The following is a 288,358-nucleotide window of genomic DNA, read 5'->3' as shown; positions in this document are numbered from 1 at the left end:
ATACACGGTGCGGCAACCGTGTATACAAATAATAATATATTATATAATAATTCAATTTGTATTGTAGATTATCGAGATCACATTCCATCACAAAAATAATAAATACAAATAGACACGAGGTATCGATACGACATCCGAAACGAGATTAAAATGTGTCTTCACACGTTCACTCAAATTGTACAAGGAAATTTGAGTATTGCATAGATAAACTGCATTATTTAAAATTGACATTAACGGACAAAGTTGTCAATAAGTTAAAAATTTTAACAGATGTCGTAAGCTATGCGTAGGTATTGGAATTACTCGAGCGATCGTTCGAAGTAACCCCGATACAAAATGATCCGTAAGGACAGACAAGTCAAGATTTGAAAAAAAAATACTTCAGTTTTATTCAAGTCCGTCGACGACGAGAGATAAAATTGAGTCGAGACGTCTAACAGGAATTATCAAAACTATAAATTAAAATTTATGGACCTGGCTTTGTCTGCCTGAATGACGTCTCGAATGACGAACCGGAAAAGTGACTAACGTTAATAAATATAGAAAGTGAATCCTAAGCAAACGAAAGATATAAGAAATCAGAATTGTAAATCTCCTTAAAATGAGAATTGATAGATCCCTAAAGTGATTGGGCGACAATTCGTCCCTCTTAGAATTAAGTAAATACATATGATTGAGGTTTTGAAAGAAGACACACATGAGTGCTACAAACATTTTGTCTCTAGGTCTTTAGCTAAGATCTTTGCGGCAAGAAGTCTAGAATCTGACTGTCGAGAAGTTAAAGGCACCTAAAAAAGATAATAAATTCTTGAAGAAAAATATTGAAAATTGAAAAAAGTAAAGTTTTACGATGCTCCTTCTTGCAACTTAGTATCTGTTGTGTCGTAATAAAGTTATACTCCAATTTTCCAAGCAATTCTAATTGTACATAAATCGACTCCTTAACAAATTTAATCGCTTTAGATATATTCATAATACATGTAAATTATAATTATTAAATTTATCGTTTTAATGGTTAAATTTACCGGATTTAATTTGATAAATTTAATAATTGACGTGTCAGCATAAGAGTTAATATAACTTTATCCACCCATTTAGCCCTGCCGCCAAGTGTCGTTAATATATTTTTTCAGTATTCAAAGAACTACTCCTACTGCATCATCATCGTCCAGAGAAATACAATCATTGTTGTCGATATCATCAACAATCTTCGATCAAACTACATTATTTGTCATGTATCGTAAAGACTTGATTCAAAAATTAATAAATTGCAATCTTGTTTACTCGCCATTGCCATCTTTTTGATAACATTTCCATCATTGCATTCATTCCATTATGTGATTCAATTTCCATATTGCCATTCCATTGCCATCATTAACATCGAGAACATTGTCATAATTGCCATCATTTCCACCATTGCCATCATTGCCGTCAGGCTATATATATATTGTCATTGTCATCATTTCCATTATTGCCATTCCATTAACATCATTGCATTCATTCCAATATTTCCATCCCATTGCCATCCCATTTCCATCATTTCCACAATTGCCATCGATTAATATCGAGAAGAATTTGTTTAAAATCCGTTACTTTACTGATTAACACTTTAATACTTTATATCGTATATTATTATATAATTCTTTATTAATTTTTTTTGTAAAGTTTTGATTAATCTGTACGTGATATTTCGTAAAAAACTGTTGAAAGGTTGTATTAAAATCAGATCAATAATCTTCACGTTTGTAAATTAGAGAATAAAAATAATACTCAAATATCCATATATTTCATTGATTTTTATTACATTATTATTATTATTATTATTATTATTTATTGTGCCATATTAATCGCGCGTATTGTCATTTGTAAATCATGCGTATACATGTATATACCATTGTAACATAATAAAAAAAGAGTGGGCGCTTTCTAGTCTCTCTACGTCCCTGCGCAGAAATCGTCCGAAATCCTCTTTCTGAATTTTACGGCCTAAACGTAGCACGGAAAATGTGATGGGTCGAGAGGGGAGTGAAGAGGAGGGTATCCATAGAGATAACATCGCCGCTTGCTCCATGTCTATCACCGCGATGCTTTCTCTCTCTAACTGAAGGCCTAAACAATTAAAGGACAATCACGTTAAAAGAGAAAGAGAGAAAGAGAGAAAGAGAGAAAGAGAGAAAGAGAGAAAGAGTGAGAGAGAGAGAGAGAGAGAGTTGCGTCAAGATTTAAAAAAGTTAAAAAAGCTAATTTTTTCAAAAGCATAATTTGAAGACATTTAAATAATAAAGAATTATGTAAAAATAAAAAGATGGTATATTTATTCGTGGAAAGACATTTATTTCTTCTTCATCATATGATGCGATGTTAATTACAATTATTTTTTAAGTACTGCGTAAAATAAATGTTTCTTTATTAAAGAACCAAATTCTCTCTGTTACTATTAAACATTTTTTTTAAGTAAAAATATGATTGTGCAAAATATGGGCATAAACGTATTGATATGTATTAATATCAATGTTAATGTAAATAATTCAGACTATAATAAATAAAAAATTACGCGAAAGTAGACGTAATTAATCATTTGTGCACATTCTCGACCCCTGTTCTGGATGCAACATACGCGATACGCGTCAGATTTTATTTGCAGCAAAATGGATGTTAGCACGGACAACAACCTACATCCATTTCTCGAGAGATGGATGTGGGTTGTTGTCCGTGCTAACATCCACACTGTTTTTAACGACGGTTTGCAAAATGGATATGACACGTAGTTCCCATTCTGACCAGAATAAATGTGCGTCACTAGTGTACGGGAGTTTCGAAGCGTTATAGGAAAAAGGCCGCCGTGGCCGCTCTCAAGGTCCGTGGATTGGCGTTGGAGGGGAAGGAAGGTCGTTGCATCCACTTCAACGATGTGGAACGAAAATGGCGGCGGCCATACTTTTACTGCACACTCGCTCACTCACACAACTAATAGCTGTAGTACCTTACTATCTACGTACATACACTAACACTGACTCGCTGTCTCGAAAATGGCGGCTATGCAACGACCTTCCTTCCCCTCCAACGCCAATCCACGGACCTTGGCCGCTCTCAGGTTCCTTTCTGACGCAAGAAAAAATTCAATAGTTTATATCATTTACATGAAGAGTAGGCCTTATCAAGGTCCGTGGATTGGCGTTGGAGGGGAAGGAAGGGCGTTGCATCCACTTCAACGATGTGGAACGAAAATGGCGGCGGCCATACTTTTACTGCACACTCGCTCACTCACACAACTAATAGCTGTAGTACCTTACTATCTACGTACATACACTAACACTGACTCGCTGTCTCGAAAATGGCGGCTATGCAACGACCTTCCTTCCCCTCCAACGCCAATCCACGGACCTTGGGCCTTATGATCCACGACGGCTGACAGCCCTAAGATGGCAGGTCGAATTGGAGGAAGAAGGGCTCACTAAGAAACGGCTCGCGAGCTAGTTTACCAGGCCAGAGAGAAACCTGAGAGGTGTCACGCCGGCCTTTTTTTCTAGGGCACTTCGAAACTCGTCCCTGGTGATGCACATCCATTCTGACTGGAATGGGAACTAATTGTCACATCCATTCTGCAACCCCTCATTAAGGCGATGCTGGACCAGTCTTTCTCTTTATACGTGCTTATTTTCAGACACTCATATCTCTTAATTTGTCTTTGTTAGTACAATTGTACCAAAGAAAGTTTGGTTCTTTAATAAAGTAACCGTTATTTAAAGAAACATTTTAGTTGACGCAGTATTTTAAAAATAATTGTAACCTTTATATGATGAAAAAGAAATAAATGTCTTTCTATCAATAAATATACCATCTTTTTATTTTTACAAAATTCCTTATTATTGAAACATCTCCAAATTATGCTTTTGAGAAAATTAGCTTTTTTAATTTTTTTGAATCTTAACGCAAATTCTCTCTCTCTCTCTCTCCCTCTCTCCTCCTCTTTCCCTCTCTCTCTCTGTCTCTCTCTTAACGTGATTGATTTAGTTCTTAAACCTCCGATTTCATCGGAATGTTCAATAGAAATGAGAACGGGTCTCGCGGATTTTCTATAATTTCTAAATTACTCCTCAGTTTTCATCACATAATAAAATTTTTCGGCATCGCTTTTTTTTAAATTATATACTTTATAACAACAAAATTGATCAAGCATTAATCTGTAATACCGTATATAACGTTTAATTCCGTAGAACTCCGTAACATTTCGCGAAAAATATAACTTTTACAAAAAAATGTTTCGGATAAAAGTTACAGCATGAAATGGTCTATCTAGTGATGATACCAATTTAACCTAGAGGGATGTTGCCAAGACTGGGTGGAGGGCAAATAAATTTTTTAATAGAAATGCCTTATTTTTGATTACAGAATCTAATAGCTGATGTCAAAAGCTGTTCAAATATAATAAAGTTATATTTTTATAATAAAAAGGTATATTTCCTTAATTACTTTCCGAGTTATAGCCGTAGCACTCCGTAGCACTCATAATCCACTTCTAATCACTTAGAAAACTACTATACAGAAAACTATACTTTAATCATTTCTTTTAGACTGTAAACATATCCTAAAAAAATCATTTTATGTAAGTATGTACCACAAAATATGTAGAAAAAAATTTGCTTATATTAAAAGGTCATACGAGGAAATAGTAAATAGAGGAAATATCTAAGGAAAAAATAATGTAGCAATTTATTTTGTAACAAATTGTATTTTTTCTTCAAATATACCTATATGAGTGTCATTGGCTTTCGTGTAAGAATTGAATGTTTTAGATTCAATTTCTCTAGAGACAAGAGAGTTTTACTCTTCTTTTTTCCAATTTATTTTGCAGTTCAACAAAAGTTTAAAGTATAATTAGTTGATATATACTTAGCAAAAATTTTTATGCAAGATGATGTTAGTTAAAGAAATAATTTATAGCTCTCTTATAAGTCAAGACAACTAAAAAAAGCTATAGAAGACAACAAAAGAATTTTTCACTGTTTAGTGTGATTAGCATTTTGTGATATTTTTTTCAAATACACTGTTGCATTTGTATGTCACAATAATATAATATTAAATTTGAATATTTAATTATTAAACTAATTTTGAAACAAAAAAGGTAACATTCGACACATTTGTTGACTTTTCAATTACTGCAATGCTTTTATATACAGAACAAAAAAAATCAATTGATTTGCATTCTCATTAATCTAATTTAGTTACTAGAATCAGTCTGTATGCACGGAAGTGTTTATAAAATATTTAAGACTTACATAATATCAATAAGCATTAGCTTTGTCTTCCAAAAATTTTAATCGCAATTCAATAAGCAATGAACAGAATTTTTTATCATTAAGTAATTTTCAGAAATTCAATCTTTTGATCAAATTCAATTAATGTTTTCATTCTAATTAATTTTGTTGTACAAATAAATGCAAAAAATAAAAACTCTTTATAAATTTAAGAGTTATTTAAGATTTTAATTTAAATATAAAAATACAGAGAAAACTGCATCACAACATAATTATTTACAAGTTATATACAAGAAGGAAATTCTGTCTACCTTCGGTAATATTAGATATTCGTACTGTTGCAACAAATATACTAAAAGTTTGTATTTTATTTCCTAGCAGTATTTAAAAAAAAATTTGTGTGCATAATATATTTCCACACAAAATTAATGATGAGTCTTATCAATTCGCTTTCTGCGTTTCTTCTGACTTCGTTGTTTCTTCTTGAGTAGATATTTCGGATTTTTTGTTTACATCTTGTTCGTTAACATTATTTGCGGAAGCAGTTCTCGACCAAGAGCAACTTCTACGATCAGGCGATTTTGGTAGAGACCAAGAACTGCTGCGTGATTTTCGTTTGGGTGATGTGGGTCGTGATTTAGCCCGTGTGACTCTGACAATGGAAGATGATCTCTGACCGCGCCTACTTCTATAACGATTTCTGTTGCGGGACTTGGAACGACTCCTAGATCGTGATTTTCGTCTAGATCTAGAGCGATGCGTTCTGGAGCATGATTTTGATCTGCTACGTGATTTGTTCTTGTGTTTCGTCTTAGAATTCGATCTTGTCCTTGTTTTCGTGCTTGAAATGGATCTACTTGCTGATTTGCGGCGATTGCGTGATCTAGAGCGTTTTCTAGACCGTGACCTCGTACGATGAGATCGCGATCTCGATTTTGAACCATGAGATCGCGATTTCGATTTCGAACGGTGAGATCGCGATCGCGATCTTGACCTGCGTGATCGTGATCTTGATCTACGCGAGCACGATCTAGATCTTGACTTCGATCTTCTATCACGACTCTTAGAGCGTGAACCGCTTCGTCTCCTGCTACGCGATCTGGAGATGCTTCTAGATTTCGTTTTGGATCTCGACTTGATCTTCGTTCTTGAGTTAGATCTATTTGATCTTTGATGGTTACGTATCCTTTGCCGTTTTGAATCCCGTTCGACCAAATGTGTGAAATACTCGTAGTATTGTCCATTATACAAATAAGGATTTGTCAGTGCATAGTTCATATCATAACGCGAGACAAATCCCCGACCCCTGCCAATAGATAACATTGGATGATGAATTGACATCGCAGAATATTCCGACATTGGTGACCGCATCATTCGCGCTCTCGAATATCTTGGCATCCTCACCCCATGGAATGGCATCACTGGTATCCTCGACATCGAATCAGAATAGTCATAAGTAAGATTTGTGGCTGTAATTAATGTTATGATGTCATTTTATTATATTACAGTACAGTATTATAGTACAGTTTTATTCTATACCTATATGTAAATAAAATATTATACGAAATTTACCTGTGGATGAAGTCGCACCGTCGTTCTTTATTAAGACACTTTTAAGCTTTTTTTTATTTGTATCTTTATCCGATTCTTCCTCTGACGTGCTACCTGAACTGGAATCATCACCTCTTTTTCGTTTTTTCTGTGTCTTATTTTTCTTTTTCTGTAAACAATAACGATATTATAATGCTAATTCTTAAACTCATGACGATATTATAATGCTAATTATAATAAATTTCATACATAATATAAATAATAAAATAGTCAAATACCTTTTTCTTTTTTTCTTTTTTCGTCTTCTTCTGTTTCTCTTTATTTTTTTTGTCATTTTCCAAATCTACTTTCTTAGCATTTTCACTTTTTTGATCGCTTTTCTTTTCATCCTTTTTCACATTCTGATCTAGCTTAATTTCTTTTTTCTCCACTTTCGTCTGTAATTATAAAGTATGTGTTTATTAGTGATTGCAAATTAATTTTAGGGTAACTCCGGTATATATACTGGTTAACACTTAATTTATCAAGTATTTTTTACCATTAAATTATAATAAGTTACTGTAATTTCTAACAAATTTATCAAATATAATTATTAGAATAAAGGAGTTAATAGTGCAGGGGACGCAAATGATGTATCAGTAAAGAGAATATATATGTGAGCAGATTATACAGAGATAATATGCACGCGACTAACAATGACAATCCTCGCATAAATATCGGAATTATCCCAATGATGTCATTCAACCTTAAAAAGATTTTATATCGCTTATTTTTCACTTACCTTTATCCTATCAAACAGCTCATCTAGTAATCGTATACTTTCTAACTGCCGTTGAGCTTTTATCAATTTTTGTTCTTCCCTGGCAATCTTCATTGAGACTTTGTCTTCTTCTTGCTTACGAAACTTTGTGAGGGCTTTTCGTTTCCGTTTTTCTTCCCGCTTTTGTTGTCGAACTATTTTTGCTATCGAATTTTCCTCCTCCTTTTTTCTGAGATCAAAGCAAAAATAATTTTATATATCGCAAAAAATATAATGTGTTTACAGAATGTTTCTTAAAGTGTTTTTCTCATTAGAATACTTACTTTAGTTCTTCTTGTCGTTTTTTTTCAGCTTCCTCTCTCTTCCGAAGTTTTTCTGTTGCTAAATTGTCTTGCGTTATTAGACGTTTTCTCTCGAATTCTCGGTGAGATACTGAACTGTCGCTCATGTGTTTGGTTTTGTCAAAATCAACCTGTACGGAATTATTTTATTCATTAACAGACATTCGATTTAATAATTACCTTTATTTATTCTGTTTATTTTTGATAATTGCTATCGCATATTATCGCATTTAAAATAAATGTTATCTATACTACAAATTAAGTTTACCACCTCTCAAAATACTGAAATCTTTCCTCCTAAGACATAAACATATTTTTTATTAAAAATTACCTTTATTGTCGCGGTCAATGAGTTCTGACCATCCTTTTTCAACAGCTTCATACCGCGCAGAGCGTCCATCGCCCTGACAAAATCCATATATTCGACATATTGCACGTATACGTCGAAAAAGATGCCATCCTCGAAGCTGAACTTATGAATGTTGTTACCGAGCCGCATTCTAGATCTATAGGAATCCGCAACGGGCACGTCGATTCTCCTCAATGTGCCCCATTTCTTAAAAATTTTTGTGATAAGCGATTCGCTCGGTACATTTGCATTATCCTCGATAAACCATTTGACCGGCAAACCGCTAATATGGATAGTGTCCGGTCTCTCACCGGCCTTTAACTCGTTCATGTGTTTTGCATCCCTGAAATAGGAGTCCCAGCTGTGCCTGGTTGGAAAGTCATCCTTCGCCTCGGCCGCGCGGACCTTGATGTTAAAGTAAAACATTAATTAACTGTTCCAATGAAACTATCACAAATCTCTTACTTAAATGAGTTATCTATGTCGTCGAGCTGATTTTTTAGGTTTATAAGGATAATTTTTATCCAGCTTACCTTGAGGACACTGGGGAAGCCGGCCAGATTCAACTGCTGCGAATCCAGTCTGGCTAGCACCCTCGGCAACCTGCATCGGTCCCGCAGGTCGCCCTCGAGCCGAATGAATTCCAAGGTGCTCTTGGCCACTTTCAGAGATGCAAACTCGTCCGGCAGTATAAGCGCGCGTATCTTCTCCATTACCTCCCATGTTGATATTGTTTTGCCTGTTCATAGCGCAGTTAAGAGTCTGTAAGAAGCTATCTTTACTAGAGCTGTTAGAAATGCTCGTGGCATCGCACGGATCATGGTTTTCTCTTCCAACGGTTGAATGTTATGTTATTCTCCTGTCATTCTCCACTAGAGACCATCGATGATGTAAACGCAAGATGTACGATTATGATAAACTTGTTGCAACAACTTTATTTCTCCAAAAAAATTTATTATAAATTAGTTAATGACATAAAGTAAAAGATACAAATAAACAATAAATATTGTTCCATTCGAATGATTAGCATTGCTTAAAAAAACGCTGACAAATATAACTAACAATAAGCGTTAAAGAATAAGATGCAAAAAAGATTAAAAAAATTAACTTTAAATGAATTGATAAACCTACCTAATAAGTTAATTACATTTAAATATAAAATAATTAAAAATTTGAAACTTGAATTAAAGCTATCATACATATTGTATATTATTCTTGTAATAAAAATATATTAAATTTAAATATTTAATAAATTAAATAATAGCTCTAATTTTTTATAATCTCAATTTTAAGAGAAAAAAGAAATCATCGTTTCCTCTTCTTCCTCTTATTAAAAATTTATTATCACAGAAAAACTCTTATTTGATTAATATATTAAATTTTGAAATTATAAAAAACATTTCTTTAACAGTCCTAACTTTATTAACACGAATGTATTCTGAAGAATATAACACAAAAAGAAATTTGTGCATGAAATAGCTGTATAAGAAACAGAAGAACTTTTCCCAACTTTAATTCTCTTTAAAAAAATATCTTAAATCTTATGTTATTAATAAAAGGGAACTATATAAATTCAATTGATAAAAATATAATTATAGTAAAATAAAGAAATATTCTGTCCCACCTTTGAAATATATGTTATACTATCGATAGAAAAATATCACTACATGTCTTGGCAGTTGAATTAATAAGATACCACACGAAATGTAGGAAGGTTTAAATCCTGGCTGAGGTGTTACTTTTCACAATAAATTCTTTGTAGTGTCTTAAGATCCTTATGAGCATCAGTATTATTTAGGGTTGGGTAGCAATTAGTTAAAAAATTAAATAATAAAGTTAAAATGTCAATAATTTTAATTAATTTTAAATTATTTATTAATTATATAATTTTTAATTATTTTTTCCAAGTTAAAAATTTGTTCGTGCAAAAGAAAAAAATTATAAAAGGTGAAATACATAAAACACAATATTTCTTATTGTTAGTTATAAATTTTATTATATTAAAATTTATTATATTAAGAATTTGATCAACATTATAATTCTTTTGAGTAATCTAACTTTAAAAAATTGCAAATTTTTAATTTAACTTAAATAACATTTTTCAAAATTAACTTCTAATTTAACTTAATTTAATCAAAATTTTCAATTGAGTTAGTTTTTTCTTTATGTAATTTTTAACGTGAATAAATCAATTTTACAAACCATTTATTTAATCTTAATTTAGTTAAAAAGATGTATTAATTTATCCAACCCTGATATTAAATGTCAATTTAATTTGTGATATTATATATTCTGGCTTCAGCCAAGGACTATGTTTCAAAATCGACGAATATGCAGCACGTAATGCATGAGCCGGAGATTATAAAAATTAACATAAAAATTATTAAGCATCAAAATTTGCTGCAGATCATTGCAAATATTGGTTTTCTCATCTTTATGTGTGAAAAATATTACTACTCATAATCGTCAAAGTTGTTATCTCAAAATTAGTTATAATATGAATTTAAAATATACAATCAGAAAAGAAAAATTAAATAACATTCAATATCTACAATAAATGTAATAGTAAATCTTAAGGTAATCAGTCGTAAAAAAATTTACGTTCTAGAGCTGTAAGCAAATCAACAATAATTAAAATTAAATCATAATTAAAAGTGCGGTCTTAGAATCGATCATGACTGGATGCTTATGGTCTTACAATTACGATTAAAATTTCTGATCAATCACAATCAAATGTGAGAATAATCGATTATAATTAGTTAATTTCTGGCTAAGGTTTACTACATCTATTGTAGATTGACTCAATAAGAACTAAAGCATAATTAATAAAAAATAAATATTAATTGATTTAAAAAACCCTGCACTAATTGTATAGGAAATTGGATCCCAATAAAATAAACTAATTTTCATACATGAGCTCACAATCTAGTGTGACTACCAAATATAAATGCTTACAATTATAATTATACGTAGTCTGAAAAGTCTAAAAGTCTGAAATTTTATAAAAAGGAATAAACTTCATAGGCACAAGTTTTTTTTGTGTTATTAACATGTTCTGTGTCATGTGAAGTCATGCTAATCTAGTAATCTTTCAGGTCATTTGATACTTTAATTATAAAAAGAAACGTAAACTGACAAAATAATTTTTAATATCACTACACATTCGTTACAGAATGCTTATTCAAATTTTATAAAAGAATTTCTTGAAAATTTTCGATTTTTTCAGGAATTTTAATTCATTCAAAATTTCAGGTTTCATTCATAAATACAATATTAGAGAATTTTTAAATGCATCTTTAAAAAACTTTGAAAAACTTTATTTTATTATCTCTTTAAATTTATCTTTTAATGTTCCTTTACAAAGAAAAACTATTTGAATTTTGAATATTAAATTTGAGAAAGTACTAATTGTAAAAAGAGAAATAATATAAATTAAATTACATATAACAATTACAAAATTATTACATGCAATTGAATTGTCATGTGCAATTAGTATTTTCTCAATTTTAATATATGCAATGATCTAACTCACTAAAATACAGAAGTATAAAACGTGATTAAGGGGATACTAGAGTCATGCCTCTTACCAACTGAACAATTACTTATTCGATTTGCAATACACGCATACAATTTATAAAACATCAATACGTCGCTACATACTATTGCATCAATATTGCACACATGTCATGCACAAATTTTCAAGCACACTAATCTTTCATGTTAGATATTCAAACATAATTTTAAAAACTCAACATGTATTTTCATATAATCTGCATTCCAAACCATTTTTATTTTATACAATACACTGCAAAGTTTTTGTATGAAGCAAATATTGGCAGCTGTAGACATATTAGGTTAAGAATAGGTAAACAGATCTTAATTTTTTAATTTTTTCTCATTTTTTACATAAAATCAATTATTTTGAACTACATTAGTGCTTATACATTAATTGTAGTGAGACTTTAAATTTGTAGACAATTAGAAAAATAGTGTGCTAGAAAAAATCATGTCAGTAAAATAGGATGACTTTAGGATCCCCTTAAACATACAATTTAGAATTTAGACTGATGTACTGTCTCTTATAGTTACTATTTTTTTAATGAAAACTTGCGAGTTACATAATACTCGCATGTACATGACATGTACATAGACATGTATGCTACTTATTGCTAATTAATTGTCGATTTTGTATTAACAAAAATTAGAAAAATGATAAAAAAAATTTGTCAGAGAAAAAAACTTAAAATTTAATTAAAATTTAATTGGAATTTAAATAAAATTTCAAAAATAATAAAATTCCCTAAAAATATATAATATTTAAGGATAAAAAGAATATTCCTTGAAAATTTTTAAATTTTTCTGGGTAGTAAACACCCAGATAAAATTAATTGAGTACAGAATGTGTTAATTATAGTTTTGGCTACTAATGGCTAAATTATTAGGAATGAATTATCAAACGACAATCAAATGATAATAGTAACTTCTTTATAATAATAAAAACCAATTCAATTTTCCATACAATATGGAATTCTTTAAGAAAAAATAATTGACACATATCTCATCAAACAAGTGATTTATATTATTGAGAACATAATAGCTGAAATTTTAATATATATTTGGATTCCATCAGATAATTTTTACTGTGTAAAATTAAATTAATAATTTTTTTTTACAATTGTCAATAAGATTTTACATACTGTTTATTCTTAATTTTGCCAATAAAAATATCAGAGGTAACCATATAATTAGACCGCTAACATGCGGCGTGCAATGCTTACTGTATATCATTGCATATTTCAATGCTTATCTGGAACTTTAAAACAGCTTATTTTTATTTAATATCTTTATAACAATTTTTTATATTACATTTCTCAATAATGTTGCTAAATTTTTAGATTATATTTCTTTAGTTCATCAAAAAGTCTTTAGTTCATAAGTTTCAACTTTTTACTTAAATATGAAAAATATACATGGTGAATGAAGTCAAATTTTTCCAAGAACGTACAAAAAGACTTATTCTAACTATTGATATAATTTTTATGTATATTGAAGTATTTTTAAAAATAACACAAACCACAATCAGATTTGCACAGCGCTATATGTATTTTATCTTCGTTTTTAATAATGAAAGCCAATTCAATTTTCCATACAATATGCCTAATAAATGATAAAAATAAAATAAATCAATAGTACTTTGAGCATGAATCGAATCGCAACTAGTTTAATGTCAGTTTTGCTTTACATATTCTAAATCATTTTTAAACAAAGTGAAGCATTTTGATTTTTCAATCATATCTCTTTAATCATTTGACACTTAGCTCCTGTCAGCTGTAACTTGGTTCTTATTAATAAATTTTTCTTCTGATTGTTATTTCAAGTTCAAATCACACAAAGAATATCGTACAATTTTGATGCTGTCATATACAATACTATTGCTGCATAATATTTCAATTAAAAAAGAAAAAAAAGGAGGAAAAAGAAGACAAAAAAGTCGAGATCCATCCTCCAGAGAGGAGGCGACTGATGACGATGATGATGTTTTTACCTGGAGTCTTCAGTTGGGGCAGAGTGACCGACACGTTAACTTTGGCAAGCGGTTTCAGATAAAGCGCGTGCGACGGATACAGCGGTACAATGTCGCTCAGATCCCTACAGCTTCGAAATCGGTTAGCAACCTCGCTACTGGGAGTTTCACCTACCTGCTTGTTGTCGCTCATTGCCGACCAAGAAAGCTACCGTAATGAGATTTGTGATTTAAATTTCGGCCAAAATTTGATTCTCACTATTTTCTCACGTTTAGCCGTCTCTTACGACCAAACTCTTACGACCAACTAAGCTGGCGGGATGAAAGCGCCTCAGTAGGGAGGTTAGAAGGATCTTCGCGGGATGATGTCGGCTGCTGTTGTTGCTATTATCGCGGCACTACGTCTACGCGGACTCGGTGAAAAATCGCGGACGCGCGAACGGCGAAGCGATGAAACAGCAATCTTCGTGGACGATCTTCGTGAATGGTGCGAATGCATTCCTCGCGATATTTATCCTATTTTTCATGTATCGAAGCTGACGAAAAAGAAGCTCCGGAGAAGAAAAAAAGACGTAACCACGTCGTGCAACTGAAACGAAACGACTCGCGAAGCGACTTCTCGAATTACAGTGTTGCCAGTCGAGGCGCCTTTCTCCTAAAATCCCTAGTGCATAGCCTGTGCGAGGAGCAGAAGAGGGCAGCACTTGCTGGGCTGCGTTCGAAAATTCTACTCGTCGGGTACAATAACTTTAAGGAGGTTCATCTGGTTAGTAATTAACAGATGAATTTTGAAAAAAAATTAAATACAACTTAAGATGTGTATAAAAATATATCTCGCAAATTTTTAAGTCCTTTGGATACCTCAGTGTTGAGATATTAATAAAAATATTTAGTGCAACTTTACATTGTGTCTTATGGAAAATGACATTTTTCGAGCCTTCTTCCACAAAATTTGTAAAGAATTAACAGACAGTTTTTGTACAAATTAATGATAATAACAAAAAAATATGTAAGAAAAATTTGTGCAAAGAGTGTAGATCGATTGGATATCTGAGAAATAAGAAATGAGTAGATATTTTTTGCAAAAATCTCGTTTACGCGTAGGTTATCTTCCATTACTCGATGAGCGGCAACATCGGAACTTCTTACCAAAGTACGCGCTATTTAAAATGTAAAAGTTTGAGAAAAAATATTAGAAAAAACCCATAACGTAGAAATTTGACGTTGCCAAATCTAGTCAGCGTACTGCGCTAGTCAAGTCAAAGTTGAACGTGTTTCTCGCTTGACGTACTATGTACCAGATAAACCTCCTTAAGTGACCAATCAGAATAAAGAAATTAAAAAAAATTCTAGATTTCTTCATCTTGATTGGTCACTCAAAGATACTCTACCGGACAAGTAGAATTTTCGAACGCAACCCTGGCATTCGCTTTCCACTCATGCGCCCGTGTCGAGTAATCGAATCGAGACAATAGGCTTGTTTTCTATTCCTGCACCAGACTGCACTGGAACTTTCCTTCTTGCTTTCACTAACTTTCAAATATATATCAAATATATATATATATATATATATATATATATATATATAGAGAGAGAGAGAGAGAGAGAGAGAGAATATACTCAAAATTCATTTGATATTACAAATAATACATTTCTAAAATTGTATAAGTGAAGTACATAAATAAATTATTATATAAGTATATAAATAAGCATATAAATAAGTATATATAACTAATAAATAATAATAAATAAATAATAAGATATAAATAAGTATAATATATAAGTAAATTTTGCAATATTTATGCACCGTTCTTTTTTTTAATTTGTATCTTACTTGGGACACGCGTCGTCAACGTGAGGGACTTTAAGATTATTGGAGATTATTTAATTCCGAGGCGACGCACTGTTCTTTGAAGATTATGTGATGTATTCTACCATTGTTCGCACTCGCATTTAGGCTTGTTTTCTATTCCTGCACTAGACTGCACTGGAACATTCCTTCTTGCTTTCGCTAACTTTGAAACATCTATCTATTTCATTTTAAGTGTACACTTATTTAGAGAGTTCAGGAACAGAAAACAAACGGTTTGTGATTTTCACTCACGTAAGTATAGGGATATTACATTTTCACTATGCTTATAGCCAATCACGCGTATTTTTTCATTTGAGATAAAAATACGAAGAGTGAGAAAAGTCGACAAAGATACACAATCGACCCCCAGGTGACAGCGTTTTGGACACAGCACGATTAAATACTAACCATTTTAACTTATCTAACGAAATCAACGGAAAAACTCTAGGCATCGGCCATTGTGAGTGGTGGTGTCCAATCGTGCGCACCCCAGAGAAAACACACAATCACGAAACTAAAGCCTAGTGCAAACTGCACGCAGCAAGGTCAAGCAACAGCCAATCAACGAAGTCTGCTGTTTGACACTTGCTGCGCGCAATCTGCACTAGGCTTAAAGTTATGTCCCTATAAGCGCGTAATATTATTTGATATTAAATAATATTCTTGGTATATCCTTAGAATATTAAATGAATAATATAAGAATATACCAATAATATTAAATAATATTAAATAATCTTCCTGGAATATGATTAGATTGTTATATGAATATTATATGTCCACTCCATATAATATTAAATAAATAACATTATTTAATGTTATTAAAATATTATTTGAGAAAAAAAATATTTTATAATGATATTCTGAATATTTAAAAGGTAATATTATTTAATATTATTAATAATATTTAAATATTATCTAACATTATAATGATATTCTCAATATTATAAAGTATCATTATTTAATATTATTTAATATTATAATGATATTCTGAAAATTAAAGAGTAATATTATTTAACATTATTTAATATTATAACAATTAAGTTATGTGATAGGTAATCGCTACTATGTATGAAGGATATATGGACAAATGGAAAAAATTATAAATTTCATTACTTTCATCAAATAAAATCTTTATTCATAATTTCGTATACTTTTAATTCGTTGAATAACAATTCTAATCTTTTTATAAAAAAAAACAATTTTTTGAGAAACGGTATTTATAATTTAGATTATACAACTAAAGTATATCTCAATAAACAAAAATTAAAAAAAAATTATTAGACAACAAAGATATATATTAATAAACAAAAATTATAAACAAAAAAGGAAACGTATATGCATGACTTCTTTTTTTTCATAAAATTTTAAATTAAATGCTATAGAAAAATAATCATTCTTGTCTCTTGTTTTTTAGTCGATCCGTTGCGTGAGCTAACCAAATTTTAATAGGTGCGCTTACATCCCCCTCAGTGACATCCTTGAACTTGCTTCTTACAACACCTAAAATTATCATAGAACGTAACTATAGAACGAAAAAATAAATTAAAACTTTGATAATGTAAATACATTTTGTTGTTAAAATGTAATGAAATTCAAAGAAAAAATTAAGTATATAAAATTTTGTGTCATGCAAAAAATAAAGTTTGAACGTGTCATTATTAACAATTTTATAATATATTTCAAGAAATGTTTACTCCTTTAAATCTCGAAAAGCAGTATTAACATTTACATAAAAAATAGAATTTTTATTTTACTCATATGGAAAATAATTATAAAAATTAAAAAATGGCATTATCAAATATTTTGTAATATGTTAACAACTCTACTTTTACATAAATAAACGATGTTAAAATTTCAAATTTAAGTAAATTATAAGTCTATTCTTACCATATATTATTTTCCATAAAATCAATGTTTCAAATCTCTGTTTGTTTTCTTTTTGTCCAGTCCAACTGAATTTTGTAGCTACTTCATTTGTAAACAATGTTGTCATAATTCTCGTAACGGTTTTTTTCATAGTACTTTGTGAGTTGAAATAAAGTGCCGATTTCTGTAAAAAAAATAAATTTTGATAACGGATATTTACAATGATATACCAATTACATTTCCAAAAAAAGTGGAAATACTGTAAAACTTAAAAAAATGTCCAAATTTTTCTAGATAAGTAAAAAATATACAAGTATTATTGGATAATACGTTTATCTATACTTACAACTTGGTTTTTAAATGTCTCATCATGTTTTAATTGCTGTTCAATATCTCTTACGTCATCGAGACTTTTCATGGGGAATTTTTCATCCAAGATTTTGTTGTCAGTATCATAAATCTGATTTTCCAATTGTTGAGAAGAATTGTGCAGTTTCTTTAACAAACACTCGCAACTCTTTAAGCGATTAGTAATATCTATCAAACTACTAATCATGAATTTTTTGAATTTTTTTTTCTGTTTCTGGAAAAAAGTTAATATTTGAAAAAATTTTTAATTACTTATGAAAACAAAATTTTAAGTTATATAATAAGATTTGTTATACAATAATATTCTAAACATGAAATTTTTACCCGTAGCTTTTTTATTTCTGTTATATGCCAAACTTTTACCCGTAGCTTCTTGACTTTTGTTACATGCCAAATTTTTTACAACAGAGTTATTACTTGTATTTTTCCGAGGATTTGAATTGTTTGATTTGTGATACTCATCAATGTCTTCTTCAATCTCACTATTGGAATCTAATTTATTTGTGTCAATGTAATCCATATTTAAACTGGACACAGATATAATTTTTGAAGTTGGTGGTTCTGGATACGTCAATTGTGAAGGTTTATTTTTTTTTGGCAATTTTGCAGCAACAGAAGCATCTTCATTATCAGAAGCATTATCTTCAGATTCAGAAGTTAAAGTTTTCTTACAGCGTAATTTTCTTTTACGTTTATTTTCTTCTTCATCTGAAGCAGTATTAATGTCGGATATTTTCTCTGCTAATTTTTCCTTTTCTCGAGCCCTTGTATAAGTTTCTTTTTACCAAAAAAAATTATTTATTGTTATAATTATTTACAAATAAATAAAGTAGCGTCAAGTAATTATATATAATCATATATGAAATATAATCACTTACGAAAAGCATTTTATGTAAGTTACGTATTATAATTTTATATACAGGGTGTCCCAGACCAATGTATAAAGATTATCACGATGAGGAGGTATAATGCTTCTGATAAGTAATATAATTATAATAATTATATACAATTATGTACCGTAATTATGTATGGTCGTATATCATCTATAATTCTTATATAATGGTATATAAATGATCCTATATGATTATATATAAATTTGTTTTCCCGGGATTTTATTTAATTGTAAAATTAAAAATTAATATATTCTAATGATGTTCTGCAAAATTAGATTTCTTTACTCAAATAATAAATATTAATTGTTCAATATTAAAGCTCTATTATTTTAATATTACTGCTTAAGTACAAAATTAAATATAACTACAAGAGTTTACTAGATTATTTTTTGACAATTATAAAGAGTGATATTTCAGAAATAATATTTATATAAATCAATGATTCAGCATAGAATATGCATGATTAAAATTAAGAATTAAACCAATAATTAAATTCACGTTAAATTAAATTAATTTTACGGCCGAAATTATTGCAAGTCTAAATAAAGGTATACATAATTTAAGAATAGATAATGGGTAAATACAAACCTGCTGTTCCATATCTACATTCTATCTCGTATTTTTCCCATTCTAAGTTTACTTCGGCACAAGATTTAATTAAATTCATACGTTGTGCTATATTTATATCAGATGGCCAATATGTATATTTCTTGTCATTTGTTAACCATTGTTTCGGTACTGTAACTAAGCCATCCTTCAGTAAAACTATGTAAAATTTGTCATTTTTCTGTACTTTTTCTGGAAACAAATGGTAAAAATGTACGCACATGCTAACATTTTGCTTCTTAGGTTATTTTATGCAATGTGGTACTTACCTATGACACTCATAATGCTAATTAATTATAAATACGTGGAAAAGTATTTCTAGACTTTTCCTTTGTCGAACGGAATTTCACTGTGTACTACTAATGGCTCTGGCAGATCAGCGCGATTTGCGACACGCGACGTGCGATTATCCAATAGGCGTACGTCTTTTCAAAAAATTGTAAACGCCTATTGGATAATCGCGCGTCGCGTGTCGCAAATCGCGCTGGTCTGCCAGAGCCATAAGTAGCCTATGCTGAACAACGTGTGTGCTGAGCAGCCAATGTAGTGTTGCCTTTACCAGCCATGCGCCGGCCGCGCTGTCCATGGAGGGGAGCTAGCAGTAATGCCGTTGAGGCGCCAATTTGCAGCCATCGAGTGCAGAAGGAACAGCACCCGCGGCATTCTCTCTCCACCAGCGGGTGCAGTTTCTTCTGCACTCGGTGGTTCAAATTGGCGCCTCAACGATATCACTGGGAGCTAGTCCCCTCCATGGACAGCGCGGCCAGCGCATGGCTGGTAAAGGCAACACTACACTTGGCTGCTCAGCACACACGTGACACACGTTGTTCAGCACAGTTCAGCATAAGCTAGTTAGTAGTATGTACACAGTGAAATTCCGTTCGACAAAGGAAAAATCTAGAAATACGGTGCCACGTATTTATAATATCTAATGCCACGTGGTCACATGTTCTGCAGCGTAGGCTAATTATAATAGTAGTACATTAATAGTAATTAAGTACTGTAATGTAATCAATTAGCATTATGAATGTCGTATTGCTAAGTACTACATTGTATGAAATAGTCCAATAAGCAAAATGTTAGCAGCATGCGCACATATTTTTATCATCTTTTTTAGAAAAAGAAAAAAGCGACATATTTTACATAATTTTATTGAACAATGGCTTGATTATAGTACCGAAACAATGATTAACTGATGACAAGGAGTATACATTTTGGCCATCCGTTGTAAATACAGTACAAAGTATCAATTTAATTAAAAGATTTTGAAAGCAAAATTAATTCAAATCAATTTGCATTATAAGTGTCGTAAGTATATAAGTACTACTATAGTACATATAGGTATAATTGTAATATAATAATTATAATATAATAATTATTTATGACATGTAAAATGGATAATCGCACTAGCGTTTATCCATTATTCTCGTTTTCATAACAAGATCATAACATAATCTCAAAAATGTAGATTTTAGTTGAAATAAATAAAATAGTATATTAAAATAATGAAAACTTCGTAGTTTCAAATTTAAATAATTATAATGCCAAGCAAAAATTTATCCCTTTGAGAGTATATTTCTTTCTTTCTAATAATAAGACAAATATGTTGTTGATATTTTGTTTATCACATTGTTTTTAAAACATATAAATGTAAATGATGAATTTTTTATCCGATTATTTAAATTTGCGGACAGCGCGGCGTAAGTATTTAAATTTGCAACCACAAAGTTTCAATTTTTTTGATATTAAATTTGCTATTTTATTTATTTTAAGTAAAACTTACATTTTGGAAATTACATTATGATTTTGTTTTTACAATGAAATCTCACTCTCTTAACATTTTAATTTAATATTAGATAAAAATGTAACAGGATAACGTTTTGTCAATTGAGTATATATTGCCGGATAACTTGTATGATGTCGAAACGTTTTAAAAAACACATTTCGGAATTGAGTAATCGTCAGTTCCGCCGTCGCATAACAAGTGAAACGGAAAAAGTGATGAGATGTATTTTCGAGAACATAAAAGATAATGATGATTATGATGATAGAGATGAAGAAACAAGAAAAGGTATAATTTTTGCAATATTATTTTATTGTAAAATTATTTGTATTATGTATGAAACAATTTATTTCATCCTATGGAAGTGTTATTTTAAAAAGAAAATTATATTAAAATTATTTGTATTAACAAGCAATTAAAACATTTTTATTTTGTAATAAAAGTAACACAATTATTAATAACGTTTTTCTGCAATTATTTAACACAGAATAAAAATTTATACAATTTAATGGTATTTTTATACATTTATAATTATTGTATCAGAAAATACTGATTTTAAATGTTATAAATATGCAGATAATATATAAAATATTTTAATTTCTTATTACATAAATATTATAGGCATCTTAAATATTCCGGAAAGTTCATGAAGTTTACTTCAATATTAAAAATATTTTAGTGAAAATATTTATATATCATGTAACATGTATTATTTTAGCACAATATATTTCAAATAAGAAGTATAATGTAGAAAAGCAATATTAATTTAAGTGTTTTATTTTAAAATATTTATAAAAAATATTTTTATGATATTAAATATGTTTTGAAATATTCTCACAATATCTTGTATAATATTATATTTTTGTAATATTGCTTAAATGTTGTATTACATTTTGCAATATTATGCGCTATTATGGATGCTAAAGAATTTATTAATTGTAATCCATTATTATATTTTTTTCAGAATTGCTCGATTTGTACGAAGAACAATGTACTGTTACGACTGAATCATTACATAGACCAGGCTCTTCTAAACAAGATCCATTTGATAGATTTTTACAGCATCAGAATCAATGTGAAAATAAATTCGAAGAAATAGTAGATATATTTGATGAAGAAAATTGTCATATTGATATAAATTGTCTAGATTCGGATGATAATCCAATTGATTCAGATATTGAATGCTTTAATAATACAGATGATACAACAGTAGTGACACCATATCTTCCTGAATACGAAAATGTGATGAGTGAAACGGAGTGTTCTACAAAAGAGCATAAAAATAAAGAGATCGAGAATACAAAAGAATTTTTAAGAAATTGGAAACTGAGGAATAATATTTGTCATACAGCTGTGACTGAGTTGTTACATCATTTCAAATTGCACTCTTGTTTTCAAACTTTACCAATACAATCAAAGACATTGATGAATACTCCTCGCAATAAAGTAAATATCATATCCATGGTACCAGGTAGATATATACACATAGGTTTACAAAAAGGAATTACAGAAACAATTTTAAATACAAACAAAGAATTATTTCTCAGTGGAATAGAAATATCAATTTTCATAGATGGTATTCCGTTATTCAAATCAAGTGCATCATTGTGGCCTATTGTAGGTTCTGTAAAAAATACTAGTGATATTTTTCTTATTGGAGCTTATTACGGTCCTGAAAAGCCATATGATAGTAATCTTTATTTAAGTGCTACTGTAAATGATATTAAAGATGTATGTCAAAATGGTATAACAATTGAAGGATTACATTATAACTGTCGAATTGTTTCTGTTATAGCTGATGCACCAGCAAAATCATATATTTTAAATGTCAAAGGTCACTGCGGATATTATAGTTGTACTAAATGCCATGTAAAAGGCAAATATGCTCATAGGCGCGTTTATATGTTAAATAATCATGAACAATTGCGAAATGATTTTGAATTTAAAAATAAAACTGATCCTAATTATCATTTAGGGCATAGTATTTTGACAGACATTCCGGATTTTGATATTGTTAATCAAATTCCTTTGGAATACATGCACTTAATATGCCTCGGTGTTATGCGTAAACTCTTATATTTATGGTTAAGTAAATCAAAACAACCATATTCTTTAAATGCTCAAAGTATACAACGTTTATCCGTTTTGTTTGAAAACATTGCATCGTTTGTTCCTAACGAATTTTCACGTAAACCTCGATCGTTACAATTAGTTAAATATTTTAAAGCAACCGAATACAGATTATTGCTTTTATATACCGGTCCTGTTGTTTTAAAAAACATTTTAGATAAAAATTTGTTTAACCATTTCTTGGTTTTACACGTATCTGTACGAATTCTGTGTAGTGATGATTATAGTCAGTACATCGAATATGCAGGTCAACTGTTAGAAAAATTTGTGGATGCAATGCCACATTTGTATCATGAATCTTTTGTATCGCATAATGTACATGGATTGATACACGTTATACAAGATGTAAAAACATTTGGACCATTAGACAATTACAGTGCATTTAAATATGAAAATTTTTTACAGCATCTAAAACGAGTAGTCAAAAAGTATGCGCAACCTTTAGAACAATTGTATAATCGGTATCATGAAATTAAATCTAACGTGAAAAGGACTGATTATCGTACAACTAAACTTGTAGTCAGCGAATCGCAAAATACTTATTGTATTTTGCCCAATGGAAAAAGAGCACCTTTGTATACAGAAGCTATTTCAATTAATTATCGTTTTCGAGTAAATACTATTAATGATAATTGTTGTATATTGACAAATGGAGACATTGTACAAATAACAAAATTTTCTTACGACTTTGAGAAGGAAGAATTAATCATTTGTGGGAAAAGATACGAGCGAAAAGATAATTTATTTACAATCCCATGTGAATCTTCTTTACTCCAAATTTATGTGGTTTCTCAGCTTTCGCAAGAAAAAATGTGGCCATTGAACAAAATTAAAAATAAAATGTTCGTATTACCGTATAAAAACAAATTCGTTGTATTACCATTGCTGCATAACGAACATAATACAGAGAAATTTATTTTGTAATATGTATGTTGTAATAGGTATATAATATGTATAAAATTTGTACATTTGTATTAAAATAAAAATATTGGAATATATATTTTATGGCATATTATTATTTATTGTAATAAAAAATTTTGATTAAACAATTTATTAAATAAAAATATTTTAAATATAGATTAATTTTCATTAAAAAAATAAAATCTGATATCCCAGGAATGTTATATGAACGTCAATTTTGGACCAGAATAATATTCTAAGAACATTTTTTTAATATTTCGCGGATATTAAAATAATATTCCACGGATATTAAAATAATATTTCACAGATGTTAAAGTAATATTCTACGGATATTAAAATAATATTTCGCGGATATTAAAATAATATTCCATGGACATTAAAATAATATTTGTAAAATATTATATGAAGTGGACATATAACATCCACAGAATAGTCCCAAGATATTAAAAAATATTATATCATATTCTCGGAATATTACAATAATATTATTTTAATTTTTAATAATATTCATATAATATTCCAGGAATATTATGCGCTTATAGGGGTATTAAAGAAATAGTGCAATCCATTTTAAATAATATTCCTAAAATATTATATAATATTAATACTAAGTGGTTATAAATCTACTCCAAGGGGACTATTACGGTTCTTAAAACAAAATAAACATTATTAAAATGAGTAAATTTACTAGAATATTTATAACTTCATTAGTCAACTAGTGAAGTTGCTCACTTTTGTAAGAACCGTAATAGCTCCCCAGAGAGTCGATTGTGTCCCTATAAGCGCATAATATTCCTGGAATATTATATGAATATTATTAAAAATTAAAATAATATTATTGTAATATTCCGAGAATATGATATAATATTTTTTAATATCTTGGGACTATTCTGTGGATGTTATATGTCCACTTCATATAATATTTTACAAATATTATTTTAATGTCCATGGAATATTATTTTAATATCCGCGAAATATTATTTTAATATCCGTAGAATATTACTTTAACATCTGTGAAATATTATTTTAATATCCGTGGAATATTATTTTAATATCCGCGAAATATTAAAAAAATGTTCTTAGAATATTATTCTGGTCCAAAATTGACGTTCATATAACATTCCTGGGATATCAGATTTTATTTTTTTAATGAAAATTAATCTATATTTAAAATATTTTTATTTAATAAATTGTTTAATCAAAATTTTTTATTACAATAAATAATAATATGCCATAAAATATATATTCCAATATTTTTATTTTAATACAAATGTACAAATTTTATACATATTATATACCTATTACAACATACATATTACAAAATAAATTTTTCTGTATTATGTTCGTTATGCAGCAATGGTAATACAACGAATTTGTTTTTATACGGTAATACGAACATTTTATTTTTAATTTTGTTCAATGGCCACATTTTTTCTTGCGAAAGCTGAGAAACCACATAAATTTGGAGTAAAGAAGATTCACATGGGATTGTAAATAAATTATCTTTTCGCTCGTATCTTTTCCCACAAATGATTAATTCTTCCTTCTCAAAGTCGTAAGAAAATTTTGTTATTTGTACAATGTCTCCATTTGTCAATATACAACAATTATCATTGATAGTATTTACTCGAAAACGATAATTAATTGAAATAGCTTCTGTATACAAAGGTGCTCTTTTTCCATTGGGCAAAATACAATAAGTATTTTGCGATTCGCTGACTACAAGTTTAGTTGTACGATAATCAGTCCTTTTCACGTTAGATTTAATTTCATGATACCGATTATACAATTGTTCTAAAGGTTGCGCATACTTTTTGACTACTCGTTTTAGATGCTGTAAAAAATTTTCATATTTAAATGCACTGTAATTGTCTAATGGTCCAAATGTTTTTACATCTTGTATAACGTGTATCAATCCATGTACATTATGCGATACAAAAGATTCATGATACAAATGTGGCATTGCATCCACAAATTTTTCTAACAGTTGACCTGCATATTCGATGTACTGACTATAATCATCACTACACAGAATTCGTACAGATACGTGTAAAACCAAGAAATGGTTAAACAAATTTTTATCTAAAATGTTTTTTAAAACAACAGGACCGGTATATAAAAGCAATAATCTGTATTCGGTTGCTTTAAAATATTTAACTAATTGTAACGATCGAGGTTTACGTGAAAATTCGTTAGGAACAAACGATGCAATGTTTTCAAACAAAACGGATAAACGTTGTATACTTTGAGCATTTAAAGAATATGGTTGTTTTGATTTACTTAACCATAAATATAAGAGTTTACGCATAACACCGAGGCATATTAAGTGCATGTATTCCAAAGGAATTTGATTAACAATATCAAAATCCGGAATGTCTGTCAAAATACTATGCCCTAAATGATAATTAGGATCAGTTTTATTTTTAAATTCAAAATCATTTCGCAATTGTTCATGATTATTTAACATATAAACGCGCCTATGAGCATATTTGCCTTTTACATGGCATTTAGTACAACTATAATATCCGCAGTGACCTTTGACATTTAAAATATATGATTTTGCTGGTGCATCAGCTATAACAGAAACAATTCGACAGTTATAATGTAATCCTTCAATTGTTATACCATTTTGACATACATCTTTAATATCATTTACAGTAGCACTTAAATAAAGATTACTATCATATGGCTTTTCAGGACCGTAATAAGCTCCAATAAGAAAAATATCACTAGTATTTTTTACAGAACCTACAATAGGCCACAATGATGCACTTGATTTGAATAACGGAATACCATCTATGAAAATTGATATTTCTATTCCACTGAGAAATAATTCTTTGTTTGTATTTAAAATTGTTTCTGTAATTCCTTTTTGTAAACCTATGTGTATATATCTACCTGGTACCATGGATATGATATTTACTTTATTGCGAGGAGTATTCATCAATGTCTTTGATTGTATTGGTAAAGTTTGAAAACAAGAGTGCAATTTGAAATGATGTAACAACTCAGTCACAGCTGTATGACAAATATTATTCCTCAGTTTCCAATTTCTTAAAAATTCTTTTGTATTCTCGATCTCTTTATTTTTATGCTCTTTTGTAGAACACTCCGTTTCACTCATCACATTTTCGTATTCAGGAAGATATGGTGTCACTACTGTTGTATCATCTGTATTATTAAAGCATTCAATATCTGAATCAATTGGATTATCATCCGAATCTAGACAATTTATATCAATATGACAATTTTCTTCATCAAATATATCTACTATTTCTTCGAATTTATTTTCACATTGATTCTGATGCTGTAAAAATCTATCAAATGGATCTTGTTTAGAAGAGCCTGGTCTATGTAATGATTCAGTCGTAACAGTACATTGTTCTTCGTACAAATCGAGCAATTCTGAAAAAAATATAATAATGGATTACAATTAATAAATTCTTTAGCATCCATAATAGCGCATAATATTGCAAAATGTATATACAACATTTAAGCAATATTACAAAAATATAATATTATACAAGATATTGTGAGAATATTTCAAAACATATTTAATATCATAAAAATATTTTTTATAAATATTTTAAAATAAAACACTTAAATTAATATTGCTTTTCTACATTATACTTCTTATTTGAAATATATTGTGCTAAAATAATACATGTTACATGATATATAAATATTTTCACTAAAATATTTTTAATATTGAAGTAAACTTCATGAACTTCCCGGAATATTTAAGATGCCTATAATATTTATGTAATAAGAAATTAAAATATTTTATATATTATCTGCATATTTATAACATTTAAAATCAGTATTTTCTGATACAATAATTATAAATGTATAAAAATACCATTAAATTGTATAAATTTTTATTCTGTGTTAAATAATTGCAGAAAAACGTTATTAATAATTGTGTTACTTTTATTACAAAATAAAAATGTTTTAATTGCTTGTTAATACAAATAATTTTAATATAATTTTCTTTTTAAAATAACACTTCCATAGGATGAAATAAATTGTTTCATACATAATACAAATAATTTTACAATAAAATAATATTGCAAAAATTATACCTTTTCTTGTTTCTTCATCTCTCATCATAATCATCATTATCTTTTATGTTCTCGAAAATACATCTCATCACTTTTTCCGTTTCACTTGTTATGCGACGGCGGAACTGACGATTACTCAATTCCGAAATGTGTTTTTTAAAACGTTTCGACATCATACAAGTTATCCGGCAATATATACTCAATTGACAAAGCGTTATCCTGTTACATTTTTATCTAATATTAAATTAAAATGTTAAGAGAGTGAGATTTCATTGTAAAAACAAAATCATAATGTAATTTCCAAAATGTAAGTTTTACTTAAAATAAATAAAATAGCAAATTTAATATCAAAAAAATTGAAACTTTGTGGTTGCAAATTTAAATACTTACGCCGCGCTGTCCGCAAATTTAAATAATCGGATAAAAAATTCATCATTTACATTTATATGTTTTAAAAACAATGTGATAAACAAAATATCAACAACATATTTGTCTTATTATTAGAAAGAAAGAAATATACTCTCAAAGGGATAAATTTTTGCTTGGCATTATAATTATTTAAATTTGAAACTACGAAGTTTTCATTATTTTAATATACTATTTTATTTATTTCAACTAAAATCTACATTTTTGAGATTATGTTATGATCTTGTTATGAAAACGAGAATAATGGATAAACGCTAGTGCGATTATCCATTTTACATGTCATAAATAATTATTATATTATAATTATTATATTACAATTATACCTATATGTACTATAGTAGTACTTATATACTTACGACACTTATAATGCAAATTGATTTGAATTAATTTTGCTTTCAAAATCTTTTAATTAAATTGATACTTTGTACTGTATTTACAACGGATGGCCAAAATGTATACTCCTTGTCATCAGTTAATCATTGTTTCGGTACTATAATCAAGCCATTGTTCAATAAAATTATGTAAAATATGTCGCTTTTTTCTTTTTCTAAAAAAGATGATAAAAATATGTGCGCATGCTGCTAACATTTTGCTTATTGGACTATTTCATACAATGTAGTACTTAGCAATACGACATTCATAATGCTAATTGATTACATTACAGTACTTAATTACTATTAATGTACTACTATTATAATTAGCCTACGCTGCAGAACATGTGACCACGTGGCATTAGATATTATAAATACGTGGCACCGTATTTCTAGATTTTTCCTTTGTCGAACGGAATTTCACTGTGTACATACTACTAACTAGCTTATGCTGAACTGTGCTGAACAACGTGTGTCACGTGTGTGCTGAGCAGCCAAGTGTAGTGTTGCCTTTACCAGCCATGCGCTGGCCGCGCTGTCCATGGAGGGGACTAGCTCCCAGTGATATCGTTGAGGCGCCAATTTGAACCACCGAGTGCAGAAGAAACTGCACCCGCTGGTGGAGAGAGAATGCCGCGGGTGCTGTTCCTTCTGCACTCGATGGCTGCAAATTGGCGCCTCAACGGCATTACTGCTAGCTCCCCTCCATGGACAGCGCGGCCGGCGCATGGCTGGTAAAGGCAACACTACATTGGCTGCTCAGCACACACGTTGTTCAGCATAGGCTACTTATGGCTCTGGCAGACCAGCGCGATTTGCGACACGCGACGCGCGATTATCCAATAGGCGTTTACAATTTTTTGAAAAGACGTACGCCTATTGGATAATCGCACGTCGCGTGTCGCAAATCGCGCTGATCTGCCAGAGCCATTAGTAGTACACAGTGAAATTCCGTTCGACAAAGGAAAAGTCTAGAAATACTTTTCCACGTATTTATAATTAATTAGCATTATGAGTGTCATAGGTAAGTACCACATTGCATAAAATAACCTAAGAAGCAAAATGTTAGCATGTGCGTACATTTTTACCATTTGTTTCCAGAAAAAGTACAGAAAAATGACAAATTTTACATAGTTTTACTGAAGGATGGCTTAGTTACAGTACCGAAACAATGGTTAACAAATGACAAGAAATATACATATTGGCCATCTGATATAAATATAGCACAACGTATGAATTTAATTAAATCTTGTGCCGAAGTAAACTTAGAATGGGAAAAATACGAGATAGAATGTAGATATGGAACAGCAGGTTTGTATTTACCCATTATCTATTCTTAAATTATGTATACCTTTATTTAGACTTGCAATAATTTCGGCCGTAAAATTAATTTAATTTAACGTGAATTTAATTATTGGTTTAATTCTTAATTTTAATCATGCATATTCTATGCTGAATCATTGATTTATATAAATATTATTTCTGAAATATCACTCTTTATAATTGTCAAAAAATAATCTAGTAAACTCTTGTAGTTATATTTAATTTTGTACTTAAGCAGTAATATTAAAATAATAGAGCTTTAATATTGAACAATTAATATTTATTATTTGAGTAAAGAAATCTAATTTTGCAGAACATCATTAGAATATATTAATTTTTAATTTTACAATTAAATAAAATCCCGGGAAAACAAATTTATATATAATCATATAGGATCATTTATATACCATTATATAAGAATTATAGATGATATACGACCATACATAATTACGGTACATAATTGTATATAATTATTATAATTATATTACTTATCAGAAGCATTATACCTCCTCATCGTGATAATCTTTATACATTGGTCTGGGACACCCTGTATATAAAATTATAATACGTAACTTACATAAAATGCTTTTCGTAAGTGATTATATTTCATATATGATTATATATAATTACTTGACGCTACTTTATTTATTTGTAAATAATTATAACAATAAATAATTTTTTTTGGTAAAAAGAAACTTATACAAGGGCTCGAGAAAAGGAAAAATTAGCAGAGAAAATATCCGACATTAATACTGCTTCAGATGAAGAAGAAAATAAACGTAAAAGAAAATTACGCTGTAAGAAAACTTTAACTTCTGAATCTGAAGATAATGCTTCTGATAATGAAGATGCTTCTGTTGCTGCAAAATTGCCAAAAAAATAAACCTTCACAAAACCTTCACAATTGACGTATCCAGAACCACCAACTTCAAAAATTATATCTGTGTCCAGTTTAAATATGGATTACATTGACACAAATAAATTAGATTCCAATAGTGAGATTGAAGAAGACATTGATGAGTATCACAAATCAAACAATTCAAATCCTCGGAAAAATACAAGTAATAACTCTGTTGTAAAAAATTTGGCATGTAACAAAAGTCAAGAAGCTACGGGTAAAAGTTTGGCATATAACAGAAATAAAAAAGCTACGGGTAAAAATTTCATGTTTAGAATATTATTGTATAACAAATCTTATTATATAACTTAAAATTTTGTTTTCATAAGTAATTAAAAATTTTTTCAAATATTAACTTTTTTCCAGAAACAGAAAAAAAAATTCAAAAAATTCATGATTAGTAGTTTGATAGATATTACTAATCGCTTAAAGAGTTGCGAGTGTTTGTTAAAGAAACTGCACAATTCTTCTCAACAATTGGAAAATCAGATTTATGATACTGACAACAAAATCTTGGATGAAAAATTCCCCATGAAAAGTCTCGATGACGTAAGAGATATTGAACAGCAATTAAAACATGATGAGACATTTAAAAACCAAGTTGTAAGTATAGATAAACGTATTATCCAATAATACTTGTATATTTTTTACTTATCTAGAAAAATTTGGACATTTTTTTAAGTTTTACAGTATTTCCACTTTTTTTGGAAATGTAATTGGTATATCATTGTAAATATCCGTTATCAAAATTTATTTTTTTTACAGAAATCGGCACTTTATTTCAACTCACAAAGTACTATGAAAAAAACCGTTACGAGAATTATGACAACATTGTTTACAAATGAAGTAGCTACAAAATTCAGTTGGACTGGACAAAAAGAAAACAAACAGAGATTTGAAACATTGATTTTATGGAAAATAATATATGGTAAGAATAGACTTATAATTTACTTAAATTTGAAATTTTAACATCGTTTATTTATGTAAAAGTAGAGTTGTTAACATATTACAAAATATTTGATAATGCCATTTTTTAATTTTTATAATTATTTTCCATATGAGTAAAATAAAAATTCTATTTTTTATGTAAATGTTAATACTGCTTTTCGAGATTTAAAGGAGTAAACATTTCTTGAAATATATTATAAAATTGTTAATAATGACACGTTCAAACTTTATTTTTTGCATGACACAAAATTTTATATACTTAATTTTTTCTTTGAATTTCATTACATTTTAACAACAAAATGTATTTACATTATCAAAGTTTTAATTTATTTTTTCGTTCTATAGTTACGTTCTATGATAATTTTAGGTGTTGTAAGAAGCAAGTTCAAGGATGTCACTGAGGGGGATGTAAGCGCACCTATTAAAATTTGGTTAGCTCACGCAACGGATCGACTAAAAAACAAGAGACAAGAATGATTATTTTTCTATAGCATTTAATTTAAAATTTTATGAAAAAAAAGAAGTCATGCATATACGTTTCCTTTTTTGTTTATAATTTTTGTTTATTAATATATATCTTTGTTGTCTAATAATTTTTTTTTAATTTTTGTTTATTGAGATATACTTTAGTTGTATAATCTAAATTATAAATACCGTTTCTCAAAAAATTGTTTTTTTTTATAAAAAGATTAGAATTGTTATTCAACGAATTAAAAGTATACGAAATTATGAATAAAGATTTTATTTGATGAAAGTAATGAAATTTATAATTTTTTCCATTTGTCCATATATCCTTCATACATAGTAGCGATTACCTATCACATAACTTAATTGTTATAATATTAAATAATGTTAAATAATATTACTCTTTAATTTTCAGAATATCATTATAATATTAAATAATATTAAATAATGATACTTTATAATATTGAGAATATCATTATAATGTTAGATAATATTTAAATATTATTAATAATATTAAATAATATTACCTTTTAAATATTCAGAATATCATTATAAAATATTTTTTTTCTCAAATAATATTTTAATAACATTAAATAATGTTATTTATTTAATATTATATGGAGTGGACATATAATATTCATATAACAATCTAATCATATTCCAGGAAGATTATTTAATATTATTTAATATTATTGGTATATTCTTATATTATTCATTTAATATTCTAAGGATATACCAAGAATATTATTTAATATCAAATAATATTACGCGCTTATAGGGATATTTCTACACAAAACAGCCGTGCACATTCAAAGTAACAGCACACACAGTTTTTTATAGTACTGGTATTGTGATACAATTTGAAGCAATTAATATAATTTGATAACATTGATATGTACGTTACCAGTACGATATCGAAACTATTAAGAATCACAGCGTGCTTCAGTCCTGCCTTTGCACGTTTAATTGTCTGGGCAAGTACTGCACTGTTATTACTATATCAGTAACTGAAGATATTTTATCAATTTTTGATATAGTAATCAGTTTATGAAAGCACTTTATCAGTTCTTTTTTTCAAGGATGTCGCTCATAGGGTAATCTCATTATGCTTGGCTCGTACCAAGGCCATGGTTCTCATTTTCAAGCGTTCTCATAAAGAGTGACTGTCAGTCAGAATGCATTGTCGTTGCTCGATTTCCTCGCACCTGTATACCTCGAATTATTAGGGCTTATTCAATTTTGATGGTAAACATCCATTCGACGGCCACTAAGAGAAGTCTTTACTGTCAGGAGTGGTTAATTCGATATTAACCATGCAAACATTCAGACAGAGTGTCTTTTTGGGCAACGATCTTTTCGGGCTTCTGATTGCGATCTTTTTTTGTTTTTCTTTTTTTTTCAATTCGTGATACTACTTTTCGGAACCATTTCCTCTGGGTCGATCGAACTCACAGAATGATTTGTTTGTTTTTTTTGTTTCTTATTTTATTACTTATTCATTTGTTTTTTACAGTTTTTCTGGGAAAGGGGGATCTTTATATAATATGCCTCTAAACTCTAAATCAATATTACATATTCCGGCTTCATGACTGTGTTTCAAGTCCAACGAATATGTGAAGTGCAGTTTGAATAGATTGAAGATTGTAGAATTAAAAAATTATTATTGCGTACTAAGAACCGCTGTGACTGACATAAGCTTATTAATCTTATGTTTTATTTGTTTTATCGATAGACAAGTATGTCTTCTAAAACCCGGCAACTTAATGCTAAGCACGAATTTTTGATTAGTCGCTATGTCTTTGCGGAAAACATAATAGGTAGTTATACATTCAATAATATAAGAAATAGAAAATAAAATATGTAGTCAGTATTTAACAACACGAGAGCAGATTTGAGACATTTTATGTCAGCAGATTCAAAGCAGACGGAGAGGAACTGTTGCTCATTTTGTTACCAACAAAATGATTTCCATTCATGGAAAATATTTTGCTTAATTATTTATTTTTGACAACATAGGAGCAACATGACGATAGTAGTAAAAGTTAATGATGTCTGTGCTTTTATCATGCATTTGTTCAAAATATTAAATATATTAATTATTCTATATGTGAAAAACTTGTTATAATTGTTTTAATGATAAACGTTTATATTTGCTGATGGGATTATGTTTTTGATATTTCCAATAACTAATTAAATTGAGATTATATTTAAATTTCGGGATAGCCTTTAGCAACATTTAACGGCGTGTGACATCTGAATCAGTACACAACACTATTTAAATTATTTTTTTATTATTTAGTTAATATTATTATAATTGTTTATTGTACAATTCATTATCAAAATAATAATTATTAAATACTTATTTTACATTAATTATTTATTTTTAATAGTGATTCAGAAAAAATATTAATGTAATATTTATTTAACGTTTATTTAATATTTATGTTCTATTAATTATTTATTTAAAATAATGAATTTATTTAAAATAATGATTTGAAAATTATTTACAAAACGTTTAATCGACATTAATTTATTTTACATTAATTATTTGAACAAGATTCATTTAAATTCAATCACAATATTAAAAATATTTATTGAACATTAATTGTATATTTATCTTATATTTTTTTCATTGAATATTCATTTAAAGTAATAATTTCTTACAAACGTTATTTAAACGTTTATTTAATATTGTTTAGGTATTTATTTATCATGAATTATTTAATTAAAAAAATAATTTTAGCATTTAAATGTTTATTTAATATTAATTTTTTTACTTATTTTTCATCCGTAAAATTATATTTATTTATTATTTATATAACATTTAAACTATTCATTTTTTAATTATTGTTGATTTTAAAATTGATTTAAAAAACGTTTTAATAATATTTATGAAAATTAGCAAAAAATTATAACTTATACATACGTTTATATAAATGATACGCTTTTTATTTATCAATAATATGCACTCTTGAAGTATTTATAGATCATTACAAGGAATCAGTTCGCAGCAGTCGCAGAGGTCAAGCATCATTCACCGCGAATGTACGATTTGGAAAGGTGACTGGAAATTTCCGAAAGAAAGTTCCTGAAAAAAAACATCCATATTAAAACTAAAACTTTTTTAATGTAATAAGAGGCATGATTCCATTAATTTTAATATTTTCGAAAAACTTTTCTATTGCATAAAATATTTTAAAAATTTTTTTAAAATATATTGTTTTGCTCATTGGGTTAAAAAAAACGTTTTTTTAATAAACATTTTCTTTAAATGTTTAAAAAATATTTTTTTAACGTCAAAATAAACATTTTTTAACTAAAAAAAAAATATTTGACATTTTTAATGTTTTTATAAATGTTGTTAAATATGTTCCATAATTTTTTAAAAACACCTTTTTCTAAAGTTTACTAGAACGTCTCTAGATTTACTCATCGGATCCTCCAAATAATCTGGTTGTTTACTTTTTTGAAAACTTTTTCTTTTTTTGTTTTAACATTTTTTTTATTTATTAATTTACTGTAATAGTTGTATTATAGTAACTTGCGGTGCAATAATTCAAAGAGCTTAGTAGATGGCTGACTTACCAACGCCACATATTGTATAAATGTTAGACTATGGCGTCGATAAGTCAGTCATTTACTAGGCTCTTCGAATCATTGCACCGCACTCTACTTTACTACAAATACTATTTTATCACACGCCGGTTCTGGTAGAACATTCCATTCAAGTTCTAATAAAGTGCCTTTAGCTTTTGTTGCGAAAGCAACATGTAACTGACGATGAACGTTATTGTGAAGAAAGATGATTTTTCGATTACCTTTTTTTCCGTGGGTCTTGTTTTTAAATTTCTTTGCTCAGTCGGTACAGAAAGCGATTGTAGCGATCTACAGTAATCATTTATTAGGTTTGACTAATTCGTAATAGAACACGAGGTGAATAAAGATTATTCTTGGAGCAATATTATAACGTATAGAAATGATTCACAAGAGGAATTCCAATAAACATATAACTTATATTTTAAATGTTATTGTTGCTTCCAAAATATCTTTACCGACACTTAATAATAAAAAGATAATAAAATTACAATACAATTTTTGATAAAAAAGTATGTAGTTGTAATATACATTATTATTATACTAAAGCATAATGAATAGTATTAATAAGAAAACTAAAAACATTAAAAAAGTTGACAAGAACAAATACACATTAATGAACAAATTTATCTTTTTATACGATTTTTACTTTGACATCTTGTATTTTTGGAATAAATTAAGAGAAATGTTTTTAGTAAGAAGATAATTTTATCGTGGCTCGATAATAAGGTGTACATCATTTTTTGCTACGAGAATCGCTGATTTTTCATTGAAAGTAAGCGGAACCGGGTCCTGAAGTTAATCCTAAAGTTTTCTAATTTTGTCTGCGAAGAATATTATTGGTTGCTCTTGGAGCGGTATTCATTGCTTTATTCATTTCAACTGGCGCATTATCACATCTTTTCTTTATGCCGTGTTTTTTGATTCACGATTCCAGAAAATAAAAGTATCTGGATTTGATTATCACCACTTAAATTAAATTGCATTTTTATCGTCAATTATACCTTCGATATTGAATGACGATTATCACTCATTGGACATTGTTTTCCCATCCGGTATCTTCGATTATAGTCTTTGACATAGTATCGCAAGTTCTCATTTTCTTTTTGCTCATATTATCTACGTGAAAACTCACGTTCTACTCCATAACATTCAGACTTCCGTTCGAAAAGGCATTGTAATTGTCATTATGTCAAGCCGATCCGATCAATACATTGATTGTCGTATTTTCTTAACGTTTTTATCAATCTTTTTTGTGAAAGAAAAGAATCTTCTGAACGTTTAACGTTTAACTAGACTATTTTCTAATGCTGTTAATTTAACATTCTTTTTTATGGCTGCACATACATGATTATAAAAATAGCTTCTCAATGTATTAATAGATACCCAGGGAGAAACGATAAACGGATCGACGTCAAATCGACATCATTTTGACGAAATGAATTGAAATGAGATCAAATTTGATGTTTAGATTGATGTTAAAATGTTAAAATTTTGACGCTATTTGAAAGTCAATATCAACGTCTATACAACATTTAATAAATGATATTAACATCTTTTCGGTACTATATAATTCAAGGAGAAATAATCTATCAAATTAATATCGAAATGATTTTGACGTCAAATTGATGTCAATTTGACATCAATTCCGTTATCATTTCCCAGGAATCGTTTAATGGAGGGATGGAAAAAAAATCATGCCAGAAGTTAAAACATTTTATTAAAAATACATTTTATTAAAAAATATAATATAAAAAAAATTATAAATGAAATACCCTATTAATGAAATGCAATCGTATTGTATCCCTATGAAAAATGTGTGATAAAAATCGATTTAAAAAAAGTAATCCGAACTGATCGGGATTCCTGCATTGAAAATATTCGGCATTAAGAGCGATTTAAAATAAAATTAGAACCCAGATAGATTTATTAAAACAGAATACATTAATGTAAACGCAATAAATGTTTAGTTTACAAAAAAATATTCCTTGTATCTTCTTTGTAAAAAAAAGGATTTAAAAAAGATTAAATTTGAATTAAACATTTAATTTATGTACAAGATTAAATAATAATACAAATTGTTATTTACATGTAAAAATAATAAAATTTTATGTGAAACAGAGTTCCACACACACATCACGTTTGAAAAGAACAAGAACGAGTATTCGTCTCGAGGTTACAATAAGCAGCTCCTAAAAGTCTCACTGAATTATAAGCTGGGGAGTCGGCCGCAGTGGCATCTAGATATAACACCTGTGGCCGCATTCGATTCACGAGAAGATCCCCTGCTTTTTTGGCAGTTAATCAACAACTGTCAATAAAAAAAAATAGTTTTCGAACAATTTTACAAATTAATTAAAACGATTTACAATGTTATTTTATCAAAATAGCTTTTTATTTAAAAATAGCATGCAAGAATTGTCAGCGTTTTAGCGCATCATTTCTTGCTACTAATGTCAGGATTCCTAAACGTGGTCGCTGAGAATATTTAAGAGTCTTGTTGCGTTGATATTTATTGCTCACAAAATTCGCTCGTACAAACACGGAGAGAACTCGGTCCTTATGCCAACGTATTATAAATGAAGACTCGGCTTCTATTATTGCTAACGGTTATCGCTCGTGGATCGGCATACTGGAGACTTGGCTCCCTTATCAGTACTGATTCGAACGCAATAAAACTTGTGAAAATAAGAAAACTCGTGAACGCAAGAACGATTTGAGCTTTACGGCGTTTCTCGGCCTATATATATATGGATCCGTGACCCTTGCGTGGGCCAATCTTACCCTTTCGAGGGTCATGTCTTGTCGACCGATGGCAGCCAATCAAGACTTGATCTGTCGCGCTCGTTCGGCGAGAGAATCGTGATTCTAATTTTGACAAAACAAGTCTTAATAAAACTAAATTAAGATTTTAAAAAGTTTTTATATTATGCATTACACTTAAATAATTTATAAAATTAGAAAAATAAAATCTTTCGAATTTTCTTGAATGTTTGGAAATTAACAGCATAGAGGTATATTAAATTAAAAAAAATATATATATAGAAATAATATTCATATATATATATATATATATATATATGTGTGTGTAAATACATATAATTACATACAATTATGTATAAATAGATATATAATTATATATTTAAATATGTACGGTCACATTTGATATATAATTGTACATAAAAATTTTTTTTTCGTGTAATGAAGTCAAGGAAAATATTGTTAGTTCATTCGTAAGAAGATGATAATTTTATCGTAGTTCAATAGTAAGGTAAACACCACTCTTCGGTGCAAGAATCGCAGATCTTTCACTGAAAGCAAGCGGCACCGGAGTTCGGGAATGAAGTTTGAATTTATATTTTGACAAAAGATATATGAGTCCAACTTTCGTTTGTAAATATCCAAATCGTGAACCTAAAAATTTAATTATATTTTATTATTAATATTGATGATACCAATGCAGGATATTTGAGAAATTTTTATATAAATTGATTAACAAGGACTTTTCAATTACAATCTTAATATTATTTATTAATTTTTATTAATATATGAAAGTAATATCAAAATTATACAAAATCATTTAAATATCTTTATAAATATTTTTGCAAATAAAAGAAAATGTGAGAGAAAAAGGTAGCAAAAAGCATTAAGTAGAATATCACTTTTAAACTAAATTTATAATTGATGTGACTTTAAAATACATAAATAAATTAAAAATATAAATATAAATATTGCTTGCAATCATATGATATTATCAGAATTGCAACAATTAAGCCTTCATTGTTTTAGCAGTTTGCTAGCAATATTTTACCAATTTTTAAATCATCAAAATTTATGTTGTTATTGTTTATATCATCCTAATAATTTATAAGATCATACAATTGTGCAAACGCTTTATTGCCGGAAACACAAGATAATTTTAATAACCTTGTTGTTAAACTGCATACGTGTATATTGTTGCCTGTGTTGCTCTAATGTGGATATACTTGAAATCATTGACGACAAATATAAAGCAAATATTATAGGTGTGGCGAACCAAAATCCGCCACCAACATACGCGCGCGCGCGAGCGCGCAGGCAAGCCTCTCTACTCTAATAAAATAAAATAATATTTTTCAAAATAATATATGTAATTTTATGATGGTAAAGTTATTAATTTAAAAATATAAGTATTATGTATATTAACATTATACGGTGGTTTTTTGTCACCTTTAGGATCAAAATCCTTCTCCACGTGTTCTATGAGCAAGCTCATCAAGTCAGGTCTGACGATACCATTAGCTTTTCTATATTCCACGGTGTCTCGAAATAAATTCATATAAAAATTGGTGACAGCTTGTACGCTGAACGGAAGAGAAAAGAAGTCCGTAACTTGCGGTGCAAACCTAATCAAGATGCGCTTAAAAAAATTTGAATCAAAAGTTGTCTTTTCCTGTGATGTACTTTGATATTCATTTGGTTTCTGAATACAGTTAGTGTTGACACCGAAAGCTGCTGACATGATAGAGTCTGATGCATATCTATTGAAAAAGTTAAAAATAATTATTAATAAATTTGATGCAAATTGCATTACATTTGGAAATATTAATATTAAACTAAATTGAAAATACATAGGAACAAATTCTTAGGTTTAACAAAAATATTGGCAAAGCAACAACAAGTGCGTTCGAAAGTTTAGAAATAAAAGTAGTGAGAGACTAAAAATATTCGCATAAAAGTGAGAGTATTTAAAAACATTATTATTTTTATACTTGTTATTTAATATTAAACAGGTATAAATAATATTTCTAATAATAGTTTAAAATCTATAAAATTTTTGAACCCAGGATAATTATATAAATACAATAAAAAATTAGAGTACAAATATAACACTTAATAACACAGTAAGACCAGTATTGTTCTTTGTTATAGTTTCCAAGGTGCCGCATGCATATTTTATACGTACAAAGTTTCAAATTTCTATGCATAGCAAATGGTAACTAACAAAACTATATTTTCATAATTTTCTTTTGTTTTTTACGTATACCAAATCGTGTTCATTACTCTTTATTTTGTCTGTATTTTCATTCTGTAAGAGAATTTTTTTATCCGTGTTTTCAATAAAAAGATTTATCAATCGGCGTATACAGATGACTCTAGTATCACCTTAAAGTGATACAGATGACTCTAGTATCACCTTTCATGCAACTTTTGTATAAAATATTTTTTTAGAAGTGCTTATTATTCGAGATACTTAAGGAGTCCGGGACTTTTGGACATCGCGTACAGTAATTAAAATATATTTTTGTATAAATATGTACATGTAAAATAATACGTTTTACTCATTTTTACATATGTGGAATAGTATCTACTAGAATAACTATTTCCACTTCCCATTTTTAAAACATTTATTTTAGCTTTTTAATTAACTTCTAAAAGATTGGGACCCGATATATCAACTTTTGAAGATTTAAGTGACTTTCAAAATGCTTTATAACTGTTATTTATAAAATTTTTGATTGCAAATGTTGTTTAATAGTTATTTTAGAAATATTAAACGCAACGGAACGATACAGAAAAAAATGTTATATCCTTCTCAAATAGAAACCGATACATATATCGATCATCGAGTGACATTGTGTACGTAGATCGATAGTTAATAAAGTTCTAAGTCTAAATCTATAAAAATTGTTCAAAAACGTGTTGGTCCTTAGAAGGTAAAGAAAGTTTCTAATTTTTGTATAAAAAAAAACTACGATTAAATAATGATTTCTTGAAAAATTATTTACCTTGTTAATATATCTCTCATTTCGACGGTATCTCTCATTTGAGCATTCTTCTCCAGATGCTTTGCGAGTTCTTCGCCACATTGCTTAACTATGACAAACATCTGCTTCATTTTTCCTGCAGTAAATGTTGGTGTCATCTTGGCGCGATAACGTAGCCAATTTTGCCCATTAAGAAACAAACGGTTGATCGCTGGATCAATAGTTTCGTTAGAATACAGTCCACGATCATGAAAAGACTTGAATTCCTTTGTCAATACCGTTCGCATAAGGTCGAGATCGGTGATTACCAAATTCGGTTTAAAAAATGCATACATTCCGAAACAGCGATGTTCCTTATATTTTTGGTAGGCATCTTGGAAGAATACGCCTGTTAAGAAAACATTTTTTTTAATTGAAGTTTGTAACTTTTGTTTTATGTAAAAATACTGTAAATATTAAATCAAGTACATAAAAATAAAAATAAATTTGTAACAAATATAAAAATAAATGATAAGTTATTATAAATTACATCCTAAATTAGCAATTACAATTTAATTAAATATAAAATCTAGTCAATACACTTGGGAATTAAGTGCATATAAAAGCTTAATTTACTTACTGCTAAATTTTGAGTTTGTTAGATATATATTTTTATTTGTTATTAGCATCAGATATCAATTTTCTAATTTCAATTCCAATTAATTACATAAATTAAATGTTTGGAAAATTGTACTTGCCTACTTGCGTTTTTTCAGTTACAAGAGGTAATATATTTCCAATTGGTACAATGGGTTTGATATAAAAAACCCCTTTCTTGTGCCAAAAATTATATATCACATATTTATAATAAATGTAAACAATACTCAGGATAATGATGAATGCTCCGATTAATTCTGCCAGTACCATCTTAAATCTATAATGTCACAATAAAAAATTTTGTTTTAAAGTGTTAATATTAAACAAGAGTTGATAGCAATATTAACTTCTATAGTTAACAACAATATAGAAAATTCATGTATAAATTGTAACTTATGATTCGCAATTCACTCTTGGTATGAGAATTTCGAAAATTTACCGTTCACGAGAAGACTGACAGATTAGAAGATGTTTTATATCTTATTAAATCACGTCAAACTGAAAAATTGACTGCGCATGCAGTTGCAAATTTGTTACAAAATTCTGGAAAAATTTGTGATTTATGTTTTTATGATGGATGCTGCTGTTAATTAAGTTAGTTTGATCACGTAAGTCCCAGCCAAAAGTTAATCACTCTTGTTATTTCGATAATTGAATTGATAAATACATACACGTAACGTCGCGTCAATGGAATTACGACTGCTCGCGAGTCGAAAAAACGTAGACGGAAGTGTGTTGCGTCTCAGCTTTACGGCTCTTGTGACGAATGACGACCACGAGTTGTCAGCTTATATTATAAAAGCATATTTTGATGCTAATTGAATGCAAAGCGTAATGAATACGGCAAGTCATTTTTGCAGAGCCAATGCGTTATTGAAACAAAACAAATTTGTAATCTACTTATACAGTACGCAGCAGCTCTCTGATGTGCTGTATGGGTATTGAGGTTTGATATTGCTACGTAAGGTTTGCGGTAAAAATTGCAAAACTTAATAAATCTAAAGGTTTGTGTTGAAACCGATAAAATTCAACATAAACGTTCATAGGAACTTGCTGAACAAAAATCCTGAAATCCTAGTTCTAAATTTAAAAAATTTTAAATGTTGTGTAAAAACCAGTTTTGACATAAGTTAACGATCACGTTCTTCATAATTTAGACTTAAGCCTCAAAAATTTTGCCACAGAAAGTCTCAATAGTCAATAGTGTCTCATGCCGTACGTTTCGGAAGCAGAACTAGGGCAAGGTCGCCTATTATGATATAAGTTCTTAATATGAGGTACAGAGGTTTCTACTACATTAATAAACGCGTGTAGTTAGTACTATCATAAGCTTATTACTCTTGGGATGAAATCCATTTGGTAGAAAATTTATTATTAAACCATGCGTGCAGTCGTTAAAAAAAAATTTTTTTTTAAGTCGGATGTTGGCAAGATTTATTGAAATAAGTCTTTAAATTTCGTTTATTATAAAATAAACAAATATTTAGTAATAAATTCTGCATGCGGTGATAGAATAAAGTCATGTTAATAGAAAAATCTGGGATGATTTGCTTAATTATAATCTATTATTATATATGTAAATCCGACACAATGCTAATGCCGGCGGTACTATAACTTTTAAGTTTTATAACTCTTGAGATTTACATAACGAAAAAATACGTTATTATGAGGAAAACAAGCTGTAAAAATATGCAATAAAATATCAAGGACATTTATTTTAAGAAATTTTACTGACGTTTGGATTGTTTTGCAGACTCCATTCAAAGTCAAATCATTATCACAGTTAGGATTTTTTCTTAAATCTTATAACTTTGATTCTGACACATTTTTTGCTAGAGGGTATCATTTTCGAAATATTTTATCATTTCTGGACTTTTTGAGTATTATGGATATTGAATCAGTGGAAAGATTTTGACCATCTTTGGGATTGTACTTCTTACGGTTAGAGAATCTAAAATTAGAGTCTGAACATAATATACAAGTTTCGGAAAGTAACAAAACTAGTAACGGTGAAAAATTATTTGTGATAGAATTGTTTGGAAAATTCCCAACTTTACTTTTGCAACCATCTATCGTTTTTATTTTTTTTTTTTGACCTTCTTATTTCTGAAAGAACCAAGTCTTTTGTAATCATTTAATATTAATTTTTGTAAAAATTTATAATAAATGTATGTTTTATATGCTTATAATATTTTACGCGCTTTGATAGTCGCAAAATCGTTATTTTTAATAAATCATTATTTTATCAAAACTCAAATAACACAATCTCATTACATGAACATTTTATAAATTGAACCTCATGGTGCAACAAAAAAAAAAAAATTGTTTGGATTTGGTCCGCTCGAAGGGTTGGAAGATGAGCAGATCGCTGATAGGAGAAGATAGAAAAATCGAAGAATATTTATTATAATTTTTTAATTATTTAACTTTATTTTTTCCCGTTCCTATAATTTATTTCTTTAGTTACGATTACAACTATGTCGGGAGAGCACATGAATGCATGCTTCTGCCGATCCCAAGCCCGAAAAAAGCAAAAGAGTTTGACAGAGTTCAACTTCGACTTTGTAGAGCTACAATCCAACGAGTTTCATCCGAACATCACAGATACTATCGTGAAGCTCACTTATTTGTCGGGACGCTCATTTTTGCTTATCTTACGAAAAGCTTGATTGTTGCAAAATTCCAAATAATATTAAAAACTGATATGGTAAAAAAATTTTCTAATTTATATTTATATTTATGTAGAAACGTATTTTATTATTCATATTTTATTCAATATATGTATATTAATTATTTACAGTTGAATAAACAATCTGTCGCTTATGTGTTTATACGTTAATGCACTTGGATTATATATTACGTATGAAGAATGTTTCTAGAAACGCTGTATACACAATAAGATTAACTTATTAAGAGATTCTAAATTATTGAGATAAGATTATATAGGTAATGCTTAATATTGATAAATTTATTAAAATATATTTTTTATAAAACATTTTCTTTACAATATTTTAATATTATATTTACACTTTATATATTATACATAAGCAATTTATTTAACGTTTACATTAGCATTAATATTATATATATATATATATGTATATATATATATATATATATATGTGTGTGTGTGTGTGTGTATGTGTGTGTGTATTTTTTTTTTATACACACACAAATATTTACAAAATTTTTTTTTAAACTTAAAGACTTTTATATAAAAACTTTCTTTACATCTCTCATATTTAGATACAGAATGTTCCAAAAGAATGATTATTTTATCCCTGTTTAACATTAAACAACAAGCATAAAATAATGTTTTTAATGTTTCTAAACACCGCTCTCTAGAATAACGATCAATTTATCAAAGAAATATTTCAATATAAAAATTTTGCTTAAAAGGCCATATTAATGAAATTCCATGTTATTGTTATAACTTTGTATAACTCAAAATGTGTATAGCTAAATAAAAACGTAAATAATAAAAAAAACATTTAAGTGTATGTACATTCGTGTGATAATACACTCAAGTTTAAGAATAATGAGAAAGTATGAGTATTTAAAAGTTAAAGGAACCTTGAAAAAGTTTAGAAGTGCTCAAAAGTAAAAATGCCTTATAACAATTGTCACTTATTATGTATTGTCATATTAACATCACTAAAAAACGGCGGGCTACTAAATGAATAACTCTATAAGCAATTGTTAGAATACGTCATCTAATAACGGAGATAATAGGGGTAACCATATTGTCGACAGTAGCCATAATACTCTCTTCTCCTCTACGATCTCGAATCTGAAATGTAACAATATAAATTTTTGTTTGAAACGTTAATATTATATTAAGCAAGATATAGTAAAAACATTATTTTTGAATTTTTTTTGTAATTTATAACATCACAGACAATTTGTACACTTGAGTCGTAACTTATGGTTTACAATTCACTATTTGTATAAGATTTTTTTAAATTCGTTATAGACGATCGAATATTTGACTCTCGTCATAAACAGACGCACCGATACCGTACAAAGAGAGCGAGATGCTTACTACTGTTGACCCTTCAGCTGATTATTAATCGATTATTGACTGTGGTTGAAGATTAATCTTGCGAACAAAGTACGAGATTCAGTATTGTTTTGACGACGCAGCACATGCGTGACTCGACATGAATTGAAGAATTAATTTCTCATTGATGAGTTGGCGCTATAAACCGCACTTGCTGGCGTTAACGTTTAATCAATTGATATTTAAATCAATCTCTTTAATTAACACTCATCGCCTCATTGCATTATCGTCTTTGCACTTTCAATATTACTTTTTTGCGCATGTTGTATACGTTTTGTGTCTCAATCTATGATTTTCAGAAAGGTCTTTCGACGAGATTGAAAGATCATTATTCGATGAATGAAGTCAACCAAATTGAGAGGAAAGAGTGGGGATAATTTGTTTGTCTCTGAATGTAGAGGATATCTCTTAACGCTCAGCTAAACAGAGTGTAAACAAAATATATGCCTCTGAGATAAAACCCAATAATCTCGACGAAATCACATGATGAATTCAATATAAAAATTGATTAAATGATACTTTCTAATTACAATGGTTCTTAACACCAGTTTCCGAGCAAAAATATTGTTCACATAAACAATGATAAATTATTTAACTTTTAACTTTTCTTAACAAGTTACCACATAATCTTGATGTGTACGTATAAATATCTGATTAATAATTTAATTCTGTAAGTAATTTATAAATAAATATTCATTATATCATAATGAGCAGCTACTCTAAAAATTCTTGGGATATAATAAAAAGTATACTTTAATGTTTCTGGAATATTTAAAAACCGATTTTATTTTTATATTTCATTTATATTCACAAATTATTCTTAAATATGTTTTTAAAAATTTTAATTTTTGACAAGTGTTTATAGAATGTTAATCAAATAAGTTTGTGCATTATCTGAGTGATGATTAATACCATTATTATTTCTCGAATCACTGCATTGAGCTTTATATAACCTTCAAACAATTTTATCTTAAAAATAAAACATTACAGCGATTTATCAAACTGCTGTTTACCAACTGTCTTTTCAAACGTTGCAATTTAAAGATTAATAATAGAAACGTAAAAGAATAATAAAAAACATACACTTTGATAAAAGAATACATTCTTTAATGGAAGAAGAATACATATTTTGTTTAATATATATATAATTATTAATAATTTTAGTTATAATACATTATGCAGTACTAACAAGAACTGAACCGTATTAGTAAAAAATAGTAATAAGAAAGGTTAGTAACGCAAAATAGTAGAATATATTAAATAGATTCAATTTATTGTCCGATCTTGACTTTTGACATGTCCATGTTTACATTCTTCGTATTATATAAATTAAAAGAGGTAATTTTTTATCAAGAAGAAAATAATTTTATCGTTTCTCGATAATAAGATGCACACCACTTTTTGGTGTGAGAGTCGGAGACCTTTCACTGTAAGTAAGCGGGACTGGAGTCCGAGAATGAAGTTTAAATTTATATTTTGACAGAAGACTCACAAGCCCAATTTTTATTTGTAAATAGCCAAATCGCATACCTAAAAATTGAAGATATTAATAGTATTAATGTATAATATTTGGGAAACATTTACGTAAATGTTTTTATAAAGAATTTTCAATCACAATCCAAAGAATATTTATTTATTTATTATGATTAATTATATATACAAATCATAATACAAATAATAATACAAAAATTACACAAAATATAAACAATAAATAAATATTCTTAAAATAGTTTTGTAAAAAAGTAAAAACGATAAAAGGCAAAGAACAATAATTGCGTAAAGATTTTTTTAATTAAAATAATTTAAAATTAAATACGGGAAAGACAAGACGGGATGACAGGATAAGGAAAGATATCCTATATATCGCGTAATTTAAATGTAGGAATCCCAATCGAACATTACATTAGATGTGGCTCTTTTGTCACTGAAAGTCACTTACAAGCCAGCGAACCCAATATAATTTATAAGGTTATATAATTTTGGCGTGCAAGTTATATTGCAGACAATATGAGACAACTTTAATACTCCTCCTTGTATACCAAATTGGTATATTTATATTGCTGTTTATTTTATTGTTGGCAAACTTAAAATTATTGATAACAAATATAAGTTGCTAGTGTTATAAATAATTATTTATTTACGTCAATTTGCTGTGTTACCTAAATATTAACAAATTAATTCAAATTCTCACCAATACAATTTCGTGGACCTTCTCCAAATGGTATAAAAGCGTAAGGATGCCTTTCTTTCACTTTGTCTGCGTTGAAGCGCTCAGGATCAAATTTATTCGGGTCCGGATATATTGACGGATCTCGATGCAGCCCAAGCATCGGTATTGTTATTAACGTTCCTTTTGGCACCCGAATGTTTACAGTCGGCAAGTCTATTTCCTCAGTGCAGATTCGATTTAAAATAGGGAGAGGTCGATGTAATCTTAAAGCTTCTGAAATATGTAAAAAGAAGAAAGGTGAAGATACATCTATTCTATAATAAAAGTAAATTATTTATACGTGGAAATAGGAAGTTTATTAATTTTTTATTGCTTTGTTGTAAACTGAGTCGTACCATTTATTACTTTGTGAAGATATGTCATGTCGTTTATAGCATCGTAAGTCAGATCACCATGCTTACTCAATATTTCATCAATTTCGTTTTGAATTTTGTCTTGTATATCTTGATGTTGAGCTAATTCGTATAAAACGAATGTTGCCGCGGATGAGGAAGTTTCGAAACCAGCTGCGAAGAAGACAAAACCTTGCGCAGTAGCTTCTATCATGGTAAGTTTATTTACGGATGCTGCGGATAAATAAAATAACTGTTTTGTTAACGTTTTTATGTAAAAAGAAGTTTAAAAAAAATAGTTGTTATTATTTAATTTAACTCTGCTATATAATATTAAGTACGTATTCTTTTACAATGAGAAAAATGTTTGATGAACTCAATCAAAGTTTAGATACATATATAGTGATCAAATCAATTTTACAGTTATAACTACTAAATATGTAGTTGTTTCAACCCAAACATTATTTTTGTACAACTAATTATAAAAAGTTTTGTTAAATGTATGCAATGTTTTTGGAATTTAGTAACAACAAAATTTATTTGGTTGATCTCACTAAACAATTTCTGTCAGTGTAACATGATATATTATAAATATAATAATAAACGTTATCTGTGTATATTAACATGAAACGTTGGACGTATTTTTGTCATCTTCAGGATCAACGTAGCCCCTCTCCATGAGTTGTATGAGCAAGTTCATAAAGTCAGGTCTGACGATATGATTAGTTTGCCTGTATTCCACAGTCTCTCGAAACATTTTCATATAAAAGTCGGTGACAGATTGTGGAAAGAAAGGAATAGAAAAGAAGTCCATGATTTGTGGCGCAAAGATTGCCATGGCAAGCTTTATAGAGTTTATATCAATAATTTTGTTTCCCTGAGTTCGATACTCATTATTTGGATCCTTAATGCAGTTTGATTTGATACCAAAAGCCGTTGACATTATTACGTCTGTTGAATAGCTGTTGGTAACGTTGACATATAATTATTAATAAATTTTTTTAAATATCAAATTTGCAAAAAACTAATATTAAACCAAGTTGAAAATATCTACATTTGAATAAATTTTTAGGTTTAAAAAAATTTTGACATATTAGAGATAAATATTCAGATATAAATATAAGTAGTAAATAAAAATAATACATAGAGTAATAGGTAGAACAGATTCAATAACGACAGCAAAGAAAGATTACAAATATCAAGTAAGTGTTATTGAAAAACACATTATAATTTCTGTCGCATACTCTTCACAATCAGAAATTGAGAAATTATGTATTGAGAAATAGAAATTAATTTTTTATTAATTGATTGTTAATTAAATATTATATATTTACAAATTTTTAAAATAAAATAATTAAAAATTAAAAATTTTGATAATATAACTTAGAATGTGTGCGATTCAGTAAAGTGAAAAAAATTTATAAAAAATTGCATTATGGATTTTATAATATCGAATTTAAATATTTGTAGCTGCTATACAGAATAATTTATTTCTAATGAAAGATATAACGGATAAATATAACGAAAAGTATATGTTGTACAAAAAAATATTGTATATAGAAAATAGTATTTTTGAAAGATATCATATTACTGCGCTATTGGTTTATATTGTAAATGAGACTTCTATCAGTAAAACCGATAGATAGTAACTTCACTCTTTTAATTAAAAACTCCTCATCTTTATTACAGAAGCAAGTTCTACATAAAAAAACATGAAATTTTTATTTGCAACATTTTATCTTATAAATGCAATTATCAAAAGTTATAAGCAATTAAAGGTATCTGTACTACTGTCTTGTGACAGTAATATTATGTATCAATAATATTATTGGGAATCTTTAAATGTGATAAGAGGCTCCTGATAGCACTACGTTAAACTACGATAAGATTGTAAGCTTCGAAATAAGATAAATAGCACCCAAGAAGTGAGTATTTCGTATATATAAAACTCTAGTACGGATAGAAATTTTATATTTATTTATTTTTTTGGAATGAGAGTCGATATATCAGTTTCGAGTGACGCTATCTTTTACATAGATCGGTAGATAATAAAATTCTAAGTTTAAATCTGCAAAATTCTTTTCTTTGTTAAAAGAACTTTGATTAAATAACGGTTTCGTCAAAAATAATTTAACTTGCTAATATATCTTTAATTTCGATGGTATCTCTCATTTGAGCATTATGCTCGAGGTGCTTTGCGAGTTCATCGCCACACTCCTTCACTATAACAAACATCTGCTTAATTTTTCCTGAAGTAAATGTAGGTGTCAACTTGACACGCATATTTCGCCACCTTTTTCCAGGCATAAGAAACAAATGGCCGGTCAATGGATCAATTTTTTCGTTACAATATATTCCACGATCATGAAAAGACTGGAATTCCTTTATCATCACCGTTCGTATAAGATCGAGATCGGCGATTACTAAATTCGGTTTAAAAAATGTATACATTCCAAAAGCGCGATGTTCCTTATATTTCAAATAGGCATCATGGAAGAATACTCCTGTTGGCAAAACTTCCTTTTTACTTAATTGTGTGATTTTTGGCGTTATGTAAAAATACTGTCAGTAATATCATCAAATAAATAAAAATAAAATTATGTCACAGATGCAAAATTAAATAATAAATAAAGTATATTCCAAAACATAATTATCAATTATAATTTAGTAAAACATAAATTATAGATAATAGAAATTACACGCATATATGTGAGATTTAGAAAAGTAACAATTGTGTCTATTTGAATTCGGATGTCGGACCGACTTGCTACGGACCTGAATTTAGGTATGTAAAGAGCGATCATAATAGCAAATAGGTAGGACACAAAGTTGTTAATTGAACATCGAACAAACGAGTCGACCGAGCAAGTAATAAGCAAAATAGAAATAAAATCTTGCTCGCAAACGATGTGACGAATGAGCGAATGTCGAATTACCCGACGCTTTGTAAATATGAAAGCTTAAATACATTCGAATTGAGATTATAAAGAGTGTTTATGTTAAAAATCCTACATATATAAATTTAATTTATTTATTATTAAAATATGGGTTTGTTAAATATTTATTTTTGTCCTTTTATTTTCAAATGTAATTTTTGTAGCAGAAAGATTTTCGACCGTTTAATGTAACATACAAATCTAAACAAGTAGGCCTTCCATCGTCGTAGATAGTTCTTGGTGCTCTATATTTACTCGTGTGATTTTATATATTTTTTTCAGATTTAACACAGACTGTGCGTCGTTACGTTCAGTCGTAACACAGTTATAATCGAATAAGATTCAGTAATATCACATTTATTAAATTAAAATTAATTTAATAATACACGATGCTACTAGTATCTAAATATTTAACTCCGTCCCCCTGAAAAAACTGTAAAGAATTTATTGCAAAATATATCACCTCAGCCAATGTTGGAACCTGGGACCTCTCGAATCTCCGGTACGGGTGTCTTAGCGACTAGCTTGATCACTGAAGCTGCGATGATATTTCTTGCAATAATCGACTATAAGATAGAACGCGAAAAACATCATCACAGCCTCAGTGGTCGAGTTGGCTAAAAGACCCGTACCGGAAATTCGGGAGGTCCCAGGTTCCATGGCTGAGGTGATATTTTTGCAATAAATTCTTTACACTTTTGTCAGGGAGAAAGGGGTTAATATTTAAATGCTAGTAGCATCGTGTATTATTAAATTAATTTTAATTTATTAAAAGTGATTTACTGACTGTTATTCAATTATAACTGTGTTATGACCAAAAGTAACTGCGCGCTGTCTGTGTAGAATCTGAGAAGGTATACAAAATCACACGAGTAAATATAAAGCACCAAGATCCAGCTATGATGGTGGAAGGTCTTCTTGTCTAAATTATTTTTGTAATTTTAATTTTAATTAAATAAAATAACAAAAAATATGGAAAATTGTGTACGGGGAAGTAAATATTTAATCACATGTCACATATTAGTATTAGATAAAAGTACTTGCCTACTTGGGCTTTTCCAGTTACAAGAGGTGTTACATTTCCAACTGGTACTGCAGGCTCGATATAAAAGACACCTCTCTTACGCCAGAAATTAAATATTACATATTTATAATAAATGTACACACTACTCAAGATAACAATAAAACCCGCAATTAATTCCGCAAGCACCATCTCGAATCTGAAATGTAGCGACACAAATTTTTGTTTCAAACGTTAATATTATATTAAGCAAGATAAAGTAAGAATATTATTTTTTAAATTTTTGTAGTTTATAACATCACAGACAATTTGTACACTTGAGTCGTAACTTATGGTTCACAATTCACTATTTGTATAAGATTGTTTTAAATTCGTTATAGACGATCAAATATTTGACTTTCGTCATAAACAAATGCACCGATACCGTACAAAGAGAGCGAGATGCTTACTACTGTTAAGCCTTCAGCCGATTATTAATCGATTATTGACTGTGGTTGATCTTGCGAACAAAGCACAAGGTTCGGTATTGTTGTGACGACGCAACACACGTGTAACTTGTCGTGAATTGAAGAGTTTAACGGTTAATTTTCTGTTGATGGGTTAGTGCTATAAACCGCACTTGCTTGGCGTTAACGTCTGATCGATTGATATTTAAATCAGTTTATTTAATTAACACTCATCGCCTTATTGCATTATCGTACTTGCACTTTCAATATTACTTTACCTCCTGCGTTATATACGTTTTGTGTCTCAATCTGTGATTTTCAGAAAAGTCTCTCGATAAGATTGAAAAATCGATAATCAGTCGATCGAAAAATCGATTGATCGATAAATGAAGACAACAAAATGGGTGGGTAGAGTAGGGATAACTTGTTTGTCTCTGAATGTCGAGTATATCTCTTAACGCTCAGCTAAACAGAGTGTAAACGAAATGTATGCATCTGAGATAAAACCCAATAATCTCGACGAAATCACATGATGAATTCAATATAAAAATTGATTAAATGATACTTTTTAATTGCAATTGTTCTTAACACCAGTTTCCAAACAAAACTATTGTTCACATAAACAATGATAAATTATTTAACTTTTAACTTCTCTTAACGAGTTATTACTCAATCCTGATGTGTATGTATAAATATCTGATTAATAATTTAATTCTATAACTATTCTATACATATATGTGTGTGTGTGTGTGTGTATGTATGTATCACAGCAGAGATAAGGACCCCGCAGTTCGTCACTTCTGCAGTATTTAATGACTCCAAACCCTCTCTGCTGTGTGTGTATGCGCTCGCGCGCATGAGAGTTCAATAGTGTGTATTTCCTCCTCTCTGATCAATTACTGCTTGCAAGCGTTCTCGCATATTTATACATCTTGCAATACGATCTTGCGGAATGTTGTGCCAAATTTCCGTTAAAATTTCTCCCAATTCTTCTAAATTTCGCGGCTGTTCCTCGCGACGCCTTAATCGTCGTTCCATTTCATCCCAAATGTGCTCGATTGGATTTAAGTCCGGGCTATTGGCGGGATGATTTAACAGTCTAATTGCGTGTCGTTGAAAAAAACGTCGCGTTATATTCGCCGTATGAGGTCGAGCGTTGTCCTGCATAAAAATAAAGTTCCGACAGGTTCGATTTAATAGCAAAACGTGTGGTCGTAGAATATCGTTGATATAACGAACACCCGTCATTGCCGGAGGTGGCAGGATCACTAGATCACTTCGTCTTGTAAGTGATATACACCCCCACACCATCACGGAACCGCCGTTGTAGGATCGTATTGGCATAACGCAACGTCGATCATAGCGTTCATTTCGTCGACGCCAAGTACGTATACGAGCATCATTGCCATAAAGGCAAAAACGTGATTCGTCGGAGAAATATACATTTCTCCAATCCCTAGCGGTCCAATTTATGTGATCGCGCGCAAATTGATAACGTACTTGGCGATGTACGAGTGTGAGTCTTGGTACTTGTGCACGAACACGAGAACGAAGACCGGCTTCTCTCAAACGGTTGCGAATTGTTTGTTCGCACACATGGCGCAAATGAATGTCATTACGAATGTTTCTTGCGGTAATTATTCGTCTTTCTAATGCATAACGAACAATGGCTCGATCTTGTCTATTTGTCGTTAATCGAGAACGACCACTACCTTCACGTCTCGTGTATTACACATCTCGTGTAATTTCCCGTGTCTTGATATCGTAACCAAGCTCTACTCACTACGGACACAGATGCACCAATATCTTGCGCCACATAACGCATACTAAAACCTTGTTGCAAAAGCGCAATTATGCGTGCAACTTCTACGTCCGATAAATGTCTACGCGGCATTTTGAAAATTCCGTGTCGCTTATCACACTGCGAGAATCGCCGGCGTACTAAACAAAATTTTATTGTATTGAGCATGCAATGTTTACATATGGTCATCTTTGTCTAAAAAGAGATTTTTTTTAGACTAAGACGACTATATGTTTACAGTTCACAGGATTGGAGAAATGTATATTTCTCCGACGAATCACGTTTTTGCCTTTATGGCAATGATGCTCGTATACGTACTTGGCGTCGACGAAATGAACGCTATGATCGACGTTGCGTTATGCCAATACGATCCTACAACGGCGGTTCCGTGATGGTGTGGGGGTGTATATCACTTACAAGACGAAGTGATCTAGTGATCCTGCCACCTCCGGCAATGACGGGTGTTCGTTATATCAACGATATTCTACGACCACACGTTTTGCTATTAAATCGAACCTGTCGGAACTTTATTTTTATGCAGGACAACGCTCGACCTCATACGGCGAATATAACGCGACGTTTTTTTCAACGACACGCAATTAGACTGTTAAATCATCCCGCCAATAGCCCGGACTTAAATCCAATCGAGCACATTTGGGATGAAATGGAACGACGATTAAGGCGTCGCGAGGAACAGCCGCGAAATTTAGAAGAATTGGGAGAAATTTTAACGGAAATTTGGCACAACATTCCGCAAGATCGTATTGCAAGATGTATAAATATGCGAGAACGCTTGCAAGCAGTAATTGATCAGAGAGGAGGAAATACACACTATTGAACTCTCATGCGCGCGAGCGCATACACACACAGCAGAGAGGGTTTGGAGTCATTAAATACTGCAGAAGTGACGAACTGCGGGGTCCTTATCTCTGCTGTGATACATACACACACACACACACACACACACACGCACGCACGCACACACACACACACACACACACACACTCACACACACACACACACACAAACGATGTGCAAAAATCCGACCGACAACCTCCACGTGCACATTGGGTAATGCTAATGTCGGCGGTAGACGTCATTTTTCGGAAAAATGTACTGTAAAAAATGTATATCTTCAAAGTCTTGTAAATTGGTCAAAAAAAATCGTAGAGAAATTTTAAAAAAAGCATTTTGTAGGCAAAATGTTGTAGTTTATGAAGCTTTACTTGAATTGTTCGAAAAAAATTTGTTGGTCGAGCTGCAAAGTGTCAAAAATACGAAATTTTAAGGAACAAAACAGGGTGTGCTTTTTTACTGCATAAGACAAGGAAGTTAAAAGAATTTTGAAAATCTGCTGATAGAGCGTTAAAGTTGGATCTTCAAGCTTCAAAATGCTTTTTTTATTTTTTATCTACGATGATTTTTCACCGAGTTACAGTCATTTGAAAATAGCCTAATTTTTGGTGTCTGGAAAGTGTTCCCTATTTTCTTTTGAGTAGTGTATATATAAACTCATGTTTCTTACTCGCAGCGAACCATCTGTTTTTAAATTGTAATTCGATGTACGATATTTTATGCTTCGAGTCTAGATATTTTTCTCGAGACAATTGTGTATTATTCAATAAATAATTTTCCATAAATTGAAATCTTTTATCGAAATTGTCTACAGTACTCTTCATCGTAACATTATACATTTCTCTTTGAGTCATAATCTCAATACGCGAAGATCCCACGAAGAAGATTCGAAATGACGTTTGAACGAAATCTTTATACGTTTAAAAAAATAATTAAAGAAGCAAGTGATATTACGATCCCTACATCAATCGCCGTACTGCAGTGATCTAATGCATTGAGTACTTGAAATATTTTCATAACTATATGTCTTTTCTTATAAATTCTATGATATAATGGCTACATTCCACTTGACGCTACAAATGCTTCTAAGTATTTTTCGATTGGTCAATTTGTAAAATTCATTGCTCCGATTGGTTAATCAAACGCTTCGAAGCATTTATAGCGTCAAGTGGACCGCAGCCAATATCATAAAACCTTAAGCTTCCTAGTGCCAGCTAGCATCTCATGATGTGACTAATTAAGACTACCATTTCATTTTATTCAATAACTTGAAAAATGCCATTAAAAGTAATATTTTTTCTTCACTATTTATCTTACACAACACACATAATATATGTTCGCATACTAATTATAAAATCAGATTAAGTTTGGAAAAATAAACAATGCAAATCTTTACAGTTAAATTCAAAAACTTTATCATATGGAACTACGTTTACAGTGAATCGTTGATTAAAAGATTTTCAGCTTCCTCTTGATGTTTTAATTTACACTTACAGAGCGGAGCGAAAAATTTCTTGATATAACAAATGCGTGAGATTTCCTTTTTAGCTAATACCCGACATTGCTGATGTGATACTATACTATAAAGTAGTGAACTACGAAAATATGTTATTTTATTTTTCTAATTTTCTAAATTATTCGATAATATTCTGTTTCTTAATAGAGACGTAGCAATAGATTAAAAATTTTTCTAGTAATCTAGATAAACAAAGAGAATTCTATATGTCAATTCTCTTTGTTTCGATAAAATAATTGTTGTTCAACGTTCAAAACGAGAAATAGAAATTGCAAAAAAAAAGAATAAAGACTTACTATGTAAGAAGAATGAAATATAATTATTAAATATTCTTAAAAATAATGTTTTCTCTTGTTTTGACCATTGAAACTAGTCTCCATCGTTAATGGAAACGCGAGACAAACTTCCGCGCTTAAACAATAGGTGCGCTATTGTGATAGTAAATTAAATAAAAGATATTACGCACGTTTTTTTTCTGTATATAACAATGTACCCTAGCCATTAATGTAAGTGAACGTGTAAAGTAAATATAAAACTAAACGAAGTGAAATAATGAGTAAAATAGTGTTTTTTTACATTGATCGCAAACTTCTGTATATTCGCAGAGCAGCGATAATTTTAGTCGCTGTTAAATTCGGAACCTTTCTTCACTTCGATCTTTTCTTCAATAATTACATATTTGGTCGTTGTCTGCGGAGTGCATTGTTCATTTAATCGACGACTTGGACAAGTGATTACTTTATCGGAAGAGTAACGTTGTTCAAGAATAGGTATAAGTTGTCAGTAGAACAAACTGTTAACTGGTCTTCTTTCTTGTGTCTCGTGATGGAAGTCTAAAAGTACTCTCCTAGCCGGTCGGTGTTAAAAATGTATGCGTAATAAATTCCAGTAATCATAATGGTTTTCTTTCATTAATGATGACTGATGTATGACACTGAGTTTAATATTGATTCAAAATGTCATGGCGTCAGAGCTATCTGGTCATTTGGATGATCAATTTGAAAAGGAATGCAATATTCTTAAAATCGAGGTGCGTCTCCATTTGTCTCAAAAAGTCGCTTCTTCCTATGTAAGTGTAATCTTCTTAATCATTCGCGGCAAATGGTGCTCGAATGATTTCACCCTCATGAGTTTCTTCAATGCAGCCGGAAGTTTAAAACATTATTGTATTCGATTGTTAACTAAATGACAGATACGACCTTTTCTACTGTGGAATTTGGAAATATTTCACAGAACTGAGTATCTGTTCTTAAAAAATTAGTATCATAATTGTTATATAGGTCTTGGCCCAAACTGTACGCAACATAGAGCAGCGCAATATTGCTAAAAATTTTTTTTATTCTATAATTCGATGCGTCTTTCAAAGTAGATAGCACTGGTATTCGGAAATATAAAAACGATGATAAGCCTTCATTTTCCTGAGATGTATAAAGATAAATGCACTAGGCAAATTCGTTTATAGTCTATATGCAGGAATCCCATATTCGTATGAAAGAAAGGCCAAAAGTATTAAATCTTAATCCAAAAAGATCATCTATGTTCGGCAAAAAGGAAGTCATCATCGCAAATGAGTAATGCACCGATTACCTACAACTTGATTGTTGATCTTCAGCACGATTCAATATTTCTGATTTATTTTAAGAAATATAAGTTGTATTTCTTAAATAATATTCTTCTGTGTCAGGAGTTAATCACAAATCTATAATGTGTGATGAAGATATCGAGAAGATTGGATACATTTTGTTGAAACTAAAAAGCAAATAATGGTCTAGCAAATTTTGTGCAGCCACGAAAAGCCTCGATTCAATTAGCGTATTTCGTCCAAGTACCATTTAATGCCTCCAAATTCTGCCTCATAGAAGATGATAACAAATGTAATGGATGTACAGGTGGCTTCATTCTTCTGTCTTGCGTGTTCAACTAGATGCAATGCCGGTAATGCGACCGTGCATGCTCTAAATATAACGTCTCAGCTAACAAGTTGTAACAGCTTTAACAATTAACGTAGAATTGCAAAGAATTTGTAATTCTTCTGGATAACTACAATCTTCCTTCCATTACTCTGGTCCTTTATTAAGTAATGGATGTCCCGACAGCCAGAATTTTAGAGATAACTAAGATACTAAAAATGGTAATGTGCAACCGTAGAAGTAATCTCTTATTCTCATAATGTTCGCAGAGAATAATACCATCAGGTTAAAATTATGATCCGTTATAGTTAGATTACGTATAAAGTGATCCAATTTTTCTTGCAGAATCATTTTCAAATGAAGCTTCTTGATGTTGAAGGTCGCCTTTCGATAGTAAAATCAAAAAGATCGTGAGATAAAAATCAATGATTTTCTAGAGCCATAATTATACGTCGTAAAGTCGTCTGAGAAACACGTAACCATCTTGATTAGTGTAGCAGATTTTCAGCTCTTCATAGACTACTAGCGATGTTGAAGTAACTGCTGTTCTGAAGAAAGGAAGTTTTTTTCCATCAGACTCGCATAATTGAGATAATCGTGATCAATAAGATATCCCAATTTATTAACCAGTAAATCTTGGTTTCTCTCAAATTTTGAACAATTTTCTTTAAGAACTTGTATGCTGGATTCCATTATGTGCCCAGTATTATATTTGACACACTCAGCTTTTTCACATTTTCGTAAACGTACGAAATATTAGGTTGTCACAAAAGTTTTTTTATAATTTGTGCGTTGCTCAACACTGATAAGCAACAAAAAACTAAATACAAAATTTTTTTTCATTAATGTTTAATGTTTGCTCATTTTTTAATTTTTCAATGTTTAATTCAATAAATTGAGTTATAAAGTTTTGTATAATTAATTTTTATTAAAAAATCGAAAAAAAACTTGAAACAACCTATTACAATTTAGAAGATTGCATTAAAATAAAATAATTCCTACTATGTTTATTATTTCGTAAATCATTGACTCCTGACAAGCGCAAAAGAGTTGATAATGTCATTTATTCATTGCACAAATGTTAAGAAGAAAAATCCAAAGGTCCATAAACTTGTTGACTATAAAGTCGGAATAAACCTCGATGGCCAATATAATTCTTTCTTGAATATAATTTAAATCATAACGTTACATTTAAATTCGGAATTTCTTTTTAACAAATGTATTGTATATGTATATACAACGAACCGTAGATTAAACGCATTTTGAAGTTCTTTTCGAACATTTAATTGTTACATAGCGTGCAGAACAAAACATAATTATTCAATCAACATAAAGTCGACTATTGGTTGATTATCAGACAAAAGAAATCTAAAGTTAAAATCAATTTCAAAATCAAACTAAACATCGCTTTATAGTTGACTAACAAATGTCTTGATCATAGACGGTTATCAGCCGGCCAATTCAGTAATTTCTAAGCAGCCTTTATATGCACGACTTTTAATTGATTTACATAATCAACTTACTGTTTAAATGACTATAAGATGACTTTTAGTCAATTTAACGTCATCTATATTTATTGCTGAATTTTCATTCTGAGTAACATTTTCTACGGAAGGAAGAGAGGTACTCTGAGATTCGTGGATTCTCGAGCAATCGGTTGAAGGTAGGGACCAGTATACGATCCCGTGAACATATATATGGCAAAGTATAAAAATTCTGAAGCCAGATTCAAAATCCGTTGACTCCGGATTTAACTGCAGAGGTTCTGAGTTCTCTCTAGGAAAAATACAAAGATCCTAAGAGAGCTCGCTTTGATGGTTACGTCATTGCCCTTGTTCACTTGTATAGAAGCTTTTTTGAGAGAAAGCTCCTGCTCACTCTAATACAAAAGAGTGTCAACCTTCATACGAGTACATTAAACACGATGCACCGCCTGGCATTCTTTTTATGGAAGAACGCCTAGTCACGTAACTTTCTGTCTCTGACAGTGATCCTTAGTGACTGTTTAGTGATTGTGCGCTTCGACGGAGCATATTGTAATAATGCAAAAAGTTAAAAATATAAGTCAACTAATAGTTGAATATAAAAAGGCGACTTTTAATTTCCCGAAAATAATTGATCCTAAGTCAACTTACACACATAGTTAACAGTCAACAACTCAGCCTAAAAATAATCGATTAACAGCCGACTTTAAGTAGATTAGGAGAAATTGAGTTTAAAAATAATCACAGTGTAGATATGATTTTTCAACAACTAATACAAATCATCTCGCTTTTAAAGAAAAATATGCGATGTTACTGAAACGCTAGTTAACAGTGTAAAATCAAGCGACGCGTGGATTTTTAAAATTCCACTTATTTATATTTTTGATTTTTTAAATTCAATGATGTTCAATGATATTCTAATTCCAAACAAAGATGTTTTCTTTACTTTCAAGTCACAGACCAAAGGAGTAACAATAAATTTTTCAATTTCGAGCAATGTAAATAAAAAAAGTGAAATCTTTCTTTATATGATAGTACTCTTCAGTTATAATTTTAAGGAGTTCACGGATATTTTCTTCAAAAATGCTAAGAAATTCTCGAGTCGCCCTTGAGAGTAGTGAACTAAAATGTTCATTATTCCCGAAATATTGCCATTAACGACCTATCAAAATACAGAGACCACTTGTAAATCTGTTAGCATTTTTGAAATTCCTTTTTGTTTCGAAAAGAAAATAATTGTTCAAAACAAGAGAAGACAGGGGTTCTAAAAGTAACCACAATAACTCCTTTGTGTCTAAGTACAAAGAAATAAAATTTTCGAAAATTTTTAAAAATAATTGCAGTTACCTCTCGTTTTGAACAATACAAACATACAAAAGCTAAATAGAAGGTATAATAATAAAATATTTCGCCAGTTATGAAAACGTAAATTAACTTTGTGTAGTTCTATACTAAGCTGGATATGACATAATATTATATAGTAATTTTTGTTGCGTAGTTTTTCAAACATTTAAATCGGTACACAAATATAAGTAGTAAACTGTATTTATGTAACTTCTAAATTTCTCCAAATAATTAAAAAAGTTCGTTGATTTATGTCATATCCATCTTTTTGATAAACTCGAGGATAAAGTATTTAAATTTATATACGAGAAATCATTTCAATTGTAAAGATTTGAAAAAAAAAACTTTCCTGAGTTGTGCGTTACGTATATAACTCTCTGATGGAATTGTTGCTTGCAATACACAGCAAGTCAGCTGGTGTTCAGGAAGCTTAAAGTTAAGACTAGGAATCAATCCACAGCCTAAGCCTCACCTACATTCAATTAAAAGATTGATATCAGCAAGTAATAAATGACTTATTCACATCCGTATTTTTTGTTCTTTTTCCTTCCATTTGAAGAACTGTTCCTCTCTACGTTTTTTAGTAAACTTATATAATTATTATAATCACTACGTTCACTGTGCTCCTCTAATCCTCGCACAAGTTTCGCATTTCATTCGCATTCGTGTGTGATATATTATTCGCGCAATGTTGGCGAAAGTACCGAATAAAGTATCGGACGGTCGTTATTCATCTGCGATCAAGAGAATCAACAAAACAAAACGTTAGAATTTCAGTAAGAAGACTGAATCTAGAACAACACAGTAATTATTTTGATAATTATAACCCAATCAGTGCACTATCAGCAACTAAATTAAAGGAATCAATTCGCAACCTAAGCTTCACTTGCATTCAACCGAAAAATCTATATCAGCAAGTAGTAAATTACTTAATCGCATCCTTGTTTTTTGTTCTTTCCTCTTCCTTTTTAAAGGAAAAAGGAAGAACACCCTCTCTCTTCACACCCCTTTCAGAAAAATTAATTATTATAATCACTACGTCCATTAAATTTCTACATTTCTTCTCACACCCGTTTCGCATTTTATTTGCATTCGTGTGTGATATATTATTCGCGCAATGTTGGCGAGAATGTCGTACAAAATATCGCGCGATCGTCATTCATGTACGGTTGAGAGAATCAGCAAAACAAAATGTTAGAATTTCAGCAAGAAGACGGCATCCATGGAGAGCAACTCGATAATTATTTTGGTAATTATCTAGAACCCAGACCAACTAGTCTATCTCATTCATTTACCCTCGAGAATCAGCAGAACAAAATGTTAGAATTTCAGCAAAAAGACGGCATCCGTGGAGAGCAACTCGGTAATTATTTTGATAATTATGCAGAACCCAGACCAACTAATCCACCACCAGTAACTACTGTTAAGACCGGCAATCAACTCGCAACTTAATCCACACCTGCATTCAACCGAAAGGTCTATAATACGCAATGGTAACTAATAAATAGTCTCTTCGACCTATTGGAGTGCGGAGAGAAAAGATACGCGCGGGAGGTACCGCCGTGGCGATTGACGTAAGTTTGAGGATGTGCGATCGAGGGGGCAAAGGGAACACTTTCTAAACTACCGCCGGTATCCCGAAGTAGAGAGCGGGAGATATTGCCCGGTATTCATAGGCCATTGAGAGTGTAGAGCAGACATAATAGCGAGAATTTGGTGGGAACTTCTTCTATGTCAAATTCTCACAGGGGACCGGTGGCTACGAGCGGAAGCAGGAGAAAATAAATAGCTTGTTGACCGCGCGTGAAGGACGAAATCTGCGTTTTCTCCCGCGCATAACACCCCCCTCAATACTCAATCCTCTTACTCTAATTGTTTCCCCCCCACTCAATTGAATTTTTTTCAACAAACAGATACCTATAAAAGATACCAAACGTCAAAGGAGAGGTCAGAAATCTCTTCGTCTCTTTGGAGATAAGTTCTTCTTTTTGGCAGCGATTCACAGCAACGTGCAACAGTGAGTTTAATTTAAAAAAAATTTTTTTAAATATTGCATAATAAAAGCATCACAAATTGAAGAAAATTTTAAATAATTGCTAAGTTTTAAAATTGCTAAGCTTTAAATTGCTAAGCTTTAAAACAGTGCTTCGGAATTAGTGGCACATTTCGAGCCGATTTCCGAGGCGACGCCTACTGTCTCCCCTCGAGCCCCTCACTCCGCTCGCGGGCCTACAGCCGAGCTGCCGGCCGCGCGTCAAATGTTGTGGCTCAGGAGCGTAGAGCGTCCCTTGTAAAAGAAATAGCCTAGGGCCTAGAACCTAGAAATAATTATTATTTTTATAAATAATTATATAAAAATTTAATATTAATGTATGTAATATATACATACAATATAAATAATTATATAAAAATTTAATATTATTGTATGTAATATATACATACAATATAATATAGTATATAGTATACTATATAATATAGTATATTATATTGTATATATTACATACAATAATATTAAATTTTTATATAATTATTTATATTGTATGTATATATTACATACATTAATATTAAATTTTTATATAATTATTTATAAAAATAATAATTATTTCTAGGTTCTAGGCCCTAGGCTATTTCTTTTACAAGGGACGCTCTACGCTCCTGAGCCACAACATTTGACGCGCGGCCGGCAGCTCGGCTGTAGGCCCGCGAGCGGAGTGAGGGGCTCGAGGGGAGACAGTAGGCGTCGCCTCGGAAATCGGCTCGAAATGTGCCACTAATTCCGAGCACTGGTCTATATCAACAAGTAGTATGATTTATTCATATCCCTGTTTTGTGTTTTTTTTCCTTCCTTTTGAAAGGTTGTCTCTTTCCATGCCTTTTTCAGAAAACTTATTTAATTATTATGATCACTACGTCTACTGTAATGCTTATCGTACATTCCCCTTCGTATAACCCGTTGTCGGCAGGACCAAAGCTCTTCGGACATATTAGAGACATATCAAAGAAACATATTAGAAATATCAAAAGAATATTAGAGGGTGTTGGGCACCCTCTGACACCTCCGTGGCTACGGCTCTGCCTTTATCGTTAGAACAGGCTTTGTTCACTTCGTTGCCTTCGTTCGAACTGCGATGCTCAATTGTGTTTTACATGTTCTAACGAAAGATTATTGTGTCAATGTGTAAAAGTGTGATTCATCATGTGATTTCTCAAAATACGTAAAGAATGCGTTTCACGTTTTACTCGCATTCGTGTGTGATATATTATTCGCGCAATGCTGACAAGAGTGCCGAACAAAATATCGCGCGATCGTCATTCATGTACCGTCGAGAGAATCAACAGAACGAAAGGTTAAAATTTCAGCAAAAAGATGGCATCCGTGGAGAGCAACTCGATAATTATTTTGGTAATTATCCAGAACCCAGACCAACTGATCCACCATTCATTTACTCTCGAGAGAAACAGCAAATCAAAATATTAGAATTTCAGTAAAAAGATGGCATCCGTGGAGAGCAACTCGGTAATTATTTTTGTAATTATTTAAAACCAAGATTAACTAGTCCACCGTTCATGTACCCTCGAGAGAATCAGCAGAACGCAATGTTAGAATTTCAGCAAAAAGACGGCATCCGTGGAAAACAACTCGGTAATTATTTGGATAATTACCGCGTTCGTACTTAGCTAAATCGCGGTGTGTAGAACCGTTAATGCAAATTGCGGCGTGAAAGTGATGAGTGTGACAAATAAAGGCAAACCACCACACTCGTTCCAAACTGACATCACAATTCACGTTAGTGGCGATTGTACTAATTGCTAATTTACTAATAATTAATTAAACTACTAATAATTAATTAATATTATATATATCGAGCTTTCCTTTCCTATCGTCGTCCATGCAAAAATTCGTTTTGCATCCTAACAAAAGATCATTGTGCCAATGTGTAAAAGTGTGATTCATCATGTGATTTCTCAAAATATGTAAAGAATGCGTTTCACGTTTTACTCGCATTCGTGTGTGATATATTATTCGCGCAATGCTGACAAGAGTGCCGAACAAAATATCGCGCGATCGTCATTCATGTACCCTCAAGAAAATTAGCAGAACGAAATGTTAGAATTTCAGCAAAAAGATGGCATCCGTGGAGAGCAACTCGGTAAGTATTTTGGTAATTATCTAGAACCCAGACTAACTAGTCCACCACCAATAACTATATTAAGACCGAGAATCAATCCGCAATCTAAACCTTGCAACTGCCGACATCCCCAATAATTAATAAAATTAATCATTTACAAGATGATATAATTGCGATAAATCAGGGACAGCAACCAGTAGTACTGGCAGAAAGAGTGAACACCAACCGTCAGGGAATCGATGTGACAGCAAGTGGTACGCAATAACAGCGGCACAAATACCGGCACAAAAGGATTAAGTTAAAAACATTAGGAAAAAAAAAATATATATATAGCATATAAGTAACTCTATGCTCGCAGATACCCAGAGCGACAATAGCCATATTACAATCTTTTTGCAAGGCTGAAATTGAGCCTGCAAAGACAAGATCAATTTAGACATATTAAGCCTGCAGGTATATATTTATAAAAGTTTTTAATAATTTTAAATATTATATTTTTTTTAAATTGAAGAAATGATGATTGATGAGCCAACCATATATTTATAAAATTTATTAGTAATATAATTTTAAGTATTATATTCTTGTATCATTATTTCTATACTTCGAACAGGGCGACCACAATGTATAGAAACCGCAGAAATACAGCAAATGGTCACTGATGATCCGACCATCAGTCAACGAACCGTGGCGCGAAATCTAGGAATCTGCCTGGCTTCGGTACATAAAGCTTTAAAAGCCACTCGCTTCCATTCTTATAAAGCAATCCTGACTCAAGAGCTGCATATTAATAATGAAGCTATACCTGAAAAAGATGTCTTTTATTCTTCCCGTTTTCAGATAAAAACAAGTGGCGACCGATTTACAGACAAATTACCAAGCTTTACGCTTAGATTCCGAGGAATACGGGATTAGCGTAGGCTGACACACTTTGTCCGCAACCTCACCTACATTCAATCAAAAGATCTATAACAGTAAGTAGTAAATGACTTATTCACATACCCGTTTTATGTTATTTCTCCTTCCTTTTGAAAGGTTCTCTTTCTAAATCCATTTAAAACACTTTATTTAATTATTATAACCACTACGTTCACTGTACTCCTTCATTCTTTCTTCACGCGTTTCACATTTTACTGGAGCTCGTGTGTGATATATTATTCGCGCAATGTCAACGGAAGTGTCAAATAAAATTTCGAGCGGTTGTCATTCATGTGCGGTCGAGAGAAGCAACAGAACGAAATAATAAACATTAGCCATGACAAAAATATTCATATGCAACATTATCGTCAATCTATCCCACAAATTAAAGTAATTAAAATGTCTCGATTACTTAACATAGCGCAAGGTAATGTTGAACAAAATATCGAACCTAGTTGTTTTAATAGCACTTACAGCAAGTCTAGATAACATTTTGCACCAAATGAATACCAAGACTCTACTGCAGCAGATTTCTAGACTACAAGTTAGTCTACTGCAAGAAATGGAATATTTTGGTTCCAGGAGCCATAAATGGACAGCTAGATTTTTCAAAGGCGTTAACTGATGCTAAAACAAGAGCAAAATCAGTCATTTTAAGACCACATGACATCTATTTGAAGACTATATTAAAGTAGATTTAATTTCTGACATCTCTTAAAAAGAAAGTTGGTAATTTTCTTTCATACTATTAAAAAAAAAGAGATTGAATATAGACTGGAGAAAGTGTCCAATATTCAATCATATTAATGTAAAAAGATGGTTCAAATGCTAGAGATATTATCATATTGCAAAGAACTGTACACGAGAAGAAACGTGCCACAAATGTGCAGAAAACCATAGAGCGATTAAATGTACAGCAATTGAGAGGAAATTGTAAACTGTATGGTTAAAAATTCGAATATACGACTTAAAAAAAAATGAACATGACGCCCTTAGTACAGAATGTTCGACATTTAAAAAGGCAATAAATTGCAATCTTGCTTATCAATGGCTTACGCCATTGATAATTATAAACGTACAAATAAATGCATAAAAAGAAACATATCTTTACGAATTTTACCATTTTATCGGTTTCTCATTTTAATTATTAAATTTATCAAAAATAGCAAATATGGTAGCAAATGGTCGTCATAATACGCAAGCAACAGTATCGTACGTAGAAATAATCGTGTTTGTAAGATGTTTCTCCTTTCAGTACTCATGGTTAGACAATTAATGCGTCATTATCATCATCCAAAGAGCTACATCTACCATTGTTGTATAATCAATGCTAAGATCTGAAATCTAAGATCAACTTCAAAAACCTCTCGACTATTGAGAGATGCTGGCCATAGCCGAACAAAAGGAATACGCCATTCCTGAACCATTTCTCTTGCAACTGAGAATGTTAGAATCCGTTCAGACAGCAACCAAATAGCGGTTGTATCCGACATTTCCCGATTTACCGACAAAGGTAGTGAACGGACATAGTGGATTCTACGGACCACTAGACCCAAACACACACAACCTGTATGAAGACATTCCCTGTCTTGGGGTGCTGAGCCAGACTGTGAAGGCCACCATTAGCAACGACTAACCCGGACTTTACCAGTTCGACCTCGAATAAGACGACCTTATCCCAAACAAAAACCAATGTTGGAACAAGCGTTAAAGATGCGAGAGATTCTATAGACTCGCACGATCCACGATTACCGATAACGCTACCGGTAATTAGCGTGCAAGCGCCTTCCTGGACCTTACTTACGTTAATAGTAGTGTATGAATTGCGGTATATGCGATGAGTCGTACGATTCTTTTACGAAATATATTACGTTAAAATCAATTTTGGAACGATTCCATTTCAAGCCACACAACCAACAACCGATCCAGAAAAGCAAACGTTTTCGCAGACGACACCGCGCGCGCGCAAATTACAAAATAAATCCATGTCTAACGCACTATTGTAAGAAAACATTTTACCTACGCACATAAGTAAACTATCCGACTTGAATGTAAAAAAAATTATAAATTGCAAGCTGGCTTATACATCGTTGACAATAAGAGATGTGTAAGTAATTGCGTAAAAAGAAACACACAAAGTAGCAATTATCTTACTGTGAGTTGTAACACGCAAGTTACAGTGTGATGCGTAGAAATAATCGTGTTCGTAAGATGCTCTTTCATGCAACATTAGTACCTGTTGTGTCGTAATAAGTTACACTACAATTTTCCAAGCCTTTCTAATTGTGTATGAATCGACTCCATAACGAATTTTATCACTTTATCCACATCCATAACACTTAAATTATAATTATTAAATTTATCATTTTAATTATTCACTAGATTTAATTTGATAAATTTAATAATTAAACATGTCAGAATAACAGTTAAAAAATACTTCTCCCACCCTTTCTGCACTGCCACAAATTGTCGTTAATACATCATTAGCTTTTCAGTATTTAAACACCCAGTGCATCATCACCCAGAAAGATATATTTACAATTGTCGATATCTCCTAACATCCTTCGAACAAAATAAATTCATTAAAATGTATCCTACAGATTTGATAAAAAAAAAAAGTATAAATTGCAATCTTGCTTACACGTCATTGACAATTACAGACGTGTAAGTAATCGCATAAAAAGAGATGATTGTCATGAGAACAAAAGTCACATGGTCACACAAAGAAATAATTGCATTCATAAGATGCTCCTTCATGCAATGTTAGTACCTGTTGTGTCGTAATAAGATACACTATAATTTTTCGAAACATTCTAAAAGCATGTGAATCGATTCATTAACGAATTGTATCGCTTTATCCATAATACACTTAATTATAATTATTAAATTTATCGTCTTAATTATTAAATTTACAAAATATAATTTGATGAAATTAATAATTCAACGTGTCAATCATTCATGTCTTCACCCATCCATTCATTCTTGCCACAAAATGTCGTTAGCACATCATTATTTTCTGTATTCAAACATTTAATGAATTATCATTGCCCAGAGAGATATATTTACCAATGTTCATAATCAGTATCACCATCCTTCAATCAAGATTCGTTAAAATGTACCGAAGATTTAATAAGAAAAATTATTAAATTGCAATTATGTTTACACGCCACTAACAATTATAAATGTGCAAGTAAATGCATAAACAGAATCACACAATGGACGTCACTACAACTTTGACCATTTCACTAATTTGTTATTTTAATTATTAAATTTATCAAAAGTGGCAATATGGTAACAAACAATCGTTATAACACGCAAGTCACAGTATGATGCGTAGAAATAATCGCAATTGTAAGATGCTCCTTCCCTAATGTAATATCTTTTGTGTCGTAATAAGTTACATTGCATTTTAAATATTAAAATTGCAAAATGTACAAAAAAAAATTTGTGATTAAAAAGATTTTTCAAATCTTGAAAAACTAAAATTAATAGAACCAAAAGAAGGAGAAAGAGATTATAGAAAATAAAAAAATGGACAATATCAGTTTAAGACAAAAAAAAATTGTTGGAATATCACAATTAAATTTAATAGCAGCTGCATCTCAAGACATCAGGATATGAATTGTTTTAAGAATTGTTCAGACAACTTGAAAAAAAAACTCGTAAACATTATGCTGAAATTCATAGTGAACTTTTTAAAACAAGTATGTTATAATTTTTTATTAAATATTTTATTAATTTGTAATAAACCTCAAGATCACCCCCTGGACCATCCATCGTTCTACGTTGTCCGACCAACCATTCCAATTTTCCGAGCCGTTTTAATTGAACATGAATCAACTACTTAATAAATTTTATTGGTTTATTCATATCCATAATATACTTAAATCATAATTATTAAATTTATCGTTTTAATTATTAAATTTACCAACATAATTTGATTAATTTAATAATTAAATGTAATAGCATAAGAATTAATAAAATTGCCCCCACCCATTCAGTCATGTCGCAAATTGTCAATACATCATTATATGTTCAGTATTAAAACAACTAGTGCATCATCATCAGAGAGATATATCTATCATTATTGTCGATATCACCAACATCTTTCGAACAAGATACAGTCGTTGAAATGTATCAAAAGAATTTGATAAAAAAATCTATAAATTGCAATCTTGCTTACACGCCATTACAGACGTATAAGCTATTGCCCTAATAATAATAATAATAAAAAAAAGGGGGGGGGGAAACAACTAAGACTTTGAATATTCCACCGATTTATTTTAATTAATTCATCAAAAATGATGAATATGATAGCGAACAACTGTCTTAACACGCGAGTCATAGCGTGATGCGTAGAAACAATCGTGTTCGTAAGATGCTCCTACGTGCAACGTTAGCACCTGTTGTGCCGTAATAAGTTACACTACAATTTCCCGAACCGTTCTAATTGTGTATGAATCGACTCCTTAACAAATTTTATCGCTTTATCCATATCCATAATACACTTAATTATAATTATTAAATTTACCAAACATAAATTTAATAAATTTACCAAACATAATTTAATAAATTTAATAATTAAATATAATAGTATAAGGATTAATAAAATCTCCCCCATTCAGTCCTACCACAAATTATCATTAATACATCATTATATTTTCAGTATTAAAATACCCAGTACATCATCACCCAGAGAGATATATCTACATTGTGCTCAATACCATCATCTTTCGATAAAGATACATTCGATGACATGTATCACAAAGATTTAATGAAAAAAATAAAAAAGTACAAGTGTGATTACACAGTGACAAATATAAACGTATAAATTATTGCATTTTTCAGGAACATGTCAGTATTAATGAAGAAGATCAAACAAATCAGAGAAATATAAAAAATTACATCAAGAATATTTACTATATATATATATTCTCGCAGAATAAGGAGTCCCCCTTTACAACTGCTGTCACAGTTCATCTATAATATAGAGATTATTTTGCAGAAATTAGAAATTTTACGAATTCAATATTGATGAATTCAAAAAGGTAAATGCACATGTATGCGCGAATAAAATTATCCAAACAATATGCTCGGATGTGATGTTTCTGATAGGTGGATACGATCCTGAGCAACTTTACTCGGCTTTGTTACCGGTAATCTTCGCACATTTTCCTGCTAGAGCATCCATAAAACAAATTTTACATTATGGACAACTCATCAAGTCTGGACATATGATTTCATCCAGGAACTTTCAAAAATATGATTATGGAATAATTGGCAAACAATCGCTTGATTTCGATCAGTGGGAAAGTTCCTCTATCTATCGCATCTCATTAGGATTTTGTACAAGCGCAAACGTATTTAATAAATACAGTGCTTTTGTTCTCTCTCGCAATTCTGTGTTTTCTTTTGCTTATCTCTAATTTGCTAAAACTATCTCAAAATTCTCTTAACAGTAATGTACATCAAAAAACAAATTAATCAATAGTATATCAAGATCAAGGTATTATCAAATTATTGGGAATGTATTATTATTAAGGTCAGCAGATAAGTTACAATTTTTAATACATTTCTACAAAATTTTTTAAATATAATGTTACAAACAACGGGGTCACAGTGTGATGCGTAGAAATTATTCGTGTTCAGATAATCGGTCACGCAATGCTAATACCTTTTTCGTCGTGAGCTAACTCTCGCATGCGTTTTGCATTTTATTCGCGTTCGTGTGTTATATATTATTCGCGCAATATTGGCGAATAAAATATCGGGCGATCGTCATTCATGTGCTATCGAGAGAATCAGCAAAACAAAATGTTAGAATTTCAACAAAAAGTCTTCAACCATGAAGAGCAACTCGGTAATTATTTTGGTAATTATCCAGAACTCAGACTAACTAGTCCATTACCAGCAACTACATTAAGACCGGGAATCAATCCGCAACCTAAATCAAAACAGCGATGAGCAAGCCTCAGCATCCAACCAAAAGATATACACGAGCAAATAGTAAATGACTTATTCACCTCTTGTTTGTTTTTCTCTCTTTCTTTAAAAAGGATTGTTTCTCTCTCCACACTTTTTTCATTAAACTTATTTAATTGTTATAATCACTACGTTCATTGTACTTCTCTATTACATCCGAGGGACGATCAGGGAGTCCACAATTTCTCTTTTCGCAAATAACGAATATTCCTCATTTTATTATGAGAAGAAATGCAACAAAACGTAGAAATTGTTTCCAAGAAATATAACTCGAATGTTACAACCGAAGCAATAAGATTATTAAGGTAGAAACAAAAAGGAGAAATCGTGCATTGACAAAATCAAGAGCAATATTTGCTCAAATTACCCAAAGCATCGCTTCCGATATTCGACGGCAAATGCAAGAACTGGCTATCGTTCAAGAACATTTAGTAATATAATCGGATCGCAGGCAGAATTGTCGGACATAGATAAACTGCATTATTTAAAATCGGCATTAACGGACGAAGTTGTCAATAAGATAAAGATTTTAACGGATGACGTAAACTGTGCAAAAGTGTTGGAATTACTCGAGCGATCGTTCGAAGTAACCCCGTCAAAATACAAAATGATCCGTAAAGGCAGACCAAAGGCAGGATTTGAAGAAAAATACTTGACTTTGATTTAAGTCCTTCGATGACAAAAGATAAAATTGAATCGAGACGTCTAACAGAAATTATCAAAACTAAAAATTAAAATTTATAGACCTAGCATTGTCTGCCTAAATGACATCTCGTCACGAAAAGGAAGAATGACTAACATTAACGAATATAAGAAGCGAGTCTTAAGCAAACGAACGATAAAAACGAAGAAATCAGGATTGTAAATTTCTCTAAAAGGGGAATTGATAGATCTCTAAAGCGATTGGACGATGCGACAATTCGCCCCTCTTAGAATTAAGTAAATACATATAATTGAGGTTTTGAAAGAAAACACACATGAGTGCTACAAACATTTTGTCTCTCGGTCTCTAGCCAAAATCTCTGCGGCAAGAAGGCCAAAATCTGACTGTCGAGAAGCTAGAGGCATCTAAAAGAGATAATAAATTCTTGAAAAAAAGTGTTGGAAATTGAAAAAAGTAAGGTTTCAAGATGCTCCTCTTTGCAATTTAGTACCTGTTGTGTCGTAATAAAGTTACACTTCAATTTTCCGAGCAATTCTAATTGTACATAAATCGAGTCCTTAACGAATTTAATCGCTTTAGATATATCCATAATACAAATAAATTTAAATTATTAAATTATAATTTATCGTTTTAATTATTAAATTTATCGGATTTAATTTAATAAATTTAATAATTGATATATCAGCATAGGGGGTTAACTTCACCCACCCATTTAGCCCTGTCGTCAAGTGTCGTTAACATATCAATATCTTTTCAGTATTCAAAGACCTACTTCTACTACATCATCATCGTCCAGAAAAATATAATCTATCATTGTTGTCAATATCACCAACAATCTTCAATCAAGATACATTAGTTGTCATGTATCGTAAAGATTTGATTTAAAAAATTAATAAATTGCAATCTTGTTTACTCGCCATTTACAATTATAAACATACAAGTGAATGAAAAAGAATCACACAATGGACGTCATTACGACTTTGACCATTTCACCAATTTGATATTTGAATTATTAAATTTATCAAGTGGCGAATGTCGTCGTGAAGGATTGTCATAACACGCAAGTCACAGTGTGTAAGTTTCAAGATGCTCCTTCTCGCAATTTAGTACCTGTTGTGTCGTAATCAAGTTACACTCCAATTCTTCGAGCAATTCTAATTGTACATGAATCGACTCCTTAACGAATTTAATTGCTTTATACATATCCATAATACACATATAAATTATAATTATTAAATTTATTGTTTTAATTATTAAATTTACCGGATTTAATTTCATAAATTTAATAATTGAAAGTGTCAATATAAGAGTTAATATAACTTTTACCCACTCATTTAGCCCTACCGCCAAGTCTCGTTAATATATCAATATCTTTTCAGTATTCAAAGATCTACTAAATCATCCAAAGAAACATATCTATCATTGTTGTCGATATCATTAACAACATTCAAGATACATTAGTTGTCATAAAAAATTAATAAATTGCAATCTTGTTTACACGCCATTGCCAATTATAAACATGCAAGTTAATCCATAAAAATAATCACAGAATGGACGTCATTATGATGGAATCTACGTTAGAAGCTTTAAATGTCTACTTCAAAGCTTTCCACGTATTAAATATAAACTTTCATTTCAGCAAGACCCGACAAACTATTCTGAAAATTTTCTTACGTCGCAATCAAAAAAGAAACAGCGCTATGGAAACGATGGGTAGAGGAACTAACAATCTACGTAGATAGAGCAATACTCTGCTACAGATGCATAGATAGGTGCCTGTTGTGTCGCAATAAAGTTACGCTCCAATTTTCCGAGCAATTCATGGTCATGCAGGTGCAGGTCATGGTATCGAAAAAGAATTAGCGATTGGTTATGCTTTGCTAGAAGCAACAGTGGTATATTGGGATATCAATAAAGAAACCAAGAATGAGACGATAGTACTAACCATATTTTATTAACTCCGCTTTCCAACCAAAAAAAATAGATAAAGATAAACAGACAATGACAAACCCCAAAAATTATTGTTCTTGTAACTGCTCAACTAGGCATATTAAGAGACTAAGATTTTACACAGAGAATTATACCGTTAAAACCTTTAATCTTGGTAAGTTTGATTTAAATCTGACACATTTTTCAAAATGGGTGGCTCACTCACTCATGGAATGCCCCATATGTATATGTATATTAAAAAAAAAAAAATATATATATATATATTTTTATTTTTCAATTTTTTCATTTTGCAGATGAATTACCTAAACAGTACACTCACGACATCTAGCAATCACACTATCGTAGTGTGGCGCCCGAAACAATGTTCAACAAAATTAACAGAAAATTAGTGTATACGTGTTTAATTTAGCTCTTCTACAACTATATTACTTTGATATATATTATATATATGTAATGTATTTTTAGTTTTTACTAACAAAGAAACACGTGGAAGTGTCCGCCTCAGATTATTGAAGAGCGTAATGATAAGCGTCTTGAATCGTTCCGGAATAAGAAAAGCACATAACACACACAAAATGAACATCGTAAAATCTTTAAAAACACACATCTTAACACGCGAGTCATAGCATGATGCGTAGAAATAATCGCGTTCGTAAGATGCTCCTTTTCGCAATATTAGTACCTGTTGTGTCGTAATAAATTACATTACAATTTTCCAAGCCATTCTAATGTTATATGAGTCGACTCCATAATCAAATTTTATCGCTTTATCCGTATCCATAACACTTAAATTATAATTATGAAATTTATTGTTTTAATTATGAAATTTAACAAATTTAATTTAATAAATTTAATAATTAAACGTGTCAGTATTAGGATTGATAAAACATCCCCCATTCAATTTTGCAATTTCCTAAAATAAAGTCCTGCCCGATTTTTCTTTTGACTTTTGTTACAGATAACTTGTAATTTTTCTAAGCTTATTAAAGACTTAGGAAAATTCACGAAAGCCCTTCCTAACAAAACCCTGGTAAAATTTATTTTTTTATTTTTATCCTTAGATAACTTATAATTTTTCTCTCGGTTATTAAACTGTTAGAAAAATTCACGATAGCCCTTCCCTTAAAATGTCCTCCTAACCAAATTTTTCTTTTGCTCAGATAACTTAGTAATTTTTCAAGCATTTACTAAAGTGTTTGAAAAATTCTTGAATTTTACTAAAAGGAACCTCTGCCCAATTTCATTTTCGATATATAACTTGAGCTAATTGCGTACACTCGACTCACTCCTAGGGAGAATAAAAGCAATAAAATTAACCTACTCGTGACCTATCTGGTCGCCACCTGCGATTAAAACCAAACCACCCTACAATGAGGAAACAGATACTGCAACCGCGGAGAGCAACTCCTTAAACGACGCATACAGTACTGCAACCGACGACGACTGCAACAAAATCGCTCGTCACAGCAGATTAAAGAAGAACATGAAAATATACAACCTATAAAACAAGAATTACTCCCATGGCCTCTCCTAATAAAGAAAAAAAGAACAAATATACCCCCATCGACTTCCCCCGGTAAAGAATACGACGTTTATCCCATAGAAGACTTTGAATCCAAAGGTTTCTATAGAGAGACCATCGACCAGTGTTTTCTCGATCTTGCCGAATTAGAGGAATCATCAAAAATAAATAACAAAACCCCTGCGGTGCAACCCTTAATTACATTCCCTGAAATAAAATCTTGTACTCCAGTAGACTTCTCAGAAGTAGATCCTGCATTACTTTACCACCCCATAGTTTCAACCTCTTTCTACTGTTGCATCCCCACCCTAACAAGCACCCTTAGAGAGAGACGCTCTTACTTTGGCACACCATGTCTACTCCCACCACGGTGTGGCTGCAAATCAGCGCCTCAATGGCAACTCTGTCAGCGAGGTATAAAAGGCGGATACTAGCGTTTAATGCTAGATATAAAGTAAATTTTTCGGAATTCGGAGCATACGAGTTCCGCGGCCAATTTCTTATTGAACAGTTTTGTTGCTCAACGAGCAATTTTGCGACCATTCAACGTGCCCTAGGATCAAGTACTGACAAACAAATTTTGTGAGTTTCTAAAGGTATTGTATTTTATCTTTTCATTAATTTTACACTTTATAATTATTACTTTATAATTATTACATTTATAATTATTACATTCAAATATTTTGAGATTGTTTCAAGGTTCATTAGTTATAATTTGAACCTTGTAAATAATTTATATATTTTGAACATAAAAGATTTTGTTAATAATTATCTTGTTATAGTTACCCAAATAGCACACAGAATTTTTAAAAAATTCAGGTTTATGTTATTAATTCTGAGTTCTCTTTTATTTTGAAATGCAGAATTTTCTTTTTGTCTTAAATTGAACCTAGAATTCATGACATAAATTTGAATTTTTTTATTCTTTTGAATTTTCTGTGCTGCGCGACAACACGTAACGATATTTCTAGCTGTCGTTAAGAGTTACCGAATCCCGCTACAGATATTTTGAGTTATTGCATTCTTTATTATATACTATTCGTATGTATGCATCAATGTACGCGCAACAAACTATAGAGGGTGTTCATTAAGCGCTCCATAGATGTCAGACGCTCGGTTACAGAACCAAGTTAAACGTACAGACCTCTGGTAAAAATTATTCTCAGATTTTTTTGTATCATTTTTCGGAACATCTATATAATTTTTTATAAAACGTTATAAACTCTAAAAAGTAAAGTATTTTTTAAAAATTGTGAAATGAGAAATCAGAATATTTCAGAATTCAAATGCATAAAAAGTTCTAAGAAAAGATATAAACTTTTTAGGTATTTTTAATTGTATGTATTTCCGAAAAATGTTCCAATTCGTATAAAAATTTTATGAGAAAAACTTTAGCCAAGGAGATTTTGAGAAAAATATGATAAAATATGAAAAATTTCTCATAATTATGAAATCGTTCTGAGAAGTTATAAATTTTTTATTTCTCCCCTTAAAAAAAAAACTACAAGAATGCGAAAAAATTATTGATATACTATATAAAAACTGCAGTTTTTCAACAGTATTCTAGTAATTTTTTCGTATTCTTGTAGTTTTTTTCCATAAGGGTCGTTGGAAAAAATGTAAGAAAACATTAGACAATCTGAAGAATTTTATATAATTTCACATGCGAGCATTCTGAGAAATTATGAAATTTCTTATTTCATATTTCTTTGGAAAGTTGAGAAAAAATATTAGATAAATTGAAAAATTTTTCATAATTTCTAATAGGATCGTTCTGATCGAGACATTATATTTTATGTTTTGGTGAAAAAATTTGAAAACAATTTCTCATAAGTTTACATAATTACTTATGAATTTGTGACAAGAGAAATTATGAAAAATTTTATAAAAAATTATGAAAAAAGTTTTTATCAGGGAAAACTGCATACTTCGTTATATTACAAAAAATCTGAGAAAAATTTTTACCAAGTGTTTGTACATTTAACTCGGTCCTGTAACCGAGCATCTAACATCTATGGAGTGTTTAGTGAACTACAAATGCAAGTCGGTAGGTCAACTCCTACGGTAAAACGTGAGGACAACCATTAATGGACATCCTGTGTGTGTGTGTGTGTGTGTGTGTGTGTGTGTGTGTGTGTGTGTGTGTGTGTGTGTGCGTGTGTGTGTGTGCATAGTCATTAATAATGACTGTTTCTACTTTAACCAAACTTAAACCAAACCACCCTACAATGAGGAAACAGATACTGCAACCGCGGAGAGCAACTCCTTAAACGACGCATACAGTACTGCAACCGACGACGACTGCAACAAAATCGCTCGTCACAGCAGATTAAAGAAGAACATGAAAATATACAACCTATAAAACAAGAATTACTCCCATGGCCTCTCCTAATAAAGAAAAAAAGAACAAATATACCCCCATCGACTTCCCCCGGTAAAGAATACGACGTTTATCCCATAGAAGACTTTGAATCCAAAGGTTTCTATAGAGAGACCATCGACCAGTGTCTTCTCGATCTTGCCGAATTAGAAGAATCATCAAAAATAAATAACAAAACCCCTGCGGTGCAACCCTTAATTACATTCCCTGAAATAAAATCTTGTACTCCAGTAGACTTCTCAGAAGTAGATCCTGCATTACTTTACCACCCCATAGTTTCAACCTCTTTCTACTGTTGCATCCCCACTAACACTCGAGCTCCCCAAACTAGATTTAGAGATAGAGAATATATTAAAGAACGCCCCACTCCCAGGTCAGTACGTCAAGTAGTGGCATCGTCATTAATGTGCGATTCGAGAGCGACAAAGAGACATCATCAACGAAGAACGGCCTCCGTGGAGCAATTCGGTAAGTACGTGCATTATTTTATTAATTGATATTGATGTTTTTATTTTATCACCAGTTAACAGTTCCAGATTGATATACTGACAGAAAATATGTAATATTAAAGGTAAAGCCCAGAATTGAATTATTTCAGGTCAGCTGTGCAAAAGCGAACATCGTTCTCAGTATTAAAAGATATATTGAACGACGAGGCCAGGAAAGTGAAGGCACAAATCAGAAACTGTTAACTAGTGATGGAACTTGTTGCAATTGTAATGTCTGTAGCTTGTTCAATTCGTAATCGTAGTGGCATTAACCAATGTTTTATGCACATTAAATCTTCTATTATCCCCGATCATGCTTACGTGTATAATAATGAGAATTAATATTGTGTGAACTATTTTTAACCAACGATTATTGATGTCAATTTCTTTTACTTCCGTGCTCACTCCTTATCAGCTAGATTAAATGCGTTACATTTACATGACCCATCCAAGTTCATGTAAATCCACCGCCTCGTTAGATCCAAAACTATCACTTCTTTAAAACGCAAAAGAATTTTGTTAACAAAATCAGAGACGTAGACGAGAAAATTCCTAGTATATTACGTAATCACATCCTTGAAACAAATAACGAATGCTTACGAATAATCATAACTGCACTTGCCACAGGCTCATTTAATTTTGAAAATACGATATTTAAATTTTATCATCCCACCGAACCTCAATTAATAATTGCGCGAAAAGATAAAGTTTGTATAAAGTCGCCAGAGTCTCTTCAGACTACGAGGATAATTCCCGTAGCTCCTCCTACTGCTTCACCTCTTTTGGTTTCTATAAGGAAACAGTCAGTTCAAATAGTACCAACTACCGAATCAGCAAGGTCCTCAGTAACCCCAGTAAACTTAGAAAATTCAGAATCATGCCCAAAATCTCCCACAAGTAATATAATAAATTTTGGAGAATTAGCCCCACCAGGAAGCTTTTTGGAAACTTACCTAACTCTCAATAAATATTAGACGACCAATTGTCCCCTTAGTGTCCGTGTCTAAACACTTTTCTCACATCAAGCCTAGCTTTCGACATTCCGAGTTATTGCCAGCCCAGCAAGTAAACTCAAAAAGAGAGCACCCCTTTTCTTCGTGACCGAGGTACGCGCGGAATCGGAAGATTCGACCTCCGGAACGTGACATTTTTATGCACTACTGTAATTTGTCGTTAACACATTATTTTTTCAGTATTCAAACACCTAATGCATTATCATCATTCAAAGAGATATATTTACAATATTCTTGGCATCACCAACTCTCGGTAAAGATACATTTGATGACATGAATAGAAAAGAATTAAAAATTAAAAGTGTCTTTACACACCATTAACAAATATAAACGTGTAAATAATTGCATTAAAAAAACACATAATTAACATATACTACAACTTTAAACTTTTCACAGATTTGTCATTTAAAATATTAAATTTAACAAAAGTGATGAATGCAGTAGTAAACAGTTGTTACAACACGCATAGCATGATGCATAGAAATAATCACATTTATAAGATGTGTCTGTGTCTCCCTTCAATATTCAAACACCTAGGGCTGTATTCAGAATCATAAATTGATCCGTAATTGAGCCTTATTTCAAGTGAGCTAGATTAAAGATAATTTTGTAACTGTTATATGTCTGTGCAATACAGATTGTTACGGCAGCTTTAAAAAAATGATAATTAATTACACCATTTTTAATTCCATTCGCAGCTGTTAATCGCACGGTGCCCTTCATACCATCTACGAGAACGTTTGCTAATTTTGACTGAATGTTGGTGATACCGACAACATTGTTAGATAAATCTTTCTAGGCAGTGATGATGCACTAAACGGTATAATCTGCAAATAAAACCAGCTAATTACTTTGAGGATTAGACAAGTAAGTTTTAACTAATCTATATGACTATGTAGATTTGAACAAAAATCAGATCATGGTTTATTATTATCACGCAATAAAATATCGGAATTTTTGGAAATAAACAGACTATTCGTTCAAACAGTGATGGACAAATATCTTTTCCATTTTTGGAGATTGCGATGGTTGTACTCCCAATAAATCAATTGAATTTATTGTTAACTAATACTAATGTTGAGACATGAAAGTGTTTAATAGATGAAAATCATTTCGATATTTTTAATTTTGATATTTTTAATTTTTATCAAATTTGACATTTATCACATTTGTAATCGTGATACAAATGAAGTTTATTTTGAAATATTAAACTTGTTTATGCAATAAAATATACGTATGTGTCTTGATAAAAAAATCATGTACATTAAAAAGAGATTTTATGTTCGCTGAGTCTTAAGACAAACAATTGCATAATATCTGGTGATATATTAAGATTACAATATTATGTTTGATATTCTTATAAAATATCTAACATTATACAAAGTGTCCCGTAATTGTTATTCTTGTTAATTTATTCCACAAACTAACAGAGATATTTTTAACAAAATTGCCAATTAAATAATTAGAACTGAACTCTGTAAGTACAGTGATTACTCAGAAAAGTTATCTATATATTAGAGAATGAAGAGGCACTCTCAATTTTTTCGTATTAACATAAATATTTCGATATAATAAAAGTTGGACCATTCTTTTTAAGGTACAATTCTAACAATGATGTGAGACGTGAACTTTTGTTTCAATCTAAATTTATACTTGTCCACGTATTTGTAATAAAACATACCTTTGTGAGAGGCTGAGTGAATAGGTTCGAATTTAGCATTCGAAGAGGGATAAAGAACTCTGTCGAAGCGTCCCGTGTCAGAAATTAAGCGAGCAGACGTTGAGAAGAATGGGAAGCATCACAAAGAATCTCAAATAACGAGATATGCGTTCATTTTGACTAACACGACGTTTATCACTCAATTACATGGCTGTAACGCAGTATAAAATCCAGTCGGGCGGACGAACGAAAAAACCTGTGCACGCGATCGGCACATGTATACGATTCGAACGAATATCCAACGGCTGGTTTTAGTAACTAAAGTAGCCCGTATGGGTGCGCTAGTGTAGCATGCCACAGCCAGTAACAGACTTCGGCTAACATCCAGCCAATAAGAGTATCATGTGGGACTTCAGCCTACCGCACATGAAATGCATAATGACAACGACATACAGAATGGACTGCTGATAACCCATGGTGGGGATATATGATTTTTTTCTTCTTTGATTTGTCCGTCGCAGAGTCGTAACATCTTAACGACTGCATTGTAGACCGCGCATAATAGCTTATTGTAGAATGGGCTTAACGGAACATAATGATGAGCTTTATATTAAGAACTTTTTTAAAGTATTATTTTTTTAAAGTATTAAAAAACATTGTTTTGCTCATTGAAATGTATCGATGATACATAATGTGATACATCATGTTTTGGCATTACAGAATATTTTATTAAAATACTATTATTTAATTGGGAAAATATCAAGCATTTATAATTACGACATTTGTAATTAATATCTGTTTTTATCTGAAATGTTTATGTATAGACTTCAAGTATTTATATATAAATATAATCGTTTGCTAAAAAAAAAAAATTACTACACGATCAACTGTGTATGTATACATACATAAATTAATAAAATAATTAACATAATAAAAGTGGTAAATACAGATAGAATTTTCTTAAACATGATGGAATTAATTCTTAATAATTTAAATGGAATGGTTAAAGATTTATTAAAAAATGATTTTGTAAATTTCCATTTGCGAAAGGGTTTAAAAAACCTATATATTTTAATAACATTAATTATTTGCAAGAAAGAATAAAAGAACACATAAATTATATGTACGCGTTAAAAATTCATAAACCTGATATTCCATTGTTCATATGAAGAAGAAAAACTTTTATTATAGGTTTTGCAACTGCTATAAAATCCATTATGCAAATTGCTAAAAATATTTTACTTGAATCATTGTTGAAATACTTAATGACTTATAAGTTTAGCCAAGACCATGATTGTTTTGTGTTCAAGACAAAGAAATTCATGGAATAATAATCCAAATGTCATGCAGTTTATTACATCTGTGATGAAAAGTTTACTAGTAAAGAATTGTATTTCAGCATCACCGAATTCTAATTGTATTACTTTTGAACCAAAAATAAAATTGGATTTCAATTAAGATAGTCGAAAAAATATTTAAATGTAGTGTTTGTATAAAACATTATTCAAAAACCTGATGAAAAAAATAAATTAGCAACATATACAATACTAGTCAATTTAAAAAATAATGGAGAATTAGTATATGCGTCGCAGAGTGTTTATAAGATTGTTTAAAAAGAAATTTTTTTTTAATAAAAAACGACGGTACGCAAATTCTAAAAAAGGGTATACACAATGAAATTGTTACTCGAGTGATAAGAAAATTTGTATTAAATATAGATGTATTTCTATTAGACAATAAATGCTTCGATGAATTAGAAGTTGGAGTAGCAACTACACATCGTGTTGAACTAACAACTAATAATGAATATGTAAACAATATTTAACATTAAAAATGTTTTCACACTCAAATAAATTGAATAAAGAACTTATTCTAATTAGTCAACATCATCAATTAACCAAACTTATTTTATTTCGTAACACTTAATTCTTTAATTCTGTAATCTTGTAATAATTTTTATCTGTTTTTTAAATATTTTCCTTTCTTTTTTATTTTCATTTTTATAGTAGATATTTCTTTATGTACTGCAAACACTTTTAAATTGTTCATAACTTTTGTTAATGTTTTTTTATTACATAAATAAATATATATATATATTTTTTTAATTAATATTGTTTATCATAGATCATGAATTTTTTAACAAATAAAATAAACATTTTTGTAATTCACATAATTACGAAATTTGTTGTATTGGAAAAATAATTATGTCAAAACTTTATTGAATATCATACGTAAACTATGGCCGGTATTCATAATCGATTCTTATATTTAAGATCGTCTTAAGTATCACCTTAAGATCAACCAATCAGAGAAACGTATTAGCATCTTAAGACGTTACTTAAAACGATCTTGAAATAAGAATCGACTATGAATACCAGCCTATAATACTTTAAATATATGGCGGCATCGACCATTTTCTTGGGTACTCCGAAAACCTTATTGTATTCAAGCTATACCTATCCCAATAACGGCATGTTAGCAATCTAATTTAGTACTGAAATCTGTGGCTACACCTGACTACACCATACATCATTGAACTATAGTGGAGCTACACCCTATACCGGCTACACGTTTCCCAAATGCTTCCTCTCCTCCTCTTGCCACTTAGCAACGAGTCTATATGTTCTGTGAATGAGTTGCCGGATGCTTACACAAGCAAAGCATGTGATGCTTCATCTCAGGAGCGTTCCTACTGTATGATGAAACTGTACTTCTATATACAATCTATTTTCTTTTTATACATACATAAATAAATTATTTTGATAAATTGTTATTGTTATGAATATGGCGCATAAGTCAAGAATTAAATAACATATTATAAAATAAATTTAAAATTGCTAAGTAAGGATTACAATTTCATACAATAAGGACGCTCCTGAAATGAGGCGTCCGTATCCGGCAACTGCTAATAATACGACCGGCGAAAGGAGGACAATAGGCATCGACAACGAAATCGGCTCGAAACTAACCCACCAAACACAATGTTACATGTAACGTAAATGTTAGTTGTAATTTCCCACTCAACAATGTAACTGTTATATAACGAGTGTGTTATATGTATAACAGTTACATTGTTGAGTGGGAAATTACAACATTTGTTACATGTAACGTAGTGTTTGCTGGGAAGCCGGTATTTATAATCGATTCTAATTTCAAGATCATTTTAAGTAACGTCTTAAGATGCTGATACGACTATCAGATTGGTTGATAGCATCTTAAGATGATACTTAAGACGATTTTATTAGAAATATAGGAAAGGACTGTGAATACTGACCAAAGTATTTTATTCTGTAACTGTTATGATGTCATATCATAGTATTGTTGCGTATGTTTTTTGTATCATGTAAGAGTTGCGCAACAATACCACAATATCGTTAAGATTATAAAATAGGGCCTAAATCGCAATCGTAGTAAACAGAACTTTTTTTCGATAGTTTCGAACGAATATAACCTATTCACCAAGTGCTTCAATAATTGGTTCTTACCTGCTCAACGATGTAACGATAACGAAATTGTCATTATAGATGCAAAATAGATCTGTAGCAACTTCTGCCCAGAAAAAAAAACAACTTTTTCTTTGTTTGATACAGGAACTCGGGACGATACGATACGACCATGCTGTCAACGAGAGAAAACTGATATTGAGAACAAAGAAAGGCCATCCCGGCAACCCGGCTTCCACCGCCCCTTCTTCTTGTGGGGCCTGGATATCAGACTACAAGGGAGTCTTAGTACCAATGATTTACTGCTTCCTTTGTTGGATCCTGGCCAGCCACCGCCCCTGAGTGCGGTGTTGGATGGTCTAGGACAATTGCCTTTGTCCCTCCGATCGTTTGTGCGCTCTGTCGAAATCATCCACAGCCTACGATTGGCTAATATGTGATTACGCACAAGCGACCGGAGGGGTAAAATCGTGGTGGGAATAAACATGGGGTGTTCAGTTTACGAGCGTCTTTTTCTAAATTCTTTGCCCTCTCGCCGCGTCACAGGCTTTTGCATAGCTGCATAACCGTATGCATAAGGAAATTGATTGGTCTATTTCCTTATGCATGTGCTAACGGACCAATCAACTTCTTTATGCATACGGTTATGCAGCTATGCAAAAGCCTGTGCTGCGGCCTTTAGCCGAGTATTATTCTACAAATCGATTATGATTGGCCAACTTCTTACGGTTACGACCTGCATAAACCAGGCTTAATCAATCCCTAGAGAACTCAGGAGGATCAAGAAGAAAAAGGACAAAAGAGTACACAAGTTTCGCTTCTAACGGCACTGACATACGCATACAACTTATATCAACACTTACATCTTTATGTAAATTTTTTATTTTAGGAAATATGATTGAGTTTATTTTAAAATGTCACAAAATAAAACTTTCCTCTATAGATACGTTAAGAAATTAATAGAAGATTAAAATATACATGCATAGAAGATTGCTTTCCGATAACAATAATTATCAAAAAGCTTTCTTCTAATAATAAGTCAATTTATCTTATATACCCATATATATGTATTAAGTGTTATGGATACTACTGTATATGATGCATTACATACTGAATAAAATGACTGCAACGCTAATTGAGTGTTTATTGGGGTGTGCACTTTTTGAATACAATTTTTTTTTCATTTTTTTTGTAGATTATTATATATGTATTAAGTATATTTTTTTCTTTTTCAGACTATGTATTTCTACATACAAAACATAATTGCACTGAGAACAAAAAGTTGTTGAAAAACTAAAATATTAGTCCGATACGTGCAACTAAATATTAGGTTGTTTAAAGAATTTTGATTAAAGAATTTGAATAATTGACATGAATAAACTATATTCTTTTTATACAACTAAATAACTGTTGAATCAATCCAATATTTAGTTAACCGTATCAGACTAAATATTTTAGTTTTTTTATTAACGAATTTTTTTCTCAATGTAGAAAATATCAAGATATACCTACAAAGCACGACAAAGAAATACAAAAGGTATTGAATGGTCATTGCTTGTAAAAAGGCATCCCTAGAAATGTATTCAGACTCCCTCCCCCCTTCACGGGTGTATCTTTGGTGTCTTTTATCTTTATTGATCACTAAATGTTAAATAAGGATAAAATAAACCTAACTCAGGTAGGAAATCTAAATGTCCTTCATGGATCAGGTAAACAAAAAGAAAAGGGACAAAAGAATAGAAATCTCGACACATGTATGAACATACCAAAAATAAAAGATTAGAAAAACAAAACCAAGGAAGAAATTTTAGAGATTGCCTTTTTCTTTTCTTCTTCCAAAAGAATGATGAATGTCTAAGCAAAATTTAAGTAAATATGTTAATATCTAGAAACGCCAAATAAGCTAATAATTGGCAAAAGAAAGAAATCACTTCTCAATTCATACGTTCCTACAAAAATTATATTAAAGGATGTATATTGCATATACAATATTTTAAAGTGTATAAACACAATATTTGCAAGAACAAATAAATTGATAAACCATTTTTAATGCAAGAGATGTTAGGGAGAACTTTACAATTTCCATATTTCACAAACGTTTGATAAAATAATATTTATAAGAAGTGAAATCATTAATAATCACTGAAAATATATTAATTTACCCCAGACATCAAGACATTCAACAGCAGCAAGCAACAAGCAAATGTGCCACCTTAAACGATCAATTAGAAAAATTCTGGAATATCGAAGAATCACCGTTAAGAAAACAAGAGTTATCTTATACACCGCAGGAGCTACAAACTGAAGATTTCTTTTTACAAACTGTAAAGAGATTGAGATGCCAGCAGAAGATACATTGTACGTCTGCTAAAAGACGAATCAGTTAATCTTGGAGAATTAAAAAACGTAGCAGTTCGATGATTCTTAGCCAACAAAAAGAAGCTAATAAGTCAGCTTTCACAATTAAAAGAAGATTATCACAAGTTTATTCGAGACTACGACAAACTCGAGCATTTGTCCTTGGCAAAACAACAAAGCTGCTCAACAGACGAGAAATATTTCTATTTACCACATCAACCAGTAATCAAGACATCGAGTCTTTCAACAAAATTAAAAGTTGTTTATTTGACAAAAACATAATTTTTTTCTTAATAAATTCTATCATTTCATAAAATTTTGAGCTTCTTAAACGAAAATTAGCATCATAATATGATTGATGACAATCAAATCGTTCATCACTTCATTTTATTCACCGATTATAAAAATGATATAAAGAATAATAACTCTTTTCACTATTTATCTCACACAACAATACACACAACTCAACAAATGTTTTTGCGAGCATGTTAATTATGAAACCGAATCAAACATGAAAAAATGGATAAAGCAACTCTTTACACTTAAACTCGAAAAATGAGAAAAGAAAAAAAAGAAACTTCTTAAAAACTCAGTGCGAAATTATTCAACAATTTTCAACAAGATTCAACATTTTTTACTTTTTCCTTTAGATTTAAATAAACTTTAGATTTAACTTTTTTAATCGCGTCTTTTTGTTACTTCTTATTTAAAATTAAACGGGGAAATTTACACTTATATTTTATAATCGATTCCACGATTTGTACTGTTCGTATCGTACTGACAATTATTCAGTTTTTTTCGAATCTTGTTCTCTGAAAACCCGTTATTACATTATATCAAGTTAATCGTTATACTCATTGATTCCGACTCTGTCAGTCGCGACTTTTAAATTATATATTTGTCCATTTCTCTTTCAATTTTCTCTGCGTGCGTTATTAAGACGCGTTACTATTTGCGTTAATCATAATCTGCGTTAATTAATAAACTGCGTTACTATTGCATTAGTTAAAGAACAAAGGAAGACTTCCCAAGTATCAGACTGCGATAAGCTGTACGCACGGCCGAACCGCGGCACGTCTTCACGTTTCGCGCGTGGCGGAGGAATACAACGCCCTTACGCCAAGAGCGCGCGTACTTTTTCTTTATTCATTTATTCATTGTCCATAGTTCATTGAGTCCGGTTGTCAAAAACGTCTTAATCACGCTCATTCATTTCTTTAATTCGAATTCATTCGTTATTCATAATTTGTACAGTGCAGCCGCCCGTAACATCTTAAGCTCATTTTCTTAATTTCGAGATCACTATCTAATAAGTTTCAACTTTGTTATACATTTTCTTTTTTTTTTCACTTCGACATAAACTGTCCGTGACATTTGCTTGCGCCGCGTATTACTTTCACTGTTAATTCTAATATCAGAATAAATAATAAAGTCAGTGAACTACGAGGAAAAACCTGGCCCAATTATTCTGACGACCACGACCAGCGGAGACCGTTCTATCTTTCATGTAGGGCAGTGCTCGAAATTAGTGGCACATTTCGAGCCGATTTCCGAGGCGACGCCTACTGTCTCCCCTCGAGCCCCTCACTCCGCTCGCGGGCCTACAGCCGAGCTGCCGGCCGCGCGTCAAATGTTGTGGCTCAGGAGCGTAGAGCGTCCCTTGTAAAAGAAATAGCCTAGGGCCCCACTAATTCCGAGCACTGTTCTAGAGTAACTGCGAATAGTTCACAGGTGTATATTATACGTAAGTATGCGTAGTTTGAAACGACCTACAAACGATCGTATATAGCGTCGTAGGGTGCTTCCCTCCTTAGCTTAGTCGCGGCAACGCGAAACGACGACGTGCCGCGCCGAATCTCATTGTACTTACAATTAGCGTCGGCCGTTTCGGCGCCAACGTTGTGTCCTTTGCGTTCGACCGTCTCGTCCAGATCTGATGCTTCATCGCAATTTTTCGTAATTTTTATGTATAATATATTTCTCGCAGTTGTCTCTCGTTATTCTTTAATCAATCTTTAATTGGTACCGTCCGACTTATCAGTCATACTCTTTTTCCATTTTGATTGAGCTTTTTTATTTGTGAAAATTTTGTTGTTTGAATATTCTATTGAAACCGCACACATTTCTCTGTTGATTTAATTGATACAGAAGGTGTTAGCTGTTACAAAATTAACTTTTCTTGTGTGTCTACTAGAAAAATGTTTCAAATCAACAAATAAATGTGTGTATACATCTCAGCGTCATTGAGGGTGGCGTCTCATGGCATAGATATTTCACGTATCGCGTAACCAATCAACTTTATAAAAAGACTCAACAAAAGACGCAGAACGCTTCTGATTGGTTACGCATTACGCGTTACGCGGAAAATATCAGTCCATGAGACTTTAGCCTGATTCTGTCATTCAGAAAATTTTCCAAACTAAAAAGTCACCATTTTTCTACATACTTGCAGTTCATGATTAATGAAACGACTAGAGCTTATTAGTAGAAAAATAACGACTTTTCAGTTTGGAAAATTTTCCGAGGCACAAAATCGATAACACTGGGTGCAAATTAAATGGTACAACGAACTGCACAAAATTTCTAAAATAGCATCTAGCAAAAATAATTTTTATTTCTGTTATATATAGTAATAATACCAATAAAAAGTTTTTTTTTTATTTTTTGAAATTAATGAGAAATTTTTATAGTTAGAGATTAATGTGAGTAATGCGGGGCGAAAGACCTGTGATATTTGCTATTAATTTATACCTGTAGTTAAATAATATATGTATTAACAATATTTCAACAATATATGTAATAGATACGTAATATATTAATAAATATATATTAACAACAATATATGTAACATAAATGTAATATATTAATAAATATATATTAATAATATACGTAACATATTAATAAATATATATTAAATTATTATATTTATATTTCAGGGTGTATTTATATGTAAAATAATATAATTTTGATTTCGATCATCATTACAAATACCATTGAAAATGCTACTCATTTAAAACAATGCGTCCATGGACCGAAAGGAGTTTACGAACAGATGGCAAAAAATACTTTGCGAATCCAAACTTATAAAACTATTGTAGAAGAAGTTTCAAAAACGTATATTTGTTCGTCATATTGCAATTCGTTATTTCAGCCAGATGAGGGCCATTGAGGCGCCGATTTGCAGCACACGGACAGCACCGGCTCTCCCCACTTCTCGGCATTCGGCTGATTCGGCGTGCGTCGTCGAGACTCGACATTCGAGCAGCCAAGGCTTCGAGTGGGGACTGGGGAGGTCTTCCTGTCTCTTTCTTTCTCGGTTCCTCTCCTTCTCGCTGTATCCTCTTCTGTCGAGCGTTCTTTTCTTTCTTGTTACAGGCATAGCTTTGCTTTCAGCTACGAATTCCGATTTTTGGGCACAGAGCCGAGCGCGCGAGCGCGCGCGCAACATATATACATATATATATATATATATACAATTATTTATACATATAAGTTAGTAGGAAAATCTTAATTTTCCTACAACATTTATTAAATTATATGACGATAAAATCTTGCATAAAAATTTTAATCGGCAATTATGTAGGTGTATATAAAAAAATAGATGTGGAATTGACCTGTTGTAAGACATTGATAACTGCCGATGTAATTTCAAAATATTTCAAAGTATTCTACAAAACTATGACGATATATATCTATATTTTTATCTTAATAGTATATTTACAAAATTAGAAAAAAATTGAAAAAAATATTGCTCTACTATGCATGGAACATTTATAAATATAATTAATCCATGTACATGTTTACGAAAATCTTAATTATTTCTAAATTACAATGTAGAACTATTGCAATATGAAATATATTACACATATTCAGCATGGTGACATGTTAAATAAAGAACCAAACGGTATCGAAATCATTATAAAATTACGAATAATTGCACTGAAAGCAAAGTTATGCCTGTAATAAGAAAGAAAGAGAACGCTCGAGACAGAAGAGGATACAGCGAGAAGAAGAGGAACCGAGAAAGAAACAGACAGGAAGACCTCCTCAGTCCCCACTCGTCGCCTTAGCTGCTCGAACGTCGAGTCTCCACGACGCACGCCGAATCAGCCGAATGCCGAGGAGTGGGGAGAGTGGATCTGTTCCTTCTGGCAACCGTGTGCTGCAAATCGGCGCTTCAACGGCATCACCGCCGTTGTAAGGGTGACCCACCCTTAGAGAGAGACGCTCTTACTTTGGCACACCATGTCTACTCTCACCACGGTGTGGCTGCAAATCAGCGCCTCAATGGCAACTCTGTCAGCGAGGTATAAAAGGCGGATACTAGCGTTTAATGCTAGATATAAAGTAAATTTTTCGGAATTCGGAGCATACGAGTTCCGCGGCCAATTTCTTATTGAACAGTTTTGTTGCTCAACGAGCAATTTTGCGACCATTCAACGTGCCCTAGGATCAAGTACTGACAAACAAATTTTGTGAGTTTCTAAAGGTATTGTATTTTATCTTTTCATTAATTTTACACTTTATAATTATTACTTTATAATTATTACATTTATAATTATTACATTCAAATATTTTGAGATTGTTTCAAGGTTCATTAGTTATAATTTGAACCTTGTAAATAATTTATATATTTTGAACATAAAAGATTTTGTTAATAATTATCTTGTTATAGTTACCCAAATAGCACACAGAATTTTTAAAAAATTCAGGTTTATGTTATTAATTCTGAGTTCTCTTTTATTTTGAAATGCAGAATTTTCTTTTCGTCTTAAATTGAACCTAGAATTCATGACATAATTTTGAATTTTTTTATTCTTTTTGAATTTTCTGTGCTGCGCGACAACACGTAACGATATTTCTAGCTGTCGTTAAGAGTTACCGAATCCCGCTACAGATATTTTGAGTTATTGCATTCTTTATTATATACTATTCGTATGTATGCATCAATGTACGCGCAACAAACTATAGAGGGTGTTCATTAAGCGCTCCATAGATGTCAGACGCTCGGTTACAGAACCAAGTTAAACGTACAGACCTCTGGTAAAAATTATTCTCAGATTTTTTTGTATCATTTTTCGGAACATCTATATAATTTTTTATAAAACGTTATAAACTCTAAAAAGTAAAGAAGTATTTTTTAAAAATTGTGAAATGAGAAATCAGAATATTTCAGAATTCAAATGCATAAAAAGTTCTAAGAAAAGATATAAACTTTTTAGGTATTTTTAATTGTATGTATTTCCGAAAAATGTTCCAATTCGTATAAAAATTTTATGAGAAAAACTTTAGCCAAGGAGATTTTGAGAAAAATATGATAAAATATGAAAAATTTCTCATAATTATGAAATCGTTCTGAGAAGTTATAAATTTTTTATTTCTCCCCTTAAAAAAAAAACTACAAGAATGCGAAAAAATTATTGATATACTATATAAAAACTGCAGTTTTTCAACAATATTCTAGTAATTTTTTCGTATTCTTGTAGTTTTTTTCCATAAGGGTCGTTGGAAAAAATGTAAGAAAACATTAGACAATCTGAAGAATTTTATATAATTTCACATTCGAGCATTCTGAGAAATTATGAAATTTCTTATTTCATATTTCTTTGGAAAGTTGAGAAAAAATATTAGATAAATTGAAAAATTTTTCATAATTTCTAATAGGATCGTTCTGATCGAGACATTATATTTTATGTTTTGGTGAAAAAATTTGAAAACAATTTCTCATAAGTTTACATAATTACTTATGAATTTGTGACAAGAGAAATTATGAAAAATTTTATAAAAAATTATGAAAAAAGTTTTTATCAGGGAAAACTGCATACTTCGTTATATTACAAAAAATCTGAGAAAAATTTTTACCAAGTGTTTGTACATTTAACTCGGTCCTGTAACCGAGCATCTAACATCTATGGAGTGTTTAGTGAACTACAAATGCAAGTCGGTAAGTCAACTCCTACGGTAAAACGTGAGGACAACCATTAATGGACATCCTGTGTGTGTGTGTGTGTGTGTGTGTGTGTGTGTGTGTGTGTGTGTGTGTGTGTGTGTGTGTGTGTGTGCGTGTGTGTGTGTGTGTATAGAGTCATTATTAATGACTGTTTCTACTTTTTACCATAGAAGCGCGCATTTGTAATTTCTAATATAATAATAGGGGAAAGTAGGTAAATTGCACGCACCTAAGGGAAATTTATCGCAGTGAAGTGATTTTTAAAGTTGAAATCGATACGAGTACAGAAATAGAAACTTTAAACATTTTTTTATCATTATGTATTGTCATATTGAACAATTTTTTATTTGGTAATGCTATATTCAGCAAAAAGAAGCAAGTGGTTAAACGAAAAAATTTCTCGGGCCTTGGGTAATTATACGTGCGGTTGGATAAATGGACGCGGAGGAAAAATGAGGTTATAGCCTATTCTTTTAACTACACGACACTGCACTACACTGTACTAGTGGCACTATAGTTGATCTCACGTGGTCTCACGCCTTTCAAGATGGATGCGTAAAATTGTCGACGGCGGACTTGATTTGATAAAAAAACAATTACTTGATGACTATTTAATTAAATTTAATAAACAATAGCTCAAAGAACGCAGGAAAAAAACGTACTTTTGTTAGGTATAACAAAATTAAACGAATAAAGTAAAAATACAGACTTATTGCCTTATTTTCTGAACGCCAAAATCGCAAGAAAAATCATGATTTTACTTTTTCTTATTTTTTCAATTAACTACGTTTTTAAATGATATAACGTATGGTTATATATTTAAAAAATGCCTTCAGCCTACAAATATCGTCGTGATATAATTTCTATTCATCGGGAAGGTGCCAAACCACGAAGCGTACAATTACCCAGTGCGTACAATAACCCTACTTTCCCCTATATTAGAAACACGTATCCGTCGGTAAGTCAAACTCCTATGATAAAACATAGAAACAGTCATTAATAATCACCCTGTATACAGGGTGTATGATAACGGTTGTCCCCACGTTTTACCATAGGAGTTGACTTACCGACTTGCACTTGTAGTTCACTAAACGCGCCTTAGATGGCAGATGCTTTGACACAGGACCGAGTTACACGTACATACAGGCCCCTGGGTGAAACTTTATCTCAGATTTTTTTTTGTATCATTTTTCAGAACATGTGTATAAGTTTTTATAAAACGTTATAAAATCTAAAAAATAAAAAAGTATCTTTTTAAAATTGTAAAATGAGAAATTAGAATATTTCAGAATTCTGATTTTATTAATCTGATTAATAAATAGAAGTAGTAATCTTAGTAATAAATGTAATATAACTAACCATGCACAGCTTTCCCTAGTAAAAACTTTTTTCATAATTTTTATAAAATTCTCATAATTTTTTATGTTAACAAGAAATTATGTGAACTTATGAAAAATTTTTTTCAAATTTTTTCACATTTTTTTTACCGAAACGTAAAATATAATATTTTGATCCAAACGATCCTATTATAAATTCTGAAAAATTGTTCAGATTATCTAATATTTCTTAACACTTTCCCCAAATAATATAAAATAATAAATTTCATAGTTTCTCAGAATGATCGCATGTGAAATTATGTAAAATTCTTTAGATTGTCTAATATTTTCTTACATTTTTTTTCAACGAAAAATAAAAAATTTATAACTTCTTAAAACAATTCCATAATTATAAAAAATTTTTTATATTTTATCATATTTTTCCCAAAAACATCCCTGGTTAAAGTTTTTCTCATAATTTTTATACGAATTAGAATATTTTTTAAAAATACTTACAATTAGAAATACTTAAAAAGTCTACATCTTTTCTTAGAACTTTTTATACATGTGAATTCTGAAATATTCTGAGATTTCTCATTTCACAATTAAAAAAAAATACTTTTTTAACTTTCTAGATTTTATAACGTTTTATAAAAAATTATACACATATTCTGAAAAATGATACAAAAAAAATCTGAGAAAAAGTTTCACTGGGGGCCTGTATGTACGTGTAACTCGGTCCTGTGCCAAAACATCTGCCATCTAAGGAGCGTTTAGTGAACTACAAGTGCAAGTCGGTAAGTCAACTCCTACGGTAAAACGTGGGGACAACCATTATCATACACCCTATATATATATATACTAAGAACCAAACCAAAACACCATTTAAAAAAAAATGTCTTCAATAATTTCATTTATTTTTAATGACAAATAAAATATTACATTAGTAACTTTTCTTTTCATCTCATAATAGACATGATTTATATTGTTAAGGAACATACAATAAGCAGTATAATCTTTAACGTTTCACAAAAATTAAGTTGTAAACAATAAATGATTTCTATTTTATAATTAGACGTTACAAGAATAAAATATTAAGCTATCAGTAAAAGAAGTTCAAGAAAAAATTTTGCAATATATCAAATTGATCAACATTATTCTTCCTGTTTTTCAATTTTTTCGTATTTTAAGCATAACAAATTTATTGCATATTATGGGATTTCAGAGAAATACTGCGGAGGGGATATATTAGCTTATAAAAATAGGAGGAAGGAAATTTAAACTCTTCAGATAAATTTTATCAAACTTCTTCAATAGTCGCGCGTGTCCTGATTGCTATATAAGGTAAAGTTTAAAAATATTCATATACAGTGTAGCTCAAATAAAGTGTTACAGATTAATATTGTCTTCTTATGCCTTTCAAAAAAAAAGTTTTAGACAAAAGGCGCAGGAAAAAAGATATTAAACTTTATTTGAGCTATCCGGTATGTTAAACATCAACACATGTCCTACTATTATATTTTATTCTATCGTAGATATTCAAGAACTAATTACTCAAACATGCAGACCAAGATCCTAAGTCTCCTTCACGTTCTCAGTATCGGTGCCATTATCAATCCGTTACATGGGTATCAGAATCAAAGCAGGCATTATAGCAACAGTAATACGGAATGGACGTTAACAAACTTACTAGAATTAGGTGTTGGAGCAGTGAACTTTCTCAAACAGAATCAACATTATATTGAACAGGAAGTACCGAACACGACACCACAATCCGGAAATACATATGACTTTATAATAATCGGTGCTGGTACTGCCGGCGCAATCTTAGCCGCAAGATTGAGCGAGAGTTCCCAATTCAAGGTACTACTGATCGAAGCTAGTATCGACGAGAACTTTTTATGGATATTCCAGTACTCGCTGCTGTCCTACAGGCGATTAATACCATTAATTGGAATTACCAAACCAAACCGTCCAACAAGTATTGTCGCGGCATGAAATATAATAGTTGCCCTTATCCGAGAGGAAAAGTAGTTGGTGGCAGTAGTGTGTTAAACTTCATGATAGCTAGTAGAGGTAGTGCCAAAGATTACGATCGATGGGCCGAGTTGGGCAATGAAGGTTGGGCATACAAGGACGTTCTTAAATATTTTAAAAAACTGGAAACATTTGATATTCAAGAGCTGGAGGCAAATAATACCTATCATGGTACCGAAGGACCAGTACATATCACTTCCCCGAGATTTCGTACACCATTGGCAGAAGCTTTTCTAAAAGCAAGCACGGAGATGGGATATCCGCTAACAGATTACAACGGGAAAAACGAAACAGGTTTCTCATATTTACAGACAACGATTATGAACGGCATCCGCATGAGTAGCAATACGGCATACTTGCATCCAGTACACGATCGCAATAATCTTTATATGACTCTTCAGAGCACGGTGACAAAAATACTGATTGACCGTATCACAAATCGAGCAAAAGGCGCACAGTTCATCAAGCATGGTAAAACTATAAGTGTGTTTGCGAAAAAAGAAGTGATTCTATGCGCAGGTGCTATCGAATCACCGCAATTGTTGATGCTGTCAGGTATTGGACCAGCGAAACATCTTACTAAACTGGGCATAGACGTAGTAAAAGACGCGCCAGTCGGCGAGAATCTTATGGATCATGCTGCCTTTTTTGGATTAACGTGGACAATAAACGCACCGTTAAATTTAATCCTATACGATGCTTTCAATCCCTTTAAAAATCCATTTGTTTCGGAATATTTAAACAAACAAACGGGACCATTAACGATGTCAGGCGGATGCGAGGCCCTTGGTTTCATTAATACAAAACAATCAGAAAGAGATAAAGGTTTACCGGATATCGAACTATTGTTTAACGCCGTTACAATAAAAGATTTTTTTCTTCCAAAAATTTTACTTAATCTTAAAGACTCAATATTTCAACAATGGTCCAAGTACCAAAACAGTTACGGTTGGAACGTTCTAGTAATATTGTTAAAACCAAAAAGCCGTGGAAGAATAACATTATTAGCTAATGTTAATGTTAAACCAGAAATTGTGCCAAATCTTTTTGACGACCCAGACGACGTAAAAACCATGATCGCGGGTATTAGAACTGCGATACGCCTTGGTCAAACAAAAGCAATGCAGACGTTTGACTCTCAATTGATAAATATTACGTATACAGAATGTAATAAGTACAAATATGATTCTGATATTTATTGGGAATGTGTAATAAGGATAATAACTGCCACGCTTTATCATCCTTGCGGCACTTGTAAAATGGGACCTATTGGAGACCCAACTGCTGTCGTCGACCCCAGATTAAAGGTATTTACTTAAAAAAAAAGAATGAATTAAAGTAAAAATATTTACGAAATATATCGTGAGTAGCGCAACGTGTTTTTATAAATTTATATGCAATGTTTTGCAGGTAATCGGTGTTCAAAGTTTACGAGTGGTAGATGCCTCTATTATGCCCGAAATTATATCGGGCCACACAAATATTCCTGTATATATGATTGCCGAAAAAGCAGCAGATATGATTAAAGAAAAATGGAATCTCTTGGTGAAATCACGAACATAATATACTTTCATGAAATAACTATGCGCATATGTGTGTATGAAAGATAAATATTCAAACAAAAAAATATTCATTCTGCTGTTATTGATTCAAATTAAAAAATTTAAAGATTAATAAAATCTTAAAATACATGTAATATAATAATACAAATACATGTTTATTGTCTTAAATAGCTTTCGGAATAAATGATAAAGGATGTTAAAGAAAAACCACATACAGTCACATGAAAACAACTTAAATGATAATACGTAAGAAAGGAAATTTTAAAATCTAATTAAACTTTCAATTGAATTGATTCTTTTGCTGTCTTATTATATTTACTTCATAATTTCATAATTATCTCGAGCACTATAATAAAAAAATTTAGCGGCGGTCTCCCAGTTCTCAATGTGGTAACAATGTATATAAATGGTAATAATGTATATAAAAAATAAATATATCTAAAAATTAATTATGAACTTTTAACACTTCTAACTTTTATAAAATAAATGACTTTTATACATGTAAAGTAATAGCCTTCTTTGAAATTTTATTAATCATTTCATTAAGAATAAATAATTTTTATAAATAATTCACGTTTATTGATCAAAATAGAGGATGCTAATTTAAAATAATATAGTATACTAATTAATATTGCAATATAAGAACTGTATATTAATCAAAGAAGATTAAAAATATAATAATTATGTATTTATATGTGTGAATGTAACATGTATTAATTTTGTATTATACATTGTTGTATCTGTTTTGTTAGCTATCAAAACATATTTTTAGAAAATATACTATTAAAAAAATTTACTATAAATGTTAATAAAAAAAATTTTTCAGTAATTAATTATTTTTAATAGTTTTAGCAAAAAATATTAAGTATCGACGTGGACTTTTCATCCCGTCACAATAGATACATGTTTTATCATGCCATAACATTTTAGATCTGCCAAAAATACAATGTCGTTGCATGAATTTCGATATTATGGTCCACTAACGGCACAATTCCGTTGCGGAATAAAAATATTAATTTTATCTAAAAACGAAACAAAATATTTTGATTTCAATAGACAGAAAAATATCTTTAGTAAGACATGTATCAAAAATCCGTCAAAGTCTTATCAGAAAGTTTCATAGAGCGCTGTTGTAAGCTTCGCACGTTGAAATTGTTACAAATTTTTTTAGAAAGTGACAAATGTATGTTTAAACATGTATTAGAAAAAAACATAAAAGTAACGGCGATGATGGTGTTTCCTAACAAAAAATTTATCAAATTAAATTTTGCATTATGACCTTTTTTATCTTTATTTAAAAAACATAATTATCTTTATCATAATTTGTACAGAAAAAATCAATGAGACTTTTGTCATATAAAACTAACGATTAAACCTAATAAGAACTCGTTTGGTCCAGCCGTTTTCGATCTGAAATCTGATAATGTTGGATACTCGCAACTAACTGGCTTGCATATATTATATTATATTATAGATACACGTGAAAGTCTTGCATAACATGTTATATTTAGCGCGAAACGTTATGATACATAATTCATAATTTGGAAAATTAGATGATGCAAGAGTAAAAGATATTAAGCTGTTACTTAAAGAATTTAAAAAAAGCGCTATTAAACAGGAAATTGCAGAATAACTGTAGCAATATTTCGATGTATTGCGCATGCGATACTGAAACAAGCTATCGACTACGACATGGAAAAGACATTAACTTATAAAAATGCGATGTAAGAAAAATATAAAAATATCGTTAAATTTTTTAAGCCTCTACTATACAATTGCACATAGACCACTATATATACTTAAAACTATAAGTCAGATATGTACTCGTATGTTAAACATCTAGGCACATTTTCCTATCATTGCATTTTACTTCAGATGTTCAAAAGCTAATTATTATTCGAATATAATGCACAAATGTTCAAATTTTTCATGTTTTCAATTGATATTATTGTCAATTCGCTACATAGGCACTCTAGCTGCATTCCGATATATACTGTCAATACATGTAAAAATCTGTAATATACGTAACGTAAGCTATAGACTTTTTGTACTAGTAGTGAATTTCAGAACGCAGCCTCTATAGTAGTTTTCTTAACAATCTATGAATGGTTATTACATCATAATTAACTAGTTTATTAGTAATGAGTTATATATGAACAAAAAAGAGTATCACAACTGGTAATGACTCATATGAATTAATAACTTTTTAATAAACAATGAGTGAAAAGGTCAACGATCTTGACCTTATGAAGAATCAAGGTCAATATCAAGATGTGTAAAGTAAATATTTATTTTGAATCACATTTTATTAAGTATATTTTCATGCCTTTATGACGTAAGCATGCGATCCTCGGGTGGGATGACTAATCGTGATTAATCAATGTCCAATTACGATTTCGAATAAATTGATCATTTTATTCTTGAATTAAGAAGACACATTAATCACAAACTATAGTCATCTTATTTAAGAACAGTCTTCATGGATTTTTGGACAATATAATCATTGCTGGATTGCTACAATAATTGTTATTCTTAATGTTACTGAAGATACCCAAAACATTTAAATACTTTTACTCAACGTAATTGCATTATAGTTTATTCAATAATTATTGCGCTGACTTCTATATACATATTAACCAGTTCACATCTCATGCAATTGAAATGTTTGGGGAGCCTATTTACCGTTTATAATATTGAATTAAATCTTATACGATAGTCACATCGGCAATATAGATCAAATAAATTATAGGTATACAACTCATAACAATATACTTTATCCGAAGGACGCTACGACACTCATTTGAGATCATAATAAATATTCCATCAGCATCCATACAGCGTTTCTCGGATGAGATGTGTGAGCTTGAACGAGTCATATTTCAAAAGATCATATGTTGTGAAAGAAATATTAAAAATATTTAACAAATTTAAAAATTTTCTTATTAAACATAAGATTGCCAAATAACCACATATTTTGCCATTTATATATCGTACATGTGATGCAATGATTTATATTTATGGTATGGAGGGGATACTAGCTTATAAACACGTAAAGAAAATCTAAAATTCTCCAGTTAAATTTTATCAAGCATCTTCTGTAGTCGCGCACATATCAGCTGCTATATAAGGTAAGGATTTAAAAATATAAGTTTGATATATAGAGGACGGCTCGAATAAAATAGACCAATATTTCTTTTTCTACACTTTTCGCCAAAAATACGTTTCAAACAAAAGATAAACATATATAGTCAGACTATACAGGTATAGTTTGAAGAAAAACAAATAAAATAAAATCAATTTTCAGAAAACTATTTTTTCAAGATTATTGTCAGGCATTGTTAAGCAAAATTATAAAATAACTCCAGTATTTACGAGCGAGAATTTACATTGCAAAAATCAGAAAAAGAAGTAAGACTAATTTACACAATTACTCTTATTTGTCTTTATGTCACATTTGTATCATGTTATATAACAATTTCAGTATTAACTGTTAATATTCGATAACGTTAACATTCGAATAACGAAATCATATTAAGTTGAATTGATTTGTTAACATAATAAATAACACAATTATGTATATTATAATCTACTTAAAATTATTATAGAAAATGTAAAAGGCTCAGAAGTTATATCGTGATATTCTTATAGACACATAATTATTTCTAGAATATTATACAAAATGATTAAAAAATAAAATATTATTAAAATAATACTCAGAGAATATTCAATACTTTTAATATTATTTTTATATTATGGGAATATTATGTTAATGTCATATGCCCATTTTTACATAATGTTCATAGTATTATTATTTTAATATGTGTGGAATATTGTAGAAATATTTTAAAAATATTGGAATCAAAAAACAATGTCAATTATTATGCATAACATACTTATAAAATTTAGAATTATTACATTTAAAAATTAAAATGTTCCCGACAAGTTAAATTATTAAAAAACTGAAACATTGAATAATATTTACTTCTTCAAATAATATTATCAAGAATGAATCATTTTTTATTAATACTTATTTCAAGAGTTTTATTTAATATAAGAATAATAAGCGCTTATTGAAATATAACACGTAAGTGTAAAGAGTAATAAAGTTTAGAGTTCAGAAGAACAGAAAAGCTTAAATCTTGTATTCTTTGTTCAGTTTATTGTCTTGTACGTTTCATTGGTTTCGGATATGCCTTTAGACCTTGCATATCGTTAAGACATAACCAAATCATTTGAATGTGTTAATTAGTCATGTTTTAATCAAATAAAACTATACATTTTGTCTAGCAAGTATTTTATGTACATAATACAGGAAAAACCAATCTTAATTTCTCAAAATTAGTCGATTATTTCTGTCGTCGGAAATTTGGTTGTTAGATACAAATTAATTTTTAAACTAATTGAGACGTCATTGAGACGACATAACGTAAGGTGAATCTATACGTCACATTTCGTTTGGAGCGGACAGGGAACTGATTTATGTAATTATTCTGATCATAAAAGAAAAACTATATACGTTAAAATACAATTACAATAAAATAAATAATTTATAAGATGTTTCATATTTTATATTGAAGTATGTCAGAATAAATTTGCTTACACGAAAAAAAGAATTTTCTTTATGTAAGCAAAATTATGTCTGTTTAAAATTATAAATTCTTCCAAGAAGATTTTATATTCTTGCTTATATATGAAACAATGAATTGGTGATTTAATAATAATTTTTTTCTATGTACTAATTTTTGTAAAATAATTCTATTTTAATATCTTTGTATTCAGACTAATTGAGTCACACTATGTAAAACAAATCATAGAATTTTGTTTTAAAAAAATGTGACTTTTATAATTTGAACAATCAACTTTTTCGAAAAATAATTTAGTCCATAAGGTGGATGATTTACATTTGAAGTGGTGAATCAAGAAGCGCGGTCGCGCCTATTACGTTAAGTCGCGGTTCGATTTAGTCTAATTTTTTATTTATTTCTCTCTATAGCAAGGTCACATGCGTTTGCACGTCGTCACTACTTTCAGTCAAATCGCTCCTAAAAGAAATTAACTTCGTTTCCTTGGTTCAAGTGTCCTTTCAGAATTTTTGTTCCTTCCCCTTCTAAATGTTCAACATTAAGAGGCGCGGTCGCGTCTCGCGGTATTTTTTTCTTATCTTATCTTTTTTTATTTTTCATTATCATCATCATCATATTCTTCATCATATCAGCGAGAGAGACCAGCCTCTTTTACACGAGTCAGCGAGTTCAACCTAACGAGATTATTCAGATCTCAGTAACGGCTGAACCGATCAAGTTCTGAGTAGTCTCAATCGATAGCTTGGGGAAAATTGCATAACAAAAGTGTTTTTATTTTTTCTCTCCGTGCCGTACGTGCGGATATATTGCGACGCAAAGTCCAAATCTTGACGTTTTAGATGTAAGAAACGTCGTCGTCGTCAACGACCATCAAATCTTGTCCAGTACATCTTTTCGACACGAGTACCGAGTGGCGCTCGTTATTAGCCGTTCTATCATCACGTGGGGCAACATGTGACCGTTCCCATGAGCATCATGGCCGTATACAGTGTTGCCATCTTAGTTATTTTATAACCAAATCGGGTCTTTTTTAAGGTTTGTTTGGTTGGAAAAATTTCACGTGGTTATTTAGTTATAAAATCTGGTTATATCCTCCGTTAGTGATTTTTTTAGTTTTTTTTTCTTATAGGACGGCCATATTAACAAATGCTCATAGCAGTGCTGTAACGTGAAATCTGAAACCCCCTACTCTGTAACATCTCACTACCACATAATGTAGCTTATGCAGAGGCGCTCAATGCCAAGCCGCCGATGCACTAATTTCGTATTCGATCAGAGTTCTTCTTTGACTCGGTATTTAATGTGGCAGTGAGATCCTTTCGTCACAGAGTAGGGGGTTCAGATCGTTTTAACGGCACTAGCTATCGATAAGAATTTGGTATCATTAAATGTGTTTGATTCTTGTTTGAAAATGCCAAAGGTTCCATATACACAGAAATTTCGAGCCGAGTGGCTTACGAATGAAGTATGCTGTGACTGGATTTCTTCCGAAAGTGACACTACAAAAGCCTACTGCAAATTTTGCAGATGTTCAATACGTGCACGTTTTGCAGATATCAAAAGCCATAGTGAAACAAAAAAACATATAATGAATTCCGATTCTTTCAGTAGTTCTAGACAACGCAAAGTTTCTTTTCCAGTTTTGAATAGAAATGGCTTGGAAGTAAACAAAGCTGAAGGAGGACAAGCCTTGTTTATAACGGAACATTGTGCAATTTTAACCAGTGATCATCTCACTGAATTGTGTAAACGTTCGTTCTCTGACAGTGAAATTGCAAAAAAAATGACTTTGAAACGAACAAAATGTTGTGCAATTATTAAAAATGTTCTTGGGCCTCACTTTCAATTAATATTAAGAGAAGACATCGCAGATCAAAAATTTAGTCTTCTCCTCGATGAATCAACTGATATTAGTGTAAAAAAATATCTCGGAATGGCTGTGAAATATTATAGCAAAACCACAGGAAGATTCGTATCTACTTTTTTAAAATTAGTGCCACTAGTTGAATGTAATGCCGATGGATTGGTTGAAGCCGTAAAAAATACATTGAAGGAATTTCAATTACAACTTGCAAATTTGATCGGAATCGGCACCGACAATGCCAACGTGATGGTTGGAATCAACAATGGGGTATACCAAAAACTCAAGCAAGAAGTACCATCATTGATATTAATTAGGTTAGTAGTGGTTTCAATATTTCTATTTCTATTCAATTTTCCTTTTTTTTCTTTAATACCCATAGGGCTGCATTCGAAAATTCTACTCGTCGGGTAGAGTAACTTTGAGTGATCAATCAGGATGAAGAAATCTTGAGATTTCTTATGATTTCTTCAACCTGATTGGTCACTCAAAGTTACTCTACCTGACGAGTAAAATTTTCGAAAGCAATCTAAGTAATATCTATGTTCTATATTATAAATAATATTTCTTTTATTTTTTAAATAATTTTTTTTTAATCAATTTTCTGCTTTTTTCAGATGTGTTTGCCATTCTTTACAACTGGCTACTAGTCAAGCTACAGAAGATGCGTTACCAAGAAATGTTGACTTCCTAGTATCTGAAACTTATAATTGGTTCAGCCATTCAGGTAGCAGGCAAAGTACCTATTCTCAACTCTATGGCTTGATGAATGATGGACATGAACCATTGAAGATTGTTCGAGCGTGCAATACAAGATGGCTTTCTATTTACACAGCCGTAGAAAGAATACATGGTCAGTGGTTAGAGCTGAAAACTCATTTTGAAATAGCAAGATTGAAAGAAAAATGCTACAGTGCAGAAATTTTATATCAAATGTATTGCGATGATGCAAATCAAATTTATTTGTTATTTCTAAAAAGTATTTTAAAGGATGTACATAGAGTCAACAAAAGCTTTGAATCAAATGATGCAGATATTACTAAACTGTTGGAAGATCTGAATCAGTTACTTCAATCCATTTTTCAAATGCTGGTTTTGCCATCATATTATGGTAAACTTGACCCTATGACGTGCAAAATTGAAGATTATTTGTCTCCTAAAATTTATCTTGGGCATGAAATTGAAATTAAATTAAGTGGTATAAACAATAAAGGGCAGGAGATCATAAGAGAGAGGTGCTTAAAATTTTTAATAGCCTTATTTGAACAGATTCGTCAGAGACTGCCAGATAATATTAATCACTTGCGGCATGCTTCTTTATTTGCAATAGAAAATGCATTAAAACTTGTCAACAAAGAATCAATTTTACCTTTTCTTCAAAGTCTCCAAATAAAAGAAGATCGTATCACAGAAATAGAAAGGCAATGGAAAAATTTGACTCTTGTGAAATGGAATGCTCGTACCACTTTTGAACTATGGACTGAAGTAAACTCATATAAAGATTCAAGTGATTCTTGTCCATTCAAAGAATTAGCAGAGGTAGCCATAAGCATATTATCTCTTCCGTATTCAAATGCCGAAATTGAGCGAGTTTTCAGCCAGTTAAATATAATTAAGAACAAACAAAGAAATCGCATGAAAGTAAATTTGATTAATAGCATATTAGCGATAAGAGCAGGCCTACGTAGGTTAAAAACTGATTGCTATACTTACGAATTGCCAAATGATGTGCTCAATTTAATAGGAACAAAAGCGTCATATAATGAAACACTCACTGATGAGGAGTTTGATGAAATAGATTTCAATTTGTAGGTTAAGAAAACGTTCCATTTAATTGTTTTGTTTTTTGTTTTCTATTAATTTCAATTGTAGGTTAAGAAAGCGTTCCATTTGTTTGTTCTGTTTTTTGTCTACTATTAATTTTAATTGTAGGTTAAGAAAGCGTTCCATTTATTCTGTTTTTGTTTTCTATTAATTTTGTAAAGCTGTAATCAGACTACAGATTATGATTGGGATTGGAATTTAACCAATCCGAAGAAAGAAAACCAACTTTAAGTTTAGTTAATTTTGCTTCGCTTAAACTCCTTTCCAATCTCAATCGCTAGTCTAATTAGTTCAATTTCAACTTTTTTTTAAATTATTTTTTGGGGAAGGAATATGGAACGTTTGAGGGCCTCTTATTATTTAATAATTTGCATATATATATATATATACATATATATACATATACATATATATGTAAATTATTATATATTAATTTCTTTTCCTTTATTAGTATATATTATAAAAATTTATGTGCATTGATTAACTTTAAAATTTAGATTATTAGAAATAATTATATTAGTTAAAGGTTAGGGGGACTTTTAATAATTTATGTCTTTTTTCATTAAAAATTACGGCTTAATAATCGGTAGTTTATATACTTGTGATATTGTAAACCATTTGTGATACCATGCAATCTTATGATATCTTGTGCGTACTTTGGTAACATATATCTCAGAAATTATTTTATATATAATAAAAATATATATTATATATAATAATTATATAATGATTACATAATAAAAATTTATAATACAAATTCTTTTATAAAAATTATTTTTTATGTATTTACTAATAAGTGAAATATGTTAGTTATTTTTGGTTAGTTGTTTTCAATTTGGCGGTTATTTCTGGTTTTTTTCAATACTGAATATGGTTGGTTTTCATTAACGAATGATGGCAACACTGGCCGTATACAATGTGTATACATGTAGTTGATAGCTTAAGGTGACAGGTTTCCTAACCTATCGCGTGGACAACCGTGCACGCTCGTGTCTCTCTCTCGTTTCGTTTCGCTACTTTCGCGAAAAGCGCGGTGCGTGAGCTACAGTCGTTAGTGCCGGTTGATGGTACGTCCTCGTGATCTCTCGACGAGGACAGCACACTTCGAGGACGCTTTCGAGAACAGCACGTGGTGTGTTAGTGGTGGATGGAAGTGGTGGTCGACGACGGCGGCGGCGATTCAAATGTTGACGACGAGGTGATACCCGAGATCTCGTGAAGGGGTCTTCGTCATTGTCCTGCGTCCTCGAAGAGGACGTTCATCAATATCGAAGATGAGTTACACATCAACAATTGATTATTATTAACATTGTTGCTTGCTTTAGTTCTCGTATATGTTGTAAAAAATTTTGTAAGAGAGAGAGAGAGAGAGAAAGAGAGTTTTATTATTTATTATTTTATTACCTCTCAAAGGATTACGCTAAAATTGCCTCGATTCATTAAACATTACATTTTATAAAGTTTGCAATCTGATATTTAAATATTATTATTTATTACACACTTCAATGCGCTTTGATCACTTATGACATGTAAGTAAAATCTTTAATTAAGAGATTTAGCAATAAAAGGAAGGTAGTCGACTCAGCATTTCATGATTAAAAACATAATAATCGACTACCTTCCTTTTATTGCTAATGCTGTTAATTGAAATTTTAACCTATATGTGCTAAAAGTGAAATCACTGAGATGAGATTGAAAACTCAGTGAAATGTAATGTTTAATGAAAAATCATTGCTTCAACGATGAGTATCTGTTCTTTTCTGTTTTTGCAGTGATGTTGCGTTTAATGTTTATATCTATTGCACCGCCATTCAGTCCCAACACCCCAGCAGTATTCTTCACGCAGAGTTTATTGATTATTGCTGAAAATCATTTTGGATTGATTTATGATGAGCATTCATTGAATATTACAACTCAACGGGCCAAAAGTGTGATTCACGATTTCAATATTGGGATTAGGAATTGCAACGACACTGGAACTTGAAGCCCACACTACCTTCTCATTCCCATGAGATATAGAGTATCTTTTCGTAATAACTAGCGAGCCAACAATTTACAGCTTTATTTAGAAAACTTTTATTTTGTGAGTATTTGTAAAGCTTTTGTAATCACTAAATCTAAAGAAATATAATATTAATTAAATTTATACGTGAATAAGAACTTTTAAAAAATAATACTACATTTAAATTAGTATTATAAACAACTTCTCAATTTTTTAAATTCAATATTTATCAATATTATAAAGATACTTTTATATAACAATTAATTTTTTATGGTAAATTTTTTCATTAATAAAAGAAATATATATAATATATAAAGTTATATACAGAGGTAAAGGAAAAAAGTTACATATTTATACTTTAAATAAAATTAAGCGACTTAGAGCTAATTGAAAACTGTTCGTTCAAATTCTCGAAAAGTAAAAGTAGACCTAAAAACACAAGTGGTACTATTTCTGTATTTTAACAGAGAAATTTTTCTATGCTAACCCATGTGGTACTCTCTTTAATTCTATACAAAACCTAAGTGATTCTATTTCTGCATTTTCATTGAAAAATCTTCCTATTCCTAACTCAAGTAGTATTTACCCAAGTGGTACTATTTTTGTATTTTAACAGAAAAATTTTTCTATGCTAACCTATGTGGTAATTACGTTTAACTTTAAGTCTACAAAAAGTATATTATTGCTTAACACTACAAAACGCGTGATATCAGTACAAAATTACCTTTTCAAAAAAAGGTAAAAAAAAAGGCGGTATTTTTGTGTGTGCGCGCACCTTATCTCTAATTTTCCCTAAAAACACAAGTGGTACTATTTCTGTATTTTAACAGAGAAATTTTTATATGCTAACCCATGTGGTACTCTCTTTAATTACTATACAAAACCTAAGTGATTCTATTTCTGCATTTTCATTGAAAAATCTTCCTATTTCTAACCCAAGTAGTATTTACTTAAAAATAAATATTTTAAATTTAATCCAACCTAAATGTATTCTTTCCAAAAAATGTATGAAATCTTTAAATTGCGCTATTTATAAAGAGAATATGTTGCTCTTTGAAATAACTGCTGTATTTACTGAAAAATAAATATCTTACATTTAATCGAACCTAAATGTATTCTTTCCAAAAAATGTATGAAATCTTTAAATTGCGCCATTTATAAAGAGATTATGTTGCTCTTTGAAATAACTGCTGTATTTACTTAAAAATAAAAATCTTCAATTTAATCCAACCTAAATGTATTCTTTCCAAAAAATGTATGAAATCTTTAAATTGCGCCATTTATAAAGAGAATATGTTGCTCTTTGAAATAATTGCTGTACTACTTTTGACAAATAAAATGCAAGTGATAGTATCTTTATTTTTTAAATAAAATCCAAGTGGTATCTTTAATTCCTTTCTAAATAAAATTCAAGTGATACTATCTGTGTATTTCTATTAAAAAATTTTTCTGTTTTAACCTAAGTAGATGTACTTAATTTTAAAAAGTTTTAAAGAAATATATAACATTTAATCTTAAAGAATTAAGGAAAAAACAGAAATGAGAAAGTTTTATTAAAATATAAAATTTTTAAACTACAAAAAATTGCCGCTGCTAGATAAGAAAAGCAATAAAAAGAATTGACATAAGAAAGAATGCGATAAATGTAACACTTGTAAGATATGCGTTACAAAATAAAGTAATTACGCGAAGTTAAAGATTAAATTTCTTTAACACTTGTTTCTTTTACAAGTAACATTGTAAATCATTATAATTTTTACAAGTAACATTGTAAATCATTATAATTATCTAAGTTATCAAGTAACTATTTTAATAAATATTTTACAACATTTTATTTAGATATTTAGACATCTAGCAGCGGCAATTTTTTGTAGTTTAAAAATTTTATATTTTAATAAAACTTTCTCATTTCTGTTTTTTCCTTAATTCTTTAAGATTAAATGTTATATATTTCTTTAAAACTTTTTAAAATTAAGTACATCTACTTAGGTTAAAACAGAAAAATTTTTTAATAGAAATACACAGATAGTATCACTTGAATTTTATTTAGAAAGGAATTAAAGATACCACTTGGATTTTATTTAAAAAATAAAGATACTATCACTTGCATTTTATTTGTTAAAAGTAGTACAGCAATTATTTCAAAGAGCAACATATTCTCTTTATAAATGGCGCAATTTAAAGATTTCATACATTTTTTGGAAAGAATACATTTAGGTTGGATTAAATTGAAGATTTTTATTTTTAAGTAAATACAGCAGTTATTTCAAAGAGCAACATAATCTCTTTATAAATGGCGCAATTTAAAGATTTCATACATTTTTTGGAAAGAATACATTTAGGTTCGATTAAATGTAAGATATTTATTTTTAAGTAAATACAGCAGTTATTTCAAAGAGCAACATATTCTCTTTATAAATAGCGCAATTTAAAGATTTCATACATTTTTTGGGAAGAATACATTTAGGTTGGATTAAATTTAAAATATTTATTTTTAAGTAAATACTACTTGGGTTAGAAATAGGAAGATTTTTCAATGAAAATGCAGAAATAGAATCACTTAGGTTTTGTATAGTAATTAAAGAGAGTACCACATGGGTTAGCATATAAAAATTTCTCTGTTAAAATACAGAAATAGTACCACTTGTGTTTTTAGGGAAAATTAGAGATAAGGTGCGCGCACACACAAAAATACCGCCTTTTTTTTACCTTTTTTTGAAAAGGTAATTTTGTACTGATATCACGCGTTTTGTAGTGTTAAGCAATAATATACTTTTGTAGGCTTAAAGTTAAACGTAATTACCACATAGGTTAGCATAGAAAAATTTTTCTGTTAAAATACAAAAATAGTACCACTTGGGTAAATACTACTTGAGTTAGGAATAGGAAGATTTTTCAATGAAAATGCAGAAATAGAATCACTTAGGTTTTGTATAGAATTAAAGAGAGTACCACATGGGTTAGCATAGAAAAATTTCTCTGTTAAAATACAGAAATAGTACCACTTGTGTTTTTAGGTCTACTTTTACTTTTCGAGAATTTGAACGAACAGTTTTCAATTAGCTCTAAGTCGCTTAATTTTATTTAAAGTATAAATATGTAACTTTTTTCCTTTACCTCTGTATATAACTTTATATATTATATATATTTCTTTTATTAATGAAAAAATTTACCATAAAAAATTAATTGTTATATAAAAGTATCTTTATAATATTGATAAATATTGAATTTAAAAAATTGAGAAGTTGTTTATAATACTAATTTAAATGTAGTATTATTTTTTAAAAGTTCTTATTCACGTATAAATTTAATTAATATTATATTTCTTTAGATTTAGTGATTACAAAAGCTTTACAAATACTCACAAAATAAAAGTTTTCTAAATAAAGCTGTAAATTGTTGGCTCGCTAGTTATTACGAAAAGATACTCTATATCTCATGGGAATGAGAAGGTAGTGTGGGCTTCAAGTTCCAGTGTCGTTGCAATTCCTAATCCCAATATTGAAATCGTGAATCACACTTTTGGCCCGTTGAGTTGTAATATTCAATGAATGCTCATCATAAATCAATCCAAAATGATTTTCAGCAATAATCAATAAACTCTGCGTGAAGAATACTGCTGGGGTGTTGGGACTGAATGGCGGTGCAATAGATATAAACATTAAACGCAACATCACTGCAAAAACAGAAAAGAACAGATACTCATCGTTGAAGCAATGATTTTTCATTAAACATTACATTTCACTGAGTTTTCAATCTCATTTCAGTGATTTCACTTTTAGCACATATAGGTTAAAATTTCAATTAACAGCATTAGCAATAAAAGGAAGGTAGTCGATTATTATGTTTTTAATCATGAAATGCTGAGTCGACTACCTTCCTTTTATTGCTAAATCTCTTAATTAAAGATTTTACTTACATGTCATAAGTGATCAAAGCGCATTGAAGTGTGTAATAAATAATAATATTTAAATATCAGATTGCAAACTTTATAAAATGTAATGTTTAATGAATCGAGGCAATTTTAGCGTAATCCTTTGAGAGGTAATAAAATAATAAATAATAAAACTCTCTTTCTCTCTCTCTCTCTCTCTCTCTTACAAAATTTTTTACAACATATACGAGAACTAAAGCAAGCAACAATGTTAATAATAATCAATTGTTGATGTGTAACTCATCTTCGATATTGATGAACGTCCTCTTCGAGGACGCAGGACAATGACGAAGACCCCTTCACGAGATCTCGGGTATCACCTCGTCGTCAACATTTGAATCGCCGCCGCCGTCGTCGACCACCACTTCCATCCACCACTAACACACCACGTGCTGTTCTCGAAAGCGTCCTCGAAGTGTGCTGTCCTCGTCGAGAGATCACGAGGACGTACCATCAACCGGCACTAACGACTGTAGCTCACGCACCGCGCTTTTCGCGAAAGTAGCGAAACGAAACGAGAGAGAGACACGAGCGTGCACGGTTGTCCACGCGATAGGTTAGGAAACCTGTCACCTTAAGCTATCAACTACATGTATACACATTGTATACGGCCATGATGCTCATGGGAACGGTCACATGTTGCCCCACGTGATGATAGAACGGCTAATAACGAGCGCCACTCGGTACTCGTGTCGAAAAGATGTACTGGACAAGATTTGATGGTCGTTGACGACGACGACGTTTCTTACATCTAAAACGTCAAGATTTGGACTTTGCGTCGCAATATATCCGCACGTACGGCACGGAGAGAAAAAATAAAAACACTTTTGTTATGCAATTTTCCCCAAGCTATCGATTGAGACTACTCAGAACTTGATCGGTTCAGCCGTTACTGAGATCTGAATAATCTCGTTAGGTTGAACTCGCTGACTCGTGTAAAAGAGGCTGGTCTCTCTCGCTGATATGATGAAGAATATGATGATGATGATAATGAAAAATAAAAAAAGATAAGATAAGAAAAAAATACCGCGAGACGCGACCGCGCCTCTTAATGTTGAACATTTAGAAGGGGAAGGAACAAAAATTCTGAAAGGACACTTGAACCAAGGAAACGAAGTTAATTTCTTTTAGGAGCGATTTGACTGAAAGTAGTGACGACGTGCAAACGCATGTGACCTTGCTATAGAGAGAAATAAATAAAAAATTAGACTAAATCGAACCGCGACTTAACGTAATAGGCGCGACCGCGCTTCTTGATTCACCACTTCAAATGTAAATCATCCACCTTATGGACTAAATTATTTTTCGAAAAAGTTGATTGTTCAAATTATAAAAGTCACATTTTTTTAAAACAAAATTCTATGATTTGTTTTACATAGTGTGACTCAATTAGTCTGAATACAAAGATATTAAAATAGAATTATTTTACAAAAATTAGTACATAGAAAAAAATTATTATTAAATCACCAATTCATTGTTTCATATATAAGCAAGAATATAAAATCTTCTTGGAAGAATTTATAATTTTAAACAGACATAATTTTGCTTACATAAAGAAAATTCTTTTTTTCGTGTAAGCAAATTTATTCTGACATACTTCAATATAAAATATGAAACATCTTATAAATTATTTATTTTATTGTAATTGTATTTTAACGTATATAGTTTTTCTTTTATGATCAGAATAATTACATAAATCAGTTCCCTGTCCGCTCCAAACGAAATGTGACGTATAGATTCACCTTACGTTATGTCGTCTCAATGACGTCTCAATTAGTTTAAAAATTAATTTGTATCTAACAACCAAATTTCCGACGACAGAAATAATCGACTAATTTTGAGAAATTAAGATTGGTTTTTCCTGTATTATGTACATAAAATACTTGCTAGACAAAATGTATAGTTTTATTTGATTAAAACATGACTAATTAACACATTCAAATGATTTGGTTATGTCTTAACGATATGCAAGGTCTAAAGGCATATCCGAAACCAATGAAACGTACAAGACAATAAACTGAACAAAGAATACAAGATTTAAGCTTTTCTGTTCTTCTGAACTCTAAACTTTATTACTCTTTACACTTACGTGTTATATTTCAATAAGCGCTTATTATTCTTATATTAAATAAAACTCTTGAAATAAGTATTAATAAAAAATGATTCATTCTTGATAATATTATTTGAAGAAGTAAATATTATTCAATGTTTCAGTTTTTTAATAATTTAACTTGTCGGGAACATTTTAATTTTTAAATGTAATAATTCTAAATTTTATAAGTATGTTATGCATAATAATTGACATTGTTTTTTGATTCCAATATTTTTAAAATATTTCTACAATATTCCACACATATTAAAATAATAATACTATGAACATTATGTAAAAATGGGCATATGACATTAACATAATATTCCCATAATATAAAAATAATATTAAAAGTATTGAATATTCTCTGAGTATTATTTTAATAATATTTTATTTTTTAATCATTTTGTATAATATTCTAGAAATAATTATGTGTCTATAAGAATATCACGATATAACTTCTGAGCCTTTTACATTTTCTATAATAATTTTAAGTAGATTATAATATACATAATTGTGTTATTTATTATGTTAACAAATCAATTCAACTTAATATGATTTCGTTATTCGAATGTTAACGTTATCGAATATTAACAGTTAATACTGAAATTGTTATATAACATGATACAAATGTGACATAAAGACAAATAAGAGTAATTGTGTAAATTAGTCTTACTTCTTTTTCTGATTTTTGCAATGTAAATTCTCGCTCGTAAATACTGGAGTTATTTTATAATTTTGCTTAACAATGCCTGACAATAATCTTGAAAAAATAGTTTTCTGAAAATTGATTTTATTTTATTTGTTTTTCTTCAAACTATACCTGTATAGTCTGACTATATATGTTTATCTTTTGTTTGAAACGTATTTTTGGCGAAAAGTGTAGAAAAAGAAATATTGGTCTATTTTATTCGAGCCGTCCTCTATATATCAAACTTATATTTTTAAATCCTTACCTTATATAGCAGCTGATATGTGCGCGACTACAGAAGATGCTTGATAAAATTTAACTGGAGAATTTTAGATTTTCTTTACGTGTTTATAAGCTAGTATCCCCTCCATACCATAAATATAAATCATTGCATCACATGTACGATATATAAATGGCAAAATATGTGGTTATTTGGCAATCTTATGTTTAATAAGAAAATTTTTAAATTTGTTAAATATTTTTAATATTTCTTTCACAACATATGATCTTTTGAAATATGACTCGTTCAAGCTCACACATCTCATCCGAGAAACGCTGTATGGATGCTGATGGAATATTTATTATGATCTCAAATGAGTGTCGTAGCGTCCTTCGGATAAAGTATATTGTTATGAGTTGTATACCTATAATTTATTTGATCTATATTGCCGATGTGACTATCGTATAAGATTTAATTCAATATTATAAACGGTAAATAGGCTCCCCAAACATTTCAATTGCATGAGATGTGAACTGGTTAATATGTATATAGAAGTCAGCGCAATAATTATTGAATAAACTATAATGCAATTACGTTGAGTAAAAGTATTTAAATGTTTTGGGTATCTTCAGTAACATTAAGAATAACAATTATTGTAGCAATCCAGCAATGATTATATTGTCCAAAAATCCATGAAGACTGTTCTTAAATAAGATGACTATAGTTTGTGATTAATGTGTCTTCTTAATTCAAGAATAAAATGATCAATTTATTCGAAATCGTAATTGGACATTGATTAATCACGATTAGTCATCCCACCCGAGGATCGCATGCTTACGTCATAAAGGCATGAAAATATACTTAATAAAATGTGATTCAAAATAAATATTTACTTTACACATCTTGATATTGACCTTGATTCTTCATAAGGTCAAGATCGTTGACCTTTTCACTCATTGTTTATTAAAAAGTTATTAATTCATATGAGTCATTACCAGTTGTGATACTCTTTTTTGTTCATATATAACTCATTACTAATAAACTAGTTAATTATGATGTAATAACCATTCATAGATTGTTAAGAAAACTACTATAGAGGCTGCGTTCTGAAATTCACTACTAGTACAAAAAGTCTATAGCTTACGTTACGTATATTACAGATTTTTACATGTATTGACAGTATATATCGGAATGCAGCTAGAGTGCCTATGTAGCGAATTGACAATAATATCAATTGAAAACATGAAAAATTTGAACATTTGTGCATTATATTCGAATAATAATTAGCTTTTGAACATCTGAAGTAAAATGCAATGATAGGAAAATGTGCCTAGATGTTTAACATACGAGTACATATCTGACTTATAGTTTTAAGTATATATAGTGGTCTATGTGCAATTGTATAGTAGAGGCTTAAAAAATTTAACGATATTTTTATATTTTTCTTACATCGCATTTTTATAAGTTAATGTCTTTTCCATGTCGTAGTCGATAGCTTGTTTCAGTATCGCATGCGCAATACATCGAAATATTGCTACAGTTATTCTGCAATTTCCTGTTTAATAGCGCTTTTTTTAAATTCTTTAAGTAACAGCTTAATATCTTTTACTCTTGCATCATCTAATTTTCCAAATTATGAATTATGTATCATAACGTTTCGCGCTAAATATAACATGTTATGCAAGACTTTCACGTGTATCTATAATATAATATAATATATGCAAGCCAGTTAGTTGCGAGTATCCAACATTATCAGATTTCAGATCGAAAACGGCTGGACCAAACGAGTTCTTATTAGGTTTAATCGTTAGTTTTATATGACAAAAGTCTCATTGATTTTTTCTGTACAAATTATGATAAAGATAATTATGTTTTTTAAATAAAGATAAAAAAGGTCATAATGCAAAATTTAATTTGATAAATTTTTTGTTAGGAAACACCATCATCGCCGTTACTTTTATGTTTTTTTCTAATACATGTTTAAACATACATTTGTCACTTTCTAAAAAAATTTGTAACAATTTCAACGTGCGACGCTTACAACAGCGCTCTATGAAACTTTCTGATAAGACTTTGACGGATTTTTGATACATGTCTTACTAAAGATATTTTTCTGTCTATTGAAATCAAAATATTTTGTTTCGTTTTTAGATAAAATTAATATTTTTATTCCGCAACGGAATTGTGCCGTTAGTGGACCATAATATCGAAATTCATGCAACGACATTGTATTTTTGGCAGATCTAAAATGTTATGGCATGATAAAACATGTATCTATTGTGACGGGATGAAAAGTCCACGTCGATACTTAATATTTTTTGCTAAAACTATTAAAAATAATTAATTACTGAAAAATTTTTTTTATTAACATTTATAGTAAATTTTTTTAATAGTATATTTTCTAAAAATATGTTTTGATAGCTAACAAAACAGATACAACAATGTATAATACAAAATTAATACATGTTACATTCACACATATAAATACATAATTATTATATTTTTAATCTTCTTTGATTAATATACAGTTCTTATATTGCAATATTAATTAGTATACTATATTATTTTAAATTAGCATCCTCTATTTTGATCAATAAACGTGAATTATTTATAAAAATTATTTATTCTTAATGAAATGATTAATAAAATTTCAAAGAAGGCTATTACTTTACATGTATAAAAGTCATTTATTTTATAAAAATTAGAAGTGTTAAAAGTTCATAATTAATTTTTAGATATATTTATTTTTTATATACATTATTACCATTTATATACATTGTTACCACATTGAGAACTGGGAGACCGGCGCTAAATTTTTTTATTATAGTGCTCGAGATAATTATGAAATTATGAAGTAAATATAATAAGACAGCAAAAGAATCAATTCAATTGAAAGTTTAATTAGATTTTAAAATTTCCTTTCTTACGTATTATCATTTAAGTTGTTTTCATGTGACTGTATGTGGTTTTTCTTTAACATCCTTTATCATTTATTCCGAAAGCTATTTAAGACAATAAACACGTATTTGTATTATTATATTACATGTATTTTAAGATTTTATTAATCTTTAAATTTTTTAATTTGAATCAATAACAGCAGAATGAATATTTTTTTGTTTGAATATTTATCTTTCACACACACATATGCGCATAGTTATTTCATGAAAGTATATTATGTTCGTGATTTCACCAAGTGATTCCATTCTTCTTTAATCATATCTGCTGCTTTTTCGGCAATCATATATACAGGAATATTTGTGTGGCCCGATATAATTTCGGGCATAATAGAGGCATCTACCACTCGTAAACCTTGAACACCGATTACCTGCAAAACATTGCATATAAATTTATAAAAACACGTTGCGCTACTCACGATATATTTCGTAAATATTTTTACTTTAATTCATTCTTTTTTTTTAAGTAAATACCTTTAATCTGGGGTCGACGACAGCAGTTGGGTCTCCAATAGGTCCCATTTTACAAGTGCCGCAAGGATGATAAAGCGTGGCAGTTATTATCCTTATTACACATTCCCAATAAATATCAGAATCATATTTGTACTTATTACATTCTGTATACGTAATATTTATCAATTGAGAGTCAAACGTCTGCATTGCTTTTGTTTGACCAAGGCGTATCGCAGTTCTAATACCCGCGATTATGGTTTTTACGTCGTCTGGGTCGTCAAAAAAATTTGGCACAATTTCTGGTTTAACATTAACATTAGCTAATAATGTTATTCTTCCACGGCTTTTTGGTTTTAACAATATTACTAGAACGTTCCAACCGTAACTGTTTTGGTACTTGGACCATTGTTGAAATATTGAGTCTTTAAGATTAAGTAAAATTTTTGGAAGAAAAAAATCTTTTATTGTAACGGCGTTAAACAATAGTTCGATATCCGGTAAACCTTTATCTCTTTCTGATTGTTTTGTATTAATGAAACCAAGGGCCTCGCATCCGCCTGACATCGTTAATGGTCCCGTTTGTTTGTTTAAATATTCCGAAACAAATGGATTTTTAAAGGGATTGAAAGCATCGTATAGGATTAAATTTAACGGTGCGTTTATTGTCCACGTTAATCCAAAAAAGGCAGCATGATCCATAAGATTCTCGCCGACTGGCGCGTCTTTTACTACGTCTATGCCCAGTTTAGTAAGATGTTTCGCTGGTCCAATACCTGACAGCATCAACAATTGCGGTGATCCGATAGCACCTGCGCATAGAATCACTTCTTTTTTCGCAAACACACTTATAGTTTTACCATGCTTGATGAACTGTGCGCCTTTTGCTCGATTTGTGATACGGTCAATCAGTATTTTTGTCACCGTGCTCTGAAGAGTCATATAAAGATTATTGCGATCGTGTACTGGATGCGAGTATGCCGTATTGCTACTCATGCGGATGCCGTTCATAATCGTTGTCTGTAAATATGAGAAACTTGTTTCGTTTTTCCCGTTGTAATCTGTTAGCGGATATCCCATCTCCGTGCTTGCTTTTAGAAAAGCTTCTGCCAATGGTGTACGAAATCTCGGGGAAGTGATATGTACTGGTCCTTCGGTACCATGATAGGTATTATTTGCCTCCAGCTCTTGAATATCAAATGTTTCCAGTTTTTTAAAATATTTAAGAACGTCCTTGTATGCCCAACCTTCATTGCCCAACTCGGCTCATCGATCGTAATCTTTGGCACCACCTCTACTAGCTATCATGAAGTTTAACACACTGCTGCCACCACTAACTACTTTTCCTCTCGGATAAGGGCAACTATTATATTTCATGCCGCGACAATACTTGTTGGACGGTTTGGTTTGGTAATTCCAATTAATGGTATTAATCGCCTGTAGGACAGCAGCGAGTACTGGAATATCCATAAAAAGGTTCTCGTCGATACTAGCTTCGATCAGTAGTACCTTGAATTGGGAACTCTCGCTCAATCTTGCGGCTAAGGTTGCCCCGGCAGTACCAGCACCGATTATTATAAAGTCATATGTATTTCCGGATTGTGGTGTCGTGTTCGGTACTTCCTGTTCAATATAATGTTGATTCTGTTTGAGAAAGTTCACTGCTCCAACACCTAATTCTAGTAAGTTTGTTAACGTCCATTCCGTATTACTGTTGCTATAATGCCTGCTTTGATTCTGATACCCATGTAACGGATTGATAATGGCACCGATACTGAGAACGTGAAGGAGACTTAGGATCTTGGTCTGCATGTTTGAGTAATTAGTTCTTGAATATCTACGATAGAATAAAATATAATAGTAGGACATGTGTTGATGTTTAACATACCGGATAGCTCAAATAAAGTTTAATATCTTTTTTCCTGCGCCTTTTGTCTAAAACTTTTTTTTTGAAAGGCATAAGAAGACAATATTAATCTGTAACACTTTATTTGAGCTACACTGTATATGAATATTTTTAAACTTTACCTTATATAGCAATCAGGACACGCGCGACTATTGAAGAAGTTTGATAAAATTTATCTGAAGAGTTTAAATTTCCTTCCTCCTATTTTTATAAGCTAATATATCCCCTCCGCAGTATTTCTCTGAAATCCCATAATATGCAATAAATTTGTTATGCTTAAAATACGAAAAAATTGAAAAACAGGAAGAATAATGTTGATCAATTTGATATATTGCAAAACATTTTCTTGAACTTCTTTTACTGATAGCTTAATATTTTATTCTTGTAACGTCTAATTATAAAATAGAAATCATTTATTGTTTACAACTTAATTTTTGTGAAACGTTAAAGATTATACTGCTTATTGTATGTTCCTTAACAATATAAATCATGTCTATTATGAGATGAAAAGAAAAGTTACTAATGTAATATTTTATTTGTCATTAAAAATAAATGAAATTATTGAAGACATTTTTTTTAAATGGTGTTTTGGTTTGGTTCTTAGTATATATATATAGGGTGTATGATAATGGTTGTCCCCACGTTTCACCGTAGGAGTTGACTTACCGACTTGCACTTGTAGTTCACTAAACGCTCCTTAGATGGCAGATGTTTTGGCACAGGACCGAGTTACACGTACATACAGGCCCCCAGTAAAACTTTTTCTCAGATTTTTTTTGTATCATTTTTCAGAACATGTGTATAATTTTTTATAAAACGTTATAAAATCTTGAAAGTTAAAAAAGTATTTTTTTTTAATTGTGAAATGAGAAATCTCAGAATATTTCAGAATTCACATGTATAAAAAGTTCTAAGAAAAGATGTAGACCTTTTAAGTATTTCTAATTGTAAGTATTTTTAAAAAATATTCTAATTCGTATAAAAATTATGAGAAAAACTTTAACCAGGGATGTTTTTGGGAAAAATATAATAAAATATAAAAAATTTTTTATAATTGTGGAATTGTTTTAAGAAGTTATAAATTTTTTATTTCTTGTAAAAGAATGTAAGAAAATATTAGATAATCTAAAGAATTTTACATAATTTCACATGCGATCATTCTGAGAAACTATGAAATTTATTATTTTATATTATTTGGAAGAAGTGTTAAGAAATATTAGATAATCTGAACAATTTTTCAGAATTTATAATAGGATCGTTTGGATCAAAATATTATATTTTACGTTTCGGTAAAAAAAATGTGAAAAAATTTGAAAAAAATTTTTCATAAGTTCACATAATTACTTGTTAACATAAAAAATTATGAGAATTTTATAAAAATTATGAGAAAAGTTTTTACTAGGGAAAGCTGTGCATGGTTAGTTATATTACATTTATTACTAAGATTACTACTTTTATTTATTAATCAAATTAATAAAATCAGAATTCTGAAATATTCTAATTTCTCATTTTACAATTTTAAAAAGATACTTTTTTATTTTTTAGATTTTATAACGTTTTATAAAAACTTATACACATGTTCTGAAAAATGATACAAAAAAAAATCTGAGATAAAGTTTCACCCAGGGTCCTGTATGTACGTGTAACTCGGTCCTGTGTCAAAGCATCTGCCATCTAAGGCGCGTTTAGTGAACTACAAGTGCAAGTCGGTAAGTCAACTCCTACGGTAAAACGTGGGGACAACCATTATCATACACCCTGTATACAGGGTGATTATTAATGACTGTTTCTATGTTTTATCATAGGAGTTTGTCTTACCGACGGATACGTGTTTCTAATATAGGGGAAAGTAGGGTTATTGTACGCACTGGGTAATTGTACGCTTCGTGGTTTGGCACCTTCCCGATGAATAGAAATTATATCACGACGATATTTGTAGGCTGAAGGCATTTTTTAAATATATAACCATACGTTATATCATTTAAAAACGTAGTTAATTGAAAAAATAAGAAAAAGTAAAATCATGATTTTTCTTGCGATTTTGGCGTTCAGAAAATAAGGCAATAAGTCTGTATTTTTACTTTATTCGTTTAATTTTGTTATACCTAACAAAAGTACGTTTTTTTCCTGCGTTCTTTGAGCTATTGTTTATTAAATTTAATTAAATAGTCATCAAGTAATTGTTTTTTTATCAAATCAAGTCCGCCGTCGACAATTTTACGCATCCATCTTGAAAGGCGTGAGAGCACGTGAGATCAACTATAGTGCCACTAGTACAGTGTAGTGCAGTGTCGTGTAGTTACAAGAATAGGCTATAACCTCATTTTTCCTCCGCGTCCATTTATCCAACCGCACGTATAATTACCCAAGGCCCGAGAAATTTTTTCGTTTAACCACTTGCTTCTTTTTGCTGAATATAGCATTACCAAATAAAAAATTGTTCAATATGACAATACATAATGATAAAAAAATGTTTAAAGTTTCTATTTCTGTACTCGTATCGATTTCAACTTTAAAAATCACTTCACTGCGATAAATTTCCCTTAGGTGCGTGCAATTTACCTACTTTCCCCTATTATTATATTAGAAATTACAAATGCGCGCTTCTATGGTAAAAAGTAGAAACAGTCATTAATAATGACTCTATACACACACACACGCACACACACACACACACACACACACACACACAGGATGTCCATTAATGGTTGTCCTCACGTTTTACCGTAGGAGTTGACTTACCGACTTGCATTTGTAGTTCACTAAACACTCCATAGATGTTAGATGCTCGGTTACAGGACCGAGTTAAATGTACAAACACTTGGTAAAAATTTTTCTCAGATTTTTTGTAATATAACGAAGTATGCAGTTTTCCCTGATAAAAACTTTTTTCATAATTTTTTATAAAATTTTTCATAATTTCTCTTGTCACAAATTCATAAGTAATTATGTAAACTTATGAGAAATTGTTTTCAAATTTTTTCACCAAAACATAAAATATAATGTCTCGATCAGAACGATCCTATTAGAAATTATGAAAAATTTTTCAATTTATCTAATATTTTTTCTCAACTTTCCAAAGAAATATGAAATAAGAAATTTCATAATTTCTCAGAATGCTCGCATGTGAAATTATATAAAATTCTTCAGATTGTCTAATGTTTTCTTACATTTTTTCCAACGACCCTTATGGAAAAAAACTACAAGAATACGAAAAAATTACTAGAATACTGTTGAAAAACTGCAGTTTTTATATAGTATATCAATAATTTTTTCGCATTCTTGTAGTTTTTTTTTTAAGGGGAGAAATAAAAAATTTATAACTTCTCAGAACGATTTCATAATTATGAGAAATTTTTCATATTTTATCATATTTTTCTCAAAATCTCCTTGGCTAAAGTTTTTCTCATAAAATTTTTATACGAATTGGAACATTTTTCGGAAATACATACAATTAAAAATACCTAAAAAGTTTATATCTTTTCTTAGAACTTTTTATGCATTTGAATTCTGAAATATTCTGATTTCTCATTTCACAATTTTTAAAAAATACTTCTTTACTTTTTAGAGTTTATAACGTTTTATAAAAAATTATATAGATGTTCCGAAAAATGATACAAAAAAATCTGAGAATAATTTTTACCAGAGGTCTGTACGTTTAACTTGGTTCTGTAACCGAGCGTCTGACATCTATGGAGCGCTTAATGAACACCCTCTATAGTTTGTTGCGCGTACATTGATGCATACATACGAATAGTATATAATAAAGAATGCAATAACTCAAAATATCTGTAGCGGGATTCGGTAACTCTTAACGACAGCTAGAAATATCGTTACGTGTTGTCGCGCAGCACAGAAAATTCAAAAAGAATAAAAAAATTCAAATTTATGTCATGAATTCTAGGTTCAATTTAAGACGAAAAGAAAATTCTGCATTTCAAAATAAAAGAGAACTCAGAATTAATAACATAAACCTGAATTTTTTAAAAATTCTGTTTGCTATTTGGGTAACTATAAGATAATTATTAACAAAATCTTTTATGTTCAAAATATATAAATTATTTACAAGGTTCAAATTATAACTAATGAACCTTGAAACAATCTCAAAATATTTGAATGTAATAATTATAAATGTAATAATTATAAAGTAATAATTATAAAGTGTAAAATTAATTAAAAGATAAATTACAATACCTTTAGAAACTCACAAAATTTGTTTGTCAGTACTTGATCCTAGGGCACGTTGAATGGTCGCAAAATTGCTCGTTGAGCAACAAAACTGTTCAATAAGAAATTGGCCGCGGAACTCGTATGCTCCGAATTCCGAAAAATTTACTTTATATCTAGCATTAAACGCTAGTATCCGCCTTTTATACCTCGCTGACAGAGTTGCCATTGAGGCGCTGATTTGCAGCCACACCGTGGTGAGAGTAGACATGGTGTGCCAAAGTAAGAGCGTCTCTCTCTAAGGGTGGGTCACCCTTACAACGGCGGTGATGCCGTTGAAGCGCCGATTTGCAGCACACGGTTGCCAGAAGGAACAGATCCACTCTCCCCACTCCTCGGCATTCGGCTGATTCGGCGTGCGTCGTGGAGACTCGACGTTCGAGCAGCTAAGGCGACGAGTGGGGACTGAGGAGGTCTTCCTGTCTGTTTCTTTCTCGGTTCCTCTTCTTCTCGCTGTATCCTCTTCTGTCTCGAGCGTTCTCTTTCTTTCTTATTACAGGCATAACTTTGCTTTCAGTGCAATTATTCGTAATTTTATAATGATTTCGATACCGTTTGGTTCTTTATTTAACATGTCACCATGCTGAATATGTGTAATATATTTCATATTGCAATAGTTCTACATTGTAATTTAGAAATAATTAAGATTTTCGTAAACATGTACATGGATTAATTATATTTATAAATGTTCCATGCATAGTAGAGCAATATTTTTTTCAATTTTTTTCTAATTTTGTAAATATACTATTAAGATAAAAATATAGATATATATCGTCATAGTTTTGTAGAATACTTTGAAATATTTTGAAATTACATCGGCAGTTATCAATGTCTTACAACAGGTCAATTCCACATCTATTTTTTTATATACACCTACATAATTGCCGATTAAAATTTTTATGCAAGATTTTATCGTCATATAATTTAATAAATGTTGTAGGAAAATTAAGATTTTCCTACTAACTTATATGTATAAATAATTGTATGTATATATATATATATGTATATATGTTGCGCGCGCGCTCGCGCGCTCGGTTCTGTGCCCGAAAATTGGAATTCGTAGCTGAAAGCAAAGCTATGCCTGTAACAAGAAAGAAAGAGAACGCTCGACAGAAGAGGATACAGCGAGAAGGAGAGGAACCGAGAAAGAAAGAGACAGGAAGACCTCCCCAGTCCCCACTCGAAGCCTTGGCTGCTCGAATGTCGAGTCTCGACGACGCACGCCGAATCAGCCGAATGCCGAGAAGTGGGGAGAGCCGGTGCTGTCCGTGTGCTGCAAATCGGCGCCTCAATGGCCCTCATCTGGCTGAAATAACGAATTGCAATACGACGAACAGATATACGTTTCTGAAACTTCTTCTACAATAGTTTTATAAGTTTGGATTCTCAAAGTATTTTTTGCCATCTGTTCGTAAATTCCTTTCGGTCCATGGACGCATTGTTTTAAATGAGTAGCATTTTCAATGGTATTTGTAATGATAATCGAAATCAAAATTATATTATTTTACATATAAATACACCCTAAAATATAAATATAATAATTTAATATATATTTATTAATATGTTACGTATATTATTAATATATATTTATTAATATATTACATTTATGTTACATATATTGTTGTTAATATATATTTATTAATATATTACGTATCTATTACATATATTGTTGAAATATTGTTAATACATATATTATTTAACTACAAGTATAAATTAATAGCAAATATCACAGGTCTTTCGCCCCGCATTACTCACATTAATCTCTAACTATAAAAATTTCTCATTAATTTCAAAAAATAAAAAAAAAACTTTTTATAGGTATTATTACTATATATAACAGAAATAAAAATTATTTTTGCTAGATGCTATTTTAGAAATTTTGTGCAGTTCGTTGTACCATTTAATTTGCACCCAGTGTTATCGATTTTGTCCCTCGGAAAATTTTCCAAACTGAAAAGTCGTTATTTTTCTACTAATAAGCTCTAGTCGTTTCATTAATCATGAACTGCAAGTATGTAGAAAAATGGTGACTTTTTAGTTTGGAAAATTTTCTGAATGACAGAATCAGGCTAAAGTCTCATGGACTGATATTTTCCGCGTAACGCGTAATGCGTAACCAATCAGAAGCGTTCTGCGTCTTTTGTTGAGTCTTTTTATAAAGTTGATTGGTTACGCGATACGTGAAATATCTATGCCATGAGACGCCACCCTCAATGACGCTGGGATGTATACACACATTTATTTGTTGATTTGAAACATTTTTCTAGTAGACACACAAGAAATGTTAATTTTGTAACAGCTAACACCTTCTGTATCAATTAAATCAACAGAGAAATGTGTGCGGTTTCAATGGAATATTCAAACAACAAAATTTTCACAAATAAAAAAGCTCAATCAAAATGGAAAAAGAGTATGACTGATAAGTCGGACGGTACCAATTAAAGATTGATTAAAGAATAACGAGAGACAACTGCGAGAAATATATTATACATAAACATTACGAAAAATTGCGATGAAGCATCAGATCTGGACGAGACGGTCGAACGCAAAGGACACAACGTTGGCGCCGAAACGGCCGACGCTAATTGTAAGTACAATGAGATTCGGCGCGGCACGTCGTCGTTTCGCGTTGCCGCGACTAAGCTAAGGAGGGAAGCACCCTACGACGCTATATACGATCGTTTGTAGGTCGTTTCAAACTACGCATACTTACGTATAATATACACCTGTGAACTATTCGCAGTTACTCTAGAACAGTGCTCGGAATTAGTGGGGCCCTAGGCTATTTCTTTTACAAGGGACGCTCTACGCTCCTGAGCCACAACATTTGACGCGCGGCCGGCAGCTCGGCTGTAGGCCCGCGAGCGGAGTGAGGGGCTCGAGGGGAGACAGTAGGCGTCGCCTCGGAAATCGGCTCGAAATGTGCCACTAATTCCGAGCACTGCTTTAGACAGATAACTGATAAATTTTCTCTCACACACTAAAGTGTCAGAAAATTTTGCAAAAGCTAAATTTCTAAGGGGAATCCTTGCTCAAATTTTTTTTTTTATTTTTTATTACAGATAACTTAGAAATTTTTCTGAGGCTTACTAAAGTGTCAGAAAAATTCACGAAAGCCATTTTTCTAAGGGAAACCTCTCGCCAATTTTTTTTTTGGCCATTGAAACTTAGAAATATTTTCAACAATTCTTATTATCAAGAGAATTCATGAAGTACGATTTCTTAAAGTGAAATCCTGATTCAATTTATATTAAGCAACGAAACTTCGAATTCGGAAGACACTACATTTCCATTCCCTGTCCCTCGAGCGATTAGTCGATGCGTAGCGTATTCTTATATGTCATGATCACATCAGCTTTTCGCGAATACCCATCCTTAGTTGAGTTGATTAACTAAGTGCATAGCCCGTAATTACGAGTCACGATTGCGTCAATCATCCAATACTCCTTCTCCCCTCTCCCAAATTGTACCATTCACGTTATTATCGTACTCGAAGAAATAAATCAGAACAACCTACGTTAGACCCCTTTGAGTTCGAAGAAGATTTAGATTCTTATCTTCCGAATACATTAGAATATGAAGATTTGCTAAACCCAAACTCCACTTTTGATTTGACAGAATATTGTGATCCTTTAAACGAAGAGAACACAGTTACGAATTTTAGTGAAGAACATAATTTAACCACGTTTCCAGAAATAGATACTTGCAACCCTTGTGAATTAAAAAAGTTTTTGTAATCACATTAAAATAAATAGTTTTGAGCAAAACAAAAACATCTAGCGGCAGAAATTTCCCCGAACCTAAGACTGAGCTTAAATAAAAATTATTTTGTATACAAAGTGAATCTGGAAGTTTATAGTTTAAACAGAGTGCGATAATTATTTTGATGGATTTTTGATTTGATGTTTCCAAGTAAAAATTTACTAAATTCACTCACGGTGTGTATGTGTGTGCGCTTTCTAAGAAAACAAAACTCGTGCGGCCTCAAAAAATTTTCGCTTGTTATCAGCTAAAGCAACATGTCGCAAGCAGATTTAGAAAATTATTTGCATAAGAAAAACGTTTTTAAAATGTTTAAATGTAAATATTCTTTGTACGTTGAATAATATAAGTTTTTATAACATTCTTATTTAGTCCATAGACGTTTGGACCAGATTAAAACCAAATTCAGATTTGGTAAACATAGACATTCAGATGTCCATTGGATGTCGTGTGCTATTTGGGTAGTAATCGGACATGTAATGATACAAAATCAATATTGTAAAATTTTTGATATCATAAGGATCTTTTCATCCTGGAGTTATAAGTACTGAACTAAGCCGTAGCTATGATAGAACAATAATTCCTGGTGCGACATTTTTCACTAACCATATTATGCGACCATTTATTAAAACTTCAAAACAAGGAGCTCAAACAACATTCTTCAATTATTCTTCATATTTGTGTTGATTAATGACGGATATTTAAGAGATTACTCTCTCAAAGAAATGATTTATCTAGCTGCTGTTTTTGCTGAAATAATTGAACAAGTTCAGGGCTCTGGTATCTGGCAGGCAGAATGGGCAAAGGGACAGCAAACATTCTCGGAAGAAATAAGACAAATTGGACATGCCATTTACTTGCTGACAAAACCATACTGCCCAATGTCAACAGAAACTACAGTAGCTGTCTATTAAAACAGATATAGAGCTATCATATTACCCAAATACAATTTAAATGCCATTAAATAGTGTTTCAGACATGTACATAAATTTAAGAAAATCCGTCGACCTTTATCTAAAGAAGAGTATTGCCAAACCATGCCAACAAGTAATAAACGCAATGAATACCTTCAAGCCCTCAATAGATTGCAAAGATACAAAAAAGCAATGTTAAATTGATTTATAAAGTAGAGGATCTCCAAAAAAGTAACGTTGATAAAATTGTTAGAGCTCAAACATTGCGTCGAGCATGTATATTTCACGTTATATCAGAATACGAATACCGTTACTGACAAATTTAAACATTCGGCGTCAAAAATAAAACTATTGCTGTTCATCAGCGTACAGCTAAAGTCTGATAGAAATTTGTCGATATCCCTTGTATTAATACATTAAACAGCGTCGAATATGCGTTATTCCGCATTAGAAACGAAACTATTACTGTTCATTAGCGTACGGCTAAAATCTGATAGAATTTTGTCAATATCCCTTGTGTTAATACATTAAACAGCGTTGAATATGCGTTATTCCGCATTAGAAACAAAATTATTGCTTCATCAGCATACGGTTAAAGAAATAAATAGCTATTTTAATATTAAAGTTCCTAAGAGCTGTGATATTAAAAAATAGATATTTAATTGTTATGATACCTAGCAATAATCATAATAAGAAGAGATTACAAGATTTGATTAATAGAGAGACAAAGACTGTTAGAGAGATAGCCAGAAAATTTGAATCTCTAGAAACGTCAATTTCTCTATTTCTAGAGCTCAGCTCTAGCTGCAAACGTGCATTGTCATTATGCCGCACGTAAAATTCCTCTAACGAGGAAACATTGCGATGATCGTGTCGCTTTTGCGCTGCATCAATTAAATACAGCTTCACCTGAAGATTGGAACAGAACTATCTGGACTGACGAGAAAGTATTTTGTTCGACAGATGATCGTCGTTTACGGGTGTGGAGACCGGAAAATTGTCGCCATGATCCCAAATATGTAGTTCCTTACGGGAGAAGTGGGCGTATCACTTGTGCTATGTGGGGGTGGATAAGTGCTCATTGTCCGGGAGAATTAATCGAAGTGTCGACGCATATGGATGCTTTAGAATACGTGTATATTCTGGAGAACGTGTTGCTCCCCAGCGTTCGCAGAATATACACTGAAGAAGATATGCCGACATTTCGGTTAGTTCAAGACAATAGTGCTGTTCATACCGCCCACATAGTAAAAGAATGGTTCGCTCAACATCCAGAGATTGAAGTTCTCGATTGGCCAGCCAAATCCCCGAATCTCAATTTAATAGAAAATGTTTGGGGAATAATTGCAAATTCGTGGGATACTGGACATGAGAGAACTAAAGAACATCTGGTTGCTCACGCGAGGAACTCATGGGAAAATTTGAGGTGTAAGCCTCAATATTTTGCGCATTTAAATGATTCGGTAGAAAGGCGATTGCAGCAAGTGGTTGCACAGGAAGGCTACTGGACCGACTATTAGTTGGTGGCAGTATTATTTCAAACGGTTCTTTTCAGAACCACCAAATTATTTAACGGTGGAACATTTGTCAAGAATGCAATATTTAATAAAAAAAAAAGAAAATATTAAAGAACCAATATATTTTTAATTTTAAAAAATGATTTATTCCCTTACCTTTCCTACCTTCTCATACACGTTTATCTTTGTTGTTATGTATATCTCTGTCTGTGCAAAAATAATAACATAATACTGAATCAAATTTATACGGATAGATCTACAAATGGTATAAACATAACGTAACGGAGATTATTCTGCATTTTGGCGTTAATAATTTTGCGTATGTAATTATATGAATATATTATTGTTTATACGCAATAGAAACAAAAACATAATTACATTAAACTAAATAAATTTATATTTAAAATTGAAAACAAAGTATCTGAGACATATTAATTTATTTCTTTATCTTTCTCACTTCCAGTAAAAATATTTCATACATAATTATATATAGTTATACACAAATATGTAGACTAATAAAGTAATAAACATAAATAATAAAAACATTTGATCTATAAAATTATTCATGTTCCGAGCGCGCGCGTGCGTTATCGTTACCGACTCAGCGTCGGTAACTCAAGCTACCTACTATGACCCTGCGAATCGTTGCACCTCACTGTACATAATCTTCTGATTCTATCTTATCCATGTACGATACATGTACGAACGGTTTGTTGGAACTGATTGTAATTTTTGATATTTGAATGTGACATTTATTATTTAAGGGAGCGATGTGTAATATTTGTTCATATTCACCTGAATGCAATTGAACCATTGTATCGCTCGTCTTTCGTGCTTTACGATATTTCTGACTGTGAAATACGACACCTATTCTATATATATTTCTGTTTTTAAATTTATAAATTGTTTAAGTGTAATGCAAAATATAAAAATTTTTACAAATTTTAATGTAGTTGCATTAAGACTCCTAAATACTCTCAGTGACCATCACATTTAAGAATCCTGACACTAGTAGCGAGAAATGATGCGCTGAGACGCTGAGAATTCTTGCGTGCTATTTTCAAATAAAAAGCTATTTTGATAAAATAACATTGTAAATTATTTTAATAAATTTGTAAAATTGTTCTAAAATTATTTTTTTCTTGACGGTTTGAACTGCCAAAAAATCATAGCTTTTGGACAATTTTACAAATTTTTTAACGTGATTTATAGTGTTGTCATCAAAATATCTTTTTATTTAAAAATGGCACACAAAATTTATTAACGTCTCAGCGTGTCATATTAAAATTCGTGTCGCATTAAAATTCGATTTAATTATAATTTATGAAATCATGTAATTTCGGATTGAAATGGATTTATCCCAATATTAATCCGTCCAAATTATACTAATTCCGATCTGATTTTTAATCGGTCTTAATACCATATTTTCAGTGCAGAAATCCCGATCGATTTGGATTACTTTTTTTTTAATCGGTTTTAATCGCATATTTTCGGCAGGGTGAATACTACATATAATTCCCAGCTAACCAAATGCAATAAGATTGCTGTTATTTTTTGCCAACAATTGTATAGCAACTTATTTCGTATTTGCCGCATCTCCTTTGCCATTTTTGTTATTTCGATAACAATATTTAACATATAAATAATTGACATATAAATAAACATATAATACAAACGAAGTATGTTTAAACAAACAACTAAGTGTATATATGTTATACACAATATTCTCATTGCATTAAATGAACACTCAAAAACAACTTTTCATAATTAATAGTTTTTGATATACATTTGATACATGTATACTCAGTGGCTTGCATAGCATATAACATACTTAGTTCATATTATCTTACTATTTAGGTGCCAAGATATATAATATATATAATATTAGATATATAAGATTTATTATATATAAAGAAATATAAGAAATATATAAGAAAACATTTTTATCGGTTTATTAATTTTAATATATATTATAGTTTATAATTATATATCTTATATTCTATATATAGATATATAGAACATAAGATATACCATTATAAACTACATATATATTAAAATTAATAGACCGATATAAATTTTTTTATCCATTGAAATTTTCAGTTACAGATACTGAAAATTCCTAAACTAAAAAAATTTTAGTAATGTATGAAGTTGAATTTAGTCATTGTTACTAAAAATTAATAAAGTGTAACAAAAATTTCAGGTACGTGTGACTGAAGCTTTATGCGGTTGCTGTTTCTAAAATTTTCAGTTTCGTATAGTAAATTTGAGAAACGGTAACTGCATAAAGCTTCAGTCATACGTACCTGAAAATTCCTACAGAAATTTCTAACAGTGAACTGAACCAGATGATCAGTGGTACCCTTACAAAATGGAAGACGATTCAAGAGGAATAGCAACTGAAAAATATCTCTTGCTTAAAACGTGCAATGCTTTATGAAGGAGAATCACTATCATCAATTGCTGAAAAGCTGAACCACTAGTTCCATTGATGAAATGTATCAAAAGCGAGGAAATTTGGCAATAGATAAGACTCATACATTTAAAAATAGAAATAGTCAACAAAGCGTTGGGTAATTCGACATTCGTTCATTCGTCACATCGTTTGCGGGCAAAATCTTATTTCTATTTTGCTTATTGCTTACTCGGTCGACTCGTTCGTTCGATGTTCGGTTAACAACTGTGCGCCCTACCTATTTGCTATTATGATCGCTTTTTACATACCTAAATTCAGGCTCGTAGCAAATCGGTCCAACATTCAATTTCAAATATACACAATTGTTTGTTTTCTAACTCTCACATATATATGCGTGTAATTTCTATTATATATAATTTAAATTTTATCAAATTGTGATTGGTAATTATGTTTTGGAATATATTTTATTTATTACTTAATTTTGCATCTGTTATATAATTTTGTTTCTATTTATTTGACGATATATGTTACTAAAAGTATTTTTACACAAAACAAAAAGTCACAATTAAATAAAAAGAAAATTTTGTCAACAGGAGTATTCTTCCATGATGTCTATCTGAAATATAAGGAACATCGTGCTTTTAGAATGTACACATTTTTTCGCAACCAAATTTGATAATAGCCGATCTCAATCTTATACGAACGGTGATGACAATAGAATTCAAATTTTCATGATCATGGGATATTCTGCAACGAAAAGATTGATCCATTAATCGGCAATTTATTTCTTATGCCTCGAAAAGATGGCGAAATATGCGCGTTAAGTTAATACCCACATTTACTTCAGGTAAAATAAAGCAAATATTTGTTATATTAAAAGAGTGTGGTGATGAACTCGCAAAGCATCTAGAGTGTAATGCTGAAATAGGAGATACCATCGAAATTAAAGATATATTAGCAAGGTAAATTATTTTTAACCAAACCGTTATTTAATCAAAGTTCTTTTAACAAAGAAAAGAATTTTTCAGATATAAACTTAGAATTTTATTATTTACCGATCTATGTAAAAGATGACGTTACTCGGAGACTGAGAGAATTTATCAACTCTCATTCTAAAAAAATATAACATTTTTATCCGTACTAGAGTCTTATATATACGAGATACACTGAAAAAAACGACTGGTAATAACTACCAAATGTATAGTAAAATAGGATCAATTAAATATTTGGCTAATATAACCAAAAATAATTTTACTTTTCTAAATATTTAATAACTTACACCAGATTTGATAATACTTACTAAACATAAGCAAGTAAGATAAAACTTACTCTCCCAATTTTGAATCGAATCTGCACTGAGGAAATAGACTTGCCGATTGTAAACATTCGCGTGCTAAAAGGAACGTTAATAACAATACCGTTGCTTGGGCTGCATCGAGATCCCTCAATACATCCGGACCCAAATAAATCCTGAGCGCTTCAACGGCGACGAAATAAAGAAAAGGCACCCTTACGCCTATATGCCATTCGGGGAAGGTCCTCGAAATTGCATTGGTGAGATATTGAATTAATTTGCAACGATTGCCATGGCGAGCTTTATAGAGTTTATATCAATAATTTTGTTTCCCTGAGTTCAATACTCATTATTTGGTTCCTTAATACAGTTTGATTTGATACCAAAAGCCGTTGACATTATTACGTCTGTTGAATAGTTGTTGGTAATGTTGACATATAATGATTAATAAATTTTTTTTAATAAATTAAAAAAAACTGATTATTATTTTTGTTATGCCTATTTATTTCAACCGCACGATTCGTAGAAATAGGTGTTAATGCCTCTCATTAACACGCTAACCCATATTCCAGAATCACAGAAGGTGCGCTCGACTCCTCTAGTGTGTCCAAGAGAAGTTTTTTATTGTATCCTTCCTTACCTTACCCAAATCCCAGATATCGCCTAAAAGGCGAGAACCATCGTTGTGACTCATTAGGCGCAATAATTATATAATTGTGCAATAATTAGTGCAATAAAAAATTTATTAAAATGGACTCACAAGAAACGTAAAAAGACGAGAACCATCGTTATGACTCAAGCAATTATGAAAACACATCAGAGATAGAATTCATCAGACACTTAAACGACACCTTTCACATCACATAATTCGTGACAATATCTTAAAATGGCAGAAAAAAATATAATTATTATTTTTGTTATGCCTGTTTATTTCGATGGTACGGATACAAAGAAACTTACAGACAGATAATACATTTAAAAAATAATTTTTATTGCAGAAATGCAATATTTTATGCAGCTTTAGAAAATTCTCACAGATCATCACAAATTGTTAGAAAACTTTTAACAGAAGTATTTAAAAAAGCTTTGATTAATGGTACTCTCATTGGGCAAACTCGTAGAGCACAAGGAAAAGATCGGCAAAATGTGAATATGTCATGCTTACATCGTTTTGCAATTAATACAATAGTTGGTAAGTAATAATATTTACATTATATTAATTTTAATCGCAATAAATGGACATTTTTGTGATGTAAAAAATATTTGTAACAGATATTTCTATTAGTTCATAAAATTAAAAAGAATGTTTCATAATATACATGTATCATCCTTAGTAAAATCGTATAAACGACCAAGAAAATCAACATAAATCTTCTAATTAATTATTTCGATTTGTTCTTTCTTCAAGTAAGAAAAGGCGAGAAAAAGAGAACCGTGCGCCGATATTAAAAACCGGCGTAAGCTACCTTCTCGTAATAGCCCACGACGCGAGCGATGATCCACCGAAAAAGAGTTAGAAAAAATTTCACAGAAGAAAACTTACGAGCGATGTACGCAAGGAGCAATCCAAACAAACAAAAACGGATTCGTCAACCGAAAGAGATCCCAATTACCACCCCGAAGGAAAAAAAAGCAATGCGAAAAGACCAAAACGCGTAAGAGTGTACAAGAAGAGAGTGTAAACGGAAGAGTAAAAGAGAGCGAGAGCCCTAGCTAGAAGAGGCGGACAGGCACTTGACAATGCCGTGTATGAATTGCGTGAATAAGTAGTGTGACGAAACGGGACAATTTTAATATTAAAGTTCCATAATAGGTGCCCAAAATACGCTTATAACTCCGGAGGAGTCTCTGCTCTCAAGCGGAGACTCGTTTGAATCAGGACTCGTTTGGATCGCGGTGCATGCTCAACTCGATCCCGTGATCAGTCCCTAGTCCAGATACCGGAAAAGATTAGATTTTAGTGAGTATACCGGCCAAATCTATGTCGGTGAGTCCCACATACCCCGCGTCCTGTCTCCACAGGCGCGAGAACCCATAAAGATGTTTCTCAACTAAAAAAAATAAGAAAAGAAAAAATATATATATAAACTCATGTTTCTTACTCGCAGCGAACCATCTGTTTTTAAATTGTAATTCGATGTACGATATTTTATGCTTCGAGTCTAGATATTTTTCTCGAGACAATTGTGTATTATTCAATAAGTAATTTTCCATAAATTGAAATCTTTTATCGAAATTGTCTACAGTACTCTTCATCGTAACATTATACATTTCTCTTTGAGTCATAATCTCAATACGCGAAGATCCCACGAAGAAGATTCGAAATGACGTTTGAACGAAATCTTTATACGTTTAAAAAAATAATTAAAGAAGCAAGTGATATTACGATCCCTACATCAATCGCCGTACTGCAGTGATCTAGTGCATTGAGTACTTGAAATATTTTCATAACTATATGTCTTTTCTTATAAATTCTATGATATAATGGCTACAGTCCACTTGACGCTACAAATGCTTCTAAGTATTTTTCGATTGGTCAATTTGTAAAATTCATTGCTCCGATTGGTTAATCAAACGCTTCGAAGCATTTATAGCGTCAAGTGGACCGCAGCCAATATCATAAAACCTTAAGCTTCCTAGTGCCAGCTAGCATCTCATGATGTGACTAATTAAGACTACCATTTCATTTTATTCAATAACTTGAAAAATGCCATTAAAAGTAATATTTTTTCTTCACTATTTATCTTACACAACACACATAATATATGTTCGCATACTAATTATAAAATCAGATTAAGTTTGGAAAAATAAACAATGCAAATCTTTACAGTTAAATTCAAAAACTTTATCATATGGAACTACGTTTACAGTGAATCGTTGATTAAAAGATTTTCAGCTTCCTCTTGATGTTTTAATTTACACTTACAGAGCGGAGCGAAAAATTTCTTGATATAACAAATGCGTGAGATTTCCTTTTTAGCTAATACCCGACATTGCTGATGTGATACTATACTATAAAGTAGTGAACTACGAAAATATGTTATTTTATTTTTCTAATTTTCTAAATTATTCGATAATATTCTGTTTCTTAATAGAGACGTAGCAATAGATTAAAAATTTTTCTAGTAATCTAGATAAACAAAGAGAATTCTATATGTCAATTCTCTTTGTTTCGATAAAATAATTGTTGTTCAACGTTCAAAACGAGAAATAGAAATTGCAAAAAAAAAGAATAAAGACTTACTATGTAAGAAGAATGAAATATAATTATTAAATATTCTTAAAAATAATGTTTTCTCTTGTTTTGACCATTGAAACTAGTCTCCATCGTTAATGGAAACGCGAGACAAACTTCCGCGCTTAAACAATAGGTGCGCTATTGTGTGATAGTAAATTAAATAAAAGATATTACGCACGTTTTTTTTCTGTATATAACAATGTACCCTAGCCATTAATGTAAGTGAACGTGTAAAGTAAATATAAAACTAAACGAAGTGAAATAATGAGTAAAATAGTGTTTTTTTACATTGATCGCAAACTTCTGTATATTCGCAGAGCAGCGATAATTTTAGTCGCTGTTAAATTCGGAACCTTTCTTCACTTCGATCTTTTCTTCAATAATTACATATTTGGTCGTTGTCTGCGGAGTGCATTGTTCATTTAATCGACGACTTGGACAAGTGATTACTTTATCGGAAGAGTAACGTTGTTCAAGAATAGGTATAAGTTGTCAGTAGAACAAACTGTTAACTGGTCTTCTTTCTTGTGTCTCGTGATGGAAGTCTAAAAGTACTCTCCTAGCCGGTCGGTGTTAAAAATGTATGCGTAATAAATTCCAGTAATCATAATGGTTTTCTTTCATTAATGATGACTGATGTATGACACTGAGTTTAATATTGATTCAAAATGTCATGGCGTCAGAGCTATCTGGTCATTTGGATAATTTGAAAAGGAATGCAATATTCTTAAAATCGAGGTGCGTCTCCATTTGTCTCAAAAAGTCGCTTCTTCCTATGTAAGTGTAATCTTCTTAATCATTCGCGGCAAATGGTGCTCGAATGATTTCACCCTCATGAGCTTCTTCAATGCAGCCGGAAGTTTAAAACATTATTGTATTCGATTGTTAACTAAATGACAGATACGACCTTTTCTACTGTGGAATTTGGAAATATTTCACAGAACTGAGTATCTGTTCTTAAAAAATTAGTATCATAGTTGTTATATAGGTCTTGGCCCAAACTGTACGCAACATAGAGCAGCGCAATATTGCTAAAAATTTTTTTTATTCTATAATTCGATGCGTCTTTCAAAGTAGATAGCCCTGGTATTCGGAAATATAAAAACGATGATAAGCCTTCTTTTTCCTGAGATGTATAAAGATAAATGCACTAGGCAAATTCGTTTATAGTCTATATGCAGGAATCCCATATTCGTATGAAAGAAAGGCCAAAAGTATTAAATCTTAATCCAAGGAGGTCATCTATGTTCGGCAAAGAGGAAGTCATCATCGCAAATGAGTAATGCACCGATTACCTACAACTTGATTGTTGATCTTCAGCGCGATTCAATATTTCTGATTTATTTTAAGAAATATAAGTTGTATTTCTTAAATAATATTCTTCTGTGTCAGGAGTTAATCACAAATCTATAATGTGTGATGAAGATATCGAGAAGATTGGATACATTTTGTTGAAACTAAAAAGCAAATAATGGTCTAGCAAATTTTGTGCAGCCACGAAAATCCTCGATTCAATTAGCGTATTTCGTCCAAGTACCATTTAGTGCCTCCAAATTCTGCCTCATAGAAGATGATAACAAATGTAATGGATGTACAGGTGGCTTCATTCTTCTGTCTTGCGTGTTCAACTAGATGCAATGCCGGTAATGCGACCGTGCATGCTCTAAATATAACGTCTCAGCTAACAAGTTGTAACATTTGAAAGCTTTAACAATTAACGTAGAATTGCAAAGAATTTGTAATTCTTTTGGATAACTACAATCTTCCTTCCATTACTCTGGTCCTTTATTAAGTAATGGATGTCCCGACAGCCAGAATTTTAGAGATAACAATACTAAAAATGGTAATGTGCAACCGTAGAAATAATCTCTTATTCTCATAATGTTCGCAGAGAATAATACCATCAGGTTAAAATTATGATCCGTTATAGTTAGATTACGTATAAAGTGATCCAATTTTTCTTGCAGAATCATTTTCAAATGAAGCTTCTTGATGTTGAAAGTCGCCTTTCGATAGTAAAATCAAAAAGATCGTGAGATAAAAATCAATGATTTTCTAGAGCCATAATTATACGTCGTAAAGTCGTCTGAGAAACACGTAACCATCTTGATTAGTGTAGCAGATTTTCAGCTCTTCATAGACTACTAGCGATGTTGAAGTAACTGCTGTTCTGAAGAAAGGAAGTTTTTTTCCATCAGACTCGCATAATTGAGATAATCGTGATCAATAAGATATCCCAATTTATTAATCAGAAAATCTTGTTTTCTCTCAAATTTTGAACAGTTTTCTTCAAGAACTTGTAAAGATTCCATTATGTGCCCAGTATTATATTTGACACACTCAGCTTTTTCACATTTTCGTAAACGTACGAAACATTAGGTTGTCACAAGTTTTTTTATAATTTGTGCGTTGCTCAACACTGATAAGCAACAAAAAACTAAATACAAAATTTTTTTTCATTAATGTTTAATGTTTGCTCATTTTTTAATTTTTCAATGTTTAATTCAATAAATTGAGTTATAAAGTTTTGTATAATTAATTTTTATTAAAAAATCGAAAAAAAACTTGAAACAACCTATTACAATTTTGAAGATTGCATTAAAATAAAATAATTCCTACTATGTTTATTATTTCGTAAATCATTGACTCCTGACAAGCGCAAAAGAATTGATAATGTCATTTATTCATTGCACAAATGTTAAGAAGAAAAATCCAAAGGTCCATAAACTTGTTGACTATAAAGTCGGAATAAACCTCGATGGCCAATATAATTTTTTCTTGAATATAATTTAAATCATAACATTACATTTAAATTCGGAATTTCTTTTTAACAAATGTATTGTATATGTATATACAACGAACCGTAGATTAAACGCATTTTGAAGTTCTTTTCGAACATTTAATTGTTACATAGCGTGCAGAACAAAACATAATTATTCAATCAACATAAAGTCGATTATTGGTTGATTATCAGACAAAAGAAATCTAAAGTTAAAATCAATTTCAAAATCAAACTAAACATCACTTTATAGTTGACTAACAAATGTCTTGATCATAGACGGTTATCAGCCGGCCAATTCAGTAATTTCTAAGCAGCCTTTATATGCACGACTTTTAATTGACTTACATAATCAACTTACTGTTTAAATGACTATAAGATGACTTTTAGTCAATTTAACGTCATCTATATTTATTGCTGAATTTTCATTCTGATAGTAACATTTTTTTTGTCTACGGAAGGAAGAGAGGTACTCTGAGATTCGTGGATTCTCGAGCAATCGGTTGAAGATAGGGATCAGTACACGATCCCGTGAACATATATATGGCAAAGTATAAAAATTCTGAAGCCAGATTCAAAATCCGTTGACTCCGGAATTAACTGCAGAGGTTCTGAGTTCTCTCTAGGAAAAATACAAAGATCCTAAGAGAGCTCGCTTTGATGGTTACGTCATTGCCCTTGTTCACTTGTATAGAAGCTTTTTTGAGAGAAAGCTCCTGCTCACTCTAATACAAAAGAGTGTCAACCTTCATACGAGTACATTAAACATGATGCACCGCCTGGCATTCTTTTTATGGAAGAACGCCTAGTCACATAACTTTCTGTCTCTGACAGTGATCCTTAGTGACTGTTTAGTGATTGTGCGCTTCGATGGAGCATATTGTAATAATGCAAAAAGTTAAAAATATAAGTCAACTAATAGTTGAATATAAAAAGGCGACTTTTAATTTCCCGAAAATAATTGATCCTAAGTCAACTTACACACATAGTTAACAGTCAACAACTCAGCCTAAAAATAATCGATTAACAGTCGACTTTAAGTGGATTAGGAGAAATTGAGTTTAAAAATAATCACAGTGTAGATGTGATTTTTCAACAACTAATACAAATCATCTCGCTTTTAAAGAAAAATATGCGATGTTACTGAAACGCTAGTTAACAGTGTAAAATCAAGCGACGCGTGGATTTTTAAAATTCCACTTATTTATATTTTTGATTTTTTAAATTGTTCAATGATATTCTAATTCCAAACAAAGATGTTTTCTTTACTTTCAAGTCACAGACCAAAGGAGTAACAATAAATTTTTCAATTTCGAGCAATGTAAATAAAAAAAGTGAAATCTTTCTTTATATGATAGTACTCTTCAGTTATAATTTTAAGGAGTTCACGGATATTTTCTTCAAAAATGCTAAGAAATTCTCGAGTCGCCCTTGAGAGTAGTGAACTAAAATGTTCATTATTCCCGAAATATTGCCATTAACGTATCAAAATACAGAGACCACTTGTAAATCTGTTAGCATTTTTGAAATTCCTTTTTGTTTCGAAAAGAAAATAATTGTTCAAAACAAGAGAAGACAGGGGTTCTAAAAGTAACCACAATAACTACTTTGTGTCTAAGTACAAAGAAATAAAATTTTCGAAAATTTTTAAAAATAATTGCAGTTACCTCTCGTTTTGAACAATACAAACATACAAAAGCTAAATAGAAGGTATAATAATAAAATATTTCGCCAGTTATGAAAACGTAAATTAGCTTTGTGTAGTTCTATACTAAGCTAGATATGACATAATATTATATAGTAATTTTTGTTGCGTAGTTTTTCAAACATTTAAATCGGTACACAAATATAAGTAGTAAACTGTATTTATGTAACTTCTAAATTTCTCCAAATAATTAAAAAAGTTCGTTGATTTATGTCATATCCATCTTTTTGATAAACTCGAGGATAAAGTATTTAAATTTATATACGAGAAATCATTTCAATTGTAAAGATTTGAAAAAAAAAAACTTTCATGAGTTGTGCGTTACGTATATAACTCTCTGATGAATTGTTGCTTGCAATACACAGCAATGTCAGCTGGTGTTCAGGAAGCTTAAAGTTAAGACTAGGAATCAATCAACAGCCTAAGCCTCACCTACATTCAACCAAAAGATTGATATCAGCAAGTAATAAATGACTTATTCACATCCGTATTTTTTGTTCTTTTTCCTTCCATTTGAAGAACTGTTCCTCTCTACGTTTTTTAGTAAACTTATATAATTATTATAATCACTACGTTCACTGTGCTCCTCTAATCCTCGCACAAGTTTCGCATTTCATTCGCATTCGTGTGTGATATATTATTCGCGCAATGTTGGCGAAAGTACCGAATAAAGTATCGGACGGTCGTTATTCATCTGCGATCAAGAGAATCAACAAAACAAAACGTTAGAATTTCAGTAAGAAGACTGAATCTAGAACAACACAGTAATTATTTTGATAATTATAACCCAATCAGTGCACTATCAGCAACTAAATTAAGGGAATCAATTCGCAACCTAAGCTTCACTTGCATTCAACCGAAAAATCTATATCAGCAAGTAGTAAATTACTTAATCGCATCCTTGTTTTTTGTTCTTTCTTCTTCCTTTTTAAAGGAAAAAGGAAGAACACCCTCTCTCTTCACACCCCTTTCAGAAAAATTAATTATTATAATCACTACGTCCATTAAATTTCTACATTTCTTCTCACACCCGTTTCGCATTTTATTTGCATTCGTGTGTGATATATTATTCGCGCAATGTTGGCGAGAATGTCGTACAAAATATCGCGCGATCGTCATTCATGTACGGTTGAGAGAATCAGCAAAACAAAATGTTAGAATTTCAGCAAGAAGACGGCATCCATGGAGAGCAACTCGATAATTATTTTGGTAATTATCTAGAACCCAGACCAACTAGTCTATCTCATTCATTTACCCTCGAGAATCAGCAGAACAAAATGTTAGAATTTCAGCAAAAAGACGGCATCCGTGGAGAGCAACTCGGTAATTATTTTGATAATTATGCAGAACCCAGACCAACTAATCCACCACCAGTAACTACTGTTAAGACCGGCAATCAACTCGCAACCTAATCCACACCTGCATTCAACCGAAAGGTCTATATCAACAAGTAGTATGATTTATTCATATCCCTGTTTTGTGTTTTTTTTCCTTCCTTTTGAAAGGTTGTCTCTTTCCATGCCTTTTTCAGAAAACTTATTTAATTATTATGATCACTACGTCTACTGTAATGCTTATCGTACATTCCCCTTCGTATAACCCGTTGTCGGCAGGACCAAAGCTCCTCGGACATATTAGAGACATATCAAAGAAACATATTAGAAATATCAAAAGAATATTAGAGGGTGTTGGGCACCCTCTGACACCTCCGTGGCTACGGCTCTGCCTTTATCGTTAGAACAGGCTTTGTTCACTTCGTTGCCTTCGTTCGAACTGCGATGCTCAATTGTGTTTTACATGTTCTAACGAAAGATTATTGTGCCAATGTGTAAAAGTGTGATTCATCATGTGATTTCTCAAAATACGTAAAGAATGCGTTTCACGTTTTACTCGCATTCGTGTGTGATATATTATTCGCGCAATGCTGACAAGAGTGCCGAACAAAATATCGCGCGATCGTCATTCATGTACCGTCGAGAGAATCAACAGAACGAAAGGTTAAAATTTCAGCAAAAAGACGGCATCCGTGGAGAGCAACTCGATAATTATTTTGGTAATTATCCAGAACCCAGACCAACTGATCCACCATTCATTTACTCTCGAGAGAAACAGCAAATCAAAATATTAGAATTTCAGTAAAAAGATGGCATCCGTGGAGAGCAACTCGGTAATTATTTTTGTAATTATTTAAAACCAAGATTAACTAGTCCACCGTTCATGTACCCTCGAGAGAATCAGCAGAACGCAATGTTAGAATTTCAGCAAAAAGACGGCATCCGTGGAAAACAACTCGGTAATTATTTGGATAATTACCGCGTTCGTACTTAGCTAAATCGCGGTGTGTAGAACCGTTAATGCAAATTGCGGCGTGAAAGTGATGAGTGTGACAAATAAAGGCAAACCACCACACTCGTTCCAAACTGACATCACAATTCACGTTAGTGGCGATTGTACTAATTGCTAATTTACTAATAATTAATTAAACTACTAATAATTAATTAATATTATATATATCGAGCTTTCCTTTCCTATCGTCGTCCATGCAAAAATTCGTTTTGCATCCTAACAAAAGATCATTGTGCCAATGTGTAAAAGTGTGATTCATCATGTGATTTCTCAAAATATGTAAAGAATGCGTTTCACGTTTTACTCGCATTCGTGTGTGATATATTATTCGCGCAATGCTGACAAGAGTGCCGAACAAAATATCGCGCGATCGTCATTCATGTACCCTCAAGAAAATTAGCAGAACGAAATGTTAGAATTTCAGCAAAAAGATGGCATCCGTGGAGAGCAACTCGATAATTATTTTAATAATTATCCAGAACCCAGACCAACTGGTCCACCATTCATTTACCCTCGAGAGAATCAGTAGAACAAAATGTTAGAATTTCAGCAAAAAGATGGCATCCGTGGAGTGCAACTCGGTAAGTATTTTGGTAATTATCTAGAACCCAGACTAACTAGTCCACCACCAATAACTATATTAAGACCGAGAATCAATCCGCAATCTAAACCTTGCAACTGCCGACATCCCCAATAATTAATAAAATTAATCATTTACAAGATGATATAATTGCGATAAATCAGGGACAGCAACCAGTAGTACTGGCAGAAAGAGTGAACACCAACCGTCAGGGAATCGATGTGACAGCAAGTGGTACGCAATAACAGCGGCACAAATACCGGCACAAAAGGATTAAGTTAAAAACATTAGGAAAAAAAAAAATATATATATAGCATATAAGTAACTCTATGCTCGCAGATACCCAGAGCGACAATAGCCATATTACAATCTTTTTGCAAGGCTGAAATTGAGCCTGCAAAGACAAGATCAATTTAGACATATTAGTTGTGGCAGTCCGTGCTTTCTTATAGCTGGCGTAATATACCCACTAAAGAGAGCTGGAGTTCATGTTTCCTTAGAGCTGGCGTAGAATACCCACCAGTGGAAACTGATGACAAGTCGTTACTTACTTAAAGCTGGAGTAGTTCCTTTTCCCTATGCTTCGAGAGAACGGGAAATAGCGCTTTCCTAACTGGACGAGCGATTGCTTGCGTTCATTGAAATCCGTCTACCTTTGCATGGGTGGTAATCCCCCAAAATCTAGAAATCTTGCAGAATTGCAAGTTGGAGCGGCAATTTCAGCCTAAAGAAAGCTCCTTAAAATTCTAGCTCACTTTTCTATACTTCGAGAGAACGGGAAACAGCGCTTTCTAATTAGAGGAGCGGAAGCTTGCGTTCCTTGGAGAAAAGTAGTTCGAGAGAACGGGAAATAGCGCTCTCTCTCAATCAGATGAGCGGAAGCTTGCGTTCCTTGGATGAACACCAACTAAAGAAATCTTGATGAACTGCGCGAACTTAAGCTAACAAGCATTCTGAAAGTTCGAGTTGAACAAAATTCTTGCATTACCCGAAGCAAGAGCCAACGTTCCTTGTCTTCAAGAATTAGCACAAATTTTGCTAACTTATTAAAATGCACATTTTAGAAATCATTACAACAACTGAACGAACTTTGTATCAATAAAACATTGAATATCCAACGAATAATTCTACTCAGTTTCACGTCACTCATTTAAACCAATTAACATTATTTCTTTAGACAGATAACTGATAAATTTTCTCTCACACACTAAAGTGTCAGAAAATTTTGCAAAAGCTAAATTTCTAAGGGGAATCCCAGCTCAAATTTTTTTTTTATTTTTTATTACAGATAACTTAAAAATTTTTCTGAGGCTTACTAAAGTGTCAGAAAAATTCACGAAAGCCATTTTTCTAAGGGGAACCTCTCGCCAATTTTTTTTGGCCATTGAAACTTAGAAATATTTTCAACAATTCTTATTGTCAAGAGAATTCATGAAGTACGATTTCTTAAAGTGAAATCCTGATTTAATTTATATTAAGCAACGAAACTTAGAATTCGGAAGACACTACATTTCCATTCCCTGTCCCTCGAGCGATTAGTCGATGCGTAGCGTATTCTTATATGTCATGATCACATCAGCTTTTCGCGAATACCCATCCTTAGTTGAGTTGATTAACTAAGCGCATAGCCCGTAATTACGAGTCACGATTGCGTCAATCATCCAATACTCCTTCTCTCCTCTTCCAAATTGTACCATTCACGTTATTATCGTACTCGAAGAAATAAATCAGAACAACCTACGTTAGACCCCTTTGAGTTTGAAGAAGATTTAGATTCTTATCTTCCGAATACATTAGAAGATTTGCTAAACCCAAACCCCACTTTTGATTTGATAGAATATTGTGATCCTTTAAACGAAGAGAACACAGTCACGAATTCTAGTGAAGAACATAATTTAACCACGTTTCCAGAAATAGATTCTTGCAACCCTTGTGAATTAAAAAAGTTTTTGTAATCACATTAAAATAAATAGTTTTGAGCAAAACAAAAACATCTAGCGGCAGAATCTTCCCCGAACCTAAGACTGAGCTTAAACAAAAATTATTTTGTATACAAAGTGAATCTGGAAGTTTATATAGTTTAAACAGAGTGCGATAATTATTTTGATGGATTTTTGATTTGATGTTTCCAAGTAAAAATTTACTAAATTCACTCACGGTGTGTATGTGTGTGCGCCTTCTAAGAAAACAAAACTCGTGCGGTCTCAAAAAATTTTCGCTTGTTATCAGCTAAAGCAACATGTCGCAAGCAGATTTAGAAAATTATTTGCATAAGAAAAACGTTTTTAAAATGTTTAAATGTAAATATTCTTTGTACGTTGAATAATATAAGTTTTTTTAACATTCTTATTTAGTCCATAGACGTTTGGACCAGATTGAAACTAAATTCAGATTTGGTAAACATGGACATTCAGATGTCCATTGGATGTCGTGTGCTATTTGGGTAGTAATCGGACATGTAATGATACAAAATCAATATTGTAAAATTTTTGATATCATAAAAATCTTTTACATCCTGGGGTTATAAGTACTGAACTAAGCCGTAGCTATGATAGAACAATAGTTCCTGGTGCGACATTTTTCACTAACCATATTATGCGACCATTTATTAAAACTTCAAAACAAGGAGCTCAAACAACATTCTTCAATTATTCTTCATATTTGTGTTGATTAATGACGGATATTTAAGAGATTACTCTCCCAAAGAAATGATTTATCTAGCTGCTGTTTTTGCTGAAATAATTGAACAAGTTCAGGGCTCTGGTATCTGGCAGGCAGAATGGGCAAAGGGACAGCAAACATTCTCGGAAGAAATAAGACAAATTGGACATGCCATTTACTTGCTGACAAAACCATACTACCCAATGTCAACAGAAACTACAGTAGCTGTCTATTAAAACAGATATAGAGCTATCATATTACCCAAATACAATTTAAATGCCATTAAATAGTGTTTCAGACATGTACATAAATTTAAGAAAATCCGTCGACCTTTATCTAAAGAAGAGTATTGCCAAACCATGCCAACAAGTAATAAACGCAATGAATACCTTCAAGCTCTCAATAGATTGCAAAGCATGCAAAAAAGCAATGTTGTATTGATTTATAAAGTAGAGGATCTCCAAAAAAGTAACGTTGATAAAATTGTTAGAGCTCAAACATTGCGTCGAGCATGTATATTTCACGTTATATCAGAATACGAATACCGTTACTGACAAATTTAAACATTTTGCGTCAGAAATAAAACTATTGCTGTTCATCAGCGTACGGCTAAAGAAATAAATAGCTATTTTAATATTAAAGTTCCTAAGAGCTGTGATATTAAAGAATAAATATTTAGCTGTTATGATACCTAGCAATAATCATAATAAAGAGATTACAAGATTTGATTAATAGAGAGACAAAGACTGTTAGAGAAACAGCCAGAAAATTTGAATCTCTAGAAACGTCAATTTCTCTATTTCTAGACGAGCTCAGCTCTAATACAGACATGCCACACCACTCTGACAAGACAAACGATGCGTCAATGGCTCTAACAAGCCAATACTTGCTTTTGTGTTCCAAGCCTCTCCATAACTAAACCCACTTTACCTGTTTTTCCCACCAATCCAACTGAACCAGATGATCAGTGGTACCCTTACAAAATGGAAGACGATTCAAGAGGAATAGCAACTGAAAAATATCTCTTGCTTAAAACGTGCAATGCTTTATGAAGGAGAATCACTATCATCAATTGCTGAAAAGCTGAACCACTAGTTCCATTGATGAAATGTATCAAAAGCGAGGAAATTTGGCAATAGATAAGACTCATACATTTAAAAATAGGAATAGTCAACAAAGCGTTGGGTAATTCGACATTCATTCATTCGTCACATCGTTTGCGGGCAAAATCTTATTTCTATTTTGCTTATTGCTTACTCGGTCGACTCGTTCGTTCGATGTTCGGTTAATAACTGTGCGCCCTACCTATTTGCTATTATGATCGCTTTTTACATACCTGAATTCAGGCTCGTAGCAAATCGGTCCAACATTCAATTTCAAATATACACAATTGTTTGTTTTCTAACTCTCACATATATATGCGTGTAATTTCTATTATATATAATTTAAATTTTATCAAATTGTGATTGGTAATTATGTTTTGGAATATATTTTATTTATTACTTAATTTTGCATCTGTTATATAATTTTGTTTCTATTTATTTGACGATATATGTTACTAAAAGTATTTTTACACAAAACAAAAAGTCACACAATTAAATAAAAAGAAAATTTTGTCAACAGGAGTATTCTTCCATGATGTCTATCTGAAATATAAGGAACATCGTGCTTTTAGAATGTACACATTTTTTAAACCAAATTTGATAATAGCCGATCTCAATCTTATACGAACGGTGATGACAATGGAATTCAAATTTTCATGATCATGGGATGTTCTGCAACGAAAAGATTGATCCATTAATCGGCAATTTATTTCTTATGCCTCGAAAAGATGGCGAAATATGCGCGTTAAGTTAATACCCACATTTACTTCAGGTAAAATAAAGCAAATATTTGTTATATTAAAAGAGTGTGGTGATGAACTCGCAAAGCATCTAGAGTGTAATGCTGAAATAGGAGATACCATCGAAATTAAAGATATATTAGCAAGGTAAATTATTTTTAACCAAACCGTTATTTAATCAAAGTTCTTTTAACAAAGAAAAGAATTTTTCAGATATAAACTTAGAATTTTATTATTTACCGATCTATGTAAAAGATGACGTTACTCGGAGACTGAGAGAATTTATCAACTCTCATTCTAAAAAAATATAACATTTTTATCCGTACTAGAGTCTTATATATACGAGATACACTGAAAAAAACGACTGGTAATAACTACCAAATGTATAGTAAAATAGGATCAATTAAATATTTGGCTAATATAACCAAAAATAATTTTACTTTTCTAAATATTTAATAACTTACACCAGATTTGATAATACTTACTAAACATAAGCAAGTAAGATAAAACTTACTCTCCCAATTTTGAATCGAATCTGCACTGAGGAAATAGACTTGCCGATTGTAAACATTCGCGTGCTAAAAGGAACGTTAATAACAATACCGTTGCTTGGGCTGCATCGAGATCCCTCAATACATCCGGACCCAAATAAATCCTGAGCGCTTCAACGGCGACGAAATAAAGAAAAGGCACCCTTACGCCTATATGCCATTCGGGGAAGGTCCTCGAAATTGCATTGGTGAGATTTTGAATTAATTGCGAAACAACGATTGCTATGGCGAGCTTTATAGAGTTTATATCAATAATTTTGTTTCCCTGAGTTCAATACTCATTATTTGGTTCCTTAATACAGTTTGATTTGATACCAAAAGCCGTTGACATTATTACGTCTGTTGAATAGTTGTTGGTAATGTTGACATATAATGATTAATAAACTTTTTTTAATAAATTAAAAAAAACTGATTATTTTTGTTATGCCTGTTTATTTCAACCGCACGATTCGTAGAAATAGGTGTTAATGCCTCTCATTAACACGCTAACCCATATTCCAGAATCACAGAAGGTGCGCTCGACTCCTCTAGTGTGTCCAAGAGAAGTTTTTTATTGTATCCTTCCTTACCTTACCCAAATCCCAGATATCGCCTAAAAGGCGAGAACCATCGTTGTGACTCATTAGGCGCAATAATTATATAATTGTGCAATAATTAGTGCAATAAAAAATTTATTAAAATGGACTCACAAGAAACGTAAAAAGACGAGAACCATCGTTATGACTCAAGCAATTATGAAAACACATCAGAGATAGAATTCATCAGACACTTAAACGACACCTTTCACATCACATAATTCGTGACAATATCTTAAAATGGCAGAAAAAAATATAATTATTATTTTTGTTATGCCTGTTTATTTCGATGGTACGGATACAAAGAAACTTACAGACAGATAATACATTTAAAAAATAATTTTTATTGCAGAAATGCAATATTTTATGCAGCTTTAGAAAATTCTCACAGATCATCACAAATTGTTAGAAAACTTTTAACAGAAGTATTTAAAAAAGCTTTGATTAATGGTACTCTCATTGGGCAAACTCGTAGAGCACAAGGAAAAGATCGGCAAAATGTGAATATGTCATGCTTACATCCTTTTGCAATTAATACAATAGTTGGTAAGTAATAATATTTACATTATATTAATTTTAATCGCAATAAATGGACATTTTTGTGATGTAAAAAATATTTGTAACAGATATTTCTATTAGTTCATAAAATTAAAAAGAATGTTTCATAATATACATGTATCATCCTTAGTAAAATCGTATAAACGACCAAGAAAATCAACATAAATCTTTTAATTAATTATTTCGATTTGTTCTTTCTTCAAGTAAGAAAAGGCGAGAAAAAGAGAACCGTGCGCCGATATTAAAAACCGGCGTAAGCTACCTTCCCGTAATAGCCCACGACGCGAGCGATGATCCACCGAAAAAGAGTTAGAAAAAATTTCACAGAAGAAAACTTACGAGCGATGTACGCAAGGAGCAATCCAAACAAACAAAAACGGATTCGTCAACCAAAAGAGATCCCAATTACCACCCCGAAGGAAAAAAAAGCAATGCGAAGAGACCGAAACGCGTAAGAGTGTATAAGAAGAGAGTGTAAACGGAAGAGTAAAAGAGAGCGAGAGCCCTAGCTAGAAGAGGCGGACAGGCACTTGACAATGCCGTGTATGAATTGTGTGACGAAACGGGACAATTTTAATATTAAAGTTCCATAATAGGTGCCCGAAATACGCTTATAACTCCGGAGGGGAGTCTCTGCTCTCAAGCGGAGACTCGTTTGGATCGCGGTGCATGCTCAACTCGATCCCGTGATCAGTTCAGATACCGGAAAAATTTAGATTTTAGTGAGTATACCGACCAAGTCTATGTCGGTGAGTCCCACATACCCCGCGTCCTGTCCCCACAGGCGCGAGAACCCATAAAGATGTTTCCCAACTAAAAAAAATAAAAAAAGAAAAAATATATATATAAACTCATGTTTCTTACTCGCAGCGAACCATCTGTTTTTAAATTGTAATTCGATATACGATATTTTATGCTTCGAGTCTAGATATTTTTCTCGAGACAATTGTGTATTATTCAATAAATAATTTTCCATAAATTGAAATCTTTTATCGAAATTGTCTACAGTACTCTTCATCGTAACATTATACATTTCTCTTTGAGTCATAATCTCAATACGCGAAGATCCCACGAAGAAGATTCGAAATGGCGTTTGAACGAAATCTTTATACGTTTAAAAAAATAATTAAAGAAGCAAGTGATATTACGATCCCTACATCAATCGCCGTACTGCAGTGATCTAATGCATTGAGTACTTGAAATATTTTCATAACTATATGTCTTTTCTTATAAATTCTATGATATAATGGCTACATTCCACTTGACGCTACAAATGCTTCTAAGTATTTTTCGATTGGTCAATTTGTAAAATTCATTGCTCCGATTGGTTAATCAAACGCTTCGAAGCATTTATAGCGTCAAGTGGACCGCAGCCAATATCATAAAACCTTAAGCTTCCTAGTGCCAGCTAGCATCTCATGATGTGACTAATTAAGACTACCATTTCATTTTATTCAATAACTTGAAAAATGCCATTAAAAGTAATATTTTTTCTTCACTATTTATCTTACACAACACACATAATATATGTTCGCATACTAATTATAAAATCAGATTAAGTTTGGAAAAATAAACAATGCAAATCTTTACAGTTAAATTCAAAAACTTTATCATATGGAACTACGTTTACAGTGAATCGTTGATTAAAAGATTTTCAGCTTCCTCTTGATGTTTTAATTTACACTTACAGAGCGGAGCGAAAAATTTCTTGATATAACAAATGCGTGAGATTTCCTTTTTAGCTAATACCCGACATTGCTGATGTGATACTATACTATAAAGTAGTGAACTACGAAAATATGTTATTTTATTTTTCTAATTTTCTAAATTATTCGATAATATTCTGTTTCTTAATAGAGACGTAGCAATAGATTAAAAATTTTTCTAGTAATCTAGATAAACAAAGAGAATTCTATATGTCAATTCTCTTTGTTTCGATAAAATAATTGTTGTTCAACGTTCAAAACGAGAAATAGAAATTGCAAAAAAAAAGAATAAAGACTTACTATGTAAGAAGAATGAAATATAATTATTAAATATTCTTAAAAATAATGTTTTCTCTTGTTTTGACCATTGAAACTAGTCTCCATCGTTAATGGAAACGCGAGACAAACTTCCGCGCTTAAACAATAGGTGCGCTATTGTGTGATAGTAAATTAAATAAAAGATATTACGCACGTTTTTTTTCTGTATATAACAATGTACCCTAGCCATTAATGTAAGTGAACGTGTAAAGTAAATATAAAACTAAACGAAGTGAAATAATGAGTAAAATAGTGTTTTTTTACATTGATCGCAAACTTCTGTATATTCGCAGAGCAGCGATAATTTTAGTCGCTGTTAAATTCGGAACCTTTCTTCACTTCGATCTTTTCTTCAATAATTACATATTTGGTCGTTGTCTGCGGAGTGCATTGTTCATTTAATCGACGACTTGGACAAGTGATTACTTTATCGGAAGAGTAACGTTGTTCAAGAATAGGTATAAGTTGTCAGTAGAACAAACTGTTAACTGGTCTTCTTTCTTGTGTCTCGTGATGGAAGTCTAAAAGTACTCTCCTAGCCGGTCGGTGTTAAAAATGTATGCGTAATAAATTCCAGTAATCATAATGGTTTTCTTTCATTAATGATGACTGATGTATGACACTGAGTTTAATATTGATTCAAAATGTCATGGCGTCAGAGCTATCTGGTCATTTGGATAATTTGAAAAGGAATGCAATATTCTTAAAATCGAGGTGCGTCTCCATTTGTCTCAAAAAGTCGCTTCTTCCTATGTAAGTGTAATCTTCTTAATCATTCGCGGCAAATGGTGCTCGAATGATTTCACCCTCATGAGCTTCTTCAATGCAGCCGGAAGTTTAAAACATTATTGTATTCGATTGTTAACTAAATGACAGATACGACCTTTTCTACTGTGGAATTTGGAAATATTTCACAGAACTGAGTATCTGTTCTTAAAAAATTAGTATCATAGTTGTTATATAGGTCTTGGCCCAAACTGTACGCAACATAGAGCAGCGCAATATTGCTAAAAATTTTTTTTATTCTATAATTCGATGCGTCTTTCAAAGTAGATAGCCCTGGTATTCGGAAATATAAAAACGATGATAAGCCTTCTTTTTCCTGAGATGTATAAAGATAAATGCACTAGGCAAATTCGTTTATAGTCTATATGCAGGAATCCCATATTCGTATGAAAGAAAGGCCAAAAGTATTAAATCTTAATCCAAGGAGGTCATCTATGTTCGGCAAAGAGGAAGTCATCATCGCAAATGAGTAATGCACCGATTACCTACAACTTGATTGTTGATCTTCAGCGCGATTCAATATTTCTGATTTATTTTAAGAAATATAAGTTGTATTTCTTAAATAATATTCTTCTGTGTCAGGAGTTAATCACAAATCTATAATGTGTGATGAAGATATCGAGAAGATTGGATACATTTTGTTGAAACTAAAAAGCAAATAATGGTCTAGCAAATTTTGTGCAGCCACGAAAATCCTCGATTCAATTAGCGTATTTCGTCCAAGTACCATTTAGTGCCTCCAAATTCTGCCTCATAGAAGATGATAACAAATGTAATGGATGTACAGGTGGCTTCATTCTTCTGTCTTGCGTGTTCAACTAGATGCAATGCCGGTAATGCGACCGTGCATGCTCTAAATATAACGTCTCAGCTAACAAGTTGTAACATTTGAAAGCTTTAACAATTAACGTAGAATTGCAAAGAATTTGTAATTCTTTTGGATAACTACAATCTTCCTTCCATTACTCTGGTCCTTTATTAAGTAATGGATGTCCCGACAGCCAGAATTTTAGAGATAACAATACTAAAAATGGTAATGTGCAACCGTAGAAATAATCTCTTATTCTCATAATGTTCGCAGAGAATAATACCATCAGGTTAAAATTATGATCCGTTATAGTTAGATTACGTATAAAGTGATCCAATTTTTCTTGCAGAATCATTTTCAAATGAAGCTTCTTGATGTTGAAAGTCGCCTTTCGATAGTAAAATCAAAAAGATCGTGAGATAAAAATCAATGATTTTCTAGAGCCATAATTATACGTCGTAAAGTCGTCTGAGAAACACGTAACCATCTTGATTAGTGTAGCAGATTTTCAGCTCTTCATAGACTACTAGCGATGTTGAAGTAACTGCTGTTCTGAAGAAAGGAAGTTTTTTTCCATCAGACTCGCATAATTGAGATAATCGTGATCAATAAGATATCCCAATTTATTAATCAGAAAATCTTGTTTTCTCTCAAATTTTGAACAGTTTTCTTCAAGAACTTGTAAAGATTCCATTATGTGCCCAGTATTATATTTGACACACTCAGCTTTTTCACATTTTCGTAAACGTACGAAACATTAGGTTGTCACAAGTTTTTTTATAATTTGTGCGTTGCTCAACACTGATAAGCAACAAAAAACTAAATACAAAATTTTTTTTCATTAATGTTTAATGTTTGCTCATTTTTTAATTTTTCAATGTTTAATTCAATAAATTGAGTTATAAAGTTTTGTATAATTAATTTTTATTAAAAAATCGAAAAAAAACTTGAAACAACCTATTACAATTTTGAAGATTGCATTAAAATAAAATAATTCCTACTATGTTTATTATTTCGTAAATCATTGACTCCTGACAAGCGCAAAAGAATTGATAATGTCATTTATTCATTGCACAAATGTTAAGAAGAAAAATCCAAAGGTCCATAAACTTGTTGACTATAAAGTCGGAATAAACCTCGATGGCCAATATAATTTTTTCTTGAATATAATTTAAATCATAACATTACATTTAAATTCGGAATTTCTTTTTAACAAATGTATTGTATATGTATATACAACGAACCGTAGATTAAACGCATTTTGAAGTTCTTTTCGAACATTTAATTGTTACATAGCGTGCAGAACAAAACATAATTATTCAATCAACATAAAGTCGATTATTGGTTGATTATCAGACAAAAGAAATCTAAAGTTAAAATCAATTTCAAAATCAAACTAAACATCACTTTATAGTTGACTAACAAATGTCTTGATCATAGACGGTTATCAGCCGGCCAATTCAGTAATTTCTAAGCAGCCTTTATATGCACGACTTTTAATTGACTTACATAATCAACTTACTGTTTAAATGACTATAAGATGACTTTTAGTCAATTTAACGTCATCTATATTTATTGCTGAATTTTCATTCTGATAGTAACATTTTTTTTGTCTACGGAAGGAAGAGAGGTACTCTGAGATTCGTGGATTCTCGAGCAATCGGTTGAAGATAGGGATCAGTACACGATCCCGTGAACATATATATGGCAAAGTATAAAAATTCTGAAGCCAGATTCAAAATCCGTTGACTCCGGAATTAACTGCAGAGGTTCTGAGTTCTCTCTAGGAAAAATACAAAGATCCTAAGAGAGCTCGCTTTGATGGTTACGTCATTGCCCTTGTTCACTTGTATAGAAGCTTTTTTGAGAGAAAGCTCCTGCTCACTCTAATACAAAAGAGTGTCAACCTTCATACGAGTACATTAAACATGATGCACCGCCTGGCATTCTTTTTATGGAAGAACGCCTAGTCACATAACTTTCTGTCTCTGACAGTGATCCTTAGTGACTGTTTAGTGATTGTGCGCTTCGATGGAGCATATTGTAATAATGCAAAAAGTTAAAAATATAAGTCAACTAATAGTTGAATATAAAAAGGCGACTTTTAATTTCCCGAAAATAATTGATCCTAAGTCAACTTACACACATAGTTAACAGTCAACAACTCAGCCTAAAAATAATCGATTAACAGTCGACTTTAAGTGGATTAGGAGAAATTGAGTTTAAAAATAATCACAGTGTAGATGTGATTTTTCAACAACTAATACAAATCATCTCGCTTTTAAAGAAAAATATGCGATGTTACTGAAACGCTAGTTAACAGTGTAAAATCAAGCGACGCGTGGATTTTTAAAATTCCACTTATTTATATTTTTGATTTTTTAAATTGTTCAATGATATTCTAATTCCAAACAAAGATGTTTTCTTTACTTTCAAGTCACAGACCAAAGGAGTAACAATAAATTTTTCAATTTCGAGCAATGTAAATAAAAAAAGTGAAATCTTTCTTTATATGATAGTACTCTTCAGTTATAATTTTAAGGAGTTCACGGATATTTTCTTCAAAAATGCTAAGAAATTCTCGAGTCGCCCTTGAGAGTAGTGAACTAAAATGTTCATTATTCCCGAAATATTGCCATTAACGTATCAAAATACAGAGACCACTTGTAAATCTGTTAGCATTTTTGAAATTCCTTTTTGTTTCGAAAAGAAAATAATTGTTCAAAACAAGAGAAGACAGGGGTTCTAAAAGTAACCACAATAACTACTTTGTGTCTAAGTACAAAGAAATAAAATTTTCGAAAATTTTTAAAAATAATTGCAGTTACCTCTCGTTTTGAACAATACAAACATACAAAAGCTAAATAGAAGGTATAATAATAAAATATTTCGCCAGTTATGAAAACGTAAATTAGCTTTGTGTAGTTCTATACTAAGCTAGATATGACATAATATTATATAGTAATTTTTGTTGCGTAGTTTTTCAAACATTTAAATCGGTACACAAATATAAGTAGTAAACTGTATTTATGTAACTTCTAAATTTCTCCAAATAATTAAAAAAGTTCGTTGATTTATGTCATATCCATCTTTTTGATAAACTCGAGGATAAAGTATTTAAATTTATATACGAGAAATCATTTCAATTGTAAAGATTTGAAAAAAAAAAACTTTCATGAGTTGTGCGTTACGTATATAACTCTCTGATGAATTGTTGCTTGCAATACACAGCAATGTCAGCTGGTGTTCAGGAAGCTTAAAGTTAAGACTAGGAATCAATCAACAGCCTAAGCCTCACCTACATTCAACCAAAAGATTGATATCAGCAAGTAATAAATGACTTATTCACATCCGTATTTTTTGTTCTTTTTCCTTCCATTTGAAGAACTGTTCCTCTCTACGTTTTTTAGTAAACTTATATAATTATTATAATCACTACGTTCACTGTGCTCCTCTAATCCTCGCACAAGTTTCGCATTTCATTCGCATTCGTGTGTGATATATTATTCGCGCAATGTTGGCGAAAGTACCGAATAAAGTATCGGACGGTCGTTATTCATCTGCGATCAAGAGAATCAACAAAACAAAACGTTAGAATTTCAGTAAGAAGACTGAATCTAGAACAACACAGTAATTATTTTGATAATTATAACCCAATCAGTGCACTATCAGCAACTAAATTAAGGGAATCAATTCGCAACCTAAGCTTCACTTGCATTCAACCGAAAAATCTATATCAGCAAGTAGTAAATTACTTAATCGCATCCTTGTTTTTTGTTCTTTCTTCTTCCTTTTTAAAGGAAAAAGGAAGAACACCCTCTCTCTTCACACCCCTTTCAGAAAAATTAATTATTATAATCACTACGTCCATTAAATTTCTACATTTCTTCTCACACCCGTTTCGCATTTTATTTGCATTCGTGTGTGATATATTATTCGCGCAATGTTGGCGAGAATGTCGTACAAAATATCGCGCGATCGTCATTCATGTACGGTTGAGAGAATCAGCAAAACAAAATGTTAGAATTTCAGCAAGAAGACGGCATCCATGGAGAGCAACTCGATAATTATTTTGGTAATTATCTAGAACCCAGACCAACTAGTCTATCTCATTCATTTACCCTCGAGAATCAGCAGAACAAAATGTTAGAATTTCAGCAAAAAGACGGCATCCGTGGAGAGCAACTCGGTAATTATTTTGATAATTATGCAGAACCCAGACCAACTAATCCACCACCAGTAACTACTGTTAAGACCGGCAATCAACTCGCAACCTAATCCACACCTGCATTCAACCGAAAGGTCTATATCAACAAGTAGTATGATTTATTCATATCCCTGTTTTGTGTTTTTTTTCCTTCCTTTTGAAAGGTTGTCTCTTTCCATGCCTTTTTCAGAAAACTTATTTAATTATTATGATCACTACGTCTACTGTAATGCTTATCGTACATTCCCCTTCGTATAACCCGTTGTCGGCAGGACCAAAGCTCCTCGGACATATTAGAGACATATCAAAGAAACATATTAGAAATATCAAAAGAATATTAGAGGGTGTTGGGCACCCTCTGACACCTCCGTGGCTACGGCTCTGCCTTTATCGTTAGAACAGGCTTTGTTCACTTCGTTGCCTTCGTTCGAACTGCGATGCTCAATTGTGTTTTACATGTTCTAACGAAAGATTATTGTGCCAATGTGTAAAAGTGTGATTCATCATGTGATTTCTCAAAATACGTAAAGAATGCGTTTCACGTTTTACTCGCATTCGTGTGTGATATATTATTCGCGCAATGCTGACAAGAGTGCCGAACAAAATATCGCGCGATCGTCATTCATGTACCGTCGAGAGAATCAACAGAACGAAAGGTTAAAATTTCAGCAAAAAGACGGCATCCGTGGAGAGCAACTCGATAATTATTTTGGTAATTATCCAGAACCCAGACCAACTGATCCACCATTCATTTACTCTCGAGAGAAACAGCAAATCAAAATATTAGAATTTCAGTAAAAAGATGGCATCCGTGGAGAGCAACTCGGTAATTATTTTTGTAATTATTTAAAACCAAGATTAACTAGTCCACCGTTCATGTACCCTCGAGAGAATCAGCAGAACGCAATGTTAGAATTTCAGCAAAAAGACGGCATCCGTGGAAAACAACTCGGTAATTATTTGGATAATTACCGCGTTCGTACTTAGCTAAATCGCGGTGTGTAGAACCGTTAATGCAAATTGCGGCGTGAAAGTGATGAGTGTGACAAATAAAGGCAAACCACCACACTCGTTCCAAACTGACATCACAATTCACGTTAGTGGCGATTGTACTAATTGCTAATTTACTAATAATTAATTAAACTACTAATAATTAATTAATATTATATATATCGAGCTTTCCTTTCCTATCGTCGTCCATGCAAAAATTCGTTTTGCATCCTAACAAAAGATCATTGTGCCAATGTGTAAAAGTGTGATTCATCATGTGATTTCTCAAAATATGTAAAGAATGCGTTTCACGTTTTACTCGCATTCGTGTGTGATATATTATTCGCGCAATGCTGACAAGAGTGCCGAACAAAATATCGCGCGATCGTCATTCATGTACCCTCAAGAAAATTAGCAGAACGAAATGTTAGAATTTCAGCAAAAAGATGGCATCCGTGGAGAGCAACTCGGTAAGTATTTTGGTAATTATCTAGAACCCAGACTAACTAGTCCACCACCAATAACTATATTAAGACCGAGAATCAATCCGCAATCTAAACCTTGCAACTGCCGACATCCCCAATAATTAATAAAATTAATCATTTACAAGATGATATAATTGCGATAAATCAGGGACAGCAACCAGTAGTACTGGCAGAAAGAGTGAACACCAACCGTCAGGGAATCGATGTGACAGCAAGTGGTACGCAATAACAGCGGCACAAATACCGGCACAAAAGGATTAAGTTAAAAACATTAGGAAAAAAAAAATATATATATAGCATATAAGTAACTCTATGCTCGCAGATACCCAGAGCGACAATAGCCATATTACAATCTTTTTGCAAGGCTGAAATTGAGCCTGCAAAGACAAGATCAATTTAGACATATTAAGCCTGCAGGTATATATTTATAAAAGTTTTTAATAATTTTAAATATTATATTTTTTTTAAATTGAAGAAATGATGATTGATGAGCCAACCATATATTTATAAAATTTATTAGTAATATAATTTTAAGTATTATATTCTAGTATCATTATTTCTATACTTCGAACAGGGCGACCACAACGTATAGAAACCGCAGAAATACAGCAAATGGTCACTGATGATCCGACCATCAGTCAACGAACCGTGGCGCGAAATCTAGGAATCTGCCTGGCTTCGGTACATAAAGCTTTAAAAGCCACTCGCTTCCATTCTTATAAAGCAATCCTGACTCAAGAGCTGCATATTAATAATGAAGCTATACCTGAAAAAGATGTCTTTTATTCTTCCCGTTTTCAGATAAAAACAAGTGGCGACCGATTTACAGACAAATTACCAAGCTTTACGCTTAGATTCCGAGGAATACGGGATTAGCGTAGGCTGACACACTTTGTCCGCAACCTCACCTACATTCAATCAAAAGATCTATAACAGTAAGTAGTAAATGACTTATTCACATACCCGTTTTATGTTATTTCTCCTTCCTTTTGAAAGGTTCTCTTTCTAAATCCATTTAAAACACTTTATTTAATTATTATAACCACTACGTTCACTGTACTCCTTCATTCTTTCTTCACGCGTTTCACATTTTACTGGAGCTCGTGTGTGATATATTATTCGCGCAATGTCAACGGAAGTGTCAAATAAAATTTCGAGCGGTTGTCATTCATGTGCGGTCGAGAGAAGCAACAGAACGAAATAATAAACATTAGCCATGACAAAAATATTCATATGCAACATTATCGTCAATCTATCCCACAAATTAAAGTAATTAAAATGTCTCGATTACTTAACATAGCGCAAGGTAATGTTGAACAAAATATCGAACCTAGTTGTTTTAATAGCACTTACAGCAAGTCTAGATAACATTTTGCACCAAATGAATACCAAGACTCTACTGCAGCAGATTTCTAGACTACAAGTTAGTCTACTGCAAGAAATGGAATATTTTGGTTCCAGGAGCCATAAATGGACAGCTAGATTTTTCAAAGGCGTTAACTGATGCTAAAACAAGAGCAAAATCAGTCATTTTAAGACCACATGACATCTATTTGAAGACTATATTAAAGTAGATTTAATTTCTGACATCTCTTAAAAAGAAAGTTGGTAATTTTCTTTCATACTATTAAAAAAAAAGAGATTGAATATAGACTGGAGAAAGTGTCCAATATTCAATCATATTAATGTAAAAAGATGGTTCAAATGCTAGAGATATTATCATATTGCAAAGAACTGTACACGAGAAGAAACGTGCCACAAATGTGCAGAAAACCATAGAGCGATTAAATGTACAGCAATTGAGAGGAAATTGTAAACTGTATGGTTAAAAATTCGAATATACGACTTAAAAAAAAATGAACATGACGCCCTTAGTACAGAATGTTCGACATTTAAAAAGGCAATAAATTGCAATCTTGCTTATCAATGGCTTACGCCATTGATAATTATAAACGTACAAATAAATGCATAAAAAGAAACATATCTTTACGAATTTTACCATTTTATCGGTTTCTCATTTTAATTATTAAATTTATCAAAAATAGCAAATATGGTAGCAAATGGTCGTCATAATACGCAAGCAACAGTATCGTACGTAGAAATAATCGTGTTTGTAAGATGTTTCTCCTTTCAGTACTCATGGTTAGACAATTAATGCGTCATTATCATCATCCAAAGAGCTACATCTACCATTGTTGTATAATCAATGCTAAGATCTGAAATCTAAGATCAACTTCAAAAACCTCTCGACTATTGAGAGATGCTGGCCATAGCCGAACAAAAGGAATACGCCATTCCTGAACCATTTCTCTTGCAACTGAGAATGTTAGAATCCGTTCAGACAGCAACCAAATAGCGGTTGTATCCGACATTTCCCGATTTACCGACAAAGGTAGTGAACGGACATAGTGGATTCTACGGACCACTAGACCCAAACACACACAACCTGTATGAAGACATTCCCTGTCTTGGGGTGCTGAGCCAGACTGTGAAGGCCACCATTAGCAACGACTAACCCGGACTTTACCAGTTCGACCTCGAATAAGACGACCTTATCCCAAACAAAAACCAATGTTGGAACAAGCGTTAAAGATGCGAGAGATTCTATAGACTCGCACGATCCACGATTATCGATAACGCTACCGGTAATTAGCGTGCAAGCGCCTTCCTGGACCTTACTTACGTTAATAGTAGTGTATGAATTGCGGTATATGCGATGAGTCGTACGATTCTTTTACGAAATATATTACGTTAAAATCAATTTTGGAACGATTCCATTTCAAGCCACACAACCAACAACCGATCCAGAAAAGCAAACGTTTTCGCAGACGACACCGCGCGCGCGCAAATTACAAAATAAATCCATGTCTAACGCACTATTGTAAGAAAACATTTTACCTACGCACATAAGTAAACTATCCGACTTGAATGTAAAAAAAATTATAAATTGCAAGCTGGCTTATACATCGTTGACAATAAGAGATGTGTAAGTAATTGCGTAAAAAGAAACACACAAAGTAGCAATTATCTTACTGTGAGTTGTAACACGCAAGTTACAGTGTGATGCGTAGAAATAATCGTGTTCGTAAGATGCTCTTTCATGCAACATTAGTACCTGTTGTGTCGTAATAAGTTACACTACAATTTTCCAAGCCTTTCTAATTGTGTATGAATCGACTCCATAACGAATTTTATCACTTTATCCACATCCATAACACTTAAATTATAATTATTAAATTTATCATTTTAATTATTCACTAGATTTAATTTGATAAATTTAATAATTAAACATGTCAGAATAACAGTTAAAAAATACTTCTCCCACCCTTTCTGCACTGCCACAAATTGTCGTTAATACATCATTAGCTTTTCAGTATTTAAACACCCAGTGCATCATCACCCAGAAAGATATATTTACAATTGTCGATATCTCCTAACATCCTTCGAACAAAATAAATTCATTAAAATGTATCCTACAGATTTGATAAAAAAAAAAAGTATAAATTGCAATCTTGCTTACACGTCATTGACAATTACAGACGTGTAAGTAATCGCATAAAAAGAGATGATTGTCATGAGAACAAAAGTCACATGGTCACACAAAGAAATAATTGCATTCATAAGATGCTCCTTCATGCAATGTTAGTACCTGTTGTGTCGTAATAAGATACACTATAATTTTTCGAAACATTCTAAAAGCATGTGAATCGATTCATTAACGAATTGTATCGCTTTATCCATAATACACTTAATTATAATTATTAAATTTATCGTCTTAATTATTAAATTTACAAAATATAATTTGATGAAATTAATAATTCAACGTGTCAATCATTCATGTCTTCACCCATCCATTCATTCTTGCCACAAAATGTCGTTAGCACATCATTATTTTCTGTATTCAAACATTTAATGAATTATCATTGCCCAGAGAGATATATTTACCAATGTTCATAATCAGTATCACCATCCTTCAATCAAGATTCGTTAAAATGTACCGAAGATTTAATAAGAAAAATTATTAAATTGCAATTATGTTTACACGCCACTAACAATTATAAATGTGCAAGTAAATGCATAAACAGAATCACACAATGGACGTCACTACAACTTTGACCATTTCACTAATTTGTTATTTTAATTATTAAATTTATCAAAAGTGGCAATATGGTAACAAACAATCGTTATAACACGCAAGTCACAGTATGATGCGTAGAAATAATCGCAATTGTAAGATGCTCCTTCCCTAATGTAATATCTTTTGTGTCGTAATAAGTTACATTGCATTTTAAATATTAAAATTGCAAAATGTACAAAAAAAAATTTGTGATTAAAAAGATTTTTCAAATCTTGAAAAACTAAAATTAATAGAACCAAAAGAAGGAGAAAGAGATTATAGAAAATAAAAAAATGGACAATATCAGTTTAAGACAAAAAAAAATTGTTGGAATATCACAATTAAATTTAATAGCAGCTGCATCTCAAGACATCAGGATATGAATTGTTTTAAGAATTGTTCAGACAACTTGAAAAAAAAACTCGTAAACATTATGCTGAAATTCATAGTGAACTTTTTAAAACAAGTATGTTATAATTTTTTATTAAATATTTTATTAATTTGTAATAAACCTCAAGATCACCCCCTGGACCATCCATCGTTCTACGTTGTCCGACCAACCATTCCAATTTTCCGAGCCGTTTTAATTGAACATGAATCAACTACTTAATAAATTTTATTGGTTTATTCATATCCATAATATACTTAAATCATAATTATTAAATTTATCGTTTTAATTATTAAATTTACCAACATAATTTGATTAATTTAATAATTAAATGTAATAGCATAAGAATTAATAAAATTGCCCCCACCCATTCAGTCATGTCGCAAATTGTCAATACATCATTATATGTTCAGTATTAAAACAACTAGTGCATCATCATCAGAGAGATATATCTATCATTATTGTCGATATCACCAACATCTTTCGAACAAGATACAGTCGTTGAAATGTATCAAAAGAATTTGATAAAAAAATCTATAAATTGCAATCTTGCTTACACGCCATTACAGACGTATAAGCTATTGCCCTAATAATAATAATAATAAAAAAAAGGGGGGGGGAAACAACTAAGACTTTGAATATTCCACCGATTTATTTTAATTAATTCATCAAAAATGATGAATATGATAGCGAACAACTGTCTTAACACGCGAGTCATAGCGTGATGCGTAGAAACAATCGTGTTCGTAAGATGCTCCTACGTGCAACGTTAGCACCTGTTGTGCCGTAATAAGTTACACTACAATTTCCCGAACCGTTCTAATTGTGTATGAATCGACTCCTTAACAAATTTTATCGCTTTATCCATATCCATAATACACTTAATTATAATTATTAAATTTACCAAACATAAATTTAATAAATTTACCAAACATAATTTAATAAATTTAATAATTAAATATAATAGTATAAGGATTAATAAAATCTCCCCCATTCAGTCCTGCCACAAATTATCATTAATACATCATTATATTTTCAGTATTAAAATACCCAGTACATCATCACCCAGAGAGATATATCTACATTGTGCTCAATACCATCATCTTTCGATAAAGATACATTCGATGACATGTATCACAAAGATTTAATGAAAAAAATAAAAAAGTACAAGTGTGATTACACAGTGACAAATATAAACGTATAAATTATTGCATTTTTCAGGAACATGTCAGTATTAATGAAGAAGATCAAACAAATCAGAGAAATATAAAAAATTACATCAAGAATATTTACTATATATATATATTCTCGCAGAATAAGGAGTCCCCCTTTACAACTGCTGTCACAGTTCATCTATAATATAGAGATTATTTTGCAGAAATTAGAAATTTTACGAATTCAATATTGATGAATTCAAAAAGGTAAATGCACATGTATGCGCGAATAAAATTATCCAAACAATATGCTCGGATGTGATGTTTCTGATAGGTGGATACGATCCTGAGCAACTTTACTCGGCTTTGTTACCGGTAATCTTCGCACATTTTCCTGCTAGAGCATCCATAAAACAAATTTTACATTATGGACAACTCATCAAGTCTGGACATATGATTTCATCCAGGAACTTTCAAAAATATGATTATGGAATAATTGGCAAACAATCGCTTGATTTCGATCAGTGGGAAAGTTCCTCTATCTATCGCATCTCATTAGGATTTTGTACAAGCGCAAACGTATTTAATAAATACAGTGCTTTTGTTCTCTCTCGCAATTCTGTGTTTTCTTTTGCTTATCTCTAATTTGCTAAAACTATCTCAAAATTCTCTTAACAGTAATGTACATCAAAAAACAAATTAATCAATAGTATATCAAGATCAAGGTATTATCAAATTATTGGGAATGTATTATTATTAAGGTCAGCAGATAAGTTACAATTTTTAATACATTTCTACAAAATTTTTTAAATATAATGTTACAAACAACGGGGTCACAGTGTGATGCGTAGAAATTATTCGTGTTCAGATAATCGGTCACGCAATGCTAATACCTTTTTCGTCGTGAGCTAACTCTCGCATGCGTTTTGCATTTTATTCGCGTTCGTGTGTTATATATTATTCGCGCAATATTGGCGAATAAAATATCGGGCGATCGTCATTCATGTGCTATCGAGAGAATCAGCAAAACAAAATGTTAGAATTTCAACAAAAAGTCTTCAACCATGAAGAGCAACTCGGTAATTATTTTGGTAATTATCCAGAACTCAGACTAACTAGTCCATTACCAGCAACTACATTAAGACCGGGAATCAATCCGCAACCTAAATCAAAACAGCGATGAGCAAGCCTCAGCATCCAACCAAAAGATATACACGAGCAAATAGTAAATGACTTATTCACCTCTTGTTTGTTTTTCTCTCTTTCTTTAAAAAGGATTGTTTCTCTCTCCACACTTTTTTCATTAAACTTATTTAATTGTTATAATCACTACGTTCATTGTACTTCTCTATTACATCCGAGGGACGATCAGGGAGTCCACAATTTCTCTTTTCGCAAATAACGAATATTCCTCATTTTATTATGAGAAGAAATGCAACAAAACGTAGAAATTGTTTCCAAGAAATATAACTCGAATGTTACAACCGAAGCAATAAGATTATTAAGGTAGAAACAAAAAGGAGAAATCGTGCATTGACAAAATCAAGAGCAATATTTGCTCAAATTACCCAAAGCATCGCTTCCGATATTCGACGGCAAATGCAAGAACTGGCTATCGTTCAAGAACATTTAGTAATATAATCGGATCGCAGGCAGAATTGTCGGACATAGATAAACTGCATTATTTAAAATCGGCATTAACGGACGAAGTTGTCAATAAGATAAAGATTTTAACGGATGACGTAAACTGTGCAAAAGTGTTGGAATTACTCGAGCGATCGTTCGAAGTAACCCCGTCAAAATACAAAATGATCCGTAAAGGCAGACCAAAGGCAGGATTTGAAGAAAAATACTTGACTTTGATTTAAGTCCTTCGATGACAAAAGATAAAATTGAATCGAGACGTCTAACAGAAATTATCAAAACTAAAAATTAAAATTTATAGACCTAGCATTGTCTGCCTAAATGACATCTCGTCACGAAAAGGAAGAATGACTAACATTAACGAATATAAGAAGCGAGTCTTAAGCAAACGAACGATAAAAACGAAGAAATCAGGATTGTAAATTTCTCTAAAAGGGGAATTGATAGATCTCTAAAGCGATTGGACGATGCGACAATTCGCCCCTCTTAGAATTAAGTAAATACATATAATTGAGGTTTTGAAAGAAAACACACATGAGTGCTACAAACATTTTGTCTCTCGGTCTCTAGCCAAAATCTCTGCGGCAAGAAGGCCAAAATCTGACTGTCGAGAAGCTAGAGGCATCTAAAAGAGATAATAAATTCTTGAAAAAAAGTGTTGGAAATTGAAAAAAGTAAGGTTTCAAGATGCTCCTCTTTGCAATTTAGTACCTGTTGTGTCGTAATAAAGTTACACTTCAATTTTCCGAGCAATTCTAATTGTACATAAATCGAGTCCTTAACGAATTTAATCGCTTTAGATATATCCATAATACAAATAAATTTAAATTATTAAATTATAATTTATCGTTTTAATTATTAAATTTATCGGATTTAATTTAATAAATTTAATAATTGATATATCAGCATAGGGGGTTAACTTCACCCACCCATTTAGCCCTGTCGTCAAGTGTCGTTAACATATCAATATCTTTTCAGTATTCAAAGACCTACTTCTACTACATCATCATCGTCCAGAAAAATATAATCTATCATTGTTGTCAATATCACCAACAATCTTCAATCAAGATACATTAGTTGTCATGTATCGTAAAGATTTGATTTAAAAAATTAATAAATTGCAATCTTGTTTACTCGCCATTTACAATTATAAACATACAAGTGAATGAAAAAGAATCACACAATGGACGTCATTACGACTTTGACCATTTCACCAATTTGATATTTGAATTATTAAATTTATCAAGTGGCGAATGTCGTCGTGAAGGATTGTCATAACACGCAAGTCACAGTGTGTAAGTTTCAAGATGCTCCTTCTCGCAATTTAGTACCTGTTGTGTCGTAATCAAGTTACACTCCAATTCTTCGAGCAATTCTAATTGTACATGAATCGACTCCTTAACGAATTTAATTGCTTTATACATATCCATAATACACATATAAATTATAATTATTAAATTTATTGTTTTAATTATTAAATTTACCGGATTTAATTTCATAAATTTAATAATTGAAAGTGTCAATATAAGAGTTAATATAACTTTTACCCACTCATTTAGCCCTACCGCCAAGTCTCGTTAATATATCAATATCTTTTCAGTATTCAAAGATCTACTAAATCATCCAAAGAAACATATCTATCATTGTTGTCGATATCATTAACAACATTCAAGATACATTAGTTGTCATAAAAAATTAATAAATTGCAATCTTGTTTACACGCCATTGCCAATTATAAACATGCAAGTTAATCCATAAAAATAATCACAGAATGGACGTCATTATGATGGAATCTACGTTAGAAGCTTTAAATGTCTACTTCAAAGCTTTCCACGTATTAAATATAAACTTTCATTTCAGCAAGACCCGACAAACTATTCTGAAAATTTTCTTACGTCGCAATCAAAAAAGAAACAGCGCTATGGAAACGATGGGTAGAGGAACTAACAATCTACGTAGATAGAGCAATACTCTGCTACAGATGCATAGATAGGTGCCTGTTGTGTCGCAATAAAGTTACGCTCCAATTTTCCGAGCAATTCATGGTCATGCAGGTGCAGGTCATGGTATCGAAAAAGAATTAGCGATTGGTTATGCTTTGCTAGAAGCAACAGTGGTATATTGGGATATCAATAAAGAAACCAAGAATGAGACGATAGTACTAACCATATTTTATTAACTCCGCTTTCCAACCAAAAAAAATAGATAAAGATAAACAGACAATGACAAACCCCAAAAATTATTGTTCTTGTAACTGCTCAACTAGGCATATTAAGAGACTAAGATTTTACACAGAGAATTATACCGTTAAAACCTTTAATCTTGGTAAGTTTGATTTAAATCTGACACATTTTTCAAAATGGGTGGCTCACTCACTCATGGAATGCCCCATATGTATATGTATATTAAAAAAAAAAAAATATATATATATATATATTTTTATTTTTCAATTTTTTCATTTTGCAGATGAATTACCTAAACAGTACACTCACGACATCTAGCAATCACACTATCGTAGTGTGGCGCCCGAAACAATGTTCAACAAAATTAACAGAAAATTAGTGTATACGTGTTTAATTTAGCTCTTCTACAACTATATTACTTTGATATATATTATATATATGTAATGTATTTTTAGTTTTTACTAACAAAGAAACACGTGGAAGTGTCCGCCTCAGATTATTGAAGAGCGTAATGATAAGCGTCTTGAATCGTTCCGGAATAAGAAAAGCACAGAACACACACAAAATGAACATCGTAAAATCTTTAAAAACACACATCTTAACACGCGAGTCATAGCATGATGCGTAGAAATAATCGCGTTCGTAAGATGCTCCTTTTCGCAATATTAGTACCTGTTGTGTCGTAATAAATTACACTACAATTTTCCAAGCCATTCTAATGTTATATGAGTCGACTCCATAATCAAATTTTATCGCTTTATCCGTATCCATAACACTTAAATTATAATTATTAAATTTATTGTTTTAATTATGAAATTTAACAAATTTAATTTGATAAATTTAATAATTAAACGTGTCAGTATTAGGATTGATAAAACATCCCCCAATCAATTTTGCAATTTCCTAAAATAAAGTCCCGATTTTTCTTTTGACTTTTGTTACAGATAACTTGTAATTTTTCTAAGCTTATTAAAGACTTAGGAAAATTCACGAAAGCCCTTCCTAACAAACCCCTGGTAAAATTTATTTTTTTATTTTTATCCTTAGATAACTTATAATTTTTCTCTCGGTTATTAAACTGTTAGAAAAATTCACGATAGCCCTTCCCTTAAAATGTCCTCCTAACCAAATTTTTCTTTTGCTCAGATAACTTAGTAATTTTTCAAGCATTTACTAAAGTGTTTGAAAAATTCTTGAATTTTACTAAAAGGAACCTCTGCCCAATTTCATTTTCGATATATAACTTGAGCTAATTGCGTACACTCGACTCACTCCTAGGGAGAATAAAAGCAATAAAATTAACCTACTCGTGACCTATCTGGTCGCCACCTGCGATTAAAACCAAACCACCCTACAATGAGGAAACAGATACTGCAACCGCGGAGAGCAACTCCTTAAACGACGCATACAGTACTGCAACCGACGACGACTGCAACAAAATCGCTCGTCACAGCAGATTAAAGAAGAACATGAAAATATACAACCTATAAAACAAGAATTACTCCCATGGCCTCTCCTAATAAAGAAAAAAAGAACAAATATACCCCCATCGACTTCCCCCGGTAAAGAATACGACGTTTATCCCATAGAAGACTTTGAATCCAAAGGTTTCTATAGAGAGACCATCGACCAGTGTTTTCTCGATCTTGCCGAATTAGAGGAATCATCAAAAATAAATAACAAAACCCCTGCGGTGCAACCCTTAATTACATTCCCTGAAATAAAATCTTGCACTCCAGTAGACTTCTCAGAAGTAGATCCTGCATTACTTTACCACCCCATAGTTTCAACCTCTTTCTACTGTTGCATCCCCACCCTAACAAGCACCCTTAGAGAGAGACGCTCTTACTTTGGCACACCATGTCTACTCCCACCACGGTGTGGCTGCAAATCAGCGCCTCAATGGCAACTCTGTCAGCGAGGTATAAAAGGCGGATACTAGCGTTTAATGCTAGATATAAAGTAAATTTTTCGGAATTCGGAGCATACGAGTTCCGCGGCCAATTTCTTATTGAACAGTTTTGTTGCTCAACGAGCAATTTTGCGACCATTCAACGTGCCCTAGGATCAAGTACTGACAAACAAATTTTGTGAGTTTCTAAAGGTATTGTAATTTATCTTTTGATTAATTTTACACTTTATAATTATTACTTTATAATTATTACATTTATAATTATTACATTCAAATATTTTGAGATTGTTTCAAGGTTCATTAGTTATAATTTGAACCTTGTAAATAATTTATATATTTTGAACATAAAAGATTTTGTTAATAATTATCTTGTTATAGTTACCCAAATAGCACACAGAATTTTTAAAAAATTCAGGTTTATGTTATTAATTCTGAGTTCTCTTTTATTTTGAAATGCAGAATTTTCTTTTTGTCTTAAATTGAACCTAGAATTCATGACATAAATTTGAATTTTTTTATTCTTTTGAATTTTCTGTGCTGCGCGACAACACGTAACGATATTTCTAGCTGTCGTTAAGAGTTACCGAATCCCGCTACAGATATTTTGAGTTATTGCATTCTTTATTATATACTATTCGTATGTATGCATCAATGTACGCGCAACAAACTATAGAGGGTGTTCATTAAGCGCTCCATAGATGTCAGACGCTCGGTTACAGAACCAAGTTAAACGTACAGACCTCTGGTAAAAATTATTCTCAGATTTTTTTGTATCATTTTTCGGAACATCTATATAATTTTTTATAAAACGTTATAAACTCTAAAAAGTAAAGAAGTATTTTTTAAAAATTGTGAAATGAGAAATCAGAATATTTCAGAATTCAAATGCATAAAAAGTTCTAAGAAAAGATATAAACTTTTTAGGTATTTTTAATTGTATGTATTTCCGAAAAATGTTCCAATTCGTATAAAAATTTTATGAGAAAAACTTTAGCCAAGGAGATTTTGAGAAAAATATGATAAAATATGAAAAATTTCTCATAATTATGAAATCGTTCTGAGAAGTTATAAATTTTTTATTTCTCCCCTTAAAAAAAAAACTACAAGAATGCGAAAAAATTATTGATATACTATATAAAAACTGCAGTTTTTCAACAGTATTCTAGTAATTTTTTCGTATTCTTGTAGTTTTTTTCCATAAGGGTCGTTGGAAAAAATGTAAGAAAACATTAGACAATCTGAAGAATTTTATATAATTTCACATGCGAGCATTCTGAGAAATTATGAAATTTCTTATTTCATATTTCTTTGGAAAGTTGAGAAAAAATATTAGATAAATTGAAAAATTTTTCATAATTTCTAATAGGATCGTTCTGATCGAGACATTATATTTTATGTTTTGGTGAAAAAATTTGAAAACAATTTCTCATAAGTTTACATAATTACTTATGAATTTGTGACAAGAGAAATTATGAAAAATTTTATAAAAAATTATGAAAAAAGTTTTTATCAGGGAAAACTGCATACTTCGTTATATTACAAAAAATCTGAGAAAAATTTTTACCAAGTGTTTGTACATTTAACTCGGTCCTGTAACCGAGCATCTAACATCTATGGAGTGTTTAGTGAACTACAAATGCAAGTCGGTAGGTCAACTCCTACGGTAAAACGTGAGGACAACCATTAATGGACATCCTGTGTGTGTGTGTGTGTGTGTGTGTGTGTGTGTGTGTGTGTGTGTGTGTGTGCGTGTGTGTGTGTGTGTGCATAGTCATTAATAATGACTGTTTCTACTTTAACCAAACTTAAACCAAACCACCCTACAATGAGGAAACAGATACTGCAACCGCGGAGAGCAACTCCTTAAACGACGCATACAGTACTGCAACCGACGACGACTGCAACAAAATCGCTCGTCACAGCAGATTAAAGAAGAACATGAAAATATACAACCTATAAAACAAGAATTACTCCCATGGCCTCTCCTAATAAAGAAAAAAAGAACAAATATACCCCCATCGACTTCCCCCGGTAAAGAATACGACGTTTATCCCATAGAAGACTTTGAATCCAAAGGTTTCTATAGAGAGACCATCGACCAGTGTCTTCTCGATCTTGCCGAATTAGAGGAATCATCAAAAATAAATAACAAAACCCCTGCGGTGCAACCCTTAATTACATTCCCTGAAATAAAATCTTGTACTCCAGTAGACTTCTCAGAAGTAGATCCTGCATTACTTTACCACCCCATAGTTTCAACCTCTTTCTACTGTTGCATCCCCACTCCTAACACTCGAGCTCCCCAAACTAGATTTAGAGATAGAGAATATATTAAAGAACGCCCCACTCCCAGGTCAGTACGTCAAGTAGTGGCATCGTCATTAATGTGCGATTCGAGAGCGACAAAGAGACATCATCAACGAAGAACGGCCTCCGTGGAGCAATTCGGTAAGTACGTGCATTATTTTATTAATTGATATTGATGTTTTTATTTTATCACCAGTTAACAGTTCCAGATTGATATACTGACAGAAAATATGTAATATTAAAGGTAAAGCCCAGAATTGAATTATTTCAGGTCAGCTGTGCAAAAGCGAACATCGTTCTCAGTATTAAAAGATATATTGAACGACGAGGCCAGGAAAGTGAAGGCACAAATCAGAAACTGTTAACTAGTGATGGAACTTGTTGCAATTGTAATGTCTGTAGCTTGTTCAATTCGTAATCGTAGTGGCATTAACCAATGTTTTATGCACATTAAATCTTCTATTATCCCCGATCATGCTTACGTGTATAATAATGAGAATTAATATTGTGTGAACTATTTTTAACCAACGATTATTGATGTCAATTTCTTTTACTTCCGTGCTCACTCCTTATCAGCTAGATTAAATGCGTTACATTTACATGACCCATCCAAGTTCATGTAAATCCACCGCCTCGTTAGTTCCAAAACTATCACTTCTTTAAAACGCAAAAGAATTTTGTTAACAAAATCAGAGACGTAGACGAGAAAATTCCTAGTATATTACGTAATCACATCCTTGAAACAAATAACGAATGCTTACGAATAATCATAACTGCACTTGCCACAGGCTCATTTAATTTTGAAAATACGATATTTAAATTTTATCATCCCACCGAACCTCAATTAATAATTGCGCGAAAAGATAAAGTTTGTATAAAGTCGCCAGAGTCTCTTCAGACTACGAGGATAATTCCCGTAGCTCCTCCTACTGCTTCACCTCTTTTGGTTTCTATAAGGAAACAGTCAGTTCAAATAGTACCAACTACCGAATCAGCAAGGTCCTCAGTAACCCCAGTAAACTTAGAAAATTCAGAATCATGCCCAAAATCTCCCACAAGTAATATAATAAATTTTGGAGAATTAGCCCCACCAGGAAGCTTTTTGGAAACTTACCTAACTCTCAATAAATATTAGACGACCAATTGTCCCCTTAGTGTCCGTGTCTAAACACTTTTCTCACATCAAGCCTAGCTTTCGACATTCCGAGTTATTGCCAGCCCAGCAAGTAAACTCAAAAAGAGAGCACCCCTTTTCTTCGTGACCGAGGTACGCGCGGAATCGGAAGATTCGACCTCCGGGACGTGACATTTTTATGCACTACTGTAATTTGTCGTTAACACATTATTTTTTCAGTATTCAAACACCTAATGCATTATCATCATTCAAAGAGATATATTTACAATATTCTTGGCATCACCAACTCTCGGTAAAGATACATTTGATGACATGAATAGAAAAGAATTAAAAATTAAAAGTGTCTTTACACACCATTAACAAATATAAACGTGTAAATAATTGCATTAAAAAAACACATAATTAACATATACTACAACTTTAAACTTTTCACAGATTTGTCATTTAAAATATTAAATTTAACAAAAGTGATGAATGCAGTAGTAAACAGTTGTCACAACACGCATAGCATGATGCATAGAAATAATCACATTTATAAGATGTGTCTGTGTCTCCCTTCAATATTCAAACACCTAGGGCTGTATTCAGAATCATAAATTGATCCGTGATTGAGCCTTATTTCAAGTGAGCTAGATTAAAGATAATTTTGTAACTGTTATATGTCTGTGCAATAAAGATTGTTACGGCAGCTTTAAAAAAATGATAATTAATTACACCATTTTTAATTCCATCCGCAGCTGTTAATCGCACGGTGCCCTTCATACCATCTACGAGAACGTTTGCTAATTTTGACTGAATGTTGGTGATACCGACAACATTGTTAGATAAATCTTTCTGGGCAGTGATGATGCACTAAACGGTATAATCTGCAAATAAAACCAGCTAATTACTTTGAGGATTAGACAAGTAAGTTTTAACAAATCTATATGACTATGTAGATTTGAACAAAAATCAGATCATGGTTTATTATTATCACGCAATAAAATATCGGAATTTTTGGAAATAAACAGACTATTCGTTCAAACAGTAATGGACAAATATCTTTTCCATTTTTGGAGATTGCGATGGTTGTACTCCCAATAAATCAATTGAATTTATTGTTAACTAATACTAATGTTGAGACATGAAAGTGTTTAATAGATGAAAATCATTTCGATATTTTTAATTTTGATATTTTTAATTTTTATCAAATTTGACATTTATCACATTTGTAATCGTGATACAAATGAAGTTTATTTTGAAATATTAAACTTGTTTTTGCAATAAAATATACGTATGTGTCTTGATAAAAAAATCATGTACATTAAAAAGAGATTTTATGTTCGCTGAGTCTTAAGACAAACAATTGCATAATATCTGGTGATATTTTAAGATTACAATATTATGTTTGATATTCTTATAAAATATCTAACATTATACAAAGTGTCCCGTAATTGTTATTCTTGTTAATTTATTCCACAAACTAACAGAGATATTTTTAACAAAATTGCCAATTAAATAATTAGAACTGAACTCTGTAAGTACAGTGATTACTCAGAAAAGTTATCTATATTAGAGAATGAAGAGGCACTCTCAATTTTTTCGTATTAACATAAATATTTCGATATGTAATAAATATTTCGATAAATGAAGCAAATTCAGAAGATATAGACAAGAATAGAAGAGCAGAACAAAGAACTGCAACAATATTAAATTCAATCTTTACACCAGGGCAAATAACAAAGCTGTTTGCAGAAAATAGAAAAAGAATTACTTGGTCAGCCGAGGATATATCTTCTGCAATTGCTCTCCGATCATTGAGTGGTAGAACGTATAAATACTTGCGAGAAGTAAAACAAATGCCATTGCCTTGCGAATCCACACTGCGAAATTGGGCTGCATCATTCGACGTATATAAGTATATAAATATTGTGAAGCCGAAGTGACTAATAATAATAAATTATAATGTGTACATTTTTTAGAATTTTTTTGCTTTTTTTACAACAGTTCTGCAAAACTACCTGGCGACGAATGACGAGCTGCAGTTGCTGGAGAATTTTGAACAAGAAATGTCCAAAGATATTGTGGAAAACGAGGGCCTAATTTATATAGTCGGTTATGTCGCGCATAGATTTCGACATACGCACCCAAATCTTGGGGATCCAACAAGATCGGTTCAAATTAGAAACGATTGGCTGTCGCTTATATCTAAAGGAGGATGTATATATCCTACAAACGAATTTATTGAAATTGGAAAAAAAATGAACATTGCGTTTACTAAGTTTCATGGCAATGACTTGTCGAGGGAACCATATATTTTTGACAAACTCACAGACATAGTCCTCGATGAAATAAAAAGTGATTTTCCAAGAAAAGTCATAGCATGCCTCGTTCGAACACGAACGTATATAAGACTGAAAAGTTTAAATATTAGAATTAAAAATAATAATACGGTTCATAAGAAATCTAAAAAAACTTATCATTTAAGTAGTAAAATTTATGTTTAAATTTGTTTTTAACACTTTTACTTATATTATGTGGAGCATAAAATTCGTGTTCGAACAAGGCATGCTATGACTTTTATTTCCTAGTTGAAGATCAGTAAACGCAATGTTCACTTATTCGTTACTTTTTGGTCACAATGTAAAGACTGAAAGAAAATATATTTTTATTGATAAAATATGATTTATAATTTTGATTTGTGATTTATGATTTTTTATTTACGATTTATAATTTTTGACATATTGATAATATATTTTTATTGATAAATATATATATTTATTGATTTTTACATTTTCTTGTACAACTTTTTTCATCATGCTTTCTCCTAAGTCCATTATTACTTAAAATTATTATTTAAAAAAGTTATTTTTATTCGCAATTCGCGATGTTAAAAAAGATGTTGTCGGTATGATACGATTTTCTAACCTGAATAGTCGTCAACTTTAACGATTAATATATAACTCGATTCGCGGGGAAAAGCGATACTTTTTTCTGCCAGATTCCTTTGTTTTGTGTAAAAACGCGTCGAATAAGCCTAATTTCATTGATTTTCAAGGCGGCATACCTATTTTGTATTATTATCTTATTTTCTATAACCAATTCAGATTTTAAATGTGCGCCTATAAATTGTACCACGCTCTGATTGGTTTACCACATCACGCTGTCGCCATTATGCGCAATGCTTCACCTTGTTATTTCCACCATGTATCCAACGGCTGGTTTTAGTAACTAAAGTAGCCCGTATGGGTGCGCTAGTGTAGCATGCCACAGCCAGTAACAGACTTCGGCTAACATCCAGCCAATAAGAGTATCATGTGGGACTTCAGCCTACCGCACATGAAATGCATAATGACAACGACATACAGAATGGACTGCTGATAACCCATGGTGGGGATATATGATTTTTTTCTTCTTTGATTTGTCCGTCGCAGAGTCGTAACATCTTAACGACTGCATTGTAGACCGCGCATAATAGCTTATTGTAGAATGGGCTTAACGGAACATAATGATGAGCTTTATATTAAGAACTTTTTTAAAGTATTATTTTTTTAAAGTATTAAAAAACATTGTTTTGCTCATTGAAATGTATCGATGATACATAATGTGATACATCATGTTTTGGCATTACAGAATATTTTATTAAAATACTATTATTTAATTGGGAAAATATCAAGCATTTATAATTACGACATTTGTAATTAATATCTGTTTTTATCTGAAATGTTTATGTATAGACTTCAAGTATTTATATATAAATATAATCGTTTGCTAAAAAAAAAAATTACTACACGATCAACTGTGTATGTATACATACATAAATTAATAAAATAATTAACATAATAAAAGTGGTAAATACAGATAGAATTTTCTTAAACATGATGGAATTAATTCTTAATAATTTAAATGGAATGGTTAAAGATTTATTAAAAAATAATTTTGTAAATTTCCATTTACGAAAGGGTTTAAAAAACCTATATATTTTAATAACATTAATTATTTGCAAGAAAGAATAAAAGAACACATAAATTATATGTACGCGTTAAAAATTCATAAACCTGATATTCTATTGTTCATATGAAGAAGAAAAACTTTTATTATAGGTTTTGCAACTGCTATAAAATCCATTATGCAAATTGCTAAAAATATTTTACTTGAATCATTGTTGAAATACTTAATGACTTATAAGTTTAGCCAAGACCATGATTGTTTTGTGTTCAAGTAAGACAAAGAAATTCATGGAATAATAATCCAAATGTCATGCAGTTTATTACATCTGTGATGAAAAGTTTACTAGTAAAGAATTGTATTTCAGCATCACCGAATTCTAATTGTATTATTTTTGAACCACAAAAATAAAATTGAATTTCAATTAAGATAGTCGAAAAAATATTTAAATGTAGTGTTTGTATAAAACATTATTCAAAAACCTGATGAAAAAAATAAATTAGCAACATATACAATACTAGTCAATTTAAAAAATAATGGAGAATTAGTATATGCGTCGCAGAGTGTTTATAAGATTGTTTAAAAAGAAATTTTTTTTTAATAAAAAACGACCGTACGCAAATTCTAAAAAAGGGTATACACAATGAAATTGTTACTCGAGTGATAAGAAAATTTGTATTAAATATAGATGTATTTCTATTAGACAATAAATGCTTCGATGAATTAGAAGTTGGAGTAGCAACTCCACATCGTGTTGAACTAACAACTAATAATGAATATGTAAACAATATTTAACATTAAAAATGTTTTCACACTCAAATAAATTGAATAAAGAACTTATTCTAATTAGTCAACATCATCAATTAACCAAACTTATTTTATTTCGTAACACTTAATTCTTTAATTCTGTAATCCTGTAATAATTTTTATCTGTTTTTTAAATATTTTCCTTTCTTTTTTATTTTCATTTTTATAGTAGATATTTCTTTATGTACTGCAAACACTTTTAAATTGTTCATAACTTTTGTTAATGTTTTTTTATTACATAAATAAATATATATATATATTTTTTTAATTAATATTGTTTATCATAGATCATGAATTTTTTAACAAATAAAATAAACATTTTTGTAATTCACATAATTACGAAATTTGTTGTATTGGAAAAATAATTATGTCAAAACTTTATTGAATATCATACGTAAACTATGGCCGGTATTCATAATCGATTCTTATATTTAAGATCGTCTTAAGTATCACCTTAAGATGCCATCAACCAATCAGAGAAACGTATTAGCATCTTAAGACGTTACTTAAAACGATCTTGAAATAAGAATCGACTATGAATACCAGCTTATAATACTTTAAATATATGGCGGCATCGACCATTTTCTTGGGTACTCCGAAAACCTTATTGTATTCAAGCTATACCTATCCCAATAACGGCATGTTAGCAATCTAATTTAGTACTGAAATCTGTGGCTACACCTGACTACACCATACATCATTGAACTATAGTGGAGCTACACCCTATACCGGCTACACGTTTCCCAAATGCTTCCTCTCCTCCTCTTGCCACTTAGCAACGAGTCTATATGTTCTGTGAATGAGTTGCCGGATGCTTACACAAGCAAAGCATGTGATGCTTCATCTCAGGAGCGTTCCTACTGTATGATGAAACTGTACTTCTATATACAATCTATTTTCTTTTTATACATACATAAATAAATTATTTTGATAAATTGTTATTGTTATGAATATGGCGCATAAGTCAAGAATTAAATAACATATTATAAAATAAATTTAAAATTGCTAAGTAAGGATTACAATTTCATACAATAAGGACGCTCCTGAAATGAGGCGTCCGTATCCGGCAACTGCTAATAATACGACCGGCGAAAGGAGGACAATAGGCATCGACAACGAAATCGGCTCGAAACTAACCCACCAAACACAATGTTACATGTAACGTAAATGTTAGTTGTAATTTCCCACTCAACAATGTAACTGTTATATAACGAGTGTGTTATATGTATAACAGTTACATTGTTGAGTGGGAAATTACAACATTTGTTACATGTAACGTAGTGTTTGCTGGGAAGCCGGTATTTATAATCGATTCTAATTTCAAGATCATTTTAAGTAACGTCTTAAGATGCTGATACAACTATCAGATTGGTTGATAGCATCTTAAGATGATACTTAAGACGATTTTATTAGAAATATAGGAAAGGACTGTGAATACTGACCAAAGTATTTTATTCTGTAACTGTTATGATGTCATATCATAGTATTGTTGCGTACGTTTTTTGTATCATGTAAGAGTTGCGCAACAATACCACAATATCGTTAAGATTATAAAATAGGGCCTAAATCGCAATCGTAGTAAACAGAACTTTTTTTCGATAGTTTCGAACGAATATAACCTATTCACCAAGTGCTTCAATAATTGGTTCTTACCTGCTCAACGATGTAACGATAACGAAATTGTCATTATAGATGCAAAATAGATCTGTAGCAACTTCTGCCCAGAAAAAAAAAATAACTTTTTCTTTGTTTGATACAGGAACTCGGGACGATACGATACGACCATGCTGTCAACGAGAGAAAACTGATATTGAGAACAAAGAAAGGCCATCCCGGCAACCCGGCTTCCACCGCCCCTTCTTCTTGTGGGGGCCTGGATATCAGACTACAAGGGAGTCTTAGTACCAATGATTTACTGCTTCCTTTGTTGGATCCTGGCCAGCCACCGCCCCTGAGTGCGGTGTTGGATGGTCTAGGACAATTGCCTTTGTCCCTCCGATCGTTTGTGCGCTCTGTCGAAATCATCCACAACCTACAATGGGCTAATATGTGATTACGCACAAGCGACCGGAGGGGTAAAATCGTGGTGGGAATAAACATGGGGTGTTCAGTTTACGAGCGTCTTTTTCTAAATTCTTTGCCCTCTCGCCGCGTCACAGGCTTTTGCATAGCTGCATAACCGTATGCATAAGGAAATTGATTGGTCTATTTCCTTATGCATGTGCTAACGGACCAATCAACTTCTTTATGCATACGGTTATGCAGCTATGCAAAAGCCTGTGCTGCGGCCTTTAGCCGAGTATTATTCTACAAATCGATTATGATTGGCCAACTTCTTACGGTTACGACCTGCATAAACCAGGCTTAACCAATCCCTAGAGAACTCAGGAGGATCAAGAAGAAAAAGGACAAAAGAGTACACAAGTTTCGCTTCTAACGGCACTGACATACGCATACAACTTATATCAACACTTACATCTTTATGTAAATTTTTTATTTTAGGAAATATGATTGATTTTATTTTAAAATGTCACAAAATAAAACTTTCCTCTATAGATACGTTAAGAAATTAATAGAAGATTAAAATATACATGCATAGAAGATTGCTTTCCGATAACAATAATTATCAAAAAGCTTTCTTCTAATAATAAGTCAATTTATCTTATATACCCATATATATGTATTAAGTGTTATGGATACTACTGTATATGATGCATTACATACTGAATAAAATGACTGCAACGCTAATTGAGTGTTTATTGGGGTGTGCACTTTTTGAATACAATTTTTTTTTTCATTTTTTTGTAGATTATTATATATGTATTAAGTATATTTTTTTCTTTTTCAGACTATGTATTTCTACATACAAAACATAATTGCACTGAGAACAAAAAGTTGTTGAAAAACTAAAATATTAGTCCGATACGTGCAACTAAATATTAGGTTGTTTAAAGAATTTTGATTAAAGAATTTGAATAATTGACATGAATAAACTATATTCTTTTTATACAACTAAATAACTGTTGAATCAATCCAATATTTAGTTAACCGTATCAGACTAAATATTTTAGTTTTTTTATTAACGAATTTTTTTCTCAATGTAGAAAATATCAAGATATACCTACAAAGCACGACAAAGAAATACAAAAGGTATTGAATGGTCATTGCTTGTAAAAAGGCATCCCTAGAAATGTATTCAGACTCCCTCCCCCCTTCACGGGTGTATCTTAGGTGTCTTTTATCTTTATTGATCACTAAATGTTAAATAAGGATAAAATAAACCTAACTCAGGTAGGAAATCTAAATGTCCTTCATGGATCAGGTAAAAAAAAAGAAAAGAGACAAAAGAATAGAAATCTCGACACATGTATGAACATACCAAAAATAAAAGATTAGAAAAACAAAACCAAGGAAGAAATTTTAGAGATTGCCTTTTTCTTTTCTTCTTCCAAAAGAATGATGAATGTCTAAGCAAAATTTAAGTAAATATGTTAATATCTAGAAACGCCAAATAAGCTAATAATTGGCAAAAGAAAGAAATCACTTCTCAATTCATACGTTCCTACAAAAATTATATTAAAGGATGTATATTGCATATACAATATTTTAAAGTGTATAAACACAATATTTGCAAGAACAAATAAATTGATAAACCATTTTTAATGCAAGAGATGTTAGGGAGAACTTTACAATTTCCATATTTCACAAACGTTTGATAAAATAATATTTATAAGAAGTGAAATCATTAATAATCACTGAAAATATATTAATTTACCCCAGACATCAAGACATTCAACAGCAGCAAGCAACAAGCAAATGTGCCACCTTAAACAATCAATTAGAAAAATATCAATTAGAAAAATTCTGGAATATCGAAGAATCACCGTTAAGAAAACAAGAGTTATCTTATACACCGCAGGAGCTACAAACTGAAGATTTCTTTTTACAAACTGTAAAGAGATTGAGATGCCAGCAGAAGATACATTGTACGTCTGCTAAAAGACGAATCAGTTAATCTTGGAGAATTAAAAAACGTAGCAGTTCGATGATTCTTAGCCAACAAAAAGAAGCCAATAAGTCAGCTTTCACAACTAAAAGAAGATTATCACAAGTTTATTCGAGACTACGACAAACTCGAGCATTTGTCCTTGGCAAAACAACAAAGCTGCTCAACAGACGAGAAATATTTCTATTTACCACATCAACCAGTAATCAAGACATCGAGTCTTTCAACAAAATTAAAAGTTGTTTATCTGACAAAAACATAATTTTTTTCTTAATAAATTCTATCATTTCATAAAATTTTGAGCTTCTTAAACGAAAATTAGCATCATAATATGATTGATGACAATCAAATCGTTCATCACTTCATTTTATTCACCGATTATAAAAATGATATAAAGAATAATAACTCTTTTCACTATTTATCTCACACAACAATACACACAACTCAACAAATGTTTTTGCGAGCATGTTAATTATGAAACCGAATCAAACATGAAAAAATGGATAAAGCAACTCTTTACACTTAAACTCGAAAAATGAGAAAAGAAAAAAAAGAAAAAAAAGAAGCTTCTTAAAAACTCAGCGCAAAATTATTCAACAATTTTCAACAAGATTCAACATTTTTTACTTTTTCCTTTAGATTTAAATAAACTTTAGATTTAACTTTTTTAATCGCGTCTTTTTGTTACTTCTTATTTAAAATTAAACGGGGAAATTTACACTTATATTTTATAATCGATTCCACGATTTGTACTGTTCGTATCGTACTGACAATTATTCAGTTTTTTTCGAATCTTGTTCTCTGAAAACCCGTTATTACATTATATCAAGTTAATCGTTATACTCATTGATTCCGACTCTGTCAGTCGCGACTTTTAAATTATATATTTGTCCATTTCTCTTTCAATTTTCTCTGCGTGCGTTATTAAGACGCGTTACTATTTGCGTTAATCTTAATTTGCGTTAATTAATAAACTGCGTTACTATTGCATTAGTTAAAGAACAAAGGAAGACTTCCCAAGTATCAGACTGCGATAAGCTGTACGCACGGCCGAACCGCGGCACGTCTTCACGTTTCGCGCGTGGCGGAGGAATACAACGCCCTTACGCCAAGAGCGCGCGTACTTTTTCTTTATTCATTTATTCATTGTCCATAGTTCATTGAGTCCGGTTGTCAGTAACGTCTTAATCACGCTCATTCATTTCTTTAATTCGAATTCATTCGTTATTCATAATTTGTACAGTGCAGCCGCCCGTAACATCTTAAGCTCATTTTCTTAATTTCGAGATCACTATCTAATAAGTTTCAACTTTGTTATACATTTTCTTTTTTTTTCACTTCGACATAAACTGTCCGTGACATTTGCTTGCGCCGCGTATTACTTTCACTGTTAATTCTAATATCAGAATAAATAATAAAGTCAGTGAACTACGAGGAAAAACCTGGCCCAATTATTCTGACGACCACGACCAGCGGAGACCGTTCTATCTTTCATGTAGGGAGTCATCCTTTCTTCTACCCAATAATAATAATTTCAACAAGCTGAATGTAACTGCTTTTCTGGTAACAGTGATGGGATAAAATTGCTCATAGGCACAAATGCATCGTTTTTTATACGCCCGGAAATATTCTTTTTATTACCGCAATAATAAAGATTCCAATTACTAATAATTTTTCCCTTTAATGCCGTTAATCGACCCTCGTTATACATCGGAAATCTGTTATATAAATATAGCAATACAATAAACTTTAGGTAAGAATCGTCCAAAATTTCCAACCGTTTCAAGTTGAACATATAGCAAATATTCAGCAGATATCATGCATGCACTAATCACTAAACTAAGCCCAGTTTAGTGATTAATGCATGCATGATATCTGCTGAATTAGACCCTTGTGACAAAGACTGTTCATTAGAACAAAGAATGTTCAATATTGGTGCTGATACTTTTAACCTCTCAATGTAGCGACCAATCTTCTTGATCACATTTGTCATAGCGCTTTCATCTTCATTACAATTTACAAACATAAAGTAACTATAATATTGAATATCGATCATTTGAATATTGTCCATATCACGATATAAATCCCGAGGTCCTTAATCCCTCGAAAAAGCATTATTGAAATCAAACACGTTCGAGTCTGATTGTATGTTTGTTCTTGCGTTTTCTCGATTACATCATCCGTCAATTCCAATCCATTAATATAGTCTTCATTCAATTTCTCGTCATCCTCTTCTATATTTAAGGGAGATAACTCTTCTAAATGTTAATGTTTCTAATTTAGTCTCTCTCTTGCAATAGTTACTCTTAAATCTTCCGCGATTAAGAATTGACAAATTCTGTGCAGAATAGAAGGCAACGTGGTAGCTTTTAACCAGTATACCACTGGAAAATTTATCTTCATACATAGTTCTGGAACTAAATGTTCCTAAAGATCCTTCACTGCCTAAAGATCCTTCACTGTGTCGTCCGTTTTCAAATGTTATCAAAAACTAAGGCTAAAGTTGTATTGATTTCCACAAACTTTGTGCTGCTAGATTCATTTGTAACTGTTAGCCTGAATATGGATCTTGTATTGTGTCGATGGGACAAATACAATCGTTTGCTGTATTTACGACGCATTGTTTTATCAGATATGTGATTATTTCAAAAATGTTTTTGTACTCGCATTTATGTCCAATACATTTATTAGATAAAATCAAGAATAAAACGTTTAATCTCATTTACAAAAAATAATTTGGACTGCAAAGATATAAATCAATTTCATTTGAATGGAATACTGCTTTCAACAAGATGTGTGCATTACGTACATAATTCTCTTATGTTATCGTTACTTGAAATATAACGAGACAAGCATGGTGGTGGCAAACATATTCAGTCTCATTCAGTCCGTACACTATTGGTGCGAAGAAGGGAAAAATTAAAATTCAGAACTATTCAAGAGCAAGTTCGGGTTTTCAAATATGTAAATCAGTAAGTAGATTTACTATCTATCTAAAAGTTAGCTATCATTTAAGAAACTTAAAGCCTTATAAAATAATAGAATCTTTTGTGGCGATAAGCAGGTACGCGACGCGAAATAGGACAAGTAGTGATACCTAATGGAAGTATGAAATAGCGTGATCCGGGGGGAGACAAAGAGGGAAAGACAACGGAAGAAAGAAGCGAAGAGATTAGGAGAAGGGAGCGCGTGGAAGAAGGGAGAGATAGCCGCGGGCAGCCAGAAGGAAGAAAGACTTCGAAGAGACCGCAGAAAGAGGGCCGAAAGAAACTCCATTGAAAGCCATCGAAATTAAAGCATTGGCTCACGAATGCTTGTGCAAGGCCAACGGGACGGGATTCCGAGAGCAGCCGGCGGTCCATAAGGAAGACAGTTGTTTGGATCGAATTGGAGCAGTCCTGAGACAGGCACCGATCCTTGGAGCACGCGGCCGTCGAAACGTGTGTTTCCATGTTTCGGTTTATCGGAAGTTGGAAATCTCGGAGCCACCTCGGAGTGACGAGAGGATTCGCGCTGGAATGCCCGGAGATGCTGTCCTACGTAACAGATCCACTTAGAAGTCTCGTAGGAGCGAATAGACGCAGCGCATGAGGCGAGCGCGTAATCAACCTCTATCTCTCTTTCGCTCCCCAACGAAGAAGCCCGCACGCTACACGCAGGTCGTATTCATCCTTTACCATCTAGCGCAGAACGACTCGGCGAACAGTCGTTGGCATCGTATGTGATGCTGCGCAGGCACTCGTTTTGTATCATATTTGTAACGATTATTTTGTTAAATATATTAGAATCATAGATGAGATTTTGTCTGTCTGTCTGTCTGTCTCTCTCTCTCTCTCTCTCTCTCTCTCTCTCTCGCGCGCGATCTCCAAGGAGCCTGCGCGTCGTATAGAATCGCGTGGCTTTAAGACTCCGCAGTCTTAATGCCATCATAATAATTTCGGTATCAATTTCGGAATTATGTTCCATTCGTGAGAAAATCAGAGCATCCGTGAGAACCATTACACTTTATATGAAAAAAATACCATTTTTCTTTAAATAATTTCGTATAAGAAATCAATTCCGTTAATTTCCACAATACCAATATGTTTTTTCTTATAACAATATTAGTATTTAAAAAATTCAAATTGTGTTTATTTTTGTCACACATTTTTTATGTCACGACCGCGAAGCTTCACTCCAAACAATATCCCGAGCGGTAAAGTGTCAAATAACACATGCCGCATACAAGTAATAAAAGAAAATACAAAATTAAAATATAGGAAAAATTAATTTCCAAGAACAATGAAAAAGGCCCATCATAGAAAAGCGGAAGGCCACCGACAACGGTTTTCTTCCGAACTATGTGGAAAGAATTATATGTAAGCGGCCGGAAAGTTCTACCTGACGATGTTCAGTTTCCCACAAGAAATCGCGTCCCTATTATTTCGTTCAAGGGACGTGATCCTTCACCTCGAAAAATCACTCATTGAAAACCCCCTCACCGGGCTTTTTCTCCCCCTCCCTGTCTACAGCGGATTGTGCAGTGGCCCGAAGGGCAGATGAGTTTTTCGCTTTCGGAATTCGTACCATTACGGGTTCCCACCATCCGCGGCCACGATCGGTGTCCGCACAAATAAGCAAGAGGAATCAATCTCCTAAGACGTCTGAAAAGAAGGAGCCCACCACCCGCGCGCGCCAACTCCCGCGAATGATAAAAGATACCAAATGCAACATAAAATTATAACTAATTCCACTGGACCAAAAGAATTAGTTAAGCATATTGGATTTATCTGTGGAATAAATTAAATGTGTAAATTATATAAGTATATATTATGTATATTGATCATTTAAGACACACATTTCCTCTCCTCATCCCCCTGTCCATGTAAAGTTAGAAATATATTAAAGATAGAACTGAAACTTTTCAAACTGAACAAACACGTACACGGACAACTCGATGCATTCGACTGCACAACACATACAAACACGTATTAGCACGTATTTGGACGTCTCGGACGAGCCGTTACACATATTACACACACCACGTAGCCCACGCGGAAAGATGCTAGTTCACCTTTCCTTCAACGATTTCATTTCAAGTTAGAGTAAGTTTAGAGTGTTAACAAATTCACTTTAAAAATAAGAGTAAAACTTTTCACTTTTTGTTTTGTAGTGAATAAATTCACTTTAATGAAGTAAATGTTTACTCCACAGGAGTGAATTGGTCAGTGGCTCTATGATTAGAGTAAAAATTACATTCCAAAAAATTTAGAAAGTATAACAAACTTGTCAAAATGCCCTCAAAATAATAGTGTTATAGCCAATACTACAACAAAACCGCCACAGGGTAAGTAGGACATGCATCCCATTGCCATGCGACCTGAAACGAAGAATGCTGTTGTCGCCCAACAGCTACAGGGACTTCCGCGTAGCAACATCATACCACAACACTGTTGCTCTGGAAATGCAAGATGGCAAAATCGGCTGTCGCGCGAGCGACCAAAGCCGAACTTTGTAATAACCATAATATGGTCACGCAGAATTGCGATAATACTGACCTAAAAATTATAGTTTCTTATTATTTTTAATGATTAGTAAGTATTAATTTTCTTCTATGCATTATACTATTTCTATTAATAATAACTTTCATATTATAATATAGAATATACAGGGTGTTTCAGACCACCCGTACACCCCTTTTCTCTTCGCAGGATTAGGACCAATCAAAAATATGTTCCGACGAAAGTTGTAGGGTTCCAAAAGATCTATTCAATGATCTTATCAGTTTGACCTTGGATGGCGTCGCCAAGGTCAGATCGAAATCACATTAAATTTTTTAAATGAAACACCCTATTTTTGATTCCAGAATCTAATAGCTGGTGTCAAGACCTTTCCAAAACACTACAAGAAAGTTTATTTTCGTTGACTACTTTCCGAGTTGTGCGGCTTGAAAGTTACACTACCGCCAACACCATGTAAATAACAATATAAAATCACGCGTTACGCAGAAAGCCGTGCAGCCGACACAAAGAAAGTAAACACGCGAGCCGGGCCAACAAAAACAGATCATGAAAAATCGTGAAAGTTAGCTGTCGCGACCGTAGATAGTCACATACATATGTATGTCATAATATTATGTAATTACATTATTACTTTAACGGTAGCACACGAACAATAACGAGCGCGGCTTTCTGCGTAACGATGTCTAACTCGTGATTTTATACATATTGTTATTTGCATAGGATGTAGTCGCTTAACAAAACATACACTCATTCATTCCCGAACGTGAGAGGCAAGGGGACTCACGTGAATCAAGCACCCCAAACGTGAGAGGCAAGGGGACTCACGTGAATCAAGCACCCCAAACGTGAGAGGCAAGGGGACTCACGTGAATCAAGCACCCCAAACGTGAGAGGCAAGGGGACTCACGTGAATCAAGCACCCCAAACGTGAGAGGCAAGGGGACTCACGTGAATCAAGCACCCCAATGGGATGAAATTCTCGTCACGTCCACGTCGTTCATTCTGGATAATGCTAAGCACGGGAAAATGCATACAGTCAATCTGGACATGATTGATCATCAAACATAATCAATCCAGTTAATAAACAAAAGCAGAGTACATAAAACTTTGACTCCCCTTTTCCTCCCCCATACACATACGCATGCACGTATGCACACACCCACACACAAGATTAAATCCGACTAAGTAACCACCACATGGTACATCTTGAGTAATGCTGATGCTGGCGGTAGTGTAACTTTCAAGCCGCACAACTCGGAAAGTAGTCAACGAAAATAAACATTCTTATAGTGTTTTGGAAAGGCCTTGACACCAGCTATTAGATTCTGGAATCAAAACTAGGGTGTTCCATTTAAAAAACTTAATGTGATTTCGATCTGACCTTGGCGACGCCATCCAAGGTCAAACTGATAAGATCATTGAATAGATCTTTTGAAACCCTATAACTTTCGTCTGAACATATTTTTGATTGGTCCTAATCCTGCGAAGAGAAAAGAGGTGTACGGGTGGTCTGAAACACCCTGTATTATGTATTTTAGGTATTAAAGACGTATCCAGAGAAATAAGAACAGAAGTAAATTTGCCCTTATATGAGAAAAGTGTTATTGGAGAAGTATTAATATGTTTCTCCGCATATACAAATACAAAAAAATTATTTAGTACAAAATTAGATGTTGGCACAATACCAGCCATTCACGGCTTAAAATTTATAAATATGTGTCTTATAATTTTAGTGCACTCTTTCTATTTTGCAATAGATTCTATCGGTAAGTAGAATTTAGAATATATACTATACAAAATAAATATTCATCTCTTGAGGAAATTTTTTATACATATATAGTATAATTACATATAATTATATTTTATACACAATATATAATATAATTACATAAAAAATTACGCACAAACATATGTAATTTTAATTATATACGATTATAAAATATGTCCATATACACGGTGCGACAATTAATTTTTAAGACTAGACCAACAAAACACGATAGAAACAAAATACATAAAATCTCATGTTGTTCCCAGATACTCGAATTAATTGAAAAGAATCTGCAGGCTCTAAAGAAAACTTGGGAAATTAAAGAAGCAGTGTTAAACTGCAGTACATCTGTTGTAAAAAATACTGCACATTCCTTCAAAACTAAATTGTGATGATATTTAGAAATGATGATAAGTCACTCTCCGTCTGCCCATCATTAGACTGCCTAATTATGGTCAGACGGAGAGTACGTGACTTAGATTGACAACCGATACCATACGGCCGTGCGAGACTTACTCGTCGAGTCGTAACGTGATACCAGCGATAATACGCGCCAAAATTAAACTACTCGGGCGTTTATCTACAATAAGCTAGAAGATTGTAAACCAACATAATGAATATATAACAAAACAAAAACAAAGAAAGAATAGCTAAAAACAAAACTGTTATGTATAGTACTGCCTCTGGTCAGATAAAACACTTTCCAAAAAGGTATTCTAAATATCAATGCTTTATTGCTAACTCGACGAAGGTTGGACGACGTGAATCCATCTATGGAGAAAAGGATAGAGAGGAGGATATAAACGAAGAAGTTAGCTTACCGATCACGCCTAAAAAATGTTACCATAATATTACCGTCGCGCTACTACCCTGGCAGTTCTATGCATTCTTGGCATGAATTTCCTAACACAGTTTGGAATAATTTTAAACTTCACAAGCAATGAATGGTATTTTGCCGAAACGCCGCACCAACGATACCCATTTAGTACCGGCGAGGATACGCGCGAACTTTCGTGCTGCGGACTTACCAAATTAACATCCAAACAGAAAAAGGAATTAGGACAATTTTTGCAAACCTTACCGGAACCCCCAGAAAAACTCGGTACTACAAATTTAACCAAACACCGCATTGACGTGGGCGAAAACGCGCCGGCAAGACAGCGCTGCTATCTCGTATCGCCGAAAGTACAGGAAGCCATTAGAGCTGAAGTAGATAAAATGTTAGAGGCAGGAATAATCGAACCATCTCACAGCGAATGGTCAAACCCGATAGTAATGGTAAAAAAGCCTAATGGCAAATACCGTTTCTGCTTAGATTTCCGCAAAGTAAACAGCCTCTCAAAGAAAGACGCCTACTCACTACTAAACATGACCGGAATAATAGACAAATTGCGAGCAGCCCGTTATATTTCGACAATCGATTTGAGTCAGGACATTGTTGGGCCACTACCGCGGAGTAGAGCAGGCTTCCAGTACCTGCTAATGATTCAAGATTTATGTACGAAATGGGTAGAATGCAAAGCGTCGCGTTCCGCGACAGGACCGAAAATCTGCGAGGCGCTGGAAAACTTTGTTATCTCGCGGTGAGAAAACCCACAATTTATATTGACCGATAATGGTACCGAATTTGTGAACCGAACACTTCAGACCTTCTACGAAGACAATAATATTACACACACTATCGTCCCACCATATCACCCCCAAGCCAATCCCGTAGAACAAATTAATAGAATCCTAAAAACAATGATTATCGCGTTTATCGAGAAAGATCACCGCGAGTGGGACGAACATTTACCGGAATTTAGACATGCGTATAATACCACGTTCCACTCTTCCATAGGGACCTCCCCCGCATTCTTGAATCTCGGGCGAGAGTTAGCTCCGAGGCAATCGTTCCGTCGCCAATGCCAAGACATTACCGAAGTCGAGGCTACGACTACCGAGAAATGGGAGGAGAGAATGAGGAAATTACAATCCCTATGAGAATGGGTCATAGAGAATTTAAATAACGCGTACGAAAAACAGTCTGCCCGGTATAACATGAGACGAAGAAACCGAACGTTTAGGGTGGACAACTTAGTCTTGAAACGGCAATACGTCTTATCGTCCGCCGCGCAAAATATTGCGGGGAAATTGGCGCACAGGTTCCAGGGACCCCTAAAAATCCGGCGAGTGGTCTCTTCAGTTGTTTACGAACTGGAACAACTGGACAGGACACCCGCAGAAAGGATCCATGTTCAGGACCTCAAACCGTATCTGACTCCTCCTATCGACTCCTAGATGTGTCCCGATGATATATAAATAAATGATCGAGATTTACGGCGAATTTCCCGCCGATTCTATCACCGCCATCGAGCCGTATGGCGTTTTATCGAGAAGAGTGACCCAGGCTTCTGGACGGACCTGTGGGACATAATGGAAGAGGCCCACCGTTGGAGGTTTGTCCCGGAGGGGGAAAACAGATCTAGGATAACTAAGTTCCCTCGCTCCCGGGACATCAGCTCCCAGACCCTGGAGCCGAACCCCCTCGGGGCAAGCAGCTGGGTGGCGGGAAGAGCGGGAGCCCGCGAGATAGTGGAGAGCCGTGGACCCACCATCACCAACGGTGCCCCTGCGCGGCGCGGGCGGGTGTTGGAATTGCGTATCCCGACTCCACGCTTACGCCGAATGCGACCTCCCCCGCATGCAGGGTTTCTGCTATGGCTGCGGGGAGAGGGGCGTGACAGTACAAACGTGCCGTAATTGTGGCCCGGCGTACTGTCGAATGGACCCAGCAAGCGCGCCCAGGGGACCGCGCGACCGCCAACGGCTGGCGGAGGCCGCGCGCGCCGGACCGGGGGAAGAGGATCGCGAGCAGGAGTATTGGAGGCGGCCACGGCGAGAAGACGCTTAGGACCCCTAGCGAATCCGCATCTAGAGACGGAACCCCACTACCGCCCCTTGTCCTTCCCCCTTAGCATTCCTACGGATCTCTTTTACTCTGTTCTCATCATACTAGAAAGTATCTTGTTTGTTTTGCTTATTATAAGGGATAGCGTATTTTAGTTTTTTTTTTGTATGTCTAATTGTAAGGAGTGAAGACAATATAGTTGTGTTGGTCCTCTCGATCTATGCCTGTACTCTTTTCGTATTCGTCCCACCCCTCTCCGACGGTGCGCGCTAGAGCAGAGAACGGAGGCAGCCGGACGCGGTCGGAACGCGCGAGGGTCGCACCGAAAACGGGGAGAGATGCGGTCTTTCATGGTACTGTCGGACCAAAGCCTCGAGCAGGTAGAGACACTTGGTACCGTCCTTGAAGGCCGGGGGAGAGAGCCTCGGTGGAAGTGCCGGAGGGGCGGCCGGAGTTGTCGGCGTTGACTCCTCCACAGCCTCTCTGGGGCGAAGGAGTTGTGACGTGACGCTCCGCGGCGCCGTCCCGGAGAGCGATAAGGCCGTGGAGGGTACCCTGGGCTGCGCCTCTCTCTCCCCCCGAGAGGGAAAAGGGGACACGAATGCCCCATTTTATTACCGCGTCTTACCGCTCTATAATTCTAATTATCCATATATTTTGTTTGTGCAATGTAAAGTGGACTTTATTGAGAGCGCTAGGACGTAGCGGAACCAGCGAAACCAGAGCGGACGGCAATGTTAATTGTGTGTGCTCGAAGAGGATCTGAACGGAGGCGCCGACGAGGAAGCCGAAGGAACGGCGGAAGTCGCACCACCGCCGAACCCGCGCCGGAAAGCTAAGTCGTGGTTCCGCCTATTTATTACTACCGCCTATCTTCCCGAACACCGCCTGTATTAACGCCACCCTTTATTGTAGCGAATCTCACCGGAGGAGTCTCCGAACAGAGCCAGCGGATTGTAGGCCGCTGAGCCGCAATCCCGAGGAAGCGCCATCGAAGGCCTGACCAGCCCGACGACCGCAGAAGGGAACGGAATGGGAACTTGGAGCGTCGACTTCGAGAAAGATTCCGGAGCTCCCGTCCGTCCCGCCGACCGCCGAGTAGACGAGCGGCACTCACCGGACAACGTGAACGGCGCGGAGCAACGAAGGAAAGCGAGAGGGAAAAATCGCGAATACTGGAGCAAGAAAGAAGGACGCGCTACCGACCGTTCAAGACGGAATACCGCTAGGAGCGAGAAGGATGCGCGTGGGAACACGAACCAATCACCGGCGAAAATCGGCGAAGAGGGACGTTGTGACGTCACGAGAAAATTCGGCGGAGCCCGACGAGCCGGAAAGCGCGGATCGGCTCATCACTGTCGTGTGCGCCACAGCGACGAGAGGTACAGCCCAGGAGCCGCCAATCATCGCCTATCGACCTATCATTGTAAGCCGCCGCTCCGGTAATCATATTCATAAAATATTTAATCCATATACATACGAGTATATCTAATATATGCATAGAGTATTTTAATTGTAAATTGACCGAAAATGTCAAACATAAATGAAAAAAGGATTAATATTGATCAAAACTGATCTTAATACCTGATAATAATTTTGCGTAAATTCTGGAAACGCATCCAGCAATTTTCAAAATCCTGTAGATTTCTGTTATTTCAAAAATGAAAAAGATTATATCCAAATGTAACGTTTATATGAACTGGCCTTTTATGCACTGTGCATGTTGTGGCGAGTACTTCTGTTTTTATGAAGAACATTTTTATGAAGAATATCATTACTATACAAAATATAATCATAAATATATTAATAGCCAGAAATCAAACACGTCCGTATTATGTAAATTAAAAAGTTCAACAAGATTATTGTTATGTCCGAGGGACAAAACTATGATGATCAGGTTTCTGTTATAACATAAAGGTATTTATACAAAATATAACAGAGATTTAAGACAATTTATACCACCTTTGCAATCGTATAAATTTAAAATCAAAATGCTGAGACTTTAATTTCAGAATAGCATTTTGAGCTCTGATTGCACAAAGCTAGTACAATGCTTATCGGTATATCAGAATTGATACTTCCTAAACAAGGTTTAACTTATCTGTTAAAAAACATCAGGTATTCCAGTAGATATAAATGGATTATTCTGTTATTTATTATAGTTTCCTCCTTCAATATGCGATACTTGTAAGAAAAGTATCCCGGTGGCTATTCGCCCTGGCGGTGACGCCCCGCCAGGGCGCAATACCTCCTCGACCGGACCTACAAGGAATTCCTTCAAACAATAAATCAAAATGCTCAGGAACTTGAATAGATTCCTCAACGTCTTCCATCCCCATCACCATCACTTCCCCCTTTCGAACAACCTGAACCTCCTCCCAAACACCAACCCCCTTCACCCATCCTCTCAATTTCTTTAATGCTTACATACAGAATTGCTCCTGATACTCCTCCCTCCTCAGTCCCCAGTCTTTAGTTTGTTATCTATTACAGTTTCCTCCTTCAGTATGCGATACTTCTAAGAAAAGTATCCCGGTGACTATTGTGCGACCGTTCTTCCATCAGCCTCAGTATCAGTGGTCCACCGAGGAAAAAAGCTGATCTTACAGCTAAAATCAATCGGACAGAGGTCTCGAAAAAGGAGCAATAATACAAACGATACGAGAGATGCGAGAAAAGAAAAGTCAACGTGAGAAAAACGTGACTAAACGAGAAAATTATTTCTGAGAAATATAACTCTCGAATGCTACAATTGAAGCGATAAGATTGTTAAGATAGAAACAAAAAAAAGAAATCATTGACAAAATCAAGAGCAACATTTGCTCACCCCGATACAATGATCCGTAAGAACGGACAGAACCAGGATTTGAAAGAAGAAAAAAACTTAAGTTTTATTTAAGTCTCAAAAATCCCTCGAATTCCGCAAGCGATTTAGCGATGCAACAATTCGCCCCTCTTAGAATTAAGAAAACTCTGGGGGAAGACAAAGAAACAATCAATAAGAGATCATCCGAAAAGATAATGACTTATTCAATGAACAAGATTTGGAAACAAGACAAACTCACAAAAAAGAAGTAAAATCATAAAAGATTTCACCAATCAAATCCTCTATCTCGCCCACTTGATCAACCCTATTTGTGTACGTACATTTAATTATATAGCACACAATATTGTTTCCCGAGAAGTCACAAAAATTGTAACAAAGAGAACTCTACAATCAAAAGATAATGTAGAGGAAAAATGTAATAGATTTATCGAAAACGTTAAATATTATATTACGCGTTATTGATTAAAAAATATTTACAATTCGGACTAAAGCGGATGCCAGTTCGAATTGCTTACCAGTCATTAGTAATTAAAGGTACAAAAAAGATTAAATGTGTAGCATGTCTGCAACAACGCATAGTTATACAGTTCAGTCAACAATTTCAGGTGATGGTAGATTATTATCTCCTCTTTTTATAGTTTTAAAAGAACCAACCGGAACATTTGGCCCTAAAGAACAAGAGAAGAAAGTGCGCGCCAATCAGAGGCAACAAGGAAAGTACAGGTACGTCATCGGTCCATTCGTATCTACGTGGCAAGGACGCAGGCATGATACCTCATGCAATGAGATTGATTGATAACAAGATCGATTACGTGCACTGGGACAATCCCAATGAGCTGATAAATCGACTCTGATTGCTCGACGCTGAGCGGGCAACGACGCTCATGGCAACAAGATGCTATCTGTTGTAGAGGAACTTCGCGAAGCCGGGATAATTATAAATTAATCGCGTATCCACAAAACGAGTCAGACAAGAGGCTAACTTTGTTCGAGAAGGACGTTCAAGCATTATGATAAAGCGACGAGCTTCACCGTATAAAAAGTCAAGTCAAAAACAACAACGAAAAATGAGCGGCAATAAACGTCGAAAAGACGGTTACGAACGTCTAAAGAATGATTTCGAACGGTTCCTAAATAAATAGTGGACAGTTCAAGAACGGTTGTCATATAACCATCGATCGGCTCAGAACCAACGCACCCGCATACGAACGAACCGCGAATCATATACAACAGATGGTTAATTAAGAATGTAAGATTGAAACCAAAAAGAAATAGTACCATTTTCAGTGGAATCTTAAAAAACAACTAGGATTGCCAATTAGAGATTTCTTATAATAATCAATTGAAAATGACTCTTGTTAAAACATTTAAGAATTTATAGATCCGGTTACTATGAATTTCTAGTAAATCCCATTAGAAACTGTTTTTGTTCGCACTATTTAAAATCTATAGGATTTTATTTGTAGTAATTCTTAATTATTTCCAATAGACAAATTTCCAATAGAATCTTAAAAAACAACTAGGACTACCAATCGGAGATTTCTTATAATAATCAATCGAAAATGACTCCTGTTAAAACATTTATGTATTTATAGATTCGGTTACAATAAATTTCCAATAAATTCCATTAGACATTGTTTCTGTTCGTACCATTTGAATAATGTAGGTTTTCCTAGAACAGTTATTTGGAAATCATTATAAATTTCCTTTAAATTATATTAACATTATTTACTTTGCTCGGGTGGACAGAGCGGAGTGGTAGTGGGCGTTTCGTTACTAATACACATACATTTATCACTTCCAGAGAAGAACCTGATAGCAGGTGCAAATGTCATCTCAAGACTCACAAGCTCCAGGATCATCAAACAGTGAGGTGTACACCTACCTTGATAAGCCGATTCAGGTTATATTAATGTATTGGTGGCAGGAAAAAAACCAGCAAAACGTTGTTTCTTACAATACTTTAACTGAATGTATAGAGGGTATATGTAACAGTTTTGATTTGTATTTTGTTGAGAACAATTCAACGCACAACTCTCTTTCATATACATTAGAGGATTTAGAGGACTTGGTTAGGTGGAGCGCATAGGTGAGAACGTGTGTGAGAGCGTAGCGTATTTGAGTAAGCGATTGAGGAGAAGAAAGGTGTGGGAGAGAAGTGCGAAAGGGTAGAATAGATAGAAGAACGAGCGGAGAAGGCAGGGAAGTGGAGGCGTGCTTAGGAAATAGGAGGAAGGCGGAATTTGCGAGCGGATTAGAGATAGGCAAAGAGTGAGGTTATGGCGAGTAAGGAGAAATAGTACCCCTAGATAAAAGAAAAATTGCGCATCACTGGTGTTTGATTACTTAAATTTACAAGTTCTAACAACAAAACAAAGAAGTCAAATTTTTAACCATTTCAAAGAAGTCAACAGGCATCGTTCAGCCTTTAGATTCTGGATTTGGAAAAATTTCGTATGAATATTTTTCAATAATATAATTCTTTAAAAAAAAAATATGTTAATTTGCTCCCGTTAATGAAGTAATTAAATTGCAATTACTAACCCACAATCAATTTTCTTCACCTACATTAAAAAAAATGTTTTTGAATATGCTTGGTATAAAAGCGAATATATGGAAATACATCCAAGCAATTTTCAAAATCCTGTAGATTTCTGTTACTTCAAAAATGAAAAAGATTATACCAGAACGTAACATTTATGAACTGGCCTTTTATGCACTGTGCATACTGTGGCAAGTACTTTATAAAGAAAATCATTACTACAAAATATAATCAAAAGTATATTAATGCCCAAAAATCAAACAATTACGTAAATTATGTAAATTAGAAGGTTCAAAATTATTGTTATACCCGAAGGACTCAAAACTCTGATGATCAGGCTTCTGTTATGGCATAAAGATATTTATGCAGAATATAACAGAGATTTAAGCTAATTTATACCACCTTTACAGTCGTATAAATTTAAAATCAAAATGCTGAGGATTGATACTTCCTAAACAAGATTTAACTTATGTGTTGAAAAACATCAGATATTCCAGTAGATATAAATGGATTATTTTGTTATCTATTTCCTCCTTCAATATGCGATACTTGTAAAAAAAGTATCCCGGTGGCTATTGTGGCTGTTCTTCAATCAACCTAATACCAGTAGTCCACCGAGGGAAAGAGCTGATCTTACAGCTGAAATCAATCGGTATAGAGGTTTCAAAAGAGGAGCAATAATACAAACAATACGAGAGATACGAGAGAGGAAAAGTCAACGTGAGAAAAACGTGATTAAGCGAGAAAATTATTTCTGAGAAATATAACTCTCGAATGCTACAATTGAAGCGATAAGATTGTTAAGATAGAAACAAAAAGAAGAAATCATGTCATTGACAAAATCAAGAGAAACATTTGCTCACCCCGATACAATGATCCGTAAGAGCGGACAGAACCAGGATTTGAAAGAAGAAAAAAACTTAAGTTTTATTTAAGTCTCAAAAATCTCTCAAATTCCTCAAGCGATTTAGCTATACGACAATTCGCCTTTCTTAGAATTAAAAAAACTCGGGAAAAGACAAAGAAATAGTCAATAAGAGATCATCCAAAAAGATGATCGGCAAGAAGCGTTGATGACTTATTCAATGAACAAGATTTGGAAACAAGACAAACTCACAAAAAAGAAGTAAAATCATAAAAGATTTCACCAATCAAATCCTCTATCTCGCCCACTTGATCAACCTTATTTGTGTATGTACATTTAAGTATATAGCACACAATATTGTTTCCCAAGAAGTCACAAAAATTATAACAAAGAGAACTCTACAATCCAAAGATAATGTAGAGGGAGAAAGTAATAGATGTATCAAAAACGTTAAATATTATATGCGTTATGGATTCGAAAATATTTACAATTCGGACCAAAGCGGACTCCAGTTAGAATTGCCTGTCGGTCGTTCATTGGCAATTAAAGGTACAAAAAGATTGAATGTGTAGCAATACTTTCCATGTACAAAGTAATTCTAAAGTGTAAAAATTTAAAGGAATATTTCTTTGTTAATTTTATGAAGAAAAATCTGGTTGCTTGTTTGAATAGTCTTAATATGAAAATGGAAAAGTTCGTAAAAAAGTAATTGCATTATTACGATAAATTCAAAAGTTATTTATCATCAAATAAATCCAACTAGCAGTGTTTTTTAAATGCTTTTTTTAATAATTTATGTATTGTAAAAATTTTATAAAAATAATATTTATTAAACGTTTGCTAAATATTTAATTTATATTAATTATTTATTTAATGTAATGTTTTATGGAAAATATTTATTTAATGTTTAATGTTATTTTAATATTTATACTCCATTATTAATTTATTTGCAATAACGATTTGTAAAGTATTTATTTAGTATTTATTTAATGTTAATTAAACATTTATATTTTACATTAGTTAATTATTTAAAACAATAATTTTAAGAAATGCTTTCTTTTAACATTTCTCTCGTTTGGATATATCTTTAAAGTCTCTTGCTTATTTTGTTTTGCTATAAGTCATGAGGTATCTGTATGGAAAAATAATTTTATCATATTCTTTATCACAACATTAGATTTGCTTATCTCAGAGGGACGCAAGATGATTTGAAGGCAAGAACATATACGTTACACTGATAAGGCACTCATTTATCGCACCCACATAACGCGTCCATAACCGGTTTTTTCAAAAGAGAAGTTACCAACACACACGCGCAACGTCAAGATAATTATATAATATACCATTTATTATTAATATTTTTTTATTTTTAAATTGCAATTATTCAGCAAATAATTAACGTAAAAATAAATTTAGAAAAGAGTTATGCAGAGTGAACACTCTCTTATAAGGTGCTTTAGTGCAGTTTTTACTCAGGTTAAACCGAAAAAATTGACGAATGTAATCATTGATACCATCTCAAAGTACAAACTTTACCCTTTCAAACAAACAAAAAATTTGCTGTACACCAATTTTATTTAGCAAAATATCAATTTAAAGTAACCCTTGTTTGTTTTTATTATTTCAGCACAATACCGTCAGCACACATTTTTATAACCCGATGTGCATCACGAAAAGATTGCTTACTCAGATTTGCACACCATGAGTATGGAGTATACATATGCACGTATACATGTAAAAATTCTTTTTAACAAGAAATTTTGCCATCTTTTTGTGTGTTATCTCACACAATTTTGATTTTGAGGCATTTTTTTCTATTAGGTTGAAAAATTTTATTCCAAATTTACGTAATGCTTCTTCTAAGTATTACTTGCTAAATAGTATACTAACTTCTAAGTATTACTTGCTCAGCTTAGTATACTATTCTTTAAATTTATTGCCGAAATTAAGATAATTTAATAGAAAATTAGTTAGTACGTGTATCAAGTACTCGGTGTAAACTAGGCCAATAGCCTGTTCGATTTGCTGATTCGACCCGACTCCATGTCAATGGTCTGTTCTTTTTAGCTGCATTTTTTGCGCAATTTATTTCTTCTTTTGTAATTACAAAGAACAGACCATCGACTCGGAGTCGGGTCGAGTTAATAAATCGAATACGTTCCCTGCTGAAAAAGTCCAATTAAAACCATTAAAAATTCGATCTTATTTGATTTAATAATATTGAATCACGTTTTTGAACCTGCATTTTCCATTAAAACATAATTAATTTTAAATGTGTTGTATTAGAATTAATTCCGTTGAACTAGAATTTATGTGATATTATAAGCAAATTTCTAATATTTTGAATCAGATTTAAATGAAATATGTAGAATTTATCTTATATGTTTTAATAAGTCTGTATAGATTCCAATTATGTTCAAACATAAAATAGTAAATATAATTTAATTAATTTCTATTGTTTTCAATCGCGTTTTTAATTATGTTGAATATAATTTAATGAGAATATTTCTGCTAAAAAAATTCAATTAAAACCATTAAAAAATCAATCCTATTTGATTTAATAAGATTGAATGACGTTTCTGCATCTGCATTTTCCATTAAAACATTATTACTCTTAAATGTATTGTATTCCGTTGAATTAGAATTCATGCTGATATTATAAGCAAGTTTCTAACGTTTTGAATCAGATTTAATTGAAATATTTATATTTTGTCTTACATGTTTTAATATGTCTGTATTAGGTTTCAATTAAGTTCAATCATAAAATAGTAATTATAATTTAAATAGTTCCTTCCGTTTTTAATCATGTTGAATAGGATTTTAAAATATATAATTGGAAATTGTCACTATCAACAAATGTAAATCTAATAGTTTGAATAGGATTTAATAAGAATAGCTTTCTCTAGCTTCATTCAATTTCAATAAAATCTCATAATTTAAGCTAGATTTTTTATCATAAATTTCATTAAAAATGTTTTTATTTTTATGGTTTTAATGTTTTAAATCATGTTCAATCAGTTTTTAAAGTTTTTTATTTGATATTATTGCGATGGAACAAATATTATTTTCTAAGTTTAAATCTAATAAAATTAACTATCAAATTACAATTATAAGAAAAAAGTAACTGTTATCAGTTCATTACCAAAAAAATAATTGCAATATAAAGTAACTTCATTATAATTAAATAACGCGTTACTTCATAATTTAAACATTATCATAACCATAAATAATTTTAATTTAATATAATATGATTGAATATAGACACAAACGTATTAAATTAGATTTAAACTCATTGTTAAAAAATAATATTCGTTCCTTTCGTGACAATTTCCAATTATATATTTTAAAATCATATTCAACATGATTAAAAACAAAAAGAACTATTTAAATTATAATTACTATTTTATGATTGAACTTAATTGAAACCAATACAAACATTAAAACATATAAAACAAAATATAAATATTTCCATTACATCAGATTCAAAACGTTAGAAGCTTGCTAATAATATCAGCATAAATTCTAACTCAACGGAAACGGAAGTTTGATCAAAAATATATCATAAAATCCATAGAATTTTATTGAAACTGGTATGATATTAAATGGATTTAATTGGACTTTTTCAGCAGGGTTATTATATAATTTTTATACAATTTATTTTCAATTATATATTTTAATTTGATGATATAATTTGTAATTATAATAACTTATTTTCAAATCATATTTACCCAAAACTTCGACCGATATCTGAAGATATAACATAAACACAATAAAACAGTATAAACTTATTTTTAATTTTGACTATTTTAGATAAAATTTTAGTGACAAAAAATTATAGAATTAAAAGATATAAATTAAAGAGGAAAGTTTAGAGCATAGTTCATAAATAATTCTTCGAAAGGCTTCTTGAAATCTTTAGTAAAAGTAAAAATTGGAGGTTATGTCAAGTGTAAGAGGAAAGTTACAGAAGCTTATACGAGTAAAATTTTTGAGAATAAATTATAACAGCAAAGAATATAAGAGATATGAATACTTCTTTAAAATTATTGAAATGCTTCTTTTCCATTCCGTTATTCCAATTTACGCTTATTTATAAATTTCAATAGCTTATTTATAAATTCCAATAGCTTGTTTATAAATTCCAATAGCAATTCTATCTCCCCTTCGGATTTTAAGTATATGTAATGTCGATAGCCAACAAAATCTGTTATCTATGCATAGTGTCAAGTGTCACTGACTGTTATCGTCTTTGAAAGAGACTTCTCGATTCCTCTTTAGTGCTATATTAATTCACTGTCCATTTATTGCAACAGTATTACGTAGAAATAATAAGTGATAGAATTTTAATTACATACTTATAGCAATATAATTTAAATTGTATATAGAAATATAAAACTAAAAGACACTAAATTTATTTTCATATTTTTCTATATATGATAAAACTTTAATATAATTAAAATTTTTAATATTTATATATGTAGAAATTTATATATGTAGATGAAAATATGTATTAGTAACTGCATATAATTTGATTGTATTATTTTTAGGATTTTAATTTTTATTTTGCATATGTTATTCTTCTAAAATAAATAAAACAGTTTAAATTCTATGCACAGTTCTTAATTTAAATTTTGTAAGATAATTAGTTATAAATTGATTAAGATTTAAATATATTTATATTGAAATAATTTTTCGTAAACAATTTTTGAACATAATATATAAATACTTATATTACTAATATTTACATTATTAATATTTGTTCGTTACAGTTGCTGGGGTCAGCTCAAGGCGGGTGCCTCTAATAAGTATTGCTCAATACGGCACTGCCTCGCCATACCGATGAATGCCGGTGCCGGGTGATGGACAAAAAATAGGCAACACATAATTTCTTCGCTGATTAGTGAACAAATTTTTATTTGTCACTCTCGATCACAAATGATTATAGTCTGGTAGTTCGCGTAGCTCTGATAATGTAAATATAGAGCCTGACGGGCTTGAAATATACTGCACATGGATTAAAGATGAAGCACACGAAGAATGAGAATTCGCTCGACTAGTTGTACGGCTCCTTCTGCAATCGAGCTTCAGGCGCTTCAGCACGCACTGTGACGCACTGATCGGCGATGTCACCGCCATACGACTGGTATGACGCAATTAGGATCGGAATTTAAGGGGAGGTGATCAACACGCTCGAAACGGAGCAAATCATGAGCGAAGAGCGTGCTTACTTCGGATTAGAGATTTACACAATAATACGATTCCAATATACGAGAATAACAAGATCGAAATAAGCACGCTCATCGTGACAAGCTCCGAAATACTTGCCGGCACCGATATATGCGCGTATCGAACAATACTGTTTATATTAAATAATCAATTCAAATAATATATTAAATAATCAATTAAAATATTATAGAATATATATCAAAAAGATTATCTATTTATGTGATTTTAAGTAAATTTTAATTCTGTGCAGTAATGATGATTTCATAGTAAATCTTAGTTTGTAAATTCTGAATTATGGTTATAAATTCTAATTTACTTACAATTGATATTGCTGATTATTTCTTAAAGTGGTTCAGCGTTTTTTAAATACGTCTTATTCATCACGATGTATTCACTCTTCTTCTTATGATTAATAGCACCCGTTTCCACGCCAACGAACTGGGAACGATACGGCCATCCTTCTAATGAAAATGAATCAGCAAAAATCTCTGTGGGAGTTCTGGATCACGCAGAGGCACAGAACATATACTATGAGAAATGAAAGCTCTGTATGTACTTAACATGGGAAACTAGAGTCCCTAGAAGTAGAGAGTCTGGACATGTGCCCCTAAAATGTCGGTAATGAATATGTCAGTGTATGTACGTGAGCTTTATGTGTGTGTATGTTTATCATTGTGTGCACTTGAACGTATTGTATATTGTTATCGCATTGGCTAAAGAGGATTAAACAGGGATCCGTATTGGTGCTGCCATTTTAGGTGCACAATCACGTGCATCCAATCACATGGAACCCCGAAATGTCCAGACTAGAGTCCTATATAGGCTGTGTTCCGTTTTTACTGGCAGTACTGAAAATTTATAGTTCACGTCACATATACTATACATTTTCAGTACTGGCAGTTAATATCGGAACACAGCCATAAAGAGAGAAGCGACATTGATGTCCGAAGCTCTGATTGGTAATCTGATTGATACTTGATTGGCTAAGCGAGCAGCCATATTGTGACCACAGCTGTTTGTAGAATGATACGAATGGTGTTTGATGACATTAGAGCGGTCCCAAAATGGTGGTAGAGGACTCAATTGGATACTGAATGTTGTGGTGGGGGTTCGATGTCGCTTCTCTCTTTATATAGGACTCTAGTCCAGACCGTGGTGGGAATAGACATGGTGTGCCAGCGTTTCGAGCGTCTTTCTCTAATTCTCTCCCCTCTCGCTTATTTTCTGTTCGTTCGGCAAACAGGTTAACCAACCTTGTTTAACTCCGTAAAGTTGTTATAACTGAACTGTATAAATCAATCAGCTTGCCGCTTTTCCGTAAAAGCTAAAAGTTGATTGGCTACACACTTTTCGATCTGAGAACTCGGATCGATAGCATCGGTAGCATCGCGGACACAGACCTTTAAATAAACTTTTTTTTATCCTAATTAGAGTATCGTAATGTTATTACAATTTATAAGAGCTAGTTTCACAATCTCCTGATTTAGTACCGACCATGATTGATTGTTTCTGGTCAATTTTACTTAACAAATGCAATATTTAAGATAATGAAATAAAATGTATAAAGGATGCATAATAATAAAAGAAAAACAATATAATAAAGAATAATAATAAACGACTTTTATTAATATGAAAAAAAAAACTTTTATATACAGTACAAGAATAGACTTCTGAAAATGTCAAAATCTGTATGTTATATACATTTTAATTCATTTTATTAATACATTTTAATAATACATTTTAATAATATCTACATTCAATATATTTTAATAATACATTTTAATATAACAGTCTTATACTCAAACAAACGTTTGAGTATTCACATCGCATATTATTTCTATCAAAATGATATGTCAATCTCATATAATGATTTCCCAGATAGCATAAAATATTTATAAAATATTTACTAAATATTTATAATATTTATTTTAATATTTTATAAACATTTATCAAAACATTTAATAAATGTTTTTATGGCCGTAAATTGGACTGATCATAAATATTTATCATAAATGTTTCAAAAATATTTATGATTTATGATAATTATTTTGAAAATGTTCGAAATATCCGCATAAATATTATATTACACCACATAATCTCAATGAGTAAAACAATATTTCTATATTTTAAAAAACAATTTTTGCAAAAGAAATTCCATTCTTAGGAATTTTTTTAGGACCGCTTTCCGAAGCGGTCATACATCCAAGTCGCGACCAATATTTTAGAAAATATTTTAACAATATTTTTAATAAAGATTTTTATAATCTTTTTTCGTCATATATATAAAATATGTATAAAATATTTTTATAATATTTATAAAAAATTTTTATGATAAATATTTATTATTATATATATTTATTAATATATCAACCTCCCTGATATTTCGAAGCCAGCCCTCACGCATAATTTCATTCTTCGGTAAATGGAAGAAACTTACTTTTCAGAGATTATCTGTTGTATTATTTGCACACGATTTTACAATACACCGCATTTTTATTAAATTTCACATAAAAAATTGTGAATTACGAGCTCCTCGATTTTTCGCGTACTCCAAACTCCAAATTAGGAAGTGGAAAACGAAGGAGAGACAAGGATACAACGCATATATCATACGGTGTGACAAAGATACAATGAAAACAGTTGTAGTAACCTCATATCATAAAACATTTAGTTTTTCGCAGTTGCCAGCCTGTTTGCCGAACGACCACCTCGATGACAAAAGGGGCGTGACTTCCGAAACGCTGGCACACCATGTCTATTCCCACCACGGTCCAGACTCTCTACTTCTAGGGACTCTATGGGAAACAAAAAAGCACTGCCATCTGGTAGTGAAGTGGGAAATTAAATGGATTGTAGAAGGGGGGTCAAGGGAGTCTTCAGAAAAGAGAATAGAAGAAGCTTATTTATGCAGACAATAACCATTGACTTATGCCGAAACCGGTAAAGTTCATTATTATGCCTGTTCTACAATAGCAGTAAACACAAGAGCGTAAGGTTGTAACGTAAGAAATGAAAATTTTTCATTTGCTTACGAGCTCTTAAAACCACGCCTTACAACCTTACGGTCTTGTGTTTATGCTATTGTAGAACAGGCTTTAGGATTTCAATGCTTCTGTTTACCGAGGTCTCAATAAACAGTAGCCTTGAAATTCTAGTATTGAACTTTACCAGATCCTGCATAAGTTAAATGTAAAGGGCCTCGCACATAAAATGCATAACATAACATAAGCACAACATAAGACCAATGGACCAATGAGCATTCAGCATAAAGTCGCCATATTGATTTATATAACATTTTCATTGGTCCGTCGGTTTTATGTTGTGCTTATGTTATGTTATGCATTTCATGTGCGAGGCCCTTTATTGTCTGCATAAACCATCCGTTAAGGGCCTCACACATGTAATACATAACAGAGCATAAGCGTAGCATAAGGCCTCTGAACCAATGGGAATCTTATGTACATCAATATGGCGACTTTATGCTGGATGCTTATTGGTTCATCGGTCTTATGCTGTGCTAATGTTATGTTATGCATTTCATGTGCGAAACCCTTTACTCTGCATTGTTGGAGAGACCAGTTCATCAATGCTACCACACAAAAATCGAGTGAGCAGATGCTCACTTTTACCAACTTACATCAAGGCGTTTTCTGATTGATCATTTTAACTCCCACTTTCAAGTGGGCCCCACTTTTTTCGTGTTACCAGAAACCGCTATATTACGGCTCTGGCAGACCAGCGCGATTTGCGACACGCGACGCGCGATTATCCAATAGGCGTTTACAATTTTTTGAAAAGACGTACGCCTATTGGATAAACGCGCGTCGCGTGTCGCAAATCGCGCTGGTCTGCCATAGAGTCCTATATAAAGAGAGAAGCGACATTGATGTTCGAAGCTCTGATTGGTAATCTGATTGATACTTGATTGACTAAGCGAGCAGCCATATTGTGACCACAGCTGTTTGCAGAATGATACGAATGGTGTTTGATGACGTTAAAGCGGTCCCAAAATGGCGGTGGAGGACTTAATTGGATACTGAAGGTTGTGGTGGGGGTTTGATGTCGCTTCTCTCTTTATATAGGACTCTAGTCTGCCAGAGCCATTAGTTTCACCCCCGTGCGCAAAGGTTCTTGAATAGGAACAAAATGCAGTTGATAACCATAATCATGTTGAAAGATTGGCTATAAAATTGATGTCCCCAGGCAAAATGGAGCAGTTGGCAATTATGAAACATAACCAAGCGGGGGGGGAGGTTCAAATGTGTAGATTACAAGACTGATGTATTCACTCGAATAGTCTACCGTTTATTCTATCTCAAACATGCAAGGTAATCTATTTATATAAGCAAAAGCGTGCGAGTGAGTTGGCAACGCAGATGATCAAAGTTAAAGGCAGCTTTTCATTAAATTGTAAATTCTGTCCAAAGGGGAAATTTTCCCTAAGAAGTCACTATCTTTTTACATACTTACAGTTCATGATTAACGTAATGACCAATAAGCTCTAGTCGTTTCATTAATCATGAACTGTGAGTATGTAGAAAGTGGTGACTTCTCAGGCCCGGTTTTTCATTATCTGGTTAACTTGTAGTTAAACTTAACCTGGTGTTTCAACCAATGAGCTTCACTTATGGCATCATCATGAGTGAAGCTTATTGGATAAAACAGGTTAAGTTTAACCACAAGTTAACCGGATAATAAAAAATCGGGCCTCAGTAGAGTCCTATATAAAGAGAGAAGCGACATTGAACCCCCACCACAACCTACAGTATCCAATTGAATCTTCAACCGCCATTGTGGGACCGCTCTAACGTCATCAAACACCATTTGCATCATTCTGCAAACAGCTGTGGTCACAATATGGCTGCTCGCTTAGCCAATCAAGTATCAATCAGATTACCAATCAGAGCTATGGACATCAATGTCGCTTCTCTCTTTATATAGGACTCTACTTCTCAGGGTCAATGCACACAGGACGCGTCAACACGTTACGCGTGGCGGATAGCCAATCATTCTTTTGCTTTCTTATTTCTTTCCATAAAAGCGAAAAAATGATTGGCTACCTTGCCCGCGTAACGCGTTGACGCGTGCTGTGTGCATTGAGCATAAGTTTGGAAAATTTCCCCATGGACAGAATCAAAGTTTTTGGGTGTACATAACATGCCGTTTGTTTTCTGTTCCTGAACTCTCTAAATAAGTGTACACTTAAAATGAAATAGGTAGATATTTCAAAGTTAGCGAAAGCAAGAAGGAATGTTCCAGTGCAGTCTAGTGCAGGAACAGAAAACAAGCCTATGGTATCCTTGATGTTATTAAAGGCCACTTGCATCAACGCCAATTAACTAATCGTAGATTAAGGGCCACCAATAGCATTTGTTGTTTTTACTTAACGAGAAATACAATTGGTCAATTCCGATAGACTAATCAGCGATTAAGTTAATCGGCGTTGGTGAAAATGGCCCTAAGCGTCAACCATAATTGGTCAATTTTACTTAACGACAAATGTGATTGGTCAATTCAAATAGAAAAATTTAAGTTAATTGGCGTTGGTGAAAGTGGCCCTAAAACATCAATATTGCTGCAGTGATATGTAAAAACTTCTTTATTTGCAAAATTTCTAATTATATAGAATTGATATTAGTATAGAAACAATTATTATAAATACATTTAAAAATTAAAAATAAAATTGCATTATTTTATAACATTACAATACAAAAGATAATTTTCCATATAAAAGGTGTAAAAAAATGAATTTTTATGTGAAAATAATTTTTCTAAATATATTATTTTAAATATTATATCTAAAAAAATAAAATTAAATATTATAGGCCGGTATTCATAGTCGATTCTTATTTCAAGATCGTCTTAAGTAACGTCTTAAGATGCTAATACGGCTCTCTGATTGGTTGATGGCTTAAGATGATACTTAAGATGATCTTAAATATAAGAATCGATTATGAATACCGGCCATAGAAAAACTATTCAAGATAGAATTGGTAAGAACATTTTAAACAATTCGTATGTATGTACACCCAAGGACTTTGATTCTGTCCATGGGGAAATTTTTCAAACTGAGAAGTCACCACTTTCTACGTACTCGCAGTTCATGATTAATGAAACGGCTAGAGCTTATTGGTCGTTACGTTAATCATGAACTGTAAGTATGTAGAAAGATAGCGACTTCTCAGTTTGGAAAATTTCCCCATGGACAGAATCAAAGTCCTTGGGTGTACATACATACATTTCAAAAATGAAAGTGAATTAGGCCTATTATATCTCCTTATTCTTACTTCATGGCTTTTTCTCATTCTCTTTTTTCTCTATCTTTTTCTATCTGTTTCTCTACCTGTTTTTTTATCTCTTTCTCTTTCGGGAGTACAGGGAAAACATGGCAAACGAATCAAAACTGGCTGTTTTATGACCAGACTGTAGCGTCTCTAGTTTCGCCTATACCGACGGCGCCATTTGTTTGGACGCGCTGTAAGTGTAGAATCGTTTCACATTAAAGCTCTTCGCTTCGGAGTAAAGTGATTCAGGGGCTATGCTCAGAGGATGGTGCGACAGTGAGTTGATTCCTACAATCGGAGTTCTTGAGTATCATGCTGCGAGGAGCAATTACAACTATATTACGAACCGATAGCAACGTACGGCCGTCTCGTTTCAACAGTATTCGAACGAGTCGTGTCTCATTCTGCTGAAGAAAAGGTATCGCGAATAGGCTAGAATGTCTTTAAGTGCCAGCGCGGAGAATCTGTCGTCCGAGGGACAAGTAAGTGAACCAACATCTAATTAATGACGCTGAGCTTTCCATGCATGACTCATACTTACCACACCTGCTTCTTCATACCATAATCTTATTTCATGCACCCTTTTACTCCGATTTACCATGGTATACATTGTATTTCGAAGAGTGTTCACATTACAAAGAATACCACTTTATTTCAATTTTTATGTTTCAAAACAAAACTTTATTCCGTCTATATTGAGCGTAGTCTAATTGATCCAAATGAAATATATATATATATATGTGTGTGTGTGTGTGTGTGTGTGTGTGTGTGTGTGTGTGTGTGTGTGTGTGTGTGTGTGTGTGTGTGTGTGTGTGTGTGTGTGTAGTTTTTATTTGTTTTTTATTCTTTGTACTTCATAATTTTAGTCTTCATAATTCATAATTTGAATAATTTTAAAAACGCATATCTATGTGTGTATTGTGTCATGCAAATCTTGTGATGATTAATTGATGAACAGAAAACTTCCATAAGAGATAATGTCGTATGTAAAACCGGAGCACGGACTTTGCGTAACAAATAATGCATAAAGCACAAGAGAATTTGCGAATCAATATCCTTTACTTCCCTTCCCAGAATAAAAATAAAAGCGATCGTCAATTCTTGTTTGACATGCGAGATGCAATCCATTTGATATTGCAAATATTTCGAAGTACTTTTCGATTGGTTAATTCTTTAATAAAATTTTTTGTTTTGATTGATCAATCAAATTCTTCAAAACATTTGTATTGTCAAATGAATTGCATCTCAAATCTGCTAAATGTAACACACACAAGTGTACTCACGCAACTCCCACGCATTATGCGTTATGTAAAATCCTGAACTCCCGGCTTAACATAATGTTTGTAATGTTTATTAGAACAGCGAGAGGTGGAACATGTGCCTGGAACTGGCGTTGGAGGGCGAACGCTTATGCAAGGCAGGCGATTGCAAATCTGGAGTGGCATTCTTCCAGGCGGCAATCCAGGCTGGCACGGACGATCTGCGGATATTAAGCGCAATCTACAGCCAATTGGGTAATGCATACTTCTACCTGGGTGACTATGTCAAGGCGATGCAGTATCATAAGTTGGATCTGACTCTTGCCCGGAATATGGGCGACAAACTAGGCGAAGCTAAATCCAGTGGAAATTTGGGCAACACACTGAAAGTTATGGGCAAGTTTGACGAAGCCATGATATGCTGCAAGAGGCACCTGGAAATCTCCAGAGAAATTGGCGATAAGGTATACTTCGATGATAGAAGAAAGTCGCTGATACCAACATATTATTTTGTTTTTAAATTAAATTATTTTAAATTATAAACGTTATCGCTCATTAATTTTAATACCTAAATTACTGTAATTCATGCAAATTTCATGCAAACTGTGTCCTGCATTTCTCAAAACAACTATAGCAGATTTGATTGATAACGCTTTTTAATTGATAACTCCTTCCTGGAATTTATGAAATCGTTTACACATTTTTACAAATTTTTACAATATCATAATATAAGGCAAACACCGAAGTTCTTTCACTGTGTATGTGTTGACAAATTAGTTTTAAAATAGTATCGAGCATATCACTGCATTTCTGATATCACTGCATTTTCATGATTAGAGCCTAGAAGTTCATGCAAAATTTCCTGAAATCCCGCGTCCTAAAAATCTCTGCGTGTTTGTGGCGACTGTCAAGTCTCGTTTGACATATGAAGTGCGATCCGTTTGATACTGCAGATATTTCGAAGCATTTGTTGATTGGTAATTCTTTATTAAAATTCTTTCTTTTGATTGATCAATCAAATGCTTTAAAACAAATCAAATGCTTTTGGATTGTCAAATGGATCGTATCTCAAATCTGCTGAATATAACAAACGCGCGTACGCACATAACTCACACGCTCAGCGCGTCACACAAGATCTCGCACGAACTTCTGAATCTTCTCATGATCTTACACTATTTTGTTTATTTCAAAGATCAGACTATTAGTCTCGCTTCTTTAAAAATTATAATTTTTAAGGATTTTAATTTTTAATTAATACTTTATGAGACATAAATAAGAGAGGAAAATAAGAATTTAGAAATTGTAATTGAACTTTTTACAAATTTGTCTGTTTCATTTTTTTCTATCTTGTTTACATATTTTACAGTTTAATTTGTATTTCTAAATCTATAAATTTATAATTTATGTGCAGCTTAGTGAAGGAAGAGCCCTATACAATTTAGGAAACGTATATCATGCGAAAGGCAAGCAAGCAGGTAGAATAGGTCATCAGGATCCAGGAGAATTTTCTGAGGATGTTCGACAGTGCTTGCAACAGGCTGTGCGCTATTACGAGTAATATTTCAATTCATCCGCAATTATTATCTGAATTAACTTTAAATTTATATTATGCGTATCTATTAATACTTTCTATTTTTTTTATAGAGAAAATTTAGAGCTCATGAGAGAACTAGAGGATTCAGCAGCTCAAGGTAGAGCATGTGGCAACTTGGGTAATACATTCTACTTGCTGGGCGATTTTCAACAGGCCATTTATTATCACAACGAACGTCTAAAAATCGCCAGAGAATTTGGTGATAAACCAGCTGAGAGGAGAGCCAACAGCAATTTAGGAAACTCGCATATATTTCTAGGCGAGTTCGAAAAGGCTGCGCAGCATTACAAGTAAATATTGTGATTTTGTTAAATTATATTATTACCTTTCTTATTCTAAAAAAGTGACAATAATCTAATAATGAACATTTGTAAGATAAGTGAAAAAATTATTTCAAAGTGTGTTAACAAACTATTTATTCAGATAAACATTTTGAAACTTTATTGTTCCTTCTTCAATATCAAGTTACATATCTTAAAGCGAAAAAGTTTGAATAAAATACGTTCAAAAATTATGATAATAAAATTAACATTAATAAATTTCTTAGATTTGTTGTAAGAATGATGAGTTACAAATTGATTAGTTTCACAAATAAGCATATTTTGGGTTAGTAGGTTATGATGATATTATTCTAATCATTTCCTTATGTCAAGAAAGGGTATCATTTATAATTTAATTGACAAAGCGTTACTGTTATCACACTCAAAATTTCATAAGAAATATATAAAGTTTTGTGTTAATATATTATTGGACGATTATCCCGATATATATATATAATTTTTAGAGGAATAAGTAACAGAAATAAGAAATTAATTACGGGAAAATTAAATTTGAACAATGGTAACATAACGATTAATAATGACAATACTAGAAATACAATAATATTAATCTTTCCGTACATGCAGAAAATAATAGACAAATTGTTACCTAACTTAGATACATTGCAGGTTATACGCTAGGATATAGAATTCTAAATAAATTAAATAGATTCATGAGAGTGCATAAAGATATAACAATAAGTTGCAAAATTAGTGGCTAACGATAGCTCGAGATAAATTTAAACTTGTTCTTGATATAAACATGTTATACAATTGATTAATATATTAATTATTGTTAGTTTATAATATCCATTTTATGTTTGATCCTTCTTGGTCTTGATATTAATTTATTTTTAATTTGTTATAATAATCAGTTAAATCGTATAATATGTATTAAAAACATTGTTTGATTTCTAGGAGGACCTTAGTTCTTGCACAAGAGTTGGGAGATCGTGAGGTAGAGGCGCAAGCATGTTACTCTTTGGGAAACACGTATACTCTCCTGCGCGATTACTCGGCGGCTATAGAATATCACTTATGGCACTTGAGTATAGCTCAGCAGCTAAAGGATCGCGTCGGGGAAGGACGTGCCTGCTGGTCACTTGGCAACGCGTACGCCGCAATGGGCAATCATGAAAAAGCTCTACACTACTCAAATCTGCATCTACACATCTCAAAGGAGCTGGAAGATCATATGGGTCAAGCAACCGCGCAGATGAACGTCGATGATTTACAAAAAATTCTTGGTCTAGAAAAGAATCCGCAAGAGAGTAACAAGGAGAATCTAAACACGCAAAAATTAGCCACAAACGCGACGACAAATGTTCCGACAACTATGCCCTGTAGATATAGACTCAGACGACAAAGCATGGACAATCTCGATCTCATTAAGGTTTGCACAACTTTTCTTTCCTTGAACTTACATTGGAATAATGACAGCATTCCATACTTTACACATCTATTCTACTTCGATTTATTTCTACTTTATTTTCTCAATTTAAAACAAAATTAATAATTTATATCTAAATTGAAATAAAACTAAATTAACCGAAAAACTTTATGGAAAACATTAAAATGCTTTCAGAATATATTTTACTTAATTAGCAATAAGTTTATTGATGAAATTAACAGTTTTTTTTATTTAATTAGCTCACACCTGACGCAAAGCAGAAAGACAAATCGGAAATCGTGTTAGACAAAGACGACAATGTTGAGTCGCAACTTTCTCAAAAGGAAGAAGATAACTTCTTTGATCTGCTGTCCCGGTTTCAATCAGGCAGAATGGACGATCAGCGTTGCGCGCTCAACACGAAGCGCAACCCAAAGTATCGAACACTCACGCCAGAAGTCTCAGATATGGATGATAAGTACGTCAAAATATATTAATTCTATTTTCTGAATAGAGTTAATCACCGAATGATAATGTATATAGAGCTATTACTTTTAATACTAAGCTAATTACTTTTGAAAGAATTTGAAGCTTCAAAGTTAACTTCGAATCTTCTTTAGCACAAAACAATAATCCTAAGAATGGGAATTTAAGACACAGAATCATAAAATCAATGAAAGTGATTAAAATTACGTATTTTTCAATTTAATGACGTAATTATTATACAATATCCGAAATTTTATTTCAGATTTTGACTCACAATTTTGTAAATGTGCACTTATTGCAAAGTACTTACTATTACTATTATATTAAATTATAATTGTATAATTATATAATTTAGAAGCTTCGAAGATTGAGATATTCAAACTTATAAAACTTTGAATTTTCTCAACTGTAAAGTTGTTCGAATACCTTTGAAGTAAATCACCAATTCCATTATATTGTCGTATCTAACAAAGAAATTTTATTTTACAACTTTTCTTGCAGAGACGGTGAAGATCTGCTAGAATTAATCGCTGGAATGCAAAGCAAACGGATGGACGAACAACGCGTGACATTGCCTTATCTGCCAGGACTGAATACCAATCAGGACTCGGATGATTCCTTCATCGAGATGCTCGTCAAATGCCAGGTTTAGATTTAAATTAACGCAACTGAAAACTGTCACGTTACTCATATATTGTATACTGTTTAGCTTTTCCTACCCAATAAAATAAACATATTATGTAAAATATAATAATGTATCTGCTTTCAGAGTTCACGTCTAGAGGACCAACGAAGTCCTTTACCGGCTGCATCAACATTGCAAGATGCCGAGGAGGAAAGGGGCCGAAGAGCCAATGGAAAATCTCATTCAGGTTCCACTGTGCCCGAGGAGGACCTTTTCGCTCTAATCCAAAGACTTCAAGCTGGTCGCATGGAGGATCAAAGGGCTTCCGGACCCAAGGCATGCTAAATCCGCGAGAACAGACGGTGACTTAAGTCCTCACGATACCTTCCGTTTGCTAAATTTTTTTGCCTCACGTATCCTTGATTATATTGACGCCTTCGTTCACTCATTGCCACAATTCTACTTACTTCATTACTTAATAGAAAAGGTACTATGTCTGAACGGTCTGATTCCGATTCGAAAAGGCAACGAGTCGAATTATCTTAATGGTGAGAACCAAGCATCGTGCCAGAACGCGTTTTTTTAGACGTTACCAGTGAAAGTCAACGATACTTCGAAGTTTTATCGCATACTAGGTCTTCGCGTAAAAATGAGATATAGGTCTCTCTTGACTATATAGGATTGTTCAAATTTCCAAACTCGCATCTCATTCCTGCGCGTACGCTTTTGCACTGACAATTGGAGAAGACTGTCTTCAACAACTTTATATTGGGTTGTTCGTTTCATGGAACTTTAAGAGCGTAGTGTATTAAGAGCTTCTTTAGTTGAATCAACTTAGCGAAATACAGCTAGATGAATTCAAAGCTGTCACTATACAGAAGAACTCTGAAATAATCAATAGACGTGGAATTATATTTCACCATAATAATGCCAGTCCTCATGTCTCAATGTCCATATTGGACTTCGAATGGGACGTTCTTTCTCATCTTTCATATTCTACCGACTTTGCTCTATCTGACTACTACCTATTTCTCTTTAAAAAATTTTTTTCTGGAGAAAAAATACGATTCTCTGGAAGCTCTTAAAAGAGAGCCTTCACGCCAATTGATTTTTCGTCAGTAAGAAACTTCTGTTTTGAAACAAAGGCAGCTACCTAAGAGATGGGCCGAGATCATTGAACAAAGTGGTAAATATTTTCTTCAATAAAGTTACTCTTCAAATAAAATATTGCGTCCTAAACTTACATAGAAGACTTAAAACGAGCTTTCTGAACAACCTAATATAACAATTGCGCGCGGGACGATGTTTGAACGTTATTGATCAAAGGCGAGAAGTCCACGCAAATATTAATTATTTACCATCTTGTCACTAAAAGTATGAAAGATTCTTTGTAGACTTTAATTCAAGATTTAGAAGATGTTTGCAGACCTTTGATATTTACCAATTAGAGTACTATTTTCTCTTTCATGCTCCAAGTGTGGAAACAGTTAAAGAAACGAACTCGTTTTTGCACTCAGGTCTTCGATTCCGTTCAGATAGACTTAATTATTCATTCGCGTAAACTGCTGCGTCTACAACGTGGTAATTAATTAATTAATACTCCCGTAATCGATATTCTATAGTTTAGCGACTGCTAGCAACCGGTTTTGCGAAAGCATTACGGAACAATGCAATAATGGAAATAACTTTTTGGTTGACCGTCTAGTAATAATAACTGCCGTTAGTTTCTGGCCACTTGATCGAATGAATTACTGTTTGAGTAATATACGAGCTGCATTCGCCAAATAAATTATTTGCCAATAAACCGCGAATAAGTCGCGAATGTTAAATGTAATGCGTTTGCAGGCCGACGACGGTCGCGATTTATGTGACATGCCAGTAACTAGCATCGGTTTTAGTATTATCAAGATTTTTATAATGCCTGCTTTACACGGGTTTATAATTGCGCGTGGAAAACAGGTTTTTCCGAACACTGCCAGTTTGAGGGTGTGAATTATTTTCGGACGTTTACGTTCGTGACAAACGTGAACGGCCTTTTAATATTCCACATTCTCAAGAGATTGTAGGTTTATTATTTTATACACATATATATATTTTTGTGCATATTTCAATTTCACTTCCATCTCTATAAGGGGAAGCGCGATTATTTTTTGAAAGACTATATTACGCGTAGAGACATTTAAATAGTGAATGAAGAAGGTATTCACGCACCGCCAAGTTTTGCTATCAGTAACTCTCTTGATTGCTAAATAATTGAGAACGGATAACGTCATCAAACAAATCGTGCATTTTACGAAGAGTCAAAAAGTAAAGTGTATTTATAATCTTCTTTTATGATATGCAAAATATTATATAGCATTTCTTTCGCACCTGTCTGCAAGTTTTCAGTCGTGACTGGAGCCATATTATGTGTCACACTATCGTTTATAAATTTAGGAATACTTGAAATTTTCTCACATCTCACGAAAAGTTAAGTTAAGAGAAGTCTTTAAAAGTTTTTGAAAAAGTTTATATTAATCGACAACATATTGTAATAAAAATTTTGTTTCTTCTCTTTCTTTTTGTAATATTTTTTCTATGATCTTTAATTTTATAATAAATGAAGTTAAAAACGTTTTGTAAAAATAAGTTTTTACAAAATTCGATAATATTGCAAAAAATTATCGCATTAATTTGAAAAGAAAACATTCAATTTTTATCTGACGATGTTTCATCAAATTACGGCGACTTAAAGTAAAATAAAAAAATTGAAAAACTAACAATTTTAAATTTTAGAAACAATATCAAAGAAATGAAACTAAATAAATAAATTTACAGATCTATTTTGTTAAAATGCACTTATTTTATTTTTCAACTATAAAATAAATGTTTTAATCTGTTATTCCTCTTTAATACATGCATTATAAACAACAATAAATATAAAGATCAATCAAAATTCTTTGAAATGTGAGTTAACAATGTAAAATGTCATATTATATAAAATCACTTAAATTAAAATTTGTTACAATAAGTTGTATAGTAATAAATTCATGAATGGCGTTCTCAAATAAAGAAACTTGTGACAACTCGCATTATCAAACATGGTTAACTGTAAATTTTATCAGTGATTCTATATAAACAAACCCACTTTTAATAAATTAAACACGATAATAAATTATAAACCTACGTGTATAAACGGAGAATCAGAGGATAACGAAATGTATTGAAAGAACACCAGCATCTTGGCTAATCTTGACTTAACTGTTCGTGAGATGCGAGGAAATCACAAGCGCTCCCTTTATGAACGGTATTGCAACTTTTCTGGAATTTCCAGAAATCTATGTTTATACAAGATTTAGCTATCGTTATCACTAGTTTATAGTTAACAAGGATATTAGGTAACGTAGTGTGTTGATTACGTTCTATAAGCGACTTACACTTTATTTCTTGATTCACTACACATATATATTCACTATACGTATATATAGTTGCTGTTGGATCAAATATTTTTGAGGGATTTTAGATAGAGGAGAAGTTATGATTCTTTATAGACAAACAAAGACACGGTGCATGAATGTTACATTTGCTTAATGTATGTTCAAATAGAATGAAAATTTGTAGCGAATATCAGTGCCAAAGATTCTCAATATGTTAAAAAAGGGAAAGAATCCGTTTAATAGGGAAGGAAAGCAAGCTTATATCGACTGTCTCGTCATTGTCGCACCAATTTTTTCCATGAAGGCTTACTTATCATTGTATTGTAAAGATATTGACGACGATACTCGTTATCTGACATTATTTCAAAATTGACGAAGTATGAATTAAATAATAATTCTCTTTGTATTTAGCGGTTAGAAAATTAGTTTCCTCCAGCGTATTTTCATTTTCAGATATACATATTTTCAGAACTTTGAAAACTACATTCAAAACTTTTCGTATAATACAATATCTGTTTAGCGGACTTTATTTAAGGATTTAAATTAGAGTTAATTAGCCGAATATGAAGAGGATATGTTTAGCTGTAACGCTGTTCTGATGATCAAATATGTTGTACATATTTGAGTAATCCATGCAGATTAAAAGGTCGACTTAGCGACGAACCGAATTACAACGATGTTGTCATTTATGCGAAAAAAGAAACAGGAAAAGTTATCGATAATATAAGAAATATAAGTTGACAATTGATTCAACAAAAGTGCAAGAATAGTGATATACCGAAATGAAATCGCTGAATATCTTTTGCTAGGTATTGTTATGACATTATAATTGCGAAAAGAATTGTACATACATGGATAGAGCTTTGATTTGATCGGAGAGAGATGAAATTATTACTGTGAGAATACTAAAAGACAAATCATGCTGATTGTAGGACTTTTGCGGTCCTTTTCTTTACCATTATATTTCTATAGTCTACTTTAGATTACTTTACCTTAATCTTTACTTATGTAACAAATATTCATTATATTAAACATTATTAATAATAGGTTCTTCATACTAATTGACATGTAATTTTTAGTTTCACGATTATCGAGGTATAAATACATTCCATTCTGTCCATATGATAGTATATAATATGTAAAGGATCAATAAAAAGTATATACTTTTTTCAGAATTGATAATTTACAATTTGTCGCCCTGTACAGATCCCTTTATCACTTGAAGATGCAGCTTCCTGCGAATCTTGCGTCTTTTTTTCTATTTTTCCCGCAATATGTCGGAAAAATCTAAAAGCCTCTCGATCACCGAAACCAATCAGCCTAACGTGAACGTCAAGTACGCATTGTGGCCAGAATGGAAAGATTCCGATTTGAACAACGAAAAATGGGAAATTCCCAAAGATGGGCCCGACGGATTATTTATGGACATACAACGTGTCACGATGCCACGATCCTTAGAACCTGAATACTGGATACGAGCGAAAGATTTGAAGCACTTGACTGTACTACCACTGTTTTAAATGTGTATTTCGAATAATGGACATTGATTCTTTAAATTAATATATATAAGTTTTAAATTAAATCAATATTACACATAATTTATATTATATTAATGTACCATTTATACATGAGTTTGGAAACGGAAATATTTCTTCAGGCTTCTCCAACAGTATTTACGACGAACGTGGAATATCCTGATCTGATCACGAACAATAAACATCTGCTGCACAGCGAGGTACTTCTTTAGATGTAACTCGACGACTTGCACATTGCTGGAGATTAGTGAACAAAAGTAGTATGAATAATAATTTTCAGTTTGTAAGATGGTTCGTGTCTTCTTTGATGAACTTGCAATATTGCGGTCAGAAGGGTTTAGAAATCAGCGGAGAAAGCTTGAATTTCGCCTGGACCGGACGCCATAGTCCCTGGTACGGTTGGATGCATGTGTATTCCATGAACACAGCTGGGAAAGGCTCGCAGCATCGACCTGTGATAAATCCAAACGGTGGATGTAACTTTCAACTCGCAATATTTCTGACGATTTACATAGACACTTTCTAAAAATCCTTTGTGCGCGTTGTTGAACTTTCGACCCATAAATCAATAATAATTTTTCAAAAAATAGGATAAGTCTATCTTCTAAACAGCTAACTAACATGTTGCTTCAATCATGTACAATTTCAATCAGTATATCAAACAATATGAATCAACATCTTCTAGGAAAGTATATCATAAGGTTACATTATATGGGATGCTGGCGTCGTATTACGGTGGACGACATCATTCCCGTGGATAAAAATGGCAGACCTCTTTTACCGTGCACGTCCAACAACTCTGAACTGTGGCCAATGCTTCTTGCCAAAGCATTGCTCAAGATTGCCTCCTTGAATTGGACCAGACATCGCGAAATTGTCGATTTACATCCAATTACTTGCCTCACAGGTGGACGTCCGTTTTCTTCATTTTATCATTTCGTACTTTCCACGAAGCAATGTAACTACTTTAATTTTTGTGATTTAAAATTTTTAATAATTACTTGGTAATTACATTGATTCTCACACGAACATCTTGTGTTGCCTCTCACGGCATTTTAATTCATCTTTTGATTTATTTCTTCAAAATCTTTCCTATTTTAATTTAAAAAATCCTATTATATTTATACTCTCCCAGGGAGATGGATTGCATCCATCGTATTAATCATAAATCAACGATCTAAAAGTTTATTTTAATCTATACCAATGTGATTATCGTTAAAACTAAAATAAATCTTTTATTGTAATGTTGAACAAAATGGCGATAAAAAAAATAAAAAACAAAACTTTTCAAATTATTTAAACTTTTGCAAGCTGTAAAAAAATTTTCAAAAATATTTAAAAAAATTCTAGTTCTATTTCATTGATACAAGTATTATGAATTTTTCAAGAAAGAAGTCGATCAGCTTAGTAATTTCCTAGAAAAGCTTGAAACAAAAGTGAAAAATGAAGATTTGAAAAAAATGCGTGAAATCTTATCAGCATTTGATCTTCTTAGAAGGAAATAATTTTAAAGAAAATATTTTTATCAATATAAATTAAAATATATCTTACATTAAAGTGTAAATAAGTAAATAAAATCCATACAACATAATTGAGTCATAAAAATGGGTATTATGGCCCATGTTCTGTACCAATTGCTTTTAAGTACTACGTTTGTAATTTCCTTAGTGCAAAAAAGCAATCATGCCTCATGCTAAGTGCACTCATAAACGTTATAAATATAATTATTACATGTTGGAATTTTAATTATACATTGTAATTATATAGAGAGACCTACATGCAAGAGAGATGGAATCACTTAGCGATAGTCTTGCTATTGCTTTATTCATTAGCAGCACAGATCTTTTTGGTTTGTGCCAACAATCTGTCATCAACTTTTGCAAAAAGATCTGTTTAATTTTTGCTGCAAATCTGCTGGAACAGAGTGTCAACAGATTCTGTTAGATTTCTAGTAGCAATTTGCCGATATCATCAGATATTATCAGACAAATATTATCAAACATAATCTATGTGAAGTCTATTGCCTTATTGGCATCAAAAATTCATAGCAGTCTCTGCGCATAACTGTTTCTTCAGATTGGCTATCAAGGTTCATTAATTTCCAGCAGCTTGTCTCGAAATTCATTATCTGCTAAGAACAAATTAATTAGTCACTGATCCTATTGGTAGTGCTAGAAATGTTCTGAAATAATATAAATTTTAATAACAGGCTGGACGTGCTTGACAATAAACGTCGCGCATCTATCGTTGCAAGACAAATGGGATTTCCTAACGAAGTATTCTGAACATTTCGAATGGACACCACAAACCGCTCACGATTACGTTCCAGGTGTGTTCATTGAATGTACGTGTCCATAACGATCTGTATAATGTTGACGTTCTTTCGATTATCGCGTTACGTTACTCCCGTTTGCATTTCTGAGTAGAAAGCTTCGCGAATGCAAATGGTGAGACAAAGAAATCTGGAGAAACTCCACAGCCACTTGCCGCCGAAGCCAAGAAACCTCAACCGATCGAACTGTTCCTCCTCTTGAGCGATACGCGAGAACTCGGAAGCGACGTGGCCGGCCTATCGCCCTGCTGCGATCAGATAATCTACGTCATCCAATCACGCGACATTCCTCTAGATCCAAGAGATGTAAGAGTATCAAGTCTCAGTTAATTCAATGACTGTCTCTCGGTAATTACCGTGATAATTCATTTTGTAGATAATAATAAAAAAAGGATGAAGTGTCTTAAAAAAAATAAAACTGTGCTGACGTACTATACAGCACAAAAATATAAAATATGCATAATGAAAGTCAGATAAATATTAAATCCAATGGATACAACTATTAAATAACATTCTACAGATCCACTTTTGTTTCCGGTATTTTTTGTTGGGATTGTAATTGGTTTCAATTTAAATTTCCTTCTAAGGTAAAACCGCCGTTAGCAAAATGGAAGTTTCATCGCTGGCTAAAATGGGCCGTTTCGCGAAATGTCATCGACCCTGCCGACTACTTCGTCCCGATACGTTACTTACGAATGATCAGTCCTCTCAAGGAGTGCAATGGAAGCGTTGTTCGTGATAAAAATGACGTTCCAGGAAACTCGATCTCTTCGAATGAGATCGAGCGGTCCGATAAATTCACCCGGAGAAGAACAAGATCTCAGAGAGTACCAGATTTGCCCACCACATCGAAAGAAGAAGCAACGGAAGACGTCAGTCGATGGCTCGACTTCAATAAAATGGCATTATGCGTAAAGGAGGTGCATCTGTTTTACAAGTTGGAGTACTTCCAGTACTCGGTTCAAATAACAGGCGACATATTAAAGACAGCCAATGACAGTCGTAAAACGGAAACAGCAAGAGAGATCGGAAAGGAGAAAACAGGTACTTCAGCTTTTATATGTACTCTCAATTAAAACAAAAATCAAACACCCAGATATACGAAGAACTTTTTACTACAACTTTTGTTTCAAAGCATAATATAATCGATATCTAATCAAATATCCAATGATTGATTAAACGCTGATTAATGCCAGCAATACAAGTTTTTTTTTCATAAGCAAAATGATGTACAATAATACATTCCATATTCCGTTCCAGTCTCAAATGTTTTTTATTTGAAAATTTACAGATACTTACAGTAGTATTGGCAGCAAGATTGTGAAGTCCAGATACAAACCTTTGTATTTGTTCTGCGATTCTCCAAAGAAGAAATTCTTCTTAGTCAATCTTTACGCCGCACCGAAGGACAACAACGTCTATTTGCATGAAAAAAATTATTTAATTCTAGAAAAGTACAATTGGTTCGTCATATCAGATTCGTCGGATCAATCGATAATTATTTCTACAACCGGTAATAAATCGACTGTTGTAGAATTGGAAGCGGGAAGACAACTTTTGCGGATTCATAGCCGTTCGGACGCCGGTCTAACGATTATTTCTTCCGACACAAATTTTTATCTTGGAGATCGAGCGACTGTGCAACAACTGATGACCACAGAATCTGACAGAATCGAGCAGAAATCGAAAATAATCAGTGACAGTCTCAGCAAAACTTATCGATCATTTGGAACAAAGGATTATTCAACAATGTTGGAGAACTTTTATCGAAGCTACATGCCTGACTTGCAATTTGCTCATCCAAGAGAAAAGAACCTTCGAACGCTAATACACTATTTCTTCATGAAAGAACAAGTTCGGATGATCAAGAAGGCTGTTCCCAATGAGGAATTCGAAGACATACTTTGCTCTTTAAGAATATTTTTTCTAAATCCGCATATTAGATCAGAATACTTAATGGTAAATCAGAAGACTCTTCGAGATCTTACGGTAAAGGAAAATTCGAAAACATGGTCTTCCACATCACTCAACCGTGAAGAATTCTCGGTTTACGATCAAGCAGCAATGACGATTCAATCTTTCTTTAAGATGGCTCTCGTAAAGAGGTATAAACAACTTCATAATCCTGAACATATTCTGTATACGCAAATTCGCGAACGACTTCTGAAGATATCTGATCTAACCAATTCATCCTTCGTAAGTCAGTTACTGAGGAACTTTATCAACCGTCACAGTAGCCTACGAGAGCTGTATCCTTGGTCTGAGGACTTTATTCACGTTCTGAATATTCAGGAACTTAAGGGAGTCCTGAGAAATATCAAGCACGAACAATGGTTCCCAATCGTCAGATTTGTCGTAAATCCCAAGTCGGCAGAAACAGTTCTTGCTGCCTTCGAATTATTAATTGATCTTCCCCGTTTTGCACTGCGCGTTTTCAACAACCAAAACTGGTGTGAAATGTCTCGTCTCACAAACCACGTGATTCCAGCTCATTATAAGCACCTTCCAGATGGTTACACGGTGTTCGCTTATGGTTGGAGCGGCGATCAGCATTTTAAAGAACTCAACTGGATGATTCGCGTGATTACTATGAAAGATAACCCAATGTTCTATCAACTGGGTGAGCACCGACCTTTGTCCTTAGAGACCAAACTACCTAATCTAAAAGTCGACGAATTAATTGGTACATACATCCCGAATCCGAGAAATTGTATTTCGCGATGGATTGTGCGAGTGACTTTGGAGGGAAGTAACCTTATTTCAATAAGGTTGACAACTTCTTACAATTTAGCAGAAATAAGAGTAAAAGTCATCGATGAAGATGATAATATTTTGATTGACGTAAACGGCGGTTCAACGGTCTTGTTACCTTTAGTGATCTTAAAGCATCACGCTAGAAAAAATGAAAATTACAAAACTGAAGATAAAAGTCCAGATGGAGCTATTGACAAAGAATTTAAAAATGCAGAGAAAAAGAAAAATTTATATTACATAGAAGCTTTTGTACTCAACAATAGTTGGCCTCTCATTGATGTCGAATGGACGATCGTGAGCCAGGCAAAGAGCGCAAGAAATATCAAAACGAAAATACAGTCTGGAAGTAAAACGTCAAGCATATCGACGATGGGGAAAGAAACGAAACAATTCGAAAGTGATAGCCAAGCTTTAAAACCACCATATTGGGTTCTTCAAGTTGTTACTGATGCTCAGGATGCTATAGAGGTATGCGTTTGTTTCAATTTAATTTAGAAAATAACCATTTTTTTTTTTTTTTTTAACGGAGGGGAAATGCGTTACCGCATATCCCAGGCCTCGGGGGAGGCCTGGTGGTTATGTCGGGCTCTCCCCCGCCAGCGACGTGCCGGCGAGGGCCTACCCACTAAAACCCCTCCGGATGTCCTGCCCTGGTCCATGACTGGGGGGGCTAGGGAACGCGTGCTGCATACTTCCGGAGCCCCCCGGACCCAGTCAGCTAGGTGGCCGACTCGTCTCGCCAGGGGCGCCTTAGCGGTAGACATCCCTGGCAGGGCTTTAAGACCTATCTGCCTTAGGTCGGGGGGGAGGGACACCGTCTCCCCCCCGCCTCTTCCCCTGTTGGTGTTTGGGGGTACAGGCCCGGGGGTCCGGCCCCCGCCGGATGGGCCTAGCTGCGCCGTATCGGTGCGAGCTTCCAAGTTGCTCTCATGGGGGGAGGGGGCATTTGCCCCACTCCCCTCGCCCCGGCAAGGCTTGGAGGGGGCCATCCCTCTTAAACGAGAGGAAGACCCTCCCCCCCGATGTCACGGAGGGTCAGCCCCGCCAGAAAGTAACCACCTGACATGTTCAAAAGTAACATTAATTTACGAAAAATTAGTAGTTTTTTATATACGAGCCCAGAATTTTAATTTTTTGCAATTTTTCATATTTTTTTTTTTAAGATTTATTTTAATAAAATAATCTGTTTTTTATATAAAAAATACGTTTGTTAGATCTGTCAAGATGAAAGCAGAGAGCAAGAAATAATATTACTGAAGGAGTCCTGGCGGTTGAAAGACCCAAGTCGACCCGAACGTGGAAAAGATTTGCGAGAAGCCTTTCTAAATGCTCACTTGATAATTGAATCTGACGCGGCTTTAAATCAAAATGGCATACAGCTGAAATTAATAAAAAACGAAGATACGGCATTTTGTTTATCGCACCCAAGGCAATATAGGACTCTAAAGTCACCGGAATCTCATTATCGTCTGCCTTTAGATCTGACAAAATACATGAAAAGAGACGAAATTGCGAAACAACCTTGGATAAAAACAAAGAGCGACGATGAGTTACTAGAAAATCAACATACCGCTATGATCGTTGACAGTCAGACAAATTATTTCAATTACTTGGAGAACCTGTCTGAGCTAATAAACAAACAACTGCAAAGATATATAAAGCATATCAGGAAGAAGGAGGAGAATTTCTGGCAAAGGAGAACATTCTCAGATGCTGCATATGAAACGAGGAGGATCTACCTTAATAATTTGATATCCGAGAGAGCAAAAGATAAAGCAAAAGGGAAAAAAATTTAAGATCTACAAAAGTAAGGTGATGTGAATTCTAATCAAAATTATATTTGATAATATTATAGTTCAATAATTAAGTAATGCGTTTAAAAATGACTATGAACTTGAACAATTTAAATAATATAAGAAGATGTAATACATCGAATTACCGACTGTTTTAATAAGAAGATACCCGGTAAGCACCGAACGAAATACTACTTCAGTAGCTGCTACTTTGAGAGCGCTGTTCAGCTTGAGAGGCACACTTGCTTCGCGTTGATGACTGCCCACGATACACCTTTTAATGACGCCTCTCTGGCCGTCCAAGAAAGAAATAACAGCGATCAGTTCATTTTTCATCGGGGACCAGTCTACGCGGTCTAGCAAGATTATTACGAAACTATGAGAAGAGACGTCTACGAGGGTGCTTCAAGACGTACAGTGAGCGCGATATACGGTCTTGAGTACTTATTGATGTACTTATCATCGAAAATATCATCGCTGTTCTAATCGGTGAACCAATAAATAAAATCACTTTCAATTTCAATGTCAAATTGACCATGATTTTCGATCTTAATTTTAATTTCTGTTGTTAAGTACAATATTAATTTTATTAAGTTTGTTTTCAAAATTTTAGTTGCAATCTAAAAAAATTTTTGTTTCAATTTAATTTTATCTTTTCTATGTTTTAGCGGAATCGTCTTCGATCTTGTATAACTTTAGGTTTGAGGCATTTCAGCTCTTAGATTCAGGTACCCGTATATCGTACACGCTATACGCTCTGACAGCTTACGCGCTGATTGCAGGTGCAGCTGCTACTGCATTCAGGATCGGCGTCAGTCCAGATAGTAATCACTGTCGATCATGTTTGTGTTAGGCGATCTTGTCTGTCGCGCAGCGAATTACAATTACGGCATATCGCTGCATCATGAGTACGTACGTACTTGCGTTGAATACTGTATCTGGGTATTTAACTTCAGAACACACGACTTGAGAACGATTTGATTCTGACTGTGCTCTAAGCATCCCGGAATTATTTTAAAAGTTTAAGACACCCAGAGATTTTTAATAAAAATTTAATAAATGTGACAATAAAAGGATTAATAAAGTGTGTAACTAACATAAAGCAGTTTTTCTTGTAATACATAAGTAATACAGAAAGTTTATCTTTCTAATTAATTTTTGATTAATTTGTCTCTTCACATTTTTGCTAAGAGTGTTTCACAATATAATATTGATCAAAATAATTAAATATATTTACTATAGATAATATGTCTATCTCAAGTTAATCCTTCACGGCTGAAGATTATGCTCAAAATTATCAAAAAAGAAAATATTGCAATTTATTCTATCATACATTATACATATGCTTTCCTAACATATAATTTATGATAAGTCAAATTACAATGTTTCTGGTGTAATCTCTCAAGTCTGTTTTTTTTTTTTTTTATTGAAGTTTGTGGTCTCCATCTGATGCATGCTCATACGTGCTACATGATGATGAGTCTTGACAAAAATGGTTTGCTATTATCTTCCGAGAGGTAGTGATCAATTAAAGTCTTGTATGTTCTGAGTAGATTTGAACTTGGATCTTTGCTCACAGAGAGCATATATACGCGTAACCCTTATACCATGATCACCATATACAGGGTAATTAATAATGAATGTCCCCACTTTTTACCATAGAAGTCTGATTTACCGACGGATATGAATTTCTAACATATTATTATATTAGAAGTTACAAATGCGTGCTCTTATGGTAAAAAGTGGGGACGTTCATTAATAATCACCCTGTATGTATAATACATAGAGAAATGATACTGGTCCCTGTATGTATAATGGCCACTCATAATATCTTCGTTATTAGACAAATTCTAGTGATTACTTATGGATTGTTAGTAGCTCACTATTATACAATGTGTGTGTTGCATTATACATTATGTGGCGCTAATATGTCAATACTTAATTACCAATGTTTATTACAAGGCATTTTTATTTTTGAACATTTCGAAACACTTTCAAAATACATTTTAGAATTAAATATACATACTCTCTTATTTTCTTTTTAACGACATTTGAGTCTACAGTACTAATTAAAACATGTTAAAATTTAAATATTGAAGCTTCTTAGATTTGTTCTTCTTTTGTAACAACAAAAAATTTTGCACGCGAATATCCAAATTTTTATCTTGAAATTAGCTTCAAAGAAAAAAATAATAAAAAAATTTAAGCATACTTCTGTTTACCACTCTTGTTCCTTTTAAAAGTCCAATATGCTATTACATTCTTATAACGTCCTAAGTAATAAATGTTTTAGAGTCTAAAATCTATTGAATAACATAAAGATTTCAATTTAAAATATTGATTATTAACAGATTTGTTGTGAACAAAATGTAATTCTTTTATTTAACAGAAAAATAAAGTTTTACCAATTTAAAAGCATTACGTATGCTTATATTCACATATGCAATGTCCACGTATACCGAGCTGATTTGCTAATCAAATTGCTGAACCCACGTGGGTGAGATACGCATCTATCGCTCCGCAAGAGACCACCTCGCCGACAGTCTTCGTCTATGCCAGAGTGCGTGGATGAGAAGGCGGATTTTACCACGCGGTACCCTCGCGTTTTATCGAGCATCTCGCGGCCTTTCGGCTCGTGCAAGTCGACTTGGCAAACCGAGTCGCGTTCAAGTACGCTATACGCGTCCCCATTAGCCGCGCATCTCTCGGTTCACTCTCCCGGTTTCTTCTCTCTTTGTATGTACAGGAGGTTCACGTACACGTTGCCGCATTGTCGCGTTCCCACCCGCATATTATTAGACCCCCGACCCCAAGGATCACGAAGAGTCGCGCTAAACGTCATCGACAATGACGATTACGTAATACCGATGGAAAGGACTGACGCACAACCGATATAGAATGTTCACGATTTTTGGTCCCATTAAAAATTTCAATTTTGTGTTGAGAAAATATTTTTAAAAATGAGCAATTAAAATTTAAATTAAACTGAAATAAAATATAATAATTTAATAAAATCTTTTAAATTAAGTATACAATTTTATGCGTACATATTATATTGCCAAATTGTATTTTATTTCTTATCATGTGCAGTGATGTGCAGTGTTTTATTAAAAATTTAGATTCTATATATCATTTTTAACATATTATAGTTGTAATACAGTCTAAATGCAACTTAAAAATTTAAATTGTATTTAAACTAGAGCACACACACATACAGTTACTTTAATTTAAATTTTACTTAAATTAAATTTTACTACAAAAATTTGAATTAAGGAATTCAAAATTTAATAATTAAAATTATATTTCTAGATTATAATTAAAATATTAATATAATTTTTATGATTATTATCATTATATTTTTAATTATTAAATTTTTAATTTCTAAATTTAAATTTTTGTAGTTTTTGCTTAAATAAAATTTAAATTATAGTAACTACTCTAGTTTAATTACAACTTAAATTTTTTAATTGTACTTAAATTATATCATAATTGTAATATGTTAAAAATAATATACTATAATATGAAATTAAAATTTTCAATAAAACACTAAATTGCATATTATTGTATATTATTAAGAATAAAGCATAATTTGGAAGTATAATATATTATATACACATACAATTGCACATTTAATCTAAAAGTTTTTATTAAATTATTTATTTAATTCATTTAATAATTTAATTTTTATTACATTATATTTGCAGTATTAGATACATATACGGTACAGACTATTGTATATCCTACTTGAACAGATTCCGGAAGTGTCGACCTATATCTGATTTCGGAGAAACTCAAAGGCCAATGTCATCCAGATTTCTCAATCGAAACCACAACCTCATTCGATAACTCTACACGAGACGTCCGCAATTATGGAAGAATGTCGAGCATTAACTAGAAAATTACGAAAATTGTGAAAGCAATTACGAACACGTGGGTAATGCTTGGAATATCTCAACCCTGCAAATCAAGACCGCTCCTTCATTCTTCATTACATAATTATTCCTGATGTAGCCGTATGCGCATAGTGTGATAAGTTATATAAGAAACAATGGAACAATGGAACAAAATACAACTACCCCGAAGAATAAAACTACTGAAAACAAGTATTTGCTGTCTAAATAAATGTTTTAGGATGGCACGAGTTGTTATACTTTTTTTTTTTTTAATTGAATTAATCCATTGGCTGATATAATCAAAATTTAATTTTATTATATAATTTGTAATTTGTAAAGAAAAACATTTTTACATTTCACACCCTTATTTTTCAGAGAGATTGAAATTAGGCAAAGAGTATTGAAAAATGTAACGGAAATATATTTGCAACAATTTTAGGAGTGTCAAAATTTTTTAAAATAAAAGAGAGGGAAAAATTTATTTCATTAATTCTTTTGATTCTGAACGAAACTCACTTCATCGCACGGTTGAGACAGATCGGTACCAATTAATAAATTGACACGAGCAAAAGAAGATTATTCCCCTGACTTCCGCCGATTTTGCGCAAATCGCATTCTTGACTGATCGATCGAGCATCGGAGCGCATCCTTTCGGAACGTATGCACGCGTGGACGCGCGCGTGTCCGTGCCTTCACACATGTGTGGTGTTAACAGCTAAGTAGAAGGGGTGGGCCCGTCTTGTTGTCGTCGTCGTCGTCGTCGTCGTCGTCGTTCATTACCATCTTAAGAGGGGGAGAACGAGATCGACACGATGTGGACCAGAGGAAGAGAAGAGAGACCGATACGGAGACAGAGAGCAAGAGATAAGGATGGTTGAAGATGTTGAAGAGAAAGAAAGAGAAAGAGAGAGAGAGAGAGAGAGAGAGAGAGAGAGCCCTCCCAGATGAGCCCTCTCCTCGAGTCCACAATCTACAGCTCCAGTCTCGCGTCGAGTCCCGTCGCGGCGCATCTTTCCGAGGTCCGTCTCCCTTGGGACCGATCTCGAGCGGGCCGAAAGATCGCTCGCTGGTCCGCCGGAAAATCGGAATTCGCGTAGGTGTTAAAAAAACTATACATATATTTCTTTACTTTAATTTTCCCCATTGGTGACATGGACTTCGACTTGAAGACTGTATGTTACTCGTTTCCTAAATATTTAAATGATATGTACTACTGTTTGTGGTAATAATGCGCGAATATCTCAAAAAGATAAAGAAAATAAATTAGAGTATGAAATAAAATTTTGCTTCGAGGGGTCTGTCGCAAGCTTCTTTCGTTAATTAGCATTTATTTAATATTTTATATTTTAAAGAGTAACATTGATAAGGCGTATGCAATCGCGGAAAACTAGAATTAAAAAGAGATTGTCAGTTTTTGATCTTTAAATGATCTTTCAAAGATTTTTTGTGGTCCTGCATACATTAGACAGGAAGAATTAAGCGTCACGTTGCCGATCGTATCATAGATCATTCGCGGCATAAGACTCGGGGATTAGATCGAGTCGGGGATTTCAATTGGGGCTTGATTTTCAGAGTGTTGACCTAAGCGAACGATTTTTTTGAGAATGATCTTTGATCGCGGCTCTCGGCTCGATCACGCGTGATCGCGCACGTCGTCGGAGACCACGTCGGACACAGTTAATCGCGATATGCGCGATCGTCAACCAGCCCACGCGTGTGTCGCAGATCTGTTAACACGAATTACATTTGCGAGCGACTCGTGTTAGTTATGGAATTATATTAAACTGCTGTTTGTTTAAACAGGTATGTCCGACAGAATTACGAGATCTTCCAAGACGTCGGGAATCCTTGCTTTATATAAAACATTTTGTTTTCTTTCCTTCTTTCAAATGGCTCAAATGAGCCTTGTTCTCGCCGAATAGAAGAAATTTGTACTATTTTGGAAAAAAAGAGAAAGCATGAGATAAAATTTTGCTTGAAGAAAGAACGGATTTTTGTTCTCTCTCGAGAGAAACGTATTTATTCTTAGTCTTTCATTCTTATTATGTAACCCAATGAATTTTTCTCGGAAATTTACGCTTCTTCGTAAAGAGGAGCTCTCAATAGGCTCGATAACGTCGTGGTGCAGACTTTACGAGCTCATTCGTTACGGTGGTAAAACGCTCAAAGCTGAAACGCTCCGCTTGAGGTCCTATCTCAATTCATTCCGCTCGTAATAAGACGTACGAACAAGGCCTATTCCTTTTTTTTTGCGGGAGTTGCTTAAGTTTATGGAACTTTAAAGATAGGCTTCAAACGCAGGTCGCGCCTTCAGCTTTATGATAACGAGTAGAAGCTGCGCGGGCGGTGCGTGAATTTGCGGGACACACGTTGTTTTAATTGAAACCTCCTTTTTCTCTTTTGCTTGAAACAGATAAATCGTTTACTCGCGTGTCAAAGAAACAAAAGAGAAAAAGGAAACGACAGAAAATATTTTTTTTTTTTTTTTTTAATGAAAAAGTGATGTCATATTTATATTTGTAAAATTTTTAGACTTTTATAGAAAAAATAAAGTCTTCGAGTCTTCGGATAATTATTTGTACCAACTATTCTGAGATAATATTATGAAGTATCAATCTTTAAGTGTAGCAGATATCGCATGTATCATACAGATAAGAGGAAATTAGAATGTTTCTAACACACTGTTAAAGTTGGATTTGTGAATTATTTTCTGTACAACAGATGTATAAATGCAATTTAGTAAAGAGACAAATTATTCGCCGCGGCAGAGCGAATTTAATCATAAATTCTCGTCTCTCGCTCGCCAAAACGCAATGGTGGATATTTATATCAGAAGATAGTTGCTTCTATCTCGTCGTACTAATTTGGCGTTTCCGGAAAGGCATCACAGTCACGAATTATCGCATATTATGTTTCTCGGCGAGAATTCACGCGACAAAATAGGAAAAGGAGAATGCATAAGTTTCATATGAAAATTTTCTTTGTAATTAACACATCCCATCCCGCGCCAATTTTATAGATGACTTGTCGTATGACCATGTCGTATGATAGTCCACGGCATTCTTGTTTGTATTTATTATATTCGTTAAATAAAATGTATATTTCATAATAGTAAAATCTGCAGAAATTATTATATAAAGTAAAAGGCTAAATATATGTTGCATCACACATCATAATTACATAAAAACTATTTTATAATTACATTTCTTTTTATAACCAAAATATCAAACGGCTGGAATGGAAAGACCAGTGTAGATTTAAATTAAAGCTTGGCAAAAATGAACATTTAGGTCGATTTTAAGCTTGAAGCTTTTTTTGTACGTCATTACTTCCCGCGCAATCCAAGCGTGCAAATTAATTAAGTAAGGGAAATAGTGCTAGTGATGAAAATCGGCCGAAATATGTATTTTATGCTGAGCTCAGGTCTAAATTGTAAAAAAAAACTAAAAAATATTTAATAGAAATTAAATTTATTTAAAAAATGTATCTTAAAAAATACTATTTGAAATAAATATTTTGTGTAGTAAATATTAAAAAAACTAATAGTGTTTAAAAATTATATATTTATTTGAAACAAAAAATTCATTTTACATTTTGATATGCCATGGATAAACTTTTTTTCCTTTATTGTTTCTGTTAATTTACTGTAAATAAATATTTTTTTTATATTAAAAAAATAATTTAGTTAAATTTTGCATATTTAAAAAAAAATTTTTTATGTTAACATATTTCTTCTTATATTTAATGAATTAATTTTTTTTTAATTTAAAAGAACAAACTATTTTCATTTAGGTTACAACATTTTAAATCAAAGAACTGTTCTTCAGAATTAAAAATTTCATAATCACTTTATGTATTTAAAAAAATATTTTTTTTTAATTTATACATATTTTTTCCAATCCAATAAATTTATTTTTACCTTAGAAAAATAATTTAGAGAAATATGTTTCTTTAAGTTTAACAAATTTTTTGCTCTGTGATTTTCACAATTATATGCTTTTTACTTTAATTTTATTATTTTTTATTTTATATTCTTAAAAAATAGTAAATAATAAATAAACAATAGAAGATACAAAAAATTTTTATTCACAATCTATCAAAATGTAAAATAAATACCTTCCCAATAAGCAGACAATATTTTATAAATGTTTTTCATCAAATTTTATTAAAAAGCCGTTAGAAAAGCATTTAAAAAATATTGTTTGCTCATTGGGCTTTACTTGGATTGTTTTAAGTAAATGTATACACAAATGTTAAAACAATTTACATTTTTATATTTATTATACACAATAATTATTTAAAACAATATTATTATGGGTATATATTTTTAAATATATATTTCAATTAGTATTTTCTATTTCAATTATTTTTCCCAACGTTGCCAGAAACCCACGCGGCATATTAAGTGATATACTTTTAACGCATTAATTAATTCCCATACAATTTAATTTTACCTTTGAAATAGAAAACAATCTTGTACAAAATAGAGCTTTATAAAAGAGCTCTAAATTGTCTTCGTAGGCGGTGGAATGATCGCGACGGCTTGGGAAAATCCTTCGAAATCGACCAAGGATCATGCGTATTAGATGCGCAAATATCGACGAAACCGCGAGTTAAAAGGATAATCCAGGATAGTGTTGAACAAAGAATTAGTTCAGAAATAGGAAGCTGCGAGTTTCTTACCCAGGATGTTCGCACCGCTGTTGCTGACGACTTGGATCGTCTTGGCATCGCAATTTGTCCAGGATGGGTTAGCAACTGGGCAACGTTATGCAACTCCAAGTCCAACCCAAGATCTAGACAACACTTTGCAATCTGTGCCACCCCTGGGGTAAGTATTCACAATAAAAATAATCGCAAAGTCGTAAAACCCTAGCGGATAAATGTTTGGCCATTTTTGATTATAATTACAGAATTTAAACTGCCAGAGAACGCATTGGACATGTACACACAAATAAAAAAAATATTATTGTATTTAAGTAAATGTTACTTGTTTCACGTATTTCGCACACACATAAATTGATAATCCGCTAGTCTGTCATAAATTCATCATAAGCACCAAATTTATTCTCTCTCAAAATATATTCTAACATTTAATACTGCAATCAAAAACAAGAAGTTAAAACAACAATTCGATTCGCTTATCATTCTGATTTTCTTTCCTAAGATTTTATAATAATCTTTGGAAGAAATTTTATAAATTCGTTTGGGAAAAAAGGATTCTTATTATCATTATTGCCATAGATGCTTACTAGCATAATTATTATTAAATTAATTGTCAACTTAATATTACAGAATTACTATTCTCATTCAACTGTGTTTGAACACCAGAAAATTTATTTTATGCGCAGTTTGATAAACTTAAAAATGTAGATAAAATTACATAAAGAAATACCAGCACTAAAATCCAGCTATGACCGAGTAAGGTTTAATTAGTTGTGTTTTCACTTATCAGTCAGTGTTCTCTTATTAAAACGTTCTTTTTTTAGCACATGATAGTGAGTTTTTTTTTTACAATTTGTGCTGAGTACATTTTAAGACTATTATCAAGAATATTTCTTATTAGATAATCGTCATTTAAAAGGAAAAGATGAGTAATCGTTTTTTTTGCAGTATAATAATATTTTTCTGTATGCATCAATTTGAATCTTATAATCGAAATGATCTAACAAATCACAAGAAATATGAATTTAAAAGATAGGTAATATTTGAAGATGAAACAGTTGTAGGCAAAAAGAACATTTGTAATGACGGAATATTACTTACTGTGGCATCCTTGACGAACCACGGCCAGTCACTTAAAAAGATTAAATCGTCCCGTGACTCTCGTAACAACCTAGCACTTATTTCGCTAACAGCGCGGATCTCTCAAGAATGATTCCGATGATTCCCTCGCACGACTATCGTCCTCGTCAGTTAAATGACGCGATAACACCTAATTGGGTTATCGAAGTGTTACGTTATACGCGGCGCGCTCAATTCTGCCTAAGTAGCGCCCATTTTTCGCAACGAGGGTCAAGTCGCGATAAAGTCTTGCACTTGCGCTATTTTCGCGGCTTGCGCGTATCCGGCTTTGCTCCGAACGTGTTTTCGCGGCCGCGCGGAAAGCTGATGGGATGATAAACGAGATTAATCGTGCGCGCACATGTCCATTGCGACCAATTAACAGTGGTATGCACGCGACGCGTCAAACATTTTTCCCCACGTGCGTGCCAAGCGCGATTTATACATCAGATTTTTCGTACGGAAGTTCCTGATGTCTTCTAAAAGATTCTATCATGTGCATTTCATTTTAGATTAGTGCAATGCGCATTAGTGCACATTAAAGCCATTTGATACACTAATCTATAGGTATAAAAATAAATTGCAAATGTCTCCAACTATAAAATACATATTTTATAGTGCAGTCCAATCAAATTCGTTAAGATTCTTGATATCATTTTTTGATATCATTTTATTCTCTTTTGGTCATTTTTCGTCCACTATAAAAAAACAATTAAGTATTTATACCACGGTATCGCACAAAATCATGATCTTAATGCGATTTAGAATACTAGAGCATTTTGTAAAATTTTGTTTATCCAATCTACAAATAAAAGTAAAAGGAAAATCTACGTAGTAATGTGATCATTACAAATTATTGAAACTTAGATCATTTATTCTGCTTTTCTGCACTCCAGTTACAAAACGTGTAAAAAAATTACTACAATATCAGGATTTTTCTATGAAAGTAAATGACAAAATTTCTACGGTCCCTAACAACTCGAATATAATAAAGCATTATAGTGGTAGTAAATATTCTCAAACAATTGTGTAAAAACTGGACAGATATAACGATTGAATATTTAGGTGAGGTGATGGAGGAGACATTGCGATTTCGGCAATCTTTTCCCATAATACCAACTAAAAGTTATTAAAATTTAAAAATTGTAAACTTCTTAAGTTTATTTTTTATTTTTTCTAATCAAAGATAAAATTTTTTATTGCAAATATCCGAAGAATAGAACAACAATTAATTTCACTTATAATAGCTCAGGCAATAACTATATTTTGCAGCAGTTTTAAATAAATTTTTTTCAAACGATTGAGTTTAAAATCTAAATCACAATTTTTTCACGAATATTTATTAGAATTTTATTAATATACGTAAAAAGTTCAATTTAATACACTATGTTATTTTCTCATCAAATTTGCAAGTATTACAAAGCGTAATGTTACATAAGAATCAAAAGGAAACAAAAATTAGAAGCAACATTTAAATGAATAAAAGAATTCTGTTCAAATTGTCAACACATGTATTCAAATGTGATAATATGTGATAATAGAATAATGTATAAAATTTTAATATTTTTGTTAATGTTTTAATGTTAATGTAACGCGTACATCCTTATACTTTCGGCATTATACTAGTGACAAGGTGCAAGAACTAAAATGGAACTATGTTTGTCGCGCCTCGACGAACAGGCGAAGGATCGTAAAACGCGTAATCAGTGAACTAGAGATAACGAGTGCCCTACAATCGTTGAACTTTGTCATTTATCATTTGTATTCCTCTAAATGTAAAGATAATGTAGTGGAGCTTATTCATATTTCGATTCTTTGCTAGTGAGATTATAATTTCTAAAACCTGTGTCGCACGGCAAAATAAGTGCAAATTAAATTGTAAATGTATCGCTTTTACATAAAGAAAACTGATCAAATAACGAATAATTAGAGTGAAGCGAATAATTCTACAGTTGTATATCGTGTTGCAAGCGGATTAATTTCTGTCTGAGCTTTGACGGGACGCGAGTTAGTGCCCATCCAGTTACGGTATATTATAAATTATAACGATGAAATTAGTAATGGAAATTAGTGTCAAAATTAGTCATGAAATTATTCCATGAAACTAGATCTGCAGATATATTCCCACGCGGATTATAACGATTTGCGCTGTTATGCAAGCATACAATCTCCTCTTTTAACTCATTGCTGTCAGATCAGCGAAATGTAAATGTGCATTTATTTAATTGGAACATTTCGATAGCTAAATTTTTAAATGTCATTTCGTGATTTTTTTCAAGTATCACAGAAAAAGATAGAAGATACAAAAAGAAAATGTTTTACTTTATTACGATGTAAAGAACTTATTAAAAGCTTTTTTATAATTTCTGAGTTAGGTTTCTTGTGAAAAATGATGTGATTTTGGTAACCCTTCAAGTCAAAAGATTTGTACTCATAATTCCATAGCTCTCACGTACCTATTTCGGATCAAATTCAATCGGCATGAATAATGAGTTGGCGATAAGTCGGATCCCCATCGGAATTGCAGCTAATTGACATTATGATATTAATAACGCTCTTAAATGTCTCCAATTAAGTAACGCTATCTAAACAATGCTTTTAATTGCCTTTGACAGTATAACCATTAATACATCTACATTAGCGAAGCACCCGTTTAACCCTTCCGGTTGCGTATGTCCCCTTTGTCGGAACGTTTAGTGGCGGTTTAATTTATTTAGAAATTAAGGAGCTATCTTTTATTAATAGTTTAAAACTTTTTAATTTAAATTACTTAAAAAATATATTCATTCAAATTTTTTAAACACGTATATGTCTTATATCAAAGTATTACTAAAATATTAAAATTTCATAGATTGCTTTTTTATTAGAGTGTCTGTTTAAAGTTGAGCTCCATTCTGTAATTCTTAAAAGATTTTGAAAGTTATTTGATGTTTTGTTTGCTCTTGATTCATATTTATTGAATTCTTGAGTACTTATTTACAAATTTACTGAGGAAGCAGTAAGTTACGAATTAAATCAAATTTGCTTACATATATTAATAAAGTTCTAATAAATATTTGTGCAAAGATTTAATTAGGGCCACACATGTTTAAAAGTAATTTATCTCAACCTGCAGTAAAAAATATGATTATCGTGATGCATAGTTACTCTTACTGTTTTAATAACATAATTATACTATTATAAACCAAATGATTTATTGTTTTGTTCTTTCAGGATATATTCACGACCAAAATTTTTTGTTGTTGTTTAGGATTGGGAAAAAGAACTCTATTTATTTATTTATTGAAAAATAGTAACATATTTATAAAATTTATTTCCATCAAATATAGAAAAATGCAGTGCATCAAAGTTGAAATTTGTTTACCTTTAAAAGTAAGAAGTTACCTTTAAAAGTAAATTTATTTTTAAGTTGCAATAAAGCAATTTAAAATTCATATTGTATTTGCTACGTTCTATGACACAACATAATTATATATTTCATTTAATTATTCAACATGACATAAACGTTTTATATAAAAATATTATAAAAATTTTATAACAATCTAGAAATAATTATTTGTATTCTTTTAAAGCAGTATAACAAAAAATTTAATTATTGCATAATATAAACTATATAATTAGTTTAATGAAAAAGTACTTGTCTTGTAAGTGTAATAAATAATAATAATATAACTTTAAATTTTTTAAAGCGATTAGTTATTACACTATGATCACACTAGTGTATCTGGATAATTTTTAAATTTCAATAACATTTAAATGTATTGTACAGCTAAGACACTTCAAATTCTTTTACACAAGATACGCAAAAATGGAGAAGACAAATGGCAATTTTATACTAATAGCAATAATTTGTCTATTATTAGCTTGAAATCATCCTTTCCTTACTTTATTTTAGTACGTATTTTAATAATAACGAAATTTGTATTTCTTCTGTAGAATTAAAAAATCTCTCTTAAATAAAAAAAAAAAACGGTTAGGTTTGTTTCAGCATTTATTCTTAAACATAGAACTGCTCTTCGAAAACGAGTCCGTCTCGCGTAAAATAATCAGCTCTATGAGAAACAAAACTGAATTAGAAAATGTCCGATAAAATTGCAAGATACGGATCGAGTAAAAATTTTATTGACACAGCAGGTGCTTCCTTATTTTCCGTGCAAGTTGCAGCAACTGCATTATCCGGTCCGATTAACGTCGCGTCGCGTCTTCAAGTTAATTAATTAACAGCGCGGAGACGGAATGCGGACGGACGGGCGCGATAAGCGGTGCTTAGGGCACCCCGGAATACGGAATGCATATTTCGCGGTTTTTACCGGCGCCGCGAGAGATGACCCGTTCACCGTCATCCGGTGCGTCTATGAGCGTATTGCGCAAGCGATTCATCATTTCGCCGAATGATGAACGATGCCTTCGCGCTGACCCCCGACGCGCCGTTCGTCGTAGTTCCGATCGTAACTGATAACGGCTGAGAGAGCCACGCGGGAATGATCGACCGCGTAATCCGCGAAAAAGAAGAGCCTTACCTGGGATGGGTGCACTGATGCGCAACCGGCGAAGAAATATCGCCAGGCATTATAATAATCGTACAATGCTATCGGAGATAACATTACCATAGCGAATCTGAAACTTCCATCTATTCTTCCTCTCTTCCTCCCTACTCCCTTTTTTTAAAGCGTCGCTCAATTTTATATGCACATAGCACGGGGAACGTTTCTTAGACGCGCGAGCGTCCGAGATCGAAATCCGTAGATAAAGGGACCACATTGCACGTCATTTGCACGATCTGCTGGAGGACAGATCCAGACGCTAACGCTGCTCTCGTTTAATGGAACAACATGGGGGTGAAAAATAGGATACAGGGTCGGTTTTAAGTCTAACAGGATCATCAATTAAAATTATCCATGGTTAGTTCGAGCTACTTAGACTGATTTAAGCCGTGTATTACGCGATGTCGGCGGCAGGAAGTGAAGAAGCAACTCCTAGGGATGTGGAGACGGTTAGCATTAGAGCCGCTATCGCAACCTTTGGCGCAACGCCGTGACGAGACGCCGCTCATATTATATCAATGTCTACTAATCCTTAATTAAAATTCAGGGTTGGGTAGTAACTAGTTAAAGAGCTAAAAGTTAATAAAGTTAAAAGTTAATAACTTCTAACTTAACTTAGTTAATTTTTAACTTTAACGAGTTGTTTTTAGAACACATTAACTTTAATTCATTAACATTTTTTCCAATTTAAAAATTTATCTATGTATAAAAAAAAAAATGTAAGAGAAAAATACTTTTTCATATAAGAAGTAAGATTTCTTTGTTACATTATACAAACTTAATTTACAAATAAAATATTAAGTTTGTTTCTTGATCCATATTATAATTGTTTAGTAATTTAATTTTAAAAAATTACGATTTTGTAATTTAATATAAAATAATGTTTTTCAAAATTAATTTTTAATTTAATTCAAGTTAATTTATTCTTAATGTAACTTTGAACTAGTTAGTTTTTCTATTCATGTAAATTTTAACATAACTAAATTAATTTTATAAACCGTTAACTTTAACTTAATTTAGTTAAAAAAATATATTAACCTACCCAATACCGTTAAAATTACAGCATGAAAGAAAGAAAAAATCAGCATTACGTAAATAAAAGTGTGTAGGCCAGTGGATGATGACCGACTCCAGTTTTCATAGCTTCGAAAGATTTATTCTTTCAGTATTAACTATTTTTAGTTATTAACTAACATTTCTCATTTGCTCGTATCGTCTCCATTACATCTCTAGCTTTATTCGAAAATGAAGTGTTCACATTTTAACACCTGAAAACATTAATCCTGGAGAAAATTTTGTCACGAATGTACGGGAAACGATGTCGAAGTAATGAAGCTGTCAGCAACCGAAGGTTGTTAAAACTAACCGAGATGCACTTATATATAACGATAAGAAACGCGTTACGCGTCAAACTGCTTTTTATTCTGCCGATCGTCGCGTCGACTAATTTTGATTTAAAGCGTAATTTAAGATCGTTACTGTCCGCGGCGCAATAATTTCCGACACGAAGAGACAAATGATTATGCGAGTGGCGGCGGAATTGCGATGTACGCTGTAGACGAAGTTCCACGGAATGACCTGGAAGTATCGAAGTTTCTGGAGCGTCAAAATATCACGGTACTAACTTGAAACGGCTTTCAAAGTTCCAAGGATTCTAGAAGAGCGCTCATTCGATGAAACGAGTTTAGGATCGAGATGTATCGGGGCCCGATGCCTTCTCGCGCACGATGTAATTGCATGGCACTGTCGTGTCGCAATCTTATGTGCTGCAACCAATTGCACTTGTGACAACAGCACTTCGTTTAAGAAGACCTCGAACAATTGCCCCGGCCATGCTTTTTTGCAGTAGCCCTCGCGCGTGAAACATTATTGTTTGTTTGCCCCTAATCGCGATGGGAAAGCGACTGCTTTGGATCGCCTTAATTTTAATGGCTCGCAATTCGCGCTATTTGTTTCGAGGCTATTGTAATTCCCAACTAGACAGTCTTGCTCAAACAGTTAATCACCCAGATGCTACATGGTAGTCGCTTATGTGATTCCATTAACACCCTATTCGTTATAAATGACAACGATCAATTAATATTAATCATTTTATAACATAAAAAAATATCAATAAGATAAATGTTCCAAAGACTGGACTAATAAAATGGTATAATCGTTCTATATATACCGTCCTTGATTAATAATTAATGATATTACAAAATTAATTAACATTTATATGAAACTTTATTTTGCCAATAATCGACAAATACTAACATACTATAAGTGTGGAAATTAATTCGATTTTTTTTTTAAATAAACTTATCGTTTATTTTAAAACTTGATATGTAATTTAAACGAATTATAATAATAAAAAATAACGCAAAATTTAAATTCAAAACGGAAGATAGTCGCTGCAATTAAATAAAATTATTTCAAGATTATGGAAGATGTGCAAAGTGTACAAAGAAAATGGGACTTGTGTTTCCGCCAGAGTTATGAGCACGAGTGCAAGAAGATCTTCAAATAAAGATATCGGCCGATCGAACACTTTGCGCATTGATTTCGGGGCTCGTTAGGATACGCTATCATTACGGGCGGGTGTTAAAAATTACACCCTGCCGACATGGTTAACGACTCGCCACGTGTTGATCGGCGCGATCGGACGGCGCGATATAAGAGTTCGACGGTGGACCAATCTCCCAAGGAGCATCCATTTGCATACAGATTGGGTTAAAGCTTTCGGCTGCGAAGGTGATGACCGACCGCGTCCTCGTAATTCTACCGCCAATTATCGTTATTATTATTATTATCACGCGAACGCGGGCCTGGCTATAATTTTCCAATTAACGACGCGTATCAAAGTTAGTCATCTCGCCGATTTCGAACGTTTGCTGACAATTGGCGTTTTAACGGGATTTTATCGTCCTCGAAGAAACGATAATAAGAGTAAAATACAAAGGGTGAGACAGGCTGAAACGCGCGGGGCGAGAGAGAGAAAGAGAGATTTGCTCTTAAACAAGTTTGAGAAGAGTTGAACTCTTTATGACAGCAAATTATCCAAATGTGGCGTCCTTTATTATTATTATTTTTTAATTAGGAGCGCGCGAGATCGTTTGCCGACGCGTGTAAACATCCGTCAGGTCTACGCGCACCCTAAGCAGTTAGTGGGCCACTGTTTGAGCAAGATTGCTTCATCGCGCGCTGAGCACACGCATTTAATAACGCTTTACGAGCGCCTGCGGAGATGATACGCGCCGGGCGTGTAACGCGTATGTCAGAAGTCACGGGGGGAGGGAGGGAAGATGCGTACGAAAAAGGAAGAGCGCGAGAGATGCCGGACACGCGAGTGCATTAATCTCCCTCGCGCCAGCGAAACGAGAAACGCACGGGTCCAGATGCTGCGCCGCGCGCCGCCCTCGCGTCCCGCTAGCGCCCTTCGAAGGGCCCCGCGGGGGCGCAGCAACTGGCCCCGTGCGTTTGCAAAGGGGAATGTAAAGGCCGGCCCGTTGTAGCGGGAGAGAATTCGAGCCTTCCCGCGCGATCTCGTTCCAGGGATCTTAAAATCGCGGAATCTTGGATTTGATCTCCGGCGCGATCGTTTCGGAGCTCGGGTATCCCGGCGCAGTGTCCGGATGATCGACGCTATGAAATCGTCGGAGGAAATTCTCAGAGTTCAAAGTCCTCCGAACCGCGGCCCTATATACAAACCGTGTTAGATAATGATCGTGTTATCACCGCGCGATAAAAAATGGCGTGACGTGAGAAAGCCGGCGGTGTTCTAACGTTTGCGATTGCGGCGCCGAGGGGCCTAAGTGGCGGCGTTTAAAGCCGGTCGCGGTCCATAGCAGCTGACGTTAATTACGAGGCGCCAGATGTGAATGGCCGCCTTGTTCCGAGGTGGCACTCCGCTCTCTTCCCATTCTTTCTTTTTTTCATCATCTTCTTCTTCTTTTTCGCTCTTCTCTTCTTGCGCGTGCCACGATGCCGCGGAAATGCCGCGTTTCCGCCTGCAACCTCTTCAAGCTGGCGCCACAAAGAACGACCCATGACTCATGATCCTTCCATAACTTCGGAAATTGATGAAATGACTGCTTGCGGTTTCAAAAAAATCATAAATTTTGAAAAAATGTAAAAAAGAGGATTCTGTGTACAAATGTGATTTGCTGTCGCTATATTTACAAATATTTGTTACATTTGTATTAATATTTGTTGGTTTAACAAAATCTTTTCTTTCAATAAACAATCTATTTGTCTTAAAATAAAATAATCACATAGTTTATAAGTTTTAAGTAATTATAAATTTAATTATAAGAGCATTGTTTAAATTATATATTCTTCTTCAAATTTTGTTATTTTGATTCAAGTTTACTCATTATAATTTTAATTAATACAGTATATTTATTTATCACAATTTTTATTCAAATGGAGACGTTTAAATTTCATTATTAATATTTTATTTAGAAAGAGACTATTCCTTAATCTCAAATGTAAATTAAATTAAACATTAATATATTTTTTTAATAATAGTTTTTAATAACAGAGTTTTTTTTCCAAAAAAACATGCATTAGTATATATATATATATATATATATATATATATATATATATATGTATATATCTGTATTACAGAAACTAAAAAATATTTTAAAAATGTTTCTAGACCAAACGTGTGCAGATCAAGGTACAAAAATTATTGCTGTCCAGGATGGTCGAAGAAACCGGAAACAGGCCTGTGCGTCATTCGTAAGTAGAAGCGCTGATCAAATTTTATTATGGCCGATATTCATAATTAAATCTTATTTCAAGATCATCTTGAGTATTGTCTTAAGACAATCATGCTAATGTGACTTTATAATTGGTTGACAACATTGGTTCTTAAGATTCTTGAGACGATCTTAAACGTAAGATTTAAATACCAACCTAAAACATTTTATTTCACGAAAATTTATAAATAATGCATTGTATGATTTTTTTGAATATAAACATGACGATATACTAGGAAATCGTAAAAAGACGAGCTATAAGTAACAAACTAAATTAACATTCAATAAAATTGTTAAAAACTATTGCTTAGAATTCAAAAGGCAAGAGTACGATCGTTTCATTCCTCCCCAAATTTTACGATAAATTAATTAATTATATTAATGTAACGTCGTTAAATTATTTTTGCAATTAAAAAGAGTAGAATTTATAAAATACCTAGACTGAATATGATAGAACATATGTAGTAATAAAGCCATATTATTGTCAATGAAACATCACTGCTCTAGGACATAATAACTTATATCCTTATGATCCTAGCGCAATCGATCATCCTCCCGAGATATTCGCGGAATTGAAAGCGGTTATTAATATCGGGCAAGAGGAACCACCTATCATTACCGATACTGCCCAAGAATGATAACGATCGATGCAATTACGTAACGGACAAATGAGCATTTATGCGACACGAACGGTCGCCCGCGAATAAAACTGGTTTAATGACCTGTTATGCGCTTCCTGTTGATCGCATTGTCTGGTAATGTGGCCGCACTTCGCTTGTGATCTACATTCCGTCACAATTTCCGGGTGTCTGACAATGTTATTGACAGTATAATTTTTAATTCATAATATCTCTTATAGATATTGTTCCAGTAATGTCTTGCAGTTAAAATGATAATAATTATAAGTCAACGTTAGAGAAAGTTAGAATGTTACTTTTAGTATAGCAATAAAATAAAAATGGCCCAGTCTCTTTTCCGTTTTTGTAAAAAATTATGAACATAAAACAATCTATGTGTGAATTTCGCATACCATTAATTTTCTTTCTCCTGCAATATTAGTGAGATTTTTCTATTATAAAGGAGAAAAAAGATTATGTAATAACATCAAAATAATTTCAATATAAAACTCGAACTATATCATTAAATTCAAGTTAAGCGCTGACTTTAAACGTTATATTTTAGCGATTTGCGCAAGACGCTGCGGTCCTCTTGGGAGATGCATAAGGCCTAATATTTGTTTATGTGAGGGCGGCGTCGTTGCTTCCTCCTGTGGCAACGGTCAAAGTAAAGGTAAAACACTTTTACCGGATTTTCCAGTATTCCAAATAACCTTTTCATAAAGTTACTAGTGTCAATTTTTAATGACTTCAAGGATTAAATTTTGCTTAATAAACATGTCATTTACAGTCATCGCGCAGGAAAACGGAAATGGTAGCGATCGCGGTGAGACTGGCAGATGTAGGGTTCACTGCATAAACGGAAACTGCGTCGACGGCCGATGCCAATGTCGCAGCGGATACCAAGGAGAATTTTGCAATGAACGTAAGAAATTAGTTTCGCATAAATTAAAATGAATCTTAGAACAATTAGGTATATTAAAAATGGAAAGAGAAATTAATAAAATAATTTCCGTAAAACTAATTAATAAAAAATTATTTTTAATTAGCAATTTGTCGTGAGCCCTGCTTAAATCAGGGAAGATGCATTGGTCCAGATCGCTGCGCCTGCATCTACGGTTACACCGGAAGACGTTGCGAAACCGATTACAGGTAAGATAAAGTTTATAACAGTTTAACATGTTAGATAAGGAACGTTACAGAATTAACCAGGGACAACTTAAAGACGTCCCTCGGATGAAGCTCAAACTTTATCCGAGAAACGTTCTTAGAACATCCTTTGGACGTCTTTAAGGTGTCCCTGGTTAATTCTGTAACGTTCTTTATCTAACATGTTAAATTGTTTCTTCTCTATTTCCTGCGTGTGTTCCTCATTCCATTCATCATATCTGGCTTTAACTTTTATGATGTATTCGTGCGTTTCACAGGACTGGACCCTGTTTCACCAAAGTAAAAAATGGCCAATGCTTGGCGAGCCTTCAAGGGGTAGTTTGCACGCGGCAGTTGTGCTGCGCCACCGTGGGCAAGGGCTGGGGCCACCCTTGCGAGAGGTGTCCTGCTAGACTGGATTGTGAATTAGGTTACTTGAAGACTAATCAAGGTCAATGCGTCGGTACGTCACATTAACTTCTAACTTGTAACTTTTGACATATCTTTAGGTGCTCATTGACCCCCAAAGCCTAATTTTCTCGTTGTATTTTTAATTATAAAATTGATTATACATTAAACATATTAAAATTTTTTTTTATGTTTAAATAAATATATTTATTTTAACATCATTTTCTTGATTATTAAAAATATTTCCTAAGTCTAAAAATAAATTATTTTACACTAATTAATATTTATTAAAATCAAGGAAATGACTTGAACACAAGAAATTTACTTTCATTGTCTGAATCATGTATATTTGCATTAAAAAGTAAATATACATAACATTTTTCGATTTCGTCGAAATAAAAGAATATTTTACAATGTCTTCAGATATCAACGAGTGCGAAGCGATTCCCGGACTTTGCCAGGGCGGAAAGTGTCTCAACACCCCCGGCTCGTTTATTTGTGAGTGTCCCGCGGGACAAGCGAGAGATCCCGAAACCAACGAGTGCAAAGACAGGGACGAGTGTCAGGAGGAAGGCATCTGCGCCGACGGCCGATGTATAAATACGAATGGCGGTTATTACTGTCACTGTAATCCAGGATTTATACAGAGTCAGGATCGCAAATTCTGCATCGGTAATTATATCATTATCGCAAGAATGGAATGTCGCCATTAAATAAACTGTCGTGCCGTGATAGAAAAAAGCTCGCCAAAGTTTTACATTATCTCTAATATTATTTTTAAGTAGCTTTATTCCTTTTTTTTTTACAGAATGTCTTGCCTTTAATTTTCTCGCACGCCTTTTTATTAATTTCTTAACTTTCGATTCTTCATAAATTTCTTCTAGCTCTTCATAAATGGTGGCTAATTTTGTCTTCAGATGGCAGACAGGGATTGTGTTACACGGCGGTGAATCGTAACGGACAGTGTAAGAATCGGCTTGCGATGCGATTGAGTAAAAAAGATTGCTGCTGTGGCAAGAATATGGGTCGAGGATGGGGTGATGAGTGCTTCATCTGTCCCAATCCTGGCAGTGGTATGTACATATTTTCAAAAAAGAAGATTATGCGAAATAATACATCTTAATACTTCATATATTTTCAATAAAAGCATAAATACATTTTCACAACTTTTACACGCGGTATTTCCACTGTTTAAATTAATTTATTATTAAAATCAATTTTATTCACTGGATTCACGAAATTTCGAAGACTTGTTCTCGATTCGTTCAACAGAGATAGCTCTGAACGAATACACAGAAAAATCTCTTTATTGAGTCGAAACGCGAAGCAAAACTAAAGACAGCTAGACCCGCGTGACGAAAAGTCGACTAGATAAAAAGCGAACGACTACGGCGACTGGCAATTCTACAGGATCCACGTTATTACTCAATTGTAGACGATTACAACAGGCTTTGCTCACAACTGCAGTCGATCACCGAAGTAAACGAGTGTGCCTTGCGGCCAGACATTTGCGGCGATGGAAAATGCATTGACACCAAGGAAGGTTATGAGTGCGAGTGCTATCCGGGTTTTGCGAAAAAACCCGGCGGCAGATGCGAGGACGTGGACGAGTGTCAATTAGATTATTGCCAGGGCGGAACCTGCCGCAACTATCCCGGCAGCTTCGCCTGCGACTGTCCGCCTGGCTTCGTTGTTTCCGGCGAGGGCAGATACTGCACCGGTAAAACCATTATTCAAATTCATTCTTCGACAAAATAACAATGACATTATTAACAATAAAAGCAACAACAAATATCCAATGATAACAGCACTTCTGTTAGTAAAAAGATTTTGGAAACATTAATCATAAAATTAACTATAGAGGTATATACGAATCAAGCATTTGTGAAATCGAATCGAATTTTTAATAACACATGTTCGAAAACAAATTGAATTGAATTTGAAATTTTCGTCAAATCAAATTGAATCGAATCCCTTTATTAGATATTAGATAAGTGTGAAGTTAATATCCTGATAAATGACCATTGAACATATATCGTAGAAATGGTAATGTTATCGAAATGATGGTACTTTAATGCATTTTATTTTAAAAATATAGATATATAAAAAAAACATTTTAAATTTTGTTTTAAATTTCATAAATTATGAGACAAATCTGTGAAGTGTTGGAACAAATTCATGATAGTCTATCATATGTCTATACATCGTAATTACAAATTTTTAAACAGTTTATAAGATTTAGAAAAGGTACGTTTTGAAAATCGACAAATTATCAAACAGTATGCGCGCTGATACAAGATTGAAAACAAATCGTTGCAGAAAATATAAATAAAATAATCAAAATGGTCGATTTGAAATCGAATTATAGATAATTCGAAATTCTCGAATTATTCGAATTCTTTTATATCAGTGAATTCGATTCGATTCGAATTCGAAGTATTCGCACAATTCTAATAACGTTGTATGTAAGAAATAACATAGATAAATATCTTTCTAGATCACGACGAATGCCAAGATACAGGCATGTGCACCAACGGACACTGCATCAATATGAATGGATCCTTTAAATGCAAATGCAATGACGGTTACACGCTGTCGCCGACGAGGAATACTTGTATAGGTAATAATGTGTAATAAATATTATCCTAAATGGGAATAGAATATATTAAACCAGTAATACTGGTTGCTGATTTTGTATCGAACCAAATGGGTTTCATATTTTAATACTAACCATGTAAAAAGCTAGCATTAAAATAATCCATATAGCACAGAAGATTGCAATAATATTGCTACAATATTGCATATTGCAGTGTAATGCTAAAAAAATATTACAAAAATTACTTGTACAATATTATTTCAACAATGTTTTTTTACAATATTATCTCAATATTTCAAAAATATTTAAAAAATTCATGTCCTGTGCTTCATCCGCAAACCGCTGCGACATTGCAGCAATATTACAGAAACGTTTCATGTTTTCGCATTGTTGCAATTTTACGATAAAAGATTGCTGCAGTATTGCTGCAATTTTTCTGTGCTGTATGTAAATGTTAAGACACTGATTTAATATTGGACTGGTATTGAACGGTAATACTGGTCCAGCATATTGCGATACATTTTCATGTCCATACTGAAATTGAAAGATGATCTTCAAGAAGACTAGAAGAAGGAGTCCCAATTCACATAGAGGCAATAAATATCCGTTCAATCCAAAATATTATAATACTACTGCATTTCAAGTTTTCGCTCGTTGCTCTCTACCATCCCAATATTCCACTATTATTATACCAATATATTAGCATCTATTTTGCATCAATACTAAAAGTTACTAAATCCAGTGTCTCATCAGTATCTCACAGACGTTTAATTCCCTCTTGAGATATTATACATTGCATGAAATATTTCGCAAGATTCAAATATTAGCAAGTAGTTATTACAGTTACTTATCAATCCCTAATTCGCTAAAACAAATGTGATTAAGAAAAATAAGATTTCTGAAATGACACAGAAACAGTAACGCGACAATTCGTCAAATTTTTTTTTTTAGACATAAACGAGTGTATAGAAAATCCGAGGATCTGTCTAAACGGCCGCTGTGAGAACACGCCAGGATCCTATCATTGTATCTGTCAATCAGGCTTCACTCCTTCAAGGGACAATACGTTCTGCGTGGACATGGACGAATGCTCCACCAGTGGGATGTGCGAGAACGGCAAATGCGTCAATATGGAGGGCTCCTTCAAGTGCGTGTGCGACTCCGGCTTCAGGATTGGTCCCGATCTAAGCCACTGCATCGGTATTGAATTCAATGAACAATTTTGGCAAAAAAGCAAAAATAAAGTCTCTTAGATTTTTATAATTCCTCATAATCTAGTTTTTTAATGATTTTGAATATTTTAATAACTTAAATTTCTTAACAATAATAAATTGATATTGTTTGACTTTTCACAAACATTGAAACATAGAATCAAATGCACGAAACAATACGTGTAATTATTCATAATATATTGTTATTTGTCGTGTAAGATATCGACGAATGTGTCAATTTACCTTGTCAAAATGGACGCTGCATCAACACGCCTGGTAGTTTCCGATGTGAGTGCCATCCGGGATTCAATCTAGGTCCTGATGGAAGATCTTGTCTAGGTTCGTACTAATAATATTCTGTTCTTAATATGCTATAAAAGATATAAAATACATTATTAGGGTGAACTATCGGATGTCTTGGTCAATCGAACGTCAATGTCTTGGTTGCCTTTTAGATGTACAGCTTTGCGATTGAGTTTTGCGTTAAATGTTCCTCGAAATAAGACATTAATTTTATCAGGAAATGACAAAGCTACAATTTTACACATAAATTATTTTTCCTATCACATTTAATTTAATGAAATAATTTAATTGTTTGATTGTTTAACGAAAAATAAAATTTCTATCGGATGACTTTGCATTGGTCAGATACGAGAAGAGATCTGTGCTATTCGCAGTACAGAGACGGCCAATGCTCCAACCCAACGTCCACCGCCGTGACAAAATCCAGTTGTTGCTGTTGCACGGTGATCTTGGGCCAACCGTTGGGCTGGGGTAGCACCTGCCAACCTTGTCCACTTCCGGACACTCCAGAATTCGAAGCTTTATGTCCGCATGGCGCCGGAATGACCTACAACGGCGACGGTAAAACATAACGAGCATTTCATTTAGAAATATTTTAATATTGTACTCTCTAAATTTTTTGGGTGGAATTTCATCTAAAAGAGTGGAATTCCACTCTAAAAGTGTGAAAATCCTGCCACTCTTTATCAAGAATGGCAGGATTTTCACACTTTTAGAATGAGATTCCACTCCAAAGATTTTAGAAAATAGTTTCAAAGAATTTGCAAGAACATCAACTTTTACAAAACACTAACGTTATAATAATTTTTACAATTCTAATATGTCGAAAAGTCACAAATTTTTTAAATATATATATATAATATACATATTAATATTTAAAAATTTAGAATTTATGTCTCCATTTAGTTTCTAATTCAATAATTTTAATACAACTGTTATTGTAGACATCAACGAGTGTGCTCAGAACCCCAATATCTGTATCAATGGCGGATGCGAAAATCTCATGGGAACATATCGATGTATCTGCGACAATGGATACGAAGTGGATGCAACGGGGAAGATATGTAGTGACATCAATGAGTGTGAGTTAGAAGATTCCTTGTGCAGCGGTGGACAGTGTCGAAATACACCCGGTAGTTTTCAGGTAAATAAACAAATTATTTACTTTTTATTAAGCGCGAGAAAGAAAGAAAGGTGAGGGAGTGGAGTATCATATAAGAAATGATTTCAATCATGATATAAAACTGTATATTGGCTGCAACTGATAGTTTCTAAAATCATCTAATTATGACCTAGTTTACACCGAACACTTGATACGCATACTAACAAGTAACTTTCTATTAAATTGTCTTAATTTCGACAATATGTGTAAATGTATACGTGATATCTATATTTAATTAATTATCTTGATTCATATTGTACCAGCTTAATATACTTAACATACATTTATTAAATTTATTACCGAAATTAAGATACTTGAATAGAAAGTTATTAAATATTACGCGTATCAAGTATTCGGTGTAAACAAAGCCTATGTTACCTAAATGTGTGTAAAGTTTCATTAAAATCAGGGTATGACACTTCGTAAGGTTCCCTTGTTAGAAAGAAAAGAAGAAATTTGTGAAGCTCTAGATTAATTACGTGCTCTAATATTATAAAAAAAAATAATGAAAATAGTTTATCTTAGTACTTAAAAAAGTTGTTTATTAGTTACTTAACTTACAACTTCTATATCTAAATTATTTTTTTGCCTCTATGTTATTCTAAATTACTAATTAATTTTATTTGGAACATAAATGTCACGATCTATCGACAGCGTCATTTTATTCGCAGTGCATCTGTCCGACGGGCATGAGGTACAACACACAGAACCAAATGTGCGAGGACGTGGACGAGTGCGAGGAGTTAGGACCAGACGTGTGCTTCAACGGTGTTTGCATCAATACTCCGGGAGCCTACGAGTGCGAGTGTTCTCCGGGGTACATTCTAGACAACACTGGTCACATTTGCATGGGTACGAATAATTTCGAGTAACGATAAGACTCTCACTGCAAATAAAATAAATATAGATACATATACAGAGTTTTGGTTCTTCGGTTCTAGACAATCGAAAGGGTTCTTGTTGGACAAAGATGATAGACGGTCGCTGCGAGAACAACCTGCCAAAGTTGACGCTGCGCTCGGAATGTTGCTGCTCAGTCGGAGTAGCCTGGGGCAGCCCTTGCGAGATCTGTGACCATTCCTTCTGCGAGTGTTCCAAGGGTTATGCGAAGGTGGATGGCAAGGGCTGCGCAGACATCAATGAATGTGAGCTCAACAGCGGGATTTGCAAGGGAGGCGGTACTTGCGTCAACACAGACGGCTCGTATCGTTGCGAGTGTCCCCCTGGCCTCACTTTGGATGCAACGCGTAAGCCAATGTTGAATTGCCACGAACATACGCTAAAAGAATTTTCTTTTGAAGCTTATGGAAAAGTTACAAAGGATTATAACTATTTGTAACTATTATAATAAAAATTATACAAAAATTTTGAAAAGATATTTCTGTTATAAATTATTATAAATTTGTTATCAAAAATTGAAGATTTTTGTCTCAGACGTTTTTAATTATTTGTGGACTTCGGATCTATCTTGAAACATCACCCATATTTTTCTCAATATTCCAATTGCAGACACCACTTGCATCGACACCAGGCAAGAAATTTGCTTCTTGGACCATCGTCATGGGCAATGCACCAGTCCCATAGAGGGCCATTTCTCTAAGAGTCTCTGCTGCTGTTCCGTAGGCCGCGCTTGGGGTAGCGATAAATGCGAACTGTGCCCTAAAATGGGTACGCAGGCCCACGCCGAATTGTGCCCACGTGGGGATGGCTTCACTGAACGTCACGATATCAACGAGTGCATTGAGTTTCCGGGCATGTGTTTAAACGGTAGATGCAAGAACACGATCGGCAGTTACAGTTGCAGGTGCAATCAAGGTTTCGCGCTTGATGAGCATGGCATCAAGTGCAATGGCAAGTAGTGTTCTTGAAGAATCTCAAAGTTCATAATTCGAAAAAATCAGATCGAAGACAATAATTATTCTTTTTTCTTAAGTTTGGAAGTCCAATCAGAATTACAAAAATTATAAAAAATATATATCTTACATAAATGTTGCACTGATATCTTCCGGACTTAAATTGTCTGCTAAAAAATTATTATTAATAATTTAATATAACACAATATAAATCATAGAGCTATAAAAATGTTATCAAATCATTTCAGTGAACTATACGATATCTCTAAATTATTTGACCAATTCAACATCCATTTTTTTAATCATCAAAATGGCATTCAATAACACGTTCTGAATAGATAAATCAGTTATTCAACTGAACTTGAATTTTTTAGACATCGACGAGTGTGAGATCTTGCGTGGAGTATGCGGTAATGGCACCTGCAGGAACACACCTGGTAATTTCCAGTGCGACTGCAATCCTGGCTATCGTAGCAGTGACATCATGAAAATCTGCATGGGTATAGTATAAATACTTCAATTAAAAATTCTAATTTAAATTTAATCAAATTAATTAAAAAAATTGATAACTTTTTTAAATTAAAAAAAAAATCAAAGTGTAATGCGAAACATTCTAGACATAAACGAGTGCGAAGAGACGCCAGGATTGTGTCGCGGTGGCACCTGCATCAATACCGAAGGGAGCTTCAATTGTCAGTGTCCTCCAGGACACGAGCTGGGACCCGACAAACAATCTTGCAAGGACATCGATGAGTGCTCGAGAACCAGCGGTATATGTTCAAATGGCGTCTGTGAGAATATGATGGGTACCTATCAATGTATATGCGATGATGGCTACCAACAGACGGGCCTTAGATCTCATTGTGAGGACATCAATGAATGCGCGGTTGGTAACGGTGGATGCGAGGACATTTGTCTGAACACGCCGGGCAGCTTCTCCTGTTCCTGCCGGTACGGGATTATTAGCTTTTCTTTCAATGCACGAATAAGAACTTTCAGAATTATTATTTATAAATATTTAAATTTTTGAAGTACTTATATCAGTCTATAATATGAAAAATTATTATCTGTATCGTTACAATTAAATGTCGGATTTTTGCAAATTGGAAACATTGGTATCGTTGTTTCCATCATATTTAGTTTTACAATATAATCGTATTTACAATTTAATCGACTATTTATCATTATATTTACGTTGTGCTCATAAAACTTTTTTTAACTATTGTAATAATAAGTGATTAAATTGTAATTAAGATCATACTATAAGACTAATATGACCGACACAATATTAATATTTTCAATTAGCAAAAACCAATTCTTTCATCTGCATCATTCTATATGCATATCCATGTTAAACTAATTAAAATCTTAAAAAGATTATAATTATCAACCAAACATAAAAATAACACGATCATATGTATCGAAATTGAAATGTGCTCTGTATAGATTATACATTATTATTTGTGAGACAGTACTGGTTATGCTTTGAACCTGGACGGGCGAACTTGCGCGGACGTTGACGAATGTAAAGAGAACCCTCGAATCTGCAACGGAGGTAAATGCCAAAATAGACTGGGCGGCTACATATGCAACTGCACGAACGGTTTGTTGCCTGGAAGGGAGGGTATAACCTGCATAGGTAAATCTTTCATTACTGCCATATAATTTACATCATCTGCCAATTGTTGTCTACGTGTCGTTATTTCGTTAGATGTCGACGAGTGCGCGACACAGCCGCGAATATGCGGATTCGGCGAATGCTACAACACAATCGGCTCCTTCAACTGTCGTTGCGAGGAGGGATACTCGGTGAAACCGGCGGAGGGACCAGCGTGTACCGACGACGACGAGTGCCGGTTGAACGCTTATTCCTGTAGCGAGTTCGCCGAATGCCAGAACACCCAGGGCTCGTACATATGCACCTGTCACGAGGGCTTCACCGGGAATGGCATAGAGTGCTGGGATATCAACGAGTGCTCCACGAACAATGGCGGCTGCGACTCCAACGCACATTGTATCAACACCGAGGGTTCCTTCAAGGTATCTATTCGTGATGACTTTGTCGAGGTTTCTGATTACTCGCTGTAATTATAATGAGTCTGTATATATCAATATGCACACACCAACTTGATTGGAAATTACTTCGTTACATATTGTAATGAAGTTCTAATTAGAATTACTTTTTTTTAATAACTGTAACTTAACTTCATCCCTTTTTTTCCTCAAGAAAATAATGAGAAGAAACATTGTCTCCAGATATATTATAACTTTGTTCAAATGCTATCGCCAACTTTTTCATGTAAATTCTTTTCCGCTAAAATTGTTTTTGTAGTGCGTGTGCGATGCTGGCTTTCGAGGCGACGGCTACAGCTGCAAAGACATAGACGAGTGCACAGAGGACAACACGCTCTGCGAAAATGGACACTGTCTGAACTACCCGGGCGCTTATCGTTGCGAGTGTGAGATGGGTTTCATGCATCCGGATGAGCGTAATGAACAGGCATGCGTGGACATCAATGAGTGCGACATGTTCAGCAATCTCTGCGTCTTTGGTCACTGCGAGAACATTTTCGGCATGTTCCGCTGCGAGTGCAACGAGGGCTACAAACTCGATGGTTCCGGCGGCAACTGCACCGACGTGGATGAGTGCGAGAGCCCGCAGTCTTGCCAATATGGCACCTGCATCAACACGCAGGGCAAATATATCTGCAGATGCCCACCACATCATGAACTGGTGGAAGCTGGGAATGCCTGCGTCGGTAGGTTTTCCATTTATTTCCCATATAATACAGGATTATGCAACATTACAATTTTACATAAAATATTTTATATTAAATTTTAATTTAATTTTAATGCACATACACAGTAAAAAATTGTGCGTCCATATGTTAAAATTTTCTTGTGTTACCACGTTTTGATTAGCTCGTGGCGTGATCGTTGCTAAGCGAATATGCAAGATGATTGAAGTAGCTAATGGGACTACAACATAACATAATTTATATGTACATCACATTTAAAGTCATAATAATGTAAATAAATGTAAAGTATTGTGTCAGTTACTCAACATTTTTAATTTGTCAATAAGTAACACAATGAATAAAAAATATTTTAACTTAAAATTTAAAGTGGATTTTCTGGGACATGCAAAAAATGTTAAAATTAACATTTTATGTTTTACTGTGTACGTCTGCAACGTTTTGCAATCTTTCTGTTCTACCTGGCTTCAAATATTACGCTCTTCACGTGCCACAATTTCACTTTATCCCGATTTTAAATTGATCACACAGACAGACGCGAATCGCTTTGCTTCACTGGCCACGAGCATGGTACTGGACGACCCCAATGCATCTTCGAAGTGGCATCATCAGTGACGAAGGCAACATGTTGCTGCAGCATTGGCACCGCCTGGGGCAATCGTTGCGAGGAGTGTCCGGAAATCGGCACGAAAGAATACGATCAACTGTGTCCCAGTGGGCCGGGATACAGACCGAATCGCGTAACCGTTATTCTGGAAGATATCAATGAGTGCGAGGAGCACGAGAATATCTGCCAAAATGGACACTGCACCAACACATTCGGTAGTTTCATGTGCTCCTGCAATGAAGGCTTCATCCTGGATCAATCTAAGACTAATTGCATTGGTAACGAAAATATATACGTCATTTGAAAAATTCTGTACTTAAATTTATGTATTATAATTAGAGTTTGACCAAAACTACTTTTCTTTTATTTTCGGTGAAACCGAAATCGAATATTCGGTCGATCTTTAGTTTCAGCCAAATCCGAATCCAAATCCGAAACAGAAACCAAAACTTTAATAAAAAATATAAAAATTCTAGAAAGGTATATATGTATAGAAGCATGCACAAGAAATACCTGGAATTTTAATAAAAATTCTTGGAAAATCGGAGAATGGACTTACGGAATGGATTTACAAATTTTGATTGGACACCCCGTTGTTATATTAGATCAGCCGTGGTTGTTATAAGTATTATAATAGGTTCGCACATTTTATATAAATTTATATACAATTTTATATAAATTTTACAAAAATAAACCACAATAGGTTTATTTGTGTAAAATTTATATAAAATTTGTGTAAAATCTGCTTGTATAGCCAAAATTTAAATTTTTAACCAAAACTGGCCGAAACCGAAACCGAATGTTCAGTCGGACTCTAATTATAATCAATACCTAGTCCCTTTTGTAAAAAAAAATTTAACTTTGAATTCTTTTAAATTTCCTGAATTTTGTACATTTTTTATGATGAAAGGATGTTCAGCTAACGTAAAAAATTATTGCAGATATAAACGAATGCGCGTTACATCCACGAATATGTGGCGTAGGACACTGCATCAACGATCAAGGGAAATACCATTGTGAGTGTCCCGAAGGATATATGGCGATGCCTGGAGGAAGTCAGTATGCCCAAATACAAAAAAACTTTATACTATGTTGTCATATGTCATTATTTACTTCATTATCGCCACTAAATATAACTGTTGAAATAATATATATTATTAAAGATTGTAATAAAGATTTGAATATAAAAATGTGCATCAAGATTGATACAAAAAAAATCGTAAGACATAATTGTTATTCATCTCTTTAGAGGAGTGCGTAGACATGAGGAAGGAAGCCTGCTACCTTACATATGAATCTGGACAGTGCCTTAATCCCATGGTACAACCACAGACAAAGATGTTGTGCTGCTGTTCCATGGGAGCAGCATGGGGCATCCTCTGTGAGAAGTGTCCTGGTGAAAGAACCCGTAAGTTTTCAAACGATCAAACAATATGTACATACGTGTAAAATAGAATTAATAATGATCATTCGTTATTTACAGGTGAACATGAGATTCTCTGCGGATTGGTGCCGGGTCAGATCATGAATCCAATCACGAATCATTCCGAGGAGATTGACGAGTGTGCCCTGATGCCAACAATGTGTACTCACGGTCGTTGCATGAATACACCCGGCAGTTTCGAGTGTCAATGCGATCGTGGCTTTATTTACGACCAGGACTCGCATCAGTGTATTGACGAGAACGAGTGTCAACAGGTGCAATCTTTGATGCAATCGTTTTGTCTAAAAGATTCTGATCCGTTTAATCCGCGAAAAAAAAATTATTATAACAAGAGTCTTTCAAAAATCAAATTAATAAACTCCATAAAATAAAATTGATGTGTATTAGAGAAAATCAAAATTATAAATCGTGTAATCTAGTATTAAAATTTATCAAAAGTGAAACTAATTTTTAGTTCACGTAACGGACAAATAGACATTTTGCGATAAACATTAAATTCATGAACATTGTTTTCGCTGTTCTCAGATACCGAATCCCTGCAGCGGAAACGCGCAGTGCATTAACCAGCAGGGCTACTTTGAATGCGGATGTCCGGCCGGCTACAAACTCGGACTCAGTCAGCATGATTGCGTTGACATCGACGAATGTTACGAGCGATCAGGCATCTGCAGCAACGGCGCGTGCAACAATCTGCAAGGTGGCTTTCAGTGCATCTGCCACTCTGGATTTTCGTTGACTCGCGACAGGGACAATTGCGTTGACATTGACGAATGCCAACGCAATCCAAATATATGCAACAACGGGACTTGTATCAATACCTTGGGTTCCTACAAATGCCAGTGCTACCAAGGATTCAAGCTGAGTCCGAATAACGACTGTGCGGGTAAGTCAACCATATTTGGAAATACTCAACAATTTTTCAGTTAACAAAATACCTTTAGTGAGTCTCGACCTTTAACAAACTGGTTTTAGATATTAACGAATGTCGAATCATGCCGTTTTTGTGCCGCAACGGCCGATGTCGGAACACGATCGGCGGTTTTGTTTGCGAGTGTGCGGACGGTTACGTGTTGGCGCAAGATGGCCAGCACTGTCGCGATATTGATGAGTGTCATGAGGTGCGTCGTGCAGATCCTGACGGAGACTGTTTCTCATAAGTTTCCAAGAAGGAGATGCATTTAATATTTATTTATTAAAACTTTAATTTAAATAGGCTATAGATTTATAATTATTTGATACGTACTTGATGTTTACAATTTAATACTTTATCTGCAGATACCGGGATTATGTCCATCTCCAGGAAAATGTCAGAATTTAATGGGATCTTACATATGCACCTGTCCACTAGGATACGAACTGGATCATTCGAGAAGGAAATGCGTTGGTATGTTAAAGTTTACATTGAATCATATTGATTATGTACTTTCTAAACGCGATTTATATTTGTACAGACGTAGACGAGTGCGTGGAGACGAGAGATATTTGCGAGAATGGACGATGCATCAATACAGAAGGTGGAGTAATTTGCGAGTGTCCAGTCGGATATCGATTAAGCGAGAGACCAAATTCACTGAGGTGCATCGATGTAAGGGAGGATCAATGCTACGATAATTATAGAGGAGGCCAATGCACCTTCCCACGGGAGGGTGGGATGACCAGGAAGCACTGTTGTTGCACGATGGGCAAGGCTTGGGGCCGTCATTGCGAGCAGTGTCCGCCCGAAAATAGTGGTAAATATCTCTCTAAAAGAAATTGTGGCTTTCAATTCTTGTCGTGACATTACTTTTTATAGGTCGCTAAAGTGCGATTAAAAACAAAGAAGCATCTTCGTGTAATTTTTTTTTTTAAGATAAATCTTTCGGTTTGGTAATGGCTAATGATCTGTCGCTACAGATTTTCAAAGTTTCCCAATTGCTTCTGTCATTGACACATTTTGATGATGACTTCTAGAGCGTTGTCAAAAATTTATTCTGATCTCTTCACTCATGCAAATGACTTTTTTCTCTTTTTTTTTTTATATTGTTATTTTGTTTTTTTTCTTCTTTATTTTATTCAAACAAAGAAATGTACACAGAAATTTTCTTTGTAACATCAAATAATCCGTTGCTTCTCTGATTAATTTATAACTCTATCTGTAGCTACACCACGTCACACTTTGACATCTTGTAGTCTCACTCGCGCATAAACATGAAACGAAGAGCCAAATAAATATTAATTTTATCAATTTAAAAGTTTGTATAATTATACGTATTCGAAAGACAAAAGAAAATAATATACAATTACATTTATCCAGATGAGTTCAAGAGAATGTGTCCGGAAGGACCAGGGCGAGATGATACTGGAATCGATTTGAACGAATGTTTATTTATGCCGGATGCTTGTTCTGGTGGCGAGTGCATCAACACGGACGGCTCATTCCGATGCGAGTGCCCGACCGGATACGTGTTGGATGAAACTGGAAGGCGATGTGTGGACGTTAACGAGTGCCTGACTGTGCAGAATATCTGCGGCAATGGCACTTGCCGCAACATCGACGGTGGTTTTGAGTGCTCTTGCAATGACGGATACGCGCCCGGGGCTCATCAGACATGCGAAGATGTAAATGAGTGTTTGGAGCTGGGCAATCAGTGTGCCTTCCGATGCCACAACGTTCCAGGTTCCTTTCGATGTATCTGCCCTTATGGATACACCCTGTCACCTGACGGCCGCCATTGCGTAGGTAATTAAAAGCCGCATTTGTCGATGTACGATTAAATATTTTAAAAAGTTTCTAACAATAATTTTGATAAGAGCTACAGAGCCTGATTTTATAAATACACACACACACACACACACACACACACACGCATACATACGCACACACACGCACACGCGCACGCACGCCCACACGCACACATTTACGAAGAAGAAAAGTAATATAAAATCTCCAGATGTCGACGAATGCACGACGCCGGCGAACGACTGCAAATATCAGTGCAAAAATCTGATTGGCACCTTCATGTGCATCTGTCCGCCTGGCTACCAAAAGATAGGGATGGCGGACGAGTGCAAGGATATCAACGAATGCGCCATTAACTCCGGCCTTTGTCAGCACGGTCGTTGCGTTAATTTAGAAGGGAGCTACGAGTGTCTCTGCTTCGACGGTTTCGAGGAAAGCGCGGATGGAAAGTCGTGTATCGGTATGAAGCGCAAAAAAAGAGATATTAGATAATAAATAGAATCCCGATATATTAGATATCGGGATCGAAATGCTGAAGACAGAAATATACTCGTACTTCCATATGACCAGACCGAAGGGTCGGCTATTGCTTCCTGCGAACGATCGCCGGCAGATGCATCTCCAGAACCTCGGAACAGCTCACGGTTACGAAGGCGGGCTGTTGCTGCACCATGGGAGCAGCCTGGGGACCACATTGCGAAATCTGTCCATCCAGAGACTCCGACAATTATAATGAGCTCTGCCTAGATAAAGGCTTCTCCGTGGATGGACAAGGTATGCAGTATATTATCTATCTCGTTTTCTTTACTGTATCTACAATTCAATCGACGGTGATTAAGAAATAAATCAATTTCCCCGATAGGAAAATATTTATGAAATTTCTCAATAAGCAGACAATATTTTTTAAATGTTTTTTAAATAAAATTTTATTTAAAAAATATTAAAAAACGTTTAGAAAATATTGTTTGCTCATTAACGTATAACAAAATCTTGTGTAAAAATTGATTTGTAGTTACGTACATATATTTAAACAAAAACATACGTATCTTTATTTCACAAAAAGAACGTCGGAAACTTATTCAAGCACCTAATAATTATTATCATCAGATTATTTATTTCAAAAATTATAAGAAACAATGTCTATTTTATTTTTGTCCAAACACATCGAAAGCAGGTTTTTTAAACACTCTTCTTTGTCTACTTTTTTGACAGACATTATTTAAAAATTTTATTCCAACAAAACTGTGTTACAGCGTATCATCTTATCGTAATTCTCGCAAATTTTCCTCAATTTTTGCTGTCATTATTGTACTCATCAAAATTTTTCGTTTTAAGAATTGATATAAATTTTCAGATATTGACGAGTGCAAAACCATACCTGATCTCTGCAGGAATGGCATTTGCATCAACACACTCGGATCCTACAGGTGCATCTGCAATAAAGGCTATAAAGCCGATGAAACTGGTTTTCGATGTATTGGTAAGCTTCTTCAGCCATTTAAACTTGATAAATTTAATTTTGTGGCAATAAATAACAAATTGAAATTGCAGACGTTAACGAATGCGAATTAACGCCAAAACCATGCAAGTACAATTGCCAGAACACCCAGGGCAGTTTTATTTGCTCATGCCCGTCGGGTTTCATCCTAAATCCCGATGGTATCAGCTGCAGAGATTTGGATGAGTGCGCAACTGGAAATCATCTGTGCCAACAGAACTGCATAAATACACCAGGAAGTTACACTTGCGACTGTCAAGAAGGCTACACCCAACAGGGAGATGCGTGCCATGGTTACGTTTCCTTTAATTTTTTTACTTTGATATTAAAAAAATTGTATATGTTCAAATGAAACATTGCACTAATAACGTAAATATTTGACGCGCGGCTTATGTCTCACGTGCTTATATTTTATCAATTGATTGAAAGACTATTCGCGACTTCTGCGGCGAGACGTTTCTGCATGTCTTTCAAAAGGCCGTTGCTGATATCTTTTACTTTTGGGTCGCACAGCGAGAGTGTCGCCACTGGATTTCTTGTAGCTATTGTGACCCATCAATTGTAATTCTGTCTGCAACAAAAGCATACAAGGCTCCTCTCTTTAAACGCAACACGGTGTTTAAGTAGTATGCCGACGTTCGGAAAAAAAAGGATAGAAGAAAACCTCCCAAAAATTGACCATTCTGCACCAGCTCAGAAACAGGGCTTCCTCGAAACTTCTTTGTGTACGACAAAGAGCTTCAATTGTCACGGTGTTTTCTACACAGAATGCACAAAAGTGAATAGTAGACTTGAATAAAAATGACATTATAAGCCAAGCCGACTCTGAAACATTGATTCCAAGGCGTAAAGACCGTGGATAATTTAATCTTTTTTTGGGCTATGGTATTTGTAATAATGGAAGCTTAGCTAATGATGAAACGTTTCCGAAATAAAGCGTAGAATGGTTATAGCTAACCCAATTCGTTAACGTATGAAAAAGCAGTAGAATTATGAAAAAAAACGAACCATTATTCGTTACCAATTTTCGCCCAGCATATCAAATATTTATAACGTTATGATAGCAGTCTGTTTCATTTAAACGACGTGTATCCATATAGGGTATAACAACAGTACCAAGTATCGTCGTAGAAATATATTCATGTACTTTTTGAGCAGTTATTAGACAGTTTTATCACTTCTATCTAGTAACTGTCACTGTACGATGTATGTACCGTCTCCGAGCGCGTAAATATTAGATTGATTCGCCTTCTATAATATTTCTCTTTTAAAAAATATTATAGCCTCGATTTTTTTGTATTCAAATTTTTGTCTTATTTTTTTATTTTATAAGAAATGATATTAAAATTTCGATCACAAATTGTGGGATATAAGCCTGTATATAAGCTTAATGTATATAATTGTTTTTCACTATGTTCTTCTAAATTATTATTCGCGTGCCTATATTTCTTAAAATATAATTTTCTTCCAGATATAAACGAATGCAATCAACCAGGCATTTGTCCGAAACCTGGCAAATGCATTAATACCTTGGGAAGTTACCAATGCATTTGTCCGAGAGGTTTCAAATTAGATCATACCGGACGATTCTGCACAGATCACAATGAATGTGCTGACGATGCTAATTGCGAACATGGTTGCCAGGTAAGTTGAAACGACACTTAACAACTGTTGTATCCCCATTAGTTACTTCAATCGTTTTACATATCCGCTTAGCAACGGTTACGCCACGAGCTCTCGTTGCACCGGAAATGCAAGTTTGCAGAATTTGCAATCGTGCGAGCAACCTAAGCCGCGCACGGTTGACACCGCTATGACCATATATGGTCATTGTGAGGTCCCGATGCCTCATCATAACATAACTATCAATATTAAAAATTAAGCTGCTTAATCTTGGGCAGCGGGAGATTCTAATAGTAAAGTCCGAGCGGCGCTTCGCGATAAGTCGGTCACCCGACACCCATCAACACGTCCAGCAGCCGAGTGCGCGACAAAATACATGATCCGTTCACCACGATTCGTTATTACAGTAAAAGAAATCGATTATAATAATCTTTGAGGAATAACAGTGTTAATTATCAAGGGAGAATATTATTCGCCACCTCACGCGTCCTCCTCTAAGTGCCCTCCTCGTAAGTTCCAACCCTTAAAACGGAACAAAGCCCGAATATTTTATCTTGTTGTACCTGGAGGTACAACACAGCGTAATATTGTCGTTTGACAAATTTTCCGAATATCCGAGTGCTCGACCAGCTTTTTCTTCGTTTATGCTTTGTTCGGAACTCCCGACGGTCAAGGAAGAATGACACAGTTTGGCGTCATTGTTATTGCCGTCTATCCATTTCGTTTTTAATTCCCACTTTTGTTCTCGCTTTTAAAAGTGACAAGATATACCATTCAATCTAAAATATTTTAAATTATAAATACTTTTAGAATCTCATGGGAACTTACCGTTGCGGGTGTCCGGACGGCTTTGTACAACACCTTTATCATAATCAATGTATAGATGAAAACGAATGTAGTTCGTCACCTTGCGGAGACACTGCTTGTATTAATACTATTGGTAGTTATAAATGCGGATGTCCAGATGGATATCAGTTCGACAATAATTTGGCAATTTGCGTGCAGGTAAAATAAATCTTATATTTTTGTTAAGTTAAAACTGAATACATCTTTGAGGCTATTGTTCATTTTCCAAACCCAATCTTTTTAAAGAGAAAAGACAAATTGTTTATGTATTCAAGGTTGGCGCAGGATGTCTTGGAAGTCCGTGCGCTTTTGGATGTACTCCCAACGGAGCTAGTGGATTTATTTGCGGCTGCCCGACTGGTTATCAGCGGATAGGACAGGTTTGTTCTCTCTCGACTTTTCGTGTTAACGAAACTACGTAACGAAGAACTTTGATTTAAGCTTTCAACATATTTTTGAAATATCTAGCAAGATATTAAATTATTCATTTATCAAAAAATTTACTGCAGGGTCACTGCCTGTCTACCATTAATCCATCGCATCCAGGACGTTATGACGAGGATATTGGCAACGTGCCGACGTTCCAAATCAATCCTGATCCTTATCATATACCGCCGGCTGATGATAAAACAATTTCCACGGAAGGCTGTTTCTCGTGCAAGGTAAGCACAAATGATTCCTTTTTATCGCAATAATGCGATGACACAGAATAGGTAAACGAAATATTTTCGAATAGGTAAACGGAAAAGAACGGCACAGAAGAGGCGCCAGGAATAAATCGATGAATGGAAGAATTCGGACGAGAAGAGGCGAGTTGAAAAAGAAACGTCGGAACGCCCGGCCGAAAAGACATCATCACGGAATTGAACACGTGCTCAAGATCAATCTGCGTCAGACGAGACATCGAACGCGGATAATTAAACTGCAATCCGCTATCGAGGTAGGGAAACGAGTAAAATGACATTTTAGCCCAGGAAATGGCAAGTGAAAACAATATATCTTTTTTTTTAATTTTTAAGATTCTAATTTTCGTGTTTAAAAATTTTTAATTAATCCTCACTACTTGAAGTTAAATACACTCGGTCTGTTCTTGCTATGTCTATGAATTATTAAATATAATTGTGAGCTCTTCGATCGGAAATAATAGACGGTTGTCATTCTGCAGGACGAGAATGTGGACTATACCATTGCGAAAGGCAATCAGGACGGACACTTCGAGATTGTCAGGGAACGCGGTATTTCCGCCCTGCACTTCCGACATCGGTTGAAGAGTCCCGGCGAGTTTCACTTAGTTATCCACGGTCGGCCCAAAAACGCGACGGCAACGAGAACAGAATGGGAAAAGCCTCTGACGTTCATGGTCCGTCTCATAGTCACGGAATAAGATTGTCGGAGGAAAAATCCAAAATAATAGAATTGCGTGAGAAAATCACTGCCCGACAACACTGCGTAACGCTTTCTCTTAGTCAATTTTGCGTAATTATCTCGAGCTACGGTAAAGTATTAAAAGCACCAACGTACGTAAGAAAGGGACGCGAATAAAGAATGGCACGTAAAAGCCGAAAATCGGTAACATAGTACGTCCTTCTTTCGGACAGTTTGGAATTTTTTAAATAGAATAACGATTATTACGAAGATAGTGGAGCGCCTTGACCTTCTGTGTTCAATTGCGTGCGGATTGCATTATTTAACTGCCAGATAATAAATATATTATTTTACAAGTGATTCTTTACGATTACCACTTTATAATGGTTATTTGCACGATATATCCAATTATGTCCAATCGAATGCTCGAGTAACGGTATTCGTAACCATACCATAGAACTTATAGTATATGGAACAGGAATACGAGCGCAAACGTGAGAGCAACATCTAAAGGACGGAGATATATCTCTGTCCTTTGCGCGTACGATCCAATGTTGTGCCCATGATCGCGCTCCGCCAATGAGCGTTCAGATCCTCTCCCCCTCTACTCGCCGCGACGTGTCAGCTGACGGAGGACAGAGCGGACAGAGGATCGGGAGGATACAGCACGGAGCGCTTTGCTTCTCATAATTATATTCCGTGTGATCATTAAGAGGATGCTAAAGTAACAGAAGAACTTCCTCGACGTCGGTCCTACAGATCACTGCAGATTATTTATCGAGCAAGACCAGGCTATTGTTCTTTGTCCATTGCATAGATCTGTCTTTGTTTTTTGATTATTTCGCCATCTGCGAAAAGTCCTATCAACTACTGTAGGGCTCCATATTGCTCTGTTTATGACAGTTCGGTTTCGCTGAGCGAAACATGCATGTGGTAAAACCACATTAGCGTATCTTTTTTGTTAGGCGTTCAATCGTAATTTTGTGAGGTCAGTGTTATTCGTGCATGTTTTATGAAGGGTGCTCTACTATCATTTTGTACGCACGAGCTACACAACTTCTGTATTAAGGTAAAGTTAACCTCAGGTGACGGCTATACGAGTGAATTTTTAATGATTTATTAAATTTTTGTTCGATTTTCTTATAAAATTGACCTGAGCATCCTTTCTTTTTACGCGTATTTCAATTCTAAAAAAAGTTTTTGTGATTCTGTAAAGCCAATCCAAAGATATTTAATGCACTGTAAATGTCGGTAATTCGTGGTACTTTAGCATCCTCTTAACATCGTTATCGATTATTATTGATACGCAATTTACTGGTTATTATTCATAATAGGTCATTACTACATTTTGTGTTACAATCATGATAAAGCAAAAAAACAAATCAGACAAAAATTTGCACGGACTCATAGAAAAAAAAAAATGGAATTTAATTAACCCGAGTAAAGATGTCATTGTTATCACAAGTGCGTGCGAGAAAATTATCAAGGAAAATAAAAATGCAATTAAAAAAAAAATGTTAAAGATTTCTTGGCGTCAAAAGTGTTAAATAGTATTCTTACTCGTTGTTTTCTTCAAGAAGAAATGATTGAACACATTCGGAATCAAGAAATGTTAAACAATTATAGAATTCAATTGGTTAAATGTATCATACGTTTATACATAAGAATTTGTTTATTTCACAAGACAAAGATTTATAATAATACCGAAAAAAGAGCATATATACGTCATAAATACACAAAATTAATACACTTTCATCATAAATAAAAGACTAGAAAAGTCCATTTTACATTTACTTTTTACTATTTCGCATCACATATTTAGAAATTATTATAAATAAGACAAAAAATGATTCAAATAAACGAATTAATGGACTCGAAAACAGGCACAATGGATTTCTAACTGACGATACGTGGTTCATGAATTATGCTCGCTTAGAAAACAGAGTCTAACTCAACGCATGCGCACTGTGTCAAGGCTGTGTTCCGTTTTTACTGGCAGTACTGAAAATTTATAGTTCACGTCACATATACTATACATTTTCAGTACTGGCAGTTAATATCGGAACACAGCCCAAGTAGGACGCGCAAAGGATAGAGATATATCTTCGTCCTTTAGATGTTGCTCTCAGTCGCCACTCATTGCGGAGATAAGCTATTCCTGTTCCATATACTATAAGTTCTATGAACCATACAGGGTGATTATTAATAATTGGAAAATTTTTTACCATAGGAGCATGATTTATCGACACATATGTAATTTCTAAAATTATATTATATTAGAAATACAAATGCGTCGGTAAATCACGCTCTTATGGTAAAAAGTTGTTCTAACCATTAATAATCACCCTGTATATTCGAAATTGTCTTTCTGGTCATGGGTAATCTTAACGCTTTGACAGTCGTACGTTTCACACGAGTACTACAATCTACCGTCGCGTCGGTATCTTTCATGGAATCGTTTAGAATTAACACTATTATTTAAACTGTATAATCTAATTATTATTTTTTTATTAATAAAAAATATTTTTTTATGAAGGAAGAAATCAAAACAATTGCAATCTGTATGATTATAAATCTGTGGATTTAAAAGATTTAAAAAATGAGAACAGAGATTGCGCGGGTGAAATCGTGTCTTACGCGATGCCGTCAAAGTGTTAAAATTTCATCCAGTTAATTATTTCGAAATCGTACTAATTTTGATTACAAATATCAATTTAGGCTTTATCCTTCTCGACAGTCAATAGTTTATATATCAACGTAATCTCGATGAACATTCGATATTAATTAATCGCTGCGTTATAAAAATCAGTAGTCAGAAATGTGTAAATCAATTATTCTATGTCATCAAGAAACAAGTGTTCTCTCAATTTACTGCTTATAATTGTTACATAAATATAATGCATTTAGATTAGAAGTAACATACTAGAAATGTACAAACACCAGATTATATTATAGCTTTAAGCGAGCGAACGCACGTGTATACATATATAAAAAGATAATAGCTTTATATATTTATAAATTTTAGCTTGGAACAAACGAGGCACGAATGTAGTCTTATGTACAAAATCAGTGAACTTTGTGCTTAAACTTCAAAGAGAATTTATTATTATATATTATCGATATAATATACAGTCGCTTGGTTATATGTACGTTATTACTTCGTGTCTACATCATAGTAAGGATTTTAATTACATATAATATATTAAAAAACATGTCAGTATAACAAAGATGTGAATAAATTTATTTAAATCAGCTCTGCTCTCTGTTTCTTTTAGCATAGAATTTAGCAAAAACCTTAGATGTATTGTTTCACGTTTTTCTTTTATTTTTACACAGTAAAAACATTTTGTACTTCTGTTAAAACAGAACCTTGTTAAAAAGTCGTGTTATAGCCGAGCGAAAACGACCTAGCGCATGGCATCCAGTTTCGGATCACCATACACCGGAAAGAAAATTAAACTTTTTGTAATCAATACAACAACATTATAAAATCAAGCGCGATTTCGATATGCACATCCGCAAAGGGATTCAAATTTCCCATACAATGCAAAGATATCGAAAGACGTGGATAGTTTTTCGGGCTTCCTGCCCGAAATACTATCATTCTGCGCAAGCAATTGCTGAGTTGCCTTCCGTTATTCATATTGCGGCTAAGCGTTGGAAGCTGCGTTTTGCACACGCACACAATTGGTCGAAGTGATTGACAAATTTACAAATAAATAAAGCAACAAAAGCGGGAAGCGACAGAGAGTAAAATCATTAACTGACCGGTATGTTACTCGCCGTGCGTATTCCACGTCGAGCCGGTAACGTAAGCCGGGAGATAACGCATCAAGACCCGTATATACCGGATCGTCCGAAAACCAAGTGAATATACTACAAATGTACAAAAGGAAGATAAGAAAGATACATTATTATAACGTTGGGCAAATCAGTGTGTCTGAGATCTTTGAACCAGCCAAGCTGCCTTTCTTCGAGTTCTTACTCCTTAGGCGCAACAACGATCCCAAAAATACATTAGTGACGTGCTAGGGGCACAACAAACTCATTGCCGCAATACAGGCAAACCCGAGAATGCGAAAACCTAACGTCCATTGCCCGAATATATTGCGAAAACGCTTACACATGCGGAAGCACTAATGTCGCAATCGCGATCGGCAATAGCCTTTTGCAATTGCGATCTACATAAACTGCTGCTTGAAACTCGAGCAGCAGAGAGCTTCTCGGTACACGAGCTACGAAGCGTCTGCGTTGCAATACGACACCTCCGGCAGTATTGATTAGGACTACGGGGGAAACCACTATAAAAAAGGGGCGCCATGCTAATCTACCTCATGACAGGTGGTCTGAAAATGATAGCACTTTATCATTTTCTTAATAGTAACTTTTTTAAAAAGTTTACAATAAAAAATGTGCTGATACATTACAGGAAATATATGGCACGGTAAGTCATCTTGATATCATGGAAATATCGAAATTCGTGCAGATTTAAAATAAAAAAATTATATTATTTTGTAGCATTATAACATAAAATACAAAATAAAACCACGAAATAAAAGCGACTTTTTATTCGGCACGGGAGCATCGATTTCATTGATTAAATTAAAAACGATAGCTGACAGGTAATAATAGGAGACACAAGATTCAAGCTCTATCCCTATAAATGAATAACGCTGAAACGTTGCAGCAAGACAATAATTCAAGTCGCTACCAACAGTAATAAAAACGGAATAACCCAAAAAGAAGGAAAAGCGGGAGGAGTATTCCCTGGCGAATGTCTGGTGAAACCACATGATTTCACATATGCAGTAAGCATCGTGAATACTACAGAGGAGCAAGTGGAAATAAGAACATCGCAGAGACGTCCTCGTAGGTTCCAACCTTTAAGACAACGACAATGAATTCCGATTACTACTACATCAGTTTACCTTAGCAACATATACGCCACAAGTGCCTATTGCTTCGGAAATGCAATCTGGCAAAAGTCGATTATTGCGTGAGCAAATTCAACAATAACCATATATGGTCATGTCGAATTGCGGTAACCATATATGACAATATCGACGGCCTATGCAGTATAAATTAGGCTGTCTAATGATGAGTGATCAGAGAGTTACTTAGAATACGACACGAGACATGTTTCGGCCGTGCAAGACTTTTTCGTCGAGCGGTAACGTGATGGTACCGATGACATCTCGATAACACGAGCCAAGATTATACTTCTGAGGAAATTAACCTTTAAGGAATCAACAGTGTCCAAATATCGAAATACATAACGTGGGAATAAAAGAAAAGAAGTGTCTGAGACTCTATCCGGCCACATCCAAAAGTCCATCTGTTATAGCCTAATAACGTAAGGCATGGCAACCGAATAAGGTTACCAGGCCACATAAGTGTTAAAATTAAGAAATATGCGAAGCATGACAACCAAATGAGGTTATCATGCCACGAATGTAAAGCATTTTCGCAACACGGAGCCCAAAATCCCGAAAACCCGTGGACTACTTGGACTAACCGTGTCACGAAAATGCTGACGAACGATTGCGCCAAGCAACGGCTTAACGCAATCACCCTTGTACAAAAAGAGCGCCCAAACGACCAAACGACGGAGAATAATCTGTAAAGTCGTGCGAGCAACCGGGTGTCGCGTCGTATCCGCAGCTACATTAAGTGTACCTACGTTGTAATCGATTGTGAGTGCAAATACATCTATTATCTGAAGCCAAATAGACTTTATCATTTTGAACCTCCTCCGCCGGACCTCAAATTTCCTGGTGTCCGCGAGCTTAGACTCGCACGTTAGCCGTACAACACGTCCAAGCGACGTTCTTTCTCGTGGGTCCTAATCCTTAGAACAAAAACCACGAATCCCGAATACTGATAATATTGTAAGATATTATCGGGTATCAAAATATTCAAAACGGTCGTTATCGCTACAGAAACGGAAGAATCATTTCATTAGTAGAATTATCTGTAATGTGTACGGATTTGAAAGATCCACCGGATTCGCCAAAGAAATATATTCGTATCTCGCTCCTTATAAAATCGCACTTTGTCCGATTCCGTTTAAAAGCAATTCAATTAGTTTACACAAAATAAAGCACCTTCACAATTAAAAAAATTGGAAATAGAGTTTCTCACAGAGAAGACAATTCTCTTTTGATTTATAAAGCATATTTTAAATATTTTTACTTGCTTGTGTAACGTTTCCTTAACATTGTATTGCAAATTTCGTAAACGTCCCAAAAACGTTGGAAATGTAACGTCGCATATGTAAGGTAATTGAATCGGAACATTTCTGGTTGCTTGAACGTTACCCGTTTATGCGACAAAACGCAAAACGTATCATGGCTATAACGCAACGTTACAAAAACGTCGTTGCAACATGATTTTGTTTAGCGGATCCCGCTAAACATGAAACCTTCAGGGAACGTTACGTTTTGACCCTAATTTAGTGAATTTGTAACGTTTTATATGTACAGATAATGAACAGCTCCTGTAACGTTTAAAAGTAACGTTTTACTTGCGTTAGTTCGTGGAACGTGTCAGAAACATTGCATTTTTACCTTAAATGTGATTTTTTGGAACGTCACAAAATAAACGTTTTGTGACGTAACAGTAACGTTTCATATAAGCCGTTTTTTTTTGCAACCTTAAAAACATTACCTCAACGTTACATGTACGATGTTTGTGAAACATTCATTTCGCTACGTTGCTTCAATGTTTTTTTTGAAACATTAATTTTTACACATTCAAAAACATCACAGCAACGTAGCATATGCAACATTTTTAACTTTGACATACTTTCCTAACCTGCATTAACGTTGTTACATCACTCAAAGGTTTAAATTTATTAACTACTCTATAGCAGCAATAATGTATTGTATTAAGACAGTCTTGAAATAAGAGTCGACTATAAATACCGGCCTTTGAGCCAATAATTATATTGTATTATACATTTAAGAAATAAGTTTTTGAAAAAGTTTGTTTTAATTTTTAATCACGTATTATATATTTTTATTAAATATTTTTTAAGTATTTTTTTTATAAAATACTTGTTTAAGAAAATTATTTCAATAAACATTTTTCAAATGTTTATTCAATATTTATTTATTGTGTATTATTGTGTATTCAACATTTAAACTATTTATATTTCAATTATTATTTATTTTAAAACATTTTTAAAAAAGTTTAAATTTTAATTTATTTTACAGAATTATTTGGAATAACGATTTAAAATAAAACAATAAGAATTTTTTTATATTTAATTTAATTATTGTACTATTTTTTTTTTTTTTTAATTGTATTCTTATTTAAACGAATATAACAGAAAAGTTCAGATGCTTATTTGTAAAAATCAGTAAAAAAACTATATTCTTATATATGTTTATATAACTAATATGTTTTAATTATATGTTTCACCTTTTTAATAACATATATTTACCTGATCTATCAGCGATATACATATATTAACGCAAAGTGTTCAGGGATCATCGCTAGAGATCAGTTCGTAGCGATCATGGAGGTCAAGCAACGTTTACCGGAGTCGCGATTTGGATGGGTGACCACTTAAAATTTCCGAAAAAAATTCTTAAAAAAAAAACTTCTGCGAAACTGGCACCTCCACAATTTAAAAAATTAGGAATAGAATTCTAATTTCTCACAGAGAACAATTCTCTTTTGATTTAAAAACATATTTAAAATATTTTTACTTGCTTGGGTAACGTTTCCCTAACATTGTATTGCAAGTTTTAAAAAAGTCGCAGAAACGTTGGAAATGTGATGTCGCATATGTAAGGTAATTGAATCAGGACATTTTTGGTTGCTTGAACGTTACCGAAACGTTTATGCGACAAAACCCAAAACGTCGCATGGCTATAACGCAACGTTACAGAACGTCGTTGCAACATGATTTTGTTTAGCGGGAAATAAATAAAAAAAATGAAAACAATGATAAAATTAGTAAATTTATTTTATTTAAGTGTGAATAAAATGTGTAACATTAGTAAAATAATATAATACTACAAAATTTCTTTAACTTCGTTTCTTTATAAAAAACTTTTTTTAGTCGTTTTTATTAAAATATTGTTTTTACATTTTTCAAATAACATAGTTTTAGGAACATTAAATATTATACTTACTTTTCTTATAGAAATGTTTCTTTTTACTTTTAATACTCTGTACTTTTAATTCTTCTTCTAATGACAAATATTTTTTTGAGAATTTCTTTTTTCATTTGACGTTTTATATACTTCGCAAATTATTAGAACTTATTTTAAATTAATTCCAATTTGTAATATAATATTTTTAGATGTATTATAATATTTTTAATGTATTATAATACTTTTAGACATTAATATAAAAAACACAAATAATATTTCCAATGCTACTATCCAATCATCGGATAAAAGAAGTCAAATAGTGATTGCTTTTGATAAAAAAGCGACAAAAGTAACCTTTTATTAATATATGTATATAGTAACATTTTCTTAAGTAACTTTTAAAGTAATTAAGACCAATTAAAGAAAAACAAAATTACTTTTATTGTTTTCGAGTTCATTTTTGAATAACCTAGCATCTCGCACAGACAAAAGCATCCTCCAGCACACATTGAAGCTCAATAAAAGCGTCAACCAACGCGGACTCCGTTCTCGAAAGAAGACAGTCCCAGCATTCATTGACCCAGACAATCAAATGTAGTGAGTTTGTTGTCATATTGCCAACAATGTTACAGCGACTAAGTTCGATAAACTCGGGACAAAGTGAGACAGCATTTTGTCTGTACGGTTACACTCAAGTGATTTCCAATTCTATTAATGGCAAATAAATAGCAACTTTTCAACATCAAATATAGTACTTGCAAAGTTGTTGCTATCAGATCGCTGTCATCTTTTTCGAGAACAGTCCCAGCACCCATTGATCTAAGCTCGATGAAGAGCGTCAATCAAAGCGGACTCTGTTCTCGAAAGAATCAGGTAGTCCAATCACCTATTAACTCAGATAACCAAATGCAGTGAGTTTGTTTTCATGTTGCCAACAATGTTGCAGCAACTCAGTTCGATAAACTCGGGACAAGATGAGACAGCGTTTTGTCTGTAAGGTTGCACTCAAGTGATTTCCAATTCTATTAATGGCAAATAAATAGCAACTTTTCAACATCAAATTTAGTACTTGCAAAGTTGTTGCTATCAGGTTACTGCAATCTTTTTCGAGAACAGTCCCAGCACCCATTGATCTAATCTCGATGGAAAGTGTCAATCAACGCGGACTCTGTTCTCGAAAAAAGGCAGTCCCAGTACCCATTGATCAAAGTTTAATCTTAGCCGTCGATCAATACGGACTCTATCTTATTTTGAGAACAGTTTCAGCACTCAATGATTGAAGCTTGTTCAAAATTTCAATCAATGGGTACTGGAAGTGTTCTCAAAAGAGGATAAATTATAGGATATATCTTTTTGTCTATCTGAGATGTTTAATTACCCAAAGATGAACGCGGAAACAATAAAGGTAATTTTGGTGTTAATAACTTTAAAATTTGAGGCAGTGTATTCTTTTCGCATTTCAATTAAAGATTTCAATTAAAAGTAATTGCTCCGCAAAAAAGACACCAAATTAATTTTAAATACGCACTTAATATTTTAATGATTGAAAGGTTACTTCGGTCGTTTTTATCATATTATGATAAACATAATCTCATTCTACATATTATACATATTTATAAATTTTATGTTAGCTCAGGAAAATGTGACTGATAGTGATTCATTTCGGACGATACTGATTATTTAGTAATTTATAAAAGAAAAGGTGATAAAAAATGACTGAAGTATTTTCGTGCGTTATTTTAATGTTAAAATAATTTCTAATTATGACACAAATATTTAATAACACTTGAATACCACAATACCAAATTGAAATTAATATGTAATAAAGTTACTATATAATTAATAATTTATTAAATTGTTAAGAATGGAATAATTATTGAATGATTACTTACATTAATAAAAAACACACAAGATATCTTGAATGAATTAATAGTACAAGAGTACAATGAATGTTGATCACTAATAACAACCTTTATTATTATAAATTCAGACTGTCAAACTTGAGGACGAACATTAGAACAGTCCTAGACTAATTGTTAGTAAAATTAATTTTAAAAGAAAAAATAAATTCTTTAAATATACAATCGGGGTTCTAATGGCTGGTAGGGTCGGGGTGGAGTATATCTTGCTGAAAAGTATAAAACTATAAAAAGCCGTGAAACGCTGAGCTGCAAAACATTAAGTTTTGCAGGCTGCGTACCAAGACAACAAGCATTTGAAGGTAATGATTTTAGTATTAATATAATTTGTTTTGCGTCTTTAGAACTTTTCTATTTTTATCTGATTTATATAAATTTAATTAGTTATTACGATAAAAACAGTAGAACTTTTTGTGTTTTAAGAAAAGCTCTATTAAAGGTAAGAGACAGAAAAAATAAAAATTTTGAAACGTTTTAGTTATTAACTCGACAAAAAAATATTATTCTACTACGTATAGTATTGATAAAATTTTAATGGCATTGATATATCGCATAATACTCAGCATCACTTGGTAAACGCATCGAATCGTATCGAATCAATGAAGTTATAATACAAACAACTTAGACGTTTCTCTCGGTAAAGTAAAATTTATAATAGTCAGTAAAAAAGATTTTTTTCTTACATTGCAAAATTTAAATTGTAGAAAACTGTTTCCGTTTAAGCGCTTTCGAAGATTTCACTATAAACAATTAGACGTTACATAAAGTTTAAAATCGAATATTGCATGTATATTTTGTACTCCACTATCTGAAAGATATTTATATAGTTGGAATATAGGAGGTAATATGGAGATAAATTTTTCTATCTCACAGAGACAGAACTGAACACCCACCTTCGCGTGAAGAGCGATCTTCCACTGCATGTTCACTTATTGGCACGAGACACTACCGCGGAGCGCGTAACGTACATCGACGTTCTATAACGAAGAAAAACTCTACCTACGATTAAGCAGCTTAACTTATACCATTAATAATGAGTTATGGTGGGGCATTAGGCCCTCGACATGACCATATATGGTCATCAGCCGCGCGCGATCTACTTCGCTTGCGCGGTTAAAGAATTCGCAAGCTTGCATTTCCGGCGACGGTAACGAGAGCTCGTGGCGTGATCGGTGCTATGCCGAGACGACCATGATAGCTATTTCGATATATACTTTTATACTAATCTTTAAAATAGATCTAATTTTTAATATTTACGAAGAGGGGAGGATCTTATTAGATGATACAATAGATATAGAGAATATAATAGAGGATATAACAGATGTTTTAACATTGCTATTATATTTATATATATAAAATTAATAATGTTGTGATATTATTCTGAATTAACTTAATAATTACGTATCAAATCTGACAGATCAACAAGCGTACGTGTTCATCACTTTCAAGAATATTCAGCTAGATATGAAGAGCCTTGATTAAACTGAGTGAGAAATGTTGAAATTTATTTCAATGAAGTATTGAGATCAACGTCGCTATTTAGTAAGAGAGAATTATCAACTTCTTACGGAAAATGTCTTATTAAGAAAATGTTGATTCAAATTTAACTAATAAAGTAATGTAATAATACAAGAAGAAAATTAAATATAATTTTAATGTCAAACGTTAACGGTAACAAAATAATTATTTTAACTATAACGTATTGACTAGTAGCCAACTTTACAAATAATTAAAAAAAAGTTTATATTATTACTTATTATTTACTTTATTTTTGGTATGTTATTACATTTATTATCATCTACATAAGGCAGTGTAAATAGTAACCGCAAAAATAATCTGTGAAAGATATAAGTACCATTCAGCGTCACGCTAATTAGCATCTTACACAATTAGAGATACCTTACAGAAGGCTCTTCAGTAAGTGATACAAATCGACATGGAAATCGACAGTAGTTTTACCTTTCTCACTGAATTTTGAACAAAGATAAAATGATCTCCTGTGTCAATTTATACATCTTGCTAAAAAGCTCCTGTAGTAACCTTTAATAGACAGCCTCTAAATTTGAGAACACGTTTCAATATAAATAAAATAATTTAGTAATATTAGAAATATAAGAGCCTAGTTTCGAAAATCTCAATTAATGTATTACAAGAAATTAACAGAAAATAACTGAAAAATAACTGGTTTTTACTTTTTTAATAACATGTAACTGTAACAAGTTACTTTTCAAAGTCAATAACTTGAAACGGTAACTATAATTATTTTTTGAGAGAAAAATACTGTAAAGCTTTATAAAAACTTACAACTTGTTTTACGTTTTACATTTGCTTCTTTTACGTTGCATTGTTCCAATAAAGCGTGCTGCAGCGTTAAGTTATGTAAATTGCTGCCGTTCTGGCCGTATTATAGTCTCAATCAGTTTTAACCTTCATGCACACTATTTTAAAGCACCATGGCTATTCAGCGCAGAGTAACGAATGAAACTATCAAATAAATTTTCGACGAAAATTATTATGTATGTACACACAATTCAATGAAAAGTGTTAGAATTTTTTGTTCTTCTATTTTTGAGATACTTAATAGATATCGAGAATGATGAAACATAAAAGCTTACGCTCGATACGCAATTTTAAACGGCTAATTTCATAAGAGCAATGTTGGCTTTAATCTTGTGCTTATCACTATTGAATTATATGGTTTCGCCGAATGTAATCTGTACTTCTATGTGGCTATACGTATAAATAATTTTATCTTTCATTCATTTTATCTGCCATATAACTGTTATCGAATTCTTTCCACGTAAATAAACGTATCGAGTCAGAAGTCTCGAGTCTCTAATTTGTGATTTGAACGTGTTCACATTTTGCATAAGCCTCATTATTTATTTGTCGTAACATTTCTGAGCTCTAACTGTAACAAAATTTTTGCAACGTTTGACATTGCATTTAATAATGGTATTATTATATCAAGATTAAATTGTTTAATTTAAATTTTAACATATTTTTTGCGTTTATTTATACAATATCCACCGCTGAATAATTTTAACTAATTTAAATGCGTACAGTTTTATTGCATGTAGAAAAAAATTGCATTGCTACTTACAGATATAACCGATACACTTTGTTTTTGAATTGTATTTTTTAAACAAAATAAAAGAAATGAAAATCTAAATTAAAAAATGTCTTTTATGACAATTTTTATATTATTCCAAATGCAATAACTAATTTTTTTTAGATAACCAGAAAAGAGTGTGTGACAAAATCGGCTCCTAAACCGACATAGTAAACTGTAATGTTGCATTTTCCTTTTTCTTTTCTTTAACATAAATCATTTGTAGAAAGAACAAATTAATGTACAAAAAAATTTTTGGAAACCTTTCACTTTAATTTAACAAAACGTTTTTATTGATTTATTCAAGAAATAACAGGTAGAGAAAAAGCTCGATAGCATAAAAAGATTACAAAAGTTTTTTATTCAAGGAAAACGTGGCACCTTTTTTTTAAAAAGGGTAATTTTGTTTAGTAATATATAATTTATAACAATTATTTTATATATAAAAGGTAATTTTGTTTAGTAATATATAATTTATAACAATTATTTTATATATATATATAATTAAAATTTGATTTAAATAATTATCTACCAAAAGTTTGCTATACCACAAATCCCCTTTCATCCTCATTGTCATGAATGCTATAAACTAGAATATTGTAACTATTTTTTAAAGACAGAATTTACTATAAATTTATTTGAATATTTTTAAGATAATATTGGCAAGAATAGAGAGAAATCATTTATTAATTAATCGACTTGATATCCACCACCAAATTAATAAAAAAAAGGCAGCATCATTATCAAATTCTCGTTGTATTTTCTGTATCATAGATATATGACAATACAATTTTACAGTAATTACCGACAAGAATATTGATAATTTTGGAAATTTAACAAAATATCGAACATTCTGAAATTCAAGGTAGTAGTTCAAAGTGAGAGAAATAATTTGTTTCAACACAATAACAGTTACGTAATTTAAATAAATACGCAACACGCAATGACTAATAAAGCAAATTATTTTCTCCAATTTAGCATTTCCTCTTCACTTGTCCTCTATCCTTTATACCTCTTTCGTTCTCAAATTGCTCATCAAATTTTTCTTCGCCTCTCCGCGTGCTTATAATTCTCATTACAACACAATATCAATCTCATTTTCATATTTCTCAAACGCACATATTCATCAATTCAACTCCTGTTTCCCCTCCTAGACATTCTAATTTACTCGCGTGCGTTTAATTATTCTTGCACATTCGTATTTCCCCTCTTCCTATACCGCGTCTTTGCGTCTGCGTTATTCATATTTCGTGTAACCACCGTCTTTCTCGCACCCACTTTCAGTTCTTTCCAGACCGCGGACTAGCTACTGAATACTGAAGGAGTATAAATGACATAGCGCGGTAACAAATCGAACAAGTTTTCAAATTGCTGGAAGATGACACGTCGTGGCTCTCGTACTCTTATTCAGATATGCGCCTATCTGGCGTTCGTCACGGTCGCGATTGGTCGAGGTGAGTCGATGGAGGAGACAACGCTTGCGAAAAAAATGCGACAAGTTCTTATACAAAAGTTATTCAAATGTTAATTTCATCTGTGTAATATTATCATTAAGGCATTTAAGTTGTTTTCCAAAATTCTAACGCAAACTCGCGATGCAGCGTGAGATGAGTTAACAATAATTCCGTGGCTAATTCATAAAAAAGATATTCAAGTGTTGAAGCTATTAAAGTTTTGTGAAATTTTAAACGCTAATCAAGTAACCAAATTCTTTACCGAAAGAATATATTTATAAATATTTATAAATAGAGAAATTATATTTATAAATTTTACACATTTACTACGTCTGAAAATGTTTTATAGCAAACATGTCTAATAATAATTTTTCTAATTGTAAAATAAAAATTTGTTAAATTCTAATAAAATTTTAAATTGCACGATGCACTTTTACAGAAACATTTTTTTAGTTGATTCGATAATTGTACGTTGACATTCAGATTTCATGAATACTTTATCATTTTGATCTCATGAATCTCGTTTCATTCAAAATTTCCTTATACTCTAAGCATACAGAACAGTTCTTTCATCTGGCTAAACATTCATTTTTATCGCCAGCGATAATATATATCGTATTAAATTCTTTTGGTCTTTTGTTTTTGTAAAGAGCATTGCGATAAAACAAAATGTCCTGGTCCATTGCCATATTACAAGGATCTAAATTGCATCCCGGTGTACGAGAAAGAAGGTGATTGCTGTGCGACAAAATATAATTGTGATCATCTGAAAAAGAGGTCACATAACAAATGTTACGTCAACGGTAAGGAGTACGAGATCGGAGAAAAGCTTAAAGATGAAGATGCAAATCCTTGTGACGTTGGTTGTATCTGCATCGGAAGCACAGACGGAATGTAATCAAAGTCC

At 32.6% G+C, this 288,358-nt stretch overlaps 13 protein-coding genes, 4 long non-coding RNA genes and 1 pseudogene across 37 annotated transcripts in view; 9 read left to right on the top strand and 9 right to left on the bottom strand.

Moving 5' to 3' along the window:
• Positions 1–4,712: 4,712 nt before the first annotated feature.
• Positions 4,713–14,364, bottom strand: LOC105197015 (A-kinase anchor protein 17A). The gene is made up of 8 exons (XM_026130784.2): positions 13,805–14,364; positions 8,793–8,998; positions 8,242–8,664; positions 7,893–8,041; positions 7,591–7,798; positions 7,088–7,246; positions 6,831–6,978; positions 4,713–6,727 (listed from the first exon to the last, which is right to left on the bottom strand). The coding sequence occupies exons 1-8, from the start codon at positions 13,974–13,976 to the stop codon at positions 5,700–5,702; spliced, it is 2,493 nt and encodes an 830-aa protein (XP_025986569.1). The 5' UTR covers positions 13,977–14,364; the 3' UTR covers positions 4,713–5,699.
• Positions 14,365–16,773: 2,409 nt separating this feature from the next.
• On the bottom strand, positions 16,774–19,793 carry LOC105204172 (myb-like protein U). 4 transcript variants are annotated; one of them, XM_039456435.1, is made up of 6 exons: positions 19,639–19,793; positions 19,352–19,561; positions 18,195–18,647; positions 17,848–18,084; positions 17,523–17,685; positions 16,976–17,135 (listed from the first exon to the last, which is right to left on the bottom strand). In XM_039456435.1, exons 1-4 carry the CDS (start codon positions 19,649–19,651, stop codon positions 18,050–18,052), a joined length of 711 nt encoding a protein of 236 aa, XP_039312369.1. In that variant the 5' UTR covers positions 19,652–19,793; the 3' UTR covers positions 16,976–17,135; positions 17,523–17,685; positions 17,848–18,049. The 4 variants fall into 4 exon arrangements, with proteins under 4 accessions (XP_039312368.1, XP_039312369.1, XP_039312367.1 ...); XM_039456433.1 differs by lacking the exon at positions 19,639–19,793 and having other exon boundaries at positions 16,976–17,157; positions 19,352–19,632; XM_039456432.1 differs by lacking the exon at positions 19,639–19,793 and having other exon boundaries at positions 19,352–19,632.
• Positions 19,794–20,171: 378 nt separating this feature from the next.
• On the top strand, positions 20,172–24,282 carry LOC120359318. 4 transcript variants are annotated; one of them, XM_039456425.1, is made up of 4 exons: positions 20,172–20,327; positions 20,544–20,677; positions 21,241–21,440; positions 22,117–24,280. In XM_039456425.1, exons 3-4 carry the CDS (start codon positions 21,284–21,286, stop codon positions 24,204–24,206), a joined length of 2,247 nt encoding a protein of 748 aa, XP_039312359.1. In that variant the 5' UTR covers positions 20,172–20,327; positions 20,544–20,677; positions 21,241–21,283; the 3' UTR covers positions 24,207–24,280. The 4 variants fall into 4 exon arrangements, with proteins under 4 accessions (XP_039312359.1, XP_039312357.1, XP_039312358.1 ...); XM_039456423.1 differs by having other exon boundaries at positions 20,487–20,677; XM_039456424.1 differs by lacking the exon at positions 20,172–20,327 and having other exon boundaries at positions 21,226–21,440; positions 22,117–24,282.
• A 1,160-nt stretch (positions 24,283–25,442) lies between these two features.
• On the bottom strand, positions 25,443–29,556 carry LOC120359319. Of its 5 annotated transcripts, none has more exons than XM_039456428.1 (4): positions 29,277–29,556; positions 29,047–29,180; positions 28,286–28,498; positions 25,443–27,608 (listed from the first exon to the last, which is right to left on the bottom strand). In XM_039456428.1, the coding sequence occupies exons 3-4, from the start codon at positions 28,320–28,322 to the stop codon at positions 25,519–25,521; spliced, it is 2,127 nt and encodes a 708-aa protein (XP_039312362.1). In that variant the 5' UTR covers positions 28,323–28,498; positions 29,047–29,180; positions 29,277–29,556; the 3' UTR covers positions 25,443–25,518. The 5 variants fall into 5 exon arrangements, with proteins under 5 accessions (XP_039312362.1, XP_039312361.1, XP_039312364.1 ...); XM_039456427.1 differs by having other exon boundaries at positions 28,286–28,483; XM_039456430.1 differs by having other exon boundaries at positions 29,047–29,237; positions 29,397–29,556.
• A 373-nt stretch (positions 29,557–29,929) lies between these two features.
• Positions 29,930–32,988, top strand: LOC120359320. 5 transcript variants are annotated; one of them, XM_039456439.1, is made up of 6 exons: positions 29,930–30,085; positions 30,163–30,372; positions 31,302–31,538; positions 31,649–31,885; positions 32,048–32,210; positions 32,598–32,814. In XM_039456439.1, exons 1-4 carry the CDS (start codon positions 30,073–30,075, stop codon positions 31,681–31,683), a joined length of 495 nt encoding a protein of 164 aa, XP_039312373.1. In that variant the 5' UTR covers positions 29,930–30,072; the 3' UTR covers positions 31,684–31,885; positions 32,048–32,210; positions 32,598–32,814. The 5 variants fall into 5 exon arrangements, with proteins under 5 accessions (XP_039312373.1, XP_039312370.1, XP_039312371.1 ...); XM_039456436.1 differs by lacking the exon at positions 29,930–30,085 and having other exon boundaries at positions 30,092–30,372; XM_039456437.1 differs by lacking the exon at positions 29,930–30,085 and having other exon boundaries at positions 30,092–30,372; positions 32,576–32,757.
• A 6,408-nt stretch (positions 32,989–39,396) lies between these two features.
• Positions 39,397–43,500, bottom strand: LOC105203261 (probable cytochrome P450 6a20). Of its 4 annotated transcripts, XR_005576156.1 has the most exons (6): positions 43,344–43,500; positions 42,774–42,949; positions 42,058–42,424; positions 40,499–40,809; positions 40,217–40,381; positions 39,533–39,703 (listed from the first exon to the last, which is right to left on the bottom strand). XR_005576156.1 is itself a non-coding variant. In XM_039456671.1 (5 exons), exons 2-5 carry the CDS (start codon positions 42,940–42,942, stop codon positions 39,540–39,542), a joined length of 1,011 nt encoding a protein of 336 aa, XP_039312605.1. In that variant the 5' UTR covers positions 42,943–42,949; positions 43,344–43,500; the 3' UTR covers positions 39,397–39,539. The 4 variants fall into 4 exon arrangements, 3 of the variants coding, with proteins under 3 accessions (XP_039312605.1, XP_039312607.1, XP_039312606.1); XM_039456671.1 differs by lacking the exon at positions 40,217–40,381 and having other exon boundaries at positions 39,397–39,703; XM_039456672.1 differs by lacking the exon at positions 39,533–39,703 and having other exon boundaries at positions 39,948–40,381.
• Positions 43,501–47,822: 4,322 nt separating this feature from the next.
• On the bottom strand, positions 47,823–241,609 carry LOC105206459 (probable cytochrome P450 6a14). Its single transcript, XM_039456675.1, has 7 exons — positions 241,401–241,609; positions 53,275–53,450; positions 51,440–51,798; positions 49,919–50,267; positions 49,298–49,528; positions 48,924–49,175; positions 47,823–48,262 (listed from the first exon to the last, which is right to left on the bottom strand). The coding sequence occupies exons 1-7, from the start codon at positions 241,406–241,408 to the stop codon at positions 48,099–48,101; spliced, it is 1,539 nt and encodes a 512-aa protein (XP_039312609.1). The 5' UTR covers positions 241,409–241,609; the 3' UTR covers positions 47,823–48,098.
• On the top strand, positions 79,287–87,889 carry LOC105203700. Of its 2 annotated transcripts, XR_003269081.2 has the most exons (3): positions 79,289–80,618; positions 82,350–82,518; positions 86,902–87,889. XR_003269081.2 is itself a non-coding variant. In XM_026138006.2 (2 exons), exons 1-2 carry the CDS (start codon positions 80,555–80,557, stop codon positions 87,192–87,194), a joined length of 357 nt encoding a protein of 118 aa, XP_025993791.2. In that variant the 5' UTR covers positions 79,287–80,554; the 3' UTR covers positions 87,195–87,889. The 2 variants fall into 2 exon arrangements, 1 of the variants encoding a protein (XP_025993791.2); XM_026138006.2 differs by lacking the exon at positions 82,350–82,518 and having other exon boundaries at positions 79,287–80,618.
• Positions 92,917–100,806, top strand: LOC105206412 (glucose dehydrogenase [FAD, quinone]-like). The gene is given in 5 exon segments (XM_039456670.1): positions 92,917–93,601; positions 97,604–97,722; positions 97,914–98,275; positions 98,278–99,722; positions 99,826–100,806. Coding segments are annotated over 3 exon segments (1,935 nt in total). The 5' UTR covers positions 92,917–93,601; positions 97,604–97,722; positions 97,914–97,938; the 3' UTR covers positions 99,979–100,806.
• On the bottom strand, positions 119,526–123,336 carry LOC120356792 (annotated as a pseudogene).
• LOC120359382 lies at positions 127,749–208,626 on the bottom strand. The gene is made up of 2 exons (XR_005576157.1): positions 207,476–208,626; positions 127,749–128,239 (listed from the first exon to the last, which is right to left on the bottom strand). It is a non-coding gene; the product is annotated as an uncharacterized LOC120359382 (long non-coding RNA).
• LOC113002694 lies at positions 179,006–181,066 on the top strand. Its single transcript, XR_003268094.2, has 2 exons — positions 179,006–179,494; positions 179,584–181,066. It is a non-coding gene; the product is annotated as an uncharacterized LOC113002694 (long non-coding RNA).
• LOC105201358 (G-protein-signaling modulator 2) lies at positions 214,393–224,502 on the top strand. The gene is made up of 8 exons (XM_026138005.2): positions 214,393–214,722; positions 215,598–215,963; positions 216,911–217,053; positions 217,144–217,383; positions 218,329–218,803; positions 219,061–219,278; positions 219,788–219,932; positions 220,056–224,502. Exons 1-8 carry the CDS (start codon positions 214,678–214,680, stop codon positions 220,254–220,256), a joined length of 1,833 nt encoding a protein of 610 aa, XP_025993790.1. The 5' UTR covers positions 214,393–214,677; the 3' UTR covers positions 220,257–224,502.
• Positions 224,829–240,431, bottom strand: LOC120359383. Its single transcript, XR_005576158.1, has 2 exons — positions 240,318–240,431; positions 224,829–225,314 (listed from the first exon to the last, which is right to left on the bottom strand). It is a non-coding gene; the product is annotated as an uncharacterized LOC120359383 (long non-coding RNA).
• LOC105201378 lies at positions 226,286–228,612 on the top strand. Its single transcript, XM_039456674.1, has one exon. The coding sequence runs from the start codon at positions 227,890–227,892 to the stop codon at positions 228,268–228,270; it is 381 nt and encodes a 126-aa protein (XP_039312608.1). The 5' UTR covers positions 226,286–227,889; the 3' UTR covers positions 228,271–228,612.
• Positions 236,620–273,224, top strand: LOC105201379 (fibrillin-2). Of its 3 annotated transcripts, none has more exons than XM_039456668.1 (43): positions 236,620–236,806; positions 237,207–237,437; positions 240,156–240,465; positions 250,605–250,687; positions 251,890–251,997; positions 252,115–252,249; positions 252,374–252,476; positions 252,752–252,936; positions 253,305–253,553; positions 253,799–253,954; positions 254,317–254,601; positions 255,379–255,501; positions 256,429–256,677; positions 256,908–257,027; positions 257,337–257,552; positions 257,936–258,135; positions 258,825–259,005; positions 259,095–259,400; positions 259,663–260,004; positions 260,381–260,506; positions 260,624–260,957; positions 261,479–261,645; positions 261,718–262,046; positions 262,339–262,765; positions 263,294–263,647; positions 264,311–264,424; positions 264,619–264,777; positions 264,853–265,067; positions 265,339–265,696; positions 265,786–265,931; positions 266,089–266,197; positions 266,265–266,543; positions 267,107–267,532; positions 267,744–267,992; positions 268,103–268,306; positions 268,887–269,012; positions 269,084–269,323; positions 270,502–270,674; positions 271,464–271,658; positions 271,775–271,879; positions 272,009–272,161; positions 272,236–272,439; positions 272,665–273,224. In XM_039456668.1, exons 3-43 carry the CDS (start codon positions 240,323–240,325, stop codon positions 272,881–272,883), a joined length of 8,595 nt encoding a protein of 2,864 aa, XP_039312602.1. In that variant the 5' UTR covers positions 236,620–236,806; positions 237,207–237,437; positions 240,156–240,322; the 3' UTR covers positions 272,884–273,224. The 3 variants fall into 3 exon arrangements, with proteins under 3 accessions (XP_039312602.1, XP_025993785.1, XP_039312603.1); XM_039456669.1 differs by having other exon boundaries at positions 236,633–236,727; XM_026138000.2 differs by lacking the exon at positions 237,207–237,437.
• Positions 256,081–257,210, bottom strand: LOC113004508. Its single transcript, XR_003269080.2, has 2 exons — positions 256,932–257,210; positions 256,081–256,669 (listed from the first exon to the last, which is right to left on the bottom strand). It is a non-coding gene; the product is annotated as an uncharacterized LOC113004508 (long non-coding RNA).
• A 14,003-nt stretch (positions 273,225–287,227) lies between the features above and the next one.
• LOC105201359 overlaps positions 287,228–288,358 on the top strand; it is a 5,361-nt gene continuing 4,230 nt past the window's right edge. Inside the window, exons 1-2 of the mRNA XM_011169347.3 lie at positions 287,228–287,451; positions 288,102–288,345. Of these exons, the coding sequence (XP_011167649.1) occupies positions 287,376–287,451; positions 288,102–288,345 (320 nt within the window). The 5' untranslated portion in view covers positions 287,228–287,375. The remainder of the gene's footprint in view (positions 287,452–288,101; positions 288,346–288,358) is intronic.

The sequence above is a fragment of the Solenopsis invicta genome, chromosome 13 (assembly GCF_016802725.1).
Source record: "Solenopsis invicta isolate M01_SB chromosome 13, UNIL_Sinv_3.0, whole genome shotgun sequence".
Classification (NCBI taxonomy): domain Eukaryota; kingdom Metazoa; phylum Arthropoda; class Insecta; order Hymenoptera; family Formicidae; genus Solenopsis; species Solenopsis invicta.
This window is presented reverse-complemented; position numbering and strand designations above follow the sequence as displayed.

Coding starts and splice junctions, on each gene's coding strand:
- LOC105197015 (XM_026130784.2), bottom strand. CDS start 13,976: ATGAGCGACAACAAGCAGGTAGGTGAAACTCCCAGTAGCGAGGTTGCT. Junction 8,665..8,792: donor GCTTCCCCAGTGTCCTCAAG/GTAAGCTGGATA, acceptor TTTAACATCAAG/GTCCGCGCGGCCGAGGCGAA. Junction 7,247..7,590: donor AGCTGTTTGATAGGATAAAG/GTAAGTGAAAAA, acceptor TTATAATTACAG/ACGAAAGTGGAGAAAAAAGA.
- LOC105204172 (XM_039456434.1), bottom strand. CDS start 19,592: ATGTGCGTACATTTTTACCATTTGTTTCCAGAAAAAGTACAGAAAAAT. Junction 18,648..19,351: donor ATGTAGATATGGAACAGCAG/GTTTGTATTTAC, acceptor TTTGGTAAAAAG/AAACTTATACAAGGGCTCGA. Junction 18,085..18,194: donor CAGAAATAAAAAAGCTACGG/GTAAAAATTTCA, acceptor ACTTTTTTCCAG/AAACAGAAAAAAAAATTCAA.
- LOC120359318 (XM_039456424.1), top strand. CDS start 21,284: ATGATGTCGAAACGTTTTAAAAAACACATTTCGGAATTGAGTAATCGT. Junction 21,441..22,116: donor AGATGAAGAAACAAGAAAAG/GTATAATTTTTG, acceptor TATTTTTTTCAG/AATTGCTCGATTTGTACGAA.
- LOC120359319 (XM_039456428.1), bottom strand. CDS start 28,322: ATGATGATTATGATGAGAGATGAAGAAACAAGAAAAG. Junction 27,609..28,285: donor AGATGAAGAAACAAGAAAAG/GTATAATTTTTG, acceptor TATTTTTTTCAG/AATTGCTCGATTTGTACGAA.
- LOC120359320 (XM_039456438.1), top strand. CDS start 30,132: ATGTGCGTACATTTTTACCATTTGTTTCCAGAAAAAGTACAGAAAAAT. Junction 30,373..31,301: donor ATGTAGATATGGAACAGCAG/GTTTGTATTTAC, acceptor TGACGTATCCAG/AACCACCAACTTCAAAAATT. Junction 31,539..31,648: donor CAGAAATAAAAAAGCTACGG/GTAAAAATTTCA, acceptor ACTTTTTTCCAG/AAACAGAAAAAAAAATTCAA.
- LOC105203261 (XM_039456671.1), bottom strand. CDS start 42,942: ATGGTACTGGCAGAATTAATCGGAGCATTCATCATTATCCTGAGTATT. Junction 40,810..42,057: donor ATGAGAGATATATTAACAAG/GTAAATAATTTT, acceptor CTTTTTCAATAG/ATATGCATCAGACTCTATCA. Junction 39,704..40,498: donor GAAGGATTTTGATCCTAAAG/GTGACAAAAAAC, acceptor TTAAATTTTTAG/GTTCACGATTTGGATATTTA.
- LOC105203700 (XM_026138006.2), top strand. CDS start 80,555: ATGTGCGATTCGAGAGCGACAAAGAGACATCATCAACGAAGAACGGCC. Junction 80,619..86,901: donor GGCCTCCGTGGAGCAATTCG/GTAAGTACGTGC, acceptor TGTTTGATACAG/GAACTCGGGACGATACGATA.
- LOC105201358 (XM_026138005.2), top strand. CDS start 214,678: ATGTCTTTAAGTGCCAGCGCGGAGAATCTGTCGTCCGAGGGACAA. Junction 214,723..215,597: donor ATCTGTCGTCCGAGGGACAA/GTAAGTGAACCA, acceptor AATGTTTATTAG/AACAGCGAGAGGTGGAACAT. Junction 219,279..219,787: donor GTCTCAGATATGGATGATAA/GTACGTCAAAAT, acceptor CTTTTCTTGCAG/AGACGGTGAAGATCTGCTAG.
- LOC105201378 (XM_039456674.1), top strand. CDS start 227,890: ATGATCAGTCCTCTCAAGGAGTGCAATGGAAGCGTTGTTCGTGATAAA.
- LOC105201379 (XM_026138000.2), top strand. CDS start 240,323: ATGTTCGCACCGCTGTTGCTGACGACTTGGATCGTCTTGGCATCGCAA. Junction 251,998..252,114: donor TGGCAACGGTCAAAGTAAAG/GTAAAACACTTT, acceptor TGTCATTTACAG/TCATCGCGCAGGAAAACGGA. Junction 261,646..261,717: donor GGAGGGTATAACCTGCATAG/GTAAATCTTTCA, acceptor TTATTTCGTTAG/ATGTCGACGAGTGCGCGACA.
- LOC105206459 (XM_039456675.1), bottom strand. Junction 49,529..49,918: donor AAATACGTCCAACGTTTCAT/GTTAATATACAC, acceptor ATTTATCCGCAG/CATCCGTAAATAAACTTACC. Junction 49,176..49,297: donor TCTTCACAAAGTAATAAATG/GTACGACTCAGT, acceptor TACATATTTCAG/AAGCTTTAAGATTACATCGA.